This window comes from Perognathus longimembris, chromosome 6 (genome assembly GCF_023159225.1).
Source record: "Perognathus longimembris pacificus isolate PPM17 chromosome 6, ASM2315922v1, whole genome shotgun sequence".
Taxonomy (NCBI): Eukaryota; Metazoa; Chordata; class Mammalia; order Rodentia; family Heteromyidae; genus Perognathus; species Perognathus longimembris.
Window position 1 is genome coordinate 71,731,672 of NC_063166.1, and position 285,137 is coordinate 72,016,808.

General features: G+C 48.0%; 4 protein-coding genes across 6 annotated transcripts; all 4 read left to right on the plus strand.

The window, feature by feature from the left end:
* Positions 1 to 951: 951 nt before the first annotated feature.
* Positions 952 to 18,254, plus strand: Actr5 (actin related protein 5). 2 transcript variants are annotated; one of them, XR_007211338.1, is made up of 9 exons: positions 952 to 1,604; positions 2,398 to 2,627; positions 7,163 to 7,332; positions 7,853 to 8,070; positions 8,654 to 8,836; positions 10,813 to 10,929; positions 11,585 to 11,705; positions 14,189 to 14,321; positions 17,618 to 17,750. XR_007211338.1 is itself a non-coding variant. In XM_048349186.1 (9 exons), the coding sequence occupies exons 1-9, from the start codon at positions 1,236 to 1,238 to the stop codon at positions 17,873 to 17,875; spliced, it is 1,818 nt and encodes a 605-aa protein (XP_048205143.1). In that variant the 5' UTR covers positions 957 to 1,235; the 3' UTR covers positions 17,876 to 18,254. The 2 variants fall into 2 exon arrangements, 1 of the variants encoding a protein (XP_048205143.1); XM_048349186.1 differs by having other exon boundaries at positions 957 to 1,604; positions 11,566 to 11,705; positions 17,618 to 18,254.
* Positions 18,255 to 38,010: 19,756 nt separating this feature from the next.
* Positions 38,011 to 126,381, plus strand: Ppp1r16b (protein phosphatase 1 regulatory subunit 16B). Its single transcript, XM_048349187.1, has 11 exons — positions 38,011 to 38,142; positions 64,269 to 64,619; positions 106,491 to 106,561; positions 111,181 to 111,326; positions 117,609 to 117,712; positions 119,806 to 119,930; positions 120,405 to 120,530; positions 122,012 to 122,087; positions 122,733 to 122,862; positions 122,952 to 123,120; positions 125,006 to 126,381. Exons 2-11 carry the CDS (start codon positions 64,370 to 64,372, stop codon positions 125,513 to 125,515), a joined length of 1,707 nt encoding a protein of 568 aa, XP_048205144.1. The 5' UTR covers positions 38,011 to 38,142; positions 64,269 to 64,369; the 3' UTR covers positions 125,516 to 126,381.
* Positions 126,382 to 131,551: 5,170 nt separating this feature from the next.
* On the plus strand, positions 131,552 to 154,794 carry Fam83d (family with sequence similarity 83 member D). The gene is made up of 4 exons (XM_048349190.1): positions 131,552 to 132,031; positions 143,609 to 143,776; positions 149,195 to 149,319; positions 151,998 to 154,794. The coding sequence occupies exons 1-4, from the start codon at positions 131,552 to 131,554 to the stop codon at positions 152,983 to 152,985; spliced, it is 1,761 nt and encodes a 586-aa protein (XP_048205147.1). The 3' UTR covers positions 152,986 to 154,794.
* Positions 154,795 to 157,585: 2,791 nt separating this feature from the next.
* Positions 157,586 to 212,065, plus strand: Dhx35 (DEAH-box helicase 35). 2 transcript variants are annotated; one of them, XM_048349189.1, is made up of 22 exons: positions 157,586 to 157,710; positions 163,264 to 163,397; positions 167,081 to 167,173; positions 169,068 to 169,145; positions 173,665 to 173,769; positions 175,058 to 175,119; positions 175,932 to 176,001; positions 178,833 to 178,892; positions 184,448 to 184,560; positions 185,542 to 185,638; positions 186,410 to 186,568; positions 190,284 to 190,494; positions 191,357 to 191,481; positions 195,044 to 195,098; positions 197,021 to 197,116; positions 198,311 to 198,405; positions 199,976 to 200,053; positions 201,893 to 202,022; positions 203,834 to 203,915; positions 206,204 to 206,275; positions 206,942 to 207,053; positions 210,435 to 212,065. In XM_048349189.1, the coding sequence occupies exons 1-22, from the start codon at positions 157,653 to 157,655 to the stop codon at positions 210,477 to 210,479; spliced, it is 2,130 nt and encodes a 709-aa protein (XP_048205146.1). In that variant the 5' UTR covers positions 157,586 to 157,652; the 3' UTR covers positions 210,480 to 212,065. The 2 variants fall into 2 exon arrangements, with proteins under 2 accessions (XP_048205146.1, XP_048205145.1); XM_048349188.1 differs by lacking the exon at positions 210,435 to 212,065 and adding an exon at positions 207,326 to 209,374 and having other exon boundaries at positions 157,636 to 157,710; positions 206,942 to 207,107.
* Positions 212,066 to 285,137: the final 73,072 nt, after the last annotated feature.

Here is a 285,137-nt window from a genome sequence, read left to right on the forward strand (position 1 = left end):
GGTAGATTGGTAGCCCTGAGCACAAAATCTCAGGAACAGCTCCGATAGCACCCCGGCCCTGCCCTGAGTTCAAGCGCTAGTGCCCCACGGGCCCCACCCCCCTGCCAAATACTGAGTGGAGTTGAGTTCTGGTGGCTCACACCTATAATCCTATCTATGCTGTAGGCAGAGATATGAGGATTATGGTTCAAAGCCAGTCTCTTCAGACAAATCCTGAGACTCTTATCTCTAATTAACCAGCAAAAGCCAGAGCTGGAGGTAGGGTTCAAGTGCCAGAGCATCAGTTCTGGCTGAGAGTGTGAGGCCCCAAATTCAAGTTCCTCAGAAAATGAAGCCAAACCTAACGTGGGGGGTGGGGGGGGGAGGAAGTACTTTCAATTCTAAATCAAAATTATTTCCAAAGTAGAATTTAGCCAGACAATCAAGTACTGCGCTGTACAATAAAGACATTTAAACACTTAAGTTCTCAAAACTACCTCGTGTGCTGTAAGCTACTGGAGAATCCACTCAAAGAGTAAGTCAAGAGAGAGTACAGATAAGATCGGACAAATGCGGGGGAGAATCCCAAGGTGATATAGACAAGCAAGAACTCAGGATGGCAGCTGTGCTACATACAAAGCTTGAGCTTTCAGTGAGAGAACACAGGGTGTTCGGAATTAAGTGAATATATTATTTTTAAAAACTATTTTTAGAAGTACACACTGAAGGTGTACAAATACTAAGTGGACAGCTTGATGAATTTCACAGAGAATGCATCTGCATAGCGAGCGGCCGGGCCAGGGAACAGAGCTGCATTTGGGCTCAATCTTCCAGGACAGCCTCTAGGGAATGCCAAGGGGGCGGGGCGGTGAGGCTCGTCCCGGAAACGGGCGTGGCCTTCAAAGGGGAGGCGCCAGGTTGGATGCCACGGAGGGGCGTGGCCTAACGGCGCTCCGCACGGGAGGCGGGGCTTCCTGGCTAGAAATCCAATAAGGGTGAAGGAGCATGGTTAAGTCTAGTTTGTTTGGCGGGGGGGGGGGACTAGCAGTTTCCAGCTAGGACCTAAGGGGCTGAGAGGTCTCGAATGCTGATTAGGTCGCCAGGGGCGAGTGAGGTGAGGTGGGACGGTTGCCCAGGCTGGGTGCCTGCGGGAAGCCGTGCGGTACTTCAAGGCTCGAGCCGCGCGACGTTACGCCGCGGACGAGAACTCGCGGCGTCCGGGCGTACTGCGTGAGGGGCGGGGCCTGCGCGCCAAGATGGCGGCGAACGTGTTCCCGTTTCGCGATGCCCGCGCCGCGCCGGATCCCGTGCCGGAGGCCGAGCCCGTGGCGCCGGGGCCGCTGCCGCTGGTGCTGGATAACGGATCTTTCCAGGCTCGCGCCGGCTGGGCGTGCCCGGGGGGAGACCCGGGCTCGGAGCCGCGCCTGCAGTTCCGCGCGGTGTGCGCCCGCGGGCGGGGCGCGGCGCGGGGCGGGGCGGGCCCGCAGGTGGGCCACGCGCTCGGGAGCCTGGAGCCGCTGCGCTGGATGCTGCGCTCGCCCTTCGACCGCAACGTGCCCGTCAACCTGGAGCTGCAGGAGCTGCTGCTGGACTACAGCTTCCAGCACCTGGGCGTCTCCTCGCAGGTGAGGCCCGGGGGGCGGGGCTGGCGGGGCGGGGCGGGGCGGGGGAGGCGTCCGCGCTGTCATCCCGGGAGCCCGGGCGGGCACGGCCTGTGCCCGGCGCCGGACGTGCACATTCATTCATTTATTCATTCGTTCACCAAGATACGTGTCGAATCTACTACTATGTGTGGTTTCAGCCGCTCGGAATACATCTGTGAGCCTAGCAGACGACTTCCCGTGGCCGCTGCGAAGATATTCTTAGAAGGAGGAAGAGCACTGTGGTTGTGTTTTCTTTTTCCCAATGAGACGGGCACGATAGGGCCCTTGGAGAAAGTGACTGAGTGAGGGAATCATCCCTTGCAGAGTAGTTAAGTCAGAGGGAACAGACCTTGCGAAGGCACGGAATGTGATCTCATTCTCCTGGTAGGGCAGCTGGAGTGAAGGGAGTTATCTGGAAAAGCTACTGCCTGGAAGATGTTAGCGAGGTAGACCTTGCAGATTTTGGGGGACTGGTAAGAGGGTTTTGTTTTTGTTGTTGTTTTATTTGTTTTCAATAACCTACGTTCTGGAGCTATATTGAAGTTAAAGCCGCCACAATTTAGTAACTGTTTGGATGAGGCCTGCCTAAATAGCCTTAAGCCAATTCTACTTTGATATTTCCAACATGCACTCTAATACAGATGAGATGGATGTTTTATAATTGCTTCTAAACAGAATTTTTTACTTACACCCCCAAAGCATACCTGGCTCTGCAATAAGAGTTTGGGGCTCTATCTGTTGTTACTCAGAAGTTTGTCCTATTCTTCCAAAGTAGGGTTGTGTCGATCATCCCATCGTTTTGACTGAACCTGTGTGCAACCCACTATATTCACGCCAAATGATGTCGGAGCTCCTCTTCGAATGCTACAGGATTCCCAAGGTTGCCTATGGGATCGATGGCCTCTTCAGCTTCTACCACAACAGGCCAAAGAACTCAGCTTCCAGTGGGCTCATCATTTCATCTGGACACCAGTGTACTCATATTTTACCCATCTTGGAAGGAAGGTAGATATTCTTGTGCATTTGAGGGGTATTTTGAGATGCATCCAGGAAACATTTATTTGGTCCCTACTTTACGTTGGAGAGGAGAGCAGATACTAGACCGCAACTGAACTGGGCTTAGCTGTGACCCAAATCACTGTATGACTTCGAGTCAGTCTCCTCACTGGTTCTCTGGGATCTCCTGGAGGGAGTTGGAGTACATGATTTCTTGTCTAAATCCACAAGGAGATGGTTAATTCAGTGTCCGCAGATAGTAGACAATCAAAAATGTTTTGAATGAATTATTTGGATATATTTAATCTAGACCAGCTTTGCATTCTGGTGTATTTTGTTTTTTTTTTTTTTTAAATTTGTTTATACCAAGGCCTTGTGCTTAATCTACCACTTGAGCCATTCTCCCAATCTCTCTCTGTCGCTCTCGCTCTCTCGTTGGTCCTTGGGCTTGAACTCTGGGCCTGGGCACTGTTCCTGAGCTCTTCAGCTCAAAGCTAGTGCTCTACCAGTTTGAGCCACAGTGCCACTTCTGGTTTTTCTGGTGGTTAATTGGAGATAAGATTCTCATGTACTTTCTGGCCTGGGCTGGCTTTGAACCACAGTCCTCAGATTTCAGCTTTCTGAGCAGCTAGGATTATAGGCATGAGTCACCAGCGCCTGGCTTCTTTTCTTTTTTTAAAAGCTGTTTTTTAGATTGAGTCTTGAGGTAACTTTGACCTTGCTCCTGTATAGCTGGGATTACAGCTGAGTGTAATCTCACTCAGATTGAAGTCATATTTAAGAGGTTAAGAAAAAGTTATAGTTGTTTTTTTTTCCAGTTGTGTGTGGGGCTTGAACTCAAGGCCTGGGTGCTGTCCATGAGCTTTATCGCTCAAAGATAATGCTCTACTACTTTAAGCCACAGTGCCACGTATGGTTTTCTGGTAGTTAATTGAAATAAGAGTCTCACGGACTTTCCTGTTGAGCTAAGGAAAGGTTCTTTTTTTTAGGCCAGTCCTGGGGCTTGGACTTAGGGCCTGAGCACTGTCCCTGGCTTCTTTTTGCTCAAGACTAGCACTCTGCCACTTGAGCCACAGCGCCACTTCTGGCCGTTTTCTGTATATGTGGTGCTGGGGAATTGAACCCAGGGCCTCATGTATACGAGGCAAGCACTCTTGCCACTAGGCCATATCCCCAGCCCAAGGCTCTTTTTAAAAATTTTTCCACTTCCTTCCCCTTCCTCTTCCCCTTCCCCTTCCCTTCTCTCTCTTTTTTTGCTGGTCCTGGGGCTTGAATTCAGGGCCTTGACTCTGTCCCTGAGTCTCTGTGCTTAAGGCTAGTGCTCTACCATTTGAACCACAGCACCATTTCCGGTTTTTTCTGAATAGTTTATTGGAGATAAGCGTTTCATGGACTTTCCTGCCCGGGCTGGCTTTGCTTTAAACTGTGATCCTCAGGTCTCAGCCTTTTGAGTAGCTAGGATTACAGGCATGAGCCATTGGTGCTTGGATAGAAAAGTTCCTTAAGCATTATTGTTAATTACTTTTCTGTTCATTTATGGTGCCTGACACATAATAGGCACTTAGCAAAAAGTTCTGAGTTCCCTGAATACGGTGGCTCAAGCCTGTAATCATAACTCCTTGGGAGGTTAAGATTGGAGGATCATGGTTTGAAGCCAGACCAGGCACAAAAGAAGTTTGAGGCTTCATCTCAGCCAAATGACTGGGCACAATGTCACCTGCTTATTAGTTCAGCTATAGGGAAAGGACAATGGCTAGGCACAGTACTGTGCACCTGTCATACCCAGTGACACAGGAAGCATAAATAGGAGGGTTGAAGGCCAGCCTGTATGTAAAGTGAAGACTCTGCTTTGGGAATAACCAGTGTGGAAAGGGGCTGGAGGTGTGGTTCAAGTGGTTGAGTGCTTGGTTAGCAAATTAAGGCTCCAAGTTCAATCTTCAGTACTTCAAAAAAATAAAAATTCTGGGTTGAAGCTGTGATCTTAACTATTGGGAAGGCTAAGACTGGGAAGATCACCTGGTTTGAAGCCTGGGGGGAGGGAGAAATTTATAAGACACCCCTCCATCTCAACCAGTAAAAAGCTGGGTGCATTCATTTGTACCTGTCATCTCAATTATATGGGAAGCATAAATAGGTAGATAGAAGTTCACGTCAGCCAGGAGAAAAAGCAAGACCCTATTAGAAAAATAACAAAAATAAAAAGGATAAAGGATGTGACTTAACCATAGAGTGTCTGTCTAGCAAGCTCCAGGCTGTTAGTTCGAACCCCATTATGATTCCCCCCCACCCCATCAAAAAAAAATTCTGAGTTGAATGAAGGCAAGACTAGTTTGCTCTTGCATTGCAGTCTGGCTTTCTGATTAGGGGGGAAAAAAAGGTAGTTTTTAGTTGATAAAAGTCAAAGCCACTGTTTTGCCCTCCTATGGTTTCTCACCTTGCAAAAAAAGCATGTATCTCAAGATAAGAGTCTTGGACTAGTGATAGATGCCTGGATTTGCAGTCCTGCTAAGAAGGATGCGCTTAGCTTCTTAATTTCCTAATTTGTGAATCTGGGAGAAGCTAGTGTCCCAGAGTTCTCCTGAGGATGGAAAGAGGTGATGTGGTCAATGGCACTGGGCAAATTGTACAGCAGTTGGACTATTCATGGCACGTTATATGGCATTGAGTTTAGTGAGACCTATTATGGGACTTTTCCCATTAACAAACCTCCTTAAGAATGGAGTTCTAGGGCTGGAGATATGGCCTAGTGGCAAGAGTGCTTGCCTTATATACATGAGGCCCTAGGTTCAATTCCCCAGCACCACATATACAGAAAATGGCCAGAAGTGGCGCTGTGGCTCAAGTGGCAGAATGCTAGCCTTGAGCAAAAAGAAGTCAGGGACAGTGCTCAGGCCCTGAGTCCAAGCCCCAGGACTGGCCAAAAAAAAAAAGAATGGAGTTCTAGGCTGGGAATATGGCCTAGTGGTAAAGTGCTTGTCTCATATACATGAAGCCCTGGGTTCGATTCCTCAGCACCACACATATAGAAAAAGCCAGAAGTGGTGTTGTGGCTCAAGTGGCAAGAGTGCTAGCCTTGAGCAAAAAGAAGCTAGGGACAGTGCTCAGGCCCTGAGTTCAAGCCCCAGGACTGTCCAAAAAAAAAAATGCAGTTCTTTATTTCTTTTTTTGGCCAGTCCTGAGCACTGTCCCTGGCTTCTTTCTGCTCAAGGCTAGCACTCTGCCACTTGAGCCACAGTACCACTTCTGGCCGTTTTCTATATATGTGGTACTGAGGAATCGAACCCAGGGCTTCATGTGTACGAGTCAAGCACTCTTGCCACTAAGCCATATTCCCAGCCCAGCATGATTTTTTTTTTTTTTAATGCGTGTTGAAAGAAAATTTTTCCCTAAAGACCTGGGAATTAATCAGTTTGGAGAATCTCCTGCTCTATGCTGGCATCTCGTGGTGAGGTATGATATAGCATCAGCCTTTCCGTTTTCCTTTCCTTTGTCCTGTCCTGTCCTGGGTCTTGAACTCAGGACCTGGGCACTGCCCTTGAGCTTTTATGTTCTACCACTACATCAGCATTTCAGAATGCAGCACCTTCTCAGTTCTCTGCTACTCCTACTTTCTCATATTAAGAAAATAAACTTAGAAGCTGGGCATGGTGCTGTACTGTGATCCCCTTTCTTGGAAGCAAAGGCAGAATTGTGAGTTTGAGGCCAGCATGAGTTACATAGTGAGACCCTATTACAAACCAACAAACCAGCCAACCAACCAACCAACTACAAAAGAAAAGTTGACTCTGGTTTTCCACTTGGGTTCACGTGAAAGGGATCTAGCCCATAGGAAATTCCAGGAGTGTGGAGTTATTCACTCTGATGGAACTAGTAGAAGTGGAGTATAGAGAAGCCCTTCTCAGATGTGGCCTGCACCAGAATCACTTGGGAAGCTTGTTAAGCTGCAGATTCCCAGCCCCACCCTAGACCAAATGGGCTCTAGAATGGGCTCATTGGCATTTCCCCAGCTAATTCTAGGATACTTGGTCTGAAGACTCAGTTTGAGAATTGCTGATTTTGGAATTTGTGTTCTTTCTTTTTTGGTTTTGTTTGTTTGTTTGTTTTTTGCCAGTCCTGGTGCTTGAACTCAGGGCCTGAGCACTGTCCCTGGCTCCTTTTTGCTCAAGGCTAGCACTCTACCACTTGAGCCACAGTGCCACTTCTGGCTTTTTTTATATATGTGGTGCTGAGGAATCGAACGCAGGGCTTGGGCTTCATGTATCTGAGTAAACACTTTACCACTAGGCCATATTCCCAGCCTGGAATTTGTGTTCTTTCTGTTGAACCTTGTTTCTTTCTGAAACCCTGGGTAGAAGTTAGATTGCCTGTGTCTGTGTGGATGTTGGACCAAGGAAATTTTAGTGTCTGTCAGATGTAGCTCTTTATGTCCCTTCTGATAGTCTGTTTGTTTTGTCTGATTTAAACTCACCAGTTTCTCCCAACATGTTCCATAGCTTATTATGCTACCAAAATTTTCAGTGTTGTTTTCTGCTGCTTGGTTGTAGGCTAGATGCGAAGAACTGCAAACGCATCAATCTTGGAGGAAGCCAGGCAGCTGGTTACCTCCAGCGACTCCTGCAGCTGAAGTACCCTGGGCACCTGGCAGCCATCACTCTCAGCCGCATGGAGGAGATCCTGCATGAGCACAGCTATATTGCTGAGGACTACGTGGAAGGTAGAGGGGAGGACGGACGTGTGCTTGCAGCTTCTAGGTGTCCTGGGGCATTCCTTACATTGGTGCCAGTGGGGCTCTGCTTGCTCACATGTCCTCACATCTCTGCCTCTCCCTCCCCCCCTCTTTTTTTTTTTTAAGCACCTCTCTCCCCTTTGTAGTATTCACGATCTATTATTTAAGGAACTGATAGATTAAGAGGGTCTCTTCAAAAAGGTCACTGTATAACTTCTCTCCAATATAGGTCTTGGGATCGTACAACTTTCAGCTTTTTCTTGAAGTTAAACATGTTTGTTGTTTTGGTACACATCACTGTGATGGTTGAGAAGAAGGGTCTCACAAGCTGTTCTGCCTAAACTGACCTCAATCTATGATTCTCCCATTTTCAGTGCCACGAGCCACTGGCACCTGGCTCAGATGTTAAACATTTTTGAGAGAAAGTAGAACTTGCTAGATTAAAAAAGAAAGTTTGATTTTTGTTCTAACACTTTCTGTTTCCTGTTCCAAAATCATTTCTTTGAAGAATTGCAGAAGTGGCGGTGTCCTGATTATTATGAGAACAATGTCCACAAGATGCAGCTCCCATTCTCCAGCAAGCTCCTGGGCAGCACCCTGACGGCTGAGGAAAAGCAAGAGCGGCGGCAGCAGCAGCTGCGGAGGCTCCAGGAGCTCAATGCCCGACGGCGGGAGGAGAAGCTGCAGCTGGATCAGGAGCGGCTGGACCGGCTGCTCTATGTGCAGGTGATGGCATGTGCTAGAAGGTGGCACCTCTATGATTTCTTCAGTTATCTGAGTCACCTCTGGGGTGGTCAGAATCAAGGTCAGAACTACAGGGCTAGAGGTGTGGCATGTGGTAGAACTCTTGCCTAGCAAGTGTGATGGCCTGACTTCAAAACCACAGTACCACAAAAAGATAAAAGAGATGCATAGCATTGAGTCCAGTGTCAAGCAGGTGGTAAGTGTTGCATGCCAGTACAAAGTATACATCTGAATGGATTCTCACAGTAATACTCACCTGCCTGTGGTCACATCAGGGGACTTCATCATCTTTAGGCAGTAACTCTTTCCCCCCAGAAATGACAGACTTCTGACATCTGTCACCATATTAGTTATGCCTAATCCAGTGGTTCTGAAACCAGAACGTGATGTGAGCCTAAACAGCTAGAGAAGAGTGCTGGTGTACACCTTTGGGAAAAGGGTGCTGGGGAGTCCTGGGAGCCCCTCTGTCGCACTTCCTTGTTTGGCTTTTAAGCCACTTCTCTTTCTTCCTGGTTTGTGATTGTACTGTGTCTTTGAGGGAGAATTGTGACTGCTCCGGTTTCAGGAACTTCTAGAGGATGGCCAAATGGATCAGTTTCACAAAGCTCTAATGGAGCTGAACATGGACTCCCCAGAAGAATTGCAGTCCTACCTACGAAAGCTCAGCTCGGCTGTGGAGCAAGCCAAGCAGAAAATCCCTCAGGCAGAGGTCAACCTCGAGGTGGATGTGGTGGACAGCAAGCCAGAGGTGACTGCCGGCCTTGGGAGGGAGCGCCCTTTAGAGGCCACAGAGTGTGGAGAGGCAGCCGTGCAGGTGTTGGGAGCAGGTGTGAGAGGAGACAGGAGATGAGTGATGTTAGTAGGATTGCACAGGTGCAGGTGGTGATGGCTCTGAAACTGTCCCATCTAGAGATCTGGCCAGAAGACCTCACTCCTGGGAGGAAAGTGCACCCACCAGTGGGCTAGCAGGACCACTGATACCACTTGTGGTGCTGCTCGGGCCTGGCCTGCTTCTGGGCAGTTTGTCATACTCGCCCTCCCTTTTTGTACACATTATTTATTTGATGCACTGTGGCTGATCACTGGCTTCCCTCCTTCCATTGTAATGTTCCCTATGGACAGGGCTTGTGCTTCATACATGGTGTATGAATTTTTTGACAGCACTAATGGATATGCCAAGAGAGCTGGGGGTGAGGGGGGGACATTGAAAAAGCAGCCAGCAAAGAGCCAAGCCAGAAGGTTGCTGGGAGAGTTACAAAGCACGTTGGACAGCCTAGCCTAGGGATGGAAGGTGCTGTCTCAGCCTTTGAGACAGGGAAGGTTGAAGGGACAGGATAAAAACACAAGTGAGGAAGAGCGAAGAGTAAGAATTGCAAGGTGGAGCTGGGCGCTTGTGGCTTATGCCTGTAATCCTGGCTACTCAGGCTGAGATCTGAGGATCGTAGTTTGGAGCCATCCTGGGCAGAAAAAGCTGGAAGTGGTGCTGTGGCTCAGAGTGGTAGAGCACTAGCCTTGTGAGCAAACAAGCTCAGGATCAACGCCCAGGGCCTGAGTTTAAGTCCCACAGTGGACTAAACCCACAGGCCCTGAGCTGTCCTTAGTGGGTGCCAGCATGGCTAGGCTTCACCTGGGGTCACTGTCAGCAGAGCTGCTCGGTGAAGCTCCATGGATAGGAGGTGCTTGGCTGCCATGGGGCCTTACGTTTTGTAGGGGACTGGGAGTTGAGCCCACTAGTGTTGGCATACATACTGTTAGTGCAGCCTTTAGGTATCTGCTGTCAGGGACTGGAAGTTAAGCTCACTAGCATTGGCACACATACTGTTACTTAGAGATGTGCGTAGCCTTCCTGGTAATCTAGTCCTTCTGTAGGACACCCATTGGCATACCCTGTGCCCCATAATAGTGTTTGTGGGGCTGTCACTGGTCCAATCCACCTGGCTCCCCTGGGCCTGGCCTACACCTGGCATGATTGGAAGGCTTTAAAAAAGGCAGGAGTTGCCAGCTACCAGTAGCTCACGCTTATAATTCTTTTTTTTTTTTTGGCCAGTCCTGAGACTTGGACTCAGGGCTGAGCACTGTCCCTGGCTTCTTTTTGCTCAAGGCTAGCACTCTGCCACTTGAGTCACAGCACCACTTCTGGCCGTTTTCTGTTTATGTGGTGCTGGGGAATCGAACCCAGGGCCTCATGTATACGAGGCAAGCACTCTTGCCACTAGGCCATATCTCCAGCCCCATCGCTTGTAATTCTTGCTTCTCACAAGGCTGAGATCTGAGGATCGTAGTTTGAAGCCAGCCTGGGCAGAAAAGTCCATGAAACTCTTATCTCCAATAAACTACTCAGAAAATGCCGGAAGTAGTACTGTGGCTCAAGTGGTAGAGTGCTAGCCTTGAGCACAGAGAGGCTTAGGGATAGGGACCGGGCCTTGAGTTCAAGCCCCAGGACCAGGGCAGGGTGGGGGTGGGGAGATGGGGGGGATGGTAGGAGTTGGTGAGAGTTATGTAAGAAGGAAAAGTAGGCAATAAAAACAGCCCATTCTTGCCTTTTTAGTCTTTGGTTCATGCATGTTCTTTTTTTAAAAAAAAAAAAGGCTTAGGAAAATGTTCACAGTTTTTATATAGGCTTTTGGAACATTGGGCAGGATCCTAATTCATCCTGAGGACTGCGATCTAATAGAAATGGAGGGGCAAGGTGTTCTTGCTCATTCAGTCAACTTCTGTTCTTAGACCCCTGACCTGGAGCCCCTGGAGCCATCTTTGGAGGATGTGGACAGCATGAATGATTTCGAGCCCTTGTTCTCAGAGGAGGCGCCTGAAGTGGAGAAGCCTGTTGCCACTGTCCAGGTTTGGCTCATGGATGCCTTTGGAAGCTGTTGGCCTAAGTGCCTGGCCAGGCTGTTTCCTTAGGGGAGTACATTTTAACATCCTGGTTGTCTTTCCTAGAAGATGGTTACCAGTATGTCCAGTATCAGCCAGAATTTCCTGGTGCAGGGCCTGGGTGAAGTGCAGTACTGTAATCTGAGTGGCTGTTGCCCTGGCAGGAGTGTGTGGCCGAGTGACTGCCATCTTGGGCTTGCACACTGGCGTACAGTGCTTGCTTGCTTTTGTGTCGTGCCGGTGCCACTGCACTTAGACCTCATTGGCATCCACGTTTCTGTCATTAGTCCGGGCCTTCGTGGGGATGTTTTGCTGCACAATGGCCTAGGCAGCCCTAGGTGGGCGTGTCCTTCTCATGGGACCTTCTCACTGCTCTCCACGAAGCCCCTCACCACAGGGAAGGGAGACTGACACTGTGCATTGTTAAGAGCTGGGTAGCTTCAAGGTTGAACAAGGGCAGAGAACTGAATCATGAAGAGAGGCTGGACCTGCTCTCTGTCATGAGCACAGGGCAGAAGTCACCCTCAGTAGTGTAGGAAAGTGGCAAATGGGGTGATTGTCATTATGGCCTAAAAATATCTCTTAAACCTTGGGTTTTTAAAGCCCGTGTTTAACTTGGCAGCATACCATCAGCTGTTTGTTGGGACAGAAAGAATTCGAGCTCCAGAAATTATTTTCCAGCCATCTCTCATTGGAGAAGAGCAGGCGGGCATCGCGGAGACTCTTCAGTACATTCTGGACAGGTGAGATGGTGACACTCCCTGAGGTGGGGTTGAAGAGACTTGGTGAGAGCTGCCTCGCAGGTCTTGGCACTCATTCCCCTGCTGTGCTCAGGTCGTCGTCGTCCCTATCGCCAGCCTAGCATGCAGGGGCTCTGCAAATGATCTCTGTTTTTGTTTTGTTTTGCCAGTCCTGGGCCTTGGACTCAGGGCCTGAGCACTGTCCCTGGCTTCTTTTTGCTCAAGGCTAGCACTCTGCCACTTGAGCCACAGCGCCACTTCTGGCCATTTTCTGTATATGTGGTGTTGGCAAATCGAACCCAGGGCTCCATGTATATAAGGCAAGCACTCTTGCCACTAGGCCATATTCCCAGCCCATCTGCAAATGATCTCCGTGCGTGGGTGTGCCCGTTGGTCGGAGGAGCTTTAAGAACTTCTCTGAAATTGGAACAACATGGTCCCAGGGGCACTGGCTTTTTTAAAGCTTCCCACCACTAGAGGCTAGTGGTTTTATTTATTTAACAATATTTTATGTAGCTTAGTCTGGCCTCAAACTTGCAGTCCTTCTGCCTCAGCCTCCTAAAGAACTGGGATTACAGGTGTGTGCCACCACACCTGGCAAGACTAATGATTTTAAGTCACTAAGAATTTTGCAGTGCTTTTGAAAATGTTTTCTTTCTTGTGGATATATATTTCTAGAAGAGTTTACGTTTTTATAGGCACGCACCTCCTTCTCACACACACAGGCATTTCCCCTGGTGAGAGGGTTGTGATTCGTGTTGGACAAGCATAATAAGTGCTTGCTGCCTTGGGCAGAATAGGGAAAGTGCACTTAGCTAGGGAAAATGCTTTTGCATCTACTCTGGGCGGCTTTGAGTTTTGTTTTAATAGTGGGTGGGAAAAGGACTGAACAGTTAACAACAAGATGTTATTAAAGATGAAATCCAGGTATAATTGGAGCCTTCAGTCCTAGCTACTTGGCAGGTGGAGGTGGGAGAATCACCTTAGACCTGAGTGGAAGATCAGAGTAGAAGATCAGCTGAGGCCACAGAAACAAAACAGCAGCTGGACACCAGCCCACGTCTGTAATCCCAGCTCCTCAGTGGGCTGAGATCTGGAGGACCAAGGTTTGAAGGTGTCTCGAGGGCAGAAAACTCCGAGATTCCATCTCCAATCAACTTAGCAAAGTAGCTTAATTCGTAGAGGGCCATCCCTGAGCAAGCACGCCAAGTGAGAGCATGAGACCCTGAGTTCTAGCTTTCGTATCAATTAAAAAAATTAAAAACGAAACTAAATAGCAAGCACAAAAACCTCAAGACCAAAAAGGACCAAGTGGGGCTGGGACTGTGGCCTAGTTGTAGAGTGCTTGCAGGAAGCCCTGGGTTTGATTCCCAGCCCCACATAGACAGAAAAAGCTGGAAGTGGCGCTGTGGCTCAAGTGAGCAAAAAGAAGCCAGGACAGTGCTCAGGCCCTGAGTTCAAGCCCCAGGACTGGCAAAAAAAAAAAAAAAAAAAGGCCAAGTGGAAAGATGAATCCTCACCTGAGAGGATGCAAGTAAGTCTTCTGGTGGTAATGGAAGTGTTTATATTATGATTGTGATGGTTCTGATTAGAAAACCGGAAAAGTTCTAATCATATTAAGGAAATGACTAGAACATATTGGACCGTTTGGATAACTGAACATTCAAATTGAGGTTTTGAGTATATAATGAGAAACATTGGACTGGCATTCTGTAGAGACATTGATAAAAATTGAGTTTTAGCTTTATTTTGTTGGTCCTGGGGCTTGAACTCCGCCTGGGCACTGTCACTGAGTCTTTTTGCTTAAGGGTAGCATTCTACCACTTTGAGCCACAGTTCACAGGTTAACTGGAGATGAATCTCACAGACTTTCCTGCCTGGGCTGGCTTCACTTGGAACTGTGATCCTTAGATCTATCTTGGCTCCCTGAGTAGCTAGGATTATAGGTATGAGCCACCAATGCCAGGCTATTTATTTTGTCACTACCAGGGCTAGAACTTGGCCTTCCACTTGCTTGGCTTTCTTGCATATGGTTGGTACCTTGCCACTTGAATCACTCCTCCAGCTCAGCTTTTTGCTGCTTATTAGTCAGCAAAAAAAATTAAAAGCACACTGGTGTGCTGGCCGAGTGACTTGCCGTCTTGGGCTTGCACACTGGCGGGCTGGCCAAGTGACTGCTGTCTTGGGCTTGTACACTGGTGTGCAGTGCTTGCTTCTGTGTTGTGTCGGTGCCACTGCACTTACACCTCATTGGCATCCATGTTTCTGTCATTAGTCCGGGCCTTCATGGGGATGTTCTTGCTGCACAATGACCTAGGCAGTCCTAGGTGGACATGTCCTTTTCATGGGACCTTCTCGCTGCTCTCCATGAAGCCCCTCACCGCAGGAAGGGAGCCTGACACTGTGCATTGTTAAGAGCTGGGTTGCTTCATTTCTGTGTCTGCATTGTCTTTGAATATCAAGTTAGAGGGTCTTTTATCTCCTAGGTACTCCAAGGATGTTCAGGAAACACTGGCCCAGAACATTTTCCTCACTGGTGGGAATGTGATGTATCCAGGGATGAAAGCCAGGATTGAGAAGGAGCTGCTGGAGATGAGGCCCTTTCAGTCGTCTTTCCAGGTACTAGTTGTTCACTTAACTGTTGGGGAATATCAGTAATTGGTTTACTGGTTGCAAAAGTAAAAATGAAAAAGAAAAGATAATGTCAAATACACTCAGACATTTCTGTGTCTTTCTTAGTGGTCTTTGATCTGCATTTCACATTTTTTATTAGCATACATTAGTTGTATAAGGCAGTTCTCATTGTGACATTTCTACACATGTAAGCAATGTATTCTGATCAAACTCTCCTTCTTTATCAATCTCTCTGACTTCCTCCCCCTCTTAAAACAATTTCAATATTCAATCTTTTTGTTGTTGTTGTTGTTGTGGGGCTTGAATGCTGGGCCTGGGTGCTGTCCGCTGTCCCTGAGCTGTTCAGCTCAAGGCTAGCACTCTACTGCTTGAGCCACAGCGCACCTTCAGGTTTTTTTCTGTTGGTTAATTGGAGATAAGAGTCTCACAGACTCTCCTGCCCAGGCTGGCTTTGAACCTCTATCCTCCTATCTCAGCCTCCTGAGTAGCTAGGATTACAGGCGTGAGCCACTGGCGCCCCGCTCAATATTATATTTTCATACAAACTATTTCAACTATAAATATTTTCACTCACCATTTTCATTAGCCCTCTCCTCTCCTCTCCTGCTGGTGCTCACCCATTCAACACAGCTTGTTTTATTTTCCTGTCGTGTGTGTGTGTGTGTGTGTGTGTATGTATGTATTGCAGTAAGGGGCTTTACTATGGCATTTCAGATGTGCATATATTTTGTTCAGAGTAACCCAAGTGCCAGGAACAACTCACACCTGTAATCTTATTAAGGAGGCTATGAGCTGATGATTGGGGTTCCAAGCAAAGTATGGGAGACTCTTATCTCCACTTAACTCCTCCCCAAAATCCAGAAGCGGAATAGAGCTTAAGTGGTAGAACACCAGCCTTGAGCAAAAAAGCTAAAGGACAGCACCCAGGCCCTGAGTTCAGTACCACTGCAAAAAAAAAGAAAAAAAAGCCCTTTCTATTGCTTTCTCTTTCCCCACCCCTTTCATCATACACTTCACAGCTTTCATTGATATTCCTTGCCCTGTCTTTGGTTGTATGTCTAAACATTGTATAGTTGCAGTGTATTTCAAAATCAGTCACCCTCCATTTTTCTTTTTCCCTCAGCTCCCTAAATACTCTTAATTACAATCATGTTTTCTCTCTGTGTGTATGTGTGTGTGTGTGTGTGTGTGTGTGCATATAGGCTCGTAGATATTTATTATATTGTCATATCTACATAGGTGCATGCTTGTGAATAGGTATGTCCTTTTAGGTCTAATACCATTTTGTAAAAGAATGAGAGGAGTAGTCACATTGGTCCCCTCCCTGACTTTAGGGGAATGGCATCAGTTTTTCTTCATTTAGCATAGTGGCTCTAGTTTTATTATGCCTTTAAGTTTAGGAGCATTCCTTCTATTCTCAGTTTCTTCAGAGCTTTTATCATGAAAGGCTTTATCTGTGTCAGCTGAAATAGTCATGTAATTTTTGTTCTGTATGTGTGATGTTTTATATTTATTTATTTACATATGTTGAACTAACCTTGCATTCCTGGGGAAGGTAACTTCATCATGGTACCCTGATCCTTTTAATGTTTATTTGTTTTGTTTTTGTTGCCAATCCTTGGGTGTAGACTCAGGGCCTGAGCACTGTCCCTGGCTTCTTTTTGCTCAAGGCTAGCACTCTACCTCTTGAGCCACAGCGCCTCTTCTGGCTTTTTTCTATATATGTGGTGCTGAGGAATCGAACCCAGGGCTTCATGTATATGAGGCGAGCACTTTACCACTAGGCCATATTCCCAGCCCCAGATCCTTATAATGTGTTGTTGATTTTTGTTTCCAAGAATCTTTTTTTTTTTTTTTTTTTTTTGGCCAGTCCTGGGCCTTGGACTCAGGGCCTGAGCACTGTCCCTGGCTTCTTCCCGCTCAAGGCTAGCACTCTGCCACTTGAGCCACAGCGCCGCTTCTGGCCATTTTCTGTATATGTGGTGCTGGGGAATCGAACCTAGGGCCTCGTGTATCCGAGGCAGGCACTCTTGCCACTAGGCTATATCCCCAGCCCCTGTTTCCAAGAATCTTAGTTTTTCCAAATTATTGTGATACTGTTCTCTGTCAGTAAATACATTCTAAAGCATCCTTTTTTTGGTTCCTTCAGTACTAGGGATTGAACTCAGGGTCTCATACAAGTGCTCTACCATTCGAACCATTCCCAAAGTCCTATTGCTTTTCTTTTTTTTTTTGCAATAGTGTCTTATGCTACCTTTACCTGGGCTGTCCTTTAACCCACTCCTCCTATCCTTAGCCTTCCAAGTTGCTGGGATTACAGGTGTGTACCATCACACTCAGTTCCAAAATATCCTTTTCATGGTTGTATAAAATTTGATTATTAACTACAGATCTTACAATATTTTTTAAAATATAATTTTTATTATTTTTTTACTTATTTGGTACTGAGGAATCGAACCCAGGGCCTCGTGCATGCTAGGCAAATACTCTTTAACACTAAGCCACATTCCCAGCCCCACAATATTTCTTATTAGTAGTAATGGTAACTACCATTTAGTGACTGCTTTGTCAGGCAGATACCAAGCCCTGTGTGGTCATCATCTCCCCGGCATTTCCTAAGCTGGAATGGTGGGGCTGGAGATGTGGCTCAGTGACAAAGCACTTGCCTTGCATATGTGAAACCCTGGATTTCTTCTGTGGCACCACTGAGAAAGAGAGAGAGAGAGAGAGAGAGAGATCCCCCTTGTACAAATTGTTATACTCCTATGCTTATGTCTGTTCTCCCCCACTTTCTCAATCTGTTCCAGAGGTTCTGAAACCTCCATTCCCACTTGGGGTTCCTCTGGCTGTTGGAGGGACTCAGGAGGGAGGGAGCGGAGATGACGGGTGGGAGGTGAGGAGGGTCTCTGCACACAGGAGCCTGGTGGGAGCAGGATGGTTACTGTTTGGGTCAGGTCAGAGTAGTTGAGGGATCCTGCAGGTCTGCTGTCCCCCAGCCCCATGTTAGGAGCTGCCTTGCATCACCCCCAATTGACCTGTCTTTGAGAGTTGTGATTGACGGTGTCCTGGTACAGGGTGGGGCTGCTGGCCCCTGCCTTGGAGGAGCCGGTGCTCTGTGCTGTGTGCTGTGTTGCCAGATGCTGTCCTGGGGAGAGTGCGGAGACTTTCCTGCACCATCGGGGGTGGGGTGTGTGTGTGTGTGTGTGTGTTTCTGAGGGCCAAAGGGAGGGGGCTGTCACTGAGCTGCAGAACTTGTGGTGTTCACCCACTTGTTGTTTCAGGTTCAGCTTGCCGCGAACCCTGTGCTGGATGCCTGGTATGGTGCTCGGGAATGGGCCCTGGACCACCTAGAAGACAGCGGAGCCTGGGTCACCAGGAAAGAATATGAGGAAAAGGGAGGAGAATACCTCAAGGAGCACTGTGCCTCCAATATCTACGTCCCCATCCGCCTGCCCAAGCAGGCCTCCCGTGCCTCAGAAGCCCCCGTGTCCAGCAGAGGCTCTGGGGGCAGTGGGGCTGGTGGAGGCGAGCAGACCTAGCGGCGGGGCCTCTGGAGCCACAGCCTGCGTGGGCTGCCTTGGCCCTGCTGATGGCACGAGGGCCCAGGGCTGTATCTCTTGGACGTGTCCGCCTGACTCTCCCAGACACATTTGGCTGCACATTGGATTTCTCCCAGGGAGAAGAGAGCCAAGGGCCAGTGGGGATCTTAAGCGTGCCATCCGTCTGGACTGCTGCAGTGGAGATCTTTGGGTGGCCTCTGGCGTCTGGGAGCTGCGGCTGGCCTGTGCCTGTGACATCAGCCTCCCGCACTAGTCACTGAAGACAGGTGGAGGCCAGAGGCAGACAGAAGGCACAGGCATTTCACATGGCATTTGGAAGCCTTGAAAGAGAAAAAAACAAAACCCCCAAATTTATCAGTGTGGCTGTTCTGCATTTATTTATTCATTTTATCTTATGAATGCCTAGCAGGGGGCGGTCTGGCATGTATATTACAAGGTAATGTTTAGCTCAGCATAACCGTACACTTGGCAGTTGGAGGCAGGAGAACCCTGATTCCAGGATTCCACTTGGGCTTCATAGCAAGACCCTGTCTCAGAATGAAAGGTATCGTGTATGCTGTCAAAGCTGTCCTTTTTGGGGTCTTGGGAGCAAAAAAATACTTCCCTCCCTCTGTTATTTTCCCTTACAAGTGAGAGGAGAAGTTCCAAGTGCTGACAGAGGACCTGGCAGGTGAGCCTGGGCATCTCAGAGTCAAACAAGCTTGTGCGTGTGGGGTGGGGTAGGCCAAGAGGCCTTACGTGAGACATTGTGAGCCTCTGTGCCCTTCTTAGGGGATGCTGACCTTTCCCCGCACACTACCACCAGCCCTGGTTGGTTGTTTGCCCTGCAGTAGCTTATTCAGCTTGGAGTAGCCAGATCCCAAAGTAGCCCCATGACTTGTGGCCTTGAGAACTGAGGACAAACACTGTTGTAGGCTCCTGGGTTGTGATCCTTTGTTACAGCTGCCCTTGGGCCCCAGGCCCCTGGCCAGGGGGCATCAGTGAATCTACAGGAAGGTGGGAAGTAGTTAAGCCTCCAGGGAGAAAGTAACTTACCCGCAGGATGGAGGAGCCCCTGTAATGACGCGCACAGGCTAATTCAAGTCAGCGGGTGCAGGACGGAGGCGTCACCCCCAGCAGTCACCATTCTAATCTAGAAACTGCATAATAAAAGTGGATGGGTCTTGCCGGATCTGTCCTGTGACTGGTTTCACTTAGCACAGAATCCCCAAGCTCCACGTTGTCACAAATGGCATGATTGCTAACAGAAGGGCCCGCTTCATTTCCTTTATCCATTTGCTTGCTGGTGGGCTGTAGGTGGCTGTTGGGAAGTGCCGCAGGCTGTGGTGCAGAAAGTGCCTGATGACCGCATTTCATGCTTCCTGTGTGCACCCAGCATGGGAGTGCTGTGTCTCAGAGTTGGAGCCTTCATATTGTTCCAGTCACTGCACCAGAATTTTATATTCCTACCGGTATTTCTCCAGAGCTGCACTCATTCCTTACTTTCTGTGTGTGATGTATAAAGTACAAAGTATGTGTGTGTGTGCACGCATGTGTGTGCATGTGTGTGTGCATATAGTACTGCAATAAAATTAGATATGCAGACGTCTTTCTGGTAAACTGATTTGCTCTCCTTTAGATATGTGCTCCCAAATTCTGTGGCAGAGTCATAGGGTAAGTCTGGCTTTTGAGGAGTCTCCATACTGACTTCTGTAGTGGTTGTACTAGTTTACATTCCTACCAACAGTGTATAATAGTCCCTCCAATATATATATATATATATATATATATTTTTTTTTTTTTTACCAGCATTTGTTATTTTCTTTATGGCTGCCATGCTGATGGGGGTGAGATGAAATCTTAGTGTAGTTTTGATTTGTATTCTTTGTTTGGTTTTGTTTTTGTTGCCAGTCCTGGGGCTTGAACTCAGGGCCTGAGCACAGTCCCTGGCTTCTTTTTGCTCAAGGCTAGCACTCTACCACTTGAGCCACAGAGCCACTTCTGGCTTTTTCTACATATATGTGGTGCTGAGGAATCGAACCCAGGGCTTCATGTGTACGAGATGAGCACTCTACCACTAGGCCATATTCCCAGCCCCTTGATTTGTATTCTTAATGGCTTAAGAATGTTGAGCATTGCTTCCTTGTGAGAATTGTGGGGCTTGAACTTTGGCCTGGGTGCTTTCTCTGAGCTTTTCAGCTCAAGGCTAGAGCTCTACCACTTGAGCAACAGTGCTACTACCACTTTTGTGAGGGTTAATTGGAGATAAGAGTCTCACACAACTTTTCTTGCCCCAGGCCGGCTTTGAACCTTGATCCTCAGATCTCAGCCTCCTGAGTAGCCAGGATTATAGGCATGAGCCATCTGTGCCTGGCTCTTTATGCTTCTTTTAGTCATTTGTATTTATTTCTAAGAGCTGTTGGTTTTCCCACTAGTTGATTGGGTTCTTTATATATTCTGGAGGTTAGTCCTTTATCTGCTATGAAAAGCTAGTAAAGTCTCCCATTCTATGGGTTGTCTCTTGGTTTGGTAATTGCTTCTTTTGCTGGGCAGAGTCTGTTTAACTTGATGTGGTCCCATCTGTCAATTCTTGGTCTTCTAGCTTAGTAGTGACCTGGGGGACAGTTGAGGTTGATGGCACTCTCCAGCAGGGACTGACTTCTAGCCATGTTAGCATTTTATGTGGTGGTTGCTCGTGGCTTGTGCCCCTTCCTGAGTGACTTAACCCTGGGTTTCATGACAGTATGTTTAGATCATAGTGTGTTCATCTTTAGAGCTGGACCAGCAATCGGTACCCAGAGCTTGGTTGTCATTAGTAGGAAAGAACATTGCAAATGTGTGCACTGAGTCCCGTTGGTCATTATGTTGTCCGCCTTCATTACAGCATCCCTTTAGCCATTTTCAAACTAACACAGCCAATCTCCTGACTATGAATATAAAAGGGCCCTCAAGAGAAGGATGAACGGCTTGTTTGTTCTTAACGCCTTTTCCTACATTTTGGCCCTGAAAGTAGGGACAAAAACTGCCAGCTGTTAACAGCTGCTGAGACTTGGGGCAGTTATCCTAGCACCTTCCCTGTGTGCCATGTATACGTCCTCTGTCGCCACCCAGTGGCCTTTGAGGAGAGCACCACAGTGACAATGGATATGTAATCAATCCACTTGTCTGAATGTGAGGCTGATTTTGCAAAAGGGCCAAGTTTATCGGAGCTGTTAAATGCGCCCTCTGTTGGATGAGAAAGGTAAGGACAGTCGTGGGTTGACTCATGAAAATGCTTTGGTTCTTAGTGAGCTAGAGAAACAGAATCCTGAAACTTCCCCATATTCTAAGCTTGAGTTGTCGGCCTACTCCCTTTGCTTTCAGTGCTTGTCTAGAGAATACACTTGCTCGCACTGGCAGGAAAGACAGGGTCCGCACCTGCAGGGGGACTTACAGGGGGACCTGCAGGTCTTAATGCTCCCCAGAGCATCATGGGAAGAGCCTGTTGTGTTGAGGAGTTCAGCAGAGTTCACAGCACCTTTACCCTCCAGGCCCCGTGTGCATGCTTTCCTGGAAATGCGGGACTCTCATCCTGTTCTGAGCTCCATTGCAAATGTTACATAACAAAGTAGTACGTTAAGTCATCTGAGTTTCAGAGAGAACCCTGTGCTGTAAAAGAACATAGAGTCTGGCAGGTATTGGTGCCTCACACCTGTAATCAATCTCCTAGCTACTCAGGAAGCTAAGGCCTGAGGATCATGGTTCAAAACCAGGCAAGAAAGTCCATGAAACTCTTATCTCCAGGTAACCACCAGAAAACCAGAAGTAGAGTAGTGGCTCCAAGTGGTAGAGCACTGGCCTTGAGCTCAGGTACAGCGCCCAAGCCAAGTTCAATCCCCATAACTGGAACAGAAAATTCACACTGCTAGCTATGCTTGCCTCTTGCTCTGCTAATAACTTTTTTTTTTTTTGTCTGTAGTGGGGCTTGAACTCAGGACCTGAGTTCTGTCCCCGAGTCTCTTTGCACTCAAGGATAGTGTTCTACCACTTGAGACACAGTGCCACTTCCATTAATAACCTTTTAATGGGCATCTGTATTCTTGAAAATGAAGATACAGGTGATCTTTAGAATGTGAGAGTTTTTGTCTCAACTTATCAATTTATACTGGTGAGGTGTAATTGTGTTATTTATGTAATCCCGGCCTTGGGAGACTGAAGCATGAAGACATCTCAAATTCAAGACTAACCTGGGCTATATATTGAAACCTTATCTTGAAACGACCTATCTATCTATCTTGAGTGGCTGAGGGTGCATCTCGGTGGTGGAGCGCTTGCCCAGCATGTACGAAGTCCTTGCCTTATTCCCTAGTCCAGCAAAACAAACAGCCCGTGTTTTGTGTATTGGATCTGGAAATTGTGGACCTGTTATACACAAGTATAAGACAGTCCAACTGCAATCCAAATGACAACTCAGTCCTTAAGAGCAAAGTAGAAGAAGTGAATCCAGTTATATAACAAGTTGGTGGCTTTAAGTAAATGACTATTTTAAGTGGCTTTTCACAGTGGTTGACAAAAAATAGTAGCCGAGTGTACATCTTTAGTGGGATCTGTTCTAAAACGAAAGTGAAGCACAAAGAAGTCCTGCCGTTTTCAGAAATTATGTTAATAGCATTGGTACGGTTATTATGAAGATAGATATGTCTGTATATTCAGATGACTATGTTAATGTTAGGAGCTGAAAATTTCAGTATAACAAGATGCAAAATTATGCAATAGGAATGAAATTCTAGAATTCCTAAGTTCCAAATGCAAATAATGGTGTGAACACATGATACGTTTTCTCTAAAAATGTTAGTTTCTCAGCTGAAAGACTAGAATAATGGACCCTCCGCAAAGAGGAACTCCCCGCCTGCCCACATCCTTGCTCCTCAAATCCCTTTCCCACTGAGAAGAGCAAGTGCCTCTTGCAGAAACAAATGTCTGTTTCCAGTTTGAGGTAGGAAATGTGCAAGGTGGGCCTGCATGTCCTGGAACATTAGAAAGCAAGGCCTCTCCACTCTCGAAGGCTTTGGGACATTGGAAAGCAAGGAGCTTCTCCACTCTCAAAGGCTTTTGGGTGCCCAGCTCAAAGTAGAACTGGTAACCAAAAATAACCTCAGTAACAACAGAGCCAGTTGATTAGAATCAGGATCCAAACGTGGTCCACTCTTGATTGTGTTGGGCTTCCTAGAGGTGTTTTAATGGAGTATTCAGTGGGGGAGTATTTGATGGGAGAGTACTTGATGAAAGAGTATTTGATGAAGGTAGTATTTGAAGGTAGAATATTTGATGGGGAAAGTATTTGACGGGAGTATTTTATGGGGGAAATACTTGATGGGAGAAGTATTTGATGGGGAAAGTATTTGATAGGGAAGTTTTTGGTAGGAGAGAATTTGATGGGGAAGTATTTGGCAGGGAAAGTATTTGATAAGGGAAGTATTTTGTGGGGGAGCACTTTTTGGGGGAAGTATTTGGTGGGAAGTATTTGATAGAGTATTTGGCCAGGGAGTATTTCATGGTGGAGTATTCAGTGGAGGAAGTATTTGATGGAGGAGTGTTTGATGGGAGAAGTATTTAATGGAGGAAGTATTTATGGGGAAGGTATTTCATGGAGGGAGTATTTGATGGGAGGGTATTTGATGGAGAAACTTTGATGAGGGAACTATTTGATGGGGAAGTATTTGATGGTGGAGTATTGAATAGGAAAAGTATTTGATGGGAGAGTATTTGTTAGGGAAGTATTTGAGGGGAAAGTATTTAATGGAGGAAGTATTTGATGGAGGAAGTATTTGACGGGGGAAGTAGTATTTGACAGGGGAAGTATTTGGTGGGGGAAGTGTTTGATGGAGGAAGTACTTGATGGGAGAAGTATTTGTGGGAGAAGTACTTAATGGGGGTGTATCTGTTGGGGGATAGTAGTTGATGGGGAGCATCTGACAGGAGAATTTGGTGAGGGAGTATCTGATGGGAGAAGTGTTTGATGGAGGAAGTTGTTCATGGGGAAAGTATTTAACAGGAGTATTTGGTGGGGGAGAATTTGATGAGAGGAAGTCGTTGGTGAAGGAAGTGCAGGAGCATTTTCTACATTCTGGATTTGGCTGACTGCATCTCCATGGCATTATTGAACATATCTGCCCTATTTAGGCCCTCTTTCTACCCTTCTGGCGCTGGCCTTCGCCCTAAGAAGTTGACCTAACTGGTCTGTGTCAGAGGGGCCTCCAGCCTTTGTCTTCAATTGAGTTTGGACACTAGGGAACCCTGACAGGATTGGGAGGGATAGAGAAAGGTCATTATTTATTTCCCTGGCTCCATGCCACATGGCCACCTCAGTTGGCTATTCTCCTTAACCAAAGGTGTCTGTCTCTGTCCACAAATCCTCTCTCCTTCCAGACTCGGACAACCCCCGCTGCCTGCTAGAGGTTTTGCTGTCTCTCAAGATTCTGCATCGATTGATCAGTCGATTAAGTGTATGTGCACAGTTGTCCCTTACTATAATGCACTTCACTTATTGTGGCTTCACTGTATCATTTTTTAAAATATAATCTGCCAAGTAGCAATAAGTGAAGCAGGGGGCTGGGGATATGGCCTAGTGGCAAGAGTGCCTGCCTCGGATGCACGAGGCCCTAGGTTCGATTCCCCAGCACCACATATACAGAAAACGGCCAGAAGCGGCGCTGTGGCTCAAGTGGCAGAGTGCTAGCCTTGAGCGGGAAGAAGCCAGGGACAGTGCTCAGGCCCTGAGTCCAAGGCCCAGGACTGGCCAAAAAAATAAATAAATAAGTGAAGCAGGGTATAGCAAAGGATGACTGACACTGCTACTTTGAGGATTTTCACCTGTCACGGGGGTCTCTGAGACGTAACCGCACAATAGGTGAGGGATCACCGTATGCTTGGGCTTAGATTCAAGCTTGTTTCTTCGAGGATAGCACCCTATCACTGGAGCCATAGCTCCACTTCGAGCTTTTTGGTGGTTAGTTGGGACATGAAAGTCTCACAGCCTTTCCTGCCTGGACTGGCTTTGAACTGCTTTCCTCAATTCTCAGCCCTCTTAGTAGCTAGGATTATAGGTGTGAGGTACTGGCACCCAACCCATCTTGTTTTTAGGACATAGTTGGCTAACTTCTGCCTCCTAGTTATGCCTTCTTGGCAGCTGGATGTTATTTAATAAGTAAATTATCACAAGGAGTTCATCTTGGCATAGGTTTGTGATTGGACTTTAACTGACTTTCTTTGCAAATGACTAGCCAGTGGAAAGAACAGTATTTATTGAGTCATCCATCTTTCCCTACAGATTTAAATCCTACTTCTATTATTTATTAAGTGACCTTATATCTTTTGATCTGCTTCCAGACTCTCTTGTCTGCTTCGTTCATCTCTCTGTCTACATCCAAATCCATCGTGAACTGTTTATTACAGTCACTTTATAATACACTTAGTATCTGGCAGATTTGTCTCCCTAGACCTCCCCCTCCTCTCACATCTTTCTTGAATTTTTCCCTTGTGGTCTTCAGAACCAGTTTTTTAAGTCCCCAAATAATTCTGTGGTTATACTTATTTGCATCCCTTAAAATGAGTAGATTTAAGAGGCAGTTGGAATCTTCCAGTGCCCCCCCCCCAAAAAAAACACGATGTGCCTCTTAGGCTTTGCAGGGGTAGCTCGTGGTTCTGCACATGCCTTGAGAGGCAATTCGCCCATTTTAACATTTGAAAAGCATCTATTCTGTCTCATCCCATGGTTGGTTGCATCATCCCACCCTGGTCATCCCAATAAAGGCTTCCAAATTTCTTTTGCTATAAATAGGGCTGCAAAAAATACCCCTGCACACACATATATGTGGGCATACAGATGAGTTGCTACAAACGAAATGGCTAGACCAAAAGCTTAAAAAACAACAACAAAACCCAGTCAGATGTGGTGGTTCATATCTGTAATCCCAGCACTCGGGAGGCTGATGCAGAAAGACCTTGAGTTCAGAACCAGCCTGGGCCATGATAATAGAAAAGGAAAAATCAAGACGTTGAATGATACTGTGCTCTCATGAGAATACTTTAAAAAGTTATGAAGACAAGCTTACAGAACACACCAAATAAGGTTACAATGTGAAATGTCGTCACTATTCACAATAGGACCATGACTTGAAAAGAAAATGATTACTAATTCACTTATTATACTAGTTGTCTCTGCAAGATCTTTGCCTATCTGTCCAAGGCTGGATGTTGTTCTTGTGTCCCCTGAGGCCCTGCTGCAGGCTTTTCTCCAGTGGCTTGGACGCCTGGAAAGCTCCCCAACTGCACACAGCCAGGTAAGGGGGCAAAAGCCAGGCCCCTGAGAGCTTCCACTACTCAGAGTAAACCCCCGGGTGGGAGAGAGACCACATGGGGAAAGTCCCTCTGCAGAAGGAATCCCAGCAGGATCAAGCAGAACCAAGAGCTGAGTCACATCCACTGAGGTCCTGGATCCAGCCTTGCCTGAAGGTGATTGCAGGCAGGATTCGCGGAGAGCCACAAGCAAGTATGGTTGCACCAAGACCTCAGAGGACACCAGCACAAGGGAGAGGTGTTTCATATATGAACCACCTTGGCAGTGAGAGCCCTCTAGAAGCTTAAAAAAGAGCACTCCTGCAGAAAGGACTGACCACCAGGGCTCAGTCACCTATTGCCGTGGAACAAACTAGCCTGAAACCTCACAGTGGAAGCACGGAGGGCAGTGTCCGTTCATGTCTCTACAGCCCTGGGCTAGATTGACTGGGGCAATAGCCTGGCTTTGCTTAGGCCTGGGGCCTCTGCAGGGGTTCCCGGACAGGAAAAGGCAATTCCAATTTTATACACAAGGTGGCGCTGTCCCAAGACAGCCAGAGCCAGTGTGGAAGAGCCTGAGTCCCTGGGCTCCTTCCTAGGAGAGGGGTGGGGATTTGCAGAGCCCAGGACGGGGCAGAGGAGAACATTGCAGGCACAGAGACAGGCCTCAGTCCTTCTGCCTCCCGGCCTCCTTCTGGGACCTCTCTTTGTCTCAGGGAGCAAGTTTCAATGTCTGAAATCAGATGGAGAATGACCCATGGGCAACTGCAAGGCCATTAGCAAGGTCTGTGCCTGGACCAGGCCCCTGGGCACTGGACAACACCTTCAAAGGAGGTCATAGACGGAAGCGGTTAGGATGCGGGCCGGGATCCCATCTATTGGTGTCCCTGTGAGAAGAGGAGACTTGGAACACAGACAGAAGAAAGGCCACAGCTAGCAGGCAGCCATCTGCAAGCCCAGGACAGAGGCCTACAAAGAAACCAACCTGTTGCCACCTCGGACGATTCCTCCAGAACTCTGAGAGCTAAAGCGCTGTTGTTTAAGTCACCTTGCTTGTGCAAGTCATGGCAGCCTTAGCAAATATACACGATGGCCTCTCTAAGCCTCCTACCCAGAGGAGCCTGTATTCTGTCCTTGGAAGCCCAGGCCCCGCCCTACACAGGAGCCCCGCAGACTGACAGACCCGAGGGAGACTTGGGCCACCGTGCTCACTCCTTTTCAAACAGAGAATATTTTCCCCAAATCCATGAGCATAGTAAAATGATTGCTTTAGCCAGGTTTTGAGCTAGTTTATTACAGAGCAAAGGTAAGTTCCAGAAGCTTTTCTGGAGCAAATGATACCTTTAATCATTTCATACAAAAGGAGCTGGGCTGGGTGGTGAACACCCATAATCCAGCATTCAGGAGGCTGAGGTAGGAGGATCCCAAGTTTGAGGCCTACATGGGTGATGGAGCAAGACAAACAGAATGTGTCTCTGGTCCTGCCACCTGGCGGCCAATAGAAACGGTGCAAGATGTGCTGTTTCTCTTGAGAACAACTTAGACACTTTCATTCACCATCTCTGCTGGTGACGGGTCAAACCATAGCTCAAAAGGCGCATGACAGCTGGAGGTGGCACATAGTTGTAATCTCAACACTTGGGAGGTTGAGGCAGGAGGATCTCAAGTTGGGGCTACATAGCAAGACCTCGTTCTCAAATAAGCATAACATTACTGGGTTTATTTTGTATCCTTTCATATTACATCATGAATTTCCACTTAAAGATCCACAATGCCAGGCCAGGCACTGGTGGCTCACACCTGTCATCCTAGCTACTCAGCAGGCTGAGATCTGAGGATCACAGTTTGAAGCCAGCCAGATCAGGAAAGTCCCGATTGTTATCTCCAATTAACCACTCAAAAACCAGAAATGGCTCAAGCGGTAGAGTGCTAGTCTTGCGCACAAAGAGGCTCAGGAACAGTACCCCAGTCTTGAGTTCAAGCTCCCCCCCCCAAAAATCCACCATTTCTTAAATCCCCTTCCCAAATCTAGACATCAGTGAGAAATGAAGGCTTCTTTTCATCAGCTTACACTGGCTTGCTCAGCAGCTAAACCTAGCAGGAACTGATGTGTGTCTATGTCTAACCTTCATGATCCTTAATCTTCATGATCCTTAACTTCCTCGGGGACATCAGAATGTTTGCACCGGGGGCATTGCTGCAGACCTCCCTGCAAGGCTGGGGGAAGACTGGCACCTAGTGAGCAGCAGCTCTCTAAGTGTGATTTACCAGACCGGGAGCAGCCTCTGTCACCTAAGGAACTGGAGAGAAATGGACCTGCTCAGCCCTGCCCCCTGGAGCTATCCCTCCTGGTGATTCTGACTCAGCTCACCCCGTACAGAGCTCCAGCACTCCATTACACTTAGAAAAACCCTGAGATATCCCCACTCTTCCAGGGTTTCAGATAAGAGATTGCTCTCGGACCTGTACTTTGAAATGTGAAGTGATGTTAAAGCCACGAAACGTTCATGTCTCAGGTAGGCAGAGGTTCCTTGCAGGAGGAGAGAAGTAGAGCAAGTAATGACAGTAGATGCTAGTTTTACTCTCAGACACTGTGCCAAGTGCTTACACTCAGTCTACATCATGAATAGGAGATGGGCATTTTTATTAGTCCTATTTTATGGTTGGGGAAACTAAGGCAAGGGGCAAGAGCAATGACCAAAGCCCAGAGAGAGTTATCAACAGGAACCAGGGTCTTCAGGAGTGAAATACAGCCAACTTACATGGCCTTATATTGTGTGTGTGTGTGTGTGTGTGTGTGTGTGTGTGTGTGTGTGTGTATGCTGCTCCTGGGGTTTGAATTCAGGGCCCGGGTACTGTCCCTGAGCTTCTTTTGCCCAATGCTAGTGCTCTACCCCGTGAGCCCCAGATCCACTTCCAGCTTTTTTTGGTAGGTGATTGGAGGTAAGAGTCTCATGGACTTTCCTGCCCAGGCTAGCTTTGAACCATGATCCTCAGATCTCAGCCTCCTGCATAGCTAGGATTACAGGTGTGAGCCACCAGTGCCTGGCACATGGCCTCATTTCTCTGCACTCCAATCTCTTTGTGGTAGTTCCCTGAAAAGAAATCCCTGTAATTCCCTCTCCCTCCCACTGGTTTAGAATAAAGGAGAAAGAATAGATCGGTGGGGGGGGGGGCACCCATTTTAGACCTCTGCGGCACATGTATTCATCACAAACCGATGCCAGTGTGTTTCTGAAAGAACTACAGTGGAAGCTTCCATTTCAATTTGCCCTTTTCCATTTCACTTTCTGTTCTCCAGATGTAGCTATGCAATCCAGGTAGTTTTATTTCAGTTCATTTTCAGTTGTTTAGAATGCCATCTTAGAAAAGGCTCCTTGGTTGATCTGTGTGCTCCCCTAAGGGCAGATTTTTACGATGTTGCTGGTACTGCTCTTACATATGAAGACAGAATGAATAGCCTTAGCTATCACTCCCACTCTGGAAGATGGGAGAATGTTCTCTAGGCCAGTATTTCTAAATGTGGACTGCAGGGCCGCAGCCAACTTTTTTTTTTTTTTTTGTCAGTCATGAGGCTTGAACTCAGGGCCTGGGTGCTGTCCCTGAGCTCTTTTTGCTCAAAGCTAGTGCTCTTCCACTTTGAGCCATAGCTCTATATCTGGCTTTTGAGTGATTACTTGGAGATAAGAGTCTCACGTGGACTTTTCTGCCTGGGTTGGCTTTGAACTGTGATCCTTAGATCTTAGCCTCCTGAGTAGCTAGGATTATAGGTGTGAACCACCAGTACCTGGCCTTACTTTCTTATATAATGAAAAATTTCTACCCAAAATGACTTCCACCATTTACTTTCCTCTCAACCCAGGGGCTTCAGGTACCAGTCTTAGCCTGACAAGGTATTGACAAATCTTTTTCTTCCTCCTCCTTTTGTGCTGGTTCTAGGACTTGAACTCAGTGTCTTGTGCTTTTCCTTAGCTTTTTTATTCAAGGGTGGTGTTCTGTTGCTTGAGCCACAGCTCCAATTTTAGTTTTCCGCCAGTCCTGGGGCTTGAACTCAGGGCCTGGGCACTGCCCCTGAGCTAATGCTCAAGGCTACCACGTGAGCCACAACACTACTTCTAACTTTTAGCTTTTTTTGCTGCTTCACTGGATATAAGTGTTTCCTGGATTTGTCCCCTGGACTGTCCTCAGTATCTTCAGATCTCAGCCTCCTGAGAAGCTAGGGTTACGAGGCTGGAGGTGACCGAGACCGTGAACTCAGGAAGCTATTTTATTTGCATTTCCCCATCATTCAGAAGTTCGGCGTTTTCTTCCGGCCAGTCCCTTCTCTGGGGATGCATGCCTTGCCTTCCTCAGCGTAGCCTCGGTCACTTCTGAGCCCAAGGCCTTCTCTCCCCCGAGGTGAGGCTTGGGGCTCAATTTTGCCACTCAGAACAAGGGAACAGCTTTGGAGAAGGCCGAAAATGACAATGGCTGCAGGCTGGAGGGCTCTGGGTAGCCACAGTGCCACCAACAGGACAAAGATGGAAGGAAAGAAACCAGCCTCAGTGGATCATTTCTGATAGACTATTACCTGGCTGGGCTTTCGGAGCTGTGTGCCAATGAGGAATATTTTCCTCTGTTGCCGTTGTAATGGGGGGGTAGAGTTTTGTTCCTTCAGCAAACCCTCACTGGCTTTCCTGGCCCATCTTCACTGGACACTGGCATCCGAGCAGTCCCAGACCTTCCTCAGTGGTGCTGTCTGCATTAGTGGCCTAGGGCCACCACAGCAGAAGACCACGGGCCGTGAAGCTTCAACCACAGGCACTTACTTTCCCACCATCCTGGAAGCTAGAAGTCAGACATCCAAGTGTCAGCCGACTCCTTTCTTCCAAGGCCTCTTCCCTTGGTATGCGGCTGGCTGGTGGCCTTCTTCCAGGGTCTTCTCTTCCAGGGTCTTTCCCTGTCTCCTCCTCTCTCCCCAGGAAGACAAGGGTCCTGCTGGAGGAAGGCCTTCCCACAGGCGCCCTTTTCCCCTCGGCCACTTTCGCAAAACAGTCACCCTAAGAGTCACCATGTCATCACTCTCCCGAAACACTCAAGGCCATGAACTTCTAAAGCAGAAGGGGTGCCCTTGGGTCCCAGTCCTGCAGATCCTCATCTAAGGTCATGTAAGGTCATGTGTTCCCATGTTGGGCCTCCAGCAAGAGTGGCTCATGGTGGGGAAGCACTTGGGGAAGGAGGACAGCAAACAGCACAAGCCAGGAGGCAGGAAGTGGAGGCCATGACCTAAGTGCCTCCCAATATGTCCCGCCTCTTAAAGGTCCACAGCACCTCCTCATGGTTCCACACAGGGGACACTATTTTCAATTAGCACCAGAGACCCTCGTCTCCAAACATAGCCACATTCTGAGATGTCGAGTGTGAGAACTCCTGCGTGTGAATTTGGGCCCTGGGGAAGGCCAGCCATACTTAACACCGCCTAATGCAGAAGCAAAGATGGATTTAGCGGTCACTGCTGCGTGGAAAGTGGCAATTGTGGTCTCTTCTGCTTTGACCAAGTGGTTCTGGGAAGCCTTCCCTGAGAGGTGACATTTGAACTGGCATGAGAGAAGAGTGAGACCCAGCACTGGAGCGGGAACGGGATATGTGGTACGGCTGATAATACTTTGCTAGGTGTGTGAGGACCAGAAGTCGGTGACCGGCCTGGGCTGCCAGGGGGACACCAAGGGGTGACTTTGGGCATGGTGACATCCTGTGTCTGCATTGGACACAAGCAATCCCAGCACGTTTTTTTTAATGCAGATTTCTGGGCTAGGTGCAGTGGTGCACACTTGTAACCCCAGCGTTCAGAAGGCTGAAACAAGAGGAACGTGAGTTCCCAGCCAGCCTGGGGTATGGGAAGAGAGACCTTAAAAAAGCACCCCAACTCAGGCCCCAGCTCTCACCCCAGTCCAAGTGGAAGCCCTGGACTCTGCATTTCTCTCGAGTTTTTCATTTAGAAAAATAAGCCTCCAGAGGGATTAAAAGTACAAGGACCACTACATTTCTGACCTTCCCAGACCCGTGTCGAATGTACACAGAACACTGAAATTCCAAGTTGTCCGTGGTTCTCTTACAGCTATTTTTCTTCTAAGATCCAATCGAGGAGGAGCCTATACCACTTTTTTTTTTTTTTTTAATGTTCCTTTGGTCCTTTGGTCTCTTTTCATCCAAAATAAATCCCCACCTTTTTTTTTTTTTTTTTTTAATGAGACCAACTTTTAGAAAAGAGGTCCCAGGCCTGTAGAATGCTCCATATTCTAGATTTGTCTAAATTTTCCTCCTCATCAAAATCAGGTTAAGTATTTTTGGGCCAGCTATGACGTGCAAGGCAGCTGGATGGCTCTCCTTGCATCATGGCGAGGGGTGTGGGGGTGGGGTGGGCGGGAGAGCCATGCCGCCTGGGGCCCCGTGGGTAAGGAGACCACTAGCCCTCCAACCTGTGAAGCACGCGCCCCCCCTTTCTGTGGTGTGAGGTTTTGACCCGAGTGGCTATTTGGCTCCCTGGAAACGTGACTCCCTGACTTCAGCCTCTCCCGCGGCGCTCCCTTCACATCGGTGATGGCAGAATGGGAGCTGCATCTTACTGTTTTTATTTACTTACTTCCTGTAGCGGTACTGGAGGTGGAGCTCTACCCCTCGAGTCGCACCTCCAGGCCCCTTTTTGCGTCGGTCCTTTTCGGGGTGGTGTCTTGCTTTATGCCCAGGCTAGCCTCGCCTGCGATCCTCCTCCTTTCGTTTCTCCCACGTTCGTTGGGAAGCATGCCACGGCTCCCAGCCACTGTGCTTCTCCCATCGCTGGGATGACAGGCATACACTACCTCACCCAGCAACTGGTTGAGATGGAGTCTCTACAACTTTTTTTTCTTTTTAACTTAGGCTGGCACGGGACTGAGAGCTGTCTCTTAAATATTAGGGATCCTCCTAGCTGCATGTATGGGCTTGGGGCACTGAGTTCTACATGTGAAGTGGTTCCATACCTCAGAAGATTTGGGGAACCCTACTTAAGGCAAAAAAAAAGGGGTGTGGATGGTGTTGGTTAAGGCGTGCTGTTTATCAGATGTGGTCAGCATGCATGTTCCTGGGACTGTCCCACACCAAGGAATGAGGAAGGGGTACAATGGATAGGCCTAGGCAGCCACACCTCAACACTCTCCCACTTTCTCTTCCCCAGACCAGTCTGTGGCTCGCCCCAGCGTGAGAAACGGGGATTTAGGCTGAGATCTTGAATCCTGGGGCAGAGAGGCAAGTTGCATCTTCAACATACCTGTTTTGTTTTGTCCTATCTGGGGGACTGTCTGTTTGGGTTAAAGGTAAATCTTCATTGCTTCCGTTTCAAATGGTCGGGGTTAAAGCCTGGGCATACACCATTGTAAGCTGCCCCGTATGGCGGTGCACTCGGGAGGCTGGGGTGGAGGATCTGGAGCTTGAGGCCAGCCTTCGCTCCATTAGTGACTCTGAAGCAGGAAGCCTGAGAGCCACTGCACACGATTTTCCATACACTTAATGTCAAGCGAAAACCTGGGATGGGGGAAGAGCGAAAAGGGAAAAGCAGTCCACCCACTCTTATCACCCTGTCCCCTGCTTGCCCCAAATATCGGGGCTCCCTCCATACCACTTATGGGGTTCCCATTGTATGCAAACGGCTTTGGGGAGTGGATGAAAGAGGGTGAAGAAAGGTCACTTCCCTCAAAAGCAGGGGGACGTGTGGGAACACACGCACGTGCACACGCACACGCACACGTATTATACAATCGGAGTTTGGCAGAACAGGAAAAGGGCACTGCAGAAGAGGAAATGCCTGCCCTGCCAGCTCCTCCTCCCAGGGCCCAAGCCAGGACTGGCTGCCGTGTCTTCACCCTGCCTGGCTGGCTCTGGGCAGCCTCGCCTGGCCTGTGGTCACCAGCGGCATACAGACCCGAGCCTTGAGCAAGGCTTCCTGGGTGCCAGCCCGGGCCTGAGCACCTGCCGAGGACAGAATGGGTGCAGCCAGCTCCCCGCCCGCTCCAAAACACTGGCTCGAATGACTTCCATGGAGCTTAGCAGGAGCTCACTTCACAATCTCTGGAACTCACTTGATAGCATGACAACCTTATAATGCAACCAGACCTGACCTCTGTGTAATGCCTGTGTACCCAGGGGGTGGCAGGGGGCGGGGGGGGGGGTTGGCTGAGTGAAACCTGATTAGTTGACTGGAAGTTAAGGAGGTTGTTAATTCTATTTGTCTAAACAGCAATGTTTCGGATTTAACCTGCTGGAGACAATTGATTTATTTCTACACCCTCAGTTTTCACACTCCCTTGTTGTCTTTGGACTCTATGTGAAGAAGACCTTACCATAGAAGGTACCAGACCTCAAAATAGAGCCCAGGACTTCCCCCACCAGGGATGGAGAGAGACATCCCCAGAAGTGTTGCTTTCAAAGACTTGAAGACCACTTGAACTTTCCTTTTTTTGTTTGTTTGTTTTGTAAAAACTTTAGTGGAGCTGGGCACCAGTGGCTCACACCTGTAATCCTAGCTACTTGGGAGGCTGAGATCTGAGAATCACAGTTCAAAGCCAGCCCAGGCAGGAAAGTCCATGAGCCTCTTATCTCCAATTAACCATCAGAAAACAGGAAGTGGCCCTGTGGCTCAAAGTGGTAGAGTGCTAACCTTGAGCAAAAGAGCTCAGGGACAGTGCAGAGGCCTTGAGTTCAAGCCACACAACTGACAAACAAAAAATTTCAGTGAAAACTTAGCTATTCTGGAGGTTGAAAGCAGAAGGACAACAGTTCGAGGCCAGCTGTGTGGAAAAATTCATGAGACCCTATCTCAAAATTAACAAGCAAAAACCTGGCTGGAGTGTGGGCCCAAGTCGTAGAGCATCTGCCTAGCAAGTGGAAGGCCCTGAGTTCAAACCCCAGCACCACACACACTTACAAACACAACAAACATGGTAGCAAATGGTAGCAAAATGGTAGCAAAGCTGGGTGTGGTGGTTTGTTCCTGTACTTGGGAGGCTGAGGTAGGAGGACCAGACATCAGAGGCTAGCCTGGGCTACGTCATGAAACGGTCTCAAAGAAAACAACCAGCCAAACCAAAACGAGCAAATCACTTATGGAGATGTAATCTATGCGCCACACAGCCATGCAATTCAGGTTTGTTTTATCATTGCATTCCTGGTGGCACTGCCCTCGCTGGCATCAACAGAACATTCCAGCACCCCCTTCCTTCTTCAGAGGCCATCACCCCACTGGCCCCCAGGGACACCCTCCCTCCCAAGTCCTAGACAATCATGGCTGGCTTGCCGTCTTTGTGGCTTTGCCTGCTCTGAACATTTCAGACAGAATCCTGCAACACGTGATCATGAAACCTGCTACATTCATAGTTCTGCTCAGCCATTCGCGATGGTGGGTGTTAGCACTTGGGGCTTGAACTTAAGATCTTGTGGTCTTGCTTGGCTTCCTGGTTCCAGGCTGGCATTCTACCACTTAAGCCACACCTCCAGCCTGGCTTTCTGCTGGTTAATTGGAAGGATTATGAACACGAGCCACCTGTGCCTGCCTCGGCTTTTACCTTTCTTGTAAGTACACACCTACGAGCAGAAGAGGTTCGAAACAGGGCTATATGACAGAAGCCCCCTCCTCCCTAATGTGTTTAGCATGGAGTCCTGTGGTTGGGGGAAGATCTTATTTCCAAAAATGGTCACACTGTGAGGTACTGGGGAGTTAGGACAACATACAGATTTGGAGGGGACAAAGGTCAACCCATGACACACCTTTTAGATTTCTTGGTAGAATCCTTTGGAGCATTTCAGTTTATTTTGTTTTTAATCAGGGCCTCGCTCTTGAGCCCAACTCACTATCGCCCTGCTCACCTAGATTACAGGTATGAACTACCATACTGGGCTCAAAGTTTTCATTTTAATGGCATCCTGTTTATCATTTCCCCCCTTTGTTGCTTATGCATTAGGTTTCAGATCTACGAAGCCATGGTTTCATCCAAGGCCCAGCAGATTTATGCTAAAATAAACCACAGAGTCTTATAGTCTTATCCTTGACACAAGATGACTTTTGCCAATGGCTTGAGGGAGGATCCAGCTTCAGTCTTGGGCACGTGGCTCTCCAGCTGTCTGAGCACCATTTGTTGAAAACACTATTCTTTCTTCATGATGTTGCCTTGGCAACTTTCAATCAATTGGCTCCAAAGGCAAGACTTCATGTCTGCATTCACAGTGTTATTCTGTTGATCCGGACATCCACCCTGTCTTTATCACACTGTCTTGATCAGTACAGCTCCGTCGTAAGTTCGATGTTAGGAAGTGTGAGTCCTCCAGCTCATTCCGAACCCTGCGTACTTTCAGCTTGTGTTATCAAATTCCTCTTGGAAAAGGCGTGAATGAACAGGCATCTTGGGGGCTGGGGACACCCTTGCCCTTAAGGACTTCACTTCAGGAACATAGGCTCCAAGTTCTACCCCTTGGAGAGACGGATGGCCACCTTCTCAGCCCATAGCTCCCCAGTCTAAATTCAAGGGAACAGGCTGCAGGCAACAAGAGTCCCCTTGGGTTATTTTAAACATCACATTAAATCTCCTCCACCTGTTCCCTCTTTAATTGCTCCAAATGGAACAGTGTCATTCACAACTGGATTATTAATGAACTGAGAAGGAGGGGGCAAATGAAGGGTGGAACTCAGAGAACTTGGGGAGAGCTTGAGGGCCTGGAACAAGCCCCACCACCGTGATTTCTTGCTCCTCCAGGAGAAGTTATTGAGTTTCCCAGAACAATCAGGAAGTCAGGAAGTCACCAGGTGGTACTATCAGTCCCAATGGAATATTGCTTGTGAGTAAACGACCTAGAGTTTTCCAATTCAGGGTGCTGTGAACGGAATTAGCTGGGTACCTTTGCAGCTGGTTGGCTCTGGGTGGCTAGGGCTCTCATCTGGGGCCAGGCAAAGCTCAGGAAACAAAGCCCTTTGTGGAGAAGAGAACCCCATTGTTCTATGGGCAGCGGTCAGCGAATGTGGATTCCAGAGGATATTTTGGGGGATGGAGGGTTTTTTTTGCTTTCTTTGTTTTGTTTAACTTTCTCTTTCCTTCCTGGGGAGAGGGAGGAGGAGTTGCTACTCCAAGGCCACTTCAAGGTAGTTAAAAACACTGTCGTGGGAAGAAAAGTAAGCACACACGCTCCAGGCCTCCGTTCCAGACGTGGCTCGGATTAAATATGCTCTGCATTTTGCTGTTCCCCAGAAACCTCACGCCAGCAGACAGGTCCAGATCCTCGATCTAGCGGGTCTCCTCCCGGGGTGCACACACGCGCGTCAGCGGGCCACTTCCTTCCTCCTTCGCCTCACCTCCTTTCCAGAATGGGGAAATGGCGATCCGTGTCACAGGTCACCACCCCCCTGCTCACACTTGTCGTTCTCCTCCGATGGGACACCTGCCTCCCTCCCCCCCGCCCAACCTGTGCCCAGGTCAACGCCTGGTCTGGCTCCTGGACGCCTGTGGGGGGAGGGGGAGGTCCTCAGACTCGCGGAGATACCCCGCTGCTGGTCCGGTTAGCCTCGGGGGCTCCACGATGCCTATCTGTGAAATGGGAGCACGAGGAGTCCATCCCGTGCGGGAGGGAGGATCGTCTCAAGGAGAATGATGCCCAAGTTTGGCACGACACCTGAACCCCTTTCAATTTCCTGCTGCTGGAACGCGAGGCCCCAGCCCCGGAGCGCCGAGACCCTTCCCCGCCCCTCGTGTGGAGGCTGGGGCGGAGCGCGCCCACCCGGTGCCCACCTCTTCCCGCGAGCGCAGGCCCCGCCCCGGGGAGGAGCCGGGAGGCGGCGCGGAGGCTCGCGGCCGAGCAGAGCCGGCTCTGTCGCCGCACCGGCAGCCACGGCTCGGGGACCTGCAGACCGAGCAGGGGCCGGGAGCCGCCCGGGGCAGGGCTCGGGAGAGCGGGTGAGTAGCCCGGCGCCGCCGCCTCCTGCCTTGCGCGCTGCGGCCTGACCGCGCACGGGGGTGAGGATTTGGGCCGGGAAGGTGGGCTCCACCTGGGGTGACCTGGCTGGGGGAGAGGGGCGCTTGCACGACGGCGGGTGCCTTGAGATGCTGGGGTGGGGGTGGCGCTGGGAAGCGGGTGCGGCGAGCGCGGGACCGGGGAGTTGGTCTGGAGTGGGGGCGTCGTCGCGCGTCTCGCGGGGGGCTTGGGCAGGTCGATGGCTGGGGCTGTGGTGGTCGGATCTCGGGGCGGGGAAAGGGGTTCTCCATCGCTGTCTGCCAGCGGCCGGAGCCTCCGAGCACCGGACACCTCCGGCGCCCGGTCTCCCAGTCGGGATGGGGGCGCCGCCCCCTCGCGTGGCAGCGCGTGGTCCCGGCGGGCAGCCGCAGGACCGGCTCCTGCTCGGAGGGGCAGGCACCCCTGGGCGCAGATCTGCCCCTCACCCGCGGGACTGCCCTGGCTGCACCGCCTGCCCCGGGGATTCCCGGCGCGGTGGCTCCCCGATCGCGGCACCGACCGCTCCCGGGGTCCCCGCGCCTGGAGCGCTCGGGTCCGCCCGACTCCCGCGCGCTGGCTCCCGCAGGGAGGAGCGCCCCCGGGCGCCGAAGACGGGGGAAGCCGAGCCGTGCTCTCCAGGAGGTCGCCCAGAGAGGAAGGGTCTTCCCCAAGGTCACCCGGAGCGCCCAGATCGCCCCGGGTGGGGGACGCGTGGAGCGCGAGGCGCGGGCTACCCGCTTCCCGTCTCGCTGCGGCCTCCCTTCCTCCGTCTTCCCTTCGGCACCTCGGCCTCAGGCTTCTCGGGAGGCGCTGATGATGCGGCGCCCAGCCCGCGGGGCGGATAACCGAGTCGGGGCGAGCTGTGGGATCTGGCCCAGCGGGGAGCCCAGCGGGGCGCAGCCCCACGCGCCAGGCCCGGGGCCCGGGGTTCGGTGGCACCTCGGGGGCGGAAGGAGAGGAGGCGGCGGCGCGGCGCTGCTCGCAACCGAAAGCCGAGCTGCTTGCGCGCCCATGTGATTAGATCCCACATAATGGGCCCCTGTTTTCGCTGTCACAGCTCCCCGCGGCCCGGAGCGCCAGGTGCGGGCCTCTGAATCGCTCTCTGTGGAGGACCCGGGCACTGGCGGTACCAGGCGCCCTTCCTCTCGGGGCTGTCTCTGCATAGGGCCTGCGTTAGCCGCCTCTGGCCGCCGGGCTGTCCCCCGGGGTGTCCTGCCATTTCCTGCGGCTGGGGGAGCACGGGAGACGGACCCTCCCTCCGGGAAGCCGCCTTCCAGGCTGGGAGCGAAGCTTCTTCGCTCCGCCAGCGCCTCGCTTGCTGTCTGCCGTTGGGCACTGGCTGCGCTTGGCCTCCCCGGCCTCAGTTATCTCTTCTAAGTGGGGTGAACCGTCAGGCTACCGGGGTGATGCGAGGCCTCCGGGCCGAGCGCTTGTGCAGTGGAGTGCGCCGGGCGCCGGCCACCTTCGGGGCTGGTGGGAGCCGGGTGGGGCGTGTCTCTTAGGTGCAGAAGTGGCGCCCTGGTGGGTGGCTCTGCAGGGGCCGGGGGAGTTTCCAAGGCTTCCTCCCTCGGCTCTGTCACCGAAGAGCCAGCTTGCAGGAGGCGGTGGGGGCCGGTGACTCCTTCCAGCGAGCTGCCTGCCAGCCCGCCCTTCCCCCCCCCCCCCCTTCCAGATCATCCATCTCTTTCTCTCCCACCTGTCATCCAAACCCCATTTTGGCCGCCTCAGTCCCTAAGATGCTGCTGGCAAGGTGTCAACCTGATCACTCCGGACGCACAATGTTCTTACCGGTCAAATGGGGTCTACCCAACAGGGATCCTTCCCCCGGCCCCCACCCTCCTTGCTGGCTCCAGCTATTCCCAGCCTCTGGAATGTGTTCATTGAGGAAGACCACTTGATCCCCCCTCCCCCTCTTCTGCAGTGACACCTGTAAGCTCACATGCCAGGCCCAGGGCTTCTGTTCTCTGGACCTTCTCTTCCCTTGCCCTAGCAGGCCAGGCTAGTGCCTGATACCCTCAGACTTTGTTCTCTCTGCTGAGGGAGCTGGAGTGTGAGGTTAAATTCTAATCCAGCTAAGTCTTTTGGGGAAGCTGTGCTGCTGGGAGGAGAGGCTGGGGCAGGGTGGTGGTTTTTCCTAGGGCAGGACCTTTCTGCGCCATGCCTCTGGCCTCTTTGTTCATTGCAAAGCCGCACACACCTGCATTCAGGGACAGTGCTTGAACTCACCACCATCCCTCCCTGATAACGGTGTCCTCTTCTCCCAACTTAGCCAACCTTGCTCCTCCCTCCCCCACCCAGCAGGACACTTGTAGAAGAATTTGTTAGACATCTTCCCAGCCCAGACCAGGGTATAACCTTAAGACTTAGCACATCTCAGCGGAAAGCAGCCGACAGGAACAGCAAGGAAGCCACGCTGGTCTAGTTGAAATGATAGCTCTAAGCCTGCAAGCCCATTGAGGCCCTGGGTAAAAAGCTCTTACTCAGCCTTAGTTTTCTTCCCTGTGAAATGGACATCCTAGCAATGCCTCCTTTATGGTTTGTAAGGATTGTGGGATCACAGCACACAGGAAGTGCTGGAGCAGTGGAGGGAGGACCCGGAGCAGGTAGGGAGGCAGGAAGTGACTGTTCTGGCCGCTGCCCCCACTTCCTGCTTTGCATTGGTTCAGTGGCATTGGTAGCCAGTGTGCTTTGGTCTCTTGCTACAGGGCAGGGGAAACTTTATCTCCTGTCTTTCTCTGGTGAATGAGAGTCTAGCTTGAGCCTGTCCCCAGGAAGTCTGTGAGCAGCATCTTAGCCTTTTGAAACTAGCTGCCATTTCCCAGGACTCATTGATTCAGCCAGCAGATCTTTAGTCCATTCCAGACCCTGTGCTAAGCAAGGGGTTTTAAGATGTCCCAGGCAGTTCTAAGGTCTCTTTTTCGAGCTAAAGCAGCGTGGGGACAGGAAGGGATCCCTGGGGAATCAAAGCTTCCATGGGAAAAGGGATGGAGTTAGGACCAGGAGGTACAGGTGGGCTCAAGCTGCCCCAGGTGTGAACCTTCCCCTGTCACAGGGCAGTGATGGACAGGTTCCTTTCCTCTCCTGTAGACCAGTGCAGATGTGAGGGGAAGAGAGCCCCGCTCAGGGCCTTCGAGTGCTTACTCTCAGATGTTAGTTGCTTTTCCGATTGGTCTATTATTACCAATAACAGGTGGGGAAAATTGGCTGCAGGAACACATTTGAGCCCGCAGTGACAGTTTTCCAGGTGGTGGGTAACCGAGTGGGCAGGCAGCCTGTACAAGGAGAACCATGCGTGTCAGGGCACGCGGGCTGGGAAGAATTGGGTGTCTGGAACTGCAGGCGGAGCGGAGTCAGCACCCAGAGTGAAGGAGGCTGGGGTAGGAGAAAGGCTGGGGAGGGAGGCAGAGGTCACCCTGCCAGCTGAGCTGAATGGTTAAATGCTTGCTGACCCGAAGCAAAAACTTGTAGCTTGTTAGGTGGCAGCTTGATCAGGAGGGCTGGCTGATCACAGCACCTGAGAGAAAGTTCAGGCTTCCTTTTTTGTTGTGTGTGGGGGGAGGGCTGGCCTCTGGCCATCTATCAGTGCATTTCCTGTTCCTGCAGCCCACCCAGGAAGCACAGAGACCCCCTTCTTCCTGATAGGCCCCTCCAACTTCGGCTTCTGGCTTACTCTTCCTGGCATTCTGTTTCTCACCAGGAAGGCAGCACCTAGTGAAGTGTCCTTACCTAACTTGTGCTGATCATGTTTTACGGGGTGACTTTCTGGTTGCTAGTCACAGTCCATGGCCTTCTCTCGCATTGCGTGAGAGTCCTTGCACCAGTCTAGAGGAGTGGATCCACTTACCCCCATTTCACAGAGGGAAAGAAGGTGAGGCACTTTGTAAAGTACCTCCTATGTGACTCACGTCAGAGAAGTTTCCAAAGATACTATGTGCTAGCCAGGTGTGGTGAGGCACACCTGTGATTCTAGCATCCAGGAGACTGAGGCAGAAGGATGGAGAGTTGGGGCCCAGCCTGGGCTACGCAACAGCATGCTTGGGCTGTCCTGCACCGCTCTTCTTCATGTTCTTTGGGAATACCCAAAGCAGACAGCAGGATGGTCTGTTTCTCTCACTCTTCACTCTTGGGTGCGAAGCCTTGGAGATGGGTCATAGTGAAGTGTTGCTCTGGGTATCTGCTCTGATTTGTGGGAAATTCCTGAGTGGGGTGCTGATGGGGGGGGGATGTTCTTGGATATCTCAGCATGCAGAATTGCATTCCTCAGCTCACTGGTGTCCCACCAGCATGCCTTGATGTAGGCAGTCTGTAGCCTGATTGATGTGGCAGGTGGTGACCAAGCCCCCAGGTGGCTGGCCCCAGGGAGGAATGAATCTTTTGGGATGGCTGCTCTGAATATCATGTGACCACAGACCTTGCCTGTAACAAAACACATCCAAATGAAGGCTCACAGTACCCTTTGTATGGGGGCAAAGTTTAGTTCCAGGGTTCAAATCCTGACTTTGTTTTTCACTAGCTTTTGGGCCTTGGGTGATGTTATTACATCCTTGACCCTCATTTCTATATCTGGAAATACAGACCATATGGATAATCTGTCTATCTATCTATCTATCTATTGAACTATCTATCTATCATCTATTTACCTTTCTATCTTTGTCTACACATATGTGTATATATGTATATAATATATATATACTGCATATAAACACACATAGTATGTACATGACATATACAATGCAGAGCTGTAAAATGATTGGCTTCTAAATTACAGACGATAGTGACCTAATGTCCACTAAATTTTCTTACACGGTCCTTATCATAAGTATGGCTATTTGGTTCTATTCCTTAAAAATCACTTTTCTTTTGGCCTTCTGTCTCATGTGCCAGAGCCATAGTTCTCAACTGGGGACAATATACCCCACTAGGGATACTGACCAACATCCAAAGATGTCTTTGGTTGACCCAGCCCAGTTGGCAGAGGGGGAGGGGAGCTACTAATATCTTGTAGGTAGAGAGCCAAGGGAGCTGATAAATATTCTATGGTACATAGCATACCCCCTCACAACAGCAACACTTTGTATCCACCTTCCAAATGACAGTAGTGCCAAGGTTGAGAAAGACTACATTGGACGGCAGGTCCCGGAAGCTCAGTGACTGTATCTGAATCCTCAGCTCTGTGGTCCCCCGTTGCCCAGTGCTATGTTCAATACACGGGAGGAAATCAATATACATTAAAGGAATGAATGAGGACTTGGAAGGCCTCGTGTGCCCTGGGCTCCCAGGATTTGGCTCATGGAACATTTTGAATGGGCAGGAGAGATTGAGAGGAACCTGAATGATGAACAGCCTGTTGTGAATTGAGGCCAAGGACTTTGAGAGCGAGTGCTCGGATCTCCTTCCCCAGCAGGTGCGTGGGGCCTGCTTATTATCCTCATGGTTGCTGCATGGCGGCTGGGCTGCATTCTGCCCACACAGACACGGGATCCGCCTTGACCTGAAGGGGTAGGCTGGGGCATGGGACGTAGGTGCTGAGAAGAACCGCCCCTGTGGACAGGGCCCTTGGGATTTGCCAAGCTTGGGTGCAGCTGCTGTCAGCTTCCTGTTTTTTTCCCCTTTCTGGTAGAATGGAGGAAACTCACTGAATGGCTGTTTTTCCACTGACATTTACAGCAATGTGATAGGCCTTGGATTAATGAGGTCAAGCTACAGTGTGAAATCTGCCTGATAACTTGAAGCTTGGCCAACAGGAAGACATGACTTGTTTTCTTTGGGCTTGTTTGATGTTTCTGGATGGCTTTTGGGCAGGGAAGTTGGTGTGGGGGGGTGGTGGTGGAGACGGTTGAAAAGAAAGCAGTGGTTGATGCCTTGGAACGATAGGGGGTTGGTGTTGCCTCTTAACTTACTGGGAATGCTTCTTTTAATGAAGACTTGGAATTAAATAGCTCATGAAAGCAAAGGTCCACTCTGAGCCTTGGGCCACTCCTCGGCAACCTGAGCAACGGGTAGGGCCGCCACTCTTTGTGGTCTCCACGGGAATTTGAAGGTTGGCCTTGCGGGTGATCCGATGGGTAGATGTGCACATTCACGAGAGCTTATTCTCGCAGAGGCAGAGGCCCAGGTGGGTGGCTCAGGCCTATTAGAATTCCTATTAGAATGCAGAACTGGGCTCAGCAGAGCCGGACCCAGAGATTCTGAATTTCTGGTGAGCTTCCAGAGTGTCATCCCAGGGGTCTGAGAGCTGTGGTGCACAGAAGAGGTGTCTGAGTGAGAACCCTGACTCCACAGGTGAGGGTACCATGGGTGAGGGTGACCCACTCAGGCATAGAAGCCATCTGCTCTGCCTGGCTGTGGGTAGGGTTGCACGTGTTAGTTGTGCTCCTTCACGGTGTGCCCAGGCCTCGGACCAGGAGCAAAAGAGAGCTTCCAGAACTTTCCAAAACACACTGTTTGGGGGTCGTCTGTTCACTTGGGGCTTGTTAAGAGCACAGATCCCTAAGTCCTAGCCTAGTCCACATGCATCAGAACAGGCCAAGGTGGGGCCCTGGGAATTTGTATGAGTAGTGGAGGGGAGAAGGGAGGAGGACCTGGCCCCCTGTGCAGGTTCAGTGCTCAGCAGGATGGAGGTTGGGTTGCAGGGTTCTGTATGGGGTTGGGGGCGGGGGGGAGCAGTGACTGAAACTCAGGCTCCTCTTTGCTTGTGCCACTTCAAGGAAGGGGCCCCTGGTGATGACGACCCACACTTGGTATTTCACGTGAGAACTGCTCAACTCCTTTAGTCTGCCTATCCACTCTTAAGAGGTGCCGGGTAGGGGCTGGGGATATAGCCTAGTGGCAAGAGTGCCTGCCTCGGATACACGAGGCCCTAGGTTCGATTCCCCAGCACCACATATACAGAAAACGGCCAGAAGCGGCGCTGTGGCTCAAGTGGCAGAGTGCTAGCTTTGAGCGGGAAGAAGCCAGGGACAGTGCTCAGGCCCTGAGTCCAAGGCCCAGGACTGGCCAAAAAAAAAAAAAAAAAAAAAGAGGTGCCGGGTAACTACCTGACTTGATTGCTCGGGATGGTGAGGCACAGAGAGGTTCAAGGCCATCTCCAAGGTCATACAGTCAGTAAGTGGCAGTGAGGATTGGAAGCAAGTCCCTCTGGCTTTAAAGTCCTTGCACTTAATTATTACAGCTCTTTTGTGTAAATAATAAAAAAAAGTCCTCTATATGCATGGGGCTGTCCCTACTCCACAGAGATGCGTTTCCTAGCCCTTCCTTTAGGAGCAGGAGGCTAGCAGTGACCTCCTCTGGCTTGGGGGTCACTGGCTCTCTCCCTCAGCCTCTCATCCCCTTTAATTGCTGCCTCCACCTCTTCCTGCAACCTTGTGTGAGTCGCTTGGCTTCCATTGCAGAGCCTCAGTGTCCCCTGTACAGAATGCGGTAAGGAGACGCATGTGATTAAGCTTCTCGTCTTTGCCTGGCAGCAGGGATGTTGGTGCTGCATGCAACGACCGTTCTTGCATTGGTGTCTTTAAAGTCCCCCGGGAGTGGCTCTCGAGCCAGGGAGGTGAGCAGACCACTGTGCCATGGTGTTCCCGGAGCTGGACCATTTGTGTTCTTCACGAGGTGACCCATGGCCTTTCTTTACCCAGGCATCCTGAGTCTTTGCTTCTTGGTACTTGGTAAGGCCTCAGTGTCCATGCCAGCCCTGTGAGTTCTCAGAATGTCTTGATCCAGTGTCTCAGTCCCAACCTGGCTTTGACTTCTTGTCACCCAGTCATAAGTACAAGAGGTGCATTCTGAATCCTGCTTTCTCTAGGACTTTTAGTCCTCCTTGGGGACTGCCTGCATCTCATGGTTCCTTTTAGAACCATTGCCACTCTCCACCTCCTGGGGGCTGCACAGAGAGGAAGTAATATCCCTTTGTAAACATGGCTGCTTTCCTTACTTACAAGGACACAGGGAAGATTTAAGCTATCATTTATCTTTTCCTTTGCTGTATAACATCAAGCTTTTGTTTCTCTATTGCTATGTTTTATGCTTTTTAATTATGAAAAGAAGACAAATGCATCATAAAAATCCTAACTGTACAGCAATGTGGAAAATGGAACAGTAAATTCTCCTAACTCTTTCCTCTAGCTTTTCAACTCTGTTTGCCCAGAACTTCCTGGTTTTTCATGTGTCTTTCCAGAAATTTCAAATTTGTGGCATATACAGATTGCTCATACAAGCTTGCTTCCATTTATTTATCTTTTTTTTTTTTTTTTTTTGGCCAGTCCTGGGCCTTGGACTCCGGGCCTGAGCACTGTCCCTGGCTTCCTTTTGCTCAAGGCGCTAGCCACTCTACCACTTGAGCCACAGCGCCACTTCTGGCCGTTTTCTGTATATGTGGTGCTGGAGAATCGAACCCAGGGCCTCATGTATACGAGGCAAGCTCTTTTGCCACTAGGCCATATCCCCAGCCCCCCCTTTTTTTTTTTACTTTTAAACATAGCTGTACTACACTCTTTGGAGATTTCCTTTTTCAACTAGTGTATCCGAGCATATGTCAACACATATACCTTTAAGTAGGTCTTTAAAGCTACGTGGTATTCGAGTGAGAAAAATTCATGATAAAATTCATTTTGTTGTCTCTTGCCACGAAAATTCATTCTGTTGTCTCTTGCCACGGCTAAAATGGTGTTTCCAATTCTTTCCTACAGCAAATGTTCAATGCAACATCTTTGTATAATGTATATCTTTGTACTCTGGTATGATTCTAGCCATAAGGAAAATTCCTTGCAATTTGAATTGGGTTAGATACTGCCAAATTGTCCTCCCAGGAGGCCAAACCAATTTCTATTTGTTCAGGTGTGAATGGCTGTTTGCCAGCCTTCTTCAACACTGACTGTGGAATAAGTTTAATTTTTGCCAGGCTGATAGGAACAGGTTGAGCATCCTCATCTGACATGTACAGGATCAGAAACTCTTCAGAATTTGGAATTCTTGCAGACAGACTCACAAGGAGCTATCATGGGGAATGAGACCCATGTCCAAACATAAAATCCACGTTATGCTTCACAAATACCTACTCTGAAAGCCACACTGTAAAGGTTTTCAGTATGCCTGGGTTTTGACTGTGCTCTCTCACATGAGGTCTGGGATAGAAATTCCCACTTAGGGTTTTATGTCAATGCTCACAAAGTTTCGTATCATTTAGGCTGGGTACTGGTGGCCCATGTCTATAACCTTAGCTCCTTGGGACGCTGAGGTCTGAGAGGATCACAGTTCAAAGCCAGCTCAGGCAGGAAAGTCAGTGAGACGCTTATCTCCAACTAACCATGAAAAATCCAGACCAGAAGCATGGCTCAGGTGGTAGAGCACCAGCTATGAGCAAGAATGCTGAGCAAGAGTGCGAGACCCTCGGGTTCAAATCTTGGCTCTGTAGTGGGGAGAGCAGAAAAGGGAAAAAATAAGGGAGGGCTGAGTGGGTCTTTCTAGTTTTCCTGTGGTGCTGAAAATCAAGGCTTTGTGCATGTTAAGCAGGCATGCCACCATTGAGTGACACCTTCCTTCTCAGCCTGAGGAATGTTGAATGCGTGTCTCTGGTGGCTTGCATGTTTACGAGTGGAGTTAGGAAGAGCCTATACAGAAACAGAGCCCAAGTTTGAAGGCAGCTCTGGTGTAGGAGCAGAAGGCTGGCTTTAGAAACTCCACTCACATCTTGGGCCTCATAGGGCTTGGGTGTGGGTGGCAGAAAACATCTGTTTACCCCAGAGTTCACAAAGGGGGGCTGCATTTGTAGAGGGGATACACAGATGAGGGGGTTCAGTGGCCAGTGACAATTGAAGGTCAGCCTGTATGTTGTAAAGGTGTCTCTAAAAGACATTTAGAATGAGATCTGTCTCAACATCCCAGGTTCCCACTTAGGGGAAACCAAGCCTTAGGCTGGACCGACCTGTCCCAGACATCTCTTCATTCACTTGGGATATCTTAAGGGCAACACACAGCATGGAGCCATGGAGAATATCGTCTGAATCAGGGCTGTGGAATGAACCCAGACATTATTTGATAGCCAGTCCCCTGAGCAGGGCTCACAGAGCCAGCTGCTGAGCAGGCAGAGGGGAAGTCTGGACGAGGCTGGCACTTCTTCCGGAGGCAAGGAGGGGCCTGGCTCTGCTCCCTGGAGCTTTCCTCAGCAGGTCTCTGCCTTGTCTGCATTGATGCTGTAGCTCTTGCTCCAAGCCACAGGACCTTTCCTTCCTCCCTTCCTCCCCCTCCACCTCTTCTCCTTCTCATAGATTAAATTGTCATATATTTAATCATACACTGTAAAGGGTTTCATCTTGGCATTTTCATACATGCATAGAATATACTTGATCATATTCACCCCTATTTCTTTTTTTATTATTAATTTCTCCTCCTCCTCCTTTGTATTTGGAGGTACTAGACTTTCTTATCCACCCTTCCCTTTAATTTCTTTCCTTTTTAATTTATTTTTATTATTACAAAGGTGATGTACAGAGGGGTGACAGTTACATAAGTCAGGTAATGACTACATTTCTTTTTGGACAATGTCACCCCTTCCCTTGCTCTCTCCCAGTCTTACCATCATTGTGAGTACCTCTGCTGCATTTGTTTACCCTTGTCCCTCAACCCCCAAGTTTCTTCACAGCCCCCCCACACTTAAAAAATTATTTTTGAGATAGGATCTCCCTATGTGGCCCAAGCCGGTCTGCACTCCTGACCCTTCTGCCACAGCCTCCGGAGTGCTGGGATTACAGGCTGGTACCATCACAGCCGGCAAAGGACCACTTCCCCTGCTGTGGTCTGACAGATCTGAGGGAATGATCTCAGTGAATTTGGTTTCTTGGCTCCCATTTATGAATACCTACTGTGTGCTAGAGGGAGAAGGCTCCGTGGCACTCGTCTTCTAAGTGAATCCAGTCAGATGGAGGAGGCCTGTCCAACAATTCTTCCATACAGTGTTGAATGTCACGTCAGAGACTTGGTGAAAGAACTAGAGATGGGAAAGAAATATGCTTGGCCCCGGGCGGAGGAAGAGCAGTGAGGCCATGCTGTGTAGGAGGCGCAAGGCTGGCCCGGCATGCCGCCTGGTCAGCACTCAGGGCAACATTATCGGTATAACCCTTGGGGTGGCTGCCAGGAACGGGGGAGAGAAAACCTGCAGGTGGGGGTGAATCCGTGCGTGCGCATTGTGTGGACTTTGTAGCAAGTGGGTGTGGGTTCAAATCCTACACTTGCCTGCCAATCTCTTGTTAAGATGAGGCTCCCTGCTGAGTTGAGTGCTCACAAGGGGCTCCTACTTGTAATCATCGCCACTTGCTACTCAGGCGGCTGAGACCTGAGGATCAAGGTCTGAAGCCTGCTCAGGCAGGTTAACCCAGGAGAGTCTGATCTCCAAATTAGCCAACAAAAAGGCCAGGAATGGGGCTGGGAAGATGGCCTAGTGGTAGAGTGCTTGCTTTGCATACGTGATGCCTTGGGTTCGATTCCTAGCACCATACATATGTATATATCCAGAAGTGGAGCTGTGGCTCAAGATGTAGAGTGCTAGCCTTGAGCAAAAAGAAGCCAGGGGAAATGCTGAGTTCAAGCCCCAGGACTGGCAAAAAAAAAAAAGCCAGAAATGGAGATGTAACTCAAGTCAAGTGGTAGAGCAGTAGCCTGCAGTGAAAATGTGAGCCGAGTTCAAGCTCCAATAAACACACACATGCACACACACATGCACACACACACACACACACACACACACACACTGATATTGTTTTTCAGACCCATTGTGGAGACTACGGTCAACTTCTGATAGTATTTGGCACACACACAGTCTCGGCAAATAGTGACTGCTGCTGCCCAGGTGAGAATCTGTCAGGCCAGCTCCATGTGGTGGAAACCCCGCTTTTTATGGCTTGCAGGTGGGAGGAAGGTGAGGAGGGTGAGAGGGAAAATGAAAATGTCAGGGCCACAGACACAGTACCAGCTGACAGGTGCTTGTGACTCTACTCAGTATGATGGAGCCATTGCACAAGTCCCCTTAAGAGATGCAGCTGCAGACTTGATGCAGGGAGTGGAAACGGGAAGCAGTGGCTCCTCTGGTCTACTCAAAGGCCCTGCTAAGTCCTGCAGTCCAGTAGACCGGCCAGGCTACTAGGCACCCAGGTTGAGAACCAGGGCTTCACAACCTGATCCCTGGTTCCACTGCTCCCTGTCTGAGCAGCTGGGTGCTGTTCCTGAACCCCACAAAGCTCCAGGCCAATCCTCTGTGGAGAGGGAGTTAATAGTACCTTGCTCAGAGGCGGGCGTGAGGACTGCAAAAGCACTTAGCTCAGCTCTGAGGAATACAGTCAGTGTCCGACAAAAGTTGATAATTATAATGGGGGAAATACATCATTTCACGGTGGACGTGTTAACATCCTGGGGCGCCACAGGAAAGACTTGGCTTTAGACTTTCTGGGGAAGGAGTGGCCCCCTTGGCTCTAAGACAGAGTAAGGAGGTCCTGGGCTAAGTTCTGACACAGCGCTTCTCCGGGGCATGTTACACCCACTGGGGCAGCCTTTAAAAATGTCAGTTCCTGGCTGCCCCCCAGACTAGTGAACCGAGTCTGTTGACCAGTGACCCTCAAACATCAGCATGGCCTTTTTTTTTTTTTTTTAGCATGACATGATTTATGATGGAAACACCAAGTACAGAAAAGGCTATAAATCCTAAATGAATAATTTTTTTAAACATACTACATGTACCCATAAAACCCACTTCCTGTTCATGACAAAGAATGTTGCCAGTGCCTCAAGCACCGCCCCCCAGTCTCTTCCCAGTGATACCCCCACTTTGAAACTACCCTCCTGATTGGTGATAGCACGGGTGAGTCTTGTCTGCTGTTGAATTTTACCCAAATGGAATCATTGACTGGATATTTTTGTGCTTGAAAACTTCCAGCTAGCATGGTAAGAATTGTCCATTGTTGAGGGGGATTGTACATTGTTCATTCTGGTTGCTGTACAGTGTTCCATTGTTGGGCTGAAGCATTCCTCCCCCCCCTCCACCCCAAGCTGTTGTTGATGGGCGTTTTGGATTGTTGATACTTTGGATCTATTACAAATCGTGCTGTTAATGCCTTTCAGGAGATGCGTGTAAAGATTTCTGCTAGGTGTATTATTCTCGGGAGGAAATTGCTGGGTTATAGGTTCTGTCCAGGCTCAGGTTTACAAGAGATTGCCGAGCAATTTTTTTTTAAGTGGTTGTAGCAATTTATATTCCCACGCAGTGTATGTTCTTGCCCAACAATGAGTATTTTCTGTCTTGGCCCATTCTGGTAGCTAAGTAGTGGTCTTGCTCTGTGGTCTGTCGTGTTCAGGAAAGCCTAATGCAGAGCTGAGATTGAGAACATTTTTCCTAATATCTTTTGAAAGTATTTGTTGCCAGAACTTTTTGTGGTCTTACTCTGGCTGATCAGCCAAAGGAGTCTGTTTTACCGTGGAAGGAGAAAGTTCAGGAGAATGAAACTTGCCAGCTGGGCCCTCGATCCTGTGTTTGTTGGGTAGGGCCATAGCTCATCAGGAGTGATCTGGAATGTAATTTTAGATATAGTACCCTGAAGCTCTGGAAAGAGGCCATGGAAGACTTCAGTCTCTTTCTAACTTAAGACCTGAAAGCAAGGAAGTAGAACTGTGGCTCAAGTGATCAGGTGCCAGCCTTGAGTAGAAAAAGCTAAGGGGACAATGCCCAGGCCCTGAGTTCAAGTCATAGTACTGGGGGGGAAAAAGAAAAGAAAAGGAGAAGGCAAGATCTGAAAGCAATGGGAAAATACAAGAAATAACTAATGGAGAGAGAGAGAGAGAGTGTGTTTTGTTACTGGGGTTTGAATGCAGAGCCTGAGTACTGTCCTTACCTTTTTTATTCAAGGCCAATGCTCTGTCACTTGAGCCACAGCTCCACTTCCAGTGTTTTGGTGGTTAATTGGAGGTAAGAGTGTTACAAACTTTCCTGCCTAGACATCTCAGATCTGAGGCTGCTGGGTAGCTGAGATTATAACAAGAAGTGAACCTGGGCAGGATTTTAACACAGAGAACTGAACTCCGCTGTCACAGTAACACTGCTTTCATGCTTTTGCCTTATGGAGACTTTGTATGGTCAAAGGAAACAAAGCTAGTCAGAAGGAAGTTTGCTTGGAGTTCTGGCCACCCAAGGAGAGAATGAAAAGGAAGGAACTTGGGCTAGAGATCAAAGGGAAGGGACAGAGGGACCATCACACAGTCCCGCAGTCAGCTTCCCCGCAGGGCAACCTGGAAGGTCACATGCAATTCGGAGAGACTTCAAAACCTGTGAGCTGGATGAAAACGCCATTTTACCAAACCACCCAGCATCTTGAAACTTCCTGATCTTTTTTTCTTTGTCTCTACTAACAGTGTCAGAGAAGGGGAAAAGTGAGGACAGGTGCTGTTATGAATCTGGTTTAAGAACTGTTGGGTGAAGAGGATCTGAAAAAGCGCTCACTGAAAAGGGAACATTGGTCACAGTCCGTAGGGGTTTGGAAAGCACATTTTGACGAGATTCTCAGAGTGAGATACGTTTATTTCCTGCTCAAGATCCAGAAGCAATGACAGTCCCTACAGTACAGGAGTTATGAGTTTAATCAGCCTCTTGCCCCCCTCCCCCCTCTTTTGTTTTCATGGTACTGGCCTTTGAATGTCTGAGAGTTGCTAGGCAGATGCTCTACCTCCTTTTTTTTTTTTTTTTTTGCATTGGATATTTTGAGATAGGGTCTTTATTTTTTGCCTGAGGTCTGATAAGGCTTCTTGCCTCTGCTGAGATGATAAGCTTGTGCTACCACTAGAGTCTTCAAGTTTTTTTTTGTTTTTTATCCAGACTGGCCTAGAATCATAATCCTCCTAATTGTAGCCTCCTGAAGGGTTAGGTTTATAGGCTGAGCAACCATGCCTGGCAGTCTGAGATGTTTCTGATTTTCTTTTTCTCTTGCTCTCTTGTTTTATTTATTTATTTATTGCAAGCGCTAGAGACTGAACTCAGGACTTTTTGCATATTAGACAAGTAATGTCCTGCTGAACTTTATCATCAATTCTATGTAACAATGTACAATTTCTATGTAATCCAGGCTGCCCTCAAATTGATGCCTCCAAAAGAGCTGGGATTATAGGCATATGGACCAATATTCACCTCTGTTCTTGACTCTTGCCTACTATGGGGGCAGTGGTGATTCTGGCATGATATCCTGGAATCTGAGAGGCCCTTCCATAGTGTTGGATAGAATTGTAGACCTTAATGCTTTAAGCCTATAGGATTTTAGTCGATGGGCTAATGATAAGTATTAGAATCCAAGTTGAGGCAAGCATGATCTACACCACAGTTGCACACTTGATATGCATGCTACTTCTGTAGCCAGGGCAGACATTACTAATCAACCACAGCACACACTTTCTCCTGCTATCCCATGCTATCTCCTGCTTTCCCATGGCTCCTTAATGGTTCCTCACCTCACAGTGCTCCATATGACCACTACTAGCCTGAGAGTTGGTACGAGAAAAAAAAAGCTTGGTGAAAGACATGCTAAGGAGCAGAGGAGATCTAGGCCAGGCGGACCTAGTTAACATAAATGGCCATCCTCTGTTTAATGACTGACTGTGCAGCCGAGGAAGGAGAGTGTTCCACCCTCACAGGTAGCCTCCTTTGGGAAATGATCCCCGCCACTAAGCAGCGAGTTTTATCTGCCTGCAAGGGGAGGACAGGACCACGCCCCCAGCCCTGGAGGAGCTGCATTTGTAAGGTGACTCTCATTTCCCCCTAGCGATTACATAAGCTTCCTCCTCAGGCTGGCTGTTTGGTGTAGCTGGGTGACTGTGAAGGACTGGGTCACACGGGCTGCTTGTAGTCATTGTGTTAGTTCTGTACGTGCCCCTGGCCTTAGCATCTTTGTTCCTGTCCCCTGCAGCCTTCCCCCATATGGATACTCTTCTGTTTATCTTGGAAGCGCTAAGGGGATTAAACTTAGGGCCTACAAGCTTGCCAGGCAGGTGCTTTATCACTTGAGCCATACCTCCAGGAATGTAAGGATCTCACTTTATACCTGGGCCATCTTGGGCTGTGGTATTTCTACTTGTGTCTCTCCAAGTTACTGGGATGACAGGTGTGTGCCACGGTACCTTGCCATTCCTTTGTAGTTTGGATAACAGGTGTGTACCATCATGCCCAGCTAGCACTTGAGATGGAGTTTTATCCTTTGGCTGACCTGGAACTGCGATTCCCTACCTCTGCCTCTCAAGTAGCCAGGATTACAGGCTGGAGCCACCACACCTGACTCTCATACTGTGCTTCTTACCCACAAGGGTGCTAGGTTCATGGAGAGAAGGTCAGCATGCAAGACTGGTGTGTTCATGGACTCCCGGCACCTCTTTGGGCTGTGACCTCCTTCCAAGTGTTCTTGGAGTGCAACCAGAGAAAGCTGTCTCACCTTCACAGGCTGAATCAACATCTGCTTGCCATGGTCCTTACAGGGGGTGGATTGACCAAATGTCAGGCGCAGACTCACAGGGTGGAGTGCTTACTCCTAACAGGACGAGGTCTTTACTGGGCCAGGATCGGCATAGAGTTCCTGGTGGTGAGGACCCTAGCTTCTTCACACTATGGCCTGGGCTTTGTTGCACTGTCCACGTTGGATGGTTTCTCTTTCATTCTGTCTGTGAGTGATCCGAACTCTGCCCCCTAGAGGCTTGGAGTGAAGCTGATCCTTTTCCCTCCTGGCTTTTGTGAAGGCCTAGTCCTCTGCTCCCAGTATTCCCACCCAGTTCAAACAGTGCATTATTATCCCAGTGTGGGACTTCTTCTGAAACAGCTCAAGAACAGTTGCTTCATCATTCCTTCTTCCTGTCAAACTGTGTTTTCATTTTTCTTCTTAGTCGGTTGTGGGGGTTGAACTCGGGACCTGGGTGCTGTCCCTGAGCTCTTCTGTGCAAGTCTAGCCGCCTACCACTTTGAGCCACAGTGTCACGTCTGGTTTTTTGGTGGTTAATTGGAAATGTGCATCTCATGGACTTTTCTTCCCCGGGCTGGTTTTGAACCACGATCCTTAGATCTCAGCCTTCTGAGTAGCTAGGAGTACAGGCATGAGCCATCAGTGCCCAGCAAACTTGTAGTTTTTGAATCCCTCATCCTTTTTTCCTCTCGAACATCACAAAGTCCTTCATATGGGCTTCAGGGCAGGGACAGTAAGTGACACGTTCAGGGCCACCATCCAGGGATCTGAATGAAGGATTAACAGAATTGAGAGCAAGCCCACGGCCAGTTCAGAACAAGGAGGCCTGTCTAGGATGACGGTGCCCGGCATCTAAAAGGTTTGTCCCAGCAGGAATAGGATAACTGTCCATTTGTAAAAGCCCCTAAGAATGGCATTGGGGCGAGAAGGCAAGGGTTATTTCTAATTCAGATATTTGGAGCACTGAGGGCCCCAGAAATTTCTTTGCTCATGAGTAAAACATCTTCATGCTGGGGGAAAAAGAAGATGCTATTATTCAGAGATGTGTGTTGTGGGAGGTGGGGGTGTATGGCCTTTAGGAGAGAAAGTAGGTCTCAAGCAAGAACCTGGGAGGAGGAGGAGGAGATTGGAGGATGTTTGTTTTGTTTTCTTTTTTCTCTCGCGCTCGATGGTGCAGGAAACACAAGGAGAAAGGCACTTGTGGCCTTCCCCCAGACGCCTGCCAAAACTGTGGAGAGAGAATGGCTGGAGAACCCGGGGGGGGGGGGAGGGAACCCTCAAAACTTCACATTTTTTCTTACCATTGTGAACTTTGAAATGCTTCCTGACTCATATTTTAACATCTCTGCAATTTGAATTCACCTTCCTTGTGTTGTTTTTTTCCAAAGCAGTAGGCTCAGGTCTAAAGATGTGTCAATCAGCCACTCCCCTGGAATTAAGGAGGCACAGGGCCCGGGTCCCCTTCTCCCTTCTCCATGGGCAGAGCTGCTATGGGAACCTGGTCTTGGCTTCTCACCCTTCCTCAGAGTGTGCCTTTCTCTTGGGCTTCAAGGTCCAGAAACAGCCATTGTAAGTAAAGTAGGGCTATCTGGCAATGTGCCTCAGCAAGAGGCCACTACAGAACACAGGCCCACCTGGGGCCATCTTAGTATCCCTCTTATAAAGCATCATGATCATCATTTCTTGGCTTAGACCTGAAGCCCTGAGACTCTTTAGTTTCTCTCCTGAGAATCCCAAGTACTACCTTTATCCACAGACTGGCTTGCAGCAGCAACGTCAACATACAGTTTTGGAAAGTGAGCTTCTGATCCAGTCAACTCAGGATATGTGCATACCCCTGAACCAATCATAGTGGCTGGTTCACATGAACAAGAAAAGAGAGCTTTTGATTGGACCAATTCAGGACATGTGCCTACCCTTGAACCAAGTGATGGCTGGTTCACAAACACTGGGAAAAGAGAGCTACTGATTGGAGTGACTCAGAACATATGCCTACCCCTCAACCATTCATATGGTTGGGTTGAGACCATGGATAACAAGCCAATCACAGCCTAGCAGGGAATGATAATGGCTGAGCCGCACAACCAACACCCAACCAGTGCTACATTTGTTTTCCCAGACATCCTCACTCCTCAAGCAATGCCTGTAATAGGGAGGAGGGGCTGTAGCACATTCTGTCTATCCATGGTTCCACCTCCTACCTAGGCCTTGGCTTCTGAAGCTGTGCCTCTTCACCATCAGACGCTTGCTGACTGGGACAGCAAGTGTTAATGGGTGAGGGGTCAAGTTCAGGGGTCAAATTCAGGGGTCAAGTTTGTCAGAGAGCAGGCTGGATGCAGCAGGAAGGTCCAAGGGAGGAGGTGAGGACACCTTAACAGCTTGTTCCTGCCTCTCCCAAGGGTCAAGTGCCTTGGCCTCAAACTTCCTGTTCGCCACAGTCAAACTATTTTGGTTCATGGCCCAGATGTTGGAAAAATTAAATACCCCACCCTATTTCCTCTGGCCTTGGATCCCTTCTCTCGTGTCACACACACGTTTCCTGAATGATGATCTCACCCACCTGGCCTCCCTGAATCCTGTCTGCCCCCTCCTGACCAGCCTGGCCATTCTGTTGACTTGTGGCCCCACGTGGGTCCAGGCTCTGCAGGATGGTCTGTCTGGATATTTCTCCCAGCACACCGGGCTCGAGATGCCTCCATTCAGCCTGTTTTTCTCCAGATGTGGCCTTCCTTGGGGAGCCCGCTACGTGATCACCCCATTGTTCTTCCAGGGCCTGGCTGTGTGTGCTCTTGTTCTTGTCTAGGATTTTCTCTGGAAGGCTGATCAGGGGTGTCCAGCATGAAGAAGCTGGCTTCCCAGCCCATGGGAAGTGTGGATTCCTGGGCAGCCCAGGCACCTAGGCCAATGCCCTGTCTCAGGGGCCACCCAGCTGCTGCTAGCAGCACCAGGCAGTTCTTTAATTAGACCAAGCAGGGTTTTCTCAGACAGGGGCGGAGGAGGTGTGTGGGTCTATTGGGGGAAACTAGGTCACCTGAAACCCAGCAGCCAACAGGGAGCTGTCCTGACGCCCTGGCTCCAGGGAACCCAGGGGCCAAGGTGGGAGAACAGAGGCAGAGAAAATGTGCTCTGGCCCCTTTTTGTGGCTCTTGGGAGACTGCGTCCTCACCTTTCTCCAGGGGGCTGGGCGACTGCCCTTAATTCCTTTGCCTGAGGTGGGGGACAGCACAGTGAGTGCCTCTGCTGATGAGTATTTGTCAGATGAAATAATTCATGAGTGTATTGGACTGAGGATGTAACTCAATGATAAGAGCACTTGCCTAGCATGTGCACAGTCTTTGGGGTTCCATTCCTAATGCATAGGCATGCGCGTACACACACACACACACACACACACACACACACACACTCTCTCTCTCTCTCTCTCTCTCTCCCAGCCTCCAAAATGTTACGAATGTTCCTTTTATCAGCCTATTTATTATGAGAATCAGTGACGAGATAAGGTACCCAAACGCCAGTCACTTACAGTTCTTTTCTTTTTCCTTTTTTTTGGTGATTGTGAGGTACCTGGGCGCCCTCCCTGAGCTCTTTTGCTCAAGGTTAGTCCTCGACAACTTTGAGCCACAGCACCACTTCCAGTTTTCTGGTGGTTAATTGGAGGTAAAAGCCTCATAGACTCTCCTCCCTGGGCTGACATTGAACCGTGATTCTTAAATCTCAGCCTCCGGAGTAGCTAGGATAACAGGCGTGAGCCCCCCCCCAGCACCCGGCACTTGTATTTCTTTAATTAATTTCTTTTCTTTTCTTTTGTTTTTTTGAAGCATTGTCTTGCTATGTAACTCCAGCTGGCCTCAGACTTGAGATCCTTTTGCCTCCGTCTGCCCTATTCTGGGATTATAGACATATGCCATCATGCTCAGTTTTTTGGTTTCTTGGTGTGAGATAGCATCTCACTATGTAACTTAGGCCGGTTTGGACATGGCAATGTCCAGCTCAGGCTGGCCTAGAACTTGTGTTGTGTTCCTCTGAAGCGCTGGGATTACACGCATGCATCTCTTTGCCTGGAAGCTACGTACATTTCTTGCCATCATTTACTTTTTCCGTTACTACTGACTTGCTAGTTTTAGACTGAAATAGGTTTTTTAAAAAATGCAATTTCATATCACTACCATAAATAAGCAGTAACTGTGAAAACAAATCCACAGAAAACAAAACAATATTATTCCATTTTCTCCTAGGATACTGTTGCCGGCCAGGAGGCTAGAAGCCCAAGGCAGTCTGTCTTTGTTTACAAGGGAGATTGGCATGGTTATCAAGATGCTAAGGGTTTGTTATTGCCAGACTGACACTTGTCTTCTGCAGAAAAATCTTGAAAGATTAAAAAGAAGTAGAGATCCAAGCAAGGTTACACATGCCTGAAATCTTAGCACTCTGGAGGTTTAGGCATGCTTAGGGAAGCTCTTGGCCACGCTGATGGTAGGAAGGTCTTTTAAAGGGAGATGCTACATTTTTTTTTTTCCTGGTCCTGGGGCTTGAACTCTGGGCCTGAGCTTTGTTTTGCTCAAGGTGAGCACTCTCTATCACTTGAGCCATAGTTTCACTTTTTGCTTTTTTGAGTAGTTATTGGAGATAAGAATCTCATGGAGTTTCCTGCCCAGGCTGGCTTTGAACCACCATCTTTGGATTTCAGCCTCTTGAGTAGCTAGGATTACAGCCACTGATGCTCAGCTGGGAGATACTGCTTTTAGCCATGTAACTGTCATGATTTCCATCCTCATCCCACATCCTCTGACCTGCCAAGGTAGTCAGCCAGAATACTGAAGAAATGAGCATGCACAGAATATCAGGGCTGCAAGAACCCTTACACAGTGGTTGGGTCAGTCTGACACCAGTGGGAGCTGTCCTCCAGCGAGGGTGAGGGAGGACTTCCTACCTCCCCACACAGTCAGGCCCAGGAGCATCTTTGTGGAACTGCCTGTTGGAAGGTTCTAGAGGCAAAGTGTCTATGCCTGGGGGGAGAGGGGGGTGTCATACAGTTGCTTCCCTGAGCCTCCATCCTGCTTTGTGTTAGCGAGTCTCACAGAGTCTTCCTTTCCTGTGCAGATTGGAGCTCTGGATATTTGGGAGGCTGCTGCTCTGTCATTCTGCCTGAAACAGGGATTCAAACCCAAGTGACTTCAGGAGCTAGCAAGCGATGACAAGCAGGAAGCCAGGTGGGCGTATTGGGGGTGAGTGGGGGGAGTGTGATCAATTAAGAGGTTATGTGCCTGTATCTCAAGGGAACAGCCCTTCTGCGTGCGAGGCACTGAGTTCAAGCCCCAGTACCAGCGCGCGCACGTACACACACACACACATACACACATACACACATGAAAGGAAGAAGGAAAGAAAAAAGAAGAAAGGGAAAAAAGAAAGGAAGAATAAAGGAAGGAAAGATAAAAGAAAGGAGGAAGACTACCCAATGTTGAATAGAAAAATTTCCAAGTATTACAGCTAGACATGGTAGGGACTCAAACCAGACTAACCAATGGGGGGATGCAGGTTGCAAAGGGTTTTGATTAAGTCTGGCACAGCCCCTGGTGCTCAGTGCTAGGACTTCCTGATCACTTTGGTTTAGGCGGTGCTATATCCCTAGAAGGTTATGTTTGTATGTGTTGGTTTCTAGAACTTTCTCCATGGACATCAGCCTCACTGCATGCCTTTGAACAGGACCCCTCTTAGCTCTTTTTTTCTTGCACCCGGCGAACTCCTCGATCTTTCAAGGTTCAGATTGTCTCCTATACTGGAAACCCTTTTCCTAGCAGGGCCCCCCTAAACCTAGCAGGGCCTACTCTTCCATTTCCCAGCTGTGTGATGTTGGAGGATGAGAGATAACAGATGATAATGTAAGCTTCATTGGATTGCTGGGCACATTGCTTTCTCGGCTGACAGACAGACAGGGGCTTTCGAGAAGGCAGAGCTGGTCTCTGAATCAGGGTGTATTTCAGGGCAAGCATTCATGAAGTTTCTGCTCCCTTGAGAAGGTAAGACAGGGTAAGCATACACTTCTCCAATCTTGGGGCTCTGACCATCACCATGACACTGCAAGGGTGAACATCCAACTCTTTACAACTTGTTACTTCTAGAAAAGCAGTCAGAAACACAAAGCCAGGACAAGAGGAAATGTTGGCAGCAAAACTGGATGACTCACTCCTTGTTGGAGGGGATGGAAACAGGTTCTGTCCCTATGGAGGACAGGTTGGCACTTTTTTTTTTTTTGCAGTCCTGGGATTTGAACTCAAGGCACTGCATTGGCTTAACAGGTACTCTACCACTTGAGCCCTGCTCATACTTGCCATACTTTATGCTGGTTCATTAGAGATGGAATCTAGCAAACTTTTCTGCTCAAGGCTGGCCTCCAATTTCAGCCCTCCAGATCTCAGCCTCCTGGGTAGATAGAATTACAGGAGTGAGTCACCCAGTGCCTGGCTTGGTAGTCTCTTTTTAAAATGAAGCAAGTAATTATAAGATGATGCCATGGTTGATCACATAGATACGTGTCCGTGAATGCCGTACTCCCAAATTGGAAAGCACCCCCATGCTGTTCAGTGGACAAATGGTTGAAACACACGGGCTGCACAGTGGCACACTGTTTGGCCATGAAGGCCTAAACTGAGGATCCCCAGGACAGAGGAGAGAGGAATCCGAAAGGAATGTCAGGGGGGTGGGGTGGGGAGCCAATCCTCAGGTTACCTGCTGGCCAATTCTGTTTACCTAAAGGTTTTTGTTTTTGTTTTGAGATGGCAGAAAGCTAACAATGGGGGACAGATTAGTGATCACTGAGGGCAAGGGGCAAGAGCAGATGGGAGTGTTTCGTGATGAGGATTGTTAAGGTGGCTCTGGTGGCCATGAACTGTGGTGGTGATAGAAGGATAGAGCCCAGTAAATATGCAAGTAAGAACCTGCGGGGGGGGGGGGGGGGGGAAGAGGGAATGGGAATGAGCTTGGTGGATGGTGAAAGCAGTTGCACTCCAGCCTGCCCTGCTACACAGTAACTTCTGTGATGGCTCCATGTCATCGGGGTTCACCAAAGAAACTGTACTGGAATGTCTGTGTTACATGTGAGCAACAAGGTGTGACTCTATAGTAATCGCAGGAAGTTAATTAGAAAGGATTGAAAACAAAAATCACAATGAAACCAAACAAAAGGCCAGAGAAAGCTGGTGAGCCCCTCTCCCTAGGAGCTTGTGGCTGGCTTATTTATGACTTCAGGTAGACCCACCCAGACCTCTGGACCTTTGAACTCTGGGATATGGTCAAGCCAACTTAGCTCCTATCTTCTGTTTCATCCTCCAGTCTCAGGACCAGTAGATCCTAAGAGTTCAGACTGAAGCTGAACCCTGCTCTTTAGCCCACTGGGGAAGGGCGATCCAGACAGAAGGTCAGAGGAAACAGAGGACACAGATTTAACGATTGCTTCCTGAAATTTGGGGTGATGCCAATTCTCTTTGAGAAGCCCCACCTTTCCCTAGGCGGGTCAACCCACAGCCAGCCTGGCCTGCTGGGTCACAGATGTGTTGTGTTCCTCCCTCTCTGACCTTCTTCTCTCCACCTCCCTTTCTTGTTGCTCTCAGGAGCCTGACTTTTTTGGCCCGCTCTTGTTAGTCCCGTAAGTCTTGTAAATCCTGTGAGGTGACAGAGCATTATGCAGGTGGGAAACTGACTTAAGAGAAGCTCAAGTGACTGTCCCAAGACCCTCTTACTCTCCTCTACCCCCAGCTCTGCATCTGAGAGCCCATCTAGCCTGTGCCCATGTGAGAAACAGCTGGCTTCAGATTCTGGAATTTTCCTGACCTCAAGTTAGAGATGGATGTGAGACATGTGCTTCTTTTCCTTTTAGGGGGGTTTTCCCAAGGAATGAGTAAGATCTCAACTAAGGTTTTTCTAAGCCCCAGAAGTTTAGCAGTTACTTTTTGGTCTAGGGACTGTTTTATCCCTTTAACATGAGGATCCAAAAGAAGTTGTGCTTTTGGGGGATTTTTATCTATCAGTATTTGTCATAAGTGAATCCTGGAAATTTTAAAAATTGTACTAATTCCTTTAAATTGTTGCCTGTTATAACAAAATGAAACATTTTGCTGGAAAACAGTGTTTTTATAAAATAAAATATGCATTGTCTACACATTTTGCAAGTTTCTTCTCTGTGCGCGCTTGTATATTTGTGTACATATATATATATTTGCATGTATGTGTGCATGCCAGTACTAGAACTTGGACATAGGAGCTCATGTTCTTGCATGGATTTTCTGCTCAAGGCTGTTTTTAAAAATAATTTTATTTATTTATTGCCAGTCTCGGGGCTTGGACTTAGGGCCTGAGCACTGTCCCTGGCTTCTCTTTGCTCAAGGCTAGCACTCTGCCACTTGAGCCATAGCGCCAACTTCTGGCCATTTTATATATATGTGGGGCTGGGGAATCAAACCCAGGGCTTCACGTATGGGAAGCAAGCACTGTTGCCACTAGGCCATATTCCCAGCCTGTCAAGGCTGGTTTTCTACCACTTGAACCATATCTTCACTTCTGGTTTTCTGGTGGTCAATTGGAGATAAGAGTTTCATGGACTTTCTTACCTGGTCTGGCTTCAAACCACAATCTGAAATCTCAGCCTTCTGAGTAGCTAGGATTATAGGCGTGAGCCAACAAGCAACAACCAGTTCAGCTTTTTGGTGGTTCATGGGCGATAAGATTCTTGAGGATTTTTCTGCCCAGCTTGGCTTTGAACCAAGAGCCTTACATCTCAGCCTCCTGAGTAGTTAAGATTAAAGGTTTGAGCCAGCTGCACCCAGCACAGGTTTCCTTTTGTTAGGCCTCTTAGCCTCATTATCTTAACCATTTCTACATTTAATCTGTTGGCAATGTCACCTATCATTAGCTTTGGACCCACTGTGTCCCTCTAGGATAATCAGAGTAGCATGATCATAGCATCTTAGTCTATTTCTGCAAATAGTTTTAACCTTGAGGCTCTCGAAAAGTCTCAAGGATTCCCCAGAGGGCTCCCAGGCCATTCTTTGAGCTCCACCACAGTAGGCAGTAGTAGTGTGTTATATCATCTGCTTCCCTTCTGTCCTGGCTATCCCAGCCCATAACAACTTACATCCCATAATGAGCAGAACAAAGAGCTTCTGCAGAACTGCCAGAGATTTCCCATTTCTGAAGACTTGGCTTCTATTTGGATGCCACCCAGAATATCTGGGTTTGGGCTTGGGCAGCCCGTCTTGCTCTGAGCTCCCACGCACCCCTCTGATCCCACTGCCCACCTACCAAAGCTGGTAAAGGAGGCCTTTAAAGGTTGCTGGAAAGGCATGGTTCCTGATAGGTGTTTGTGGATGGAGAGGTGGACATCCTCCACTATCCCTCAGAACTTTCTGGAATGATGTTCTCTAGCTTTGCTATCCAATAGGGTGGTTACTAGAGGCGTGAGGTTATGGTGTCTTTGCAGTATGGCCCAGGGCAGCCAGAGCTCACCGATTCCTGTAGGCCCCTGCAAACATTTGCAACCAGAGGGTTTCAAACCCCAGGCAGCAGAGTGACATCATCAGGAGTGTTCTGAGCCTGACCAGTGTCTCCACCTCTCTCCCCCGCCACAGGCACCAGCATGAGGCCCCAGCCCCTCGGCGGCAGCCCTCATGCTCGCCTGGCCCCGGGCGCACCGTGCTAGCCCCAGCCAGGGCGAGGGGAGGCTGCGGCCATGGCCAGCCACGTGGACCTGCTGACCGAGCTGCAGCTGCTGGAGAAGGTGCCCACGCTGGAGCGCCTGCGCGCTGCGCAGAAGCGCCGGGCACAGCAGCTGAAGAAGTGGGCGCAGTACGAGCAGGACCTGCAGCACCGCAAGCGCAAGCATGAGAGGAAGCGCAGTGCAGGTGGCCGCCGCAAGAAGGTGTCCTTCGAGGCCGGGGTGGCGCTGCTGGAGGCCTCGCTGAGGAACGACGCCGAGGAAGGTAGGGCTTGCTGCGCGCGCCCGCGCCCGCCGATGCCAGGGAGGTCCCTCTATGCACATGCGCACCGGAGCTTGCGTTCCAGGCAGGTCCCATTGTGCGCGCATGCGCTTCAGCATCAGGGAGTCGTGCTTGCACACTAGTGCCAGGGAGCCCTCCCTCCAGGCGCATGTGCCCTGGTGCCAAGGCGGTCCCTTTATGCACTTGCATTCCAGGTAGGCCGTCTTGCGCATGCGCGCCAGCTCCAGGGAGGCGTGTGCCTGCCCACAGATCCCAGGGAGTTTCTCCACGCGCATGCGCGCACTGGTGCAGGGGCGTTCCTGCGCACCTGTGCTAGGATTCCAGGTAGGGGCCAGGCAGGTAGCTTGTAGCTCCCCTCTCCAGTTCTAGTGTGAGTTGATGCCCCAGCCGCCTCACTCATCTCAGGAGGAGGACGTTCCCTTAGGAAAAGCTTTGGCTTTATCTTAGACTTTGTTGTTGTTGGAAACAAGGAATTCAGCCTTTGGCTAATGAATATCATAATAATTTGCCTTCCCGCCCACCAATATTTACGACAACCTACTTCCTGCATAGTGCTGCTCTAAACCAGAGTAATGAACAATTGGATCAGATTTCCTTCCTCTGAATGCTGAGGGCTCCTGGGATCTTGCATATCTGGTTGTTTTGTTTTTGCTGGTCCTGGGGCTTGAACTCAGGGCCTGGTCGCTGTCCCTGAGCTCCTTTTGCTCAAGGCTAGCACTCTACCACTAGAGCCACAGCTCCACTTATGGCTTTTTTTTTTCTTTTTGTAATTTATTACAGATAAGAGTCTCATGGACTTTTCTTGCCCAGACTGGTTTCCAACTATGATCCTCAGATCTCAGTTCCTAACTACATAGTTAGGATTACAGGCATAAGCCACCGGCATTGGGTACATTTTTTGTGGAACCAAACTTGGGTATGTCCCTAGCCCTTTCTTTGCTTTAGTTACTTTCCTATAGTATGTGACTTTTTCTATAAGGCCTCCTTTGAAGCTAAGATTGCAGGTGTGTACCACCATGCCCAGCCCTAGGATCTTACATTTCATAAGCCCTTCCTCTGTGCAAACCTTTCTCCTTTAGTGATGAGGAATGGACATAGGGCCTTACATATGCTAGGTATTAAACAACACCCCCCAACACTGACTGTTTTTGCTAACCTTCGCTGTAACATTCATGGTATTGGGTGTGGTTAAGATCATACCTGTGAAAATTTTCTTAGACATAGTCCTTTGTGATACTAAGTAATTATTGTGTTTTGTCCTATTATTAGTATTTTTATTTCATTAGATTCCTAATGGATATTATCCTATGATGTCCATAAAGTTTGGAAACTAACAAATACATGTTGCCTAGGACATTTTTACTCTATAACAAGAGTGAATAATTGTCCATATGGTCAGTTTTCAGACTATACGGCCACTCTATTCTTGTTAATTTTTTATTTCATTACATTATCTTATGTGTCTTGTAATTTGAATGTCATGATACTCAAGAGCCATGCCTACTGACGGACATCCATTTGTTACTGAGACTTGGAGAAGTTTAGAACCTGGCCTGAGTTGGAAGAGCAGGATCTGAGCTTCCAGCATCCAAGCTTGAGTCTCGAACATCCTGGCTCTGCACGTTTGATTCTCGTTTAATGATGAAAGGAGGATTATTTAACTGAAGCCCTTCTTTGTGGGCATATACTGAGGTTTGTGTGCATTCCCTTGGCCCATCCCCGAATGCTAGGCTTTCTGTTGTCCCTGGAATGGCCTAGTTGTTTCCTGAACTCCTGTGTACATTCTGCTAGCACTTGGTGCTAACACAGCCCCTGGAAGGACAGACTGGGAGGTGGTGGCACCTGTAGCTTAACAGCCCACTGGGTTTTACAGGCTGGAATTTTCATGTGTTTCAAAATTTGAAATGGGTTGGGAGCCTGTGTGATGACATAAATAGAAAAATCCATACTTTTTGTGTGATAGATTGTAGGCAAGGCTGAGGTGTACTTAAAATACGACAGAAAATGACCTTTGGTGGGACCTAAGGGTACCCGCCTGTAATCCTAGGATATGGGAGGTTGAAGGAGGAGGATGGTGATTTTGAGGCCAGCTTGGGCTACTTAGTGAGAAGATCTTATACCAAGGCTGTGTGTGTGTGTGTGTGTGTGTGTGTGTGTGTGTGTGTGTGTGTATGTGACAAGTATATATGAGACTTGAACCTCTTGATGAAACTTTTTTTTTTCCAAGCTGGTATTGGGGCTTGAACTCAGGGCCTTGCACTCTTGCTTGGCTTTTACCACTCAAGGCTGGCTCTCTACCACTCGAACCATGCTTGGAATTCCAGCTTTTGGCTGGTTCATTGCAGATACGAATCTTGTGGCTTTTTTCTGCCCAGGTTGGCTTTGAACCATGATCGTCAGCTCTCCACCTTCTAAGTAACTAGGATTACACGTGTGAGCTACTGGTACCCAGCTAAGACCTCCCCTCTGGTGCATGTGTATTTATTTCCAACTCTGAAAGAAATCCCAGACCCAAAACTCTCTGGCCCCATGCCTTTCCAATTAGGAACACCTAATCCGGCTTGGCCTTGCCCTTCAGCTTTCTAGAACCCTCTGAATGCCCATTCCTTTTCATGCTGGAACCTCAGGGCTCTAGGAAATGAGCAATCTCAGCTCACAGATCCACTAGCTGCAAAACAGCTCAGCCCAGAGGTGTGACGTCCTGGGATGGCTCATTCCCACGTGTGGCTTGCTGAGAGAGACACGAGTGATGTGGCAGTCCCATGTCATTTAGGGGGTGGCTCATGATGAGGTGTAATTTTGAACGGGGGCGGGGATGGGGGGTTTATCATCTCCTCTCTCCACTCTTCGCGCCTGGTTTACTTGCTTCTTTCCTTACAAAGTCCCCTCCCCCTTCCCCAGGGCCTCCTCAGAGGCGCTGCAAACTGGCTGCCCCTGCCAGGCCCTACCCTTCCTGGACTGTTGTGTGGCCACAAAGCTCTGGGCTTGGAGTTAAAGGACCAGTGTCCTTTGGGGTGGAAGTCCTACTTTGGACCCTGATGGTTCCCTGGGTCTAGTTTTTCAGTTGGGTGAAATAGAGCCCTGGCTGCTTGCAAGAGGGTGTGGCGAGAATTTGAGCAGATCTTGCACGTGACAACTCTGAAAATCGACCCTGAGTCTTGTGGCAGAGCAGTGGTATGTTTCACACTTTTTCTTCCCTTAACATGGTTTTTGAAAACAGTCTTTAATGTTTTTAAAAACTCAAATATATACAAATGCATTATTACAAAAATCAACAAAGGTCCTTTTCTTCCTTCCTCCCTCCTTCCCTCTGAGTCTCCCTCCTTCCCTCCCTTTTTTCCTCCCTTCCTTCCTCCCTGCTGCCTCCTTCTCTTCCTCTCTGCCTCCCTCCTTGCCTTACTTCTTCCCTCTTCTCTTACTCCTCCTTCACTCTTTCCCTTCCTCTCTCTTCTCTTTCTCTCTTCTTTCTTTCTATGGTCACACTTGCTGGTTTGATGTTTTTACCATTCAAGCATTCTCTCATTTACTTTTATGTTTGTGAATTTGGAGAAATATAGAGCTATTTTTTTCTTCTTTGAGATTTTTATCTAAATGACAACATACTGGAAGCCTAGACATGTTAGTCTAGTTTTCTTTCTTTTCACACAACAGAATGTCTTCAAAATATTTTCTTGTCAGTACACATACAATGCAATGTATCTGCATTGTTTTTTATTTTGGTGCTGGTCCTGGGGCTTGAACTCAGGGCCTGAGTGCTGTCCCTGAGCTTTTTTCACTCAAGGCTAGTGCTCTACTACCAGAGCCACTGCTCTACTTCTGGCATTTTTGTTGGTTTCACAAACTTTCTTGCTCAGGGCTGGCTTTGAACTGTGATCCTCAGATCTCAGCTTCCTGAGTAGCTGGGATTACAGGTGTGAGCCACCAGCGCCCAGCTTTTAGTAGTTCTTTATTGATTTCTGTGCAGTAGGTTTTACTACCCATGAATGTTTTGTGCACCCGTGCAAATATTTGTGGGAAAATGGAGCTGCAGGAGTGAAGTGCTAGACTCACAGGCTGGCTCTGTTAGCTGTGGGGACAGTGACAGGAGGCTGGAGGACAGAACACAGCATTCTGCAGCATGCTGTGGAGATGGGATGCAATGTGCCCTTGGGGTCCCATGTGTGGATTGGGGGTGGGTACTGCAACCGTCTTCCTGACAGCCCCTCAGAACCCACTGCTCTTAGCTGGCTGAGACCTGCTTTCTGCTTGATGGTGAAGCTGGTGTTGGGGTGGCTGCTAAGGTGTTAGCTCACAGTGGAGTGGGAGCCGGGGGCGGCTGCTCCCCCGTTCCCCTGAGCTCATAGCATCCTCTGAGTCAACCTTCCCCACCTGCCTGGGGAGTGTGAGCTGTTTCCCAGAGAAAGGCAGCAGCGCTGGGGAACTCACCCAGCTTCCTTCTCTGGGCCTGAATTGCCTTTAGACTCATGGGCTTGACCTCAGACCTACCCAAACCCCATCTGCACAGCATGGACTGTCCATTCTCCAGGCAGCTCTAGCTAGCCCCTGCCGGCTCGGTCTCCTTTCCTACCCCCTCACCCATGCTTATGCAGTTCCTTCCAGAACACGCCCCCAACTGCCACCTCTAGCTCTTCAGGGCTGGGTGTGGCATGGTGAGCCACCAATGAGATGCTCTGGGAAAAACTCAGTGCATAGCTGATGTTCATTGGGAGATAGGATAGTGTCCACGTCAGGAGTCGGACTGTAGCTAGTCCAGTCTCCAAGATCCGACCCTAGTGCCAGTGTTTGCTAGCTGTGCATTCCCAGGGAAGTTACTTGACTTCTCAGGACCTCTGTTTCCCTACTTGTGAATGAGTGTGACTATAGTACCCCTGCCCCATCAGGTGGCCAAGGGGTTCAGTGGAGTTGGTCACTATTCAGATGTCGTGATAAGAAGACCAGTGAGAGCAACAGCTATTTCTGTATTATCTGCATTCACATTATCTCTTGTTGGTATATGGTAATAAGATTATATAATAATGCAGTCTTCATGATTCTTTATCAGGTGCTTGCTTTGTGCCAGGGTGCCTGCTCTTGTGTATGTAATTTTCCTTAATCCCCACAGACATTCCTTGAAGTTAGATGGAGGATTTTATCCTATTTCTGAAAAAATGAGAACTTAGTGTTTAATTTATATAATAAAATTTGCACCTTTTAAGTGTATAGTTCAGTGGTTTTTCAGGGTATTTACAGAGTTATATATCTTTTACCACACTCTAGTTTGTTTTTCTTTGTCAGTTGTGGGCTTGAACTCGGGGCCTGGGCGCTGCCCCACAAAAAGAGCTCATTTTTGTTCAAGGCTAGTGTTCTACCACTTTGAGCCACAGTGCCACTTCTGGATTTCTGGTGGTTAATTGGAAATAGGAATCTCATGGACTTTCCTGTCCATTCTGTCTTTGAATTGTGATTCTCAGATCACAGCCTCCTGAGTAGGATTACAGGCTTGCGCCACCAGCGCCTTGCTTACATTCCACTTTTAAAACTTGTTCATTACCCCCAAAGAAGCACCTTGTGTGTGTGTACTGATTCTCAAATCTTACCCTTGTCCTTGGGCAACCCCTAATCTACCTTCTGTCTCTGTAGTTACCTTTTATGGATTTCCCATTCTCAGATAATTGTGGTGCCCTGTTACTGGCCTTTTTCATTTAGAGTATCATTTTTGAGGCTCATCCAGGCTGTGTTGTGAGTGCTTGCTTCCTTTTCATTGTCATATAGTGCTCCACTGAACAGACATACCGCACTCATTTTATCTGTTCATCAGATGGTGAGCAGTTAGACTGTTGCCAAGAGGAACTCTGCTAAGAGCTCGTAGGTGTGGGTCTTTACATAGACCTCTGCGCTTATCTTGTCCTGGAAATGGAGTCGCTGGTTGTATGGTGCATTTGTTTATTTGTTTTGTTCTTTGTTGCCAGTCCTGGGCCTTGGACTCAGGGCCTGAGCACTGTCCCTGGCTTCTTTTTGCTCAAGGCTAGCACTCTACCTCTTGAGCCACAGCGCCACTTCTGTCCATTTTCTATATACGTGGTGCTGAGGAATGGAACCCAAGGCTTCATGTATACGAGGCAAACACTTTACCACTAGGCCATATTCCCAGCCCCGTATGGTGCATTTGTATTTAATCCTTTAAGAAACAGCTGATGCTTGCTTCTAAATTGAGGACAACATGTTATGGGATTGGACCCCATATTATACAGACGAGAAATTGGAAGCTCAGAGAGTATAAACGACTTGCCAAGGCACATGTCTGTCACAATTTAAGTAATAGACCTGGGGCTCAAGTCCCTATGGCAGTCCTGTTTTGGGGTGTCTCAGAAAGCTGTGTAGACCCTGGTGTTTCTGCTGGCCTTGGGCCCTCATTTGGGGGTCTCGCAGATGGCCCCAGCAACTGCTTCTTCTCATGGCCCACCAATGAATGTTAATAGTTTCTTTATGGAAACTTCAGTCACTAAAAAGGGTGAGGGAATCTTGGGTACTAAAGTTAGCTCTTACATCTTATTCTTCTTGTAAAGATTTTCACACTCTCTTTTCTAAAGCTGTGGAAACGTTTCATTCCCTGAAATGAAACCTACTATGTAAAACAGGGGGTAGGGGGATTTTGGCTGAGGTTGGCTGAAGTTCTGGGACCCCGTCCATGCTGGTTCAGGCCCCGCCACAGGCACCTGCAGGGCACTGCTCAGACTGCAGCCTTGTCTAGCTTTGATTTCCAGTGATTCTTGAAAAGAGAAGTTGCTTTTCTTCATGTTATAAAGATAGTTCATTCTTGCCAGGTGCCAGTGGCTCATGCCTATTATCCTAGCGACTCTCAGGAGGCTGAGGATCCCGGTTCAAAGCCAGCCTAGATCGAAAGGTCCATGAGATTCTTACCTCCAATTAACCACCACAAAGCTAGAAGTGGACCTGTGACACAAGTGACAGAGACCCAGCTGTGGGCAAAATAATCTCAGGGACCAGTACCCAGTCCCTGAGTTCAAGCCCCAGGACTGACACACCTACCCACAAAAATTCATCCTTGTAGAAAGATTTTTTAAAGTACAGAAGAAATAAAAGGAGAAATGTTGAGAAGGTAAAATCTAAACTGGCCATGATGATGCTTGCCTGTAATCTCAGCACTCAGGAGGCTGAGGCAAGAGGATCATGTACGGGCTTGGGGCCAGCCTGGGCTACTTTGTGAGTTGGAGGCCAGGCTGAGCTACATGGGAAACCTGTCTTCAGAACACTGAGAGAGCCAGGTGCCGGTGGCTCATGCCTGTAATCCTAGCTACTCAGGAAGGTGAGATCTGACGACTAAGGTTCGAAGCCAGCCCAGGCAGGAAAGTCCATGAGACTCTTCATCTCCAATTAACTTCCAGAAAACCAAATGTGGAGCTGTGGCTCAAGTGGTAGAGTGCTAGCCTTGAGCAAAAAGACCCCAGGGACAGTGCCAGGGTCTGAGTTCAAGACCCAGTATTGATACTCAAAAAGAAAAAACTCAAAAAGTGAAAAAAAAAAAGGAAGAACAAACATGGAGAGAGAGAGAGAGAAAGAAAGAGAAAATTAAAAATGAGGAATTAAGACTAACATTCGGTAAATTATCTGTTACACTAAAAGTACTGGTCCATTCCTGCATAGCGGCGGCTTAGCTGGGTGGTTCTGGCTCAGGCTCTCCGATGCTGAGCTTACCTCCAGGCTCAGCGGCGTTGACCTGGCTCTTGGCAGGAGGCCTCACTGTGGCCCACTTGAGCCTCTCTACAGGGCTGCTTGAGTGTTCTCTCAGCGTGGCGGGGCAGGTGCCGGTACAGAGAGAGATGGAAGGGGTACAGGAAGCCAGGATGACCTTGTGACCTTGAAAATCGTACTGCGTTCTGCTCGGTAGCCGTGACTCACTTGGTGCAGCCCACACTCGAGGGGAGGGAGGACGCCCCATCTTCTGAAGGAGGAACTTGTGGACATGTTTCAAAGATACCACATGCTCGCAGAAGTATTTTTATAAAAAGTCATGATTTTTTTTCAAGACAAAAAGTGGTGAATTGTCTTCTTTTATACTTTTTAAGGTGTGTATATGTTACTTAAGGCGTGAACTTGGCCTGGCACTCTTACTTGGCATTTTCCCCCTTGATCAAGATTGGTGCCCTGACACTTGAGCTGTACCTCTACTTCTGGCTGTCTGGTGTTAATTAGAGATTAGAGTCCCACAGTCTTTTCTGCCTGGGCTGGCTTCTAACTTTGATCCTCAGATCTCAGCCTCCTGAGTAGCTAGGATTACAGGATTACAGGTGTGAGCCAGCGTTGTGGCATGTCTGTTTTTTCTGCTAGTGTATTTCTTTTTCTTATTGACTTGAATAGTTGTGTGTTGATGTGTTTGAGAGAAGAGAATGAGTGGCAAGATAGGGAGAGAGGTTAATCCTTTGTTGTTGGTTTGGGCTCATGTATTTTCTGCCATATATAGTCATGTGTGTGCATTAACTTTTTGTTTGTAGTGTGATGTTTGGTTTGTTTTTTTCCATAGGGGGGCAGCACTGGGGATTTCATAGTGTCTTCCATATGCTAGGCAAGCATTCAACCACAGAGCATGTTTCTTATAGAGGTTTTGTGCTTCAGGGTTTCAAATCTATCTGTACTAGTTTCCCCCCTTCCCCCCTGTGATTTTTGTTCTATGCTTTTATCCCTTAAAGCAAGGGTCAGAAAGCTGTGACCCAAAGGCCAGATCTTCTGACTGGGTCTGAGCACTGTCCCTGGCTTCTTTGTGCTCAAGGCTAGCACTCTGCCACTTGAGCCACAGCGCCGCTTCTGGCCGTTTTCTGTATATGTGGTGCTGGGGAATCGAACCTAGGGCCTCGTGTATCCGAGGCAGGAACTCTTGCCACTAGGCTATATCCCCAGCCCCTGACTGTGTGTTTTTATAAATAAAGTTTTATTGGAACCCAACCCCATCCACTCATTGACATATCACCGATGGCTGCTTTTGCACCACAGTGACACAGATGAGTTTTTGTAACAGAAACCATGTAGCCTGCAACAATGACAGCACTTACTATCTTGCCCTTCCTAGAAAAAAAACAAACCTTACTGCAATGTTTCCCCATCTAACAATGTCTATTAACCTATATTTTTCTTCTGAGTACTTGGGGCCTCATTTAAAGAAGTAAATGTGTAACCCCTCTGAAATACATTTCGGTTTAACGTGGTGAACGACGAACTGTCTTTGTTTTGTTTCCAGAGCTGGCTTTCCCATACGTTTGTGTTGCCACCCTCATCCCAACGTGCCCAGCTGTCTGTTACACTCTTTAATCCTGCAGCTTTCTGTTGTGTCTTGATATATAGTACAACGAGACCTTGCTCAAGGTCTTCTCTTTTTCTTTTGCTACCTCTATCAGGGCTTGAACACAGGGCCTCACGCTCTCCCTCGGCTTTTTCTCTCCTGGCTAGCACTCTACCACTTGAGCCATACCTCCAGTGTAGCCTTCTTGCTGGTTCATTGAAGATAAGAATCTTGCATACTTTTCTTTCTGGGCTGGCTTTGAACGCTGGTCCTCACATCTCAGTCTCCTGAGTAGGTAGGATTATGGCTTTGAGCCATCAGCACTTGACAAATTTTTCTTTAAAAAAAAACAAACCAACAAACCAACATGTGATCTGGCTTAACCTAGAGTGAGTACAATTGTCACTTTTCTCATTGTGGTTCAAGTTGTCTATCTATAACGATCATTGATTTGTACTGAACTTGTAAGAAAATAAACTCCCCCGATTGGTTTCTTAATAACGAAGCATCTTTCCCATCTGATTTTCTAGGAAATTGTTCAAAGGGGAGCTAGCTGCACTTCCATCTGCTACACGCACACACACGGAAGCAGACTTACTCCGAGGGAGAAACAGAGCCTTGCCAGGCCCCAGAGCTCTTCTGGACACACACTTGACTTTTGACCCTTGAAGTCAAGTGTCTGAATTTATCTTGCTCAGTTACCAGCTCATTATCCACCTGCTCAGATAATTTTGGATTTTTTTTATTAAAATTTTTTTTATTGTAAAGGCAATGTACAGAGGGTTACAGTTACATAGATAAGGTCATGGGTAATTTCTTTTTGAACAGTGTTACATCCCCTCCCTTGTTTTCACCTGGTTCCCCCTCCCCCTCCTCCCAAATTGTAAAGTTAATTTCCAACATAGTATCTGGTGTGAATTTTTGATTCTTGAATGATGAATTAGGACTTTCTTTTTTTTTAATGTCACCAGTGATGGAAACTCAAGCTAACTGACGCAGGGTTTTGTGTATCGGAAAAGTTCAAGGAGCTCATAGCTTCAGGAACATGTGGAAACAGCAGGTTACCCCCCTCCCCCCAAAATGTCTTAAGTTAGAGGACCATCAGCAATCTACCCTAACGTTAACCGTTTTCCTTCCCAGCATTGTCCCAGGTTCGGCAGTGCCCAGAATTGAATTTCTACCACTTGACTCTGGTTCTACCACTCTGGTTCTTTTTGCTTTAAGTTAGTTTTGTATATCTCCTGTCTGTTCTCCCCTCCCCCCATGGCTGTCCGGGACTGTGACCCTCCTATCCTCACTTCCCATTAGCTGGGATGAGAGGGCCGGTAGTCTGTCCTCAAGCCAGGCCCTCAGTTTCACTAGTGAGGTGAGCCAGGCCACATGGGAGCAGGGTCTAGCAGAGCCACTTTGCTCAGGGCATAGCAGTCACCGACTGTGTCATAGAGAAAGGGGTCGTAAAGATGGCCTTGCCAAGAACAGATCCCAGAGAAAGGAGGCGAGGAGACCGTTTATGAGCATCGCTATTTAGTCCTTTCCAGAGGAGAGGACACGGTGACCAATCACTTTGAATGTTCGCATCCTGTTGCTAAGCATAGCCTAATTATGGAGAAAGGAGAGTTGGACCATCTTGGCATAAATCCCTCAGACACGATGACAATGCACCTCCTCGCAACCTGATTGCAGTTGCCACCCCCAGCCAGGTCTGCTGCCTAGAGGCATGGAATGAGTTAACCCTGCTGAAGTGAATCTCCTGCCATGGAAGGCGACTCTCATTTCCTGTCATCCCGGGGCTGTGGTTTTGTGTGGTAGCCTCATGATATTAGATAGTGTGGAACTCCTCTTGGGAGCAGAAACTACTTTGTGGAGCTTGGTCATCCATGAAGCGAATGCTGACCTGGAGGTCTTGCGGGGGAAAATCAGCTAATTGAAACTTCCTTGGCGCTGGCCCCAGATTCCAACTTGCATGCCACTCACCCAGCATAAGGACACATAGGAGAGAGCTTTGCCAAAGGCTCTTTGGAGTTAAAGAGCCCTGTTAGGCAGCATGCTGCTACTGTGACTAAATACCAGCGACAATGAACTTAAAAGGAGGTAGGGTTGATTTGGGCTCCTGACCTTGGAGGTTTCAGTCTGTGGTGACTCGGCCTGGGGGCCTACTGGTGGCACCGTAGCACATCATGGAGAAGAGGCCTGCCCACCTCATATCATCAAGCTGGGAAATAAGGTGGGGCTGAGAGTGATGTCCCTGGACTGTGACTTTCCTATGCTCCAGTGTCCCCTTTAAAGTCACACCGCCCCTCCCTCCAATGACCTGATTTCCTCCCATTAGATCCTCCCATCTCCCCAAAACACCACGGGCTGATGACTAAACCTTCAACACATGGGCCTTTGAGAGCATTCCGGATCCAAACCACAGTAGCTCCACTCTCTGAGATTTCCTGGCCTACAGAAGTCACTGGGAGCGATTAAAAAAACGTTTCTGACACACTTATTCCCGCTGGTTGTTTAAGGACCCCTGTTTCCTCCTGATAAGAGTGGGAAGAGGGGCTGGGGATATAGCCTAGTGGCAAGAGTGCCTGCCTCGGATACACGAGGCCCTAGGTTCGATTCCCCAGCACCACATATACAGAAAACGGCCAGAAGCGGCGCTGTGGCTCAAGTGGCAGAGTGCTAGCCTTGAGCGGGAAGAAGCCAGGGACAGTGCTCAGGCCCTGAGTCCAAGGCCCAGGACTGGCCAAAAAAAAAAAAAAAAAAAAAAGAGTGGGAAGAATGGCCTGTATGTCTGTCAAAGAAACTCAGGGGCTCCTGAAGCCCATGAACTCTCCAACTCTTCTCTCCACAATCACCATCACCAAATCACCCACCAACCACGTGGAGGAAAGTTAGGGTTTGAGAAGCTGAAGAATATTCTAGAATTTTTCTCACCTATGCTGTGTTTGGGCCCACAACAGAGCTAGTACCACTGCTCCCCTCCCTTTTACCTCTGCATCCAGAGCAGAGCTGAGGAGTGCGGGCAGAGGTGAAGAGTGCAAGCAGACATGTATGAAAGCTGCCCAGTAGGAGGGCAAGGACACTTGTCATTAACAAAAGAAAAGCTAAGCTACGCTCCAATCTGAGGGAGGCAAGGCTTTCAGTCCTCCCAGAGAAACACTCGCTCGCACTCGCTCACCAGTCTTTGTGTGTAGGGCCTCTGAATTCCCTGGATACCACAAAGGCAGGAATGGCAAATCTCAGTGTGAGTCACCAGGAAGCGCTGCACTTCTTCATCTGTCAGCTCTCGTTGCATAACGACTCCCCTGACACAGTGCTCAGAACAACCTACTATTTCCCAATTCTTCTTTGGCTGGACCAGGCAGTTCTTCTGCAGGTCTTGTGTTATGGAGCAGCTTGAGTGTTGAAGGCTTAGTTGCCCCAGTGGGGCAGCATTCAGTAGCTGAGCTCTTGGGAAATGATTGTATCCTCAGGGCTCAGCCTAACCAATAGGTTCATCTACAGATGAATTTATAATGCAGTGGGTCATTGCAAGGGGTCAGAAATTGTAAGAGATGGGGCCAGGTTGGAAGAAGTTCAATCACTCTGGGTAAGCCCTTCGAGGTGTTCCTTGCCCTCGCTCCTTCCTTACCTTCCTCTTTCTCGGCTTCCTGGCCACTGTGAAGTGAGCAGCTTTGCTCTACTCTGCCCTTTTGCGGTTATGCAGCTGACGATGGATGAAAACCTTTAAAACTGTGAAGCAAAATAGATCTTTCCAGGTTGAGTGCTGGTGGCTCACACCTGTCACCTGAGCTACTCAGGAGGCTGAGATCTGAGGATCAAAGTTCAAAACCAGTCAGGCAGGAAAGGGTGTGAAATGCTTTATCTCCAGTTAACCAGCAAAAGCCAGAAGTGGAGATGTGGCTCAAGTGGTAGAGTGCTAGTCCTGAGCAAAAAAGCTAAGGGACAATACCCAGGCCTTTCCTTTTTCTTTTCCTTTTCCCTTCCCTTCCCTTCCTTTGGCTCTTTTCCTTAGGTACTTCAGGTACTTTTTTTCATAGTTTCTGACTAACAAGCTGACTAATACTTCTTTTTTTTTTTGGCCAGTCCTGGGCCTTGAACTCAGGTCCTGAGCACTGTCCCTGGCTTCCTTTTGCTCAAGGCTAGCACTCTGCCACTTGAGCCACAGCACCACTTCTGGCCGTTTTCTGTATATGTGGTGCTGGGGAATTGAACCCAGGGCCTCATGTATACGAGGCAAGCTCTCTTGCCACTAGGCCATATCCCCAGCCCTGACTAATACTTCTTGCCTGAGTTCACTCCTTTTTTTTTTTTTTTTTGGTCATAGGGCTTGAACTCAGGGCTTGGGCACTATCCCTGAGCTCTTTTGCTCAAGGTTAGTGCTCTACCACTTTGAGCCACAGCGCCACTTCCGGTTTTCTGGTGGTTATTTGGAGATAAGAGTCTCACGGACTTGCCTGCCCAGGCTGGATTTGAACCGTGATCCTCAGATATCAGCCTCCTGAGTAGCTAGGATTACAGGCGTGAGTCACCAGCACCCGGCCTCAGTTCACTTCTGAGGCCATAGTTACTACAGGGTCAGCCAGTGTTTGGGCTCCATGAGTCTGCCTTGGTCTCTTTTCTCCATGTGGTCTTTCATCCCGGATGGTGGTCTCAGGTACACAAGAAGTTATCAAGGTTTTGACTGTATCAAGTTTGCTGATGTCTCTTTGGGCAAAGTGAGTCACATGGCCAAGTTTAGAGCCAATGTGGGAGGAGTCTGTGCAGGAGCATGCTTACTGAAAAGGGTCATCTTTGTTATAATCTACCATGCATTTTAGACTTTGCTTTTCTGTAGGCTGGAATTCTAGCAAAACAGTGTAATAACCCTGAGCATGTCATGCTTCTCAGACACATGAACTGCTCTTGATGTACCTTAAATGTCTGAGAGCTATTGGGTGGGGGTAAACTCCCTCTGGGCCCTGGTACCCCTGGGTTGAGGATGCACATGTATGGCTGACAGTCAAGACTTTGGTGCAGGAGAATGGTTCTTTTGCTTATTTAATTTTATTGCTTATTAGCTGTATAGCCACAACACTGGTTTGTGTCATTTCATAAGATCATGTTGAACTCTCTCAATAATTGGGGTTAAAGCCTGGATCAATGTTGAAACAGAAACACGAATAGAAAAATAATCATCAGCTAGATGGAATGAATTATTAATTCACAAATGCAGCACGCTCAGTCATAAAGCCTTTGCGAGTGCGAGTGGGGTGTGGGCAATTGAAAGACCTTAGAGGCAAGGTGGGAGTTTCTGGGTGTGTGGTAGACTCTGAAGGTTAAGAACTTGCAGTCAGACAAAGTGGGCAAATTACCTAACCTCTTTAAATTGCCAATTCCTCATCTGTACAATGGGATGAATGATGTAGGGGAGGGCTAGGGGCTAGAAATATTCACAAATGGGCAGTAAGCACCGTCAAAATAGATGTTGACTATTACCTACTGTTAGCTTTGGTTGCAGTAGGCTAGAAGCAAGGTTAATACCTCTTCCTTTGTCGATCACCCTCATTGTCAAGTGTACATTTTTTTTCTGTTTACTCAAGACTAGCTTCCTATCAGTCATTCCGATGGATCTTTCCTTTTTTTGTTGTTATAGTCATGTGCACTTTAGTACAAAAGATTTCTTTCCCTCCTCCCTCCCAGCAGTGTTCATTGTAAACCAGAGGGAAAAAGCAAGGGTTGTCTGTCCCACATAATACATCACTTAAAATCTTCTTGCATTAGGGAGCTCTTTCAGAGTCTTTCCCCCACCCCATCCCCTCTATTTTTATTTTTATTTTTGGCCATTCCTGGGCCTTGGACTCAGGGCCTGAGCACCTTCCCTGGCTTCTTCCTGCTCAAGGCTAGCACTCTGCCACCTGAGCCACAGCGCCCCTTCTGGCCATTTTCCATATATGTGGTGCTGGGGAATCGAACCGAGAGCTTCATGTGTAGGAGGCAAGCACTCTTGCCACTAGGCCATATTCCCAGCCCACCCCATCCCCTCTTGACTGTACTGGGATTTGAACTCAGAGCCTTGGGCTTCTTAAATAGATACTCTGACCACTGAGTCACACCTCCAACCCTGATTTTTTTTTGCCAGTCCTGGGGTTTGAACTCAGGGCCTGAGCACTGTCCCTGGCTTCTTTTTGCTCAAGGCTAGCACTCTACCACATGAGCCACAGCCCCACTTCCGGCTTTTTCTATTTATGTGGTGCTGAGGAATGGAAGTCAGGCTTCATGCAAGGCGAGCAAGCACTCTACCGGTAAGCCACATTCCCAGCCCCAACCCTGATTTTTAATGTTTTGTTTTGTTTTGTTTTGTTTCAGATAGGGTTTTGTGGGTGAGTCTGGGTATGATGCATCTACATTAGGTTACAAGTGCCTGCCACTATGTCCATATCTTTGTTGACGATGGGTCTCAAGAACTTTTTCCTGCCCAGGCTGGCCTTCAGTGGCAACAGTTTCAGCCCCTCAAGTGGCTGTGGTTCAATGCATTAGCTGTGGGATGCCTGCTTCCCATCACCTCATTAAGCTAGGCTTGAATATATTTGTTTGGGTTGGCTTGGACCGTTGGATGTTTGAGACCCATCTTAATCACAGAAGCTCTCTAAAGGGACCCTAATTAACTTCTTTAAATTGCTTTCTCCCACCTTTCAGACTAAATACAATCTCCCATTGTTAATGAAAGCACCCACAAAACCCCAGAATATCTTATGACAACTTCTCCCAACTTCCTTGGCACCCAACATTGTGCCAAGGAGACATAGGGCCAGCCTTGCTCTGAATGGGCTCATTTCTGCAGTCATTCCTTCCGGCTCATGACTTTCTTCTCCTTTTGCTGCCCACGGATGCTGAAAATAACTTGTTTTCTGGCAAGCCTGAAATGAGATTCCTTATGATTTAATCAGATCCATAATGAAGCTCTTCCCAGCTTTCAGGAGAAAACATCTAGCCCTGCAGGGCCGGTTTGGGGCAGGCTACAGGGCAGGTCACAGGGAGGAGGAGGAGTTTGAGCACAGCATTCGGAACACTGCAACAGCCCACCACTACTCCCCACCACTAGCCAGAACTTATGGCTCTGCCTGGCAAGTTTTGTGGCATATGTCATGTAGGCTCTGTAGTCCCTTTCCCTTAGTCCAGACCCAAGGCTCAGAGATAGTGGGTGTGATATTGATTGCTCTATACTGGAGCCAGAAAGAAGCAGTGTCCTCCAGATACAGAGACCGGGACGGGTTCCTCTTGGCTATAAGCCAGGTTGCCCTTGGTGTTCATTGAGAGGATAACAGCGTCAGGTGAGAGAAGAAGCTGAGAGTGGCAGAGTAGGTGATGCCTGATTATCTGAGTGGGTGACAGGGAATTGGAAGAGGTACCAGCCAGTCCATCACCACCACCAGCATTCCCTCTACCAGCATCTATTGGATTCTCCAGCTCTAGACATTATGTGCACCTACCTATGCACTCAACAACTCTGAACCGAAGCCAGGTGCCGGTGGCTCACACCTATAAATCCTAGCTACTCAGGAAGCTGTGATCTGAGGATTGAGGTTCAAAGTCAGCCCAGGCAGGAAAGTCTGTGAGACTCTTATCTCCAGTTAATCCCCCTGGAAGCCAGAAGTTGGAGGTGTGGCTCCCATAGTAGGGTGCCAGATGGATAAACGGAGGCATACCACAGTCTAGAAATGAGTACATGCAAGAGACAAGCGCCAGGACTATTGGCCTGCAGGGTCTGAGTTTACAACCCAGTGCTGTAGCACAGTCTTGTACCTGGAGCATTTATCCCTCTTCACCAGCCTGGTGGTCCCCCCATCACCAGTTAGCAGCACCTGGCAAGGTGGGAGTGTGGGTAGAGCATCCTGCTTGAGCAAGGAACCTGAAGAATATGCTGAATGACCATGGCACCCATGCTAGTAGATCTACTAGCCTCCTGGTTGCCCTTACTCAAGGTCTTTCCCCAGGAGATCTGTTAGGTAAAGTGATTATTTAGAGCCAGGCTTCCCCAGACATCATTGGTATTGAGACATGTATAGTCCTGGGTAACTTCCCATCATCTCTATAGGAGAAGACAGAGAGGGCATCTTCTCCCTCTGTGTGAAGACAAGTGCCATGTCAAAGATCATACCTACCCTCTTCTTCCTTTTCCCTTCTCTTCTTCCTCCTCTTTCACCTTCTCCCTCCTCCTTCTTCCTGTACTAGTGTTCCTGCTCAGGGCCTTGCATTTGCTAAGCAGGTACTCTACCACCACTTCATTGATGCCTCCTAGCCCTCAGCTGACATTTTTTCAAAATCATCTGCTGGTATTAGGTGCTCGGGAAACCTTGTAATAATGCTGGGCCTCGGGGGGGGGGGGCGGGGACAAACAAACAACAACTTAGTTTTTAAGGGACAAAAAGGTTCCCATTTGGGTTCCAAAGAGCCCAGGTTCTTTTTATTTCAAGATAGTAATGTCACCAGACGTTGGTGGCTCATGCCTGCAATCCTAGCTACTCAGGAGGCTGAGATCTGAGGATTGTGATTGGAAGCCAGCATAGGCAGGAAAGTCCATGAGGCCCTTATAGCCAATTAACTACTCAGAAAAAGCAAGAAGTGGTGCTGTGGCTCAAGTGATAGAGTGCAACCCCTAAGCAACATGAGCTCAGGAACAGCGCCTAGGCCCTGAATTTGAAAAAGTAATCTCACTGAGTACTGGTGGCTCATGCCTGTAATCCTACCTACTCCGGAGGCTGAATCTCAGGACTGAAATTCAAAGCCAGCTGGGGGAAGAAGTCCGTGAGACTCTTAGCACCAATTAACCATCAGAAAACTGGAAGTGGCACTGTGGCTTAAGAGGTAGAGTGCTAGCCTTGAACAAAATGAGCTCGGGGGCAGCACCCAGGCCCTGAGTTTAAGGCCTGTGCCCAACAAAATAAAGAAAGAGAGAAATTTCATCTTGGTATCTTTGGTGATGAGGTGCCATGTTCAATAAATTGCTGGCTTCCAGCTATACCACCCCCTCCAGGAGATTCTTGGTTGGTAAAACTGTTTTTCACTAAAAGAAGCTTCAGGTTCGGCACTAATTAGTGGAAGGGGGTTGGATTTTATGTAGATGGATATGGTAGGTAGGTCTGGGGACATGTCAGAGGCACCATCTTTGTCTCAGCTGCTGAAAATACCTTCTTAAAAAGCCCACACAAGTCTGTAGATTTCTTAAAGTTCCATTTTTGGCAAGTATATTCTGGTCCTGGTGTGCTCTGGCTAATAAACAGCTTCTGACTCACGGCACTGGGTGGCTGATCCTCTCCATGACCCGGTGTGTCCTCAGGGCACAGCTGGTGGGGCGGGGGGGGGGGGGGCGGCCTGACATCCCCAAGTGGTCTGAGCTCCTCCGTCTTTCCTGGAGAACATAACTTGAGGGCCTCAGCGGGCCCCTCGGGCGCTGTCATGGTCAGCTTGGGCTGCGTAGCAGAATCCCACAGACGGGGCGGTTTAAACAATAGCGATTGCCTGCTTACAGTTCTGGAGGCTGGAAGTTCAAGTTCAAAGTTCTAGTATGGTTGGTTTCTGGGGAGGATTCTCCCTAATGGGTGAAGAGATAGGGGAGGAGGAGAGAAAAGAGGAGAGGAGAGAGAGCTTTTTGGTATCATAAGGGCACTAACGCCATCCTGGGGTCCTGAGCTCATAAGCTCATCTACACCTAACTAGCTCCCAAAGGCTTCACTAGCTCTCCAAATACCACTGCAGTAGAGGTTACGACTTTAATGCAGAAACTGACAGGGATCCTGGGAGGCTCCAGCTGGCTACCTTGTAGGCAAGACCACTGTAGGCTGGAGGAGCTGGGGGTACCAGGGGATCCCCAAGTCTTGGCAGAACTTAGGACATATCATTTTGTCGGGGAAGGACCTTGTTTCTCTGGGGGGTGGTGGGGGTGGTGGTGATGGGCACAAGTTAGATGGTGCAGAGGGAATTTCATTTCTATGTGGTTCTGTCTGCTGCCGCAGGCAGCGAGGGTGACTTCAGGAAAAGATACCAGGCCGCCAGCTGGGTCTCCACTCTTCCTCATGTGGCTCTAGGACCTTTCCCTTTCCCGTCTCTGGTCAGGTTGCTCAGGGCTTCAAGAGCAAGTGTGTAAGGATGTAGGAAGCTGCTAGTCGCTTGGAACCCAGAATGACCACAGTCCACCCAGATTCCAGGGGAAGCGGGTGATGGTAGGCGTTTGATGGTCAGAGCTAGGCGGCAGACATTTTGGTACTGGCTTCTCCATCATGTTGTAGTCCACTTTGGTACTCTTGAGCTTCCCCAGGCTGGAGGTGGGGGGTAGGGAACAGGTAGTGACTTCTACTGGATAGGAGGGTGCTTTTGGGGGGAAGGGAGTGATGCAATGTTCTGAAGTTGGTTGTGGTAATGGCTATAGTGGCTCTCCTCCAACCAGTGACCCCAGACCCAGGCCCTTTCTCTCTATTACAACTACCAGCTAGAAGTTGAAGGCAAGCCATGCTCGGGACGTTTACATGCACATGCAGCTGTATTACAAAGGGAAATAGGAAGGTGAACTTCATTTTAGTATACGGAACGTTTATATGCACAGGCAGCTGTATTACTAAGGGAAATAGGAACAGGTGAAGTTCATTTTAGTATTACATTTTCTTCAACCAAATGGATGCAAGATCAGCAGGAAACTTTGGCTAGAAATTTTTTCACTTTGTTTTTGTTGTTGTTGGTGGTGGTGTATGGGTTAGTTGGTTGGTTGGTTGTGGGGCTTGAAATCAGGGCGTGTGCTCTGTCCTTGAACTTTTCTGCTCAAGGCTAGTGCTTTACCACTTGGAGCCACAGCTTACTTCCCGTTCCTTTGGTGATTAATTGGAAATAAGAATCTCATGGACTTGGATATGGCCTAGTGGCAAGAGGGCTTGCCTCCTACACATGAAGCTCTCGGTTCGAGTCCCCAGCACCACATATATGGAAAACGGCCAGAAGGGGCGCTGTGGCTCAGGTGGCAGAGTGCTAGCCTTGAGCAGGAAGAAGCCAGGGAAGGTGCTCAGGCCCTGAGTCCAAGGCCCAGGACTGGCAGAAAGAAAAAAAAAAAAGAATCTCATGGACTTTCCTGCCTGGACTGGCAACCCTTAGATCTCAGCCTCCTGAGTAGCTAGGATTACAGGTGTGAGCCACAAGTGCCCAGCTCATTTTTTTTTTCATATGCCTTGGAAGGATTCCCATGTGGCTCATGATCACTACTGGGGTCTGGATTCAGAATCCCTGCACTGCTGGGTAAGGGTCTTGGGCCACACCTGCAGGTGGCTTCAATCTCTTCTGCTCACTTTCTGCCCACCAGGACCCAGACTGTGGTCAGACCCTTGCGAGGGAGCTGGGGTCACACCGTCTATAGATGTGCCTGGAAGGAGAGAGAGAGAGAGACAGGGTTTGGTAGCCACATACCAGGCTGAGCCCAGCTCCCAAGATTCTGGGCAGCTGCTGGGACACTGGGCAGCCAGCCTGGCTGGGGGCGTTGTCTCAGTTCTGAGTAAGGGAAGGAGTTTTGTTTGCTCTTTCTACTCATATCCCTCGGCTCTTGGTCCATAATCCCAAAGTGACATCCAGGGTTTTCCATGACGGCTTCATCCCACCAGAGGACCCCGTCTAGGCGTTCTCAGTGATGTCCTTCCTCTCACTGGGAGTACTCACATACTTTTGGGGGTTGCATCTGTCTTCCCTGATTCTCCATCCTTCTCTCAGTCCCTTCTCTCCCCTGGCTGCCCCTCACTCTGTACAGGCATGTAGACAGGCAATTCAGAAGCAGTCAGGCCTGGATACAATTCTGTCCCTCACCTGTGGTGTGACTTTGGGCAAATCACTCAATCACTCTGAGTCCCAGCCTCCCCCTCTGTCCTCCTACCTCACGACGTTGGCCTCTGCTTGGCTCAGTTCTGTCAAAGCCCAGATGTTATTTGAGCCAGCCCTGCCCGAAGCAAATCCTAGATGACCCCAGCCCATTGAGGATGTGGACGCCATCCCGCAGCCCCATGGCTTCATCTGTGGCCTGGCTGGCAGTCCCAGACACTGGTGACGCTCCAGTGTGTGCTGGGTTGGCCTGGAGGGCCAGGCTTTGCCTTGGGTTCCGGCTGCTCCAGCCTGGTCCTGGTAGGGATGTGAGCATCTGTAGGTCTTTCCTTGGGGGTGAGGTCCCCTACTCTCCGACTGACCCCCAGCTGGCCTGCATCCACCCCTCCCCCTACAGTCCCCTAGAGAACTAGGGGCAGCTCCTGGCTTCCTCTGGTACCTCCTTGGCTTCAGCTCTCTTTCTAGCACCTGAGGGGAGCCCAGCCTCTTGGGGTTCTGAGTCCAGCCCATGGCTGTTGGGGGATGCAGCTTTGCTGCCTGCCACTCTGGCTTCCTGCCCTCTCCCTAGGGGTGACCTGTGCCTAGGCTGACAACCTGCACCCCCTACGAAGCATTGTGAGGTATGGGAAAGGAAAGTCAGGTGACCAGTGACCCTGAGCCAGACCCCCCCCCCCCCATCTCTCTGCTCAGTGAGGACAGAATAGCATTTTGCCTGTGGAGAGTGGTGCTGAGCCAGCTGCACAGGAAATTATGTAAGACAGAAGCGGTAAACCCGTAATGCGACAGCCTCTTTATGAGCAAGCAGACGGAGGCACAGAGCGGTGAAGAGACCTGTCCAGGTCTCCCAGCTTCTAAGTGATCAAGTTGGGTTTTGGCACCATCTGATGAATGCTAAGTCTGTGGTCCTGGCTGCAGCCACTGTATCTGGGAGCAGGAAGCCCTGACAGGAAGTCCTCAGCCCCAGATCTGCTGCCTGGGGCATGGTGAGAGCCCCTGTGACTTCAGGCAGCCCAGTCACCACTGACCCTTTGTCCCAAAGCCTCCCCACAGAACAGACGGGAGCTGGTTGCCTCCTCCCCTCTCTGGGAGGTCTGGAGGGGGCCTCAGGCTTTCTCCCGGGTGGAGACAGTCTCAGGGAATGAGCAGTCAGAGGAAGAAGGGGGCTAGCAACGTGTGAGTGGCTGGGGTGGCTTTGACCTGCCTTCAGCTTGGGGAACACGAAGGCAGAATCTTGGGGTGCTGTGGGTATCCTTTCCAGCTCACCTTCTCCACCCCCGCCCTTCCCCAGTGCCAGTCAAATTCATCCTTTGGAATTCCAGTCTCTGGACTGAGTCCTGGCTCCCCCAGCCCCTGGCTGTCGCCAGTGCAGCCTCCAGGGGACTCTGATATTCAAAAGGACCGAGCTTTGGGGTTAACACAAAGGTCTCATGCACCCCACCCCCACCCTAGGGCTGAAGCAAGAGGGCTTCGCTGGACAATCTCAGCCAAGCACAGAGACCTCCTGAGCATCCTAACCCTGGGAGACACCCCACTCAGGGTCAGCCTGCTGTCTGGACCCTAGCTCTGCTCCTGTGCTTGCAACTACAGGCAAACATTGTGTAAACAAAGTCCCCCAAAGCAGCTTCAGGGGGAGAAGATAACCCTGACCTGACCACAGACACCCGGGTAGGCTACCTCCTTCCCTTCCCCTCTGCACAGCATGAACTTGAAGCGCCTTGAACTAGAAGGCTGTCCCTCTTCTCCTCAGCTCAGACGTGCCTGCTAGCAGGTGTAACTCTGTGTGATGTGAGAGATCCAGGACCCCTCTGCTTGGCTTGGGGCTGCGGGAAGGCTTTCCAAGTGTCCCTTTCTGTCACCAGAGCCCTGGCCATGCCTCGAGCCTTTCTGACTCCATGCTGATCGAGGGAACTAGGCCCTTCCCAGGGTCCCATCCTGGTTCCTGTGCCTGTCCGCTGTGTGTCTCTGGGTCTGTTGCTCTGCCTCTCTATGCCACCGCTTTCTCCCGTGGACAGTGATGGTACCCGTCACAGCCACGCCCCCCCCCCCCCATGGAACGCTAAGACGATGTGTGAGCCCACGTGGGACACAGCTGGCCAATGGCAAGTGCCCAGTAGAGTTCCTGTCCATCATCACCGCTGGGGAACCCGGATAAGATGAGAAGCTTCTGTTTAACAAATAATTGCACTCCTAGGTGTGTCCCTGAGAAAAACAAAAACTTATTTCCATGCAGAACTTTTTAACCAAGCTTTCTTTAAAAAAAAAAAAAGCCTCTAAGTGGAAACGACCCAAATGTCTATTTATCTTGATAAACACGGGTCAATAGGATGTGGTATAGCCATTCCGTGGAACTTTATTCTGTCAGGTAAAGGAGAGAAACGCGGACGTGTGCCACAATTTGGATGAGTCTGGCTAAGTGACAGAAGCCAGATGCAAAAGCCACGTGTTGTATGGTTCTTTTTATAGGCTGACTTAAGAGCAGGCAACTTTATAGAGGCAGAAAGTGAGTGACTGTGAATGGGCGTATAATATTTGTTTAAAGTTGAGTGTGGTATGGTTGTATACCTCTGTGTCTGCCGTTGAATTGTAAGTGTAAATGGGTGAATTCTATGGCATGTGAATTGTATCTAAATAATGCTATTAAAACGCAATGTTAGAGAAGAGAAAAAGAAAGTTACTAGACATCACTTGCCAGTGGCCCTGACTTGAATTTCTTCATAAATATCCACCTGCTTCATACTCATGACAACCTCGTAAGAGGGGCTGCTTTCCCCTGTATTTGCCCCTGTGGAGACAGAAGCACAGAGAGATCAAGCAACCAGCCCAAAGTCACCCAGCAGTTAGGAGCAGACCTGGAATCTGAAAGCAGGCACTCAAGACCCCATGGGTCACCCCCAATGTCAGGAGCCAGAGCTCACCATGTGTGTGTTTCCTACGTTGGGGGGGGGGACGGGCACGTGGCCTTCTTGGCCCAGAGAGACTGCCAGGACCCCTGCCCTCCCTCCTAGGCTCCTCAGAGCCTGGGTTGGGGAGGAAGTGGGGCTCGGAGGAAGCAGCAGAGAATCCTGTTCTGAGATGCAGACGGCTGCGTGCTTCTGAGTGACTCTGAAGGACCGGGTCTCTGACCCAGTTTGAGGGCTCGGCGCCCTTCCAGAGCTAGGGCTGCGGAAACTGACTTGCAGAAGAGCAGTGAGCACTTAATTAGCGTGGCCTCCTTCTGGCTGGGAAGATACCAGCACAGGGGCAGGCGGGGTTGGCCTGAAATCCTGCCGGTGGCCTCGGCCCCAGGCCCTGGGGCTCTCTGTCTCTTGGGCTCTGTCCCCTTAGCCCAGCTGTGATGCAGAATGGCCTGTGCTTTCAATTCCCCGCCAACCCCCCCCCCCCCCCCCCGCAGCACTGCAGCACACCGTGCCCCAGCAGGGCCTGGTGCACATCCGCCCTGGGGGCCTGTCACTGCCAGGGGCATTTTATACCCAGCACCGTGGGCTCTGCCTCACACGGGAAAGCACAGAGAGGTTGTTACTCCACGGTGCCCCAAAGCAGAGGGGGCAGGGCAAGATTCTGACCCGTGGGTCCCCTGGCTTCTATCACAGCCTGGGGTGGGGTGGGGTGGGTGGGATTGCTTTTGTTTTTGGAAGGAGGGTGATCATTCAGGCCACGTGACCCCAGAGAACCCCAGAATTGTGCCGTGCTGTGCCGTCTTGGCTAAGTGTGGGCAGTAAGGGGAGAGGGACTCATGGGCTAGCCTGCTCACCGGCTGTGTGACCTTTGGCAGTTGACTCGATCTCTCTGCCTCTTTGTAGCCTTGGCGATATTCTGGCAAGGGCTCTCGGGAGGCACACCGCAGGGATGGAGAGCTGCCCGGTGCCTCTGTGTGTGTCTGGCCTCTCCCTGGATAGAACACGGTGGGTACAGAGGCAGCACACATTCCAGTTCAGTAGCAACAGGAGCAGCGGGGGGCTTTTGGGTGCCTTTCTGCCCCTGATCTCCTGTCTGTACCCACATATTAAACTTCGGCTTTCTCTTACTCTCCTGCCTCAGTTATATTGTTTCATCAACCCATGATTAGAAAAAAAAAAAAAATCCAGCCAGGCACTGGTGGCTCACACCTGAAATCCTAGCTTACTTAGGAGGCTGACAGAGATCTGAAGGTCGCCATTTGAAGCCGGCCTGTGCAGGAAAGTCCGTGAAACCTTTATCTTCAATTAACCACCAGAAAACTGGAGGCCGAGCTATGGCTCAAAGTGGTAGAGTGCTCGCCTTGAGCAAAAAAAAAATATCGGGGACAGTGCCCAGGCCCTGAGTTTAAGCCCTGGGACTGACAAAAAAAAAATCCACGAGAAATATGAACTTTTGTGCGTGGCTTCTTTCACTTAGTATAGTGTCTTCAAGGTTCACTCATGGTGTAGCATGAGTTAGGACCATATACATTCCTTTTCGTGGCCAAATAATATTCCATTGCATAGACACACACACACACGCATGCACGCACGTGCTACAAGATCAAAGCAATGACTCCAAAATACATGGGGCTCTTGGCTCCTTTGGCTTCACCAGCTATTAATGCTCAGTTATTAGGTTGAAGAGGGTGTGGACAGTTATGGTTAAAGATCCACTAGTTAGAGATGATCAGCATCCTGCATGGTCCAGCCAGGAAGCACAAAGGTACACGGATCAGGCGTGGGGCTCTGGGGAGAGACCACATGGGCTCCGATCTCAGCACCTAGGTATGGCTTTGGAAAGACCTCTCACTCCCTGTGTGCCTCAGTTCCTCCTTGGGTTAACTGGAATCCTGATACCTACACAGAAGGATCAACAGGTCTGAAGGAAGCCCTCCTCCAACCCAGTTCCCAGCCCAGAGGCAGGTCCCCAAATATGGTGGCTCTGAGAGATCTTCAGTCTTTGATGTAGTCTTTAGGAGCAATGCTGGGACTGGACTGGGCGTGGGACAACCTGCGGAATGTGCTCAAGGGGAAGATGAGATTCTTTAAGGCACAGGTGAAAATTCTCACCTGCATACTCTCTCCCATCGATCCTGGGCCTGTCTGCCTCCCTTCACAGAGCAAAGCTTTTCTTGAGCACCTACTATGTGCTAGGCTTTGTGTCCGATGGGCTGCAGGCGCTGTGCTTCTGGATCTGTGAGCAGGAACCCGGATGTGAGGGCTCTGGACCACCTTTCCTCCTGCCTTAGTTTCAAGGAGCAGCTTAACCCGGGGTACAAGGGCTCATCACAGGCAACGTCTCAGACTTGAGGACCAGGGTGGCGTGGGGTACTGGTTAGGGATAGTTGTGTCAGAGCCCAGGTTCCCGCTCCCCGCATCTGCCTTGTGAAGCAGGAGTTGATGGCCCATTCCCTGCCTGTGTGTATTCTTCCTCCCAGCTCTGCCTGGCACCCTGCCCGAAGCCCAGGTCCACACCCTGGCTGCCCTCCTGGCACTTGGAAAACAAAGTATCCTGTACCCAGAGTTCTGGCCTTGGGAATGGAGCAGACCAGGCCCAGGATGCAAGAAGAAAGCTGAGCTCGGCCCCCAGTTATGTAAGGGTATCTTTGGAATCTGGCTCCTTTAGAATTGTGGTAGGAAAACTCCACCCAGACAAGCGGGAGTGAGGGACTGAACAGGAGGGTGACACACTCTACTCACCCCTAGGTCAGTCTGTATTTGGGGGGGGGGGGTGTTAGTTTATTTCTTCTATACTGTGGGTATCCGTCAATGTCTATGGGACAAAGGAGAGGAGGAGGGGGAAAACAGGAGTGAGGAAGAAGGGGAGAGAAGGAGGGAAAGGGAAGGGGAAACAGGACAGGAAACAGGGAAAGAAAGAAAAAATAATGACAAGATAAATGGGCAGAAATGCCTGGCAGAGCTCACCACGGGGCCTCAAGTCACGTGACTAAATATTTACCACGTCGTTCAGCCCCCAGCTATGGGAAAACAAATCAGCCACCTCTGGAACTTACCGTTTTTCTCCTGGTTGCGTGGTAGTAGAAAGGAAGCAGGTGGAATTGATGGAAGAAATTCAACTGGAAACATTTCAACATGTCCTTGGTGTAAAAATTAGGTATGACAGATTTGACATTTCTTTGTGGGTTTTTTTTTTCCCCAGCCACACTTTCCAAGTCCACTGTGATTTACAACCTGAGCACACGTTTACATGCATCACTTGTATTTCAAGTGCTCCATGGCCCCCTGCAGAGCCTTTGGGGGACTTTGTGTGTGTGTGTGTGTGTGTGTGTGTGTGTGTGTGTGTGTGTGTGTGTATGTGTGTGTGATAAAGGTGACAGGCAGCCACCTGCTGAGGGCACTAGCTGAGAGTCCGGACGACTGATGGCTGGGATGGACAAAAGGGGGTCAGGCAACCGTCAGCTCACTTAATGTTCAATGCTTCCTAAATGCCTGCTAAGCTCAGTGTGGGGATAGGCAGGGGTTTTTACAGGATGGGGGACAATTTTAGATCTCAGGAGCCTAGGCTTTGATTTGGGGGAGGGGCTTGTCTAACTATAGACGTCAGACCTATGCCTAGTGTTCCTGTGCAATGCTTGGGTGTAGGGTCACAGGGTTTGAACATCTCAGGGAAATCCCAGGCACTGTTGCTACTGCCCAGGTCAGTATCAAGGCTATGGAAGCCCAGGGGAGGTCTTTGAGCAGGAGAGACCCACGCTGGGGTTTGTGCTGTAGAATTCTATAGGTGGGCAGAATGTAGTCTCCTTTCCAGCGCTCTCCTGCCAGGCTAGGGGTCCCCCAAGCTCTGGGCTGTACCTCTATATCAGAAAGGTAATCAGGTGCCCAGTGATGTAGGCAGATGGTTCTCAGCACTGCAGCGGAAATAGAAACCCTGAGTCAGTGGTGGGGTTCAGAGAAGAATTTCCATGGTTCGGGGAAATTTGGCTGACTGTGGGTGAGCGGAGGCTCAGGCGCTGGGGGGGTGTCTGTGGCCCCCAGCGCAGTGTAACTTGTCCAGGCTTGAACCTTCCTCTCTGGTTGAACACCTCTGACAGATTACTAACAACCTTTTGCGTAAGAAATTTTCCCTACATGTTGCTTAATATCTCAGTTTTGGGGTGTCAGGAACTGGGGGATAACTGGGTGGTTTGGGCTCTGGTTACAGTCTTAGCCAGTATCAGCTAATGTCATCTGCTAGATCAGCTTCTAAGATGGCTGCCTCTGGCAGGACGCCTCAGTCTCTCACTCTGGGTCTCCCCATGGAACATTGTGAAGTTTTCCCACAATGGCAGCAGGCCTTGCCCAAGGAGTGACCAAAGATGGAAGTCAGAAATGTCTCTTTCGATTTAGTCTTGGAAGTCACCTTGCATCTCATTAGTGACACCCATGAGCACCTCTCCGTGGAGGAAGGCACTGCCCAGGGGGTGGGTCCTGGGAGGTTGGCAGGACTTGGGCTGGATCCCCAGAGATGCTTGCTGCCCAGATCTTATTGTCTTGGATCAACCCCAAGACTGGGCCCCACCTTCCTGAGGGAAGCCTGGGGGTTGCAAGGGGAGGCAGGTGAGAGCCGGCAAGCTGGACAATACCTTTCAACCAGGCACTGTGGCCAGCCATCCCTTCACTGTGGTGTTCTCAGAGAGTCCCATTTAACGGATGGGGGAAAAACGGAGACTCTCCCATCTGATCCCAGAAGAGGTACGGATTCCTCGCCCCTAGGCTTGTGTTTTCATGCTTGGCCATATACTTTGGTGATCTCTTTGTAAGGTAGAAGTTCATATGACAAAACTTAGACCAGTCCCTTGTCCCTGGGGCTCAGAGGCTGGTGTTGATGTTGGACTCTGAGTCCCCCCTACCCCAACATTTCATATCTCTGACACTCAAAACCATGAGGTCAGCCTTTGGCTGTAGGATGCCAGTGCAGAATTCTCATGGCAGAGCAAGTTCAAGTGTGGCGGTGGCTGGGGCCTACCAGTGGAGTGGATGGGGACAGTATCCCCATATGTAAATAGCCCGTTCCAGAGCCTGCCTCCTTTCTGCCTGGGGCAAGGATGAAGTTGGGTTGTTCACTGGGCTGGTCTGTATGAACCCAGCCGACATGAGTGTGTGTCATCACCAGCTCTGGCTGCTGAAACCTCTCTGCTCTCTGCCCCACACCTGGCCGAGCTGCAAGGACACAGAGCTTGAGGATGCTGGCATCCACAAGTGACCCCACCCCCACCCCCACCCCATGCTCAGGGCATGATCAGCCAGTGACTTTTTCAAGCACCACACTGAACTCTCTCCCCTCTGCCCTTTCCTGGGTGTCTCTGAGCCATGTAAGTTCCAGAAACCCTGGGACCTGCAAAATTCTGCCCCCAGGCTCTGCCTGCTCCTCTCTGATAAGAGAGTGGATTTTTCCACTTCCTGCAGCAGCGGTGCTCCCATTTCCCCTCTGCCCACCAGCCGCCCTGGTTTCTGCTCCTGCGCAGGCGGAAGGAAGCTGGGCGTCTTGGAGGAGTCACAGGCGGCTGTATGGCACCAGGGGAGGTGGTCTGTGGGGGGTGGGGGGGGACAGCAGACCTTCTTAGGAGGCAGACTCTCTGTCTGTGGTTTGACCAGGGAACTGAGTCTGTATCAGATGCAACAAAAGCAAACACCAGCCAGCAAACAGGAAGCAGGGACCGGATACAAACACCAACGTGTCTGCAGCTGCAGCCTCTGGCATTTGGTTACAGGAGGTCTTTCTGCTCTGGGCAGGAAGAGGGGAGAGGCCCCTGAGTTGTGGTAGGAGAGGTAGAGACTTGGGGTGACTCCATGAGTCTGTGTACCTTTCACTCCGTGACAGGTGAAGAGATCAGCTCCATGCTGACTGTGTCCCACCTCCGACAAGCATTGGATTCTTGTCCTGTTTTGCCTAGAATCATGAGATCTTCTCGTGCTTGTGAATGGAGTCTGCGGTTTTAAAATTGTTCCGTTAGCTGAAAACCACCAAGTTTTTCTGTTAAAGGAGCAGTTTGGTTGCTGGATGCTGGTGGCTCCCACCTGTAATCCCAGCTACTCAGGAGGCTGAGGTCTGAGCATCATGGTTTGGAGCCAACCCGGGCAGACAAAACTAAGGGGACTCTTATCTAAAATTTACCAGCAGAATATCAGAAGGAGAGAATGTGGCTCAAGTGGTGCAACACCAATCTTTAGTGAAAAAGCTGAGAGAATGAGAGGCCCTGAGTTCAAGCCCAGTACCAGCACACAAAAATAAAAAGCAAGCAGATAGACAGACAGATATTTTAGGCTGTGTGGTCCATGCAGTCTGTTTCGGGATCAGGCCCTGCAATTGGAGCCGCCCTGGTAATGCACCATCTGACTTCCATGGAAGTCTCCTCTGCTGGTTTTCAGCACTTAAAGTAGGGATTATTCTTTTTGTTTCTGATACGTGGGATTGAGCCCAGGGCTTTGCTCAAAGGTAAGTGCTCTATTACTTGAGCCATACAGCCAGCCTTTTTTTTTTTTTCCCATTTGTTTCTTGGAGACAGGTTCTTCTTGCTCAGTAGTCCAGGCTGGCCTTGTACTCAAGGTCCTCCTAACCCAGCCTCCCAAGTGCTGATATTACAGCTGTGTGCCACCACAGCTGGCTTAAACTTACTCTCTTCTCCTCTGCTCTCCACTCCTCTTCCCCTCTCCTTTCCTTTCCCTTCCCCTATCCCTCCCTTCCTTTCCCTCCCTCTTCTCTCCATATCTCCCCTCTCCCTCCCTTCCCATCTCTTTTCTTTCTTCCCATTCTTCCCCTTTTCTCCTCTCCTCCCTTTCATTCCCTGCCTCTCCCCTCCCCCCTCCTCTCCACCATCCCTTCCCTTCCCTTTTTTCCTCCCCTCCCTTCTCCTCCCCTCTTCGCCCCTCCCTTCCTCTCTTCTCTCCTCTCCTCCCTTCCTCCATTCTCTCCTCTCCATTCCTTTTGCTAATGTTTTCAGTTCTGGGATCGAACTCATGACCTCAGTACCCCACACCCCCACACAACTGCTCTGTCACTGAGTTAAACCCCCAGTCCTCATCCAAGCCTTGCAAAAATAAGTGCCAGGCCATATATTGGCCTGTGGACTGCTGTTTACAAATGCCTGCACTATGTGCACGTATTAGCTCTCGTTATCTCTGTTTAACTTCCTTCCCCACACAGGAAGCTCAGCTTCATGACACAGCCTGTAGAGGCTGTCATCCTGGGAAAGGTTTGCCGTCTACTGAAACTGAAAAATTCGCCTTGTAAAGGTAGTGCACACATATTTTTAAATGCTTATAAAATATCGGCAACCATAAAATAAAAGTGACAGATAATCACAGTTAATTCCTTCCTTCCTTCCTTCCTTCCTTCCTTCCTTCCTTCCTTCCTTCCTTCCTTCCTTCCTTCCTTCCTTCCTTCCTTCCTTCCTTCCTTCCTTCCTTCCTTCCTCCTCCTCCTCCTCCTCCTCCTCTCCTCCTCCTCCTCCTCCTCCTCCTCCTCCTCCTCCTCCTCCTCCTCCTCCTCCTCCTCCTCCTCCTCTTCCTCCTCCTCCTCCTCCTTTTCTTTCTTCTTTTTTTTGCCAGTCCTGGGGCTTGCTCAAGGCTAGCACTCTACCACTTGAGCCACAGTGCTACTTTCAGCTTTTTCTGTTTATGTGGCATTGAGGAATAGAACCCAGGGCTTCATGCATGCCAGGCAAGCACTGGACAACTAAGCCACATTCCCAGGTTCTTCATTTTTTTCCCAATAAAGAATATGTTGAATTAAAAAGTATGTGGAATGTGTTTTTCTTTTCCAGTTGAGATTCCATTAAACATTCGTGTGAGTGTGTGTGTGTGTGTGTGTGTCTGTCTGTCTGTCTGTGTCTGTGTGTGTGTGTCTGTCTGTCTGTCTGTGTCTGTGTTTGTCAGTCTTGAGGCTTGAACTTAAGGACTTCATGCTCTTGCTTGGCTTTTCTTCTGCCCAAGACTGGTGATCTATCACATGAGCCAGAGTTTTACTGCTTGATTTTTTTCTGGTTAATTGAAGATAAGATCTCATGGACTTTCCTGCATGAGGCTGACTTTGAACCCTGATTCAAAGATCTCAGCCTCCTGAATTAGTGCCCACCTTGAACCTCTAGTTTTGATGCCTTCATTTTCTCATATATATGTATATATGCATATACATATATAAGCATATACATATATGTATATATGTACGTATGTATATATATGTATGTATATATGTATATATTTCCTTAGGCCACTAAAAACTCATCAGACACTCGCTTCAGAATATCCTGTTACTCTGATGTTCCAAAATTTATTGAACAAATGTGCAATTATTTAGATATTTGAGCTGAGTCCAAGATTGCTTGGTTAAATGGTATGTATAAACAATATTGTTCTGAACATCCTTGTCTGTAAATCTCTGCCCTCTGATCTTTTCTTTAGGGCAAGTGTGCTGAAGATTTGTCAAATTGTTGTGCATCTGACTTATATCCTAATTGTTTTTTCATTCCTTGATTTTTTTCTCTCCTGTATGCAATGTGCAAGGTTTCCTATGTGATACCATCTTTCCTCACACTGCCATTGGATCCAGGCAATCGCTGATCTACTTCCTGCTTATTATTACATCTAGAAGGTTCTTTTTCTGACCAACTTAAGGCAGACTGCCTCCTCCTTTCCCCAGAATTCCTTGGGGGCATGATAGTAATGTTGCCACCCCCATGTTCTTTGTGTTTGCATCTGCCTGTCTTATATTTGAACATTCCTCTATTTTTAGTCCTCTGTTATTTTGTTTGGGGTATATCTCTTGCAAGATTTTCTTTTTCTGCAACCTAGTCTCTACTGCTTCACGGGGTATGGAGTATTGCATTTATGCTGATGGCATGTGTGAGATTTGAGACCATCTTGGTTCATGCTTGGTGGCCTTTAGTTTTCTTTGTTATTTATGTTTATATTACTTATATATTAAGTATTGTATATTTATATTGTATATTCACATTTATATTAGTTACTTTTCTTTATTAGTACCCTCGCTTTGTGGCGCCAATGAAGAGTGTGCTAATTTGTATTTGTCTTTTCCATCAATGACAAGGAAGGTACAAATCCCGATTTCTATTTCTCAGGTGGCTGGTAACCAGTTCATTTTTCTCAAATGTGATCATTTCCCCAGCCAGGCAGGTGAAAGCTCAGGGGAGAACTGGCTGTAGCCAGTGTAACGCAGAGCTGAGACAGAGATGCGAGACACTGCATCCTTGGGGGAGACCAAAACCGAGAGCCAGGAGAACAGGCAGAGAGGGGGCTCAGGGAATGGGGGACAGTGGTCAGGTGGAGAGGGGTCCATGGGGCAAGGAAGCCAGAGGTAAGATTCAAAATGGACAGGTGGGTGCTGGAAGAACTGCTCTTTTCCTAGACAATGGGAATGCAAATCTAGCTACGCAGGAGGCTGAAAGCTGGGGAGTGTGGTTCAAAGCCAGCCTAGGCAGGAAAGTCAGACTCTTATCTCCCATTAGCCACCAAAAAGCCAGAAACAGAGGTGTAGCTCAAGTGATAGAGTGCCAACCTTGAATGAAAAAGCCAAGGGAGAGCCTAAGACTTTGAGTTCAAGCCCCAGTATTAGATTGCACACACACACACACACACACACACACACACACACACACACGACATCTGCTATTTTAGCACAGACACTTCACAATTGAAAAGTCAACAACAAACCCTTAGATATTATGACAACTGTGAAGCCATTCCAATGTTGATGTGTCTGCATCTCCTACCTGGATGGCTGAGGATATTTTTAATCTATAATTTGCCTGGAGACATGAAATAATTGAGCTCCTTAAAAAAAAAAAAAGATCTAGGAGAGCTAGGTGGACAGAGAGGTAGGTTGGGAGAGCAAGAGGAAGTCAGAAGGGAAGCCAGGGTATGGGAGGAAAGAATTGGAATGAGAGCAGGTACCTTGGAGAGCTCCCTTGATGAAGTGGCCTGGCTCCAAGGGGCAGAAGGGAGCTCAGGCCCCAGAGCCTGCAGTGTTGTTGCCAGGCAGGCGCTGGTGCTAGATAGAGAGTGCTGAAGACAGTCAGCTCACACATATACCTCTCCTCCCTTTCTCTTTCCTCCTTTTCTTTCCACTCTTTCCTTTCCCCTCTCCTCCCCTTTCTCCCTTCACTTCTCTTTCCTTCTCTTCCTCTCCTCTCCCCTTTTTTCTTTCTTATCCATTTTTTCCCCCTTTGGTGGCAGTACTGAAAAATTGAACTTGGGTCTCCAAGTGTTCTACCACTTGGGCTCCCAGCCCCCCGCCCAAGCCCCTATCTTTTCTGTGAATGAAGTGCAGCTTCCCCCACCCCCGACTCAACACCTAGAGTAGCAGATGCTCTGTCCCACTTCTGAGGTGAGGGTAGAGGCCCTGGCAGGCCTCATACGGTCCTGCAGGCACTGGATACTAACGAAGGGCCTGGACTATGTCATAGTAGCTCAAAGGTCCCCTCTGGCTTCCCCACAGCCACCTTAAGCATTTAGACTAGGAGAGACACAGGCAGATCTGTTTATAGCTGCACCCTGTCTGGTGCGCTCAGGCCAGTGCCAGCCTTGGGTTTCTGAGGAGGCTTCCTCAAGGCAGTGGCATGTAAACCAGGGCCTGGAGAGCCTGAGGAAGGGAAGTTGGGGAAGACAGACAGATGAAACAGCTCTTGAGCAGGCCTAGAGGTGCATGACAAGAGTGAGGCCTGGGAGGCCGTGAGAAGAGGACACAGTGGTCAGGAGAGGTGGCAGATGGCAGATCCTATAGCCCAAGAGAGGCCTGATGGGCCAGTAGCTTTCCCCTTACTCTTCCTTCCTGTAAGAAACACCTGTTGTGTACTGGGCGCCATCTTGGCACTGTGAACACTGTCATGGGGGGTGGGGGATGACACTGTGCTGACCTGCACAGAACTCGCAAGCTGGTGGAGAAAGGATCTTCCAGCAGAATGCTTGAGGACCCACTGGGAGACCCAAGCTATCCTTCATCTACCATGACATTCATTCCTTTTAAGCGGGCTCAGTGTAAGCCCTTGCCCGGTCTGTACGGCCATCACCACTATCTTAATTCCAGCCACACTCCTCATCTCTAAAGGAAACTCAGGATTCTCTCACAGTCTCTTTGTTCTGCCTGTCTCAACCCCCAGTTGCTAGTGGCTGCCACTCAGGTCTCTGTCTGTATGGATTTGCCTATTCTGGGAATTTAATGTAAATGAGGTCATATATCGCATGACCTTTCTGGTCTGATTTCCTTTGCATCATTCACGAGTGTTCAAGCATGGGTCAGTAATTCATCTCTTTTTCTTAGGGCAGTTGTATGGAATTTTGTTGGGACATTCATTAGTTGTTGGACACTTGGGGTTATTATAAATTGTTGGGGTGTGGACATGCATATTCATTCCTCTTACATGTATGTGCCTAGGAGTGGAATTGCTGGGTCACATGATAACTTGATATTTGACCTTTGAACTTCCAGACTATTTTCCAAAGCAGCAGCACCACTTCATATTGGTACCAGCACTTTCCTCACATCCTCATCAGTGCACACAATCTTCTGACTCTTCCTCCTCCTCCTCCTCTTCTTCTTTTTTTTTTTTTAAATTTGTGCTGGTATTGGGGCTTAAACTCAGAATCTTGCACTCTTAGTTGGCCTTTTTGCTAGAGGTTGGCTACCCCTTGAGCTACAGCTCCATGTCTAGCTTTAGGTTGATTAGAGATACGAGTCTCACAGACTTTCTTGCCCAGGCTGGCTTTGAACTATGATCCCTAGATCTCAGCCTCCTGAGTAGCTAGGATGACAAGTGTAAGTCACCGGCACTGGCTGACCCCTCCTCTTATGAATGGATGCTGGAGCACTGCTATCTGCAGGAGGAAAGAGAGGGGCTGGGCCTGAGCTATGACTCTGAGAGGAGGCCATGTCTTCCTGGGCCTTCCTCCGCCCTGGCTGAGTCATTGCCCGGAACCCCAGTGAACTCCCTGGCAGAGGTGCAGGCCACGCCAGTCACTGGAGACAACCCCGAGAGGCTTGACTGCACCTCTTTCCCCAGCCCTGGGCCGCCTGGCTTCTTTGGAAGCCTCTATTTCTGGCTCTTTTCCACTCCAGGGAGGAGCAGTGGGGGGTGGAAAGGTTGAAATTTCTCAGTGGGGTGGTTTTGGGAGCACTGTGCAGTGAGAACCCAGGACCACTGTGACTTGGGGGCCAGGGAGGGGGATCCGGGCTGCTTTCTGTGAGTGTGGGGCCAAGGGCTGGGCCCCCTGCACCCCTTATGGCACCTCAAGGAGGGAAGAGAGGGCCAGTGTGGGTGGGATTTTTCATGGGCAGATGGGTGCTTGGGATCAGGCTGCGGTAGGCCTGCACAGAAGGAGACGCAATAGTAGGACACGCAGCGCTGGTGATGGAGCTGGGCTCAGAGCAGCCATGCATTTAGTATAGGACCCCAGGCCACAGGACCTCAAGCCATGTGGCCTCCAGGTCACGTGACCTCAGCCTCTGCACACCGTCTGCAAACTGTAATCGCAAGGTTGCCATGATCCCTGTTAGGATTCTTGCTTTTGAGGTCATGGGATGTTCTGGATCACCTAACTCGGTTGCAACCTTTCCATTCATTTTTTTTTTCTTTTGGGCCATCTTCCTGCAGCTTCTGTTTGGCACCAGGTCAGCAGAGTGATCAAGTGTACAGTCTGTGGAGGTGGCTGTGCCCCAGGCCTCCCATTCCCATTTCCTGTGCACACCCCGAGCCCCTGTTTCCCCATCTGTAAATTGTGCGGTAATCACAGGTAGCTCGAGAAGAGCAAGGGGGTCTCTCACCTTCCTAACTGGTTCCAGAGGACGAGCTGGTGTGGTGACATCAAGCATAGTGATTTCATTGCCCCTATGCTCAATGCACCAGCCATGCTGGGTCCTAGAGCGGACAGCCCAGGGCACTGGGCAGAAAGAGTGAGGAGCCAGGACAGGAGGGAAACCATGTCAGCCCCGGGAGAGGACCCTGGAGTGGCCTTAAGACTCCCATGGTCGGGCTGCATGGAGGAGGGAGGCTGAGGGAGGGCCTTTGCTAGCTGTGTCACATGGAAAATGGTCCCATAGTCTCTAGGGCAAGTAGCTCTGTGGGTAGTGAAGCAGATGCTCATACAATGCACCAGCTGGCTATGGTGGCCCACACCTTTCAATCCAGGGAAGATCGTGAGTTCGAGACCAGCCTCTGCACTATATAATGAGACTCTGCTTCAACAAAACCAGTAGTAGTAGTAAATAATAATTAATAATAACAGTAAAGAAAAAAACGATGAAACAAATGCACAAGTACTGTGGGGAGAATGGCTTAGGAGGCGCAGTTGAGATTGACATGATCGAGAAAGGCCTCCCAGAGTTGGTGATATTCTGTCTGGGATCTGAGGAGGAAAAGGAGTTTGCTGGAAGAAAGAATGTTCCAGGTGCAGAAAATAGCGTGTAAAAGCCTGGGAGGCTGGGAGCTCAGGTTTTGCTTTGTTTTTGTTTAGGAAGTCAAAGAAGCCAGTGTGGCTGGAGCAGCTAGCCACCCTGGCCCTGAGCAGGACCGGAAGGGAGACCCGGCAGGAGGAGGCCATGCTCAGGGAACATGGCCCTCGAGTCACATGGCCCCGTCTCAACCTCAGGCCTCTGTAGTGGCACACACACCCCTGTGTCACTGGTTCCCTGTTCCATTCTGCAGGGCAGGAGGCAGGATCCACGCCTGTGGTCACCTGGCCCTCACTTGCTGAAGGGCAGGGGGTTTGCTCTGTGGGACGGGGTGGGTCAAATGCAAACCCAAGCTTGTCAGCAGTGAATCTCCCGCCTCCTGCCCTGGGAGGCCGCTGCAGCCTCAGCCTCTCTCTGGCTCGCTGCAGCTGGAGATGGAGGGAGCAGATGGCCTGCTGGCCCACGTTCCAGCCAGATTGCCAGGGAGGTGTGGGCAGAGCGCCGGGCGGGTGCCAGGAGCAGGGTGCTCCAGGGTGGGGGGAGCGGGAGCCACCTCTTTGCCCTCCTGGGAGGGGGGTAGCTCAGGCGCCCATCTACAGCCTCACAGTGGTCCATCAGCATTGCTGTAGAGACGCTCTTCTGCCTGTTGTGGCCGGAGCTCTGGAAAGATGCCAGGGCTTCGTGGTTGTGGTGCCAGCATCCAGCCCCTCAGGGCGGGACCCAGGTGGAGCTCAGTGACTGTTTTTTATGTGCATGTTCCTAGTAAGTGGTACTAGCTTTTAGACGTGATTCTTGCTGGTGGGATCCTCATTGTCTGGGTGAGGACTTGTGGCACAGACTTGAGAGATAGCTTGTGTAAAGCTACAGTGAAACAAACTGCAGGAAACCCACGGGTCATTCTGACAAGCTGATTAGCCAAGCCTGGGAGCTGGGAGAAGAGCCAAGTATGGGTGGCCAGGAGAAGTGGGGGCCACTCTGGCTGGGTAGAAGCAGGGGCATACCCCTTTTGTCTGGGTGCTCCCCAAGTCTAGGCAACCCTTAGACCTCACTCCAGCTTCCTCCATTGTCTAAGGTGCCCAGAGAGAGTAAGGTAAGAGACAGGAAGACAGGACCTTGGGATAGCTGAGCGGGGCTGCACATTGCGCAATTTGAGAGCACTTCGTTGACATTGACTAGGATGAAAATAATCCCTCCCCGGGAATTTGTGCAAGGTGGTCATCTTTTAGATAAGACCACATTGTAAAGTACTTTGAGTATCAAGGGTCTGAAAACTGAGTAAATATGTCTGGTTGGGGGGGGGTATGGCCCACCGTTTCTGTAATGACTACACAGCTCTGCCATGGTAGGGTAAAAACAGTCAATGGAGATAAGTAAGTGGATGAGTACGGATGCAGTCCAATAAAATTTTATTTACAGTAATAGGCTGCCTGACAGATTTGGTCCATGGGTCAGTTTACCAATCCCAGTGAAGACTATAGGAGTTTGGAGAGAGTTTTAAACCAAGGTAAAGAGAGGCTAATTTACATTTGACATGGCCCTGACAGATCTGACTGTGCCCCCCAACCCCTGAGCTGGACAGCCTGTTGCTTCAGTCTTGTTGGTGAGTACCAGAAACTCTTTGGGTGAGAAGAAGCAGCGTGGCCCGGCTCTTGTGCACCTCTGATGCTTACCTGGTCTGAAAAGCAGGGACCACTAGTGTGCACGCTTCTTCCCCTCCTCCCTGGCTAGCTCTCAGCTCCTGATAGCTGAGTTCTTTGTCTTGCCGAGCCCAGACCTAGGGCAGCATGGCCACACACTGGGGAGTGGGACTTGGCTCCAGTGAGCCGGGCCCAAGGCCAGCCCCAGCCTCCCCGCTAGAGCTGGGAAAGCGAGCTGCTGAGGCAGCCTTGGCTCCCGAATATTAAGGGTTTCTTCGAGATGGAGATGACTTGTCCCACTTATTGGGCTGAAAATAACTGCCCGACATCAGGGTAATTACATGGCTTGGGCTCCCACGCAGCACAGAGAGCACCCCAATAATTACTATGCACCAAGGCTGCTTTTGGCAGCTGATATCTATTTATATTTGCTTCATGGAGAGTCTCCTGGACAGGAAGCCTGGCCTATCGGCCATCCCAGGCAACTTGAGTTTGCCTCATGGGAGCAGAACCTTCTAGAAACCCTTTTCAGATAGAGCCATAAAGTCCATTTCTTCTTTCCCTGAAGCCATCTGTCAGGGTCAGGAGCACCCCCTTCCCACCCCCCCCCCCAACACACACACATTGACCTTTGGGCAGAATGTGCCTGGGTTGGCTGAGGCTTTGCTGCAATCCCTTAGCATAGCCCAAGGCTAAGACCAGCTGCCGGGTAGCCCACAGGCCACTCGGAGGTACCTGTAGGCAGAGATGTCTGTTACCGGTAGGAGTCTCCAGGCTCAGCCCTGGCTAATAAGCTTCGCTGATCAGAGATGGAGAAACTACAAGCTTGCACTGAATCGGGGGGGGGGGGTGTTCATTGGGCCAAAGCCTTGGAAGAGACCTTGAAGATGAACTCTGTGTCATGCCGTAGGGATAGAGCCATAAACACTACACTGTGGTCCCCCCTGCTTAGGGCTCAGTGTCAGACCCAAGGTCTCAATGGTCATTGTGATAAGCCTGTGAAATGACATGATAGGAGCCATAGGGGTGTGTGATGGGGAGAGACTGGGGACCCTGAGCTGAGACCTAAGCAATGAGGAGTGAGGTGTGTGTGTGTGTGTGTGTGTGTGTGTGTGTGTGTGTGTGCACATGCATGTGTTCGCGCACGCTTGCACGTGATGGTGGGTGGGTGGACTGGTGGATGAATGGGTGACTGAATCTTCTAGGCAGTGGGATCAGGCTTATATAACAGTTCAGAGGTTAGAGGAAGTATGTAGGTAGCAAACAAAAAATGGTTGCAAGAAGCATTTGAAGTTTAAGAAATGAAATTAAAGCTGGTCACCAGTGGTTCACACCTATAATCCTAATTATTCAGGAACCTGAGTGAGATCTGAGGATTGTGGTTCAAAGCCAGCCCAGGTAGAAAATTCCGTGAGACTCTTCATCTCCAATATAACCACCAGAAAACTGGACGTGACGTTATGGCTCAAAGTGGTATAGCACTTGCCTTGAGCAAAAAGAGCTCATGAACAGTGCTCAGGCCCCAAGTTCAAGCCCACAACCCACCAAATAAATAACGAAATAAATGAAAAGGGAGAAGAAATGAAACCAGAGAGGTGGGCAGATGGGATTAGTGTGTATATATTTCAGCATATTGTGCACTGCACAGCTCCAGAGGGTGCAAGTCTCCCAAATCACCATGTGAACAGTGCCCCCTCCCCGAATTGGGCAGGATGGTGGTCCACAGATCATTAGCGCAGGGACCGGCCATACAAGTCCTTGAATGTCATACATAGGAAGCCTTGTGGCCATGGTTTCTAGGGGGCTGGGGAGTCAGGGATAGCTTTTACCATTTGTGCTTGGGTTTGTTTCCATTTATGACACTTGAAAGGAGCACTGATCAATAGAACTCTGTGTGTGCACGTGCATGGCGTGCAAGTCCTGGGATGTGAGCTCTGAGCTTGGGCATTTCCCTGAGCTTTTTTGCTCAAAGCTAGTGCTATACTACTTGAGCCACAGCTCCACTTCTGCCCTTTTTTTTTGGTGGTTAATTGGAGATAAGAGTCTCACGGACCTTCTTGCCCTGGACCTTCCTGCCCTGGCTGACAGAACCATGATCCTCAGATCTCAGCCTTCTGAATGGCTTGGATTAAAGGTGTGAGCCACCAGTGCCTGGCTTCCACGAGAACTTTTTGAGGAAGTTGGAAATGTCTCAATATGGTCGTTGCCTGTGGTGTTACGCCTAGAGTGACCGAAACACTTGCACCTTTGTGAATTAAATTTTAAGTCATCTCAATAGCGAGATGCAGCTCGCAGTTCTGTGTGAGCTTGCAGGAGAGGCTCTCTCGTGGGACAGAGTTCAGCCACCTCATTCTCAGCAGTCTGCTGGAGACATCACATCTTGTGACGTGAAGGCCTCAACTCCTCCATCATGTGGGGCCTCAGTGTGCTGGGGCCAGGTGCAGCTGGCCCCTGGGATGGTGGGATTTGGGCTTCAGGTAACCACTCTGGCCAAGTTGGGGGCATGGGGAGGAGGAAGGGAACAGGTCAACTGCTGAGATCAGTGCCTGACACGCAGGAAGGCTGGGAACCCACCATGTTGTGTTAGTCTGGCTCAGGATAAGACAAGCCAAAGGCCTTCTGTGCCTCAGTTTCCTCATCTGTACAATGGGGAGGGTGTTCATACCTCAGCGTCCTATTGTCAGGAGTAAGCCCCACCATTGGTGTCAGGGCCTGGCCCCCCCGTGTGTACCTTCCCGGCATGTGAAGGGAGCCTCACTCTGTTCCCTCCTGTTACAGTCCGCTACTTCCTGAAGAATAAGGTCAGCCCTGATTTGTGCAATGAGGATGGACTCACAGCCCTGCACCAGGTAAGCCATGCTTGCTGGGGTCCCCCTGTTCCCTGCTTGGATGGGGAGCCCCCCACTCTCCCTGTACTGTCCTGCCCAGATCCTCAGGGAAGAGGGAGGAGCAGAGAATGGCTCTTGTGTGCCATTGGGACGTGTGTGTGTGTGTGTGTGTGTGTGTGTGTGTGTGTGTGACAAACATGTCAACAGGGCCCTCAGGTGTGCACAAGCCCACACATGTGCAGGACAGGCCCAGAGGACAGGAGGCCTTCATTCCTGTCATCCTCGTTGCCCAGTTGACGAAGACCCTTCCCACTCACCAGGGGTGATGTCAGTTAAGGTCAGGGGGCCAAGTGCTTTGACCATGACCTGTGCGCCAGGATGACACCCACACGTCCCCAGTGAGCATTGCGGTAGCCCTCCCTGCCCGGGGACAGGCTGCGTGGGATTGTCACCTCTCTTACAGGTGCTTGTCCATCCTCTGAAGCCTCCTAACCCACCCCCAGGACATAGCCTTTCTCCGGGGTTACTCATGCTCTCTTGTCCTAAGCTATGGGTAAGAATCAAGTCTGTGCTACCACTACAGGCCTGGTCTCTGCCTAGAGCTCTGCTTCCCCAGCCCCCAGACTCCAGCCACTGGCTTTTCAAGACCTGGTACTCTGGGGCTTCTTTGGGAGGGGGGTTGGACAGGACCCAGCCTATTATCCAATCCTGGCCCGGAGGAGGTGTTTAACATGTACGTGATAAGGTCCCACAGCCAGGGGTGTGGTGATTCAAGCGAGGCCTGGAGCTGCTAGTCCCTGGTATGTGAGCTTGGACAAGTGTCTTTGGCTCTCTGGGTGTCTGTTTCCTCCTCTGAGACAAGCACCCTTGTTGCTGGGTTGTCCTGAGGGTTGTAAGGATACACAGCTGCCCCCTGCCAAGCCCCAGTGTATCTTGGATTCATGAGTTGTCCTGGAATTTGCCACTGACTGTTCCTCTGTGGAGCCTTGCAGCAACCCTCTGAAACCTTATTACTGCCATTTTATGACTCAGGAATCTGAGGCCCAGAGACAGAACTTTCTACCACCATGGGAGTGTTCTAGATCTGCACTGCCCCGAAGGAGCCCTCAGCCATGCGTGGCCTCAGAGCTTGTGGAGTGTGGCTGAGGTGATGGAAGCTGACTTCAGAATTAATTGCAGTGGATTTAGATAACGACGGGGTGAACCCTTGCAGAGCAGGGGGGAGGGGGGCTTGCCTGTGCACAGCACCTGCAGAGTCCGAGGTCTGCCCTCGGGTTGCTGTCTGGGCCTTGGTGAAAAATCTTGGGACTCCCTCCCTTTGGTTTGGAATTCCTGTTACCCCCACATCCTGCTTCTACCCCTCGCTTACAGGTCACATGATTTCACCAGGAACCCGTTGTTCTTCTAGTGGGTTCCATGGTACCTGCTCATAGTCAGGGAGGTGAGAACTGGTTTGGTCCTGAATTTAGTTATCTTTAGTCCCACCTCCACCACCATCTATTCACCCTGGGCCCCATTTTGCCAGCGCACTCATTCCACTGGCCTGCATTCACTCATTCATTCATTCATTCATTCCACCAATTTTTATTGTGTGTCTGCTTTGTGCCAGGCACTCTTGCTAGGACAAGATCCCAGGGGTGAATTAGGCAGCTTCTCTGCTCTCAGAGTTTGTGGTGTGATGGGACCCCAGGCTCAGAAATAACTTAAGTAATATAGTGCAGAAGAAACATGAGGAGAGGAGAGGTGAGGAGAGGAGCCCAAGCTGGGGCCAGATAACCTGTCTCAAAGGAAAACTGAGAGCTAGGCCCTGATGGCTCATGCCTATCATCCTAGCTACTCAGGAGGCTGAGATCTGAGGATCATGGTTCGGAGTCAGCCAGGGCAGAAAAGTCTGAAAGACTCTCATCTCCAGTAAACAACACAGAAAAGGCCAGAAGTGGCGCTCTGGCTCAAGTGGTAGAGCGCTAGCCTTGAGCACAAAGAGGCTCAGTGACAGCACCCAGCCTCAGAGTTCAAGCCCTAGGACCAGCAAAAAAAAATGGGGGGGGGGGCGTGGACTGAGAAAGGTTTCCAAGAAGAAAGACCTCAGAGCTGAAGGATGAGGGATGAGTAGCAGCTAGCCAGTCAGGAAAGGAAGAGAATGTGAAACCTGGGGAGCAGTGAACAGGAACTTGGCTTTTCACATCTGGAGTCTGAGGGGTTGATTCTGACATCACTGGAGTTCAAGAAGCCCTAGGGAGAAGACAGGAGACAATTGGGAAAATTGACAGTAGGGCCTTTGGATTTGAATGCAACTCTGTAGGTGGATTTGTTTATTTATATATTTTTATTTATTTATTTTTGCCAGTCCTGGGACTTGAACTCAAGGCCCAAGCACTGTCCCTGGCTTCTTTTTGTTCAAGGCTAGCACTCTGCCAACTTGAGCTACAGCGCCAGTTCTGGCCTTTTTTATATATGTGGTGCTGAGGAATCGAACCCAGGGCCTCATGTATAGGAGGCAAGCATTCTTGCCACTAGGCCATATTCCCAGCCCCTGTAGGTGGATTTGTTTGTTGGTTTTTGTACCCTTGTTTTTTCTTTGAGACAGGACTTCACTATGTAGTCCCTATCTGGCCTCAAACTCTGAGAGCTGGGAATACAGGCATGCACTTTCCAGCCCAACTGTCAATAGGCCTACTTAAATCTTTGATCTGTTTCTCATGGTGTGTGACCTTGTGCTTCTGGCTTTTCTGAGCCAGTGGGATTGAGAGGACCCTCAGGGGCTTGCTTTGAGCATTAAATGTGGCAACGAAGGGCTGGAGCCTAGCCAGGCACCTGGCTGTAGTAAGTCCTCACAGAGCATAGGCTATTGTTGTTGTTGATGTAGCCACCATTGTTGTCAGAACTGTGACGGTTGTTTTGAGTGCCACTGCTATTCCTGTACAGAGGAGACCAGGAGCTGGTGGAGCTCCCCAGGCCTGGCAGAGAAGTGTGGGTTTGCTTTTCTTGGCAGTGGGGAGTCTTCCAAGGTTTGCAAACTGTCAGCGACTTGGTGAGATGAACAAGAAGCTCCCACTGGTTGAGGGGCGTGGGAGGGAGGCAGGGAGGCAGGGAGGCCCGACGAAGCTCAACCAGGGTAGTGGGAAGGCAACAGCAACTGAGGAGACAAAGGGAGGGCCATTTCCAACAGTGATGAAGGCAACACCCCCACCCCCACCCCCACCCCGTACAACGCACCACAAACCTCTCCTTTATGTGCACCCATGCATTCCACCCGCAGAGCCCCGGGATAGGAGACATTCAGTCCCTGTGATGGGGTCCACAAGAGTCCCCTGACCCCAGTTGGAGCCCAGAGACCGTCCACTGCTGCCTCACTCGGGTGTCTCTGGCACCCCCTACTGGCTGTGGCAGGACACTGCATGGGTCTCCTGCCCACCTTGAGACCCTGTTCAGAGATAAGCCTGAGATCCAGGCTGCTCGAAAGGAACCTGGGTCTCCAGCACCATCTGTGCCCACAGCTGTTCCTTTCAAATGTGTCCTTCTGGCACTGAGTCCAGGCTCCCTGGGGCTGGTGTGGGGGTTGTGCTGTGGGTTGCTTCCTACCTCACCCCCTTGGGGCCACAGGTTCCCATGGGTGTCTCTGCTCCTGTTTCTGGCCTCCGGTCTTGTCTCCCCGTCCCTACTGTCACTTCTGTAAGCCATGCCACCAGCATCTCTTAACCGGGTGTTTTCAACACAGCGACTCACTGTCTCCTCCCAAGTGTGGGTGTACACACACACACACACACACACACACACACACACACACACACTCTGCTGTCCACATGGAACCAGAGCGATTTCTTAAAAAACAATTCTGACTGCGCAACTTTTCCCCTGCCCTCTGCTGTCCCCCTGCTGACTTCTCCGGTGGGCACCAGGGGGGAGGACCCTCCATTCTGCATCTGCAGAGTGCTCCCTGGCCCTGACAGCCCTGGCTGAGCCTCCTCTGTCCCCTTCGGAGACGTTTCGCTGTCCAAGGCATTTGGGGGCTCCCAGAGGGAGCCTGTGTTTTCTTTGGGGAGCTGAGGCCCCCTGACACCTACACCCTAGCACAAACAGGTGGTCTCCCTGCAGAGACTGTGTCGGGGGTGGGGTGGGCTCTCCACACCTCATCCCCGAATCTGCCCATGGGGCTGGGTTCTTGGGGGTGGGAGGAACCTTGGTTGTTTTGGGGTTCTCAAGATCTGAAGCTCCTCAGAGGTTTCGTACCGTGATCCAGGGGCAAATTTGGGGGAGGGCACGGCACCACGTGAGAGGGTGAGAGGGGCTGCCTGAACATATGGATATCTAAGTCAGAGTCTGCTGTCTGCAGACCCAGCCTTCTGGGATGCTGAAGCCATGTGCAAATGGCGTGCTGTTCTGGTAACACTCACTGAACATTTATAGTTGGCAGTCTCCATTTTAAACCTTTATTTAAAAAAACACACACACCTTATACATTATTAACTTCATTCTTACTCCCAAGGAAACCAGGACACTAAGAGTCAGGTCCCCGAGATGTGAACTCGGGTCATCTGATTCTGTAGTCTTTCTTGTGGCCTCTTTTGGGGAGCATGGTGTGATCCACCAAGGTCCTGGGCTCGGCTAAGGGCTCACTCTGCCCCTCTGTCCCTTCCTAGTGCTGCATCGACAACTTTGAGGAAATCGTCAAGCTCCTCCTTTCCCATGGTGCCAATGTGAATGCGCGGGACAACGAGCTGTGGACGCCGCTGCACGCTGCGGCCACCTGTGGCCACGTCAACCTGGTGAAGACCCTCGTCCAGTAGTACGTGCCTGCCCCCACCCGGGACCACCGGCCCCATGCCACGCTTCCTTCCAAGTCCTCCCTCCCTCCCTCCCTCCCTCCCTCCCTCCCTCCCTCCCTCCCTCCCTCCCTCCCTCCCTCCCTTTCTCCCTCCCCATCTTCCTTTTCTCTCCCTCCCTCCCCATCTTCCTTTTCTCTCCCTCCTCTCTCTCACCCTCTCCTTCCTTCCCTTCCATCTCTTTCTGTCCCCTCCTCTTTCTTCTCTCTCTGCTCCTTTCCTCATCTCTGTTTCTCCTCACTCTTCTTTTTTCCTGCAAATTCCTATTCCTTCCTCTTGCTCTCTTCATATGTCTTCTTCATTTTTGTTTATTTGTGTGTTTTTTCCTGGGCTTGAACTCAAGGCCTGGATATTATTGTCCCTGAGCTCTTTCGTTCAAGGTTAGTACTCTCATGCTTGAGCCACAGCTCCATGTCTGGCTTTTTGGTGGTTGGTTGGAGATGAAATCTTAGGGACTTTCCTGTCCAGGCTGGCTTTGAACTGTGATCCTCAGATCTCAGTCTCCTGAGTAGTTAGGGTGAGAGGCATGAGCCACTCCTGGCACCCAGCCCTGCATGTCTTTTTTTTTTGGCCAGTCCTGAGGCTTGGACTCAGGGCCTGAGCACTGTTCGTAGCTTCTTTTTGCTCAAGGCTAGCACTCTGCCACTTGAGCCACAGCACCACTTCTGGCCATTTTCCACATATGTGGTGCTGGGGAATTGAACCCAGGGTTCATGTATATGAGGCAAGCACTCTTGCCACTAGGACATATTCCCAGCCCCCTGCATGTCTTTACCTTTTTCTCTTCATCTCTGCCCTTCCTGCACTCTAGTCTTTTTTCCCTGTGTCTCGATTTAGTCTAGCTTCCTTTCTTCAAAGATTTTTGCTATGGGAAAATACAAATAATTGATCCCCAGCCATTTTTATGTATATTCAGTTGTTCATGTTGGGCTACCGAAGTGGACTTACTTCATTTATCTCAATTCAGAGCCGAAGCTTTGTACCCACTGGACAATGACCCCTCCTATTCCTTGTTCCCCTCAACCCCTGGCAAGCAATGCTTGACTTCTTGCCTTTTATTTTTTTTTGTTTTAATGAACTAACTACTTCAAGTACGTTATTTAAGTGGAGTCATACAATATTTGTCTTTTTGTGGCTGGCTTATTTCACTTAGCATAATGTCATCTTGTGTTAGAATTTTCTTCATTTTTAAGAGTGAGCAATGTTCCTGTGTTTTCTGTACGAATGTATGTGTGTATGTTTGTGAGTGTGTATGCTTATCCAATTGTCTATGGAAGGACATTTGGATTGCTTTCATGTTTTAGTTATTGTGATTATGCTATTATGAATATGCACATCCAATTATTTTGTGTAAATACCTGGAGGGGAATTGCTGGGTCACATTATAATTCTGCCTTTAGTATTTTGAGGAACGTCTGTATTGTTTACCACAAGGTCCATTTTACATTCTTACCAACTGTGCACAGGGGTTCTAATTTCTTCATATCCTCACCAACACCTCTTATTTTTATTTTTGTTTGCTTACAGTTATCCTAATGGCTATGACATGGAATGTCCTTGTAGCTTTGATATATTTTTCCCTAATGATTAATAATTGGAGTCTCCTTTCACATGTTTAGTGTCTTTTTGTATAACTTCTTTGAAGAAATATCTGCTTGAATCCTTTCCTTTTTTTTTTTTTGTCAGTTGTGGGGCTTGAATTGGGGCCTGGGTGCTACCCCTGAACGCTTCGACTCAAGGCTAGTGCCCTATCACTTTGAGCCACAGCACAACTTCTGGTTTTCTGGTGGTTAATTGGAGATAAGAGTCTCATGGACTTTCCTAACTGGGCTGGCTTTGAACTGCAATCCACTGATCTCAGCCTCCTGAATAGTGAGGATTACAGGTGTGGGCCACCAGTGCCTGGCCCTTTGCTTATTTTTGATGTTGCTGTGTAGCCCCTGGCCTCAGAGTTGGAATCCTGCTGGGATTATTGACATGTATCACCCCCACCTGACTCTCTGCTTTTTTGTTTGTTTGTTTTTGGTATACCAGCATAAGGAGCTTGAACTCAAACTCTCACACTTTTATTGGCTTTTTCACTCATAGTTGGTACTTTACTATTTGAACCACACCTCCAGTTTGACATTTTGCTATTTAATTAGTCTCTTGGACTTTTCTGCCCTAGCTGAAACCTCATTCCTCAGATCTTAGCCTTCTGAGTAGCCAGAATTAATAGGTAAGAGCTCCCAGCCCCCAATTCCTCCTAGCTCAAAGTTGGTTTTCTGTCATATAGAAAAAAAAATTGAAGGGCTGGAAGAGTGGTTCAAGTGGTAGACTACCTTCCTAGCAAGCATGAGGCCCTGAGTTCAAAACCTAGTGTCTATCCTCCCCTCAAAAGAAAAGAAAGGAAAAAGGAAAATAAGGAACTTTTGATAGCTTTTGATAGGATTGTATGTAGATTTCTTTGTGTAGCATGGCATCTTAGCAATATTAAGTCTTCCAATTCATGAACATGGGCTGTCTTTCCATTTATTATTGTGTAAGTTCTTTCAGAAATGTTTTCTGATGTCTATTGGGAAGTTTTTCAACTTCTTCATTAAGTGACTTCCTAAGTATTTTAGTCCTTTTGATGCTATTGTAAATTGGTTTTCTTAATTTCCTCTTTGGATATTTCATTGTTAAAGCACAGAAAAATCTGCTGGTGTGTGTGTGTGTGTGTGTGTGTGTGTGTGTGTGTGTGTGTGTGGTATTGACCTTGATCTTGCTTCTCTGCTGAATTTAATGATTTGTTGTAACAGTTCTTGTGGAATCTTTAGGATGTTCTACATATAATATTAGATCGTTATCTAATTATATTATTATCTCTGTGAACAGAGATAATTTTGTATCTTCCTTTCCAATTTAATTGACTTTTTACTTTAAAAAGATCTTTTCTTTTGTTTTTGCTTAGTGGCTTTGGCTCAAGCCTCTAGCACTATGCTGAACAGAAACAGCAGCATCGAGCCTCTTTGCCTCGTTCTGGATCTGAGGAAAGCTTTCACTGTGGAGTTGTGACTGACATTTGCTGTGGGTTTTCTGTATATGGTTTTGTTATTTTACAGTTTCTTTCTATTTCTAGTTCGTTGGATGTTTTTTTTAAATCACAGAAGACTATTGAATTTTGCCGAATCGGTTTTCTGCCTTAATGGAAATGATTGTGTGTGGGTTTCCCCACCCTTCATTCATCCAATCTTTGTCTGCCAAACCATTCTTGCTTCCCCAGATTAAACCCCAGAGTTCATGGTGGTCCTTTATAATATGCCCCATGTGGGGTCTTTTAAATACATTGTGAATTTAGTTGGCTAGGAGTTTACATCCTTTTCTTATGCTGTTTTCCTATCAGGATATCATTCTATTGTTGTTGTTATTATTATTATTATCATCATCTCTTTTTCTGTTTTTTTTTTCCATGAGTCTATGTTGAGGAAGAGTTTAGTAAAGGAGTTTATTGCTTTTATTTTCTTTATGTATGTGTGTGTGTGTGTGTGTGTGTGTGTGTGTGTGTGTGTGTACACATCCTGAGGCTTGAACTCAGGGCCTGGGCATTATCCCTCAGCTTCTTTTGCTCAAGGCTAGTGCTCTACCACTTGAGCCACAGCTCCACTTCTGGCTCTTATGGTAGTTTATTGGAAATAAGAGTCTCACAGACTTTCCTGCCTAGGCTGGCTTTGTACCATGATCTTTGGATCTCAGCCTCTTAAGTAGTTAGGATTACAGGTATGAGCCACTGTTGCTCAGCTGATTTTTTTTAAAATTGAGTATACTTCCTTGGTTTTGCCCCCAAATCCAATGTACATATTTTTCCTTAAAAGCAGAACCGTGTGTGTGTGCGTGTGTGTGTGCGCGCGCGCGCGTGTAGGGGGATCACATAGTGTCTTTCCTTTTGAGCCCTTTCCGTCTATATTCATGCAAGGTCTTTTTCTACCCTGAAGTTCTTGGATCTTTAAACACAACTTTCAGTGTCAACTATATTTGATAATAATGATTGGGCACATGGAGCTGCTCCGGGTCTTATTTTTACACTGGGCGCATAGAAATGCAAGAGATCTATGAAGTTAGGCAGGAAATGTAAAGCTTCGATAGAACCAGACCGATTGGCGGGGTTCTGTGCAGATCCAAGAAGCACGTGTGAGTCCAGAAGGTCAGGGGGCATGACCAGGAACAGGTAGGAACAGATAGAGTCTACTGTACAGGTGTTGGCAAAACAGTGGGAACCCATCTGATGGCGACGAGGGTGGAATAGAGATAGCATTACTGATTCCCCAGCGCAGAGCAGGCAGATTGATTTACTCAAGGACATACACCCAGAGAGCTCAGAGAAGTCACAGTGGAGCGCTCTTAGTCAGAAGACAGCAGTTGCCCACGCTACTCCTCCAACGAGAGCTAAGTCTGCCAGGAATAAGAGGTAGCTACAGCCCAAGCCATGGTACCCAGAGGCCTAGAGGGAGAGGCGCAGGCCTGGCACAGTGGTGCCCCCTTGTGGAGCCGAAGAAGAATCACACAACACATGGGTTTCATAACCACATCCCCAAGCTCACTCCCAGGGACTGCCCAAAGAACTTGCATTGTATGTCGTTGGTCCCCCAGACATTCCTGTTATAGGCACTCAACGGTGTTTGGGTGCTACTGGCTCAACGGGGGAGCTCTGCTTGGAGCCCCAATGTTCTGATCTAGTCCTGTTCTGGCCAGTCTTTTACGTATTTAAAAAATATACGTTTTTATTGTTATTATTAAGGTGTTGGACAGAGAGGTTACCAGTTCATAAATCCGGTCATAGTTACATTTATTTTTTTGGGGGGGGGCACAATGTCACCCTTTGCTTCACTTTCTCCCAGTTTCCTGCTCCCATCCCTGCCCATAAGTTATATAGTTCATTTTCCATATAGTGTCTACTAGTACCATGATTACATTTGTTCAACCCTTCCAATCTCCCTTTCTGTGCCCCTCCCCCCAGACAAAAAACCCAGAGCAAAAATAAATAACACCAGCAGCAGCCACAAACAACAAAACCTGTTTCTATTTCTTGGAATTAGTTTTGATAAATAGTATTTTAAATGTTCAGAGGAGTTAGACCTCTGAGTTCCTCTCCTAAGCATATCCTCCTTTAGTCTGACTGCTTGGGTGTGAATCTGTCCAGAAACAGGAGTAGAGACTTGGAAAGATGGGCTTGTTGGCAAAGATGGGTAGAGCACAGGAATTGAAAAGAGCTGACACTTAAAGAGGTCTGGGTTCGAGTCTTGACCCTGCCACATGCAAGCTGTGTGTACATATGAGTGTGCCTTTGTTTCCTCTTGTGTGAGAGGAGACTCACAATGCCCTCCACCCCCACCCTGGGTCTGTGGTGAAGATTAAATAATGCGGTGGGTGTCAAAGATTTAGAGCAGACTTAACCCCAAGCAGGTGAGTACTGCAGCTGCTTCTGGTAGTACCTTTTCTTTTGAATTATGTTTTTAGGGATTGGGAGTGTGGCTTAGCAGTAGAGTGCTTGCCTAGCATCCATGAAACCATGGGTTTGATTCCCAAGCACCACATACACAGAAAAAGCCAGAAATGAATGTGGCTCAAGAAGTAGAGTGCTAGCCTGGAGCAAAAAGAAGCCAAGGACAGTGCTCAAGCCCTGAGTCCCAAGCCTCAGGACTGGCAAATAAATAAATAAGTAAAATAAAATTGCATTTTTATTGTCTTTAAGTAGTTATGCAAAGGAGTTTACCATTCAACAAGTCAGGTTATGAATACAATGCCTCGTGATGGACGTCACTCCTTTCATCCTTTCCCTCTCCTCCCCCCCTCCGCTCCCTCGATTTTCTTAATTTCATAGGCTTGTCATTTCATTGATTATCATGATTGCTTTCTCCTCATCCCTTTCTCTCTTCATGTGTCTGCCCCTCTCCTCGGAATTATTATTTTTATTGCCACTGGGGGTGGGGTGGGGGAACTCTGACCTCTTTCCCTAAGTGCCTGCCTGCTGCCAGAGCAGGAAGTGGGAGGGGTCTTCTGAGATGGTCCCCTCTTCAGTATCTTGGGATACCGAAGCCACTGTGCTCATGGACTGCGCGGTGGGTCCATGAGGGAGGGCATAGCCTCAGTGGTGTGTCCCACAGAGGGTGGCCAGGGCTGCTGGGGGTGTGCAGGGGGTTGTGGGTGAGAGAGGTCAGAGGGTAGAGTCAGTCAGACCCACTGGAGCAACTGCTTCCTGGGCCTTCATCCTGACCCTTTCTCTGCAGTGGGGCCGACTTGTTGGCTGTCAATTCCGATGGGAATATGCCCTATGACCTCTGCGAGGATGAGACCACCCTGGATGTCATTGAGACCTGCATGGCCTACCAAGGTAAGGAGGGCAGCGAGCTCTACTGTGGCCACCCGGCCATGTCCCATGGAGCGTCACGTCAGTGCTGGTGACCGAACCCCTTCTCTAGCCACGTGCCCGGCTCCCTCACGCCCAGTCCTCGGTCAGTGGAACAGATCCTCACCATTTGTGCCATGTATGCGATTAACGAGATAAGATCCATGACAGGACTCTGGAAAATGTGCCGTGCAAAAAGGAGCTATTGTTCAACCCCCACCCCTACCCCACCCACACATGCGGGGGAACACGCAGGAGGCCTCAGCTGGCCTTGTCTCCTCGTCATCAGCTGTGACAACCCAGTGTAATAAACATGCACCATCAAACCCTGTCCCCATTTGCGGGGCGGGGGGGTGGGGGGGAACAGGAACATTTGTGAGGCTGATTTGTACCAGGCATCAAGCTGGCTGTCAGGCGCCCAGATAAACAAGGTGTGGACTGTTCTGGGCTCACAGTGATTCTCAGAAACACAAGGAGCAATGGGAGATGGGGGTACCGCCTGTCCCGGCACACAGCATGCCTGGGAGGGGGGAGCTCCCCTGGATTAAAGGGGTCTCCTATCCAGACTTGCAGCTGCAGCTCCAAGCCCTGCCCCAGTCTTGCCTTGAGCCCCTCCCCAGTTGTCTGAAGTCCCCACCCATTCGACCCCCTATACTTCCTGGGCAACTAAGGCTTTTCTTTTTTTCTTCTTCTTCTTCTTCTTATTTTTTTCTTATTTATTGTCAAAGTGATGTACAGAGAGGTTACAGTTTCATACGTTAGGCATTGGATACATTTCTTGTACTGTTTGTTACCTCCTCCCTCATTCCTAAGGCTTTTCTTATCCATCTCCTGCGGTGAGTCTTAACAATTTCCATGCCAGCCTTCTGAATCTACGAACTTTCGATCCTGTTCTCCAACATAATTATAAACTTACAGGAGTGGAAAGGAAGGCAAAGTACAGCCCAACATAGCTAGCAAAGTATTTTTTAACATGTATCAGATGGAAACATGATTAACTCGTTGAACAATTAGGTGACTGAAAGAGGAAATGCCTGGAGTTTCTTCTGTTGGTGATAAACTTACAGGCACCAGTAGTACTGGGAATTTTATTTAAATTCGATTGATAGGAAACACTGAGTTTCATTTAAGGGTTTGTCAAAATGTATCGTTTTCTTTTTTTTTTCCTTTAAAATTTACACACTTCCCCTGAATTCTCTCCAAGGGCGCTTGCGCTAATGGATCCTTTCACAGAATGTTACTCTCCTCTTAAATACCATGAATAGCTAGGCGTTGGTGGTGCCTGCTTGTAGCCTTAATTACTCAGGAGGCAGATATCTGAGGATTGTAGTTCAAAGACAGTATGGGCAGACTCTATCGCCAAGAGACTCGTGTCTACAATGAACAAGTAAAAAAGTTGGACTGGATGCATGGCACAAGTGGCACATGAGCCAGCCATGAGCCTAAAAGCCGAGCAAGAGTGTAAGGCCTCGAGTTCAAGTCCTGGTACTGGGGTGGGGGGGGGGTGGGGGGAGCATTACACACACAATTCCATTAATAGTTGCCCAAACCAGTTACACTTTTCAGTCGGGAATTCAAGCTATGAAATATCTCTGGGCCCCTTTCCTTCCAGCTACTTAGCTCTCCACTTGAAAGGAATAGCACCATGAATCCAGTCATTTCTACAACAGAAATGTGATGCCTATTGTGTTGTGTTGCTGTGATCACAAGCAAGGATAAGACAAAGGAGAGTGAGGGAGACCCTGGTCAGATAGAGTAGCCAGCAAAGCCTGCAGGTGGGGACCTGCATGAGCAGAATGGTACTGGGGCAGCTGGAGGCAGGTTGGCAGATGGCCAGAGGTGTTCCAGGTAGGAGAATGATAAGTGACTGATGCCACCACATCGCGTGTTGGATGACCCTTGCTCTATGGGTCACCATATCGTGCTTGCGTTCAGTGGAGAAGTGGGAATGTCTGTGTGCCCCTTGGGTGGCAGACTCTGGGGGAGCAGGAACAGTGTGGTTGTCCCGCCATTATACCTCTTCTTCCTTGAGACTCTGCCTCGAGGATGCTGAGCGGTGCCTCTCTTCTTTCCTGCAGGCATCACCCAAGATAAAATCAACGAGATGCGCGCAGCACCCGAACAGCAGATGATTTCAGACATCCACTGTATGATCGCGGCGGGACAGGATCTTGACTGGATAGATGCCCAGGGTGCCACTTTGGTGAGCAGACGGGACAAGTGCCAGGGCTAAGACTACCGAGGGCCAACTTGGACCAGCTCCTACGAGGGACTAACACTTTCTATTTGGGCTTGTTTATGACGTTGGGCCTCCTTCAGATCCTTGGGCCCTCTCCAGGGTTGTCCTTGGATTATGGAATGAATCAGATCCCCTAGATAGGAGACTCCACCTGTCTCAGTCTCTTAAGTGCTGGGATTACAGGTGCGGACCACCATGCCCAGCAAGGAAGGCATGTCAGAGAATTTGTATAGACATATTTTTTAAACCGCCCTAGTGGAACTTCTGGGACAATAGGAGACAAGAATCCATCTCTACCTTCCCTTTTAGGTCTACATTTCATGCCCTCTGTAGCATGGCTGATGTCTCCATGTCACTCCATTCCATTCTCCTGGTCCCAAGCACAGTCTGTGGGAGCCAGCCCCCCTAGGGATGGTTCACTTTTTCCCTCTCTTCCAGCTGCACATAGCGGGAGCAAATGGATACCTGCGGGCGGCTGAGCTCCTCCTGGACCACGGCGTGCGTGTGGATGTGAAGGACTGGGATGGATGGGAGCCCTTGCATGCAGCAGCCTTCTGGGGACAGGTATGTCCCACCCACAGGGTCTTACAGGGTCCTCCTGCTGTCACACAGTCTCATTTGGACTGGTGTTTAGCTCAAAAGAACACAAGGCCCATTCAGGGCATTGACTCCGGCAAGTGTATGGGGATATGAAAAGGCCCAAAGGAGTCTGTTTGCCAAACAGTTGTGTCCTAATAGGATGATTATTACAGTTTCCAAATTATAGCCGGGTGCTGGTGGCTCACGCCTGTAATCCTAGCTACTCAGGAGGGGCTGAGATCTGAGGATTGTGGTTTGAAACCAGCCTGAGTAGGAAAGTCTGTGAGACTCTTATCTCCAATAAACCACCAGAAAACTGGAAGTGGAGCTGTGGTAGAGTTCAAGCCTTAAGCAAAAAAAAGCTCAGGGACAGCACCCAGGGCCATGACTGACAAAAAAACAAATTTGCCAAATTAGGAAATCTTCCAGCATTTCTGCATTTCTTCATTGGTTATAGCTTATATTGTCGGGATCTGAACGATCCCTTTCTCCCCAATCTGCCGGGGAGAATGCTTGAACCCTAAAATCTATGAAAGAGCACTCGGCCTTGCCTTCCACTGGCAGAAGGACAAGGCGTACTCTCATGGACTTAAGCTAAGTTGAGGAAAGGTTGCTGAAGCCTCCCTTCCCCCCAGTCCCCTCACATGTTACCAGGAGCGGGGGGCGGAAAGAAGGCATCAGGGACAAGCTGCGATGGTGGGATGCATCTCAGCCCCCAGAGGGCGGGACAGAGAAATTTATTACGATGATAAAGGCGGAAGGGGAAGGACTTGGGGTGACTGACCGATTGGCTGACTGTGCTGTCACTCAAGTGATCCTGGAACCTCCTTTCTGGGCCGGGCAACGATCATGGTGGCACGCACGCGCTCGCCTCCCAAGGGGCGGGGGGGGGGGGGGGCGGGCTTTTCCGGTTGAGGCTGGAAGGTGGGAGGGGCTCTCTCCCATTGTCCCAGGGCAGGGGGAAGGGCAGCATCTCGCTCTTGGTGCCCTTCTTCCACCAAGACCAAAACGGTCCCCAACATCTCCCCTTCTTTGTTTTTTCAATGAGCAGGGGATGCTGTAAATACATGGCATGTGTGGGCATAGGGCAAATGCTGACATAAGATCTGTGGGGCCCCTTCCACAAAAAGGGGTGAGGGGTAGGTAAGGGTCCATCCGTCTGGCTTTGTCCAGAAGTCGGGATCCTCAGCTGGTTTCTGCCAAGTGCAGGAAGCCCTCCTTAAGACCCCTGCAGCAGTTAGGGTTTCCAGCTGACCTCTCCTCCTCCTCCTTGGAGTAAAACCTAGCCATACTGGGGCCAGCCAAGCCCATGTGTTTGCCCACAACTCCAGGGTGCAGCACTTACCCTGAGAATTGGCTGCTCTCCATATTCTGAGTTACATCTCAATCGTTCTTGGGCTCTGTCTTCACTTCCTTGGCTCTCTGAGCCTTGGGCAGGAGAATATGGGCTTCTTCTCATGTTTCAGATGCAGATGGCAGAGCTGTTGGTATCCCATGGAGCTAGTCTCAGTGCCAGGACCTCCATGGATGAGATGCCAATTGGTAAGCCCCAAACTATACTTGGTACACACACAGGCAACTCATCAATATTTTGATGAGTGGATGGATATGTGGATAAATGTAGGGTTGGTGGATAGGTAAATTAGAAGAATGAGTTAATTAATGGGTGATAGATTACTGGATTGGTGGGAGGGTGGGATTGATGGGGAGATGTGGTGATGGATGGATGAGTAGTTGGTTAGGCAGAGAATGAATCTATGGATAGAATGACCAAATCAACAAACAGGGGGAGAGGTATATGTAAAGGGATTAGATAGATCAGTGGAGGGTTTTCTCAACGTCTTCACACTTCTTGTTGAGCTACCTGTATGTTTCCCTCAGTGCTTCTCATGCCAGTGGTGACTTGATGACTCTCCTTTGATACTAGTTGGGAACCTCAGGAATTGAACCTGTTCCTAGGGGTGCCGGCATTTCCCATTCTCACATTCCTCTAAGGATGGGGTTACAGCCTAGGAAATATAGCTAGTCTTGTTTGCTGCCCTGCCTGTGTATCGCCAAAGCTTTTAGTGGGGGTAAAGTGGAGTCATGGCTCCTCTGCTCTGGAGCATCATTGTGTATCTCAGGTCCAGCCCTGTCGCCTCCCTTCCCCTTTCCCCCTTCCCCCAACTGACCCTTCTGCCCTTCTAGACCTGTGTGAAGAGGAGGAGTTCAAGGTCCTGCTGCTAGAGCTCAAGCACAAGCACGATGTGATCATGAAGTCCCAGCTGAGGCACAAGTCCTCTCTGAGCCGGAGGACATCCAGCACAGGCAGCCGGGGGTGAGTCCTGAGGGCAGCCAGGGCCCCCCGGCATGAGCCTGCCTGGGACACCTGGGCACAGCCTCCCAGCATCCCCTCTGTCTCCTCAGGAAGGTAGTGCGTCGAGCCAGCCTGTCCGACAGGACCAACCTGTACAGGAAGGAGTATGAGGGAGAGGCCATCTTGTGGCAGCAGCGGAGTGCCACCGAGGATCAGCGCACAGCCACCTACAATGGCGACATCAGGGAGACCAGGACAGACCAAGAGAATAAGGACCCGGTGAGTGACTCGTGTGCTGCCCCAGTCTCGGCCTCTGTTGTAGAGCAAGTCTGGGCAGAACCAACCCCTGCCTCACCACTTTACCCAAGACCCTTCGGAGGGAAGTACCTAGCTGAACAGTGTCTCTAAACACCTGGATCCTATTTGATGGTGTTGGCTGGTGTGGTTAATGAGAGGAACCCTGGGTCTCGTTACAGTCAGAGCAGCTGTGGCGGGGGTCATCATTTCTCCAGCAGATCCTGGCCCTACACTTCCCCCAAAGAGAGTCTCAACTGGACAGTCACCCCAGAAGCTAAGGACCCTAAAACTTAAAAAAATTTTTTTTGAGATATACAACAGGATGTTGAGAAAGGTGTTTGTCAAAAGCAAATCTGATTGGATGAAATTTTCTTGAGAACCTGGGTAGGAAGTTTGTAGCAGCCTGCCTGGCAGTAGCTGGTGGTCCTGGGATTGGAAGGGCTTTTCTAATTAAGCATGCATGTTCTTTCCCTGTGGCTTCAAACAGCAGATGTGTGTGTGTGTGTGTGTGTGTGTGTGTGTGTGTGTGTGTGTGTGTGTGTGTGTGTGTGTGTATTTCTCTCTCATTGTTATTGAGGCCAGAAGTCTAAATAATGAAGATGTCAACAGGATTGGTTCCTTCTGAGGGTCCCAAAGGAAATCTGTTCAAGCCTCCCTCCCTGTTTCTGGTGGTTCAGGTTTCACTCATGCTAGCAAGCACTGTCATTTGAGCTTTGAGCCATGCTCCTAATCCTTTTGTTTGTATTCGACTTTTGAGATAGGGTCCCACTGATTTTGCTAGAACTAGCCTCAAACTAGTGATCTCCCTGCTTCTATCTCCTAAGTAGCTATCCCTTGACTTTTAGTGTAGGACCACTTTAGTCTCTGCCTTCAAATTCACAGGTACCTCCCTTGTGAGCATCTGTAACTCTGTCCCTGTGTGTGTGTGTGTGTGTCTCTCTCTCTTTCTTGCTCTGTATTCTTTGCAGTACTGAGGATTGAATTCAGGGCCTTGCATGTGCTGGCCAAGCACTTTGCCACCTGAGCCACACCCTCCGTCTTATTAATGTTAGGGTTTTTTTTGGCCAGTCCTAGGCCGTGAACTCAGGGCACTGTCCCTGGCTTCCTTTTGCTCAAGGCTAGCACTCTGCCACTTGAGCCACAGCACCACTTCTGGCCGTTTTCTGTATATGTGGTGCTGGGGAATCGAACCCAGGGCTTCATGTATAGGAGGCAAGCTCTCTTGCCACTAGGCCATATCCCCAGCCCCGATGTTAGTTTGTTTTTCAGATAGGGTCTCTCACTTTGTCTGGGCTGACCTCTAAACAAGATTTACCTTTGCCTTCTTGTAGTATGTGCTACCACACCCAGCTTTTTTTCTCTCTCTTTTATTCTCTCCCTTCCTTCCTTCCTTCCTTCCTTCCTTCCTTCCTTCCTTCCTTCCTTCCTTCCTTCCTTCCTTTCTTCCTTCCTTCCTCCTTCCCTCTCTCCCTCTTTCCCTCTTTCCCTCCCTCCCTCCCTCCCTCCCTCCCTCCCTCCCTCCCTCCCTCCCTCCTGATTCTGGGACTTGAATTCAGGGCCTGCTGAGTTTGCATCTTCTAACCACCTGCAGTTCCTATGGCAGCTTCTCTTCCAGGGTTGTGCTGGTAAAAGTCCTGGAGTTCAGTTTCACTGGTTGCATGACAGCTCGTCTGTGGACTGATCCATGTTACGAGATATTAGCTAGGCCTGGGGGTTGTGGTCCAGACCTGGAGCAGGGATGGGGAGAGTGGTCCCATCTGCCAGAACACACAGACTGGAGATTCCCTAGGTAGGGCCAAACACTGTAGCGGCTCAGACGGATGGTACCGATCCAGTCATCAGGTGGTGTTGTCCTTCTCCCCCTCAGAACCCCAGGCTGGAGAAGCCCGTGCTACTCTCAGAATTTTCTACTAAGATCTCGCGAGGTGAACTGGATGGGCCTGTTGAAAATGGCCTCCGGGCTCCAGTGAGCGCCTACCAGTACGCACTGTCCAACGGGGATGTCTGGAAGATGCATGAGGTTCCTGATTACAGCATGGCCTACAGCAACCCGGGGGTGGCTGATGCTACACCTCCCTGGAGTGGCTACAAGGAGCAGAGCCCCCAGACGCTTCTGGAGCTGAAACGGCAGCGGGCTGCAGCCAAGCTTCTCAGCCACCCCTTCCTGAGCACCCACCTGGGCAGCAGCATGGGCAGAGCAGGGGAGAGCAGCAAGGAAGGCAAGGCTCCCTTGATCGGAGGCAGAACTTCACCCTACAGCAGCAATGGGACCTCGGTGTATTACACAGTCACCAGTGGAGATCCCCCACTCTTGAAGTTCAAGGCCCCCATGGAAGAGATGGAGGAGAAAGTCCATGGCTGCTGCCGCATCTCCTAGTCTCCCTATGCAGGAGGAGAGAGAGATGCTCCAGGGAGGGGTCCCTGGAGCGCAGGCCTGCCCAACAGCCCGGGCTGGGGAGGCATCAGGAGGCAGCCCGGGAGAGGTGGGCTCAATCGCTGAACCCCACCCCTCACCCAGCTTCCTGCAGCACCCCCATTCCCCGCCTTTCTGCTTCCCGCTGCATTGTCTGCCATCTGAAACATAGCAGCTTGAGTCATTCTGCTGTCCAGTCTGGGGAGGGTGGGCTTGGGCTCCAGTTCTGTTCTTGGTTAAAGGCTTTCTGGGACCAGGACTCCCACGTGTCATACACACACACACACACACACACACACATACACACACACACACACACAGAGTCTTCATGTGCAAGAACAACAAACCTGAACTCTTGGGAAACGGGGGGCTGAGACTTGGTGGTCATTTCCCAGAAAGACCCAAGCAAGACTCAGGCTCAATACTTCTGCCGATGTGGGGAGGACCTGCTGTGCTGAGTCCCACAGTCCCGCTCTGAGGCATGCTAGGGGCCAGCTAGGCTACTAGCCACACCTGGCAGGGACAGGACGTTCTCTCTGTGTTTGAGACAGCCAGGAATCCACAGGGATTAGATATGATGGGCACAGGCCAGGTCCCCTAGCCTCACTGAAAGCTGCTTTCCTGCTCCAAATGGCAAGAGCTATGTCACCACCCAGGGGCTAGGGTGGGAAACCAGGCCATTCCACTCTTGAGGAAACAGAATGGGAGAATCAAGGGCACATTCAATATAAGCTATTTGTGTGTGTGTGTGTGTGTGTGTGTGTGTGTGTGTGTGTGTGTGTGTGTATGTGTGTGTGTGTATGTTGGTACTGGGGCTTGAAACAGGACTTGAACACTGTCCCTGAGCTTTTCCACTCAAGACTAGTGCTCTTCCACTTGAGCCACACCTCCGTTTTCAGCTTTATGGTGGCTAATTGGAGGTAAAAGTCTCATTCATAGACTTACCTGCTTAGGCCGGAGATGAACCAGGATCCTCAGACCTCAGCCTCCTGAATAGCTAGGAAGACAGATGTGAGCCACCAGCACCTAGAAAGCATTGTTTAAGGCTGTAAGGCTCCAAATAATGCATTCTTCTCCCAATAGGCTATCACTAGGTTTTACTAGCTGGTGTTGGAAAGCAGAAAATCACTTCCAGGGAAACATTCCCCCTAGTCCCCCAGGGAGAAAAGGAAGTCATTTCTTGAAAGCCTCTGGTCAGCAGTGACAATACCCAGAAGCACCTAGGCCATCTTTGAATATTCAGGGTGTTTGAACCCAATCTGTCTCAGCCAGCCCTGCTCAAACTGAGCCTTCATCATGGGGGTGGGGGGTGGCTGCCGCAGCCCTACCCTGACAACCTTAGACATCAGTTATGTATGCAGAGTGACTGTTCAGGACCTTGGGCCCAATTCTGCCCTTTCTGGATGCTTGTATACCAGTAGGTCCCTGCAGTTCCTGCAGGCCTGGGGCTCCCAGCCTGCTTCTGCTGGACTGGTATTGCAGAAGGCTGCAGGTCCTACGTGCTCGGGGCCAGCATCTTGCACCTGCAGTTAGTAGAATGGGGGGAGGCTGGAGATGGCTCTCACCCGTCTGTTTCCGGGCCCCAGTCTTCCAGAGGCGGGAGAAACAGAAATTCTCACCTTTGCATTTTCTCATGACTCCTTTGAAGTTGTTGTCTATGCCTTGTGCATGGACCAGAGGCTTGGCCAAGTGGCGTGATTAACAAGGCACAGGTTTGTTCTCTGCTCCACGTGTCTTTTCTTCATCCTAAAACTACCTCCTTAGAGCTCTGAAGGGCCTCTCACCCCAAGTCCAGATGATGACGTGAGGGAACAGATAGGGGTGCCCTTTGACTGCTTCTGTCTGAGCCTGTGAAAAATTCTTCCTGAAGGGCACCTGGCTGGGGCTGGAGGAATAACTCTGGGCCACAGCCCTAGTGATAGGGTCTGCCATTTGTCAGTCTCTGTTTCCTACTGTGATCCCCATGGCCCCTGGTACCTGGAGAGGAGGCAGGCTCTCCCAGAGCCTGGCCTGATGTTTTACTAGGAGCAGGGCCGTGAGCCAGGGAGTGCCCTGGGGGGCCATCTCTACCCCTATTCCAGGCTGGTCTTAGTGTAGGGTGGACAGGCACCTGTGGAGACTGAAGACAGGTGTAAATGACTCCCCCTGCACCCGCAGGCCTTGAGGTGGGCTCTTGTCATTTCAGCCTGTGGTTGAAGCAGAAGATGCCCCAGTGCACATAGCGCTTTGGTTCCCACAGACGCTGAAATCCTTCCGCAGCCAACTTAAGCACCAAGGTAGAGAGTGCTGAGGGCAGCCACCTACTCTTTCAGAGACAGCTAACATGGGGTTTCTGATCTGTTTGCTCTGGGGCCAGAGAGGGAAGGCATTTATTGCCCTCTTCGAGCCATCTGGGACCTTCCCTCTCTCCCCTTCTTCCTGCCTTGTGGGCCATTCCTCTCCAACCTGAGGGCTGGGAATCTCAGCCATAGGGGGCCTCTGCCTTAGACTGGGAACTGCTGGGCTTTTTAGCTCCTTGTGTTCTCTGTTAGGCCTTCAAGTCTCCGCCTAGGGAGCTTTCCCTACAAGTCTTCATCAAGGCACTCCCTCTCACAAACAGGCAAGGCTCCCTGCTTTGTTCACTCATGAGACTTACTGAGTTGCCGCCACAGGCCGGGCACTCTATTAGGCTCCGTGGGTAAAGGAGAAGCCAGACAGAGTGAGGACTGTGCCTGATGGTTTGCATCCCTCGAGGGCCACCGGCATCCTGCTGCAGCCCCAGCCTGTTCCTCTGAGTGACTTCTGCATTCTGGTCTAGTCAGTGTCCCTGAGCCTTTCAGCTCCTGGAATCCTAGAGTGTGAATCTCTAGCTGTGATATAGCTTCACAGCCCATCCCTGGTAATATTTGCTACCAAGTATAGATGTTGGGTCTTGGGTCCTAGACAGATATAACCCCAGAACCTTCAGGGATAGCTGCCTCTGGACTAGCATCCCTAGGAGACAGTGTAAGGGCAGGCTGAGGTCAGTGTCTAGAAGAATAAGTCTGCAGTCTGCTGCCAAACGCTTCTCTGATCCTCAGAGTCATTGGCTCGTGCTCTTTTTGTTGTCACGTAGTCCTCCCATCCTTCCCATGGATACTGGTGGGGAGAGAATGGGGCGTGTAGCTGTTCTCATTTAACATGGAAGTCTTTCCCTGAGAATCAGCCTCCCTCCCTGGCAGGTGTGGATCAAAGGGCTGGTGAGGTCAGCCAGATGTCCAACTCCTGCAGAGACCCAGGTGCGGTGGCCATTCCTGGCAGTGCCCAAAGCAGATACCCTGTGGCTCATCATGAGCTCACTTCCCTTGTGCCCACAAGCAACTAGAAATGGGTGGCTGTCACCAGATTGTGTTTCTGGCTAGTAGCTCAGGGAATCAGAATAAGCCCTAAGCTCAGGTCTGTTGAAGACATCAGGATACAATTCTCCATCAAATAAGCAACATTAATCAAACTGCTCTGCACATTCGATCAATTTCAGGAGGCTTGGAGAAGCTGACAAGGGTGTGGCTTGTATCTTGGCTCACCAGGTTGCTGGTTTTATAATAACACGAGGTTCTTGGTTCTTACTGTCAGACACTGTTTAATCCTGATCTCTCTCCAACTTGCTCTCCTAGAGCAGGGCACTAGGGAAATCTCCAGAAGGGCGCTCCTTACCATGTGCTCAGAAGGACCCTATATAACTCTTGCTATTTGTAGCCAGGGGATAGCCTCTCCTCCCCCAGGGTACAGAAAAGCAAAAGGTCATGTGGTCAGTGGACAACCCCACAGGGGTGACCCTTTTGGCCAGAAGCCCCAGCCCTCTCCTCCACGGGAGACACGTGTTGGCCGGAGGGCCTGCTTCCCGTGGACACTGCAGGTGCCACCATGCGGGGCCTGGCTCTGCACACCCAGGAAAAGTCTGCAGACCCCCAGCCCTCCGCAATAATTCACCAGACCAGGAGCCACTGATGTACAGAGAACATTTAAGAAAAATGTATTTTATGTGAGAAACAAAAAGGTTAAAACTCTGTATACTGTATCAGCAGCTTTGTGTAAAAAAATGGCAATCCAGAGAGTCTAATATATTTAAAACTTTTTTAAAAAAATAAATCCTCACGGATCTTTGATATTGTATTGAAGTAACTTCTAGGAGTTCCTTGCCATGTGGTCGTTCGTGTCCCAGACTGGGTTTGATCACATCCCCAAAGGACACTACCCCTTGGAGTTGCTTCCAGTTGCCAAGGCCTGTGATGGAATTGCTGTTAAGAATTTTTAATTAAGGTTATTAAATTCCTTTTAATAACATCCACTAGTCTGATTGTGATTATTGCTGTGAGTTCATGCGACCTAAGCAGACTGGAATTGGGGGGCTGGGGAGGCGAAGTGCTGGTGCTGGAGAATGGGTGATGCCTCATACACACACACACACACACACACACACACACACACACACACACACACACAGTCTCAGAGTGCTCTCTCAAGAGGCTCCAGAGGTGGACAGGGAGCTGGGGGCTCCTAGATAATGCTGGTGTGATTTTAGATTGGGCGATAGTGAGAGGTGATGAATTCAAGAAGAGAGGCAGTTGGGGATTTACATCCTAGCAAATATTCCTTTTGAAATGACATGAATCCTGTGATAGATTCGATCCCAAGATTTTCAGAGTTTTGCTTGGTAATATATGTGTACATATTCATACACACACACACACACACACACACACACACACACACACACACACACAGAGAAGGTTGTCTAGAAGCTAGTGGCCAGGCAGAAAAGTTGCTGTTGAACAGGGTGATGGACACATCACCCATACAAACAGAAGGTCTGTTTTCAGGTATGGCTGTCAGGGCGGGAGTGGGAAATAGAGTTAAAATAGAATTAGAATTTTGCTAAGTAAAAACCATAGCAGTGAGAGAGGAGAAATAGAAGGGTGTACTCAGTATATATGTGAACATAGCTATATATAGTTATATACAAACACTATATAAATAACACTGTTATATACACATGGGCATGCGTATGTGTGTCTATGTAGCCCAGATTTACCATCTTCCTACTCAGTCTCTCTCTCTCTGTCTCTGTCTCTGTCTCTCTCTCTTTACCAGTCCTGGGGCTTGTACTCAGGGCCTGAGCACTGTCCCTGGCTTCTTTTTGCTCAAGGCTAGCACTCTGCCACTTGAGCCACAGCACCACTTCCAGCTTTTTCTGTTTATGTGGTGCTGAGGAATGGAACCCAGGGCTTCATGCATGCTAGGCAAGCACTCTACCGCTGAGCCACATTCCCAGACTAGACTAAACTTTTTTTCTTCTGGTATTGGGATTTGAACTCATGGCCTGGGTGCTGTCCCTTAGCTTTTTTGCTCAAGGCTGGTGCTTTATCACTTGGGCCATGGCTCTCCCTCTCCTACTCAGTCTCTCCAGTGCTGGGATTACAGGTGTGCTCCACCTTGCCCGATTTCGGCCTGCTATTTTTTTGAATGAATGATGAGGTGCAAGGGATAATGACAATACGGCTTGCTTCGTTCAAATTGAGAGCCCAGGTGTGCTCAGTGTGCCCAGGAATAAGCCATCAGCCTTTCCTCCCTCCCTGATGGGCCTGACAGTCCCGGGCCCAGTATGGCCGCACCAGGGAGCTGCCGGCAGGGGGCGCGCTAGGAAAGGCCGGGATCGGCTCCAGGACCTCAACGGGGAGCTCGGTGGCCGGCTGCACCTCCAAGGGTTGCACCGCCCCTCAGGCCTGGTTGCTCCTCCGGATGGGTGGAACCATAGATGTCACTGCACCCGAGCGAAACCGCGGGGTGCGAAGCCGCCAATAGCAACCAGGGGGTGGGGACTCGGCGGCGTAGCCCCGCCCCTCCGCCCTGAGGCAAACAGCCAATAGGAGAGCCGGGGCGGGGCGGCGAGCCAATGGCGCGGGCCGGTTTGATTCAAAGGCGCTTATAAGCCGGTCCGCGACGTCGTCCGGGCAGCAAGTGTGGTCGCGGACTGCCATCGCCATGGCTTTTCGGCTGGAGGTCCCGGACGAGCTGCCCGCCGCCTGCCTCTCCCCGTGCGGGCCGCCCAACCCCGCCGAGCTGTTCAGCGAGGCTCGGCGCCTGGCGCTGGAGGAGCTGGTGGCGGGCGGCCCCGAGGCCTTCGCGGCGTTCCTGCGGCGCGAGCGCCTGGGCCGCTTCCTGAACCCCGACGAGGTGCAGGACGTGCTGCGCGCGGCCGTGCGGCCGGGCGGGGAGAGCGCGGCGGCGGCGGCTGCCGAGGACTCGTTCGGCTCGTCGCAAGACTGCTCCTCGGGCACCTACTTTCCCGAGCAGTCGGACCTGGAGCCGCCGCTGCTGGAGCTCGGCTGGCCCGCCTTCTACCGGGGCGCGTACCGGGGCGCCACGCGCGTCGAGGCGCACTTCCAGCCCCGCGGCGCGGGCGCCGGCGGCCCCTACGGCTGCAAAGATGCGCTGCGCCAGCAGCTGCGCTCCGCGCGAGAGGTGAGCGCCCCCTCCCCCCGGGGCGTCCACTGCCGGCCTGGGAAGCCGTGGGCCGCCGAGCCCACACCCGGGCCCGACCTCCCGGGGCCCTCGGGTAGCTCCACTCCCCCCCCCCCCCCCCAGTCAGACCCTGGATCACCAGGCCGCTTTTTGCGGCAGGTGTGTGAGTGTCAGACCTTGGATCACCAGGACACTCTTTGTGGCAGGTGTGTGTGTGTGTGAGACCCTGGATCACCAGGACACTCTTTGTGGCAGGTGTGTGTGTGTGTGTCAGACTCTGGATCACCAGGCCGCTCTTTGTGGCAGGTGTGTGTGTGTGTGTGAGAGAGAGAGAGACCCTGGATCACCAGGCCGCTCTTTGTGGCAGGTGTGTGTGTGTGTGTGTGTGTGTGTGTGTGTATGAGAGAGACCCTGGATCACCAGGCCGCTCTTTGTGGCAGGTGTGTGTGTGTGTGTGTGTGTGTGTGTGTGAGAGAGAGAGAGAGAGAGACCCTGGATCACCTGGCCGCTCTTTGTGGCAGGTGAGTATGTGTGATGGGTGGAGCTTCAGTCCCTCAGTCCCCAAGGATGTGAATTGTGCAACCGTGTCAACTTCTGGAGAAGGAACCCGAATTGCTTACAGTCCCAAGTCTATCAGTTGGAGCCAGATTTTCCTGATCCCACTTTTAGGAGCGGCTTAGGACATGCATTACTCAACAACAAAAATCCTTAAAGATAACTCTTCCCCCGCCCCCCCCCAACACACACACACACACACACACACACACACACACACACAAAAACTTATGGGGCATTGGGGATCAATTGCTGCTAATTAGTTTCACAGTCTTTTTTTTTTTTTTTTCTGGTCCTGGGGCTTGAACTCAGAGCCTGGGTTGCTGTCCTTGAGCCTCTGGGATCAAGGCTCCCCTCCACCAGTTGAGCCACAGCACTACTTCCAGCTTTTTTCTGAGTAATGTATTGGAGATAGAGTCTCACAGACTTTTCTGACCCCGCTGGCTTTGAACCTTGATCTTGAGCTCAGCCTCCTGAGTAGCTAGGCTTACAGGCATGAGCTACCAGCACTCAGCTTAATTCCACACATCTTATTTTGTCGTTAACTGGAGTGTTAGGGAGAGTCTATCCCTTTGCCTCTGGCCAGAGACTGAAGAAAAAGTTACCTCTTGTTGAATGAGGACTCAGATTTGCTTTCCTGTGAATAGGTTGTTCCAAATAGTGTTTGTCTAAAATGCAGTTACCTCTGTATCACATCAGCCTTTATCCACAGTAGGCTATGGTCTTAGTGTCTGACTCAGTGTGTGTTAGTGGGGGAGGGGAGAATGGTGGGGGAGGAAGGTAATGTGAAAGTGTGGGGGGTGGGAGGGCATGGCAGTAGACATTGTAGTCCATACCCAAAACCAGCATGATTGCTGGCAGGCACATGCTAGTAGGCTGTGCCCCAGTTTCTTGGTCTGAGTATGCCAGGGAAGTGGCAGGCAAAGTCCCAGGCATGGGACTTGGTAGGCCCGGTGTCATGCTGTGTCCCGAAGGAGATATCTGCATGAAGTTGGGCTGAAACAACCAGGTCCAGAGGAAAGATCCTGTGTTTTTGATGTTGGCTCTAGACCTGACTGGCCGGGCTGCAGACTCTGACCTGGTGCCTTGCCTTTGGAGGAGTGGGAGTGTTATCCCTTAGTGCTTTGGGTGGGTTGAGGTTCTTTTAATGATGCAAACGTGTGTGTATTCCTTCAGTTAGAAAAGTTGGTTACAGAGATGAAGAGGCAGAGGGGCTGGGAATATGGCCTAGTGGCAAGAGTACTGGCCTCCTATGCATGAAGCCCTGGTTTCGATTCCTCAGCACCGCATATATAGAAAACAGCCGGAAGTGGCACTGTGGCTCAAGTGGCAGAGTGCTAGCCTTGAGCAAAAAGAAGCCAGGGACAGTGCTCAGGCCCTGAGTTCAAGGCTCAGGACTGGCAAAAAAAAAAAAAAAAAAAAGATAAAGAGGCAGAACTGTGGGGTAAGTGTGCATTCTCAAAGCTCACCTCAAGGAGGGGAACTTGAGTACTTGGAAAAAAGGTAAGTTTCCATGACAGAGATAGGGACGGGTCCATCCTTCCACCCAACCCTAAATTACAGTGGTAGTGGAGTGCACCAGAGATAGATCCAGAAGGAAAACTATAGTCAGGAGCTGGCTTAGAAGGATGGAGGCTGGAGTATAGACTTCCCTCCTCCCAGGGTGATCTGTCATACATTCCTGGAAAGAGCTCCCCACCTTGTTCTTTGCCGTACTCCTGTGATAGGCTCTTTTCTCCCAGATTTTGTATTGGAACTTGCACATTTTAGCCTGAGAAAGGCGACACCTTTACATCCAACCAGTATTTTTAATGCATCTACCATATTGCCAAGTTGCTGCCGTATTCAGTGCCTACTGAGGATCACACAGCCATGTGAAGAGGAAGCAGTTGGATGCAATGGAAAAGAGGGGTCCTGAGAGGAAGGTGCGGGGAGAGTGACTGGGGATTGAGGGCTGAGGTGTGGCTTGTTTTCGTGCTCCGGCAGGCCCTGTGGTAGCTAGGGCAGGTGGTGATGCTACTGAACTGGAGGAAGATGTGGGTATGAGTTGGATTTGATTTGAAACATAATTCAAAGATCCAGAGATCATCTCTTTTGTTGAAAAAGAAGTACAAAAATGAAAATTGCTTTCTTTTTGTTAAACAGCATTCTAAACAAACTCAGAACAGGCACAGTTATCATGTCCATTTTACAGATAACAGAACTGAGGTGTAGAGGAGCTGCTTGCCAGAAGATTATGTACCCAGAGAGTGATGGAGCCACGCCAGGTGCTGGTAGCTCACACCTGTAATCTTAGTTACTCAGGAGGCTGAGATCTGAGGATCGTGGTTCAAAGCCTGCCTGGGCAGGAAGGTCCCTGAGACTCTTCAATTAACCATCAGAAAACCCAGAAGTGGCACTGTAGCTCAGGTGGTAGAGTGCTAGCCTTGAGCTAAAGAGCTCAGGAACAGTGCCCAGGTCCAGAGTTCAAGCCCCATGACAGACCAAAAAAAAAAAAAGAGTGCTGGAGCCAGATCTCAGCCTGAGGCATACTTTGGACCCATGCTCACCTTGTGTCCTGTGTGGAGAGAAGGAGCTGACCTTGTCCTCCTGAGACATCCTCAGATGGGTGGAGAGAGGGACTGGAGTGCTAATCTGGTGGCTGTTAGGTGCTACAACCTGTCCAGCTGTGCATTGTGTTCTGAGGAGTAGTTGTGTCACTCTGGCTACATCCTTTGAAGTCATGGCCTGTGACAGCAAGAACCGTGAAGGTGCACGTCTCAGATGCTGTATTCTGGTGGTAAACATGATGATGACATGCATAAGAGCACTGGGAATGAGCCCTTTTCCTGGATTATCTCACTTAACCCTCCCAGTGCTGGGAGGAGGCCACAATGAAGAAAAACCAGGCACCCAGAGGTTAAGTAACTTGCCCAAGATCCAACCACCTCATCTGCTGTTGAGCTCAAACTTGGATTGGTGGATTGGAAGTTTTCAACAGACTGAGGGGTTTGTTTTTCTTAAAGGTTGCTTAAAGATTTGGACTTTTCATCTCCACGATATGAATCTGTAAACAGGACAGTAATGATGACAGAAGATTAGTGGTCAGTTTTAAAAGGAAGAGGCATTAAATAAGCAGAGACCTCAACCCATAAATAGAGAAGGTGGTTCATGACCACAGGACAGTTTGCCCCCCACCCTTGAGGAAGGTAAAGTAACTTGAAGCAGATCATCTAGTGGATGAATAAAGAACTTTGAATTCCACATGGTAGGTCCTACTTAATGATCATCTGTCACACAGAGTAAGGTGCCCACTTTATGTGGAACATGGGTTCAAGTTGACCACATACCTGGCATTCTGTTGCGCTTCACTAGAGCTAAGGAAATACTGTTCTGATGTCCCAAAGAGTTTTTATTTATTTATTTTTTTGTTTTTGTTTGTTTTTTGCCAGTCCTGGGGCTTGGACTCAGGGCCTGAGCACTGTCCCTGGCTTCTTTTTGTTCAAGGCTAGCACTTTACCACTTGAGCCACAGCACCACTTCTGGATTTTTTGTATATATGTGATGCTGAGGACTCAAACCCCGGGCTTCATGTATACGAGGCAAGCACTCTTACCACTAGGCCATATTCCCAGCACTTATTTATTTTTAAATTTGTTTTATTTTTCATTTTTGTGTTGGTATTGGGTCTTGAACTCAGGGAATTGTGCTTGGGCTTTTTTGATCAAGGTTAGCATTCTCCCACTTGAACCACAGCTTCACTTTTGGCTGTTTTGGTGGTTAGAGATAAGAATCTTAGAGACTTCTGTCTGGGCTGCCTTTGAATTGAGATCCTCAGGTCTCAGCCTCCCAAGTAGCCACAGCTAAAGGTGTGGAGCCCTGGCATCAATGTTTTTTTTTTTTTCTTTTTCTTAAAGGGGATTTTGAATTATGCAGGATCTCTTTCCTTACACACTTGATCTAGAATCTACCCTTTCTGGCTGTAACTTGTGAGGTGTCACTCAGTTCTTTGTGTCTGTCACTGTGCCAATTAGTGCTTGGCCTCCTATGTGGAAGTTCAGGCTGGCCTTATTTATTGATATGATTGATTCTGGTGTGTTTTTCTTAACTTTTTTTTGTTTTCTTTTGGGGCATCATCTTGCTCTGGTGCCCAGACTGGCCTTGAACTTGCAGTCTTCCTGTGTCAGGTTCCCAAGTTCTGGGGTTACAATTATGTACCACTGGCACTTAGCTATTCCTCGCTTCTGAATGGGACTTCGCACACCAAGTTCATCCTGTCAGGAGATTCCCAACTTAGCATAGCTGTCATTCTTAACAGCTGCCATTCCCTGTGTGCCTTGGTTCCAAAGGGTCCGCTTTTGTGGTGACCTCACCCTTGGTGGCCATCCTTTTGATGACCTGAGAGTTAGTGGTGGCGATCTTTGCATAGCCAGAGAACCCTGCCTGGAGGACTAGCAGCTGAGGAATCTGACGAAGGCCCCTGTGAGTATGAGGACGTCCTGATGCTGGCTCTGCTGATCTTGCTCAACCTTGTGTTGTGATAGCACCTGCGCTGTATCAGTTCCTGTCCCAGATCATCCCAAAGCTTTCTCAACTTTGCTGCTGTTGGCATTTGAGGCTGCATGATTCCTTGTTCTGGGTGGGGGTGAGGGGTGGGGTGGAGGGGCTGTCTTGTGTGTTGCAGGTTGTTGAACTGTATCCGCAGCCCCCACTCACAAGATACCAGTAGCAACCCTCCCCTCCAAGTAGTCCTGTAGGTCAGACCTGTCACAGCAGGAGGCAGCCTGACACTCAGTTTCTATTCAGGATGATGATTTGGAAATGGTGACAAGGGTTGTACTTGTCAGTGGCCTGAGTGTGCACAACTGTAGATTTAAGATGGAAGGCTTAGATTATGCATTTTGTCACAGATTAAATTTTTTTAAAAAGTTGCTGGTGTTCTACCATTTGAGCCCTACCTCTACTTTCAATTTGGTGCTGTTTATTGAAGATAACCAGCAAATTAGACTCTCACGGACTCTTAAATGGTAAAGCACCTTCCTTGAGTGGAAAACTTTGCCCAGACCCTGATTTCAAGCCCTCTAGTACCAGCAACCGTACACACACAAAAACATGAGAAACAGAACAAAACGAAAACCAGGTAACACACAGAGTGAAAAGGTTTCTGCAGCAGGAGGCTGTCCAGGTGAGTCATGGTGAGAGATGGATGATGACATGCGGTCAGTGTGCGGAATCTAGTGGCCAGGCTGACAGATCCTGAATGCATAAAAGGCTTTGGCCGAATTCCAGGCAGGTTGCACATCTGGGTGGGAAGGGAGGGAAACAGATGCCCAGGGAAGGGGTGATGGATGTGTGCTTCCGGCTTCACACAGAAGAGCCGGAATGAGGATTGGGATGACCGGCCCCAAGTGGCCCCTTGAAGCTGTGCACATTGCCGGGTCATATCCCTGACCAGCCCCTGTGGAGGGCGCATGAATCACAGACTGGCTAGAGCAGGACTTGTTTCAAGGACACTGAGGCCCAAATTGATGACTAGGTAGGGATGGTGCCAGAATTTCAACGAAGAATGCAACTTTGTGCTGCCGAGGATTTGCTATGTGCTAGAAACTGCCACTGGGTTCTCTCATTTACTCAGTCACGCACAGGATAGTGAGCTTTTTTTTTTTTTTCACTCAAGGCTGGCATTCTACCACTTTGAGCCACAGCACCACTTCTGGTTTTCTGGTGGTTAATAGAGTCTCAGACTTTCCTTCTCTGGCTGGTTCTAAGATCTTAACCCCCTGTAGCTAGGAATACAGGTGTGAACTTTATTTTTATCTTTGAGCCTTATCACTGAGCCTTTTTGTTGTTGTGGTGGTGGTGGTTCAAGGCTACCACTTGAGCCACAACTCTACTTTCAGTTTTTCAGTAGTTAATTGGAGGTGAGAGTCTTATGGGTTTTCTTGCTCTCAGCCTCCTGAGAAGCTAGGATTACAGGTGTGAGCCACCAGCACCCAGCTTACTTTTTGCTAAGATAAATGGTCCTTCGTGGTACTTTACGGCAGGGTACTTTATCGATCCTCTCAGTATTCATTCATAGCACAAAGTTATCCTAAGACTGGATGATGGATTTTTAGTCCAGCACTTTTTTTTTTTCTTTTTGCTGGTCTTGTGGCTTGAACTCAGGGCCTAGGTGCTGCTGCACCTGGCTTTTTGGCACTTTTTTTTTTTTTGATAGGTGTATTTGGATTCATACATTCTAGTTCTGCACATGGCCGAGAATGTCCTTTGAACATGCTTCCTAGCCTCTCCAAGACTTTCTTAGCTAATGGGGTTTTAAAATCTCTAGGTATCTCTCCTTTGAGCTTTTGTGCAAAAAGGCAAGTGGCAAGATCCCTGTTGTGTGTGAGGAGTAATGGAAGTGGCGCTGTAGTCTTTGCAGAGATGGAGGGGTGGGGTACCTGTGATCTGTCTTCCGACATGAGGCCCTCTGAGCACCATGGGGCAAGTCAGTCAGTGTGAACAGCCGGAGGGACTGAGCGTGAGGCTTGCAGTTCGTCACCAAGATGAGGATGTGGGGCTTGACACGGGTGTGACCACTGCAGATGCAGAAGCCCTGGACAGTTGTAGGGTCTATATACCCCAGTTTCTGAGCGGTTGGATATTTCTGCTGTAGATCATCGTGCTGGGACTGATTGGCAGGTGGGCCCAACCGTGGAATAGGCTGAGAAGTCACCCCATGTGCTACCTTCTGGCCCCAAGGGGGCAGGCTGAGCAGCACGGGCTGGGAGAGGCAGTGTCCAGGGTGGCTGTAGCCCCACTGCGTGAAGGCTGGCCAGCCCCTTTAGGGAATAGGTTCAGTGGCCAGGACTTGGCTAGTGAGGAGGAGGCAGGATCGGTTGCCTGGGGCTAGTTTAGCTGTGCAGGGTGGAGGTGGAGAGATGGGAGCATGGGTATGGGGATTTCTTGTTGAATGTTGCCACAAAGAAGACTGGGCCTTGTGGTAAGATAGGTCTTCTGAGAGTTCTGCTTTAGCTGAGAATTCTGTTTTAGTTATGAAAGGAGGGTTCCATAGATTAAAGAGAAGGAAACCCTCCACCCCTCCATGGCCCTGAGATGTCCTGCAGGGATTAGGGACCAGCCTCCAACCAGCCTGTGGGAAAGATTGAGACTTTAGACCCAAAACTACTAACCAAATAGCAAACGAGACACTCATCAGACAGCAACGGTGTTGACTATACAATTATTCAGTTAATTGGTGAGTCCAAGTTCATTTTGGCTGGCACCTCGTGCTCTGGGCTCTGTTCCCAGTCAGCCTCCAGCAGCCCTGTCCAACACTGCCCGAGGCTCTGCCAGGCTTGTGGCTGCACAGAAGATCTTCACATTTCCCTCATTGGCACCCTGCTGTGAGTGCCATTGTTGGTCCTCACATCTGTGTGTGTAAGACCCCTTTGCTTTGCTTTGCTCCCTGGCCTGTGCCCAGTGCTTGTGTCTCCTCCATCCCTTTCCCTCTCCTACAACCCTCATTGCTTCTTACCTGGTTACTGTCAGAAGCTTGATCACTGCTTTTTTTTTTTTTCCCTTTGGGGTCTCTAATGGGAACATTTACTGAAGTCTGTTAGCCTAACAGTTGTCTATGCACCTGCTGTGTTGCAGGCACTTACTTAATGTGTGACCCTGTGTCAGAGCCTCAGTTTCTTCTGTCCTGTTGGATTCTCTACTTTGCACTCATTATTCACAGTCGGTGTTGGAGGAGGACTAGCATTGGTCCCTGGTTGGCATTCAGGGACCTCTACCATTCACCCTCTCCCAGTCATGTCATCCCCCTTTCATGCATACTGTATGTTTCAGCCACCATAGTACAAACCCTGTCCCCAACCTCTCCCTTCGTCGTCAGTTGGTTCTACCAGAGGCCTTTCAGCGATTCTGAGGCCTCATGTCCAAATCTTCTTCTGTGTGACTAAGTCAGATGCCACCTCCCTCAGGAAGCCCTCCACCTCTTACTTGGTCAATATCTGCATGCACAAGGGCAGCCTTCAAGGAGGATGCTTGCCAGCTCCCTGAGTCATTCTCATTGACTTCCCTCTTGTGGGGTGCTTTCCTGCATCTTGTGTCTTGCAGTCAGTCAGCTCTGCCTGGTGCAAGGTCAGGGTCAGCACACAATAGACGTTGAGGTACTGGCCGCCTACTTGAGAATATGTTTCATGCTTGCCCTGAGCTAAGCCCTGAGGATTAAGCTTTGTCCAGTCCTCACAACAGTCCTTTAACATAGCTGCTGCTGTTATCCCTATGTTCCAGAGTGAGAGAGGTTAAGCAACTTACCCATGGTCATACAGCTAGTAAGGGGCAGAACTGAGTTGTGTGTTCTGGCTTTTCTACCTTTTTTTTTTTTTTTTCCAGTCCTGGGCCTTGGACTCAGGGCCTAAGCACTGTCCCTGGCTTCTTTTTGCTCAAGGCTAGCATTCTACCACTTGAGCCACAGCGCCACTTCTGTCTGTTTTCTATATATGTGGTGCTGGGGAATCGAACGAGGCAAGCACTCTTGCCACTAGGCCATATTCCCAGTCCTTGGCTTTTCTACCTTTTAATGGTTATGTGATCTAAATGAATGGGATGGACACAGCTCTCAAAAAAAACACGATGCGTGGAAGCCATTGGAGGATCTGAACTTCTGAAAACGCCACCTGTTAAGAACATTTATTGCTTTTTATTTTATTTATTTCATGGTATTGAGGACTGAACCTAGGCCCAGTCAACTTTCCTACTACTTCAGCCATACTCCCCATCCCACCCCTCACTTCTTAGTTTTTAAATCTGTGTGTGTGTGTGTGTGTGTGTGTGTGTGTGTGTGTGTGTGTGTGTGTGTGTAGTGGGTTTTGGCTGTGCCCTTTGTCAAGAATAGCTCATGGCTGGAGCATCTTCGAGATCGGATGGGGAAAGGAAGGGAGAGGGGGGAGCCAGACATCCTGGTCTTCCCAGGCTCCCACAAGGCACTGGCTTCCCAGGACCATGGCATTTCAAAGTCCCTCATCCGAGTAGATGAGACCCTAGAGTTTTAGGGAGAGGCAGAAAAAGGGCCTCTTTGTCTTGGCATTGCTTCTTCAACCCTGAAAAGGTGAAAGGACTGTCCAGAGTCCTCTGGGACCACAGAGGTGAATTGATCACAGTTAAAGGCCACCGTGGCAGAAGAGGGAGAGAGAATTAGAAATCTCGATGTTCAGAAATAGGGTTCACAAGATTCCAAGAGACCTGGCAGTCTACTGTGGAAAAACTGAGAGGCAGGAGGATCCCTGACATCTGATGGCAGAGCAGCTCCCAAAACTTTCAGTTTATACCTCCAGCTCTTGGCTTGGCTTGTAGGAGCTTGTCTGTAAGCTATACTTTGTCCACACCCCTTCTACCCTGCCAGAAGCCGAGGGCCATGGTTTCAAGCCTTTGTAGGGGGTGATTAGAAGCCCTAGGGCTGCAGCAGTGCTTTAAAGGAGCGAGGGAGGGTAGAGCCTGGTGATGTCTCCCTGTAAGCAGCTGCAGCTCTGGACCAGGAAAGTGAATGCCTGAGCGGGCACCATGGGGTCTTCTGGACCTCTGTGTATAGTCATTTATTTTTTGTGGTAGACCTGATCTGCAGCTAAGAAAACTGACATTCAGAACAGCTGTAATTTTCCCAAGGATGCGTGGCTAAGAGGCAGTTCTAACTGGTCTCATGCTAGATGTAGAAAAGTAATTAGTAGGCACAAATGAAGTGACATTGCTGGGGGCAGGGGAGGTATGGGGAGAGAAAGCACTGATTGGAGCGTAAAGGCAGAACTTTTTTTTTTTTTTTTTTGGTGTTGGTCCAGGGGCTGGGGCTTTTACTCAGGACCTGGGCACTGTGCTTGAGCTTTTGTGCTCAAGGTTAGTGCTCTGCTACTCTGAGCCACAGTTCCCCTCATGACTTTGCTGTTCCAGCTGGCTTTGAACTACAGTCCTCAGATCTCAACCCTCTGAGTAGCTAGGATTATGAGTTTGAGCCCCCAGTGCCCAGCTAAGGGCAGAACTTTTAGGAAGTATTCCTGTGTTGTTGTGGACTAGTGCTGGAAAAATGAGCTCCACAGGAGCCATCTTTCATGGAGGAGGGAGAATTTGCTTAGGGAAGGCCTGGCCGGTGGGAAAGAGCAGAGTGCTAGGGAGATGTGGTGTTGGGAATGCAGGAGATGGCAAAAGCTGTGTGCCTTATCTGGTTGGTTCAAGCCGTAACTTGGTGATGGATGGGATGGGTCTGTATAAGTCATATTAAAAATCAGAGCTCATGGTCCAAAGTTAGTATTCAAAACCATAGACATTTGTGTGTGTGTGTGTGTGTGTGTGTGTGTGTGTGTGTGTGTGTGTGTATGCTGGGTACTAAGGGCCTCAAGTTGGGCCCTCGGAGATGTCCCTTAGGCTTTTTTTTTTTTTTCCCTCAAAGGGATCTACCATTTGAATCACAACTCTACCCTGGCTTTTTGCTAGTTAATTGGACATAAGAATCTTAGGGACTTTTCTGCCTGGGTTGGCTTTGAATCATGGTTCTCAGATCTCAGCCTGCTGAGTAGCTAGGATTTACAGGGGTGAGCCATCAGCATCCAGCTATTTACTTACTTTGTGGACCAAAAAACAGTGAGAAACACAGCATGCCCTAGATAACAGAGTTGGCCCAGAGCCTAGACAGCTTGCTCATCTGAGTCGGGCCTGGAGGACGGGGGGTATATAGTAAAGGAGCGAAGTTGAGTGGAACATGTTCACAGGCCAGGGCACTGACCTACTCTATATTTCTGAGAAAGTGGCCAGTGTGGAGGAAAGTAGGGGAAGACAGTGGGAATGTGAGCTGGGCCAAGTCAAGACTTCTAGGACAGGTGTCAGGAGTCTTCAGAGATGGAAAGTAGTGTCTAGTGCAAGGAAACCCACACTACGGGTAAAGGAATGGGGAGGACAGTTGGAGGATAGAATCCTTTCCTGCCTCAGAGATGGGGTCCAGAGTTCAGTCAGTATGCTGTAAGGTGTGCCTAGGAACTGACAGCTTGCTCTTCCTCCTGCTTCCTCCTGTAGGTGATTGCCGTGGTGATGGATGTGTTTACAGACATTGACATCTTCAGAGACCTGCAGGAAATATGCAGGAAACAGAGAGTGGCTGTGTACATCCTTCTGGACCAGGCTCAGCTGCCCCACTTTCTGGATATGTGCATGGATCTGAAAGTACATCCTGAGCAGGAAAAGGTTAGTGGTAGACTCCATTTTTGCCATAGTCGGCAAATACCACAGAGCACCCCAGCTTCCAGGCGGGTGGCGGTAGCATCTTTCCTAACAAGTGAGAGACCTGAGGCTGAGGCAAAGTCATTTGCCCAGGATTTCACAGGAAATACAATACTTTTGACCTTGATAGTCACAGGTGTTGATACCTGTGATACTTTAAAAATATCTGGGGATTCCAAACACAAGTCCACATGAAGACTGTGTCTGGATGTTTATGGAAGTATTATTTATTTATTTATTTATTTATTTATTTGCCAGTCCTGGGGCTTGGACTCAGGGCCTGAGCACTGTCCCTGGCTTCTTTTTTTTTTTTTTGCCAGTCCTGGGCCTTGGACTCAGGGCCTGAGCACTGTCCCTGGCTTCTTCCCGCTCAAGGCTAGCACTCCGCCACTTGAGCCACAGCGCCGCTTCTGGCCGTTTTCTGTATATGTGGTGCTGGGGTATCGAACCTAGGGCCTCGTGTATCCGAGGCAGGCACTCTTGCCACTAGGCCATGTCCCCAGCCCTATGGAAGTATTATTTACAATAGGCAAAGAATGGAAACAATCCAATATTCCTCAGCTGATAAATGAGAAAACAATATGTTGTCCATTCAGCCATCAAAAAGGAATGAAGTCCTGACCCATGCTATGACATGAATGAATCTGAGCATATGCGAAATGAAGGAGCTTGTCACAGAAGACCACATACTGTATGACCCCTTTATATGAAAGACCAGAATAGAGACAGAAGGTAGATTGGCATCAGTGTTGTTGGGAGGGGAGATGGAGGGATCGGTGGGATGGTAGCTAAGGGTGGCCACCATGTGTGGAGCTCCCACTCTGCCCTGTGTGGTGCTCTGACAGGTGTGATATAACTAGTCCTCAAAGTGGCCCCAGCAGGGAAGTGAATTGTCCTGACGTTTTAGACCAGGCTGTGATGACAGAGCCCAGGTATCCCCCACTACAAGGCTATGGGCCTGGCATTCACCTCCTGTGCACATAATCACTGCTGTGCGCTGCTGCTCCTTCTACATCATTACAAAATTAAAACGTCTGTCCTTTTCTCTGGTAATGAAAGTAAGTATTTAAATATAAGGGACACAATCTATTTAGTTGTTTGTTCTCCATCGTAGAGCAAGGCCAGAGTAGTAGTCTTTTATTTTGGAATCCATTATAATTTTTTAAAATTGTTATTATAAAGGTGATGTACAGAGGGGTTATAGTTACTTTAGTCAGGTAAAGAGCACATTTTTGAACCGTGTTACTTATTCCCTAGCTCTCTCACCATTTTTCCCTCCTGTCTCCACCCACAAGTTGTATAGTTCATTTTCAACATGGTATCTACTGAGTACCATTGCCGCACAGAATCTATTTTTTTTAGAAATGCAGCAGTGACACCTATGACTTTCAGGACTTAATATAGGCATCATCTATTTGGCAGGTACTGTCCTAGGTAGTATGAATAAAACATTCAGAAATGCAAAGAATTTGGGCTTTGGTACTGTGGGTTTTTGCATGGGGCATTATGTTACCACCTTACTGTTGCCTAACAGTTTGGTCTAGAAAATCCCCACCATTGAATTTCTCCCAGAAGTAAGGCTCTGTCTCTAATGAGAAAGCAGAGGGTTAGGTTTACTTAGGTAGTTACTTGTCACTTGTGCCACATTGTAAATTCATGGTGGAGGTAGGATTGAGACTTAGAGATGGAATGAAGTGAGATAGTCACGAGACCCAGCAATCAGTTTGAAAATGAGGTCAGGTAGACCCAGGGATCATGCAAGTCAGGAATGGAAAAATAGAGCACTGTCCTCTAACCAGGTATTAGGAGAAGAGATGGAAGGAAGGTGTCAGCGTGTAAGTCCAAGGTGCTTTCTATAATTAAGGCTGTGTTTTAACACTGCTGGCTGTTGTCTTCATGGTGGTCCAGCTCCTCTGTAGGAAGACTTGAAGGAAGTCCATTACTCTGGCTGCCTCAACTTTTGTAGTGGGAGATGGGCACCCATCTCCAACCCCCGTGACCCCTTTGCTGGGGAGTCTGTGCTCTCTCTGGGTACCCTCTGCTATGGGCTCTGATGGTTCAGAACACTGGCTTATCCTGTCTGTAGGAACTTGACCATGTAGTCATGGGCAAGTGTTCAGAAGTACTTTGGCCTGCATAACATTGCAATGTGTGTCAAAAGGAAAGATACACAGAACCACCCCTGAATCTGCCTGTAGTGGTATTTTTATGCTTATTATTCGGCTCAGGAGTCATTTCCTCCAGTGAAACCATCCTCCTGCCAATTCCATGTGAGTATCTATGAAATGTTCTATATTTTAGTCTTTTCTTTTTTTGTTGTGGTAGTGAGGATTGAACTCAGGGCTGCTTTGTACTTGGTAGGAAAGGGCTACATTCATGGCCCTTTTGTTTATATTGGAGATAGGATTTTAGTACCTTGGCTTTGACTGTTCTTGAACTCACGATCCTTCTGCTTCTACCACACCCAGCTCCTAGGTTTTTTTTTTTTTTTTAATTTTCATTTACCTTAAAATAGTTACAGAAGTAATATTAGGAATACCTCAGTTCTCTTATCTAGAGTCTCCATATGTTGGCATCTCTTGAGCCTTAGTACTATAATAATGTCTAATTTTCAGACCTTAAATCTCACTAGTTCTTCCACTAATGCCGCTTTTCTGGTCCTGGGTCCGATCCATGACTACACCTTGCATTTCCTTGTCAGGTGTCCTTAGCTCCTTTACTCTGGAGCAGTTCCTCCTTTGTCTTCCATGGTGTGATGCTGTTTAAGAATACTAAGCAGTTGGGGCTGGGGATATGGCCTAGTGGCTAGAGTGCCTGCCTCGTATTCATGAGGCCCTGGGTTCAATTCCCCAGCACCACATATACAGAAAATGGCCAGAAGTGGCGCTGTGGCTCAAGTGGCAGAGTGCTAGCCTTGAGCAAAAAGAAGCCAGGGACAGTGCTCAGGCCCTGAGTCCAAGCCCCAAGACTGGCCAAAAAAAAAAAAAGAATACTAAGCAGTGTTGTGTAGAATTTAAACTTGTCTGATATTTCCTCCTGGTTCAGTTCATATGCATTTTAATTAGAACACCTCAGAAGTGACAGTATGTTTAGCCCTAGCATTTCATTTTTATTTTGAAATAATGTTAGGTTCACACAGTTGCACAAGTAGTACAGAGAAGTTCCATGAGCCGTTCATCTGCTCCTAATCCCCAGTGTGTCTATCTTATATAATTGATAGTCCAATAATGACGGATGACATTGCTGTTTGTGTGTGTGTGTGTGCGTGTGTGTGTGTGTTGTGCCTTTTTATCCCCTGTGTGCATACATCAAGACAGAACTATTCTGTCACACAAAGGTCTCTCTCCTGGTGTACTTTGTGTCATATTACTTCCTTCTCCTTGCCCAACATCACTGTATGCCTCTGGTAGCCACTAATTTGGTCTTTTCTATCATTTTCTCCTCTAAAATCTGTTATATGATTGGAATCATGCACTAGGTATGATACATTCAAGATCCATCTCAGTTGCTTGTACAATAGTTTGTTCTTTTCTGTGCTTAGTAGTAGCAGATGATGTGGTTGTCCGGTAGTTTAACCATCACCTATAGAAGGACACTTGGTTTCTAGGTTTCCACTCCTGTGACAAAAGTGACTATGAATATTCATGTAAAGGTTTGGGGGTAGACAGGAGTTTCCTTTTCTTTTGTTTGTATGTGCGCGCGCGCGTGCGCGCGTGTGTGTGTGTGTGTGTGTGTGTGTGCATGCCAGTACTGGCTTGAATTCAGGACCTTGCACTCCTGCTGTTTTTTTTTGTTTTTTTCTCAAAGCTGTCACTCTACCACTTAAGCCATACTTCCAGTGTTTTTGCTGGTTAACTAGAGGCAAGAGTCTTTCTGACTCTCATATATCAGACTCCAGAGTAGCTAGAATTATAAGCATGAACCATCAGCGTTGAGTTCATTCTTTTCTTAAATTATATCTTGTCATATATATATATATATATATATATATATATATATATATATATATAGTGCTGGTATTTGGGCTTGAACTTGGGGCCTAGGGCCCTGTCTCTTAGCTTCTTTTCCTCAATTCTAGCACTCTACCACTTGAGCCACAGCTCCACTTCCAGCTTTTTGCTGATTAATTGGAAATAGGAATCTCACAGACTTTCCTGCTTAGGTTAGCTTCTAGTCATGATCCTCAGACCTCAGTTTCCAGAGTAGCTCAGATTACAGGTGTGAGCCACTGGTGCCTGGTTCTTGCCATGAGTTTTCAGTCATTCAGTTCCTTTCCTCTTTGTTCTAATCCTGAGGGCAAGAAGCATGCCTTTGGTCTCTGTTGTTTCAGGGCTAGGCACATAGTAGGGCTCTCCATGTTGTATAGGGCTCGCCATGTGGTATGAGTATGTCAAACAATCTTAAACATTTTGAGTGTGTAAGACTTCTAATGATATAGAAATAGCTCCTGGCCTTCTCTTAAAGAATTCAGGTTTTCTTTGTATTTTGTATACCATTTTTTGGTATGTGCATTTATGTGTGTCACTTTATAGGAATAATTTTTCATATATGTATGTTGTACTGCTGGTGTAGTATTTGTGTAAGTGTGTGTATGGAGTAGGTGTGATTTTGCTTAGGTTATGTGTTTCTGCCCACACAGCCCTGAGTTAGAGAAACGTGTCCTCTGTCTCTTTCTTTGGACCCCTGAGGGGTGGGGTGAAGTGAGCTTTTATTCCTAAGTGATGCCATTAGGCACATGAACAGAAGTACTGACTCAACTTCTTCTAGCCTTTCTCAAAATGTCATTCTTGGGGCTGGGAATATGGTCTAGTGGTAAAGTGCTTGTCTCATATACATGAAGCCCTGGGTTTGAATCCCCAGTACCACATATATAGAAAAAGCCATAAGTGGTGCTGTGGCTCAAGTGGTAGAGTGCTAGCCTTGAGCAAAAAGAAGCCAGGGACAGTGCTCAGGCCCTGAGTTTAAGCCCCAGGACTGGAAAAAAACAAAACCAAAACAAAACGTCATTCTTCACTACCATGTTTTCTTTGATTATTCCATCCCTCACTATTTTATTTCAGAATTTTTCTTGGAGTCTGTTAGTCTCCCCTAAAAGGTGAATCTTCTCCTAGTATACATACATACACAAACTAATTAATAGGCTCAACAATAAACATAAGGACAGAGGAGAAGATGGACTATAGGTAGGGTGACAGCACTTGGGGAACATTAGGCAAGTCTGCTGAGTGTGTTGCTCGTAGATGGTGACTGTAAGCGTCAGAGCACCATCAAGTTTGTTTGGGAATTGTAAGCTAAGTAAGCCCTTTGGTCTCATTCATTTGTTCACTGAACAAAGTCATTGACTTCATTGATTTTTTTTTTTTTCCATCTTCTGGCCAATAGCTGATGACAGTGCGGACTATTACAGGAAACATCTACTATGCAAGGTCAGGAACCAAAATTTTTGGGAAGGTTCATGAAAAGTTCACGCTGATTGATGGCATTCGAGTGGCCACAGGCTCTTACAGGTATGTTTCTAACAAGTGTATGAAGTGTATTATTAACCTGAACTCTTGAGAAGAAGCATGTCATCCCAAGGTAAACACATCTTGCTCCTCTCAGTGACAGCCTTTGTGACTCAGCATTCCCAGGTGCTCACACCTGTGTGTGAGTTGGCTCATCCCAACCCATTCTATTGGAGGTGATTGGTGTGAGAGTCACTTCCCCTGCCCTGTATCCACAAGTCTAACTTGCAGAAGTTAGATGAGCCTTAAGAACATACATCTAGTCAGCCTTAGAGTCAAGCCTTGGGCCAGGCCTGACTGCCACACCCAGCCTCAAAGCCTGGTTTCTTGGGGATTTGGATCCCATTTGTCCTGATCTCTGAAGACAAAGGGAATTGCAGGCATTAACATCAGTATGGAAGGCAGACCTGAAGCTGTACCTTTATACTTAACCTCTTCACCTTGCTTCCAGCCTTGTCATATAGTGTGTTAGTAGAGAAAATCCTGGCTATGTTTCAGACCACATGGGGTTCTCATTTGGCTGTGGTGTCTTCAGGTAGAGAGTAGGAGACTGAATGGTAGAGAGAGATCATAATGTTCACACTCATCCTGGAAGTTGTGTGTTTTGCCAGTTGCTCTGGCATTGTCCTATTGTAGCTGTGAGGGTGTCTGCAGAGAGAAGAGAAAAATCCCCTTTTTGAAGAACCATGTGGTCTGAAGTGATAATTACGTGCTGGCCTTAGGTTTTTGGCAGATGAGGCAGTAAGATCAAGAAGCTCTTGGTACCTTTCTTCCCAAACAGAGGTGGACCTCTTCCTTGAGATGTCCTTTTATAAGACATTTATAAATATCAGAAGAAAATAAGGTCCTCCAAAGTCGGATTTATCCACACTAACGAAACTTACTTCCAAATGGCTTTTGGCTGTTCTAAAACCTAACAATGCAAAACTACCCCCCACAAATGAACTACCCCACATGGGTGGTTTTAACTTCCATGTTACAGTCCTAATGCTGGTTGACTATTTTGTTTATATTACCTCGCTGAGGGTTTTCTAAAGAATCTCTTTGTTGGGTGCTGTTAGTTCATGCCTGTTAGCTCATGACACCCCAGGAAGAAAAGTCCCCATGAGACTTTTATCTCCAACTAGTCACTCAAAAACGGGAAGTAGAGCAGTGGCTCAAAGTGGTGGAGCACTCGCCTTGAGCAAAAGAACTCAGGGACAGTGCTTAGGCCCTGAGTTTAAGCCCCACAACTGGGGGAAAAAAATCCTTTTCAAACTTCGAAGGCAGTTCATAGGTAGCTTCTGCATTAGTCAGGGTTCCTGGTTGTAAGACTCTGAGTTGAAGCTGTGTTTTAGAATCTCTCCTTAAAGCATGTTCCTTATGATGCAAATCTCTTATCACTGTAGTGACTGCAGGTGGCAGAACTCTAACTCACACCTTGCATACTGATACTTTTTTCTTTGAAGTTTTATTTATTTATTTATGAATAAGTATGAGAGAGAATGTAATAAAAACCTATATTCTTACTGGCTAAAAATGTGAACTTTTCAATATTGTCATACTTTTTTTCAAATGTTGTCATTTACTTTTGATGCAGACTGATTCTGACAAACAGAATGCAGAAGTATGGGACAGTACATTTGGTTGTCAGCCTCTCTTGACCAAGGGCTGGACTCTGTCTTGATTCTGCTTTTCTCTGGCTGAACTTTATTCTTAGGTTGGTTCTTTCCCTTTGATGGCTAAGACCCTGACTTACATAATACAGCCTGTAGTTGTTGTCTCCCAAAGTGAGGCCCTCTTCAAAACAGTAATGGTATGAATTTCTGGGAATTCACCAGGCCACAGTGGGTTCTCATGCCCACCCAGGAATGATCCCTGAATCTAAGGAGATGAATGCATTGTGCAGCCTGGACTGTGTGTCCACTCCTGTTGAGCTTAGACAGGGCACATAAAGCTTCCTCTTTTTACCAGAGGAAGAGTTGGTGGACTGGCAGGGGCACAGGGACAGTGATCAGCTCTTAAGTGTGTTCAGTGTTAGGGTAACAAATCATCCCCCTCTGTGAAAATGGAAACCATAGAGATGAACATGGTATCAGCAGTTTGTAAGGTATGGGGCCTAATCTAGGACCCATCACTAGCTCCCTTTTGAGGTATAGCTAGTGGGTTCATCTCTAAAAGGAGAACATAGCACTGCCTAAATACTTTAGGTTTCTCTTCTCATTTTTAAAACTCTGAGACTGAGGATCATGTGTGGTTTTACCTGTTGGTTAAATAGTTGCTAACCTTTTTTTTTTTTTTTGCCAGTCCTGGGCCTTGGACTCAGGGCCTGAGCACTGTCCCTGGCTTCTTTTTGCTCAAGGCTAGCACTCTGCCACTGAGCCACAGCGCCCCTTCTGGCCGTTTTCTATATATGTGGTGCTGGGGAATTGAACCCAGGGCTTCATGTATACAAGGCAAGCACTCTTGCCACTAGGTCATATATATCCCCAGCCCCGGCCTAACCGTTTCATTGATACATATATAGGATAGGTTCTATACTTCTGTTAGGTGAGTTGATGTTGCACTGAATTGGTCTGTATGTTACCACCAACGTTGTGAATATTAAATAGCAGAATGGCTGAGCTTTATTATTAAGACTGCCAGTAAACTGAGATTCCATATCCTTAACCAGCTTCTGTTGTCTGTTTTCAATTCTTCAGTTTTACATGGACGGATGGCAAATTAAATAGCAGTAACTTGGTAATTCTGTCCGGCCAAGTGGTTGAACACTTTGATCTGGAATTCCGGATCCTATACGCCCAATCAAAGCCCATCAGCTCCAAACTGCTATCCAACTTCCGGTTCCACGGCCGGTTTGACCAACTGGCAGACCGGAAGCCGTTATCCAAGGAGCTCACGCTGGGCAACCTGCTGCGCATGCGCCTGGACAAACTCTCCAGCACGCCTAAGAAGACACCCCTGGGCCCCGGGACGCCTGCGTGTGCAGGGGAGGATGCTCGGCGCCAGGACTCGGAGGCTTCCACCATCAGCGAGGATGACTACCTGCACAGCCGCCAGGACGAGCTGGAAGGCAGCCAGGGGGTCCATGTCTCCACCCAAACCGAGCCAGGAGAGGAGCTGGCCGCGGTGAGCGTGAGCGAGGCGGGGACGCAGACCAGCTCCAGCACTGCCTGTGTGGGGACCCAGACCACGGTGGCCACCAGGGCCGTGAGCGCCCAGACTGTGCTGTGGTCCAGGGAAGCCACCACGCAGACGGACACTGAGGATAGCTGCCTCCCTTCCCACGGATCCCAGTCCAAAGAGGGGTCACCAGTGTCAAAGATGTCTGTGTCCAGGTCATCCAGTTTGAAGTCATCCTCCTCGCTGTCTTCCCAAGGCTCTGTGGCCAGCTCCATTGGCTCCCACACTTCCCTGAGAACCACCGACCTCCACAATCCGGGGTACCCCAATTACCTGGGCACCCCACACCTGGATCTGTGCCTGAGGGACTCGCTGAGAAACTTGAATCAAGAGCGACAGCATCACCTGACCGGCATCAGGTCTCGGCTCAACCACATGCTGACCATGCTCTCCAGGAGAACGATCTTTACTGAAAACTACCTTAGCTTTAGCCCCGGAAGTTATACCCGAGCCACTGTGAATTTGGTTGCCATTAGAGATGTCCCTCTCTTTCCTGCCCAGCAATGAGTGACTCTGGGTCCCAGTACCTGCGGTAGGCAGCACTTTACTTTCCTGCTTGGCAAACCACAGCAGGGTTCCAACTGCCTCCTCTTGACTGTTAGTCACTACAACTGACTTTGAATTCTATTCTGCACATCACATGCTTTTCTTTTTGTACTGTAGAAACCAAAGATTGGTTTTATGGCTTAAATACTAAGGGTACTATAATTTTTTTGCACATTTTAAACTGTTGATATTACTTAAAAAGATATGTAGGTGTTCTGGGGTTAAATCAGTAGAGAGGAAATGTTCCATGCTTTTCTTAAGGTGTTTGCTCTTGCCTTAGAGGACTGTTTTCAGGATCAAAATCCTGTTTAGAAAAGTTTTGCTGTGGTTTTTCTCTTAAAAGTATGTATGTTCCCAGCATTAAGTGTTGACTGCTTGAGCACTTTTTTCCTTTTTGTTTCCTGACATTTTTGTCTTTAGGAGTATGTAAAACAAATAGACAAACAGCACTCTTAGGTATCTGTGGAGTATCTTAGGTATAGGTGGGGAAGAACTTATTGATCTAGATTGTAAAAGGGAAAAGTTACTCAATGGACTAGAGATGTGACTCAAGCGGTAGAGCGCTTGGCTTGCAAGCCTGAGGTCCTGAGTTCAAATGCCACAACAACAAAATTGGGGTTCTGCCATCCATAGCATGGTGAAAACTGATGTCACTCTGTTTGAATGAGGAACTTCGCCACAGTCGTGGGCTTCTAATGTGCTCCTGCTTTTGTGTCTTCAAAGAAAAAGCCTGAGCTATTTCAGGGAGGACATGGGTTTTCTGCCTCTGCCAAAGGAGCCCTGGATGCCTGCCCAACATAAAGTCTAGTGGCCCCATGGACTTCATTTCATCAGATGGGTGTACTGACTGTGGTTTAGCAATCTCCTATCCCAGAGCAGGGGCAAGAGAGGACACTGACAATTATCCCAGATTCCTAGTCCAATGGCAGGCAGTGTAATTGGTTTCTGCATCCTGCTAATCAGGATCAGTATAGTTGTGGAATCTCGTTCTTGTCTTATTCACGTGGACAGACAAAAGGAAGAGAGTTAACCTGTGGCTTCCTCTTTGAGGCTGGCTAGAGCAGTAGAGCTCTATAATAGGGCAGCTATTGCCTGCTGTGTAGAATGCTGCTGCACTGGGACCTGGAGTACTCCTGCAGGTTTTTATGTGTGCTGCAGGACTCTGGGCCCTGGCCAGGTTATGTGCAGGGTTAGTGAAGCAGATATGTGGAAACTGGTCTGTATTTGCCTGAAAGCGACTCTTACTTGCCCACAAATGGGACTTGAAACAATTTTAGGAAGAAGATGATATGAGTATGTATTGAATTCTTTTAAGATAAAGTGTAAGGTCTACTCCTGGGAGGGCTCCAGGCAGATGCTCTTGCCTGTTTAAGTCTGCACCTGCTCCTGGCACAGCACCGACAGCCACAGGCCGCTTGACTCCTCCATGTGCGCCACGTTGTCCTCGATCTCCATGGATAGCGCAATGTCTGTGTCTCATCATGTCCAGTGTCTCCTGAAGATCTGGGCTCTTTCTCTGTGGGGTGCCAGGGGCAGCTGACCTGGCTTTCTTGGACATGGAATCTTGTCCAGTGGTAGAGTCTTTCTCAGCATGCTTGAGTTGTGGATGGCAGACAGATCCAGGTTGAGGTCTCAGTGAAGCAAGGCCCAGCTGTGGCCTTCCAGCACAGAGAACTGCATGCAGTTTGCACAGGATCCTGCTGACCTGCTATCGGCTCTGCCCTTGTGGAGCAAGGGGGCCTTCCTCCCACCTTCAGGCAGCCAAAGTCGTTTCTGTATCAGGACTCAATTGCTTTTCCTCCCTGTGCTCTTTTCCCCTTCAACCTGGCAGAGGTTGAAAGCCCCAGAAAGCTACCCAGGGCTGAGTCCTGAGGAGTCTGCCATTGAATTCTTTTAACATAAAGCTTATTAAAATTGGTATGTAATTAAGTTAGTGATTTAAAGACTGATGTAAAACCAGCATGTCATTCTTTATGTCCACCCAGTTATAAACTAAATCTGTGCTAAAAATCATCACATCTACTGAGTTTTGTCATTGCAGAATTCTGGCAAATATTCATTGGTCAGTTCTTGACAAAGGTGCAAGAAAGCTCCAGTCCTCTTGGTCTCCTGTTGCTTTTTGTGGCAAGGACTCCTTTGCAGTTGAAAGCCACCCTGGGCGGAAAAATCTCTCTAAAACTATACTTCCCAACGAACCAGCAAAGAGCCAGGCTGGAAGCGTGGCTCAAGAGACTCATCTCTAATTAACCAGCCAAATGCTGGAAGTGGAATTGTGACTCAAAGTGGTAGAGCTCTAACCTTGAGCAGAAGTGCTCAGGGACAATGCTCAGGCCTTGAGTTCCAACCCCTGTGAATGCCAACTGGGGTGAGCTATCCCAGCAACAAGCACCTAGACCCCTGGGACTCAGCCAGCTCTGGGAACAAGGGACCATGGAGAGTAGGAGGAGAATGATATCACATCCTACCAGCTCTGGGAACAAGGGACCATGGAGAGTAGGAGGAGAATGATATCACATCCTAAATGGAGTCACTTTACACTCTCCATTTCAAAATTAATCAGAGCTGGGGATCAAGAGATAGTAGCCTGTCCATCTAATGTCCATACCTAACTTCTAACTGGAGAGGAACTTACATTCTCCAATCCAGCCTTAGCCCAGCATACTCTCCCTACCTAGTTGCCAGATGTCAGAAGTAGCTAAGGACATTTTCCACCAACTCTAGGACAGCCTGGAATGTAAGAGGTAAATATACGAACTAGCCAAACTACCCAAGTCATACAGTTTTAAAATTTCTGCCCTTAACCCTTCCTTTTGCTGTTTGTATGCTCAATATATTTAAAAAAAAATTGTCCAGCCCATGCCTCATGAGACTTCTTCCAGGCTTCATCCAAAGACTGTGTCTACCACCAAGGGATAGCTGCTGCTGGCCTTCTCCCTGAGGGGCCACATTTCTGCCTTTTACTCCTTATGTCCACACCCATTGCCATCAGGAAGTAGCCAGAGAGTCTACCCTTTTTCATAATTATTAAAAGACCGAATGTAAGGTCTACCCCCAGGAGGGCTCCATGCAGATACCCCCTTACCTGTTTAAGTCTGTGCCCAGTACCTGTGTTACCTAGGTAAATGGTACACTTGGGAGGCAGTTACCTCCTCCTTCTCTGTGATTACATCCAATCCACCTGGCCATATCTCCTGCCCCTGCCTTGGTCGTTTAGTCCTTCTTTCTGGCCATGCATCATTTTGGCCACAGGGGAGCAGTTTGGGAATAAACTTTTCTCTCCTGCCTGAATACCTCATGGTGTTCTCCTTTTTATCAGCTACCTACTTTTAATAAACCTTACATTTGTCTTCAATGTCTTTACTTGGGCATGATGTAATATTCTTTTCAACGCATCATTTTCTTCAGTAAAAGTGCATAGAGGGGCTAGAAATATGGCCTAGTGATAGTGCTTGCCTAGCATGCATGAAGCCCTGGGTTAGATTCCCCAGCACCACATACATAGAAAAAGCCAGAAGTGGTGCTGTGGCTCAAGTGGTAGAGTGCTAGCTTTGAGCAAAAAGAAGCCAGGAACAGTGCTCAGGCCCTGAGTTCCAGCCCCAGGACTGGCAAAAACAAAACAACCCTGTCCCCCCACCCTCCCATTCTGGAACTTCACAGTTCTTTACAATTAGTGGTCCATCTCTAACGTGTTTCACTTGGAACTCCTTGGCCTACATTAGCTCTCCTATTCGGTGGAATTTCCCCCATGATTCTGGATTGAGGAAGTCAGGAAGCAGTCTTAGAGCACTCATTTCTACATCACATTCCTGGGACTGGAGGACCAGCATTTCACTTGGAGGAAACATGGGCTGCGGCTCTGGCCCAAGTTCTAGCCTCTTTCGGCCCCTCCTCCCCTTTGTTTTCCCGTTAAGTTCTTGTACTATTTCATACGACTTACTGCTTAATAATGAACACTAGTCTCAAGGGTTTATTGAGAATCCACCTCACCCCTGAAAGGATATGTCCCGGCCATCCCAGAGGACCATGCAGAGATAATCACAGACAGGAGAAGAAGGTTCATACGGAGGTTTATTACTGGGGCCCTAATTCCCACCGGAGAGGGAGCTACATGGCGTCTGCCCCTTATCCAGGTGGCAGCTCCTCTCTCTGGGGGTAAAGGGGAAGTAGGTAGGTAGTGAGTAGGAGTGGCTCATTAGGTATGGGATCTGGGGGCTAGTGGGAGGAGCTGAGGACCTGAGGTTAGGGAAATGCTAACAACCCCTACCTTGGGTGGAAAAAACTTGCAGTACCCGGGCACAAAGTAGGCGCCTCAAGTTTGAGGAGCTCTGGAACTCAGGAAGTAGTTGTATTACTACCTTCCAGGTTGATAATAATGAGATTTAAAGGAGAATCAGCACATCAGAGCGAGCAGGTTAATAAGCGAGCAAGCGCTCCAATATGGCGGCCCGGTCACGTGAGCCGTGGGGGGCGGGATAGGAGCCCGTAGATCACGTGGCTTGGAGGGGCGTGGTCTCCACGGCTTTCGGTTCGCCCGGCCCCTCCCCCCCGCCCCCCGCTCCTCGCGTGCCACGCCCCCTGTCCTCTGCGGGAGTGGCGTGCGGCGGCGGCGGCGGGGTGGGGCCTTCCCGATGACCTTTCACCCCAGCATGGCTGCGCCCTTGGGACCCGTGAAGTTCTGGCGACCGGGTAAGGCTCGCGGCGGAACGCTGCGCTGCTGCGGGTGCTGGTGCGGCGGCCGTGTGCCGGGGCCTGCGGACGCGCTCGCTGACGTGACCTCGGCGGGCCGGGAGCCGCCACCTTCGCGCGCGGGTGGGCCCTGCGGGACCCCCGCAGGCTCCGGGGTTTGGCGTGCGCCCCCGGCCTGGGCGGAAACTGTGACCTTGTGGGGGGCCTAGCCGCCCGGGGCGTCGTTTTCGCGATTCGGGTCCGGGTCCTCCCTACCCCGCGAGGTGACGAGTCCTGCGGCGCCCACGCGTGCCCGGTGCCCGCCCGGGGCTGCGTGTGGCCTGACCGGCTTTGGAGCCACGTTGCTCCGGCTCAGAGCTTGGGTTCTGCCTTCCAGGAGCGTGTCCCGCACCCCCAGCCGTGGACTCCCCCCCCCCCCCCGCCCCCGGTGTGAAATGGGCAGAATGCGGAGCGCGGACTCACTTAAAGTGCTCCTCCGAAGGGGGACGCGTGTTCCCTGACGGCGGTTCTTGCCCGTCCCGAACGCCTGCCCGAAAGTCAACCGTGTCGGTTGTACCTTCTTCCTTTCGCAGACTCACAGCGGTCACCCTTACAGAGTGCTTTCTTCTGGCACTTCTGAATCAGCTTTTAAGGAGCACATGTGTGCACCCCTACCACCAGACCATACCAGATGCATTACCCTTCCTCTCTGTCCATCAATTTCTTGCCAAAAGAAAAGAAAAACCCACACGTTTCTCAAGAGTTAAGAGTATCAGCCCCTCCCCCCTTTTAAATCACTTGCTCCTCTGTAGATCTGGATGTGCAAAAGACATTGCAGCAAAAAGTGAAATGAGGCCGGAAAGGTACAATTATAAGAAACGTTTTTCATATTTAAGATGTTTCTCGAAGTTCTGACAACATAAGCCATGGGGGAGACAAACCCAGGCAAGGAATATGTTTAATTCTTATTTACTTGATGGTACTGAGTTTTAACTCCGGGTCTGTGCTTGCTAGGCAGGCACTTTTCCACTGGAGCCACACACACAGATCTTTTAGTTATTTTTCAGGTAGAGTCTTGCATTTGTGGCCTCCTTTGAAGCCGGGATTGCCGGTTTGTACCGACCTACTCAGCTTGTTTGTTGAGATGGGGATCTCAGTAACTTTTTGCCTGGTCTGGCCTTGAATCTCAGTCCTCCCCATCTGTGTAGTACCTGAGATTACTGGTATTTGCCATGTGTTTGGGTGCTTTTTTTTTTTCTTAAGTCTATAGTTTCTCTCTTTTTGGTAGTTTTATGATGAAGCACTTTCAGACACCAGCCAGTTTTCTGAGTTTTCTTTGCAATAAAAACTAAGACCACCTTAGGTAGTTACCTTTTATTTAGTCAAGCATTTCATAACAGGTCAAAATTGTTAAGTACAGTAAAGGTCTGAATGACTTGTTGAAAATAGACCAAGGAGCTACCCTGGAATTACTGTAAGAGTTTTGTTGTTTAGTTCATTGAGAGTATACATACTGAACCTCTAACCCTGTGGTTAGGAGACAAATGAAGGTGGCCAGGCCTCTGCTCTAAAGGTGCTCTCTTTGTGAATTGAATGTAACATTAGCTATCCATTAGGACAGATTTTACATGAGGCAGAATAAGATGGTGGTCAAGAATATGTGTTTAGAGGGCTGGGGATATAGCCTAGTGGCAAGAGTGCCTGCCTCGGATACATGAGGCCCTAGGTTCGATTCCCCAGCACCACATATACAGAAAACGGCCAGAAGCTGTGCTGTGGCTCAAGTGGCAGAGTGCTAGCCTTGAGCGGGAAGAAGCCAGGGACAGTGCTCAGGCCCTGAGTCCAAGGCCCAGGACTGGCCAAAAAAAAAAAAAAAAAAAAAATATGTGTTTAGGAGTTAGGCCTGTAGTGCCCACCTTGGTACATTACCACTTATTAGCTCGGTGACTAGACAGAGGTCACTTAGGTGCTCAGGTCTTGCTTACTCCATTGAAACTCAGCCTAACAGGATTGTTGTGAGGATTAAGTGAGAATAATACTTGAAAGGCTCCTGGCACAAGACACATAGCTATTATAATTACATGGAAGTATAGAAGAGGGAGGGAAAGATGGAATGTGTAGACAAGAAATACTTCATAAAGATGGTACTGTTTTTTCGGAGTGAACATTTTATTTCATGGCAAAGGGTGCAGTATGACAAAGGCAGAATAGGATTTGTGCTTGAAGAGTGTCCAAAAAGCCAAAATAATTGAGTAGTGCAATGGTGTTATGTGATGTGGTAAGATGTATTTTGGGGTGTGGCAGGTAATGAAGCTAAAAAATACGTAGAGACTCACTGAAAGGGCTCAGTGGAAAGTAAAGGGTTTTGATCTTCACTGTTGTTAAGGAATAAGATTATATGGCCAGCTTTGTTTCAGGAAGATGACCCTGGCAGTGGCATAGTGAAGAGCATCTCAGGGTACTAGACCCAGGAGGATGCTGAGAGGAGGACCCAACAATTATTATTTTAAGAGGCAGCTATGGGAGCAGGTGAAGTGAGTAGTGTAATGTACTAATGTTGGATGCCTTGCCCGAGACAGGCAGATAGATTTACTTATTTGTCATTTATTTGTACTGGAGATTAGATTTCGGGACATCAGTGCCTGAGATTTTTCTAGAAAAAGCTTTCACTTGGGGCTGGGAATATGGCCTAGCGATAGAGTGCTTGTCTCGTATGCATGAAGCCCTGGGTTCGATTCCTCAGCTCCACATAAGCAGGAAAAAGCCAGAAGTGGTGCTGTTGCTTAAGAGGTAGAGTGCTAGCCTTGAGCAAAAAGAAGCTGGGGACAGTGCTCAGGCCCTGAGTTCAAGCCCCAGGACTGGCAAAAAAAAAAAAAAAAGAAAAAGAAAAAGAAAAAGCTTTCACTTAATTTGGTAGCACTGATAGATCAGAAGGGACTGTCCCTTTTTGTTTGCTCACACCATTGTTTAATGGTTGCTAACTGTGCCTTGCAAAATAGTTTTGAGTTGACCCATAGTAAGAACTGTATTGTGATGTAGCCACATATATGTAACAGTAATAGTACTGCTTTCTGGAACATACTCTGCTCTGTCTCTCTCTCTCTCTCTCTCTGTGTGTGTGTGTGTGTGTGTGTGTTGCTGTGGATTGAATCCTGGGTCTCAGTGCACATGTACTCTACTAAGCTCCACCATTTGATGTTTTTATTATTTAAAAAGTCCAGGATGGCCCACAACCCCAAGTTTCCTTACTTCTGAAATATGGAAAAGATGTACTGTTACCAGCCCCATTTTACTTTGGAGATATGAAGGTGCTCTTTACTCCCTTTAGCGTAGAGCGTATTGCTAATGGAAAACCACCGTAAACAAAATGGACTATGGGTGGTAAACAGAAGGAAAGCAGCGCTGATGTTCTGGTTTGGTTGAAAGAAGTCTTGTAAGGAGGAGATGAACTTCATGTTGGTTGACAGCAGCTGTGCTTGTACTAGAGGACATAACAGAGTAAGCTGTCCTCTGCGCTATAGGGGAGACAAGGGAGGGACAGGGTAGTGAAGGCAAGCCTCAGGTGCTGTAAACGCTGGGATGGAAGGAAATAAAAGAACTTGCAGGAGTGGTGTTACAATACTCCAGGCACCAGGGGATAGTCTCAGATGTTTTTAGAAGGAAGGGATTCTGGTCAGAAACAGAGCAAAAGAGGATAACATGTTCTTGTTACCCTCTTATCAGCTCACAAGCTGATAAGGGGAGAAAGGGAAGGAAATCCTCCCTGATCCCAGGCTTGTTCTAGGTCTTCTATTTTTTATCTTGTTTTAAGTATTGTGCCAGAACTCAATCTTGAGATACCGAAAAGCCACATTTTGAGAGATTCAATCAGGAGGTTTTATTAGAAACTTGCAGCCTGCAGTGCACTATAATACTGTCAGGAAACTGAACTATGAGGTAATAAAGAAAAAGCAGAAAACAATTCAGCAAACCAGATCAAACTCTAATGGAGAGTTGAAGAGGGACACCATGGTGACCTGAGGAGAGTCAGGAGATACGAGGTATGGTGCAATTGTGGCAGGGGTGGAGGAGCCTAAATCGGGTCATGGTTAGAAGGCAGAGTCACAGGGAGCTTGAGAGTTCAGAGTCTCCTGAGTTCATGGTACAGGTCTGGCAGGTCTGGGAACCTGATGTCCAAAACCCCACCTCATCTGCTTCAAGGAGTCCAGGGTCTATCACCTGGGGGTAGGGAAGTGGGATCTCACCTCTTTAAGAGTTTTCGGAAAGTCCCCATCATCAAGATTCCAGGATGGCACCAGTTAGGCCCAGTAGCAACACAGCAGTGCCCACTTACCTGGGGCTTTTTTGTGTGGCAGTTTTGGACCTCTGGTTCACCACTGTGTTCTTGGCAGTACCTGGAAAAGCAGTGATACTGAGTTTCATTGTGGTTCCTCACTGTTTTCCTATAAATTCCGGTGTATTTCTCAGGAGAGGGGGTTTGTAGCCATTCTCAGATTATTAAAGAGATCAGGGAATGTACGATTGAGCTGGGTGTGCTAGTATGTGCTTATAATCCTGCATCTTTTCATGCTGATCCTCAAGTTTGAACCCATGTTTCTCTCGAGGATTTTTTTTTCTTGGCAGGTTAAAAAAGACTGGTATCTTCAACAGGCTTTGCTACCACATCAGAGTTTGAACTTGGGGCCTGTGCTTACATGGCTGCCGCTCTGCCACTTGAACCATGCCTTATACAAAGGCATATCAATTTGGCATGTCAGTTTGTGGGTATAGTGAATCTTGATCAGTGTTCCCCTGCCCTCTGTTCCAATCTTAGTACCTTTTACAGGGTCTGCTTGTTTCCATGGCATTTATTCATGTACCGAATATCATCTAGTCAGAAGCAAGTAAGCACCAGGCTTGGTGGTACAGCACTGCTCTTAAAGAGACTGGGACGGAGAATCAAGAGTTTGAGGCCAGCCTTGATTATTACAAATGAGGCTCTTCCTTAAGGGGATAAAAAAGTCAGTAAGCATGAGGCAGAGTGGTAGAGCCTGTGCCTGGAGCATTAGTGTGCCCAGCATACTGCAGGTGTTCAGTCCCTCCCCTCCCCCCGTAATGGGGGTTTCCTGTAATGCTTGGCAGAGGAACGGTGGGCCTGAGCTCTGTGCTGCCAGCAGCCTTGCTTCCCACTCTCAAGGAAACCATTCCAGGGGCTTAAAGAGCCTGTGTACAGGTGCAGGAATGGGAGGAGAAAGCCTTTGTGTCCCGGGTTCTGGTTTCTTTTTCACCTGGCTGCCATTCTGTAGTAGCTAGGATTTGCCTGCTTGGTTTCTTTGACTTTTGTTCGAGATTTGACAATGCTCAGTTCTGGGGACCAGTCGGAGCCCACAGCCCGACTGTCTTTGTTGACAGCCAGGAGGCTTTCAGGAAAGGCTTTCCACAGGTATTTTCTTAACTTTTTTTTTTTTTGCAGGGTGGGGGGGGGAGCTTTCTGAAACTTGTTTCTTTCTCCTAGTTTTGTCTTTGAAAATTTATGACCTTTGCATGTTTCCCTGCTTATAGCTTCTGAGTCTGAAAAATCCATTTCTCCTGCAGGTACAGAGGGCCCAGGAGTCAGCATCTCCGAAGAGAGACAAAGTGTTGCCGAAAACTCCTCAACAACCGTTGTTTACAACCCTTATGCTGCTCTTTCCATAGAGCAGCAGAGGCAGAAGCTGCCTGTGTTCAAGGTAGGTGCAGCCGTCTGCTCGGCCCTGGAGTGTATTTTTCCCATTAGATCCTGTATATTAGAAAACAGGAAGAATGGAAATGGCATTGCTTTCCCCCATTTGCTTCTTTCCATTGTGGACAATTCACATATACAGAAGGTAGACAGTAGCACAGTAAACTTCATATCCAGCTTCATTTTATCACCAGCTTGTGGGAAATTTTGACTTTCTTTGTAAAGACGTATTTCTTTAACCAAGAGAAACTGGGAATTGAAGTTGCTTTCTGCTGAGACAGAGATGTGATTTTTTTTTAATATGGGTTCTAGATGCTCTGCAAATCTTGACACTTGACTTGTGTGAAATGATCTGAGTGTCTGTTCAGCTCATGAGAGACCAAGGGATAGGTGTGTTCTCTGAGCACATTCAGAATATGTGTGTTCATGGCGAACTCTGGTCCTTTAGTACCGATGGCCACCGTTGGTTTACAGGATTTTTATCCATTGGTAAGTCCTCATGGAAAGCCCCATGTAGTCAGGAAGCAGGCTCTCAGCCGAAGGTGGGCACATGCTTGGAGCCAGTTACCCTCATGGCTACCTTGGAATGGCCCAGGTGGGTACGGTCAGCAGCACTGCTTCTTCCCTTCTGGAGAGACCTGGGGAAGTTGCCATGTTCTGAGTCCTTTTGTCTAATTGTGCTGGTAATTCCTCATCAGTTTTAATGTGTCCTTTCTCCAAATATGAACCAGTAGTCAACTGAGAGGAGTCTTTGAGCAAAAAAGATAAAAGACAGTGCCTAGGCCCTGAGTTCAAGCCCAGTACTAGCAAAAAAACCCAAAAACAATAAAACCAAAACCAAACTGGGTACCAGTGGCTCATGCCTGTAATCCTAGCTACTCAGGAAGCTGAGCTCTGAGGATCACAGTTTGAAGCCACATCCTGTTCCATTCAAACTAAAATCAACCGTACAAACAGAAGTTGGTAGCAGAGTATGTCCTAGCCTGTTTGAGGCCCTGGGTTTGGTCCCCAGCATTGCACGAGTAACAAAACAGAAGTCTCAACTTTAGCTAATCTAAACTCTCTTTTTCCTGCCTCAGCCTCTTGATTGCTGGTATTATAGGTATGGGCCAACACACCCAGCCTAAAGATTAGCCTTTTTTTTTTTTTTTTGTCAGTGGTGGGGCTTGAACTGGACCTGGATATTATGTTGTCCCTGAGCTGCTTTTGCTCAAGTCTAGTGCTCTACCACTTGAGCCACTGGCCTTTTCTGAGTAGTTTTATTGGAGATAAGAGTCTTATGCCTTTCTTGCCGGGCTGGCTTTAAACCATGATCCTCAGATCTCAGCCTCCTGGGTAGCTAGTGTGCCAGTACTGGGTCTTGAACTCAGGGCCTGGGCACTGTCCCTTATCTTTTCTGCTCAAAGTTGATGCTCTATCAACTGAGCCACATTTTCACTTCTGGCTTTGATGGTTAACTGGAGATGAGACTCAGAAAGTCTCAGACTTTCCTGACTGAGCTGGCTTTGAACTGTGATCCTCAGATCTCAGCTTCCTAAGTAGCTAGGATAATACGTATGAGCCTCCAAGCACCCCACTAAGTCCAGACTCTTTAGCTCTTAATTCAAGCCCTAACTGTTCCTCTCCTAACTCATTTGCAATCCAAACCTAAGTTTTTCATAGTCCTTCTAATAGAGTTTGCATAGTTTGCTTATTTCCATCTTTGCTTTGCTTTTCTTATTTATGTGTCCTAGGATATTTTGGTTGTTCTAAATTTATCTATGTTTAAGTTGTCTCTCAAATTTTCCTTGATCATCTAGCCATCTAGCCATTTCTGTCTGTTCATCTGATAAATTTGCCATTTACAAAATAAATGCAAAGAACTTCAACTTTTATTATCTTCCATGCAAAATAAAGAAACACAGGAGTCCCAGTAGCAAGAGGAGAGCACTTAGACAACAGTTATTCCTGTACCTGCAGTAAGCTCTCCTTTGAATGAATGTGGAAATACAGATTCCTGGGCTCCTTCTGGCCCATTGGGCAGAAACCCCAATAGTAGGAATGTTCAGTATTGACAAATATCCTTTCACATTTAAAACTGCATATGTAGACCCCAGATAATGCCAAATTCAAAACCCCAAATAGCCAGTCACTTGTTCGGCCTCATCCCAGCCTTCTCAACCTCACCACCCTGTTGGTCTGGCACCAGGTGAGCTGAGCGGTAACCAGACAGGGAGTTTGTCTTCAGCCCCCGCCAGGTGGTTATGGAATACCTTCATTACCTTCCGGACCACCAGGCATGACTGTAATCAGCGATGGTACAGACAACACCTGATGCTAAGTAGATAGGGCGTTGTTGAGCTTACCCTGGGCTTTTTAGTAGCTGCAGCAATGTTTTAGCTCCACTGCATGGGGAAACGAGCTGCAGCTGGAATGCATATGGAATCCATGAGTGCTTTATTGTGAGCTTGGATTGAGAGGTACAAATGAAAGTGTATGCTTTTGTTTCTTTTCCTGGGATTTTTTTAAAACAGGATAATCAATGAAAAGCCTTCAAGTTAGGTCATATATTCATGTTGCTGAAAGTTCAAAGTTCTTCTTTGTGTCCATGTTCTCCAGCCTGCCTGCTTCCCTGGAGGCTGCACGGCTAGCACTTTGCTGTCTTGCTTTCCCCTCCCCCCTCCAAGATGATTCACATATAAGCAAGTATAGGGGTATTTATCCTTTCTTTGAAACGATAAATACTGTGCATCATTCACACATTCTGCAACTTGCTTTCTTTCCTTCTATGTTAGTATAAAGAGATCTTTTTTCTTTTTGTGTTCATAGTGAGGCTTGGATTCAAGGCCTAGGTGATATCCCTTTACTCAAGGCTGGTATTCACTTTAGCCACAGCTCCACTTTTGGCTTTTGAGTGGTTAATTAGAGATAAGAGTCTCATAGACATTCCTGCCTGGGCTGGCTTTGAACCAAGATCCTCAGATCTCAGCCTCCTGAATAGCTAGAATTACAGGTATGAGGGACATTTGATCCTTTAATAACCATGACTTATTCCATTGGAGTGCCTTGTGATTGATTTGACCAAATACCTCTTCGGAGTGCCTTGTAATTGATTTGACCAAATACCTCTTGATGAAGATTTAGGTTGTTTGAAGTTTTTTTTTTTTTTTTTTTTTTTTTTGGTCAGTCCTGGGGCTTGGACTCAGGGCCTGAGCACTGTCCCTGGCTTCTTTTTGCTCAAGGCTAGCACTCTGCCACTTGAGCCACAGCGCCACTTCTGGCCGTTTTCTGTATATGTGGTGCTGGGGAATCGAACCCAGGGTCTCATGTATATGAGGCAGGCACTCTTGCCACTAGGCCATATCCCCAGCCCCTGTTTGAAGTTTTGGCTGTCATAAATAATGTAATATTTACACACACACATACTCATACACACATCTTTGTATATACTTTGTATTAGTATGTCTGTAGTGTAATTGCTTATAAGTAAAAATCTTGAATCAAAGACTTGGCTTATTTTGCTGCTTGTAGGTATATAGCATATACCAACAACTAGAAGTACCTGAGAGTTGGAAGTACAGTTTGATGGTTCTTTTGAAAATTTACTTTTCTTTGGAAACAACTCATTTTGCATTGTGGAAAGAGTATTTTTGTTTAAGCCTTCTGAGGCAAAATATGGCTAATGTATAATGTATAGTCATTCTTTTCCAGCTTAGGAATCATATCTTGTACTTGATAGAAAATTATCAGACGGTGGTGATTGTTGGAGAAACAGGATGCGGGAAGAGCACACAGATTCCTCAGGTGAGTGCTCACTGAACAGGGCTGACACTTAGCTGAAGCTGGAAGAAATGGCCTTACTACATTTGTGTTTAAGGTTTCCTCAGTAAATATTTACCTCGGATCTTTACAATGGCACTTTTAGGTCTTATGATTTCCTTGCTTAGTACAAATGTTGACAGTTGTCTGTATTATAATTCTAAAATTGTAATGAATAGCCATTATCTGAAAGGAATAATGGCATTCATCAAAGAGGTGTAATATATAGCTTTTGTTCTCAAGTAATTACAGTTGAAGACGGCTGGGGGTACAGTAAACTACTGTAGCTCCAATAAATATACGCTGTTAGAGCATTATGCATTGCTGTGGAAGAGACTTTTTACTAGAGACCTGGTGTAGGTACGAGTGGACGAAAGGGTCAGGAAAGGCATTGTAGGAGAAACGACATTTGAAATAGAGTTTGGATAACTGGTGAGAGCTCAGTGGGAAGAGAGTCCATTCCAGTGAATACTGTGGTTAGGGTGGAGAAGGGTGGGGTGACGGCAGAGCATGCCTTGAGGCCTTGGCTTGACTGGGGAAGGATGACAGTTAAGGACAAGAATTAAAGGTTTTTCTTCCTCTTTAAAAATTAATTTGTATTCAGTATAAAGTACATGTAGGGTGGGGCCTATGTGGTAACTATACAGCTTGATTTGTTTTCACAAGGAAACACACCTGAGTACCAGCATCCAGATCAAGACAAGAGCATGTTTACCACATAATGTCATGATAGGTGCAGGAGGTAGGGACCGAGATGGTTAAGAAAAACTACTGGCAGACTTTTAAGGAGTCAGGAGCAGGAAGAAGACAGAATATTTTCAGAGTATATTTTTCCAAATATCCGCTAGCCTCCCATGGAGGGCTCTTCCTTTTTCTCCCAGAAACTCAGTTCTCTTTCTTGGAGAGTCACTGCACTAAGCTGGTTGGGAAGCTAAGTTTGATTTATGATGAGGGAAAAATTGGAAAGGCTGAGGCACTAAACATAAATGGAGCAGCTTTTTCTGAATAAACTTTTGCCAGAGTTATATATCTTTTCTTAGAAAATACAACTGATGGAGGCACCAAATACTGTTTTGAAATTTCACAAATTGTATTTGGAAACTAGATGATATTTTTTGCTGGTTCTGTCAAGACAGTAGGCTGTGAAAACAAGCTCTTAGACCAGTTTGTAGTAGTACTGTTGGAAGGCCAAACTTGGGACTACTTAAGCAGCTTGGAGCACTGAAATGGGATTTGCCTCTGACTGTGGTCTCAGATGCCCCACAACACCTACTACCTCTGTCCGCACTGGATCCGATGCATCATTCCGCACTGCATCTGATGCATCATTCAGTTTCTTCCTTGCAGAAATCGTAAGCATGCAACAGAAGACTGAATCACACATTGTGTTGATGTGATTAGCTTCATGGACAGGTTGTTCTATTTATATAGAAATTATGTTTCTTTCACTTAATACTCCACCCAGGAGATTAACTGCATGGGTAAGAGTTTGTTTTTGAGCGATAGGGTTGTATTCTGGTTCGGTGTCAGGGCTTTGGTTTGCTGAGCTTGAATTCCAATTATTAGATGTTTATCAGCTTCCTTGGACAGGCTGTGCGATCTCTCTGGTCCCTCATCTGTTAAGTGGCTGATGCTGCTATATTTTCCTTATAGGATTACTCATGGGGATAACCTGCAAGTCACTCGGCACAGTTCTCATCATTTAGGAAGGTGCCCACTGAACCTTTGTTTAGTGAGACCCCATCTGAGCAAATAAGCCACATGTGGTACCAACCATCATTCCAGCTACACTGGAAGCATAGGCAGCAAGATAAAAAACAAGCATAGTATAACAACAGAAACAAAAAAAATGTATACTCAGTTGTGATTTTGCTTGTAGTATCTGGCAGAAGCTGGCTGGACGGCGGAAGGAAGAGTGGTTGGAGTAACGCAGCCTCGGAGGGTAGCTGCCGTGACAGTAAGTTTTTGCTGAGATTCTGCCTGCGTTTTGTTTTTCCCCAACTTGTTTTCTTATTTCCTAAAAACTGCAAATGAGTAGTAGAAGTTGTTCCTTAAGAATTTTAGTTTAAAAGAACAGTGAATTGAATGTTTGTAAATTAATACCTCTACATTATAAACATTTAAAGACAGTCCTAAGGAAGTAAAAGGAAAACAAATAATTTTTAAAACCTCCCAGATCTTCTAGCACAAGCATTGTACACATTTTGTGAACATCATTTCAAGGTTCTTTTCAACTAAAGATGAGTATCTGGCTGGTTGGACAAAATAATTGTACAGAATGATTATATGTTTACTTGTGTTGAACCTAACAAGAGGAAACAATGAAAATATGTGTAGCTACTGAAGTTTGGATAAATATCTTTAGAGAATTTATTAAAGCTGAGAAGTGAAAAACTCATAAAAATATTACTTAATAACCAAACTATGTTACAGTTCCCTGTTAAAGAAGAGGAAATTTCACATGTTCCGTGTATACCTTCCTTCCTCATTAGTTATAGAAACATTGACACTATTATTTCAAGATTTATAATATGTACTTTTTATATTTAATGTTTTGTATTTTGTTATTATACCCCCGTTTTTGTGGATTTTAGAAACCACACAGAGCCTTTATTGAGGTTTCTTACATTGTTCTTAGAGTTGCAATGTATTCCAGAATTATTTACCCTCTTTATATTCTTGGTCACAATTTCCATAGATGTTTAACCTTAATTCTTGTTTAAATGGATTGAATGCTCAACAATAATTACTTCACATGATTTTGCCTACCCTGAATCTCATTTGAGCATTTTTTTCCTTGATTAAAGTTTTGTGATTCTCATATGGAAGATCTTTGTAGAGAAGTGTGAGGTTCAGTATGGGCTACTTCTTCCTTCCTGTCTTACTTTTTCTGCTTGAATATTCCTTAAGACTTTTTTTGATTGTTGTTGGTTGTGGGGCTTGAACTTAGGGCCTACACACTGTCCCTGAGCTTTTTTGCTCAAGGTTAGCACTTTACACTTTGAGCCATAGCTCCACTTTTGGTTTTCTGGTAATTGGAGATAGAGTCTCATGGACTTTCCTGCCCGGGTTGGCTTTGAACTGCAATGCTCAGGTTTCAGCCGCCTGAATAGCTGGGTTTCCAGGTGTGAGCCACTAGCATCTGGCAAGACTATTTTTTTTTTTTCATTAAGAATCTTGACATATCTTGATGTTGATTGTGCTGTTTCATTTTTCCTAAATATGGAAAAACTTCAATATTGAGGTTCAAATCTTTCTTTATGTCAGGTGAATTTTTTTCTGTCATATCTTGGTATAGTTTTCTGTTATAATTATTTTATTCTCTTAAGAAGAGCACTGCTTAAATACATGGTATACCTCCTTTGTCTATTTGTATTACTGATCACTGCTTTTAGAATCTGCTCCTCTGTAAGGTTTTGTGGAATTTGTCTATCCACAGTGTTCTTGTGTTCTTTTTTTTTTTTTTTTTATGGTCCTGGCCATCAAACCCAGGATCTTACTCTGTCAAGCATTGCTTACACTTCAGCACTGTTCATGTGTTTTTAGTTCAATGAATCCTATTTGGTTTCTTTTGAGTCTCACAATTACTTCCTTGTCTTAAAGAGAATTGCACATTTAGAATGGAAGGAGGTAGTGTAATATATTACGAAACTGTGCCATAAGCAAAAACATCCAGAAGACAGCATGGTAGTGTGTGTGTGTGTGTATATGTACACACCCTGTTTCCTTTATATTAATTATACGAAGTAAGGGGTTTCATCATGACATTTCCATGTATGCATATAATGTACTCTGATCATAATCGCATTCTCCCTTTGTTTACCCTTCACCTTCACATTCCAGTAGTCCCACATGAACTGTTTTTTTATTAGCACACAGTAACTATACAAGGTTGGAAGGTCATTGTGACATTTTCTTGAGTGTAAACAGTTTATTCCAGTAAATTCTCATTCCCTCTGAAAACAATCTCAGAGGCCAGAAGTAGATGCATAAGTGGTGCTTGATCTTTGTGAGAGGTTGTCCGTGAAGAGCGCTCTAACTAGCTTCACCAGCTCCAAGTTTGACTTCCAGACCAGGCCCTCCTCCATGAGAGATTGAGAGCAAGCTGAGCATCTATCTGCCCCTAGCTCCACACTCAAGGATGCTAGTGTATCTTGTCCACCAGTGTATGTTGACCAGGTAAGGAAAGCTCAGGACCTAGCACTTCTGTGTAGTGCTCAGTGATTGGTTTTTCTTTATCTACTAGGTGGTCTTGAGCTTGCTAGAAAAGCTTTCTACTGCTTGAGCCCCATCTTAGTTTACTTTTTTCAGATAGAGCCTAATGGTTTTATCTAGGCTGGCCTTAGACTGTGATCCCCCTGCCTTCACCTTCTGAATAGCTAAGATTACTGATATACACTAACATCCCTGGCTTGTTTTTTTTTTTTTTTTTTTGGGCCAGTCCTGGGGCTTGGACTCTGGGCCTGAGCACTGTCCCTGGCTTCTTTTTGCTCAAGGCTAGCACTCTGCCACTTGAGCCACAGCGCCACTTCTGGCCGTTTTCTGTATACGTGGTGCTGGGGAATCGAACCTAGGGCTTCATGTATGGGAGGCAAGCACTCTTGCCACTAGGCCATATCCCCAGCCCCTCTGGCCGTTTTCTGTATATGTGGTGCTGGGGAATCGAACCCAGGGCCTCATGTATACGAGGCAAGCACTCTTGCCACTAGGCCATCTCCCCAGCTCCCCTGGCTTGTTTTTGAGATAGGATCTCAAGTTAACTTTGCCTGGGCTGGCTTTGACTATGATTTTCCTCCCAAGTAGCTAGGATTACAATTGTGGGTCCAGCCCTGGATTTTTTGTTTTTGTTTTTGTTTTCTTTAGTTTCTCTCTCTCTGTATATATTAGGAATGTCAGAAAGTAATATTTGTCTAGCCATTTGATGAGGTTATTAGGAACAAAATGTAAATGATAGAATTAAAAGTCTATGAAAAAACAGAATATAACCCTATGTGATTATAAATGATGGAGTTTAAAAAATTTTGAAAATAAAACTTTACTACTTATTTACTGATTAGCTAAGATGTAGGGTCTTGTTTATATTCCAGTCTGGGCTTGAACTTGGGGAAGTCTTTCTGCCTTAGCCTTCTAAATGCTGGGATTATAGACATGCCCAGCTGAAAACAGTTTTTAATGCAAATTTATATAGTGCAAATAGAGAAATCACAAGAATTAAGAAACATGGCCTTTTCTCTATAGATCCCCTGAGACTTTATTTATTTTCTTGATGGGTCATGGGGCTGGGCCTGGGCACTGTCCCTGAGCTCTTCAGCTCAAGTTTAGCACTCTACCACTTGAGCCATAGAGCCACATCCGGTTTTCTGGTGGTTAACTGGAGATAATAAGAGTCATCATGGACTTTCCTGCCCAGGCTAGCTGGCTTTGAACTGCGATCCTCAGCTCTCAGCCTCCTGACTAGCTAGGATTACAGGCGTGAGCCGCCAGTGCCCGGTGAATCACATGGTTTTATGAAGAGTATTGACCAACTTAGTCTCATTCCTATAAACCTAATGTCTCAATAGGCTCCTACAGACAATATACATTGTCTGTACCATTTCCTGGGATTTGTAGTATAGTGGTATTTAGGGTTAACTCAGAACAATAACAACAGCAAAACTGCCTGACGAAATGCTGGTTATGGAGAAATACAACCTCTAGAGGTCGAGCTGTGTAGGATGAATTTCTGGTTTCATATGATGTTTTGAAAGACTATGTGGTGGTGTAGATTTGGCCTGCCAGAGCTGTAATTTCAAGTCACTAGACAAAGCTTCTTCTGATCTTCATGTGCTCTTCAATTTCTTAAACAGTGATGGGCAGATAACACAAAGCGAGCTTGGCTGAGAGGACTGAGTGCAGGGAGTCTCACAGAGCCAGAATGGCTGTGTCAGGAAGCTCTGCCTCAGAACACCTCCTGTGGCAGCCGTGCTCCAAACTAGGGCTCAGGAACTCCAGACGAGGGGTAGGGTAGGGGTGAGGGGTGTGCGTGCATGTGATGGAAGGCCAGTGGAGGCCTGCCTCACCTGGCTTGATGTGCTGGCTCCCTCGAAGCCTCTAGTCTTACCTCTTTCTTTTAATTCTGCAGTTATGTAGTTAGGTAGTGAATGTGAACATTTTTATTGTCTTTTAAATTAAAATCAATGATAAACATTGTTTTTTAAGATTTTCCCCAATATCATGATAGCCAGATATATGCATATATCTATATCTATATCTATATCTATATCTATATCTATATGTATATCTGACTGACCTGGAAGCAGGATATATATGTTAGTACTTGACATAGTTTTTACACTGTTCTCTCACAATCTGCCTTTTGTCTCTTCCTTTGCCATTGTGCTCATATACTAGTTAGTGCTGACCTTTAGGCTCTGTAATACGTACTCTGTGCAGTAATTTCTATGTCTCTATTTTCAGCATGATCTTTCTTCCCAAAGGTTGCAGGGAGAGTAGCCGAGGAAAGGGGTGCAGTGTTGGGCCACGAGGTGGGCTACTGCATCCGCTTTGATGACTGCAGCAACCCGCTGGCGACAAGGATTAAGGTGAGGTGCTCCAGCCGCTTTTCATGTTGCCCTCGCTGGTGAATAGGACAGAAAAAAGGACATCAACCTGGTCCTTGTGGACATTAGTCTACTAGGAAATACAGAGCTCATTGAAAGAGTTCATTTGAATAGTAGTCCAGAAAGAAACTCTGAAGTTGAGCCCTTAGCCTACAGAGGAGAAGGTTGAGGGCCTGGGAGGGTGAATGACTGACCTCTTATGATAAGCTTCTCAGTCATAGTGCCATCACTCCAAGTTGCCATTTCTTATACATGTTGCTCTTTCCCAGTGACTCACATACATATCTAAGTATTGAAATAATCTTACCAGTTTAAAAGCCGAATGGAATAATAGAAATTGATACAGCATAGAACTTATAAATGATGTTTTCACTAGTCAGTTGGCCTAGTTTTACATGATAATGTAATTTATCTGTGTCTTAGTTGACCTAGTTGCTAATATTAAAATAATTATTACCAATAACATTCAGTGTATGATCAACCCAGCAGGGTGTCTGTTTAGCACTATGCTAGAGTCAGTTGTACTCTGATGGTGCAGTAAAACAATGAACATATGCTCTGATGAAATGAAGATTGGTCGTTAGATTATCAGTTCTCACTCCTGCAACAGAGGAAAGTTGAAAATAATCAGAGGAGTGATTTGTAAACATGGAGCCTGTTCCAAGCTTGTGTAATTTCTTCCCTTTGACATGCATTTTTCCAGGCGAAGGCAGTGTTCATCTATGCCATCAAATAGATGGAAACTAGCTTGTTTTCCATGGGTTAGACAAGCACATGCTTCTTAGGCCTTCACAAGAAGTTTTTGAGTTCAATCTGGCAGTAACTTCCAGATGCTTGGTTCCTAGTGGTTTTTCACTTTCCCTCCCATGTGTGCATGTAGCTGTTGTGTGCCAGGGTCAAGCAAAGTATGGTGGAAAAATGTCCTGCTCTTAAAATTTGGCACAGGAGAGGGCTGGGAATATGGCCTAGTGGTAAGAGTGTTTGCCTCATATACATGAAGTCCTATGTTCGATTCCCCAGCACCACATATACAGAAAACAACCAGAAGTGGTGCTGTGGCTCAAGTGGCAGAGTGCTAGCCTTGAGCAAAAAGAAGCCAGTGACAGTGCTCAGGCCCTGAATCCAAGGCCCAGGACTGGCAAAAAAAAAAAAAAAAAAAAAAAAATCGGCACAGGATTGTACTTCAACTTAACAAAATTGCCCTTGAACTTGAAGTCATTCACTTATGTTTCAATACGTTTTTTTAAAAACTTGTGTCTTTACTTTTTAGTTTCTTACTGATGGGATGCTGGTGAGGGAAATGATGGTTGATCCGTTGCTAACAAAATACAGGTAAGCATGACTTCCCTTTCTCTAATGTTTCCAAGTGTACAAGTAAATTGAGAAACATTTGTGTTTGTAGCTGAGATTCATGTATGTTTAGCTGTCCAAAGCTTTTTTCTTGACCATGGCTGTTCTGACCCTTGGCGATGTTCTCAGAATTTAGGTAGCTTTTTTTTTTTTTTTTTTTAACAGACAACCAAAAATCCAGCACAGGGAAATCCCTGTTACTGTTTAGAAACTTGTTTACTTGCCCTTTTTGTTTAAGTGTTGCCACTCTGCCACTGTAGAACGGTGGTGACTTACAGTCACCAGCATGGTTGAGAACTCCCTCCCTGCTTAGGGTTTTGAATGTAACAGAGACCAATTTATTTCTTTCTCATCAATCACTCTCTCCCTTCTTCTGTGTCATCCATTATGGTATGTAGCTTTGAGATTGTCTCCTAGGCTCTGTATTCTGGGAGAGAATGTCCCGTTTGCCTAGTTAATGTGTGTGATAGCTCTGGTCACCTCCCTCTTGGGCTGCTTATTAAGCTTAACAGTCTTAAGATGGTTGATCCTTATTCTGATTTTTATGTGTTCTGTAGCATTATAGATTTTATGTGCCATTGAAAGTCCAGTATTAAATCCTATTGAAATTTAGTCTGGGTGGTAGAGTTCTTTAAAGATAGCAGGTAGTCACTTTCTCCACCAAGATATGTTGAGGTCGCCCTGCTTATTGGTAGGAAGTGATTACAGGAGGGCTGAGTACCCCTTTGTTGGACTGGATGAGGTTGTAGAGGTGTCTGTTTTGATGATCACTGCAAGCAATCTCTGGTTCCTAGTGTCATCATGCTGGATGAAGCCCATGAGAGGACTCTGTACACGGACATTGCCATTGGCTTGCTAAAGAAGGTACGGCTCCTCCCCTAACCTTGGCTTTTTGTACATGGACATTGCCATTGGCTTGCTAAAGAAGGTATGGCTCCTCCTCTAGCCTTGGCTTTTTGTACATGGACATTGCCATTGGCTTGCTAAAGAAGGTACGGCTCCTCCCCTTGCCTTTGCTTTCTGTATTTTTGTTGTGTTACCAACTTGGGAAAATAACTGCAGTAAGTTTGAAAATTCAACAAAGCATAAGGAAAAAAAAAACCCCATCCATTATCCCACCTATTTAGAGAATATATCCCTGATAACCTGCTGTTAGTATGTTTCTTCTTTTTTTCTGAGTGTGATTTTGTGTTTTTGTGCTAATTTATATATTGCAATTTCTCTTACTATCTGGATCATTTCTGCACCATTAAATATTCTTTGAAGAATGGCTACATATCACCTATCTCTGCCATAAAATGTGCAACTCTTTCCATACTGTTAGGCATTTTATGTGGCTTTCAGGTTTTATGTATTGCAAGTATGGTTGTAGTAAATGCCTTTTAATTAGATATGTTGCATTTTTGTTCTTTTTTTTTTTGGCCAGTCCTGGGCCTTGAACTCAGGAACTGAGCACTGTCCCTGGGTTCTTTTTGCTCAAGGCTAGCACTCTGCCACTTGAGCCACAGTGCCACTTCTGGCTGTTTTCTATATATGTGGTGCTGGGGAATGGAACACAGGGCTTCATGTATACAAGGCAAACACTCTTGCCACTAGACCATATTCCCAGGCCCCTTTTCTTTTTTAAAGCTATTTATTGTAAAGTTTTCAAGCCTACTCCAGAGGAGATGGAAGGTTGTAATGGCCTCTGGGTGCCCGCTATCTGGCCCCAAGGATCACAATAAATGGGCAAGCTTGCCTTGCCTCCACTTTCTATTGTCTGATAGGTTTTTTTCTGGACAAATTCTCAGTGACAGGAGTTCAGAAAACAATAGTAGATCAGAGTGATTTAGAGCTTGGGCCCTGGACAGAGCTGCTGGGTTCAGATTCTGACTACCATATGTACCTATCTCTATAATAGGGATATTAAAGTTTGTATCTGTGCTGCTATACTTCCTGTATGGCAGCCTTTAGCCACTGTGGCTATCTAGATTTAAATTAAGATGGAATAAAATAAGTCAGCTTGCTTGCCACACTGGCCTTGTTTATTCCATGGCCTTTATATAGCCTCCTATGGCCAGTGGCTGCTTCATTAGGGGGTGCAGACTGAAGAGCAATCTGCTGGTCAGAGTTGTTCTGCATCATTTGTTATTAGGCTCAAATGTGGAAACATGAAATGCTCAGAATAGACAGCATCACTACTTGACCACGTAGGACCTTTGTAGATGTAAGAAAAAGGTGCCTTCTCAGGGAGTATATCAGAGCTAGGTGAGGGGAAGGTGGATTTGATTTTAGATTCTCCTAACCTGTTTAGCTAGGTATCTCTGTTGTGCTTATGCATGGCTGTATGCAAGTTCTGTAGTATAGCGTGTAACTTAGAATATGTGAGCTGCTTTTGCTAATGTTATTCTCTGTATTTTTTTCCTTGGCCAAAATGAGACGTTTGATATGAGGAATTTTCTTATCAGGTTATTACGTTTTCAGGAATAATAAGACCAAGAGGGTCCATTTTCTCTGCATCTTTGCACAATACTTGAGTATTAGCCATAAAAAAAAAATCCTTGTGGTGTGGTAGGTGAAAAATAAATCAATCTTCATTGTTGCTAGGTATTTTGTTCAGGTTTATTTGATTATTTTCCTCTACCTGTTAACCATTGGCTTTTTGAATAACTATAATTCTATTTTGATGCTATCATTTGTTATGTCTTTGCTTTTTTTTTTTAGTGCCAGTCCAGGGGCTTGAACTCTAGGTCTGGGCACTGTCCCTGAGCTTCTTTTGCTCAAGGCTCGTGCTCTACCACTTGAGCCATAGCTCTATTCCTGGTTTTTATTTTTTAAAAATTATTCTTATAAAGGTGATATCCAGAGGAGTTACAGTTACGTAAGTCAGGCAAAGAGAACATTTATTTCTGGAAAATGTCACCGTTTGCCTGGCTCTCTCCACATCTGGCTTTTTTGGTAGTTTATTGTAGATATAAGAGTCTCATGGAGCTGGACTCTGGTGGCTCACACCTGTAATCCTAGCTACTCAGGAGGCTGAGATCTGAGGGTTGAGGTTCAAAGCCAGTCCCGGCAGGAAAGTCCTCATGAGACTCTTATCACCAATTAACCACTTAAAAATCGGAAGTGGTGCTGTGGCTCAGAGTGGTAGACTGCTAGTATTGAGCAAAAGAGCTCAGGGATAGTGCTCAAGCCCTGAGTTCAAGGCCTTTGACTGCCCCCCACATACCCACACACACCCCAAAAAAAGAGTATCTTGGACTTTCCTGGCTGGGCTGGCCTTGAACTGTGATCCTTACATCTCAGACTCCCGTGACTAGGACTATAGACATGAACCACCAGTGCCCAGCTTATGTCTTTCCTCTTTGACTGTTATACATAGATTCAGGCTGTCTCGGGAGCCACGTGTCAGGAAAAAATGGTTCTATTTTCAGTAATCTCACATTGAGGGCTTAAAAGCTCCTTTATATATTTTGTATAAAACTTTTCTTAGCCTGGTATTTCAGAAAAATCCTACATTTGCAAAACTAGAAAGAATAGTACGATGGCCCCATTTTCATATGACTTTACTAGTTTGTGGTGGTTTTGTTGATAAGCTCCCTTTCCTCCGAAAACTTTTTTCCCATGCTGTTATTTTGAAGTAACTTTTAGTATCAGATTATTCCCCCTATACATATTACACTGTTACCCTGGCTTTCTAATATCTTATTTTTTAGATTCAGAAAAAGCGAGGGGACCTTCGGTTGATTGTGGCTTCAGCTACTCTGGATGCAGAGGTGAGAGAGCCTTTCCCTCCTTACCCTCCCCCATAAACACTGGGATTTTTGGACACGGCCTTGGGAAGGCTCCTCCAGCAATCACTCATCTTTGGCAGAGTGGCCTTCCTTCTGGGGCCATCTGTTGTCCTAGATTCCACCAAATCATAGGATGTTCCTTTTTAACTGTGGGTGGAAATTAGCCTGTAATTAGCTAAGAGAATTTATGATTACCTACTTGTCTTGTTTCTCTACATGCTGTCTTTCTACATGGCCGCGTTTACTTATTTATTTTTTACTTCTTTCAGTGTGAAGCTGCATTTCTTAATTTATGACCATAGCATATATGTTTAGACTTGTGCAATTGGAGCTTACTCTGTACACATATCCATATATAAATATAATGTATATGAGAGAGAGTGTGTAATGGGGCCTGAATTTAGGGCCTTGTGTTCTTGCTTGGCCTTTTTGCTTAAGGACTGCCATTCTACCACCCCGATTCTTTATGTTGATTTTTTTTTGTGTGTGTGTGTGTGCCAATCTTGGGGCTTAAACTTGGGGCCTGGGCACTGTCCTTAGCTTTTTTGCTCAAGGCTAGTACTCTGTCACTTGAACCAGAGCTCTACTTCTGGCTTTTTTTTTTTTTTTTTTGGCGGGGTGGGGGTGGTGATGGTGAGGGATGGGGGTCGGTGTTAATTGGAGATAAGAGTCTCATGGACTTTTTCTGCCTGGGGGCTTTAAACAGTGATCCTCATATCTCAGCCTCCTGAGTAGCTGGCATTATAGATATGAGCCACTGGCTCCTGTCTGTTAAAGTTTTTTGTGGCTAGATTTGCATTGTTTCCCTCCCTTGATGACTAGCATTTTAGTTCAAACAGCTGTTCGACTTTACACAGATTTTTGGCTGCTTACTATTAATATATGCTAAGCACCAAGCTAGCTACAAGTGATCCATACACACTCTCTCACTCCTTGGGGAAGGCAGAAACAAAATTAGATGTTTACTGTTCCATGTTAAAGGTGCCAAGGCAGCCAGTGAAGAAGCAGTTAACTTCAGCTAGCTTGGGGGTGTCCAGAAACTCACCCAGGAGATTTCAGTGAGGTTTGAACGATGCACAGTAGTTTTGTCTTTTGGTATTACTGAGATTTAAAAACTCACTTATTTTCATTTCTGCCTGTAGTGGTTGTTATGGGTGACTGCCTGGACTTACCTTTTTGTTTAAAGTGGGAAGGCAGCGTACATTCCTCAGCCCTTCCTGTGTGGGGCCTACAAAGCTCAGCTGGCCTATGGTTTCTTCATTCTTTCCTTGCTGGCATATCCAGTGCCTCCCTTGTGGAGGGAAGTGTGAGGTCTGTGTGGGGGTGATCTGTGGGCTGGATAGGGTGGGTCTGTGTAGGTGTGGCAGGAGTTCTTATGTGAGAGTAAGAGAACAAAGAAGAGGATATGAGTGGGCTGAGGAGTGCAAGAGTGAGGAGCAGCATAAGGGAGGGAGATGAAGAGGGTGTGGCTTCAGTAGCATTTTAGAAATGGTTACTATAAAGGTGATATACATAGGGTTTACCATTGCCTAAGTCAGCTAATGAGTACATTTCTTTATGGACAATGTCATCCTTTCCCTCCTGTGCCCACCCACAAGTTGTACAGTTCATTTTCAACATAGTAGGTAGTGAGAACAACTGTTCCCTTGTTCACCTCTTGTCCTTCTGTTTCTGTGCCTCCCCTTACATCCCCTTTCCCAAAGAATAGATAAATGAACAAGCCAAAATGACAAATTCTTGTTTCCATTTCCTGGAATTCATTTTGGTAAGTATTATTTTATATGTTCAGAGGCACAGGGGCTTTCTGTTTTTGAGCTCTTCCCCTAAGAGCATCCTCCTTTGCTCTCACTATGTGTGAATATCTAGAGTCTTGTATAATTATCATGTCCTGGTATATTTTAGATCTAGCTTCCACATATGAGAGAAAATATGCACCGTTTGACTCTGAGCTTTGCTTACCTCATTTAACAGGGTTTGTTCTGGGTCCATCTTTAGGTAGCATTTTGATCCGGAGGCCCAGAAGTACCCAAACCCCATCCCTGCTCCCCAGCTGTTGCATCTGTGGGTGATGGACTAATTTCAAATGGCTGTAGGATAGGAATAGGGCTGCTGATTGGCCATCTGTTCTGGTTTTACTTGGGGACTTGGGTGGCCTAGCATGAAGATGAAGATACCTGTGATCGGTGGGTGCTGAGACTAGTGGAAAATGATAGGGGTTTTGATTGCTTCAGTTGCCTTGCTGATTTGAGCTCAATTGAGCAATTAATACATGACCAGCTGTAATTACCAAGTATTTTTTGACCCTTGTGTAATAAGGTATTGTGTTTTCTTTTAATTGCATCCATCCACATGACAGAAAATATGGAACTTGCTGCAGTTGTTTTTTTTTTTTTTTGTCACAAGTCCACAAGTCCAATTACTTTGGGAAAGACTAATTTTCCTCTTTCTAGTTTCTTGGAGAAGGAACCTGAGGGCATCTGGGGCTGGATTCCCATCGTGTCCCAATCTGTATCTTGTAGGCATGTGGGGGGAGTGGGGGGAAGCATGGCTACAGGGAGCCATTTGTGTAGAGTCAGGTAAGGGTTGCTACCAGCAAAGTAACCCTTGGAGAGCCAGAAGACAGCCCAATGCAGAAGTGAAGTATATTATTTTCATTTTGGTTTCACAGACTGCTTCCCCTAAATTTTACTACATTTCTTACCATGTGCCCATTGGGAACCTACCTCCTAGACCCTGGCAGACCCTGGCTTAGACTCTTCTTTTTTGGGGGCAGGGGGGAGTTCCTTTCTTTCTTTCTTTTTTTTTGATGGTAAAAGGATGGATTTATTGGAGAAGTAAAAAGCAAACTGACTGGCCGGGGTCACAGCCCAGACTTGGGAGCTGAAACTGTGACCCCGAGCTGCCTTCCAGGCCGGATTATAAAGGCAAACGTCACATAATCGAACCTGCCACACGCAGGTGGCCAATGAGGTTACAACACTTACAGAGCATGCCAGGTCACAAGCAGGTGGCCAATGGAGTTACAGTCTGTCTCATAGTAACTGTTTGAACCAAACTGTCTCATAGTAACTGTTTGAACCAACCTATTATTTTAGTTAGAATTGGCGCATGGGGGGAGCTCCTTTCATTGTTCCTCTTTCTTGATTCTACTTTAGGATTCATATGCTGTTCGTACTATATTTATTTGCTTGGATATATTTCTAAATGATGTAAGGGATAAGGATCTTAAGGACCAGGATCTTATAAGATCTTATGCCTTGGGCTGGGAATATGGCCTAGTGGCAAGCGCGCTTGCCTCCTACACATGAAGCTCTCGGTTCGATTCCCCAGCACCACATATATGGAAAACGGCCAGAAGGGGCGCTGTGGCTCAGGTGGCAGAGTGCTAGCCTTGAGCGGGAAGAAGCCAGGGATGGTGCTCAGGCCCTGAGTCCAAGGCCCAGGACTGGCCAAAAAAAAAAAAAAAAAAAAATTGTAACAACAGCAGGAAGATCTTATGCCTTCTCAGTACATGCTGAGTTTTTTCTTGCAGAAGTAGTGCCTGTCTTATTCATCGGTGCCACATTTTCCTTAGCAGCTAAAGTTTAGTCATCTGCTTCCACCAAGTTGTCAAGGCATGATCTTCCTCCTTGTTCTACATGCCTCGTTCTAACTTTCATCACGGTCCACCAATCCCTTCTTCAAACCTTCCTGCTCCTCCTGTAGCTTCTGACTCTGTCCTGTTGTCTCTGCTCTTTTTTTTTTTTTTTTTTTTTTTTTTTTTTTTGCCTCTGTTGTAACTTCTTCCCAGGTAACTTTGGCTTTTTTTTCAAGGCTGCCACTCTGGGTCTCTGGATTCATTCACCTGACACTTGGTACTAGATGTGGTTTTGGCCTTCCTTCTGTGAGCCAGCCTTAGCTGTCCAGCAGCTGATTGGCCAGGGACCACTGAAACTTTGAAGCCTGATCTCTTGGATTTTGTCTTAGCTTCTTTCTCATTATTATAGTCTTTTAGGTCCAAAACTAGTTGCTTTAGGAAGTGTGAATCTCTGCTTATATAAGAATCAGTTTCATCTTCCTTTTCCTCATCATGATTGTGAGTATGAATACTCACTGATTGTCAGCTGCTGTCCTGGCAGTCATTCCCTGGAATGATTTGTCCGAGTTCATACTTTAATTCTCTCTCCCTTGAACTATTTTAATAATTCCCTTAGTAGTCTACTTGCCACCAATCTCTTCTCTACTTTGTCTTCAAACTGTCACAGAAGTCAGGGATGCAAAACACAGGTCTGATGATACCAAGCCCATCTTCACTGCCCTGGTCTTACTGAATAAGGTCACAGGCAGTCACGTACGCTGTTCAAACCTTGCAGCAACCTGGCCAGTAGCTAGAAGTCTGTCCATCTTGTAGATGAGAGAGTTAACTCAGTTAAGGTAGACAGGCCTACCTTAAATGATGATCTTTTTCCTGTAATGGATGCTTCTTTACATCTTTGTATACTTGGTATCATACAGAAGGGCTGCCTCTTTCTCTTGAGCATCTTCATCCTTTGTGGCTCAGCCAAGGGGCTGTGCTGTATCCAGAAAGACTGAAAAGCCCGTTGTTACTAATCTTTTGTTCACTCAGACTGTGATTGTTTGCAGCTCTTTTCTGGTCACGTAGGCATTCTTCCCCTCTTATTTTATGCAATCATAAAATGGTTCTTGGCACAACATCTGTCTTCCCTGGACTGTTGGTACTTCCGGAGAGTGCATGTGGGTCTGTTCTCACTTGCCTGTACCTTAGTTCCAGTGTGCCCATGCTTCCTGCTTGGATGCAGGAAGGCTGATGTGATTTGGATCAGCTAACCCAGAAGGATTGTGAGGAGGTGTACATGGAGAGTTCTTTGTAGCACAGAGTCTTCTTGTTGGCACGAAGTACTTTTATGTCTATGCTTCCTTTTGTGAAACACGGGGCTGAAGTTCATGTATCTGATAGTCAAGTGCTATGGGACAGAATGTACATCCACGGGGCCCTGCAGGAGTGTGGGAATGTATGATTGATAACCTGCCCATCCAGATATTGTGTGAATTCCTGTAGGACAAGTAGAGATGGAGATAAGTTATATGGAGATAGGATATACACTGCCATCAGTGTGTATCAGCATCATAGGTACAGTTCAAAGGAGTAGTCATATCCTTTACAGCAGTGTACTTTTCAGATGGTTAGAGCTGTATGTTAGCCTATTTTAACATGCCCTGAACTTGAGACACACTATGACCTAACCTTCAGTTAAATAAAACATAGAAAGATGGGAATAAAATTAGTACCATAACTACATGTCAAACTTAGATGCATCACTGAATGCAGTTTCGGAATCTAATCTTCATTTATATTTCAGTCATTGAAATGTAATTTCCCACAGTTTCAGGATGTTCATGGAAAAATTATTTTGTACTGTCTAATCGTTAAACATACTGGATATTTACTGCCCAATTCTCCTCTGCCAGTTTTACATTAATTTTTCTTTCCAAGAAATGCTTTTGAGAGAGAGAAAATGGCTTTTTTTTTCTTACAGAAATTTCGAGATTTCTTTAATCAAAATGAAACCAATGACTCAACCAGGGATACGTGTGTGATCCTTACAGTGGAAGGGCGAACGTTTCCGGTGGATATCTTTTATCTGCAAAGGTTTGATAAAGCTTGACTTTCCGTGCTAGTGGCTGAACAGGGCTTGCAGTGTGGGATGACGGGAAACTACAACTTCTTGTAGCACTGAGGGTGGTGCAGAGGAGCACATGTGTCTCCTGTCCCTGACAACACTATGTTCTAAGCCTTGCTCAGCCACCTGCACAGCCTGCTGGACTGTGTCAAATCTTGACACTGGTGTGCAATTCTGCTCAGCCTGTGGCTCAGTCTGAGAGCAAAGTTGTAGAAGGCTAAGGGAAAGCGGCAAACTGGGGTTTGCAAAGATGCCCAAGCAAGGACGTACTGGTGCTCAGCCAGGCTGGCATTTTTGGAAGAGCCAAGTAAGTCCCTTTGACAGGAAGGGACACCCTAATGCCTGTACCTAGTCAGGGTGAGCTAAGACTAGGACCTGGTCCAGTGGCTGATAAATCCAGGAGGTGGTGAGCTTCACTTCTGAGTTGTTTTAGCTGGAAAGATGCCCACCAGCTCCATCTACTCAATCCAGGGGTGTTGACCATAGCCAGGAGGAAACGTGAACTGGGAGGAGGGTGTGCCTCAGTATTCACTGTGGTCATTGTTTTTTCCTGGCTAAGCACCTGTAGGCATGGGTTGTTTTAATTTCTTTGCAAATACAGCGGAATGAAGTTTCCTTTTATTTTGAATGCTGCTTTTAATAACTATACATATCTAGAGTATATGTATGTATTTATTTCATATCTCTTTCTTGCAGTAGTGGGGATCAAACTGAGGGCCTTCTGCAGCCTCACTAAGTGTTTTACCACTAAGTTACATGCTTTAGCCCCTGGATACTGTATTTTATAAAAAGAAAAAAAAAGACTTCATAATTACTTTATTATGTACTAGTTACCTAGGAGGCAGGTCCAAACTAACTTTCATGAAGTTTTGCTGCCAGATGATTATGGTAATTGTTCTATAATTAATGAGCACATTTCAATGATGAACTTATCTAATACGTCTCTTCAGTCCTGTTCCAGATTATATCAAATCAACTGTGGAAACTGTGGTGAAAATTCACCAGACAGAGGGAGATGGAGACATACTAGCCTTTCTTACTGGTCAGGTAATTCCTCCGTTGGGCCTCTCTGATGAGCAAATTTGTTAAGGCCTGGCTAGCCATTTAGTTCGTGATTGGTTGTAATTTGTAGTTGCTAGATTGCATAGATCAAGGAACCATTAGTTCCTTCTTCCTGTTCTGCCTACAGACGGTTAACTGTATTTCATGTGTATTAGCTAATTCCAAGAAAAAATAGTTGAGTCAGTGGGCTGTTTGGTGTACCACTTCTGAATGTGGCACATTTTATTGCCTGCACATTGTGACCACATGCTTCTATGCTAGTGCTGCTTTCCCAGTTCATCCTGGAGGTGGGAAATGGCCACATTACTGGAAAAAACAACTGAGCAGGCCTGGTGTTCTCTCTGGATTGCAGCACTCTTCAGAACTCCCCTCTAGCTGTAATGTTTTCCACTGCCAGACATTTTCCACAGTTAGTAATCTTTTCTGGGGAAATAGTATAATGATTTAATAGGCCACAACTTGTTCCTGTTCTTGAATTGCTTTGTTTGCCCACACACATAAAAGCTGAGTAAAATTGCCATTGTTTTTATTTATGGGGAACGCTTCACTTAACTGAAGACTGTTTGGTTACAGTTATAGATTTTCACCCTTTTGGCACCATACTTAGTACTATTTGCTTAACAATACATCAAGAGGGATGGGTGACAGCAGAGAATTTCCTGAATTGACCAGAACTAAAATTGTGATTTCCCATTGTGTTTTCTTGGGATAACATGATCGGTCTCCACTTCCTTTGGTTCTTTATTCAATGTTCAGGAGGAAGTAGAAACTGTTGTGTCTATGCTGATTGAGCAGGCCCGAGCACTGGCTCGCACTGGGATGAAGAAACACCTCCGGGTTCTCCCCATGTACGCAGGGCTGCCTTCCTTTGAACAAATGAAAGTGTTTGAAAGAGTGTCACGAAGTGTCAGAAAGGTGAGACTCCCCTGGTGACCAATGGTGTTTGTAGCCACCTCTAATCATATTGTTAGGTTTTCACCATCTATACTACAAAGGCTTTTATTAATTTTTAAAAATTGAAGTGACGCTTGCTAAACAAGAATGTATCTTTCAGGGCTGGGAATGTGGCTTAGAGGTAGAGTGCTTGCCTAGCATGCATGAAGGCCTTGGGTTCAATTCCTCAGTACCACATAAACAGAAAAAGCTGGAAGTGGCACTATGGCTCAAGTGGTAGAGTGCTAGCCTCGAGCAAAAAGAAGTTCAGGGACAGTGCCCAGGCCCTGAGTTCGAGCCGTAAGACTGGCAAAAAAGAAAAGAATGTATCTTTCAGGTTTTAGGCCCATGTTTCTAGACCTGTTAGATCTAAAAGCACATAGACCACAGAAGGGTCACTCTGACAGTGATAGTCAGAGGAGATGACTTTTCTTCTGCCAAATTTTTCTCATGACCCAAGAGACTGTCATGGTGGATTGTGATCAGTAAGGAATACTAGATAAAAGTTATTACCAATGTTTCTATATAGAGTACCATTTTGCCTATAGAGCCAGGTTTAAATCAATTAATTCAAGGTGTGCCTACAAAATATTTAGCCTTGAAATTGGGCAGGGAAAGGTGTGATGGGAAAAGGCATCAGGTAATAGGAGCCAGCTGTGGGAAAAAGTATCAATTGATTAAAAGGAACCAGCTGGTTTGCCTCCTGTTCCTCATCTTTCATTCTTTCCCTTTCAGTAGATGAGTGTAAAGCAGGTGGCAGAGAATGAAGTAGATGAAGATGGGCTGAGGGTCCACTCTCAAGTTTGGTCCCCTGGCCAGTGGGCTGTACCAACCCGAATCTGCCCAGTCAGACATGAACTGCAGCAAACCAGCCAGGAGGCATCGATGCCATCCTGGAGTTGCTGTGTGCCCCCAAATAAGTTCTTAACCTCAAGTCTCAGTTATCATGGTTATAAAAAATAAATGACACGTTTAGATAGATGATTCTATCGTATAAAATCGTAACTATTACATAAAATGTTAGAAGATTTTTATAAAATGAATTTATAAGAAGTGTCTGAAAAAAGTCCAGGCTGGGAATGTGGCTTAGTGGTAGAGTGCTTGCTTAGCATCCATGAAGCCCTGTGTTCAATTCCTCAGTACTACATAAACAGAAAAGGCCAGAAGTGGTGCTGTGGCTCAGGTGGTAGGTAGAGTGCTAGCCTTGAGCAAAAGAAGCTCAGGGACAGCACCCAGGCCCAGAGTTTAAGCCCCAGGACTGGCAAAAAAGAAAAAAAGGAAAAAAAAAAGAAAGATTCTGAGAGATCTGTATACATGCCCCTACTACTTCAAGTCCTCCAGGGCAGCTCCCAGTACCTCCAGGTAGCCTAGAGACTGCACTGCCGGCCCTGCTTCTATCTCCAAGCTCCCTTTGTATTAATAACTGCTACTGTTGTTTCTCATTCCTTTGAAATATAGCTTCAACTTGGATCTCTGGAGGGTTGCAGTCTGTAAATCAGGCCTCAGCCTCAGCTTTCAGAGAGGTTCCTTGGCCATCCAATCTAGAGGAGCACATCCCACTGTTATAATGTAGAACGTATTATATGCCGCATCATAGTAGATTGCCAGATTGTATTTGTATTCCTTCTCTTCCTTTCTAATGCCCTTCCATTTGGTGAAGAAAAGCACTCAGCTTTCTGAAGGTTTTTGTGTTGACTGCTTTTTTTTTGGCCAGTCCTGGGCCTTAGACTCAGGGCCTGAGCACTGTCCCTGGCTTCTTCCCGCTCAAGGCTAGCACTCTGCCACCTGAGCCACAGCGCCCCTTCTGGCCATTTTCCATATGTGGTGCTGGGGAATTGAACCGAGAGCTTCATGTGTAGGAGGCAAGCACTCTTGCCACTAAGCCATATTCCCAGCCCCTCTGAAGATTTTTGTTTGGTTTTGTTTTTGCTGATCCTGGGCTTGAACTCAGGGATTGGGCATTGTCCTTGAGCCTCTTTGTGCTGAGGATTAATGCTTTACCACTTGAGCCACAGTGCCACTTCCAGCTTAGTCTGAGTGGTTTATTGGAGATAAGAGTCTCACAGACTTTTCTGCTTGGATCCTCAGATCGCAGCCTCTTGAGTAGCTAGGACTACAGGCATGAGCCACTGGTGCCCAGCTTATAATTTTTTTTTTTATTCTAAGTAAAATAAGAACTTTTTTAAAAGGAGGAGGACTGTGAGACATTTACTGTAAATAGAAGCGATCTGCAGATATAGAAATTTGTAGAAGTTTGCAAATATTGGGAGGAAGATGAAGACTTTCCATGAACCAGAAAAGATTGAGGAACTCCATTAGGATGTTATGTGGCATATTTAAAAGGGAGTATGCTGTGTCTCCAGCCTCAGAGCAGGAGGGCACGGGACCAATCAGTGACTGAGCCATTCTCATCACTCCTAGAACTGACAGCAATTATCTTACTCCCATTGTCCCATTGACCTTTCTCCTGAACCACAGCAGGAGTTGGGGAGGAATCTGAGGAAGCACTACACACATTGATATCTTTAAATATTTATCTTTTGGAAATGACATGATGTGGTTAGGTAATACTGTGTGTTGTGAGTGGGAGAGGCAGACGGCTGGCTTGGGGAGACATTTGCTAGCTTGTTATTCTGAGACACTACTGGCCTGGCTTGAGAAATTTAGATCCTTCAGTGCAAGCTTCAGCATTTTCCTTTGATGGAGAAAACAAAACGGAAAGATTCCTCCCAATCCAGATGCCTTATGCCAGTTTTCAAGGACTGCCATGTAAAAGGGTCATAGCTTAAGTGGCCAGAGGTGAGGGAAGTTAAACCTGTCATACCTTGGGCTTCAGATACAGGTTGTATTTTTTTTTCTTAGCATCTGTTACGTTCACTGTGTCGGAGTGGCAGGGGTTTTGTCTGTCTTGCCCAGCTTGTATCTCCAGCACCTTGCAGAGTGCCTGGTCAAGTACAGATACTGAGAAATAGTTACAATGTGAACGGAAAATGAATATGCCTGTACAAAATAGTGATGTGCTGTACAACAACTACCATTGTTGAATTTACCATTAGGTTCTGTTCACTTCATGTGTGTTTTTAATCCTCCAGCAATTTGGGGTATAATGTAGATGAGGAAGCTGATGGCCAGAAGGTGAAGGAGGGTGGGCTGGGTCACCGGGCTGGTGGTGCTTGGTCGGCTCATAGGGCTGGGGAACTTCTAGCCCAGGACTCCAAAAATCCCTCTCCCCACCCCCTCAGTTTTGGGGTTTTGCACTTGGCCTCATACTGTTTAGGCAGGCAGGCACTCTGCCACTTGTCATATCCCCAACCCTTTTTGTTTTTAGTTATTTTCCCATAAGGTCTTGCATTTTTCCTGGGCTAGTCCAAACTGATATTCCTGTTCCTGTTCCTCACATGACTAGAGGTGACGGCATATGCATGCTGCCAACTCCAGCTGTTGGTTGAAATGAGAGTCTCATTAACTCTGCCATGGTTGGCTTTGAATTGTGACTCCGATTTGCTTCCGGAGTAGCCAGTATACTCATGAACCACCACCACATGAAACCTTGTTTATCTGCCTGTCAGATCGTCTGACAGATCTATAATGTTTGAAACACAGTTGCATCTTTAGGACCTTTAACAACAGTTTATTTATATGAAGTGAAAAGAACCCAGTGACTTTTCTTCTGCTCTTCTTTTTATGGTGTGTGTAGGTGATTGTGGCTACCAATGTGGCAGAGACCTCCATTACTATCAGTGGCATTGTGTATGTGATTGACTGCGGCTTTGTGAAGCTCAGGGCCTACAACCCCAGGACAGCCATCGAGTGCTTGGTGGTGGTGCCTGTGTCCCAGGCATCAGCTAACCAGCGGGCAGGACGTGGCGGACGCAGCCGCTCTGGAAAGTGTTACCGCCTTTATACAGGTCAGTTCAGCATTCCTTAAGTGGGCTTGTAACTTTCTTGTAGTTAGCCTGAGCATTGGCATTGGGTAATATTGAAAATATCCATCCCTAATGGCAAAAGTTAACATAAAATCCAGGTCTTGCTCCCAGAGTCCTGTGCCTTTGGGCTCTCACCTTCTTCCTCACTCTATAAACAGCCTTCTTGGCAAGTGGTGTGTTCCACCGAGTTGTCAGCTGTCTGACAGCTCTGGTCTGGCCTCGTGTCTGGGCCTAGGCCCTTCTGTGGCCTTATAACTCCAAGCCATTATTAATTCCCTTTTCTGTCTCTATCCAGTGTCCATTTGCTTTGGTGCCAGTATTGGGGTTTGGGTACTATCCCTTAGCTTTTTCATTCAAGGCTTTTTCACTTGAACCACAGCTCCACTTCTGGCTTTTTGCTGGTTAATTGGAGATAAGAGTCTCTCAGACTTTCCTTCCTAGGCTAGCTTTAAACCTTGATCCTTAGCATCCTTAGATCTCAGCCTTTTGAGTAGCTAGGATTAGAGGAGTGAGCCTTTGGCCTCTGGCTGCCCCCTACTCCTTTTGTTTCACAGAGGTGTTACAGTGACATACATCAAGTAAAGAGTACATTTCATTTTTGAACAATGTCACCCCTTGCTCTCTCCCAGACATTTTAAAAGGCATTTTGTTTAAATGTATTTATCAAAATATTTAAAAAATAATGGTCTTTCCTAAATAGAAAAAGAACTTTGCATTATAATGCTCTATGTAGCTAGACCAGAATCCTGTAGCCTCTTGTTGAAGGCAGAGAAGGACTGTTCTCTGGTTGTGGTTGCATTTGCGTACCACTTTGATTTCAAACAGTCATGCTCTCTATTCCCAGAGGAAGCCTTTGACAAGTTGCCTCAGTCTACTGTGCCTGAGATGCAGCGCAGCAACTTGGCTCCCGTCATCCTTCAGCTGAAAGCACTGGGGATCGACAATGTCCTCAGGTTCCACTTCATGTCGGTGAGTCCCGCCTTTGGTTTGGAGACATTGCAGGGGGATGTCAAAACGCTGTGGGCAGGCACACCAGCTTTCTTTTCCCTCTGCTTAGCTTGGCTATTGTTTTCCTAATGGACAAGACAGTTACAGTTCCTGTTCTTAGGTAGTTCCTGTGCTGTCCTGTTCTGTCAGGAGCCAGAGACAAGTGAGTGGGTGATTACAGAGCAGAGCGCTCTGTATTCTGAGAGACAAAGGAGGGGACCCCAGCCCTACTAGTCAAATCTGAGGCAAAACCTGAAATTTAAGTACGATTTCACTAGCTTGGGAGTATAATTTGTTATGACCAGTTGTATTTTTGTTGGTTTCCTAAGGCAGGTTGGGCCTAAAGACCAGAGTCTTTTTGTAGGCTCTTGATGCATGGTCAGATCATTGTCCTAGCATTTCCATCCTGCTGCCTATTATCTTTTAGACTTTTGCTGTGTGTCTGCTAGGGAACAGAGATGGAGGATGTTATCTTTGCCTACTTTTTGTTTGTTTCTCATAAGGTAGGTTAAGAAAAAGGTTATTGGCCACTTGTTATTTCATTTGAAGTTTTGAGCTATTTACCTGTTAGAATTTGGGTTTATTAGTGATTTATAATGAGTCCTTAAATATTAAATACAGTAACTTGGTCATATTTCTTATAAATGTTTTTCCTGTTATTTGTATTTTACTGCTTTTTTGAGGTACAGATGTCCCAAACATAGCCACAGTAAAACCTTTCTGCTTTTGTCTTTATATGATTTTTATAGTTTACTTGTACACATAAAACACTAGTTTGGTTACCACATTTTCACTTATACTTTCTAGAGTATAAGTGTGCTTGCTGTCTGTTTTTGCTTGGCTGTATCAGTATGTGATATGATGAGTTTGGGATTTGGGGTAAGAAAGTCCCTGCTGTTTACTAAGTTAATAATGGTTGACTAAGTTATTAATAGAATGCACAAATGCCAGTCCCTCAAAGAAAATAATTGTGTGCCTGCTGTAAGCAAGCAAGATTATTGCTCTGTAACAGTTGATACTAGAAAAAAGAAAAAAACCCTCAAACAGTGTAGGTAAATTTATAAGCTAATGGAAAGTCTCAAATCTAAGATGAAAGGAAAACATGGCAGAAATGACCTGTCAATATCTTAAAGAATTTAAAGAGCTTTCACCGTGTTTCATCTAGAGTAGTCCAGAAGGGCTGTAGGGGGAGAAGCAGCATAAGCTATAGACTGGCATTAGGGTATATTCCTTCTCCAGGTTACAAAGAGGAGCAAACTAGCCTAGCCATAAGGTCTGACTTCACACTAACTCAATGATCCAACACTAAGAAGTGGACTGGAATGTGGCTGGGTGGTAGAGCACTGCCCTGGGTTTCATTCCCAGCACTGCAGGAAAACAAAGCTTGGGGAAGAGTAGCGGAACCTGAAGCAGGTGCCGTGGGACGTTCTTACCTCCTGCCTCCATGCCCGGGTGCTGGGGCCATCCTCCTGAACGGTGTCCTCAGGATGGTTTGGCCGTGGAACTTTCTCCTGAAGAAACAATTCAAAAGAAGAAAAATTTTACATAGATGATAATGTTTATAGCACTGTTTTATATTATGTTAAAATACAAAAAATAATGAAAATCCTAACAAAACTTTTGGACAATTAAGAAATGAAAAGTGTGTATGTGTGTGTATATACATACACAACACACAAATACAAATGTATCCTTATATATTTATGTCTGGTTATTTCTTCCTGAATTTGTAAAGGCACATGTAATTTTGTATATTTAAGACTGCTACTTATAGTAATGAGAACCTAGAGGCAGCTCACTTGCCCCATAGTAAGGAAATTGACTTCTTTGTGGAGGAGGAGGGTGAAGGAGCATTGTGTAGCTCTCCCAAGTACTTGTTTTGGAGTTTCTTTGGGTGTAAGCAACAGGGAAAACAGGCAAACATACAGGGAGAAAAACAAAGTACACACACACTGTATTCCAAATGTGTGAATGCTTGCTTGTGATCCTCAGTAAGGTTTGGTCTTAGAGAAGTACTTCATGGTAAATGTCTATGTAAATGAATCCTCCACAAGGATTTTGTGGAGGTTGGAGGGAGTAAAGTTTTTTTTAATATAGTTTGTTTCTATGTGCTTCTTTATTGGCTATTTTGATTTAAAGTACTTGTACAAAAGAGTTGCCATTTCAGCAGAGCAGTTTGGAAATAAGGTCAGGATGGCAAGAAATCAGAGGACCTTGTTAACTTTGTTCTCATACTGTTAACGTGGAATTGGAGCTTTGTTTCCTGTTGTGTCCTGTGACCCCAGTGTAGCAGAATCCAGTGAGGTTTTGAACACCTACATTGTGTGTTGGGGCTTCTACCACTGTGAAGGAGAGGCCAGTGGGCCAATGGTAGGGTTGCTCAGCAGTGATGTGTTCAGCATTTGTGGGCAGTGAGAGCCGTTCAGGTTTGTTTCCTCCTCCCAAGTGTGCAGTGCACCTGTGTTGGCAGTCATTACAACTCTGGAAAGTTTGGCTTTGTTCTTGGGCAAACAAAGTGGGTTTGGTAGAGTGGAAATAGTGAGGCCTGAGCTTAGCTTTGGACTGTGCCACTGACTGTTCAAATGTCTTTGAGTGATGGCACTTTCTTCTCTATAAAGTTGAGCTAAAATATATTTATCACACGAATGCATTTTGAAGAAAAGCTAAGCAGATCAAGAGTACTATTGTTACCTGACTTATTAGAAATCAAGTAATTTAAGAGAATGGTATTTGCCGTTGCCATTACTCAGTGCCTAGTAAAGATTTGTAGAGGGAGAGCCACAATATCAGCTTTGCATAACTGGGGAGTATATAGCATCCTCTATTACTTTCAGAAATTAAAAAAAAAATACTGTTTTGTGTGTGTGTGGCGGTGGCGGTGGCGGGGGTGGGGGGGTTGGACCTGGGGCTGAGTTCAGGGCCTGGGTTGAGCTGAAAAAAAAAAACCTAAGCTTTTTTGCTCTACCACTTGAGCCACAGCTTCACTTCCAGCTTTTTTGGTAGCTAATTGGATTATAAGAGTCTCACAGGCTTTACTACCTGACCTGGCTTTGAACCTTGATCCTCAAGATATCATCCTCCTAAGTAGCCAGGATTACAGGCAAGGCCAGCACCCAGGTCAAATAAATAGGCTAATCCACCATAGGCAAGGCTTAGAGCTGGGTTTTGGGTGGTACAGAGGTCATAAATGACTGCTGTAGTGTCGGGGGCCTCCAGGGTTAAGACTATACAGTCAAGGTAGACATGTCTAAGGAGAGCTTAGGAAATGAAGAGGGAGAGGAGGCAGGAGCATCCTCTTGATGAGTGGAGGATGAGGGAGGGCTGCATGGGGAGTAGCTAATCTAGGTGGGTGTTTGAAGCTAAACAGTACCAAGGGTGCTGAGATGGCAGGAAGCATGTGTTAAAGGCCTCTGCAGCAGTAACAGCACCGGGGTTGGGAACATGGTGCATGCAAAAGGGAGAGGGAATTTGAGCCAGAAGTGGTCAGTTTTTTTGTTCCTTGCACAGAGAAATTAATTTAGGACGACTTTCGTGTGTTTTACAGCCCCCTCCAGCACAGTCGATGGTCCAAGCTTTGGAGTTACTCTATGCATTGGGAGGTAGGCCTGCTTCCCTTATTATATGTTCTCCTGTGTGATAAGGGCTAGGTAGATTCACAGTAGGGCTCTTAGTGACTTTGGGAATGGGGGTTGTTTCTTCTCATAGGTCTATAATTTTCTCTATTGAAATAGAATTGGGGACCATAATTAGAGTAAAAGCTGCTTAGAACAGTTTATAAAGCATACCATTTCATGAGTACTTGGGTGGTATTCTTTGAAGAATGTAAGTTGCAAGTTTTTACGTATCTTTAGTGCTTTATGTTACTTGTGCCTTCAGTGTCACATCTAAGAAAACATTACCTTAGATAGAGCCTAAGTAGCTCAGTGGTAAACAGAGTGCTTAGTTCCTGGGTTCACACCTACTACCAAAAAACACCAACCAGCCAAACCCCCAAACAACATTGTAAGAACTAAGGTGTAGCTCAAGTAGTAGAGTACTTGCCTAGCAAGTATGAACTGTGGGTTCAATCCCTAGTTCACAAACACCAACACATGCGCGCGCACACACACACAGATACACACAAAACCTCAACCCCATTCAATTTTACTCCTAGGTTTTCTTCAAAGAATTTTACAGTTTTCCTTAATATTTGGGTCTGTGATCCATTTTAGGTAATTTTTTTGCTTGTGGAACTATTCCTTCATTATATTTATGATGTTTCTCTGGTATATATGGTCAGTTATAGGTTTAAAAGTTTTCCACTGATTCATAAGGTCTTCAGTTTGGTCTGCATATGACCATCCCAAAGGAAATGTGTTGGAGTAAGTTTTTGTCTTGTCTTTGGCATGTATCAAGAACTTGAGACCAGGATTACTTGTACTGAGATGTGAGAAATGTTGAGTGTGCAAGATTATTCACTTGATTGCTTTTCCTCCAGTCAAATGGAGCAAAAGTTAAAATAGTCTGGTGTGGTGGTACATACCTATAATCCTAATTTCAGGCCAGCCTGAGACCCTGTCTTATCTCCACTACCTCCCTTCTCCGAAGTTACACTATTCTAAGCTGTCTAAATGAGCTGGAAAGTGTGGAGAATGTGGAGGGAAATCCCTACCGTAATGTAGCTTCATCTTTGAAGACGTGATCGTATAGGAGCAGAAAAGCAGCCTTTTTTGTTTTATTCTGAGCTCTTACAGTTTTTTTTTTTTTTAATCAGTAAAGCAATTGTCTACATCCTGGGAGTTTTGGGAATGTAATACCTGGGTATTGGAAATGCTGGAGGTCAATCAGGAAGGAAGTTGGGGCATTGGAGGAGTTGCCCAATTCAGTAAACTGTGTAGGAGCCAATTGGATAAACAGATCTACTGTTGGCACCAGGACTGGGCCAGGGCTCAGATTCAGAGCTGTCTGAGCTACAGGCCATGTGATGGCACATGTACTATGTGAAGAATGTGGTCCATGTTGCCGTCCTTCCAGATCTAACCTGTTGGGTCTTGGGAGTGGGAGAAGATGTGGAAGGTGACTTAGCGGGAGCAATAGAGAGGTGGTGGAGAACCAGGAGAGCTGTGGTCTCAGGAGCTGGTGGAGAGTAACTGCCAGAAGAGGAGTGAGCTGCTGAGACAGTGGGGAGATGGTGGTGGTTTCTCCAGCCTGTTGGGCCCAGAACAGTGTTTGTGAAACTCATGGGGGAGGGACAGCTGTGGACCAGGGAGGGAGTGGGGGCAGAAGTTACAGGGCCATTGTCTTATAATAACGTCCTTGAGGAGAAGTCACTAGACACAGCAGGGCTTTTTTTGTTTGTTTGTTTGAGCTGGGCTTTGGGAGCTCATTGTCTGTTACTATGAGGGCACTCTGGGGTCAGATCCAGTTTGGTGACACATCAATCATCTTTTGGACACTTTTTTTTGTTTTTACATTCATCTTGTATCTCAACATCCGTACCACAACTGGTACACACCTTCTGATTTCTTCTGTTCTTTGGCAGGTCTGGACAAAGACTGTCGCCTAACTGAACCACTTGGCATGAGAATAGCAGAGTTTCCTTTGAATCCCATGTTTGCCAAAATGCTGCTTGAATCAGGTGGGTAGGGCCTGGCAGCTCATGTTGATTTTATTTTGGCATCAGATGAGTTGTTTTCTTGAATTCTGTGAACCCTGGGAGAAGAGGGCCTAATCATGGTTCAACAACAAGTGATTTATTTTTGACAAGTAGAAGTTGTATATGTTTATGGTGTACAATGTACAACATGTACAGTGTAGAATGGTTCAGTTAGCACATCTGTTACCTGATCAACTTATTTTCTGTGGAGACAATGTTAAAAATCTATTGTTTTAATATTATTATTAACTATGGTTAGTGTACAGTGCAGTTGATCACTGAAATTTACTCCTAATCTGAAACTTGGTATCCTTAGAGCAGCTTTGCACCTGTTCCCATCTCTCCTCCTTTTCCACCTTCTTCCCTTGTAGTCTGGGGAAATTGTCTTTCTAGTCTGTTTCTGTGAGACACACTCTGTAGATTGCACACGTAGTTGTACCAGCTTGGTGAAAGTTAGCTGTAGTGTTATGGAACAACCAGATGGGCTTAGCCTTCCCCAAGAAAGAGATCCTGAGCGTGTGGCTGGGAGAATCCACGCACAAGCAGGAAACTGGGAAGGCAGTGTGCTCTGTCCAGTTCCCTGTAGGGTTGGTCGCTGCTGACTCTTTCCTAGGACTCAGCAGTAGCCACACAGTACCATCCTGCCTTTGCCGTGCTTTGGGCTTCCCAGACAAGATTTGCCCTTGTGAGAGGCAGGACACTTGCGGCACCTAGCAGAAGGGCCAAGAACAGAGAAACAGGAGGAGGCACCCCCACACTGCCCGTTCCCAGGCTTGTGCCAAGATTCCAGATGTCCACATGGCAGAGTAGGAAGCAGGTGTGCAGCTGGCCAGCCCTTGGTGATGGAGCCCTCAGTATGAGTGCTGAAATGCAGAAGAGCAGCTTCTTTTCCCAGAGTTCTCCATGTGCCATGCATATAGGATATTCCTGTAGACTGAATGAAGCACTTATCAAAGAATCTGTGGAAGCACCATCTTTACATTTACATTGCAGTACAAAGAAAATATTAGAAAATGTCCTTCATTTCTTGTTGCTACATGGCTGACTTTTTTAAATTTTTTTTAAGCTGTGCTGGAATGGAATCTCCAGCCTTGTACATGAACGGAATCTCAGAGCTACACTCAGCCCAGCCTGTTGATAACTTGGGTATTTGTAAACATCTTTTTTTTTTTCTAGGAAATTTTGGCTGTTCTCAGGAAATTCTAAGCATTGCGGCCATGATGCAGATCCAGAATATCTTTGTGATCCCTTCAAACCAGAAATCTCAGGCAGTAAGTCCAGTTTCAATCCCATGCTACTCACCTATTCTTCTTTTTTGAGTGCCTCTTGTTAAAACTTACCAGAATCTACTGAAGACAGAGCTGGGCAAGTGTTGTTGGCTTACATTTTAAGTGTTTCTTGTGTGCCTGACATTGTGCCAAGTGTTTTACCTGCATGTTTCCATTTTATCTTCATAAACCTTGGATGTTGATGCTGTTACAGTATTTTAGAGATGGGCACGGAACAGTTAAGTAACTCCTTCATGGTTGTACAACTGGAATTGGAGGAGCTGGCTTTCCTAATCCAGCCCTTAACCCTTGCACTGCTGGCTTCCAGGTGCCCTTTTGGAGAATTGCCTTCATCTGCTCTACAGAAATGTTGGTGGGCATGTTAGTTGCCTAGAGAGCCTGGGTGACAGGACAGAGCAGGCAGAGTCTTGCCACAGGGGTGTTTCAGATGAAGCATTCCGAGCTAGAACTGAGATGGCCAGACTGCCTAAGACATAGACTGCCTAAGACAACCAGGTCAGGTTGGAGAAAGAGTTTGAATATTGCTGAGCATCAAGGGGGAGGAGATGGAAGGATGGAGTTGGGCCTGGGGAGTGGGTTGTGCAGAGGAAGGAGCCCTTTCTCAAGGGTGGTCATCTCCTAGAGAGTCCTGTCTACAGATTACAGGTTTTTGTGCCTCCACAGCCCTCTAGTTACATCTATTTTCTCAGGATTCTTGTTTGACTCTTTATTGGCCTTCTTAAAAGCCCTACCTCAGGGCAGGTAAACTCAGTTTAAAAGGTGAAAAATGGAAGTTCTTAATCTCTTTGTCTAAAATTACAGTAAATCCCCTCTCCCCTCCATTCCCTGATTTGTTTTTGTCCTCTTGTCACTTCTTAGAGTTTATTTTCTTCTTGTCGTTCTTCCACTAACTTTCTTATCCACTGTTGTAACCCAAATGCTCACAATAGTGCTTGTTCTATGGTTGGTGCTTGGTAAAATCTGCTGATAGAGGAGGAGAAAAGTAGGAAGGGTATGTGACACTTGGTTCAGGAATAGAGTTCTGGAGTTAAAAACATTTGCCTTTTTTGTGTATCTGTTCCTCAACCCAATGGGAACAAATGGTTTCATTCAAGATCTTACAGAAAGAATTCAGTCTGAAAGGACTACAGCTAGCTCATGGTAGCCTGGTGATGTGGCAAGTCTGACTTGCACAGTCACCCCCACCCTGAGAGCTGGGGATGGTAGAGGGTGCTTCTGAGAGAAAGAATTCCTACTGGGCTGGGGAGGACAGAGACAGGGACACAGGCACCCAATTCCCGTGCCTGGGACTTTTATAGTTAATTATTTTCATCCATAGCCATCCTGACAGGGAAGTTTAATTTGTAGACTTTACAAATAAGGACATTGAGGCCAAGCAAGGTTAAGTAGCCAAGCCAAGGGCTTTTAGGAATATGGCAGGGCTAGGGGCAGTGTGAGCCAGGCTCCCTTCTGAATCTGCAGTCATATGCTGTTGGTCTTGCAATGCCTCTCCCAGTCCCAGTTCGAGGGGTTTATGGAGATCAGCTTGTAAATGAAGCTTCATTTGTTCTAGATTCGTGTGCACAGGAAATTTGCTGTGGAGGAAGGAGACCACCTCACCATGCTCAACGTTTATGAAGCATTTATCAAAGTAAGCACAGCTGTGGTTCAGAGCAACCCCTCCCACACTACACACCCAAAACCCAGCTGAGGATAGTGTAGGAATTCACAAAGAACTGGCCCAGAGACCCTTTATTTCATATGGAGATCATTGCCATGTAGTGTTCCTGGAAAGAATACAGGAATCATTGTTCATTGTTTTTCCTTGCCTGGAGACATGGCACCCTAGAGATGTGCTGACTGCTCAGTGCCTACATCCAACGTCTTCCCAGTCTGCACATCCACTGTGCGGTGGACAAAAAGGCAACATTTGAAAGGAAGTTCTGCCACATGGACTGAGCCTTCAAAGATGTTTGGGCAAGGGTCTATCCCCTACACACCTGGACTGTGTTTGCTACAGTCCATGTTAACTTTCATCCTTTGTGTTCAGTAAGCCAAGAGCAAGTAAGAGAGCCTAAAGGTCTCACCAAATATTTTCAGAAGACTAAAGCTGATGAAAACGGTGAAAACAGAAATGTCTGATATAAAGAAAAGGGAATGATAGTTTATATTTTCAATATTCTGGGGCTTGAACTTAGGGCCTGGGCACTGTCCTTGAGCTCATTTGCTCAAGGTTAGCTTTCTACCACTTTGTGCCACAGCTCTACTTCCAGTTTTCTGGTGGTTAATTAGAGAGAAGAGTGTCATGGACTTTCCTGCCTGGGCTGGCTTTGAATCACAGTACCCAGATCTCAGCTTCCTGAGTAGCTAGGGTTACAGACATGAGCTACCAGCACCCAGCTTCTTTTCCCTTTTGTATATGAAGACAGGATTTATTCTGTAGCCAGGTTAGTTTCAAACTCATGATCCTCTTGCTTTAGCCTCTTCAGTGCAATATACCTTCTGTATTTATCTACCACACCCCCTTTTTTTTATGCAGTGCTGGGGAAGGAATTAGGCCTCATGCTTGCTGGACAGGTTATCTATTACTTGGGTCGTGCCTTCGACATTTTTTTTTGGTCATGGTTATTTTCAAAGTAGGGTCTTGTTTTATGACAAGCCCAGTCTAGGCTTGGAACCCCTACCTGTGCCTCCCACGTTGCTGGGTGTGATAGACATGTGCCACTATTTTGTGTCTGGTTTCTCCTTGAACTGTGATCCTCCAATCTCTGCCTCCAAGAAGTTTGGATCACAGACTTGAGCTATTATGTTTGTATTCATTTCTTAAATGCTTCTTTTACCAGAGATATGAGGAAGAGAATTGAGCTAATGAATGGCTTTTGGAATAATAAACCCCTATCTCTGTATCCATAAGAATTATGGATACAGTTAAAATTTGTTGAAGTTCAACATGTTTTCTTTAGCAGTAGATTGCATTATTGTATAACTGCTTTCTTGGAGAATCCTGTATGAATTACATTTTCTTATTTTTTTAAAGAAAAACTTTCCTGCCTGCCTTGTAAATTTAGAGCAGTAATATAATCCAAAACATAGTCATACTTCAGAATGCAGAAGAAAATTAAGGTTTGTTGGCAGAAAACCCATACTTAGGAGACAAGTAAGAAACATTTGCAGATAGTTCCAGCATGTGACAAGAGTCATGAAGCAACAGATTGAAGCCCACCAAATAAGAGAGATTGGTTGAGAAAGAACCGCTGTCAAGTGGCTCTTTCTCATTAGGCTTAGATTGACAACAGCTGTCTGTGTTCTGCTCTCATTCACTGTTCAGTGCAGAGAGGAAGTGTGATTGTTAATGTGGAGAGATGGGAGAAAAACCAAAAACAAAGAACAAGGTATGACTTGAAGTTGTCTCCAGATGATAGTGTCTTCCCACGTTGGGGCTGGACTTTCCTAATGCTCCCTCTGTCTGTCCTGCCCCATTGTTCTGCAGCACAATAAGAACTCCCAGTGGTGCCAGGAACATTTCCTGAATTACAAGGGGCTTGTCAGAGCTGCAACTGTGCGAGAACAGTTGAAAAAGCTGCTTGTGAAGTTTCAGGTGCCCAAGAAGTCCAGCGAAGGTGAGTGGGTGTGAAGTGGCCCAGCAGTAACTTCCTTTTCTTTGCTTAGCTGTGTTCTCAAAGTTCTCATGCTGGGTTGATGGGTGGTGGCATGGCGGGCTATCCCTACCCCAGGCTTTGCAGTTTAAACTGCTTAATCAATGAAAACCTGAAGGTAAAGTTCACATTTTTCCCAAGGAGGTCCATTTTATTTCTGAGACTGTTCTTACCAAAAGATTTTAAAGCTGTGATGACATATAAACATCTTAACATTGACAGTGATGTATCTAGGGGTATGGATTCATTTTCTCCACGCATTAAAGAGTTAAGAGTCAGGAAAGTGTTTAAAGCAGACAGAGCAAGTTTATTTGAAAGTGAACAGAAAGTCCTGAAAGTAGGGAGACTCTCCTGAGAAGAGCCCCAAAGAAGAGGAGTCTTCTTTGAAGGTGGTTATTTTAGTACCAGGTTCCTTCCATATCTCCTTCTCTGGGCTTTGCACTGATATCTCAGTGGCTTGTACATGTGCTGTCCTGGCTCTTTTCATTGGTTGAGTGGGCACCCAGGGCTTTATGGGAAGAAGTATTTGAATGGGACCCAAGGTATCATGGGACTAAGAAGCATCATGACTGGCCAAATGTTATGTCCGCCACATGTTATGTCTGCCATGTTTTCTCTCTACCTAACAGTTTTCTTTTCTTTCCTTCAACATCATTATACATCATACAATTAATATAATGATGTTCACTATAAGAAAATTATTTTAAGTAGACAAAGTTCATGGCTATTATGTAAACATTGTATTTTCTTTTCAGATGCAAGTATTACTAAAGCGAAAACCATGTGTTCATAGTGTAGGTGGTCGCTTAGGGTGAGGCAGGTAGGGCTGTGTCATGTGGTCTCTGGCCTGTGGCAGTGGTCACAGGGGCCATGGTGGACACAGTAGGCTGCACTATGGTGGGATCTCTCTGTGAGGCATGGGGGATGGTGTCCTGAGTGTGCAGAGTTATGGGAAAGGCATAATTCAGGAAAATACAGCTGATAATCAGCAGAGCTCAGTCGCTGCAGCTCGTAAACCTGCACGTTGAAGGTAACTCATCTGTGCATCTATTTAGCAGCATTCCCTGTATGTGTGTGTGGGGGGGTGGGTGTGAGCACACATGCACGCCAGTACTGGGGGCTTAAACTCATGCATGCATGCTCTCATTCAGCTTTTTTATTGGTGGCTGGTGTACTACCACTTGAGCCACACCTCCAGTTCCAAGTCCTCTTGATAGTCTTAATTGTGTGCCAGGTGCTCAACCACATTCTCAACCCTACAAGTATCTGCCATCATTTTTTTGAGTGCTTCTGACAGGCCAGGTAGTGTTCTGTGTTGATTGTGTTTTTATTTGTTTGGTGCTGGGGCTTGAACTCAAGGCCTTGTGCTTGCTAGACAGGTGCTATTCTACGTGAGCCATATTCTTCCAGTCCCTAATGTTCACAGAAACTCTGAAATGTGTTGGTCTTGCTGCATTTTATAGATGAGAATTGTGAGGCTCACTTGCTGAAGTACACACACAGTGAGCATACTGTGGAGGTAGTTTTATTTTAGGGCCTTCTTTTGCCCAAGAGTAAGAACCAGGTCTCTTGTCATTTCTCAAATCACCTGCTCTTAGTATAAAGGCAAAATAAGGTGGTGCTGGCAGGCATTTATTTGGCAGTGAGAGGCACAGGGCTGAGCTGGTTCCAGTAGTGAGCAGCCTGGGGGCTTGAGGGAGGGCAGTTAGGCCTGGATCCTGTGCATTCCAGCACAGGCCTGAGCCTGTCGCCATCACTGTTGCTGCCCTGGGCAGGTGATCCAGATCCCGTCCTGAGATGCATCGTCGCGGGATTCTTTGCCAACGCAGCGAGGTTTCATTCTACTGGAGCTTATAGGTAACGTGATACTCCCTGACATCATTTGTAAAGGTGAATCTTTAAAGTGATACAAATCCCACAGAAAGTGATGTGCAAACAGGGAAGCGATCAACTTAGTTATTATTTATTTATTTATTTATTTTTGCCAGTCCTGGGCCTTGAACTCAGGGCCTGAGTACTGTCCCTGACTTCCTTATTGCTCAAGGCTAGCACTCTACCAGTGGAGCCACAGTGCCACTTCTGGCCATTATATATATATATATATATATATATATATATATATATATATATATATATATATGTGGTGCTGGGGAATCGAACCCAGGGTTTCATGTGTATGAGGCAAGCTCTCTTGCCACTAGGCGATATTCCCATCCCCAAATTAGTTATTTTTAAATTATATATCATGTCTCCTTCCAGAACTGATGAGAAGTTAGCTGTATAGTGTTAGGCAGATTATTTTAACTCTGCAAGTAGCTCTAAATACTCAGTATGTCCACATGCTGCATAAGGTGTCAGTTATAATCACAGAACCATAGGGCTGCAGGAAGCCATTAATCTGTTTTTCCAGGGAAGTTATTATACCATTGAACAGTTCATTATGTCTTTATGGCCCTTTAGGCCCTAGATACTGATACATCGCGTCCAGGATGTTTCAGAGCTGGGCAAGTGTCTCTTCCTGCAGCCTTTTTTCTTCTAGTCCTATTTTTCAAGTACAGGAAACTGCCCATCACGAATGCTTGTGATAACCTTTACCATATTCAAACACAATGAAAGCCAAAGTGTAGTTAGCCTGCCTTCCTCCAAGCTAAATCTTCCGAGTTTGTTGGAATTGCTACTTTAAGTCTGCCCCTTCTGACTATTGGCTCAATGTGATCTCATAACTTCACTGTAATCTGTGGCTTAGCTGTCGTTTTATCATTGAAATTTTTTTTTTCTCTTTCTTTGCTGTTGTGGATAGAACTCATAGCCTAGCACATGTTAAGCAAATGTTCTACCACTGAGTCACATAAAGGTCGACAGACAGGCCTGTTGACCAGGTCATGAACTGAGGTTAGACAAGTATTCCCTTTTCCAGGACTCTTAAGTGTCTGTTAAAGGGTCCAGAATTTAGTGAGCATTTTTAATTTTGGCAGCCAGATCTTCTCTATCCAGTATGCTGGAAGCTGTGTGAATTTTTAGACAAAGCACTTACCTTGTCTTTAGTGTGCTCTCGTTGTTCCAGGCCTCTCCTCTGTGTGGAGACACCCCTTCTTTTAGGGAGGGGAGACCCCTTCTGGGGATGCCTGAGTTCCCTCAGTCAGTGTCCTCCTTGGGCATTTTGATTGCCTTTCTCGCTTTACGAGTGTCACTTAGTCATGGCTATGGGCTTTTTACAAATTTCATCTGAGATCTCAATAGAAATAGGGGTTACATGAAAGACTCTGGCCTGTCATTTCTTGGGGATGAAGTATAAGGTGGTCAGCTCACCACCATTTAGTGGACCAGCTGGGGTTCCAGGCTACTGGCTTTGTGATGGTGCCATCAAGAAGCCTGGCAAACAGACCCCAGTGCCCACAGAAACACACGTGACTATTCATGTCTTGTGATCTGCCCTTGCTGGTAGTTTATGTGCTCAGTGAATAGTTTTTTGAATTAAATAGAATCAAACTGAGACAGAATTGGAAATAATAATTAATTTCAGAGAATCTAATAGTCCCACACTGAGCTCACTTTTTCCATTATTCCAACCTCCTCTGTGGTCTTTAACCTGAGTATTTAACTGGCTGTACTAGGAAAGCTTATAGAAGAACTCACATTGTTCTTTCTGACTGGAAGGGAATTATTGGGAAGGGGAACCTGCCGACGATAAACATGTACCCAGGCAGATCATTGTACTCTGTGTATTTTTTTTTCCTGTGCATCTACATGTTGTTCTTCTCTTTTTTGCATGATTTATTCTTGATTTTCAGGTTGGGGGTGGCAGCAGATGGCATTTGCTCTTGGTTTATATTTTGGTAATGTTAAAAACTGTGGGAAAGCTGCGTACCAGTGGCTCATACCTGTAATCATAGCTACTCAGAAGGCTGAGATCTGAGGATTGTGGTTTGAGCCAGCCTGGGCAGCAAAGTCTGTGAGACTCTTATCTTCCATTAATCACCAGAAAACTGGAAGTGGAGCTGTGGCTCAAAGTGGTAGAGTGCTAACCTTGAGTGAAAAAGCTCAGGGACCGCACCCAGGCCCTGAGTTCAAGCCTCATGACTGACAAAAAACAAAACTGTGGGAAAGTCTTAGGAAGTGCCTTAGACAAACTTGTGTCCCCCAAGGACAATCCGTGATGATCATGAGCTACACATCCACCCGGCATCTGTCCTCTACGCAGAGAAGCCGCCACGCTGGTAAGTCACCCTGCTCCTGGGCTGAGGCCAGCCAGCCTGCCTGCCTGCCTGCCTGCTTGCCTTGAAGCATTGTTCACAGGGTCCCCAGAGCAGGGTACAGGCCTGGAGTACAGGTGCTCCGCGCGGCTGGTTGACTCGCAGGACCTCTGATCTCACAAAGCTCCTTTAAGCAAACAGCAGTGCCATGAGCTCTGCACCCAGCACAGTGGGCACAGGTGATGTTGAGGAGACCCAGTGTGGTCCATTAAATCTGAAGAAGGATTTGCTAGAGCAGTGTTGGAAGTGCTGTGGATGGGGCTGGCTCCATAGAGGAGCCAACCAGAAGAGGGAACGCAGAAATGGGGCAGAGGCTTGTCTGATTATGAAAGGGACTTGGAAATGGCTATAAAGAGACACAAAGGAACTCTGCAAAGTGATGAAAATACTTTGTATCTTAAGTTCTCTTCAGAGCTCTGTAAGTGCAGACTAGGGGTTCTTTGTGGGTGATTGTGGTGCCTTAGACATCCCATGGCGTGTAGAGCTCACTTGTAAAGTGTGCTGTGACCCCCTTTTCTCCTCCCACTCTGGCCATGAGGCTCAGCAAGCAGCCTGAACGCCCGCTCTTGCTGTAGGGCCTGCGTGGAGCATACACCGTCCTATTATGTTTGTGCTTCTTGCTTGTTTCAGGGTTATCTACAATGAAGTCGTGCAGACCTCCAAGTATTACATGAGAGACGTGACGGCCATAGAATCTGCCTGGCTGCTGGAGCTGGCTCCACACTTCTACCAACAAGGAACGGTAAGGCGAGCTGTCTGTCCCCCGCTGCCCCAGCCACCACCTCCTGTCGAGAAGTATGCGCTTCTCCCAGTTTAGTGCCTAGAGTGGCAGGGGACGACCAGATCCCCAAACATTACTCCTGGAAGCACGCACGCATGCGCTTCACGAGGATGACAGTGAACAACTTCCTAAGGGAAAAATAGCTCCAGTTCTTCCTTCTCCCTTCACTCCTCAAAAACTCTCCTAAAGAAAGCCTCTCACACTTGTTTCTCAAACTAATTTTTATTCGCATCTATTAATTGTACAGAGAGGTTTTGTTGTGGCATTTCCATATGTGCCCGTGTGCAGCTTAGCATTCAGCCAGACTTCAGTCCGGACCCCGGGGCTCCCTTACGCTGCTCTGCGAGGTCCCTGTTCTCAGCAGCTCTGCACTCACCCCTTTTTGCTCTTACTTTTCTTTGTTTAGAATGTGTTGTCCTGTGCCAAGGTTTGGAGACCCAGCTCCCTTGTGTTTGTGTTTTGAAGATTCATAGCCTCTGCGAGGTATTGTTCCGGGGCACCATGAAGCCCTAGGCTCCGTCTCCAACACTAGAGAAAGAGAAAGAAGAAAGATCCTGGTGCTGTTTGTTTTCCGGTGCCGAAATAAGAGTTGTTTTGACTATTTTGTCCTGATTCACTGCTGTGTGTAACCTGAGGGAAGGTCTGAACTCTCTTACTCCATCAGGGCTATGATGGATCGTCCACTGTTTTCTAACCCGAATCCAAACCGAATCAAACCAAAATCTGAGTTCTGCGTTTTAAAAGTGTAAGATGTAAGCCAGTCCTGGTGGTGTCTTCTATAGTCTCAGCTGCTGGGAGGTAGAGGCAGGAGGATCGCTTGAGCTCAGGAGTACAAGGGCAGCCTGGCAAACATGGCGAGACACTGCTTTTTAAAGAGATTTCATGTTGAATGTGAATTTCTGGTTTCTCTAGAAAAACATGTCTTGTTGAAAAATCTGCCCTGCAATTCAGGAGACAGAGGCAGGAGGACTAGGTTTTGAGGCTGGCCTGGACAACCCTGTCTCAAAAAGAAAAGTCTAGTACCACTGGCCTGAATTCCCAGTCTGGTGGCAGTCAGCCACGCTGAGGTGGCTGGTGGCACTTGCCAGGTGCCAGAGGCCTGCTTTACGTGTTTATTCACCTGCTCAAGTCTTGGAGACATTTGAGTTCGTGGCCCCATGAAGGACGGGTCTTCTCACTCCTTCTCTGTGGTCATGGCAAGGGATATTGCCCTTTTCAAGCCACTTACCTTGTCTAACTCACAGCCAACCAGACAAACAGCAGGGGAGCCCTGTGCAGTTCTCCACACATCTTAGTGTAGAAGTCTCAGCTGGAAAGCAGATCCCCCGCAGGGGTTGAGGAGAACAGAGTGCTGTTTCTGCTCTGTGGGGCTCATCAGAATTAACCTGTGTGGCAGGAAACCTTTTCCTCCAAAACCTCAGCAAGTGGAAAAAGCAGACTTCACGAGTCGCAGAGAAATGATGAGAACTACAAACAGAGTGGACTGCAGATGGCAGTGGACAGAGGCGCCTGTTAGAGTCATGGAATTCAAGGAGTTAGAGGAGGCTAGGCTGGGCTCCACTTGCATTCGTGTAGCCTCTGGAGAACAGAATTAGCCTAGAAGCTGACTCATGCTCCCTTCACAGCTCAGAGTGACAGGTTCTTTAGGTCTAACCTGCAAAGCTAAAGGGCAAGTGGCTTCTGAAGTTCTGAGAAAATGAGCCCCCGTTTTCGCACTTTTCTTTTCTCTTCAAATTCCTGGCACTTAGCTGTCTCATCTTACCAGGTAAGAACATTTTCAGGGAAGCCGAGACCTGAGGACACACCTAGTGTGACGGACTCATTGTGCAGGTGGCCCGCCCAACCCTGCTGTTGGAAGAGTTGGCCCTTTCTTAACTAAGTAGTTCAAAGACACTTCTGTTCACATGTCCCAAGATGGATTTTCCTGGGCACGAGCCCCGGTCCCCTGGGCTGCCATGTATGGTGTCTACTCTTGGTGGAACACAGTATAGCTCGCCCCACACCCAGCCTGCAGCTCATCCGCACGGTCCCTGGCACCGCATGTGACTTTCCATCGCTGTGTTCAGTGTTGCTCTCACCCTGTAAAGAGGCCTGAAATGGTTCAGAGTCTGCTTTGTTTATATTCAACATTCCTTCCAGAAAAGAGCACCAAAAAAGGCCGCACAGGCACACTGGCGTCATCTCCATCCGCAGGCCTGTGCAGCGTGGTGGGGGTCACATGAGGTGAAGGGCAGAGCAGAGAGTGCTGGGAGCTTCAGTAAGACGCAGCACGACGGGAAGAACGGGCTGCCCATCCAGAGGCCTGCCTTCCCACTCTTCAATTGCTTTTCCTGATTCACCAAGATACCTTTGTTATCTAGGGAGAAACTGGGTGGGAAATCTGAATTCTGTTGCTCCCTCCAACCTGGGTCCTGCCACTCAGTCTCCTGGGTCTTGCTGGTGTGGCCTCGGGTGTGCTGAGACATGAAGGACAGGAGCCTCTGGGTGTCAGGCGGCCCTCCAGGCATCTCTGCATCGTCTGTGTGTGATTAGTTATGGCTTGTCAGGTGTTCCTTAGTTGGTGAGTGGAGGTCCCCATTAAAAGCATAAGCCCACACACTCCAGCGCAAATGCAAATGTAAGAGTTTCTAGCACTTTGGGTTTCACCTTAGAATGTTCCCTGGTGCTCATGATTGTGCTGTAGTAAGCTTTGTACTTCTTATGCTGTTAGAGGACCTCTGAAGTATCTGTGCCACAGTCTTACAGTCTGTGTAGCATGTCGCCCCATATGGGCAGAGCCCCTGGCTTTCACTCTGTTCTTGAGCACCATCCTGGGGCTTGAGTTCAGGGCCTGGGCACTGTCCCTGAGCTTCTTTTGCTCAAGGCTAGCACTCTACCACTTGAGTCACAGCACCACTTCTGGCTTTTTCTGTTGATGTGGTGCTGAGAAATCGAACCCAAGGCTTCATGCATGCTAGGCAGGCACTCTACTCCTAAGTCCCATTCCCAGCCCCTGGCCTGACATATTAAGAGGCATGGTAAATTGACTTATTTCCTTATTCCCAAGGCATGGGTTCTTCTCAGTGGTTGGGAAGGTGAGGTCATGCCCCACCCGCGCCCAGTCCCCGAGCCCAGGCTTTTGGCTGCAGCCTTAGTCTCCTAAGAAAACCTTTCTCTGGCCCTATGGTACCACCTCAGGTCACTGTGGCCTCCTAGGGCTGCTTTCCTGGCCGGCACTAGGCTTTTCTCCACACTGTTCGCTGAGGGACACAGTGTTTCTGGAGACACGGGAAGATTCTTCTGGTGGAGTCTGGTTTCTTTGTCTTGGCATTCTCAATGGTGGTGTTTTCTCTTCTCTTGCAGCACCTGTCCCTGAAGGCCAAAAGAGCCAAGGTCCAGGACCAGTGAGCTGAGCTCGGCCATGGCTGCAGGGACCGGCGGGCAGCAGCTCAGGGGGAACCTTGCGGCTGCCTTGAAGTGGGTTGCAGCCCGCCCCGTAGCCCCTTTGCCCGTCCCCCTCAGTATTTGCAGGAGTCTGCATGGGCAGGGGTCCTGCACGCCGCACCCTGGCAGGGGAAGGGTACCGGCCTCTACGGTCGGCCTCACTCCTGCTCACTTGCTGCTCACTCAGTCAGCACGCCACTCTAGCAGGGTGTGCTTCCTTCCCGCTGGCTGGACTCTGACTGGAAGAGGAGGAGTCAGCCTGAGGCTGGAACCTGTGTGGGGCCCATGGGGTTGGCAGGCCTCCTTTGCTTTCCCGGCTGTGGACCCGACTGTGTCGACCAATGACGCCCACCGTGGGCATGCACAAGGAAGAGACTGTGCGAGTGCTGAGGATTTCTACCAAGGCGGCCAAGAATCGGGTCTGTCGGGCACAGGGGTTCACTCACCAAGCAGCTTCTGCCTGCCTTTCCTCAGCCCCTGTGCTTCTGTGAGGCCGGGAGACTCACAAGGGACTGGCGATCGGCAGGAAGACTCAGGTGCACTGTTAGTCCAGGCTTTTCTTCCTTCACAAGTGGGCTTAGCTTCCCTCAGTACAGTCCCGCGTCCTGGTGCCACCAGCTGAGCACCCAGGCGTTCTCCGCTCCGACCCCACAGGAGCTCGTCCTTAGCAGGAATTCACTATGGTTTAGGCACTCTAAACTTCTGTAGCTCAGGAACATAACTCTTGTATGTTGATCTTAGTCTGCTCACGTTCTTGCAAGAACGTGGGGTGGCTCTCCCAGCAGGCACTGGGACATGGCCGCCCCCGGGGCTGCTTCACTGTGACAATGACGACTGCATCGCACCACACGACGCCACAGGTGTTTCCCCTTAGCGTTTCAGTGACATTTACTTTAAAACACGTGGCTTGAAGATTTATTTTTGTACTGGTTTTAGTTTGGATCCGCCACTTTTGGCACCAAATCTGTATGTCATTTTTATTTCCATTTTGTCATTTTTATAAACATGTAAATAGTAATGAGAACTTGTTAATAATAGTAAACCTTTATACCTGAAGTAAACATGTTCCCTTCCATTCATCAGCCTTGTGGTCTGTATTTGAAGATGGTCTTATTAATTGTTCCAGGTGAGGGCCTACCATTAGCTAAGAAGCGTGAGGCAGACCTTGGTTTTGGGGGGAGGGGTGTCACAGGAACGCAGGAGGCCCCACAAAGTACGATTTGTGCCTGAATGCTTACAATCAAGACCTTATTAGAACAAGCCATGGATGCTATTTGAAGAAAGCCCCAGAGGTATGAATTGTCACCAGTGTTCAGTTGAGATCTTCCCAGAGTTCTGAAACATTTTATTTATGTTGGCATGGAAGGGAGAAAAGTTAAAGCATCCACAGTGTCAGATTTGAGACCACAGATCCAAAACCGGAGGCCAGACTCACAAGGGAAGCAACCAGAAGCAAGTATTCCTTTTATCTGCCACCTCTGTCCAAGCGCTGGTTCTGAGTCCGTGCCATCCCCCTCTTCTCCCTGCTCCTCTATCTTGTTACAGCCTTGGTGGGAGGACACAGATCCTCACGGTTGTGAGGCCTTGCTGAGCCCTTAGGTATTCCTGTGGGGGGGGCCCTCGCAGGCCTGCAGGGGGTTGGGTGTTGCCTGCACAAGGGCTCCCTGCTTCCATCTGCTCCTGTGAGTTGCTAGCTGATCTGCAAATGTTGACTGAGCCCTTGGCAGGATGGAGATAGGATGGTGGTGACACCAGATGGTAGTCCTCTTCATTAGATGTCTTCCTCAGAAACAAAGCGATAACCATCCTACATCAGCCACCCAATTAAAAGCCAATTAAGAATAAAAACGTGGCAGGTGAAATCCTTGGCTCCAGGGTTGCTGGGCTGTGCACATCATTACATGGTAGCACATCCTAGGAACAAATGTGAGGCTGGAAGTCAGGAGTGGTGTCTTCAGAGAACTTTAGGAGCGCACGTGCGCATGTGTGTCTTCCCTGCCTTCATATCTCATGGTTATCCCATGTCATACTTCCTTACCTCCAGCTCTAAGCAGATTTCTCCTTCTAGTGACTCACCTAGATTCTTCCACAGCCTCCAACTTGTGATAGACCAGGGCATTGGAACTCTGGACTTGTCCATTACATTTTTATTCCCTTAAGAGTTGTTGAGCAGGAACTAGCCAGCCAAATCACAGCTTGTGTGTCTCACAGGTGGCCTGGGTTGGGCTTGCGGTCCCTGGATCTTCCATTATTGCTCCCTCTTTTGAACAAGGCCAAGATGCTGGCGTCTGGGGTGGATCACAGAGATGTTACTTTGCTCCCTTGGGTGGTATTGAGCTTGTTCAGGCCTGCTTAAGTGAGAATTAAACGAGAAGAGATTGTAAGTGCAGTGTCTCCCCCTGCATACTCGGCCTCCCCTCCCATGTGTGGGTATGTACTGAATATCGCAACATGCCCGGCGGCTGGCTGGCAAGCAGATTCATCCGGGAGGGAGGGAGAAGGGAAGCTAGGGCGTGCCAGCCTTACCCACTGACCAGAGCCTGACCAGTGGCTCCTAATACAGTGCTCATCTCCTGGACATACGTATCTGTGATTCCCCAAGAGGTCATGGGATTGGCTTCCAAGGGCCTGCTGCTGGTGTCCAGATCGAATGACCTGGCAAGCACACCACATCTCAATGTGTCCACCACAGCATGCCCTTCTGGCATGTTGACCTAGTGATGCCCTCGTAACTGTTCCACACTCACCCGGCAGTGTTTTCAGTGGCTGTCAAAGCCACCCGTAGCAGGGCTGATTCCACCCCTGGAGAGACATAGGCCTGTGGTCTGCCTTCAGGAGAGGTGAGTGAACTCACTGGAATAGCAGCTAAGGGAGGGGAGGGTGCTTCCGGGTGCTCCATATTCCCACACTAACTGGGAGGACAGATTGTACCTCTGGGTCGTACCCAGCAGCATGGTCAGGTGGGATGTGATGCTGTGCTCCTGCAGCGTGACGTCACCTGTGGCTTCCTCTCAGCTTGGGGCACAGAGCCTCCCAAGCCCTTAGAGCTGGCCAGTATCGTCAGCAAACACCAAGGCTTGAAAACCTCCAGGAACTCTCAGTGTCAAAAGTGGGCTAATGTTGGCTGTTTCATGGCCCCCAGATGTGCCTTCCTCTCTCCTCGCTGTCTCATCTGTCTCTGATAGCCAGCCAAATTGGCACAAAGGTCTTTTTTTTTTTTTTTTTTTTTTTTTTTAAGAAAAATTGGCTTTATAGGGGGCCACGCCGTGGGCCAGGTAGAGGAGCTAACGCCTGGAAACTTAGTAATTCTGTCTTCATCTGAACTGAGCATTGCTTGGAGAAGAGTATGACAGACAATAATGCCTATTCCAGACGAAGAGGCCAGGTGCCGGGACAGCTGCCTTTCCTGGTGGGCGTAGGGGCTATGTAGTGTCCCTGCTGCACCCCAGCCTAGCACCTAGTATGCAAAGCACATGAGATACAATTTATTGGTGTGTTGGGGTGAGTGCAGTGTGTGTGTGTGTGTGTGTGTGTGTGTGTGTGTGTGTGTGTGTGGTTTGTGTGACTACTCCCCCCAAGCTCACACTGCTAGACCAGGGTGGGGGGTGGGGTGGGGAAGGAGGGAGGGCAAGTCCTGAGTCCCACTCTGTTCCAGCCAGTCAGCTCAGCTGCTGATGCTGCAAAGTGGTACGGTGCTGCCCTCTGCTGGCCAGGGGAGGCAGCCACAGACCGCGGCTCCTGCCTTGGCAGTGGGCCCAGGGGACGTGACCCATGTAGCCATGCTTTTGGTCTCTTGTTTCTGGCCTCCCTGTGGCAAGATGGGGAGAGCAGAGTGATGTGCAGCGCTCTTCCCCAGTGCTCTCGGGTGTATGCTCGTCCATGGGCGGCCCCACCTGAGGTTGGCTGGGTTTGTGTGAATTCACTAATTTTGTCTTTCTCTAAGTATCACTGCTTGGAGAAGGGTGTGCCAGGCCATCCTGCATGATGCATTGCTCTCCCTTTCTGCAGTCTACAGCCCCTCCCTCCGTGGTGGCAGCTGGTCCAGCGACTTGCTTCCCAGCCTTCTTTCTCCCACAGAGAGGGAGGGACCGATCCTGACATTGAGGAGGGAGCATTCAACATCACAGGTGGAACCCAGAAATGCCTTTTTTGTGGGTTCCCTCACTCGGGCCACAAAATCAGAATCAGCCGCAGAGCCCCTGACACCTCCCATGCAGAGGTTCAGTCTGTTCCCTCCCCTGGCTGGCTAGAGTGATGGCTGGCCACACAAGGCCACCTAGCTTCTGTCCTGCTTGCTGAGACACCGTAAGCAAACCTGTGACTGAGACCAGAATGCCAGAGAGGCCTCTAGAGGCGTGGGCGGCTCTCCTAAAGCGTTCCAGGGAGTAGGGGGACAGAATGTCACTGTGGAAGTGGGCCCTCCGTTGGGACCTCACCAGGTCCTGCCTTTTGGCTCTCCCTCTGCTGAGACCCTCACCTCCAGGATGGAGACAATGCCCCCCCTCCACTATACCTTGTCCAAATCCCTGGCCATGTGTGAACAAGACAAAGTGGCAGTCACGTGTGCTACCAAGTTTTGAGGTGGGTTTCTAGGTGACATAGTCCCCAGAGCATGCAGCCAGGGCAGGGCTTTCAGACCCAGGCCTCTTCAGCCTGGTCTGGAACCTGAGACTGCAAGAATGCAGGTTCCCAGTGAATGTCCCCCTCCTGGCTAGCAGCAGGGCCTCTGACCTGGCCTTTAATGTGGAAGCCAGATATCGACAACCATGGCCCCTGAAAAGGGGTAGAGTGACACAGGGTGTTCAGGGTGGCAGGAAGTGTTTATACCTGTGGCTAGGGGCTCTTGAAGGTAGAACTGGACCAGACCAAAAAAAGGCTGGGACATCAGGGAGGATAAGGACCCAGGGACATTGCAAGTGGGTGGGCTGGCTCCTTTGCAAATGGACCAGGATGGAGGCAGCTGGTATCTGGTCCACTTCCTGGGGTTGCTGGTGCCCCCCCCCCACCCCCAGGGCTAGGGTGTTGGAGGCCTGCACAGTCAGACAGAGCCACCTCTTCTACCATTTGGGGTCCCGGGATGCTCTGGGCAGATGCTTCACGTGTCTGCCAGCAGGGGGCGCTGGTGTCCCACGTTTGTGTGCTTAGATCACACTGCCTTGCTCCTGGCGCTGTGGGTCTGTGCTGGTCCCTGCTTGGTGCAAGCGCGCCATCCACCCAGCCACGCACGCTCCCAGGTGGTCCAGCCCAAACCTCAGAGCTTAAGGAACAGCTCCCTCCTCTCTTCTGCCCATTCTGCCCATAGCAGGTGTCACCACCAGGTCCTTTCATCTCCACCACCCCTGAGAAGAATACATGAATCTCTCCACTTGGAAGGTGCAAAAAAATTAAAAAAAAAATCATAGACTACCCACAAACCCTTTTGGAGTTCTGCAGACTTGAGGACTTGCAAAGAGGGACGAATGGTGCAGACCCGCTCAGGCCACCCCCTAACCTGTGTGTCTGTCCAGTGGGGCTTCCTCTCCTGCAGCCTCCAGCCTGGCACCTACCAAGAAGCACGCCCAAGGGCACGGTGCGCAGTGACAGCCTGATCTCCCAGCCGCACTCATCGGAGCCTAGGCCTCAAGGCCCAAGTTACAGCCATGAGCACTCAAGGCCTGAGCCCGCCCCAGGCTAGGCTCCGGTCTGTTGGAAGCCAGCCAGCGAGTAAGTTGCCTCAGCTTCAGATACAGGCCTGACAGGAGGCAGTGGAGGTACTGAAGGGCCTGTCTCTATGAGTCACGGGGTCCCTGCTTCATCTTGTTGTGTGAATACAGGCGGGACCCTTCACCATGGCCTCAGTTTCCTCATCGGTGAGAATGATATCAGTTGATACCTGGGCATTAATCAGGCTGCTTTTTATGTCTTAGGATGGATGCTTTGAGATGCTGGGCACTTTGTTCCAGGGAGGGACCGCCCCACCCCGGGCCAGTTGATCTTAGAGATGAGAACCATTTGTATGCATGCGGGCACTTTGGATGCAAAGTCTCCAGTTCAAAGCCCCCACCCTAACTTGCTCTTTGGAACACCAGCCGGAGTTCTCTTCTTTAGGGCTACTTATCAGACGAGGCCCAAGCCGTCTAACCTGGAGGGCTCAAGCCAAATCTGGCCAGGCCTAAGTGGCTTTCCTTGTCTCACAGCTCCTTCCTGTGGCAAACATCAGAAGGCCTTCGATTCCCCGGGTTCCTTCTGCCCCCGGGAGCCACCCCGGCTTCCTCCTAGGGCCTGCCTGCCTGCTGTTGGGAAACTGTTAGCAGTTAGCTCCTTAGCCAGTAGTCTCCGTGGCTGTCATTTCACTTGTGACAACACATAGCCGTGAGGGTTTTATAGAACAATCTCATAAGACAGCGGCAGGGGGCAGGTGGCTGAACTTTCCCGGAGTACTCACAATCTAGCCGGACACAGCTAAACAAGCTCTCTCTGTGGTCCTGTCTCCCCACTCGGTCTCCCCTTCTCTACGCTGGCTGCCTTCTGGGGCAGCTCTGAGCTGGAGGGTTCCAGGTGCAGCTGGTGCACGCCCTTGGCCATGGAGCCGAGCCCCAGGCTGACACTGATGGTCAGGTGAGGAGCAGAGCAGGGGTCCCAGCCGAGGGGACCCCACCTTTGTGCCATTTCGGCTGCAGTGACTAGATTTCTAATTAGGGACAACCTCCTCAAACCTGCCTTCGGTAACATACCCAGCACAACCGGGGTGATGGCTCAGACTCCCAGCCAAAAGAATGATAGTCCTTCCTCTTCTTCCTCCTCCTTTTTTCCTTCTTTCCCTTCCCTGTTGGGCAGTTTATATTAGCAGTTTCTGGTCTATAGTCACATTTTTTTGGGGTTGATCATGGGGTTTAAACTCAGCGGCTGGGTGCTGCCCCTGAGCTTTTTCACTCAAGGTTAGAGCTCTACCACTTTGAGCCACAGCTCCACTTCTGGTTTTCCGGTGGTTAATTGGAGATAAGAGTGTCATGGACTTTCCGGCCAGGGCTGGCTTTGAACTGTGATCCTCAGAGCTCAGCCTCTTAAGTATCGAGGATTACAAGGTTTGAGGCACCACTTTGAAACTGCTGTCCTATTTACAGGATGCTAGATTCTTCCACTGGCCCCCTTTTACATCTGAGAAGACTGCAGTACAAAGGGAGGCAGCGCCTTGTGCTTCAAAGCAAGGCGTCTGGTATGTGGGAAGCCACTGAGGAAAGGACCTTGATTTTGGTGTAATGGTCTCACCACAAGGCCCTGAGAAAGAGCCAGAAGGGCAGGACTGGATGCTATGGCAGGGGGGGGGGGGGGAGGGCCTGCCGGGAGGGAGGGAGGATGAGTTAGTCACCAAGTGGTTGGGTGACAGGGCTGGAGATGGCGGCGACTTCAGCGGCGGGCGGAAAATCAATAGGTGATCAGCGGTCGGGGGCAGCTGTTCATCAGGTGCGGCAGCAGCGAGGCAGGGCAGGGCGAGGGGGGGGGACCCCCCCTCCGTAGGATTGATCAAACAGCCAGACACCCAAGGCCAAACTCACTAATAAAGTGAGACATTCAGCTCAGCCCTCAGCCGCGAGGCTGGCTGAAGGTCTTAAAAAAACCGCTTAGCTGGGGACTTCTTGCTAAACTGTCTTTGTTTCTCCAGGCTCGCGGGAGGGGAGGGAGGACAGCTTGCTCGGGCCACTGTGAGTCCTGGCTCACTCTACGTGACACCAGCCTGGAACAGGAGCCGCAGAGCCCGCAGGGCAAGGGTAACCCCACTACAGCACACACCATTTCACGGCTTTGCATTCTCATGCACACGGTAGTCACGTATGTGTGTGAGTAGTGGCAGGAGACGTGTGTGTGTCCCTGTCTGCACACAGGTGCCTGCACGTACCCGCAGGTGATCGCATTTGCCTGCGCGTGTGTGCATCCATGCACAAGCGCCTCAGCAATGCAAAAAAGAGGAAGTCTAACTGGGAAAGGAAGGAGGAGGGGGTCAGAGGTCAGTGTTTGGCAGCGGTCGAGAGGCAGGAAGGCAGCAGGAGGAGGGGCAGAGGGGCCTGGGTATCTGTGAGTGAGGGAACGGAGAGCAAGAAGAGGGCAGCTGGGTGGTGAATGCGAATGCTGACACTCTCGGAGGGATCCAGGCCGAGGCTGGGCATGTGGGGGACATGGAACTTATTTGGATTCAACACTGAGAGTTAAACTTCATGGAATCCCCTTGCAGGTGAAAGGTTGCACGAGGAATTTCCCACGGGTCATCTTCTAACCCTAGAGGAGGCCTGGCCTTTATTTCCATTGTGTGGGTGACTCACTGGAGCCCAGAGGTTGACCTGTTCATGGAAGTCCTCTGGCTAAGGAGTGGTAGAGGCAAGATACATGGCCAGCCTTGTGGGCTCCAGTGTGTGGCTGCCAAGGGCCCCCCTCCCCCCGCCCCCTTGACCAGGGGGGGCCCTTTGGGAAGCCGTTCCCATCACTGCACTTGTGCAGGTGTGAGGCCCACACCAGCAGTGACCACCTGCCTGGCCCCGCCCCGCCCCGCCCCGCCTCCCAGAGCTCCTGGCTGGGCTGGGCAGCTGCTCTACCTACTGAGAGAGCCACGTGGGTGCCCAGGACATGAGGGACAGGGAAGGGGCTGGGAGGAGCTCCCAAGCTCTGGTAGCTGACTGTACCATACGCATATTTTAGTCTCTCACAGCTTTTAGAGCTTTATAAAAACATGGATCCCATTCATTGAGACTGCTTGGAGATACTAAGCATTCTTCTAGAATGTGTTAGATGTTCAAAATACAGGATTTCACTATGACATTTGTATAAGTTATATATAATATATAATAGTAAATATATTATATTCAATGTATTTATATCTTATATAAATACACACACAATATATAAATATATAAGATATTTATATACCTAATAGATTATATAATGTGTATATAATATATATTATGTATTATATAATGTGCATAAAATATACTATAATTATATTATATAATATATATTATTATACAATGTATAATTATATACATTGTATTATACTATGTATAATAATATATATTATATAATTGTCAAATATGTCATGTTAATATATATATAAATATTATAGAAAAATATATAATGAACTTGGATTATATTCACCTCCCATTATCCTCGTTGGCCCACTCACCCTCTTCCTAAGTCATTTCCCTTCTACTCTCGTGTGTGTGCGTGTGTGTGTGTGCGTATGCTGACACTAGGGCTTGAACGCAGGGCTTTCTGGTCTTGCTTAGCCTTTTTGCTCAAGGCTGGCACTCTACCACTTGAGCCAGTCTCCACTTCCAGCTTTTTGCTAGTTACTTGGAGATCAGAGTCTCAGGAATTGGTGTGCCTGAGTTAAGCCTGGATCGTCATATCTCAGCCTCCTAAACAGGTAGGATTACAGAGAGACGATGACAGTGAGATTGCCCAGTGGACAGGCAGACAGGCCCCTCTTTGGGCTCTGGGAATGCCAGCATCAGAGGGTCCTTTCTGACCCTCTAAGACCACCCACAGCACCCTCTCCCTGCCTCTCTCGAATGAAGTCATTTCCACGATGTTGGCTGGCACATGCTGTTCATGACCCTACAAGGAACAACATCCTTCAATAAGCCACAGGATTTTCCCAGCCAAGAACTTGCTGTTCCAAGTTCATTAAACTTGGTTGATATTCACTCTCCATGTTGGTGCCAAGAGCTGGTGTGGGCAGAACTTGTAACGTCATGGGGTGGTGAATGTAACGGGTTGTTCAGTTGGAAGGAAGTGAACGTGATTTTTTTTTTTTTAACAGTGCACATTTTGGATTGGCAATGAATCTTGGCATGGATGTAGGGAAAATGGCCCACTTATGTGTTTATTAAGGGAGCACAAATTGGTATAGCTCTTGTGGAGAGCAATTTGGAAATGATATGAGATACACAGTGTGTGGAGGTAGTTTGGGGTTTCTTGGAATTCAAAATTACAAGGCATGTAAGCCTTTGTTTATCCATAAGTGAGTTTAATTTCTATCTCAATGTCTTCTCCTCCCTTCAAAATACTCATAAATCTTCCACTGGAAAGCAGAAAAAAATATAATTCTAGTTAATTCGAGAGTGTGCAACAACAAGGAAGTGGGTATTCTTCAGTCAATTACAACTCATTCTTTTGCTTATTTTCTTTTTGCAGAGGGGGAACTTGGGGGTGGTTAGTGTTTATGTATTAAGTCCTTGTTGGGTTTTAACCTAGCAAAGGGGCCTGTGGAGCAGCACTGAGTTCCCTGGTGTATTTGAGTCCCTTCCCTCCCTTCCCCTCCCTTTCTTTCTTCCTCTTCATCTCTCTTCCTCTTTCGCAGCTGTGGCTTTCTATGTTAAATGTCTGCTGTACCTCATCATCTTTTTTTGGGGGGGGGTTTCCATATTTAAAAAGTTTCAGGAGCTGAGTGTAGTGGCTCCTACTCGTAATCTCCGTGTACTCAGGAGGACGAGGTAGAATTACATGTGTGAGGCTAGCCTGGGTAAGATGGCGAGACCCTGTCTTGAAAAACCAACCCCCCACCCCTGCCACCGAACAATGATAAAGCTACTATACAAAAATCAAGTGCAGAAAACATAAGTGTTCCAAGCAAATCTGTGCTTACCACCCTGGTTAGGACATCAAACCAGGTGCATCTCCCCATTAACTCTGTCAACAGGCATCCATTATAATTTCAGGGTAATGCCATTTTAAACCATCACTTCATATTGAAATGATTTTAGGTGACCAAAGCTGCCAAAAAAAAAAAAAAAAGAATACAGGAGATTCCTCTGTGCCCTCTATCCCCACCCCCACCCCATTCAGCTTCTCTAATGAAGCATCTCTCTTATTTTTTTTTTGGTGGTACGGGGCCACTGGGCTAGCTCCATTTTGCATTGGTTGGTTTTGCAATAGGAGCTCACTTTCTTATACCTGATCTGACCTTTTCCTGCCTAGACTGGACCATGATCTTCCTATTTGTGCTTGCCCGTGTCACTAGGATGACAGGTGCTTGCCATTCACATTCAGCCAACTGGTTGACATGGAGTCTCGTGAACTTCTTTTGCTCGGGCCGATCTCCTTCTCCCAAGTAGCTGGGATTAGAGGCTTGAGCCACTGATCTCGGAGAGAATTTCATGTTATAACTACTGTGTGTTCGTCCAAAGTAAATTCACACTGGTGCCAGGCCATTCACCGAAGTATAGACGTTATTTGGATTTCATTGGCTTCCCCCCCCCCCCCGCCACTACTGCCCTGTTTCTTCTCTTCTCTTTGTTTAAGGTGGTAGAAAAGCTTATTAGAGAAGGAATATGGCAGAAAAAGAAAGCACATGGCATAGATGAGGCACAGGAAGTCTCAGCCCTCTTACGCCAGCTTCATCCTCGGGTTGAGTGGTGGAAATTGGAGTCTTTGGGGATGGCTTTCTGATTGGTGGATCTCCTTTCTCTCCCCTTAAGGTCGCAATGCCAAAAATGGGGTGTTCAGGGCTCTCTGCACTGCTCTAAGGGGAGAGAACAGCACCCACAAGGCTCTGTGTAAAGGTAAGGAAGGTTATTTTGCCATGCAGAGGGCCTGAACTGCCCGGTGCATCTGGAGGTGGACACATTTCTGCTTGGTGCCAAGCCAGGGCCTGGGGCTCTACTTGGCAACTTAACTTTTGCATTTTTGAAAAGTTTATAAACAAGCACTTGCGACAGTAGTTAGAAGTAACGTATTTGTCTTAGAAACTTCAGCTCTTTTGATAAGCTTTGGGGGGAAAATGGTAAGCTCTGCACCATTTAAGGTAGAATACAGCACATGACAGCCACGCGTCAAGCTCTCATCAATCTCCCGTTCACACCGTGCATGTGCCTGGGATTGGCTGGCACTTGCCAGGTCTCCCCAGATCTAAGGGGCCTCCGAGTCCAGTGGCTGGGCACCAGGAAGGGGTGAGCCCTTGGCTGCAGGTCTCCGTACCTACCCAAGGGAGCCTCCCCAGGGTCCTGTCCCCCCCCCCCCCAGCATCTGCCCTGGTTGCCAGGGAAACCGCCCTTTATTGAGTGGAAGGCATCCCCAACCCAGCCCAGTGATTTGTCCTTGTCTAATTATTATGACTCTTTGCATGTCGCCTTTTGGATGAGTAATGGGGGAGGGTCGAGGGTGGGAGCAGGAAGGTGCTGAGGGGCAGTGATTTGTGGGCTTGGCAGCTCATCTTTGAGAGGACCACCTTTATCTTTGTGGAGCAGCAAACAGCCCAATGGAGGAACGAATCCAACCATTCCCGGGTGGCTGTGTGGCTCTGTGACTGTGTGTCTGTGTGTGTCTGTGTGTGCAGATGCTGGTATGGAGTGCACTGACTGGGCACGCGTGTGCACGTGGACTTGAGGTGTAGGAATGTAGGCAGACTTCTCAGTCTGAGTCCATAGCCATGATCCCAGAGTATGCGTGACTCTCACGGCTCACCATGCCACAGGTCCGTGTGTCTCAGTGTCTGCGCCTCATTTGAGTGAGCTTCCTGACCCCGGTGTGATGTGCTGCTGGTGGGCCCAGCATGATGACGGTGTGTGTGGATGAGGACATTAAAGCACAGAAACCCTGGGTGTGTACAGGCCGGAGACACAGCTATGGCATGTGTGTGCGTGTGTGTGCTTCTTCCTGAATCTCTGTGTGGCCATGGATTACATTCTACTTTCCAATACTGAGCTCGTGTTCATGGGACTGAGCGCCCGTGCGGCAGTGCAGCCCACCTCTGAGAGATCCTAAAGTCAGTGCCCGAAATCAGAGACACCTGAGCTGGAGACATCACAGTGGGTGAAATATCACTGCTTGCATGGTGCCTGTTTGGGGTAGCTGGGGTGGATTGCAATACAGCCTTTTGCTGTGGTCCTGCCTCAGTCCGGGCCCTGTGAATGTGGCCTTGCAGCCCATGCTAACAGAGGGAAGGTCTGCTTGCTCACACCTGTGCTGGGCTAGAGGAGCATCCACTTTCCTCATCCATCACAGGTTGTTGGCAGGTGTTGTCAACATCTGACTAGATGTTGGGGTGTACTTGTCTCCCTCGGTTTCTTGTTGGATGGACAGCTTACCGCATCATACAGTTACACCCTCTCCTCTCCTCTCCTCTCCTCTCCTCTCCTCTCCTCTCCTCTCCTCTCTTCTCCTCACCTCTCCTCTCCTCTCGTCTCTTCTCTCCTCCCCTCCCTTCTCCTCTCCTCCTCTCTCTTCCCCCTCCCTCTTCCTTTTTCGTTCCTTTCCTTTCTTCATTTCCCCTTCTCCTCCTTCCTTATTCCTCCTCCTCCCCACCCCCTTGTGGCCCACTGAACAAGACTGGCTTTTTTTCCCCTTCTTTACATGGCTTTTGCTCAAGTATACAGGGTGTCAGAGAAAGTTCTGTGGCCTCTGAAAACTTGAGAGTTCTGTTCTCTGGGTCCCAGCAAGGGAGCTGGAGCTAATTTCCCAGAAAGAAAATCCTGTGCAATTCACCCTAGTGCCCCCCCCCCGCCCCCTAACTAAGGTTCTCACCACACCGGCAGCAGCTCGAGGACGTCTAGACAGGGACCTTGGGGTTCCCAAGAGGAAGAGGAAGGGGAAGCCTCTCTCTACCAAGCCTGTAGATGGGTGTCCCTGGAGGGCGTGGCCTCCGTGGAGGGGTGTGGCTGAGTCTCCTCTCCTGTATGGGGCCTTCTCTCATGTGGTCAGGGCTGCGCCTGGGTGGGGGTGGGGGAACAGGGTCAACCCTCAGCTAACCTGCATATTTAAGTTCTTGTGTCCCTTCTCCATGCCCGGAGAGCCATGAGTCAGAGTGACCTGAGCCCCTGCATACTGCAGAGGCAGGGAGCAACACACAGAAGTGTGTGTGTGTGTGTGTGTGTGTGTGTGTGTGTGTGTGCAATTAGCATAGAGGGGGGATTGGAGGTGTGGCTCAGGTGGTAAAGTACCAGCCAGTGAACAAAAGCATTAGATATCCAGTTCCAGTCTAGATCTTGAGTAACAAAATTAGCCAAGAAGAGTGGCGTGGGCAGGTAGCACCGTGGAGGCGGGGCACGGTGGCGTGGCAGCCCATCCCTTGTGGGCGTCCTTTGCGTGGGCGCTCACCTAGTGGCAGGTCTGGCCCTGGGCCCTTGCTTTGGTTGTTGGATGTAGAATCTTCTCCTTAGCCCATCCGGTTTCTGTCTCCTCCTGCTCACCCAGGAAGCGGCTCTGCTTCCATCAGGGATGTGGAGGGAAATAGGAGCGCCAGGAGGCGGAGACACTCTGGAGCAGATTTGTTTTAATTGATTCTAAGGCACAGAGGTCATGGTGGCTGGCGTCTACAGGTCTGTGTTGAGGTCATTGGGTGCGGAGCCCATGGTGGGTTGAGGTCTCCAGGTCTAGGAGGAGCCGGTGTCCCGGCGTGAAAGCAGTCAAATGGAGGAGAAGTTTTCTCACTGCTCTCCTCAGGTTTTCCACTGGTTGGGTGAGAGCCACCCACACCAGGAGCTGAACACTATTTACTTTAACCCAGGCCACCCATTTGAATGTTAGTCCCATCCAGAAACACCCTCCCAGGCAAGCCCCAAATCATGCTGGGCCAAATATCTGGGTCCCTCATGGCCCAGTCAAGTGGCTATGCATGTGACCCCTCTAAGGCTGGAGCAGAGGGATGGGCTGAAGTGAAACCCTGACAGTATAGCCTTCTGTACCCTGAATTACCTTTGTGTCCTATCAGGCGCTTCACATGATTCATCCTCCTGCACCTCACCCCAAAATATCATCTTCTTTGCTTTTTCCAAGTGGACCCAGGGAAGGTTTGTGTCCCAGTTCCTACCTAGGCCCCAACTCCCTCACGGCTCCAGTCTTTTCCCACCTCGCTTCAAGCCCTACATGCTGACGCTGTGTCTTCTGAGCAGCCTGGGCCCCTGCTTCCAGGTGGGCGATCACTGAAGCCCTGTAGGTTTGAGGGAGGCCATTTACCAGCTCTCTCCTAGCTCCAGCCCTGGCTCCGATGGCATGCCCCTCCTCGCCTGGTCCCTCAAGTGTGGGGACAGATGACTATATCCCCAGTCCGGCCTCTTCCTCGGTCTCTTAGAATTGAGAGCAGCTTATGAAGGAGCAGGTCAGCGGGCCAGGGGCACCAGGCCTGGGCATCTTCATTGGATGATGAATTTGGTGTTAGCTGAGCCAGTCCTGTGACCGAGGCAAGTCAGGCCAGGGGTGGGGGGTGGGGGGCGCCTTCCTAAGCCGCCTTCATCTTCTTGGTGAGGTGGGTTTAATGACCCCTTCCCAGAGGCTGCGCTGTGGAGTTTGTGTCATCGGTGTAGTGGGCTTTGTTGCTAAGGAGAAATAAGTCTGTCTTCTCACCCACCCACCTGCCTACCCACTCATTCATTCATTCATTCATTCACTTGTTTATTCAGTAAGTACCCTTCTGCTCTCACAGTGTGCAGATTCTGTGTCTGACTATTAACCACTAGGTCAGAAGTAACTTTCTACCCTTTCTTCCTTGCCTCCAGCCTGAGGAATGTTTTAAAGGTCATTGGGGGTATAATTTATGTAATCAAATTCTTCCATTTTATGATTTTATAGTGCAATGACTTGGGGCCAATGCACATACCCAGGCCATCCCACCCCATCAAAACATAGAATGGGCCCACAACCCCTGGAAATTTCCCTGAGACTTAGTGATGCCATCTCTCACCCATCCTTCGCGAGCAAGCAACCAGTTTCTCAAGGGAACATTCATTTACTTTTATCTTGCCTGGTGTGTCTTTTTTCCCTCCCTCTTTTAACCATCTACCTTCTTCCACCATTGCTGATGATGACTAGATTACACACACACACACACACACACACACACACACACACACTTTCTGTCTCTCTCTCACACACACATACACCCTCTTGTATACATCCAGATATGCATATGTGCAATCTATACACTTACATACACAAATATTAAAGGTTGAGCCAACTTTTTCAAAGCTCAAAAAGATATAGGCCTATGAGGGACGAGGTAACAAACAGTACAAGGAATGTATCCAATGCCTAACGTATGAAACTGTAACCTCTCTGTACATCAGTTTGATAATAAAAATTTGAAAAAAAAAAGATATAGGCCAACATAAGACAAAACAGTCTTGTCTTAAAACTCTTCATATGAGTGTATGCACACGCGTGCACACACACACACACACTTACAGAGTCCCCTGGGCTGAGGCCCACTTGCCCCCACCTTCTGTTCTCCTGTCAGAGTCCGAGGGAGAAGAGAAAAATCGGAATTCTTGCCCTGTCTCAAAAGTAAAAGGGACAAATTAGTTTCTTGTCAGTGCACTGCAATAAATACATTGTCATTTTTATCCCCCAGTGAATCATGGTCTCCATTTCTCCCGTAACTATTATACAGTCTGCTGGCATTATATCATTTTTTGGTAATTTTATTTTCACCAATTGTTTTATGAAATTTTTGAGTTTTATGGACACTAAAACAAATCTAGCCTGCGAGTGTTATAGCCCTTTAAATCACCAGCAGGAAAGCTCAAGGTTCTCCCAGACTCTGGTGGAAGGGAGCTTTAGGGAAGAAAGATTACCCGGAGCTTATAAACTGAGCAAAAACCCAGAGATAAGTTTGTAAAAGGGACATAGATCATGGTGGGTGAAGACTGGGGTGTAAAACATCGCTCTGCTCAGCTCCTATAAGAATAAAAATCTAGCAGAAACACTAAAGTGCTGGGGCGGGGTGTTGGGGGGAGGAACACCACCATGGTCTCATCCCTCCCCCCACAATCGTCTCCATGGGAGGTGGGCACCCACGGCTCCACAGCCAGAAAGACCCCCAGGTACCCAGAAGTTGAAGTTACATCTCTGTGATCACAAGTGAAAAAAAAAAAAAAAAGGATAAAACTGGGGAGGGGAAAAAAAAAAACCAACCACAAGATGAGAATAGCTAAATTGATTTGGAAAATGGCCTTTCTTACTAGGTATTAAAATGTGAGATAAAGCTACAATAATAAAACCAGTATGTTATGGGCACAAGTGAAGGTGGGCAAATCAATAGGCTGAAATAGACCTGCCTGGGTGAAGACTTGGTCCAAGGAGACGGTGCCTTGCGTCTCCTCAAGAGAGGCATGGGTTAGTCGGTAATTGCTACCTGTAAATCTGGTTATTTGGGGGAACAGTTTTGATCTTTATTCTAGGCCCCCCCCAAAAAAAACACCCCACCACCAACCCTGCATGAGTAAAACAGTAAGAAATAAACCAATAAAAGACTGCAAGAGAGCATAAAAAGAGAAGCATTTAATTTCAGGATGCGATAGAACTGCCAAGAGAAAAGACAGACAGATTTAGCTTTCAAAAACAACAACAAAACTTCTATATAGCAAGACACTTCCCTAACCAAACCCAGAAGTCCAGTGGACAAATCGTTTCTGACACACAATTATGCAGCAAAAGGTCAATGTCTACACATTAATGAAGTGTTTGGTCCTTAGATGAAGGATAACATCTTACTGAAGAACAGATGTGTGGATCTCCTAAGCATAGGATAGCACTTCCCATCATGCATTTCAAGGGTCATGTGACTGGGACTTAGGAAAGGAACCCAGTCAGGCAAGGATTGGTAATAGCAGGGGCTTTATGGGAAATGGAAGATTTGCAGTGACTTATTTTTAATTGTGAAGTGATGCTTTTTGAACCAATGTGTGCTAGAATCACCTGGCGATTCTGGGTGCGGCCTGAGATGATAAATTTTATTTTCTCTTTTGAAGGTACTGGGATTTGAACTCGGGCCTCTTTTGAGCCTGTTGTGGTGGTGCACATCCGTCATCCCAGCTGTGTGTGAGAGGATTGCACCTTCAGGCCAGCAGGCAGAAAAGTTGGGTAAGAGGCTGAGTGTTGTCCCAGCCATCACGAGAAGCCTAAAATAGGTGGACTGCAGTCCAGGTTCATGCCTAGGCAGGAAGCGGGACCCTATAACATCAACATTTCCAGATAGAAAGACATCTAGAGGTATGATTCCATGATGGAGCACTTGCCTATGAGCCTCTGAGTTCAAACCCCAGGTAACACCAAAGGACAAGAGTACTCTAAGTATGGTTTGACATTTTATAGGGCATGAATTTTGGTAGAAAAGCATGGAGAGTCATTTGTTAATCTATAATCTATGCTCTGAAGTTTCCAGCACTATGAGAGATAGGCATTGTCTCTAGCGCCACCTTATGGTGGAAGCTTGAGTTACAGGACCGTATCAGCTTCAGCCATTTTCCAACCTCTGAACTGTACTGTTGACATTTTGGACAGAACATTTTTTTTGGGGGGGTAGAATTGGGGTTTGACCTCAGGGCCTTGGACTTGCTAGGCAGGTATTCTACCACTGAAGCCATGCCTCTAGCCATTTAGAATTTTTTTGAAGACATAGTCTTGTATTTTTGCCCAGGCTTGACTTGAACCATGATTCTTTCTATCCCCGTCTCCCCAAGTAGCTGGCATTACAGGTATGCACTTCCATGCTTGGCCTGTCAAGCCAAACAGTGCATTGCTGGGGATTGTTTTGTGCATGGTGGAAGATGGAGTGGCATCTGGCTTCTACCCATCAGTGGTGATTCCACCCACAGAGTCACAACCAAAAGTGTCTCCAGACGTGGCTAGAGTTGAAGAATGTAGTTGCCACTGATTGAAGACCACTGAGCTACAGCAAAGCCATGGCCAACAATAGTAGCTGTGGAGGAGTGTTGAGGGCGTTGTGTGGTTAGCACTGAGCCTGAACACATAGCCACATGACTGCTGTTGACATGTTTGATCCTTGCAACATTTCCATGAGGGAAACCCTAGGAAAGCTAAGGAGCTTTCTTTCTTTCTTTCTTTCTTTCTTTCTTTCTTTCTTTCTTTCTTTCTTTCTTTTTTTTTTTTTTTTTGTCTGTCATGGGGCTTGAACTCAGGGCCTGGACACTGTCCCTGAGCTTTTTTGTTGAAGGCTAGAGCTCTGCCACTTTGAGCCACTTCCAGTTTTCTGGTGAAACTCTTAATGTTTTATTTATTTTTATTGTTATTGTAAATGTGGTGTACAGAGGGGTTATGATGTCAGATAAAAACGTACATTCCTTTTTGGACAATGTCATTCCTTCCCTCATTCTTTCCCAGTTTTCTCCTCCAGGCTCCACACACAAGTTGTGTAGTTCATTTTCAGCATAGTGTCTAGGGAGTACCATTGCTACCTTTTGTCCCTCCATTTTTGTGACCTCCATTACCCTCTCAAAGACATTTAAAAGAACCAACAAGACAAAAAGAAAAGAAAGCAAAAACAGAAACAAAGAAAAAAAATTGTTACTTTATGTCAGTAGTAGGGCTTGAACTCAGGGCCTGAGCACTGTCCCTGAGCTGTTTTGCTCAAGGCTAGTGCTCTGCCACATTGAGCCACTTCTGGTTTTCTGGTGGGTAATTGGAGATTAGAGTGTCATGGCCTTTCCTGCTGGCTTTGAACCGCCATCCACAGATTTCAAACTCCAGAGTAGATAGGATAACATGTGTGAGTCACTGTTGCCCAGCTTGTTACTTGATTTTTTGTGTCAGTCCTGGGGCTTGAACTCAGGACCTGGGTGCTGTCCCTTAGTCCTTTTTTGTTTAAGGCTAGCACTCTACCACTTGAGCCACGGCTCCACTTCCTGCTTTTTGGTGGTGAAGTAGAGTTGAGCATCGTATGGCTTTTCCTGTTCCCGTTGGCTTTTGAACCTCAGTATTCAGATCTCAGCCTTCTGGGTAGCTAGGATGACGGGCGTGAGTCATTGGCACCTGGTCTACTTTGATGTTTGAATTTGTGTTAAATCTGAAGGGACGTGGGGGACATGCTCGGAGCCCCATGCATACCACTTCTGCTGTGGACTCATTTCCCAGGACAGGGCCTTGGGCCCCTGCTCCCCTGACCCTGGGCCCCTGCTCACAGCCAATGGGATAATAAAGAGTTTAGGAAAAGGACCTTGGCTGTGTGGAGGCAGGGCCAGGGGGTCCAGGAGGGTTTGTGGCTGGACTTAGCAACCGTCAGGAGGCCTCACCACCTCCCGGCAAACGGGGAAAGGCTGACTCTCCTGGACAGGCTGCCTGGGGCGGGGGAGGGGGGTTCAAGGCCACTCCAGCTCTCCTCCCTCCTGTTCTCCTGCCTGCCTCCCTGGCTACATGCAGGCCAGTGGGCCCACGGTCCTGCCCTGCTCCCCAGGTCTCTGCAGCCTGGCTGGGGCTTACCTTGACCGCACAGCCCTTCCCTCCTCACATCCCCTCCTCAGCTTCAGCCTGGGGGGTGGGAGGGTGGAGGAGTGGGGTGGGGGGGGGGTTGGAACAGCATCCTCCTGCCTTTGGCTCCAGGCTGGCCTGGCCAGCAACAGCTATGTCTCCCGCTGTCAGGGCCTCCAGGATGTGACAAGCGACAGATGGGCCTCTGATCAATGGACCCTGTCCCCAAGCAAGGACGTGGGGTTGGGGGGTGGGCAGGATGGGGGAACAGCAGTATTAATGGATGGGCCCGAGAGCACTGATGGATGAGCAGGAAGAAACTGCTATTTGTCTTGGGAAGTGAGTGGCTTGGGGGGGGGGCGGTGGAGGGGAAGAAGGGAGGGTGCCTGTGGGCTGGGAGGATGGAGAGGGAGTAGCAGAGCTCAGCAGGGCAGAGGTGTGGGGTGAGGGTGTCCTGCTGGGGTGGGGGTGAGAGGAAGTCCTCCCACCTTAAAGGAGAGCCCCCCCCCGGGGGTGGGGCCCTGGATGAGAGGGATCCCCTGCTCGAGCCTCTCTGGCCACCTCACTCGCTGGTTCTTCCTCTCGGCCTCCAGACGTACGGGCCTCTCTTCCTGAGGCCTCTGCACCGCACACTCTCCGCCTCACGGCGGCCCTTGCTGGGTGACTCTACACAGCAGCAATGGCTGCCTCGTTTCCCTCCTCCACCCAGTACCCTTGCCAGCATGTGGCGCGTCCTTCATTTTTTTGGTTACTTGCTAAGCAGGACTGCCGACTCTGGGGACGGCCAGCCTCTGCCATGGGCTGCGGGGTTCTCAACGGTGGACGCAATGAGGGTGTGTTCCATGAAGGGCCGGCGAGGTTCAGGCTCCGGCTGGACACTTCCTGAGGGTGGACCATGCCTGAGACCCCAACCTGGAGGCTCTGCCAGGATTCTTTAAGGCAGTCCCTCTGGGCACAGGGCCTGGTGACAGCAAGCACCCAGGTTTTGGGGGGGCAGAGGAGGTCGGGCACTTGTATGTGGGAAATGAATGTTTCTTACTTCAGTCACCCAGCCATTAAGAAAGTCTCAAAGTGAGTATAAAGGTCAGATCAAAGGGCTAATCCTTTCCTTCCTTCCTTCCTTCCTTCCTTCCTTCCTTCCTTCCTTCCTTCCTTCCTTCCTTTTTTCCCTTCCTCCCTTCCTTCTCTCCCTCCCTCCCTCCCTCCCTCCCTCCCTCCTTCCTTCCATCCTTCCCTGTCCCCCCTGTCTCCCCTCCCCCCTCTCTTTGTCTTTGTCTCAGTGGGGGTTTGAACTCAGGGACTTGCACTGTATTTGGTAGACTGGAACTGTGTTGCTGAGCCGTGCTTCTCTTGCGCACTGTTATTTTGAGATACCGTTTCACCATTTTGCCTGTCTCTGGACCACTGTCCTCCTACCTGACACTTCCCATTGTAGCTGGGATGACAGGTGTGTACCACCACTCCCTGAAAAGATACCTTGTGGGCCTGTGCCCTCTCCCCTCTCCCCGCTCCCCACCGCTGCTGGGTGGCCTAAAACTGTGAGTTCAGACTAGACTCACTGCCACAATTTCAGGCCAGCCCCACTCCCCCCCCCCCATTTCTCATGGGTAGAAAGCAGGTTGAGAAAACAATTCAGCGGTGAATATCAGCTTACAGGCAAAAGAAGACTGAGACTGGAGAATCAAGGGTCCATATCACTAAGTTACGAGCTATGAAGACCACTAGGCAGGGATATCAGTAGACCTGCACTGTAATCAGGGGCTGTTTTTTTCCCCCAGGAGTGCAGGAACTGGCTGTAGGTGCTGGAATTTATTTCAGGACTGGTGAGATCCAGGGATGGCCCGGGCACTGTTCCTCCCCTTGTCTCTTGTCCTTTTAGAGCTGTACCCTGTGCCCTTATCTGTGTCTAGCCTAGTGTTGGAAGTGCTAGGACCTACCTGGGTTCCCCCAAATTCATAGGCTGAAGCCCTAGCCCCCAATGCCACTAATAAGAGATGGAGCTTTGAGAAGGTAATTAGTAATTAAGATTAAATAAGGTCATATTGGGGGTGCCCTAAGCCAACAGTAGTGATAGTCTTATAAGTAGAGAAATGTCTTCACCCTCCTCCTCCTCGTCCTTCTCCTCTTCTTCCTCCTCCCCCCACCCCTGCCTGGAGTAGCTGGGGTTATAGATGTGCGTGTACCACCATGTCTGCCTGGTCTTTGGTGTCATATCTCTTGGGCCTGTTTGGAACAGTAGAGTTGAGGTGAAGGCAAGGGGCAGAACCCAGGAGCTGGACAGAGAGGATAGGAGAGAATTGGGAGGTGAGACACCCCCAGAATCTCTGTTCTCAGCCCCTATGAAAAGGTTCTCCTATGCGCAGGGGGAGACAGGACAGGAAGATGTAGGGGAACTACCTTTAGTATTTCCGTCTCAAGATAGTATCTGATCAATGGCTGGGAACAATTGCCCAGGCTGTGGTCTGAACAACGCTAGGCGGCACCATTTGCACGGAGTCCAGCAGAATGTTGCCCCATGAGATTCTTCTGCTCTTCCCGTCCTGTGAGATGTGAGGACAGGCACAAAGAAGCCCTAGCGACCATGTCAGCAGAACAGGGCGGGCCTTTCTCCCCTTCGTAACAGAAAGCCACACAGCTCAACCTTGATTCTTTTATGTCTATGAGAGAAGAATTCAAGCAAGATGTGAACAATGGTAGATAAAGGCTATTTAGAGTGAGAGTGGGATGCAGGGCAAGGCCCTGGAGCACCGATGCGTCCGTCCGTTCGTCTGGAATTTTATTCACTCCAGAGGTTAGGTGTGGACAGGTTGATTGACAGGTCAACCTCATCTTTGTCCCTCCACGTGTGTCCTGGTTATGAGGACTCGGCCTGGTTATCCAGTTCCTCGGGCCCCAGGAATTTGATCAGCATCTCTGTTGCCTTTCCCTTTGGGTGGGGCTGAGCCGGTGAGCCATTGGTCAACCTCAGACCTTTCCTTGAAGATCAGGGATGCCGATCTCACAGGTGGATTCGATGTCCTCAGGGACCCTCGTAACCACACCTGTGGGTCTGTTAGTGTGGGACCTTAGTATGCCCGCTGCCTGGCTCGGCTGAGCCCCCAGAGAGGAGAAAGTTGGAGAGCTTGCATTAGGCCCTGGCTGAGGAAGGTTAAGGTGGAGGTGTGAGCCTTGATGGCCCCCAGCAAGTTCTCTGTTCCTTCCCCATGGTGCCTGCTCAGTGTCAGGTGCTCTCCCTTTCATGCCCTGTGCATGTGGCTGGTCTCCATCAGGGTGCTGACCTCTGGAGGGAGGCTGGCTGCTGGTATGCTGGCTTTCAGACCGAGTCGCTAACCCGGTGTGTGGGAGCTCCCACCTCCTGCCTGTGTGTGTGTGTGTGTGTGTGTGTGTGTGTGTGTGTGTGCGTGTGCGTGTGCGCGTGCACTGGCATTGGGGCTTGAACTCAGGGATCTGTGTTCTTGTTTGGCTCTTTTGCTCAAGGCTGGTGCTCTATTACTTGAGCCGCACCTCCACTTCCAGCTCTTAGTCGGTTAACTGGAGAGAAGAGTCTCTTGGATTTGTGTGCCAGTACGCTGGCTTTGAACTGTGATCCTCCAGATCTCAGCCTCCTGAGTAGCCCGGGTTATAGACATGAGCCACAGGTGCCTGCCCTGGCTGTCTTTTAAGCCTCCCTTTTCAGCTTCTGGGGACATCCTAGGTAATGAATCTGTTTCTTTCCTCCTTTCCACCTTCAATTTGGGACTCAGTGAGGCACAGTATGGGGTGAGGGAGATGGGACTATCTCAGCCCAACCATTTATCTGCTTTGTTATTAATTGAGCTCAAAGAGACAAGCTCTTTAAAATACAGGATGGTCTTCAGACACTGGGTGGGCAGAGACTCAGTGCCCTCCCAGGCCCGTCTCCCACCCCTTTAAACCTGCAGTCTCTCTCCCAACCCTGGTCCTGGACAGCCCACAATGGCAATGGTTTATTACAGCTCACTTCCTGCTGTGAGTAAATAAGTTTGTCTCCTTTAAATTCCCCGGGCAATTAGGAGAGTGAAAGACTGAGCTTTGGATTAGCATTTATTTCCTCCAAACGTTTATATGAGGCCATTTTCCCACTGACAAATCGTGGGGCAAATGGTTCTCCCAGAAAGTCTGTCTGCAGCAAAGGTGCCGTGATTAAGTGGCCCGTGTAAATTTGGAGCCATAAATTCTTTCACGGGGTTAACAGGATTTATTTGAAACAACTGCCATTATGGGCTCAAAGAAACAATAATAAACGGGGTTGCTTTTGCACCTGTTTCAGGGTAATTAATATGCACACTAAGGAGGAAAGGAGTTGTTTCTACAAACTGCTTGGGTTGTGGTTCAAAATTCAGAGTCACCCTGAGCCCACAGGGTCAGCTACCAGCCTAGCTGCTAGGAAGGGGTCTGAGGTAGGGATAGGGGGCTGCCTGGGATCCAATCTGAGGGTGTGTGTGTGTGTGTGTGTGTGTGTGTGTGTGTCCGTTTCCACATCATCCTGGAAGGACCTGATCTTTCCAGAGCCCTGTCTGGGTAGAGGGGGGGTCTTCGCACATTCACAAAAGTAGCTCAGCACTCACCATCTCTTCCTGACACCTGTTTTGCCCTATGGCATCAATGGTTCCTCTTCTGCTCATCTGTTCAGTTCCCCAGACCTGGGCAGACATCTCTCCCTGGGGACCTCCCTCCATGTCTCTAGCCTGCATTCTTCTTTGTTGTTGGTGGTGGTTGTGGGGCTTGAACTCAGGGCCTGGGTGTGATTCCTGGGCTTTTTTGCTCAAGGCTAGTGCTCTATCACTTTGAACCATGGCCCCACTTCTGTTTTTTAGGTGGTTAATTGGAGATAAGAGTCTCATGGCCTTTTCTGCCTAGGCTGACTTTGAATGGCAATCCTCAGATCTCAGCCTCCTGACTAAATTACAGGTGTGAGCCACCAGTGTTCAGTTTGGCCTGCATTCTTTTTTTTTTTTTTTTTTTTTTGCCAGTCTTAGGGCCTGAGCACAGTCCCTGGCTTCCTTTTGCTCTACCACTTGAGCCACAGCGCCACTTTGGCCTTTTCTGTTTATGTGGTGCTGAGGAATCGAACCCAGGGCTTCATGCATGCTAGGCAAGCACTCTGCCACTAAGCCACATTCCCAGCCCCTTGGCCTGCATTCTTGTTCCCAATGAATGCACCCCAAAGCCTGGGATCTGAGCACACCCAGGTGGGGAACTCATCAGAGGGGTTTTGATGCTCCATTTCTAGTTGGGAGTGATATCTGTTCAGGTCCCTAGCTCTTATCTACTCTTTAGCCCAGCCTCCGGGGCCAGGAAGGCTGAGGTCCCCTGAGCAAAGCAAAGGGACCCACAAGAATCCCAGCACAAATCCCTCACCACAGGCTCCTGAAAGGTGGTGGAGGCACAGAGGGCACTGGGAGCCTGGAGCCTTGGCTGCAATGGCCGGGTCGCAATCCCTGACGATCACTTCCTAGAGGTGTGGCCCTGGCCCAGTCCTTCTACCTCCTGAAGCTTGGGCTTCCTGCTGTGAAATGAAGTCAGTCGGTGTCCTGGTGAGAACTTGACTCAAGGAAGGGAACAATTGGGTCAGATTTGAGGAAGGACCAGAGGGATGCTTTAGTGACCAAGGGCTTCTTCAGTCCCTGAACACTCTGATCCCAGGGGGAGAAGGCAATGCGGGCTTCAATTAAACCCTGTGGACCTAATCGTTGAACCATGTGGGATCGTCTGGGGCCAGTGCTGAGGTTGTGGCAGATGCCACTCGGCTCGCACGCCTGTGACAAGGTTGTCAGGGTCTTGAGTCCTGTGTGCTTGTTTTCCAGAGACTAAGTGGCCTCAGAAGCAGAAACCCATCATCGTTTAGTATCTGGGTTGCTTCTGTCTGAGGGCCAGAAGAAAGGGTCTGTTTCAGCCTCTCTCCTTGTCTCCGGGCTGGCCGTCCTCTCCCTGTGACTTTGTGTGGTCACACCTGTGTGTGTGTCTGTGTCTATGCTTGTAAAGATTCCTTCACATGCTGAGCTCCTGAGGGTTAGGACTTGAGTGTATTCATTTGGGGAGATCCAATACAACCTTAAAACACCAACGAGCCCACAAAAGGCAGGAGTGATGGCTATCTTGTAGATGAGAGGTCAAGGGTGAGAGGTCAAGGGCAAGAGGTCAAGCTCAGGTTGCAGAGCAGGAACGAAAGGGAGGTAGTTCAACTCTGGTCTGTGGAGCTATGCTCCAATCACGTTCAGGGGACTGGGAAATATGAAGGTAGGAGCTGGACCCCTGCATGGATGAACCCCCGACATAGCAGCCCCCCTGTGTTTATTTAGGGTCAGGCTGTCTAGGGGTCTAGAAGGAGGGCATGATGGGAGAGAAGAGATCTCAGTGTGGACGTCTTTCCCCAGGCCTTTGTCTCTATGCATCTTATTACTCCGGCTAGGTAGATTTTTGCTTGGCTGAGCTGAGATCAAAAAGTAATTTTTCTTTTTGCAACAGCCAATTAGAAATTCATTTATTTTCACATTATGGACATTTGGCAAAAATTTCCTTGGCAATTTAGCTCCATTTATATAGTCTGCATAAAGGGAGACAGTGAAGCTGGGGGGGGGGGTGAGAAAGAAAAAGGCAAGGCCCCAGGCAAAAATTAAATGCAGAATCATGTATTAGAAATGAGATGTATTTACTATTGTTTTTGAAAATTAATGGTGCATTTTTAGCTTTTATAATGTAATTTAATGATGCAATTCATCTAATAATAAAAAAAAACACCAGAGCCCATTTTAACTCAGTCACAGAGGCCTTCTGGGGGTACAGCATGGAACACCTTTTCCACAGAAAGAGGTTGCAATGGAATGCTTGGGGCCTTTCCCTTGCTCTGTTAGGAAAAATAAAAATAACTCTGTGTGTGTGTCCAATCAGGCATATCAGTAGGAATCTAATAAAAAAAAAGAGCATTTTCTTTTTTCCATGTTTGAGTTTGGGCTGTGATGGTAGTGTGGGAACAGCTGTTGATTCTGGAATGTTTGAGGATGTCTGCCACCCCAGCCTGCTGAACCCAGATGCTAAGAGAAGGGGAGGGGAGGAAGGAGAAATGGATTTGGGGACTCCTGGACTCTGGGGAGTTTGGGCTTCTCTCTAGATAAGGTGGCCTCACTGGGACCCGAGGTCCTTGGGGTGCAAGGAGCTGAGAGTCATACCCTTTACGTCAGTCATTTGCTCCAGTTCAGTAGGACAGTCCCTTCCTCTCTCTGGGTTGGGTCCATAAGGTTCATAAATGCAGATACCCACCAGATTCTCTCGAGTTGGGGCTTTGCTTGATTCAGTACCAGAGCTTTCTCACCACGTGGCATTCCTGCCTCTCCTGGACACCGGCCACAGAGAGGATGGGGACTTTGAGACATGAAGCCACGTAGTCCCACCTGTGCCTGTAAAAACCTAAGAGACATAGATGAGAGGAGACACTCAGACATGCCACACTACACAGCTGGTGTACAAGTCCACACACATACACACACACACACACCACACATTCCCCAGACACATACCTCCAACCACACACACACACACAGTTGCTAGAATACATGTAGCCACGTAGGCCGGAAGGTATCTGTAAGCTGGGTACCAGTGGCTCACGCCTGTCATGCTAGCTACTCCGGAGGCTGAGATCTGAGAATCATGGTCTGAAGCCAGCTGGGGTAGGAAAGTTTGTGAGACTTTATAAAAATTGGTTATAAAGTATAATTTATTATTAAAGAGACAAAACCATACAGTCTTCTCTCAGGATCTGAGTGGGATTGGTTCCAGAATATCTTAACAATACCCTCAAACAGTGGATGTTCAAGTACTTTATATAACATAGCACATTCGCATATAATCTTATGCATCCTTCTATATATTTCAAATAATCTCTAGATTACTTATACTCTTCTAATGCAAACAGTGATACTCTTATCTCTGATTAACCAACAAAAAGCTGGACATGGAGCTGTGGCTCAAGTGGTAGAGCATCAGCCATAAGCAAGAAAAGCTAAGGGACAGTACCCTAGCACTGAGTTCAAGCCCCAGTACCAGCACATGCACACAAAAAGATACGCCTATATATACATACCCACATCATTGGGCATGAATGCACACATACACACATACACACACATAGTGCACACACATCAGCACTACTACCCACAACACAGCTATTCAGACAAAAACTTTCTGTGGATGCGCACATTGCACACGGATATGTTTTCCCAACCCCAGGATGCAATGCTTCCTCACAATGGCACACAACTAGGTGCAGAGATGCTTGCACACTCAGACACACCCTCATGGAAACACACACACACACACAGACACACAAACACATCTTGACATACTTCTAAAGCACCCACTCCAGGTACAGAGAACAGTCCCTCCCCACGTCTGCCCACCCAGACCCTCACTCAAAGCACCGTGATCCAATTTACACTGAAAAGGGAAATCCAAGTTGGAAATTAGAGGGGAGGGGAAGAAAAAAAGTCCTTCAGAAAGTATAAAGCTAATAAGCTGGAAGTAGCGCTCCGGCTGCCTTCACAATATCAATAACTCAGTATTGGGTTTCCAAAAAGACATCACATAATTTTTCAATGAGAAATCCACGAGCCCGGAGATGCTGTTATGGTGTGAATTACAATGCGCACGGCTTGTCAGCCGTCCCTGTCAGCACTTTCTCGGCCGCCTTCACAGGCGGGAAGTGCTGTGGCTGCAGCCAGGCTGGTGGCTGTTACTATTTCTTCCTTTTGGAGTCTCAAATTAAGAATGTGGGGCTGGGAGGGTGGGGTGGGGGTGGGGAATCATCCTCTGCCTTCCCTTCCCTCACACGTACCCAGATCAAGAACTTCCGTGGTGTTTTTATTCCTGACAGTGAGAGTGGCTTCTCAGCTCTTAAGCTCCCTGTCCCCCCCACCCCCATCCTTAGGCCCTCATTCTGAGAACTGCTGGCTTTCCCTGGGGCTTGATAACCAGGGAGGTGGGGGGGGGAGGGGCATGAGAGGGGCCTCTTGTTGAGCATATTCAGAAGAGCTTGGTGGCCGGGAGGAGGGAAGAAAGTGGACCACCTAGGAGGAGTGTGTGTTTGGGGGTGGGGGTGGGGCTTGGACACTAGATAGGCAGCTGGGAGGAATTGTGATCATATATTATTCTGTTCAACTCTCTTGTGCTTCTTCGATTTGCCTTGGGAAGACAGTCTGCCAGGTCGTCATTGGTCCCAGAAGTCAGTCAGAGCAGAACTCAAGTGTGGCTTTGTTCAAGAAGCAAAGCTGACTTTGCTGACCGCAGACCTAGGAATACTGTTGTGTATTGCTGAGTTATTGGGGATGTTTGTTATACAGCTTGCACTGCAGAAAATGGACCAACACAGGATTCTTTCTTTTTTTTTGTAGTTCAGCAACACCCTGGGTTCAACTTGTTCTAGCACTTATTGTAAAGGTGGCTCAGGGTCTGGAACTGCCTTGGCTGACTAGCCTGTGTGAGCACTGGGGGTTAAGAGTGAGGCTCCTCAGTGTCTAGCTTCAAATCTTAGCCTTTCTGCTTCCTAACTGTAGTTTGGGTAAGTCATTTCACGTTTCCTTTTCCTCAGTATTCATACCTTGGGATTAGATGGTGACTGAAGGCCCTTGGCCTGGGAAATCAGAATCTCTCCGGCACCAGCTCCGCATGCATGCTGGGACTTCTGGCCAGCACGCCCACTGTCTCCTTCCTGGAGCTCTCTTCTCACCTTGTCATGCTTCTAAGGTCCCTTGAGGCCAACATTTAAATGTCAGTTCTTTCCACTGAGTGTCCCCAAACAGGTATGGCCTCTTGGCCACTCCTGTATGGTGCTGTGGTGGTTATTCTTTCACTAGCCTGGGATGTATCTGGGCATGATACGTCCCTTCGTGATACATCGCTTCACTCTTCCAACTTCTTGGAGTTTTTCCGCAGGAGACACAGAATCCCGTAGACCCCCTCTCTTCCTCCCATACGGAGATGTAACATACTGCTCACCAAGGGAAGATGAACGAATCAATTCTGCTTGCAAAGCTGCTCGGTATGTAATTGCTTACCTGTCATGGTGTGGGGGTAATCATCCCAGCCCTGATTTCCAGCTGTGTGTGCCAGACAAAGCCCGGGGATGTGCTGAGTCCTTGCTCTCTGGGAGAGAAGAGGAGTGGAGAGAGAGGTCAGGAGGGTGAAGGTAATGAGACATTTCCGGGGTGAGAAATTCCCAGGGTAACAAATGGCCAGCAGGCTCTTAGGAGCCCTCCTGTCCAGCATCAAATTAGAAATTGGTCTTTGCTTTTTCATTGTTCTTACCTATACACCTTTAATAAGATTCTTAACTACAACAGCCTTGTATTAATGATATCTTGAAGTCAGGAAGGAAAGAAAAAGTGTGCCAGGTACAGTTCTTATTTAGCTTCAGGCAGGGGAAAAAATGGATTCTGACTAATTGAAGGAGCAACAAATTTACTAAGGGAATATTGGATAAGCCAGTGACACGATTGCACATAGATTCAGGGTAGTCACCCTTTCCCCTCTGACCGGCATGGCCGGCCTTTAAATAACCTCAAGCTCTGCTTTTCCACAGTATCCCTTCCCTTTGGTTCTTTGGATGAGGCAATGGACAAGAGCAGATGATACAAATGTGAAAAGTTCCCAACTTCATTCTTGGCAGGCATCACTAATGGATCATATGTGGAGTCCAGCTGGGCTCCTGTTCCAAGCAGGCATTACCAATAGATCACAGATGACACGTAACATTAATTTCTGTTCCACAGTCAACAGGACATTCCTTTCTAAGGCAAATTAAATGATATCACCATTGCCTTAGCTCCAAGCAGCTGCAGATTTCATGCCCTATGTGGTGAAGGACCAATTGCCTTTTTTTTGGGGGGGGGGGGCTGCTGCTGCTCCAGCTGAGGTCAGAGGCCGTTATTTACTCCATTATTTACGAGGTACTGCCATCTTCAGAAGCATGGCCCCCTTAAAGAAATGTGGAAAGAGAGTGTCACATCTTGTGTCTGGATCCGTTTTCCTTTTGGGAAGAAGGCCCAAGCTTTCCATCCAGAGCCCTGCTCTGTTCTGTGCCATGATGTGTTGGTTCCAAAGGGTTTGTTAGCTTCTCACTGACCACCTAGTTTTCAATCAGACCAGAGAGTGGAGACAAGTGACCACCTGGCTCCTCCGGGTTGGAAGGGAAGAGATTACATATCTCCAATTAAAGCTGGTTGCAGCCGGAGGCTACATCCTGGGTCACCTTTGCTCTTGATGTGACCTAGGGCAAGCTCCTCACCTCTGTCAAGTGTCCCCTGCACAGTGAGGGTGGCACTTCCTGTGAGGGTCTTGGGAGGACTGAGGAATTTGAGCATGACCGTTTGTGGGGGCGAACCCACAACCTTGTACAGCTCTACCATTTGAGTCACTCCCCCAGCCACTTTTGTGTCGTTCTCCAGATAGTGCCTTGTGTTTCTGTCTTGGCCAGCCTAGACTGTGAACCTCCTAGCTCTGTACCCCGGTCGCTGGGGTGACAGAGGTGCCCAGTATGTACCCAGACATGACTTCTCCTATCACTGGGAGGATGTGTGTGTGTGTGTGTGTGTGTGTGTGTGTGTGTGTGTGTGTGTGTGCTTTTGTGCTCAGACCTTGGTCAAGATGGAGTCTTGCCATGTGTCTATTTGCCTGAGCTAGCCTCAAACAATGATCACAAGTAGCTAGGATTACAGACTTGAGCCACTGCACTGGGCCCCAGAAACAAAACCCATCTAAATGATCCGCGAAGGGCCCGCAGGCATAAGAGTCGGTCAGCTTGCTCTGTGCTGGGAACTTGGCTTGCTGTTTCTGGGCCGTGTTTGGGAGGGTTGGTGTGCAGGTGACGAGAGACAGCACTGCCCTGACCGTCTGGCTGAGCAGCCCTCTACTGCTCAGGCCAGCTCCCATGCCTGCAAGAGGAAGCATTGGGCCTTATTCAGTGCTTGGGAGGAGCAGGGGGAGGGGGGAGAAAAATCTCCCCCATCTCCGGACATCCCCATTTGAGCATCCCCAGAAATTCTTCTGGGCTGAGGGAGCTGGCAGGGACCCCATACCCACAGCACCCCTCTCTTGTCTTCTCTAAAGCGATGTGTCAGTAGGAGAGTGGCAGGTGTGTCAACTGCGCCAGGCCCCAGTGTGGGGAGGGCGGAAAGCGGAGAGGAGCCTGAGTCAGATCCCATCACCCATCCAAGAACTGGTGGGGAGGCAGTGCTGGGGGGGGGGCAGGTGGCAGGCGCCTGGGGCTGCGTTGCCAGCCGCAGCCAGGAGAGTCTCTCCACTTGCTAGGGAGAAAGGCTCTTAAGTACTACAGTCACTGTGAGAACTGAGGCTGCTTCTGCCTCCCTCCCTCCCTCCCTTTTTCTTCCCCTCCCCCCTTAGTTTTCTTACTAGTAACAGCTCAGGCCCCCCTGGGATGTCTTGGGAAGAGAAGTCACCAAGTGTGAAAGTATCTAGTTCTGCATACACTATGTCATTTTACCAGCATGGGGAGGATGGACTTAGTCTAACAGATAAGGACACAAGGTGTAGAGTCATTAAGAGCCTGTCCATGCTCAGACAGGCGTAGACCGGTGCATGTTGTGATTCCCAAGCCCAAGTGCCCAGTGATGGCCTTCCAGGCAAGCCTGACCTTGGAATAAAATCCAGTGCCTTTTCTATAACACGGTTGCCACACCTGGCCAAATCGTGGACTTCAGTGAAAGTTGTGAGGTTAATGAAGGAGACTCTTCATCATCACGATCATCACGATAATCTTCTTCTTCTCCTTCTTCTTGTCCTTCTCCTTGTCCCTCTCCCTCTCCCTCTCCCTCCTCCTCCTCCTCCCCCATCTCCTCCTCCTCCTCCCCCTCTCTTCCTCCTCCTCCTCCTCCCCCCCCCCTCCTCCTCCTCCTCCTCCTCCTCCTCCTCCTTCTCCTCCCCCTCTTCTCTTTTTGGAGGTACTGGAATTTGAACTCCAGGGCTTGCCTTTGCTAGGTGGATGCTGTATCACTTGAGCCAGTCCCCCCAGCCCTTTATACTTAGTGATGTTTTGAATGGGCTCTTGTGCTTTTGCCGAGGCTGGCCTGGCCTGTGATCCTCCTGTTTATGCTTCCCACAGGTGCATGCCTCTTTGCCCAGGTACATTTTCTTTCAAGATTTCTCATTAGTATACTTGTTGTATAAGTGGGTTTCATTGTGATATTCCCACACATAGACACAGTATATTCTGATTAAACTCAGTGCCTCCATCACTCTTTCCCTTTTAAAATAATTCCAACAGGTTTCACTGTTCTATTTTCATATAGGCACGTGAAGTAATTTGGCCATATGAACTCTCATTTATTCGTCAACAGGAAGTCTTGTGAACTTTTTGACAGGGCCAGCCTTGAACCATGGTCCTCCCATTTTCTGCCCCACAAGGAGCTAGTATTTCAGGCATGAATTGAGAACTGTCCTTGCTTGTGTTTAGCTGGGGGCAAGTGTAGGAGGGGTGGGTGGGAGGGGAAGGAGGAGGAGCTCTGTCTTCTACTCTCCTCAGTTTGACTCCTCCTCTCTCTAGGTCCCCAGCACCTGTAGTGGGACTCCAGCCCCCTGAGGATGGCCATCTGCATTTCTACCATGTAGCTCTGCCTTTCCTTCTCACATAGGATTTTCTTTCTCTGACATCCTTTCTTTCAGGAGCTATTGGTCTTTTCAGATCAATATTGGTCTACAAGCCATCCCAGCCTCCTTCCTTTTTCTCTGGCCTCTGCCTCCTTTCTGTCTTCCCTGCTCCCCTTCGGTTCCCCTCCCTCTAAGAGGGTGATTTGTGGGGCCTTTGCAGTCTGAGGAAGGGTGTGGGCCTCATGAGGGCCTTAGGAGCGGAGGCCCCTTCGGTCATCTCACAGCCTAGCCACACGATGGCGCCCTGGGTCCATCAAGCGCAGATCCAGCTCATTCACTAGGCCTTAGTCACCCGGAGACAATCCTCTCATTTAAAAGTTCTGCTGGCACCAAAGGGTCTCTGATGTTGTCACTGCGATCACTCCCACTGCCATCCACAAGCACACGCATGTCACCAGAGGTGACACGGAGAAGAACGACCCGGATTCAGGGAAGGAACGAGGGTTCAGATCTTCAGCTGGACACAGCCCGGGTCCTCCACGCACCAGCTGATGCTCATTGTTTTGGAAGTTGCTGGTGTGGGTCGGCTCAGGCCTGGACAAGGGATGCTTTCCACGAATGCTCGGGGAGGTGGGGGGCAGGGCATGTTAGGATGATAAACCAGGTGACATGGCAGATGGCAGCCATGAGGATGACTGACTGGCTGAGGACTCAGTTGGTGCCGGGCACTGCTTTAGCACTGAGCCTGGGGTAGCTTGGTAAAGTGGGTTTCCCTCAGGGTGGGTCGTGGAGAAAGAGTTCTAATGAGAACCAGGCTAGGTGAGCAGATGGGCCCGTGTTAGGATAACACCCCTCCAGGGTGCGGGCAAGCTGAGTACCCTTGATGGCAGGGGTGGAAGGATGCCTCCTCTCTTCATTTTCAGGGTCCTGCAGGGCCTGCCATTTCAGCAGCCTCCATTCCTAGTTCTCCCCTATGAGAAGGAATATTCACCGACTGAAGTTGGAACCTGATTCTGGAAAGTCATCACCAGAGCAATGCATTTCAATCGACTATTAAGCATGTGTTTATTAGGGCTCAGTATCTCTGACCCAGATCACTGCATAAGTAGTTATTAAACATCCTAGATGTGTCTGTTTATATATTTTGTTTACTTACCCTCATGGGAGACATTATTGCATCGAATTAAAAGTCGATTAAGGGTTGATGATTTGAATTAAATTATGTACATACTGTCAAATCATTTGCGTGTTTTGGAGATATAATGGACTTCTGTTTTAATGTTCAGAGGGGTTAAGTGTTAAGGGCAAGGAGGGCTTGGGGGATGGGGCGGGGGCGGGGCTCTCTGCTTTGACCTCAAGTGACCTCAGACATCCCAGGAGGTGATGGCATTGGTTCATCATCCATCATTCCATTGTGGATTTTGGCTTTGCTGTAGTTGTTGTTGCTAATTTCTGTAAAACAAAAATAACCAAAAACCTTAATGGCCATCACAAAGCCCTTAGATATTTTGTCCCAGGGTTGCAAACACACTTGAAGAAAGGAAACTGAGCTCTCCAAAATCAGCAGCCTTGGGGGCAGGAATAACTGCTGGAAGGAGCCCAGAATTATTCAAGTCAATGTCCAGAAGCATGGAGACAACGAATTTCAATCTCTCTCTCTCTCTCTCTCTCTCTGGGATAATTAAAAAGAAAAGTTGGAGACTATCTCAATGTCATAAGAGAAACAAATGTTTATGAAATGGTGTATAGATATTTTTGGCTTTTAAAATTATTTTTTTAAAAATAAACCGATAACCACAAAGTGTATGTATTTATCACACACAACATGATGTTTAAAAACCTGAATTTGGACAGGGTGCAATGCCTTAGGCCTGTAATTCCAGCTACTCAGAAAGCAGTGATTGAGAAGACCATGGTTCAAGGCCAGCCAAGACAAAAATGTTATTGAGATCCCATCTCAACAAAAATCTAAGTGGCTGGGCACAGATGGCTCACGCCTGTCATCCCAGCTACTCAGGAGGCTGAGATCTAAGGATCGCGGTTCAAAGCCAGTTCCAGCAGGAAAGTCCATGAGACCCTCATCTCTGATGAACCACCAGAAAACTGGAAAAGGTGCTGTGGCTCAAAGTGGTAGAGCACTAGCCTTGAGCGAAAAAGCTCAGGGGGCAGTGCCCAGGCCCTGAGTTCAAGTCCTAAGGCCCCTCTCCCCCCAAATAAAGAGACTAGAGCAGAAAGGGATGGGGTGTGGCTCAAGAGGGAAAACACCCGTATAACAAGCAAGTGCAAGGTCCTGAGTTCAAAGAGAGACAAGGAAAACCCATACATGGAACCAGGTGTGGCGGCTCCGGTGTATAATCCAGTACTTGCCCTGGGAAATGAAGCAGGAAGAGTGCAAGGGGTTGCAAATGCAAGGCCAGTCTAGGCTAGGCGGTGGCAACTCCTCCCTCCAGACTGTCATTGCTGGGGCCACAGCCCGCTCCCGGAGGCCAGGGCTTCTTCAGGGATGATGGAAAGAAAAAGTGAGAGTGGAGGAGAGAGGGATCAGTTTGGTGAGATTAGTCATTGCAGTGTGTTTTTTCACCCCGTTTTTTTTTTTGGGGGGGGGCGGGGGAGGGCTGGTACCAGTACTTCAACTTAAGGCTTTCTACTCTCACTCAGCTTTCTTGCTCATGGCTGGCACTCTACCACTTGAGCCACACCTCCAGTCTAGATTTTTGCGAGTTAATTGGAGGTGAGGTCTTGAAGACTGTTCTGTTCAGGCTGGGTTTGAACCAAGGTCCTCCTGGTCTCAGCCTCCATGAGCCACTGGTGCCTGACAGTCATTGGACTATTGAAGTGCTTCTCAGCCTTAACCTCTTCACTTAACAAAATGTTTTCCTCTCCTTCCTTCTCCTCCTCCCTCCCCTTTTGCCCCTCCCTTTCCTATCTTCCCTCTCCCCTCTCCCTTTTCCTCTTCCCTCCTTTCACCCTCCTCTCCCCCTCCTTCCTCCCTCTTCCTCTTCCTCCTCCTCCTCCTCCCTTCTCCTTCCTCTCTTATCAAATAATATCTTTTTTATTTTCTTTTTGTGCCCGTCCTAGGGCTTGAACTCAGTCTGAACGCTGTCCCTGATCTTTTTCATTCAAGGCTAGTGCTCTACCACTTCAGCCACAGCTCTGCTTCTGGCTTTTTGGTGGTTAATTGGAGATAAAGAGTCTTATGTCATGGACTTTCCTGCCATCTGGCTTCTAACAGTGAGCCTTAGATCACAGCCACCTGAGTTGTTAGGCTCCAAGGTGTGAGCCACTGGTGCCCAGCTTCAAGTGATATCTTAAGTCAATGTATGCTTCTTAGTTTAATATATACACATTTTAAACAAAAGCGGGATGTTTGGAGGCAAAGGCACAGTGTGGCTCATGCGGGCTCTCTTTCCTCTCTGCAGCTCCAGTGCTCTGGGCAGCTCCATCTTCAGAAGCTAGTCCCCAGCTGGAACAGACCCCGCCGTCTCAAAGCCTCAGGGCCGGCTGTCCACCTGTCTAGAGACTCTGCAGTTCATCCACTTCAGTGAGGATCCCTGGGATGATTCTAAGGCATCAGGCAGGCTGAGAGCTGGTAGAGGGAGGCATATGACATTTAAGGAGGCACTGGGTCTCAGTGCTGGCCCTATACTTGCTGGATGCTGAGAGTAATTGCTTCCTTAAGGTCAACCTCTTCCTAGCCTGGCCCAGTCCTGCCCCTGCTAGTGAGTGGGGCACAATTCCACACAGAGGCATTACCAATCCACTTCCTTACAAAGATATGCCCCCAGGTGTCTAAGAGGGCAGACAGCAAGGGAACCAGCTGGAAGGTAGGGATTTTTATTACTCCCATTAGTTTATGGTTATTTTTTGATGCTTGTGACAAGACACAATTGAAAAAAACCACCCCAATTTCTTCTATTCTGAACCCTGACCACTTACCACCCCCAATTTTGCCCAGAATTTCTTAACAGAGTTGTGTCTCCCTCTTCTCTTTCCCTTTCAAAGTTGCCAAGGATTCTCAGAACACCAGTTATTTCTAGAGAATTCTTCATATGACCAGAATGCATTTATCTTTTGAAATTTTTGCAAAATATACACATCATAAAAACTCAGCATCGTAACACCATTTAAGTGATTCATACTGTTGGGTAACCATCGGGCCATCCATCTCCAGGATGTTTAATCTTGTGAAATTGAGACTCTACTCACTAAGCAATAATTCTCCATTCCCTCTCCACCCTAGTCACCGGCCCCTGGGCAAACCACATTCGGTTCTCTGTCTCTATGGCTATTCTAAGCATTGAGTGGAAGTGAAACCATACAGTATTTGTCCTTTAGTAACTAGTGGATTTCACTTAGCATAATGTCCTCAAGGATTATGCACGCTGTAGCATGTGTCAGAATTTCCTTCCTTCTTTCAAGGCCGACGGACGTTTCAGTGAATATGTTGCACATTTAGGTGACTCCTGTGTGTTGGCTATTGTAAATGAATGCTGCTCTGAACATGGTTTAGACATATCTCATTCAGACCTCGTATTCCATTCTTTCAGGCATATTCCACCCTTCCATCGGAAGAGATGGATCGTGTGCTGATTTCACCTTGTAGTTTTTGAGGGCCTGGCGTTCTGGTTCTCACAGCAGTGATGCCCTTTTGTATTTCTTCTAATAGTGCACAGGGTTCCAGTTTCTCTGCATCCTCATCAACACTTGTTCTTGTTTGTTTTTATAAATAATTATTTTAAATATTATAGTAGCCGTGTATGTGAATAATCTGAATGTATTGTGTGTGTGTATGTATGCGCACCTATGCACCTGTCCTGAGGCTTGAACTGAGGGCCTGGGAGCTGGGCTTTGTCATTTGTGCTCAACTCTAGTGTTTCTACCTCTTGAGCTACAATTCCACTTCTAGGTTTTTGGTAGTTAATTGGAGATAAGAGTCTCATGGGCTTTCCTGCCTGGGCTAGCTTTGAACTGTGACCCTTAGGTCTCAGCTTCCTGAGTCACTAGTATGACAGGTTTGACCTACTAGTGTTTGGCTCTGGATGCATTTTTAGTAAGGATAATCATCATCTTTGAAGCATAAAAGCCACTCCATAGGCAACAACTTACAAACACTTCCATTTATTTCATGCACAAGTCCCTCAGTTGGCAGTACGGGCTGAGCTCAGCTGGGTGGCTTTTCTGGTCTTGGCTAAACTTACTCATGCCTAGGGCTGGCCACAGGTTGGCTTGTCTAGGATCCCTCTAGCTGCGATGACTCTATGGTGCTTCTTGCCATCTCTCATCTAGCAGGTTATTCCAGATTGCCCCCCCCCCCCAAAAAAAAAGGCTGGCAGGGAATCCAGAGAAGAAACTGAAGCCTGCCATAGTAGAAGTAACACATTACTTCCTCTCAATTCCATCAGTCAATGCAAACTACCAGCTCAGCCCAGATTTAAAGGATGGGAAAGCTCCATCTCTTCAGGGGCAGATCTGTATGGTAAAATTCAAAGGGGAATGGGTATGGGGCAGTGAATAGATATCACCTAGGTTTAAAAAAAACATAACATAACGTAACAACATTTGAGCAACTTTTCATGGAAGACAGCAAAATTTACCTTTGAGATTCACTGTGTGGGACGCACCCAATTCACGAGTTTCAAAGGCTCTGGTTCACCTTTGCAAATCCAGACTGTTCTGGGTACCAGGGAATCAGGTCCATTAGCCCAATGATCTCTAATAAGAATCACTCCCCTCCCAGACCATGGAAACCAAGACAGCCTCCTCACTCATCTGCCATGAGGAGTTGACTAAAAGTTCACTTGGTCCATATAGTCCTGTATAGGTCTTGAGAGCCATTATGCAACTGATGGCTCCATCACCTTCAGACCATGCCTACTCAGACCCTCCTTCACAAATAGTGACCAGCGAGCCTCCACAAAGCTCTTCCATCTGCTTCCATGTTCAGAAAGTCAAACCCAAGTGAGAACTAAAGGTTCTTACAGTTCAGAGTTTTGTCTCTGACTCCACAAATACAAGACACTGCTAGATCCAAATGTGGAGAGCTGTTGCCAGGAATGCATGTACCCCAAGCATTCTACCAAGCTGGTATCGCAGCCTCTGTAGATGAAGCTGAAAGACTTGTAGGACAGATATTTCCTACTGTGTGATTGCAGTTGCTCTTGCAATAATGCTATATAACAAATTATCCCAGGCACACTGGGCAACAACAGAGCATTGTTCTTTCTTCCTCATGGGTCTGAGGCTTGCCTGGGGTTCAACTTCTCCTGGCCAAATCAAGCTAGACTCCAACAAATGTTTTGGTTCTGGGTGTGCTCCACAAAGCTTGTGGTGCCTAAATTATTGGCTACAGGGTCTTTGCTGACTATGTTTGACTATCTATTGTCTGATGAAAAAGAGAAATGGATAAATAGGCAGTGACAATACAGTATTGCAATGGAGTGACAAAAGTAAGTGCATGGTTTGTGGTAGGGTGGGATAAAGAAAGGCTTCTTGGAGAAAGCAATGTCTTACCTGAGCTTTAAGGAGTAAGCTTAATAATTTAGGCAGAGGTGTGGGGAGAATTAACAGAAAAGCATGAACAGAAGCTAGAAGTAAGAGACTATATGCATGGCGTGGGCTTGGTATGGTGGGAACCAAGGGTGAGGTGTGGAAGTAAGGGAGGTTGTTAGGACAAGGCTGGCCCCAGGCAGGAGTCTCCTCACTATCTGCAAATTGGCACTTGTCAGAAGTGGCGTGTCCTCTGTATTATGCTACACATACATTTTGTTGTTTCTTCCTTTTCAGTGGGGATTTTATTGCTTCCCCTTTAGAGACAGGAACATGGGTGTGGTATTATAAGTGTGGAAACTTTCCAGAAAGAGGATTCAAGGGTGTCTGCCACATCCTGCAAGCATTAGGAGTAGGTTCTGTTACAACGTTGAGGTGTGTCAGGCTGGGTCTCATGAGCTTGTGGTTCCTTGGATAGGGGTCCTATGCTTGCTGCATCTTCCAAGTGTCCTGAGCTCATGCTCACACCCAGTCCTCCTCCTGGGGCTGCCCTCTGTGCCAGGGCTTCTTGAGCTGTAGATTCAGCATCCAGTTGCCTCTTCTGCCTTTTCTGGTTCATCCAACTGCCCTTTCTCTGCTAAGGGTAGCGTGATATCATCAGAGCACAGAAGGATCCAAATGGACAGAGCCATTGCTCTCACATCCTTTGGAAAAACATCTCTGTGACTTGAGGCAGCTACTTTCCAATGATTCCTTACTTAGGCATGACCATCCCCCATGGAGGAGGGGCCCCACCCCTCTAGCATCCAGGGCAGACTTGCTAAGGGACCACAGATTTTCCTACTGAGTCCAGACACAGCGTCAGAATCCTGTTCAATGCAGGCTTAGTCAACAGACTCATCCTTTCTTTCACCGGGAGGAGGGGTGCGGGGGAGGAGTTTTAGTCATGCAACACTTCCTGTGCAAACCTAACCCCTGCCCCCAAGCAGCTAGCCTTTTCTTAGCTCTGCTCTTGACCCAGGTTTCAACAGAATTCAACAAATGTTCATGGAGAATTCATTAAGTGTCAAGGAGCAGAGATGAATAAACATGATCTCTATGGCCCCAGGAAGCCACTTTCTGATGGCAGAGGTTACAGACTCCCACCTCCTCTGAAGTGGCAACTCTCCTCTGCTGCTCATCAGGGTTGTGTGGGACCTAACTGTGCATGCCTGACTGGTCTTCCTCACCTGAGATGAGGCCATGCCTGGGTGTGGTCACGTGACCAAGACCTCAGTATCCTGAGCCAGTAGAAGAAAAGATACAGATTCCCCATAGGAAAGGCAGCCACTCAAGGAGAGATGAAAAGTTGGGGTTGTACCAGGCTGAATTCATTTAGTCTGGCCTGAGCAATGGCTGCAATATGAAGTCTCTGGAGTTAATCAAGTAGAGTACTGTAGGACTCTGGCTACCCACTTAGCCCAGGTAGAGTTGGGGAAAGAGATGCCCAGCGAAGATAAGTTTCAGGACCCTAGCCCTCAAAGCAAGAACAGAACAAGAAGGAAATGGAGCCAGGCACTGGTGGCTCATGCCTGTAGTCCTACCTACTCAGGAGGCTGAGATCTGAAGATCACAGTTTGAAACCAGCAGGACAGTCCGTAAGACTCTTAGTCACAGAAAAATCCTGACGTGATACTGTGGTTCAAGTGCTAGCCTTGAGCAAAAGGAGCTCAAGGACAATGCTCAGGCTCAGAGTTCAAGCCTCAGGACTAGCAAAAAAAGAAAAACAAAAAAAGGAAAGAAAAGAAAATGGAGGCAGGGGAGTATCCAGCACACCTCTGTGGCAGAGTAGACAGGCATATATATGTCAGGGGATCCAAGAGGCTTTTGAAAAATACTGGCTCGTGGGCTAACTTTTCTGATGTAGCCCACAGTGGAGCAGTACTAGTTCGAGGACAGGGACAGCGGTGTCCCCTGTGTTAGAGAGGCACCAAAGTCGCTTGTAAGATTGTCAGCTTTGTTTAGCAAAAATGTAATGATTACAGTCCAGCCCCAGAGCTGTCTCTCCAGCCCAAGAACTGGCAGATACAGTGTGACTCCCCCAGAGGGACACTTCATGGCTGGAATTACTGCCCTCTCCAAGGAGATTTCTAGAATCTACTAAGTAGATGCCATAAATAGTCAGAGAAGGGTGTGTGCTGGTGTCTTAGTCACTCTATAAACAAGGAGCACACACAAGGAGTCACATTGCTTCATCAGGATCAGTTTGCAAACTTCATTTCTTGAGGATGAAGAGAAAAGAAAGAGATGATTATCATATCAATGCCTTCTCCATACTGGGAGCAAGATTGCCCTCCCACCCAGACCACAGGCACCCAGCCAGGCACAGACACTGGATTTTAAATATGCTGCCTCTTCCCCGCCCCTCCTCCACTGCCTTGCATTCTTATTTATTTATTTGTGATTTCTCTAAGCTTGTTTCTCTTGAAATTTCCACCTTGTGCCTGTGTACTGCTGACTTCACATTTGCTGTAGTGTGAACTCCACATCTGTGAATGGATGACAGGAAAGATTAATAGCCCTGCTCCCTTCTCCTTGACTGTGGGCCTAGCTAATGAATAAATAAATAAATAAATAAACACAGCTCCAATCCCCTAAATAGAGACCCAGAGCCGGAGAGAAAACAGCGTTTTGCTGAATCCATTCTTTAAGGAAAAAAAAAAAAAAACACCCAACCTCTAATGATCTCTGATTTACATAGTCGGCAGTTTTTCGCTAAACATTTTACAGAGACACAAAAGTTTGGGGTGGAAAGATTACCCCTATACTCTTGCCAGACGGAGGCAAGGGGCCAAGAAGCCCACTTGGGCTGGGCCGAGCTTAGCTGGGCTGGCACAGAGTGTGGGCTGGCATGAGAATGAGCCCCTTTCCCATGTAGGGGAGTAGGGGACCCCTTGAGCTAAATAGTGGTGGAATAGTGGTGGTAGGCCAGGGACCCCTTGAGCCAAATAGTGGTGGAATGGACCCCTCAGGGGTCCATCAGTGGTCTCCATGCTATGGAAGGGTGTAGGTTCACCTGCCTGCTCTGCTCTATGAGTATTAACAGAGAAGGCAATTCCTTCCCTCCTGTTCTCTTCTTGATTGAGAAAGGAGAAGCTCAAACTTGAACCTGTGGACCAATGGCCTGGGATTCTTTCTAGAATACAGATCCTCATTCAATAGGTCTAGGAGGGGGCTGAAGTTCATAGGTCCCAACAAGCTACCAGGGGAAGTTGTTCCTGCTGGTCCAGAAACTGAGCTTATAGCCACAGCAGCAGGATGGGAGGTAGCAGGAACTCAGGCTTTGTCTCCACTTCCGTGGCCCCTTGTTGAGAGCTTTATGACAAAGGCATTTCTTTTCTTATCAGCCCTGGGCTCGGCTGTTACCAGGTTCTTCAAATTCAGCTAACAAGGTGGGTCTCATTATTCCCAGGCAACCCAGCAAAACCTAGTAAGAACACCCTTTGTGGATCAAGCTTGGTTAATTCTTGCCTTTACTGGCCATGTTTTTAAAGCCTGGTTAACCTTCTGCCTGGCCATGCATCTTTAGCTATATCCATTGTTGGAGAGGTTGGCAAGGGATGGGGTGACCTGGTTTAGGGCAGCCAGTCCAGAGAAAGCAAAGGTGTCTATGGGACCTAGGTGGGCTGAATGGAGGCTGGGGTTAAGGACAGTGGCTGCTAGAGTGGCAGTGAGATGGGTTTTTCAGCACAGTGGGGGAGTTTGGAGGGCTAGAAAGCAAGTAACCAACTCCCTGGATCTGTACCTGCCCCCTTTTGGCACCCAGAGGTCCATTTGACTCTTGTTGGTGCTCAACCAAAGGTGAGACCAGCCCTCCAGACCCCAGAGCAGGAAGCCTCCCAATGCTAGACATCCTCTTGCAGTCATAGAATTTCTAGGTCAAGTAAGCTGGGTTCAAGGAAGCCAGGCAATGATTATTTGGGCACATACAGATCTGACCCTATGGTGATGAAGGGAACAGATGAGGCAGGGGTTAGGTGGACATATACCCTGATTTTCTGCAGTTTTTCATCACTCAGCCAGATTGTCAGACTCATCCTTGTCTTTCAGTCTGCTATGGAAGCCACAGGGCCACACTGGGATTCATTGAGTGTGGACTATCTTATTTTTCCCTTGATCCTTTTTGGACAACTTCTACTTGTCCCACTTCCTAGAGACCCCTTCAGGATAACCACTCCTTTGTCAGGTTTTCTATTTGCTCACCTGTGAAATGGGGGCCACAATACTGCCTTCATGGAGTGGGAGGGAGAAGAGGAGTCAACAGTGCCCAGGTATCGTCTCAGCCATTGTAATTCACCCTGCCAAGGCAGTGAGCACGTCGCTGCCCTTGCTATAGCCTCTCCTCTCTGGAGCCCTCCCATGTCCCATCTAATCCACTCCTGGGCATCCTATATCCCTTAGGAAACACATTCCATGAGATGATCTGTCAACATAAAAAAGCCCCCCCCCAAATTAAAGAGTTGAGAAAGTTGCATAGCATTCCTCGTTTGAAAAGTAAATCAATGTAATCAATGTAAATTAGCTTGTTTCTGCTTTTCCTACTTTTATTTGATCATGGGAATTTTTTTTTAAGTCACACTTATTAACAAGTAGGAGATCAGGAGATGGGAGTAGCTGACAGGCCCCTCCTCCAAAGCTTGAATGCAGGGGAATGTCTGGGTGACAAATCAGAAGGAGGCCTGACAAACTGGGGGACCTGGATTTGTGGGTGCAGGCATCTCCCTCCTAGGCTGCCTCCTGAGTACCCACCATCACAGCAGAGGCTAAATGTTATCCCTCTGTGTGCCTGGATGCCTTGGATGGGATTTTTCTGCTGCTATTTCCAGGGATGGATGTAAGTGTAGGCAATTAATGCACTGGCAGGAGTCCTCAGCCAGTACCTGATGGAGCGTATTCATCTCCCCTAGCTGCTGTAACAAAGCGCTGCAAACGAATGTCTTAAAGCAACGAATTCCCCGCCCCCCTCATTGTTCTGGGGGACAGAAATCCAGCATTGATATCACTGGGGAGAAATTAAGGGCTGCCCATCATGCGGAGACTCTAGGGGGCAACCCTGTTCCTCTCTTCTTCTATATTCTCACAGTTGCCCATGTTGCTTAGGTTTGGGCCACATCACTCCGATCCCTGCTTCTGTCCTAGGAAGAGACTGGTGGGTGTGTTTTAGGGATCGTTGGGATGTGCCAGGAGGATCATGGCATCTCATGATCCTCAGTTATGTCTGTAAAAATGCTGTTCTGCCATAGGAGGTCTCACTCACAAGTTCCAAGGGTGGTGGGGGTGAGGATCATACAGTCAAATAATACCCCAGTTTACTTGCCTCTTGGCTAAGTGAATGTCCAGTACTGTTGTATGGATTCCCCTAATGTTCTCCAGAGAGATGGGATGTCCCTTGTCTATAGCAAACTCCACAGTCCACTCCATCTTGTGTCTACAGCCCATTCCATCTTGGCTTCCTTCCTTCTTTGTCTTACCTTTCCACTCCTCTAACTACTGATTCTTGGGACTTTCCCCCCTCCCCCCATCCTAAATAAACTACTTGGTCTTGAATCTCCTTCTCAGGGCTTGTTTCTGGGGAACCCAATCTAAGAAAGTCATCTAACACCAACCATCCACAGTAAAGGCAATCAATGGCCTTAAAATTCCTCAACTCTAGATGGGTGCTTCCCCCCCCCCCACCCACACAGGCAAAGTGTGCAGAGCTGTGGATGTCAAAGGCAGGGTCAGCATCAGTCCTTGGGGACACTGACTCACCAACTACTGTCTTCCTCTCACTTCCTCTCACTGTTGATTGGATCTGCAACCTCCCCTGCCCTGCCCATGGGCTATTTTTGAGGAGGATCTTGCTTCCTGCTGGGTTGGTTCATGCTGGGTTCCGCTCTACCTTCTTATTTTAGTTTTTTTTAGGCTTCTCCTCTTAGTTGGGATGACAGGCATGCAAACCATGCCAAGCATCTTTCTGTTGAGCTGCGATCTTATGAACTTTTCTGCCTTGGCTTGCCTGGAACCATGAAACTCTTGAATATAGCTTCCAAAGTAGATAGGATAACAGGTGGGAGCCACAGGTGTCTGGTTAACCTGTATCCATTGTCACATTTCCCAGCAAGGCAGAGATCGTGGTGGAACATGAAGAACAGCAAATACATTCCACCATGGCCGGCCATTGTCTTCTTGATTCAGAGACGTGACCTTCTGCAGGCATTAGGGAAATAGAGGTCATGGCTAAGCTGAGCAGCATGCACGTGATGTTAAAGGTGGAAAAAAAAAAAGAAAGAACACAGGGTGGAAGGACATAGAACTAAATGAGGCGAGAGTAGCCCTGTCTCCACTGGCTGCAGTAGAGACTGACCCCATCCAGTCATGCTCCAACCCCCAGCGTGCTGGTATTTGGAAAGGGAGCTTTTGGAGGTAGAGGGGCCTTCATGATGGTACTAAGGGCCGGCTGGGGGAGGTTATGGGAAGGAGGCAGTCATCTGCAAGTCGCAAAGACCCTGCAGCAACTGCTGTGTTGACCTCTGACTTTTGCCTCCAGAAATGTGAGAGAAGAATTTCTGCTGTTTGAGTCACTCAGTCTGTGGTGTTTTGGTTTGGCAGCTTGAGTGGGCTAATGCAGAGACAGAGGTAGTTTGGGATTTTTGATGAAGAAGAATGTCATTTTATGGCAAAGAAACATATGAGGAAATGTTCAACATCCCTGGTAGTAAAGGAAATGCAAATAAAAACAACCCTGAGATACCACCTCACCCCAGTTAGAATGGCCTATACTCTGAACTCAGGCAACAACAAATGCTGGAGGGGGTGTGGGGAAAGAGGAACCCTTCTCCATTGTTGGTGGGAGTGCAAATTAGTACAACCACTTTGGAGAACAATATGGAGGTTTCTCAAAAAGCTCAATATAGACCTACCCTATGACCCAGCCGTAGGCATGCCTAGGCATCTATCCTAAACAGCAAACCCCAAAATATCAAAAAGACATTTGTACTTCCATGTTTATCACGGCACAATTCACAATAGCCAAAATATGGAAACAACCCAGATGCCCCTCCACAGACGAATGGATCCAAAAAATATGGTACCTATACACAATGGAATACTACATAGTGATTAGGAATGGTGAAATATTGTTATTCGCAAGGAAATGGTCAGAACTCGAACAAATAATGTTGAGTGAGACAAGCCTAGAACACAGAAAACAAAGGGGCATGATCTCCCTGATATATGATTGTTAAGAAAGGGAGACGGAGAGACAGTAGAGACCAAGTCTGTGAAACAAAAAACTGCTTGTCAAATAGTATTTCCCACAGGATTGGGGCAGCGACCCAACAGTATGTAACTAAAACCAAACAATTACTCAACACATAAAGGTCAAAAATTGACCTCTCAGTGGAATACAATAGCTCAAAAGCTATGTATGTACATTCATATAAGACTACTGTCGACATATTGTCTAATATCGACATTGCATTTAAAGCCCTAGGCGAATTTTCTTGGGCACGGCCACGTGGCTACTGTATATGTTCTTGATACATTGTATATTGTATATATGTCTACCTGACCTAGAGAAGGGAAAGAAAAACAGGGCGTAAGATATCACAAGAAATGTACACACTCCCCTACTATGTAACTGTACCCTTTTTGCACAACACCCTGTCCAAAAAATTTGTGTTCAATTAATAAATAAATTAAATAAAAAAAGAATGTCATTTTACCTATACAGTTATTCCTTCTTTAAATTATGTAAGGCACATGTAGGGAAAATAATAAGGTAGAAGTCATAAAAATGAGCACCACTTGTTTGTAGTCTAATCTGAAAGGGCCACTCTGGACATTTCAACACAAACACACACACATACACACACACACACACACACACATGCAAAGTGATATGCTGAACCTTTTGGTGTGTGTGTGTGTGTGTGTGTGTGTGTGTTGGTACTGGGGCTTGAACTCCAGGTTTAATGTTCTTACTCAGCTTACTTGCTCAAGGCTGGTGTTCTACTACTTGAGTCACACCTCCAGCACCTCCAGTCCAACATTTTGCTGGTCAACTGGAGATGGAATCTGGTGACTTTTCTGCCCAGAATGGTTATGAATTGAGATCCTCTGGATTTCAGTTTCCTGAGTATCTAGGATTATAGGCACGAGCATCTGACACTTGGCTAAGCTTTGCTTTTATGAATTAACATTTAATTCACATCTCTCCATATTATTTAGTATCTTTTTACAAATACAAGTAAATAAATAAATGTATATTTGTATTTGATATAAACTGTTATCACAGAATGATCATTCTTGTAAATCACACTAACACCGAGGAAGTTATTTTTTTTATGGAAAAGATTTCTGCACAATAATTCTGAATGAAAGAAATTCTTGTTCTGAGGTGCATCCATGATTACTTCCATAAGGAAAATTTCCAGTTGTATAATTAATACATCAGGGTTTACTAGACCACTCAACAATTTATTTTATTTTATATTTTGTCGATTGTGAGGCTTGAACTCTGGGCCTGGGTGCTGTCCCTGAGCTCTTCAGCTCAAGGCTAGTGCTCAACCACTTTGAGCCACAGCACCACTTCCAGTTTTCCGGTGGTTAATTGGAGATGAATCTCACGGACTTCCCTGCCTGGGCTGGCTTTGAACCATGATTCTCAGATCTCAGCTTGCAGAGTAGCTAGGATTACAGGCATGTGTCACCAACGCCCAGCTCAACAATTATTTATGAATTAAAACATTATTTACTGAAACTAATTTCTCTTCAAAAATATTTATTTATTTTTGTTATCCTTAAGTAGTTGTACAAAGGGATTTCACTTCAACATGCCAATCTGTAACTGCTCAAAATTTTTATAGGTTCCATTGTGAACACACTTAAAGCCCTAAAGAGGGTTCCCTTGTGTACTTCTCTGGGTAATTACTAAGGTGAAGTTGGCACTTGTCACTTTATGGTGGTTTTTATCCAATCACACAATATGACTATGCTTTCTTGTGGTCAGTTTTGTGATGATCAATGATGCTGATTAGGTTTTCAGTCACTTATGCTGATGAAGTTTTCAGTCACTTAGTGTCTAGTTGTATGCTCTGTTTTGTGCATTGGCTGTTCAGATCCATTCCAGTTGTTGGTGGCATTTGTTTGTTCATTTGGCTGCTGCTGGCATAAGTCAGACCTCACTTCTCTTCCCTCTCCCTGCTGTCTTTGTGTCTCCAGTCTCTGTAAGATCCAGTTGTGGCAGGTCACGCATGGAAGTCCTTTAAGGACTGTTGACAAAGCTCTAACCCCTCAGGGAGACTTAGGCTGCTCTGCCTTGGCCTGGAACTTCTGCACTCCATGCCAAACTTTCTGCTTGTTTATACATCCTAGCCTTTCCAAGCCCTTGGTACCAGCCTCTCTTCTCAGATACAATGCCTACCTGTGGCTCTGGGGGAATATTGTCATTTCCTTTTCTTTGGAGGAACCACTTCATCCCTCTGCCACTCTCACTCTTCCCTGTTGCTTCCTTTTCTCCGGTGTATACCGTAGAACTATGCTTTGCGTGTTGTAGATTATCTGTAGATTCTGTTGTAGATTACCTGGAGGTCAGCTGGTATTTCCTGGTCCTTTGTGTTCCAGATAAGATTGCTCAGAGGTCTGATTTTATGTCTGAAGTCGATCAGAAAACCTTCTGGACTTCTCTGCCTCTTTTTTCTAGGCACCTTTGACTTGGGTGTCCTGTGTTCAGGAACTCAACCTTTAATAATAATGATTGATAATGGGTAACCCAGCCTCTTTCCTGAGGCCTTTGAGCAAGCCCACTCCTTCCATGAATTTGTGAACATGCTGAGGACAGAAGATTCACATGAGGACCTGGGTGCTGGTGGCTTACACTTGTAATCGGAGCTTTTGGGGAGACTGAGATGGGAGGCGGGAAGCGGGGGAGAAGGGAATCAAGGTTGGGGAGTGGCCTGGATAGAAAAGTTCATGAGTCCCTTTCTCACCCAATAGCTGAGTACAGTGGTGTGTTTGCCTGATTGGAATTGCTATGCCCAGATTTGGGGTCCCCAAAGACTACCAAGGAGCCGATTCCAATGCAAATGCACGAGAGTCTTTATTGCAAGCTCAAACCTGGACTCACAACCTTCACCGACACAGCGGATAAGGATTGAGAGCCCGACCCTTCAGTTAGCAGGGTTTATATAAGTAAAAACATAGCACAGATGTAGGGGCTTGATGCAGGGGGTAGAGTAAGCAACAAACAAGCAAGCATGGCACAGATGTAGGAGGTTGACACAGAGGGTGGAGCAACAACAAACAAGTTAAGCAGGCCATGTACAGAAGCAGAATTTTGGGGTCAGGTTGACCTAATAATCAAGATGGAGTCAGCTCTATTCCCCCCAACATTTCCTACCAAGTTTCCCTAATCAAGATGGAGTCAGCTCTACAACAGAATCCTGGGTATGTGAGAGGCCGAGATCTGAAGGATGGTGATTCTAGGTCAGCCTGGAGAGAAATGCCTGTGAGGCTCCATCTCAGCATTAGAAATTGGCTCCCGTGCTACAGCAGGATCCCAGCTACAGCAGGAACCCTAAAATAGGGGATTAAGGTCATGGCACATGCCTAGGCAGGGAGCAAGACCCTATCTCAAAAACTAACCTGTGAAAAATAGCATCGAGCAGGTGGTTCAGCAGGAGGGTGCCTTTCTTGAAGGCTACCAGCCTGTATGAGGCAACTCTTCTCTCCTCCATCCGACATTTCCGAGCTCCCTCCCACTGCCACATTTTCATCATGGTCTGCTCCAGCACTTCTGCCTTGGATCTGGCAACTCTCTGAGTTGAGCTGCACTTCCATTTTATCTTTAGAGTTGGAAAAGTTGAATTGAAGCCTGGTGATGTTGGGGCAGAGCTGGGACTCAACCTCAGGGAGTATAGCCCAGTGCAGGCTGCATAAGAAGTAGAGCAAGTTACAGTATAATGGACTGGCCCTTGTCCCTGAGGAGAAGGGATGAGGCTAAGAAAGACCTTCTGTAATCCTCCATGGTAGTGCTATGGTCTTTCTAATCCAGGCTGTGGGGAAGGGACAGCATTTGTCTCACCTTTGGCACTGTGGAGGACACAGATGGTAGGCATGGGGCATGAGGCTGGCTGGCTCTACTTTCTGTCTACTTGTTCTTTGCCCCATCTCAAAAAAAATATGTAATTGAGCTACACACATCAGTGACTCACGCCTATAATCCTAGCTTCACAGGAAGCTGAGATCTGAGGATCATGGTTCAAATCCAGCCCAGCCAGGAAAAATCTACATGATTCCCATCTCTGATCTAGAGGCAGGACTAGAACTTCTATCTTCTCTTGTCTTGGAGCATTTCTGACACACAGCACTTTTTATTCATCCCTACCAAGGGATGGCTAAGTGACTTTCTCTAGTCCAAAGCTAGACACAAGTTCTAGCCCTGCCTCTAGGTCACCTGTTGCAATGGTCACTTAGAATTCTTGGGCTTTTCCTCTATTCATATATACCCTTGGCTTCAGTGGTCAGCATGAAGCTAAAGGGCAGTGCCCAGGCTCTGAGTTTAAGCTCCAGGAGTGGTGCACATGCGCACGTGCACACAACACATTCATGCACATGCCTGCACACGCATGTGCGCATGCACACACACACACACAATGTTATCAAGTCATAGATCAGGCTGGTTATACTCGGTGAGACCCAGGTAATTAGTTTTTGCTTCCTTTCTGATCTTAATACATATACACACCCCCACACCCACTTCCTAGGCACCATTGGCCGGAGGCTTTGGGGATAGATCTGTGGCTCCGTTCTAGGCCTTTCCCCATAAGTGAGAGTTCCAGGGTTGGGCAATGGGGAGCCTGAGCTGTCACTTTGAATTGCAAAGTCTCTATCTATCCATAATGCATAAAGGGGCCTCTGCGAGTAGCCACAGCCTCCTGTCGTCCTGCAGCTCAGGGAAATTAGACAGCTTCAGAGTCCCTTATGAAAATGCAATGTATTACCGCTGCTTTTTGACTGGTGAATTATGCATTCGAGAGTGACAAATTCTGAGCTGCTGCCTTTATTAGGAACTCAGTGCTGGGTGGGTGGACAGTGGCGCCTGCCAAGCTTGTGACAGAATGTTTAATAACTTTTCCTGACTGTGCTTCCCGGAGGTGGTGTTTATAATATGTATCTCCCTCCTCCTCCTTTTCGTTTTTATCAAAACATTGATGTTGGAGATTATTGCTCTATTTATGCATTTGGAACCTCTTCCTGGGTCAAAGGGCAGCATCATTTGAAATGACAAAAGGCAACGACAGAGATGGGATTTGTAACCGATCTGTCTCATGTGCCTGTGACCTTGGCATTCTTGGGGTTTTTAAAGACCCATTTGTTTAGAGGAGTCAGCTCCTTCCTGCATTTCAGGACTCGAGACACAAGGCAGCACGGGCCATCTCCTGCCATTCTATTGGCAGGGAGAGACATGTCATGGTGCCCAGGAGACAAGCATCGTCTTCCCTGGGCTGGGTGGGGGTAGGGAGGCACCACTCCTGCTTAGAGATGGCCCAAGCACTCTGCTTCTGATTTAGGCAAAGAGAGCAGGCTTTGGTCCAGTTCTGGCTGTTGTGCCAAGTAGAGCTGGCACTGCCCATCTGATTGTGCTGGTCCTGCCTCAGGGTTTATCTCTAATAAGAAATCTTGGCAATCCATGTCCCCATTGGGAATTCCACATCTGAGTGTCCCCTGACAGGGCAGACTTTCCTGTCCTGCCCAAGGTATTTCTTGCCAGGACACTCAAGGAAGCAACCTTCCTTCCTTCCTTCCTTCCTTCCTTCCTTCCTTCCTTCCTTCCTTCCTTCCTTCCTTCCTTCCTTCCTTCCCTCCTTCCTCTCTCTTTCTTTCCTTCCTTCTTTCATTACTTCTCTTGCTCTCTCTCTCTTCCCTCCCTTCCCTCCTTTTCCTTCCTTCCTTTCTTCCTTCTCTTGCTTCCCCTCTCTTTCTTTCCATCTTTCCCCCTCTGTCCATCCCTTTCTTCTCTCCTTTTTCCCTCCCTCCCTCCCTCCCTCCCTCCCTCCCACCCTCCCTCCCTCCCTCCCTCTCTTTCTTGTATTGTGATTCATACTTAGGGCCTGTGCTTTCTAGGCAGGTGCTCTACCACTAGCGCCATGACCTTCTACCCTCTTTTCCCTGCATTTTTTTTTGTGTGCCAGGGCTGGCTTTGGATGATGATTCCCCTACCTATGCCTTCCTTACCTCTGGGATGGCAGATGTGTTCCATCTGATTTGTTGGTGGAGGTAGGGTCTCCCTAGCTCCTTGTACAGGCTGGCCTCCATATATGGTCCTCCCAATCTCCATCTCCTGGGTATCTTGGGTAATAGGCATGAGCTGTCACATGGAGGGGCCTTTCTAACAAGCAAATCTGACCTCCTCTTCACAATATTTCCTATCCTCATGGTTTACAGAAAAACTTGAAATTCTTGAGCCTGACCTACAAGAGGTTTGGTGGCCTTGACCTGTAGATCTTGCCAGCTTTCTTGTTGGATGCACTGTCTGTGCTCCTGCTATAGTGCAGTTAGACCGTGAAGTCACAGCTTTAACACTTTTAACTTTGTCAACCTCAGAATCTGTTGGGCTGTGGGTTGTGTGTGATTCTGGACACGTGGTTCCCTCTGCCTGGATCACCTCCTCTGTTTGCCTCTGCGGAGAATTCTTGCCCATCTTGTAAGGCTTGGTTTTGATGTCACTTGCTGAATCTGGTCCCTTATCCTGTCTGTGTGCATTAGGTAATTTCTCATCTTTGTGGAACTCTGAGAGAACCAATTTGAAAAGGGAAAAGGCTTATTTGGGCACATGGTTTCAGAAGTTGCTGTCTATGTTTTGTCTGGGTCCCATGGCTTTGGGCCTGAGTCGAGGAAGAACATCATGGCAGGGTAGGTCAGTGAAGTAAAGCTGCTCACCGGATGCTGGATGCTGGCTGGGAAGCAGAGAGTGAGACTGATAGGGTGAGAGAGCAAGGAGAAGAAGGAGGAGGAGGAGCAGGTGGGGAAGGGAAATAAGGAAGGAGAGAGAGAAAAAGAGAAAGAGAGGGAGAGGAAGAGAGAGAGTGAGAGAGAAAGAGAGAGAGAGAGAGAGAGAGGAATGGTCTGGGAATATACTGTTTAAAGGCATGATTCAGTGACCTGCTTCCTCCACCCAAGTCCCACCTCATAGTAGCTAGGACTCATCCGTGAATCAATCCATTGATAATTTGCACCCTCACGATCCAACCATCTCCCAATAGTGCTGCCAGCTGTGAAGAATTCTTCACATTCCAACCCTAGCACCATGCATCCATTGTATTTGTCTGTATCTCCATCACAGCGATAATCCCATTCCCTTCCAGTGATTGACTTGTCTTTCTCTTACCTCGTCTTTCCTCTTCCTTCTCCACTTTCTCCTCCTTCTCCATTTCCTCTTTCTCCTCTTCCTTTACCTTCCCCTTTCTCTTCTTTCTACTCCTTCTCCTCCTTTACTTCTGATTAAAATCCTGGCCACCTTCTTTCATGCATACAACAGTAATCACAGAGTACTTGTTAGAGCTTGGCAGTGCTGGAACTTGACCTGTGGATTCAACTCCTTGTTTACAGGGTCACTGGACAAATTACCTCTCTGTGCCTCAGTCTCATCATCTGCAAAGTAGGCACAATTTTTAAAGAATGTATGGCAAGCTAGTGAGACAGAAAAGAAAAAGGAAACAGGTCCAGTTTCTCTCAGGACAGAGTTGGCCTACTGGTGGCATATGACAAATGCTAGCTGCAGTCATCATCATCATCACCATTATCACCATCATCACCATCATGAGTGTCATAGCTATGTTATTACATCCTAATAGTGTATAATGTATATTTATAATAATACAAATACTTTTATGATTCCTCTCATTACTTGCTCTCCTTGAACTGCCCGGGCCTCCAACTTTCCCTGACTGCTTTGCCCTCACTTGGCAGATGGGATGTGGATCATTTTAATTAGGTTTTATTGGGCTGTTATATGGGTCATAATTGCAGCCATTATTCATTTTCATGGGGCCGCTGACACAGCCTCGATTTCGACATGATGCTCTCTTGACGAGACAAGACGCCTTATCAAAGGGATCTCCAGGTGAGAGTCTGGACCTGTGACAGCAAAAGGGCCCTTCTCAGACCTATACTCAGACTCTAGAGAGATGAATGGCTGGGTGTTCATCTGAGAACTCAGGAGCTGTTGTTCTGGGTGGGTGTGGGGACCCCACCCTGGGACTGGGGTTGCTCATCCCATTTGTCTGTGTTCTCTATGCTTATCATAGGTTTCCCTGTGCCAGGCATAGAGGAGGCACTGGAAAAATACTGGCTGAGGGATGCCACGCTTTGGTTTGCTCAGGAAGCAGGGAGGGCTGTGGGGAGCAGATAGGCCTGGCCACAGATTCCCGGGTTCAGCCAGTAGAGCTCTGAGATGCCCTATGGGGCCACGGGCAGAGGCTTTGTGAGGTGCCTGCTTCCTCTTCCTGCTTTTCTACTGTGAGTTGAGGCTGAATGAGGTCTTCCACTGTGGACCAAGCAGATGCTCATGCCTTAAAAAAGTGAACCTATTCTCTCTGTAAGTTACTCACCCTCTGGTATTCAGTCACAGGAGTCACTCTTTACCGCAAGTTCCAACTGTTTGGATCACTGTGTTCTCAGGCTTGGCACCGATGGATCGTTGCTTAGAAATTCTCCCACTGTCTTGGCTGGCAGGAGTCACATGTCTCTGCCCCATGGATTGTGGGCATGTCCCTATGACTTGTTTTGGACAAGGCAACATGAGCAGATGAGACATGAAGAAGTTGTGAACAGGCCTGTAGAGTCTGGCTGTAGCTCTCCTGCATTCACGCTGGTAACGTGCCAGCCATGACAACCATGGCAAAGCTAGCCTCAGCACGAACATGCATGCAGCAGGCCTGAACCCAGTGTGCAGCCTGAAACCACGCCCAGCCCCCTGTTCAGCTCAAAGCAGAGTCATCCCCTGGATCCAGCCCCGATGAGCAGAGCCCAGTTCAATGACAGACCGGGAGCACCAGATCAAGTGCTCCTTGTTGTTGGTGCACTTCAAGGGTCAAGGCAATTGGAGCTGACAAACACAGACGTAGCCCAAAGGCAGCTCTATCACAGGCCATACTGTGGGCTTCCTTTTAAAATTACCTTTGAAATAAGGGATTAATAATCGAGCATGAGTGGAAAACCACTAGGCCAGAGGCTCTCACCAGAGGTGATTGTATTGTTTCTGGGAAGAGGACTTCAGACAATGTTCAGACAGTTTTGATTGTCATAACTAGGGGAGAGGGGGATTAGGAGAGAGAGGGGGAGAGGTAGATAGAGATAGATAGATAGATATATATAGAGAGAGAGCATGCAAGGGTGTTACCATTACAAGGTACTGGGAAGTCCCACACATCAAAGAATTACCTGGCTCAGAATGTCAGTAGAGAAAAGGTTGAGAAGCTCTGTCTTGGATCATAAAATATTCACCATCAAATACCCATCCTCTCCCCCTCCCCTCCTTTTCTTCTTCCATCCACCTTTCTTTCCTTTCTCTTCCCTCCCTCTTCCTCCCTCTTAAACAAGATAGATAAATAGTCAGCCCCTCAGGAATTTGTATTGAGTGGGGAATCTCAGACAATATAGGTGTAAAGTGGTGAATAATGATGACAAATGCTCTGCGGGCTGCCGGAAGGGAGAAGGACAGAGAGGACCACCCTTTAGAGGCGATGGGGGAAAACTCTCGGGGACAGCTGACAATGGTAAAGGCCTGAAGGAAGGGAAAGAAAGCAGCCAACAGAAGAGCGGGGGTTCTGGCTCTAGGAAAAGTGAGTGCAAAGGCACCAGGCTGTGTTCTGGGAAGCACACTTGTCTGCTGCCTCCTCGCAGGTGAGGCCAACCCCATCTTTCTCTGGCACCAGGCTGGAGCTGGCAGAGCAAATTGCTTGAGCTCAGTCTTCATGGTGGAACTCCTGGGAACTCCCATGGAACCCTGCGTTTTGGTGGCTAAGGCAGGCCTGAACTAAAAGCCAGGAGGTCGTCTCAACACCAAGTTCAGTCTGCTTCTTAGAGGTGCAGGGTTGAGTGTGGATGAGCATTCCAAGCAGTGGATGGATTTTGGAATGTATTCATGTGATCACCCAAAGCTATGGTGGGTTCTTGTTAGGGAGCTCCACCTCACCAGGATGCATGAGGCCTGTGTAGGTGGGCTCAGCCTCTTTCGAGGTACTGAACCCTACAAAGCCACTGTGTCCTTGTAATTTCCCCCCTCCCCCCCTCCAATGCACCCTCCATGGGAAAGTCAGGCCCCAGTAGAGTGACTGCTCCCCACTCTGCTGTTAGGATAAAAGTCCAGACTCCGTATTGGGACTGGCAGGGCCTGTCCAGTTCCTGACCAGCCCTGAGATCGTACCTGTCCTACTTGTTCTGGGGACCTCAGGGATTGGCTTGTACCTTACTTGCACCAGAAGTGGGGAGGGGGCTCTTCCTGGCTTCCTAGGCTGTGCGGTCACTCAGTTAGTTACCTTTCACTCCCCAAGACACGTGTGTCAAAGTTGGTGTTCTCAGGGCTGAACTGTGATCCTCATTCCGAGTTCACTGGTATAGTCTTAACCCCCAGAACCCCCAAAGATAAATGTATTTGGAGATGAGGCTTTTGCAGAAGCAATCAAATTAAAAGGTCCTTATATGGTATCCCCAGTCCAATATGGCCAGTGTCCTTATAAAAAGGTTAAAATTGATGTTGGGGCTGTTGCTCACCCTACTTCCTCCTGGCACCTGCACGTGTGTATGTGTGTATATGTGTGTGTGTGTGTGTGTGTGTGTGTTGGGATGCAGGTGAGGCAGGGAAGGTGGAGAGCCACAGCCAAGGCATAATGAGACAGAGGAACAACAGAACCTAGGAGCTGGCAGGACCTTCCTGGAAGAGAAAGAAAATGGCAGGTTGGCTGCAGTTCTTCAGCTAAGTCCCCGTCCCTAATTACTACCCACACTAAGCTCCAGTGACACTGGCCTGGCTCATCTGTAGCTTCCAAGAGGCCCAGGATCCAAGCCAGGTGTCGGCACGCAGGTCTTTGTGGCCAGTGAGCAATGAGAGGACTTTAATTAAAGCACTAATTACTCTGGTCTACTGGAAAGTCTGCAGCTGCCCAGCTAGTGTTCAGCAGGACTCCCTCTTCATTTGGGCGTCGAGAGCATGTGGAGTATGGGTGGGTATGTATGAATGTCTAGGTGGGTGTCCATGGGTTTGCATGTATGTGTGGTATATGTATGCAGCCTTGTGTACATGCGCACAATGCATGTGCATGCATATCGAGTATTTGTGCATGTGCAGCATGTGTGAATGTATAGTGCACACACATGCACATTGTGTACATATGGCATGCATGTGTGCCTGTAGCGTACACGGCACATACACACCACACAGTGTGTACATAGGGACAGTATGTGTGTATGTGTGCAATGCATGCACATGTACTTTGTGTGCATGTGAATTTTGCATGTGGATTTATACCCTATGTATGTGTTCATGTTCACATGGTGTATACATATACAGTGCTTGTGTGCTCACGTGCAGTGTGTCAATGTGCCTACTATGTCTGTGTATTTTCATAGTCTGTGTGTGTCAGTGTGTGTCCATGAGCATTTGTACATTTGCCAAGTATATGTGTACATGTGCACGCTGTGTTGTCACACATGCAAGTGTGCATGGATCATGCAGGCATGTGCACGCGCACATTCTATGTATAGACAGTGCGTAGCATATGTACACATGCTCACATATTGTGAACATATGCATATTCATTTGTGTCTATGTGCACACAATGCATGTTCACAGTGTGTGCATGTGCCAGGGGTACATGTGCAGTGTTTGCATGCACAGTGTGTGTTGGCACTGCATCTGCACAAGCACTGTGTATATGTTCAGTGTGTGCATGTCGATGTGCATCCTGTGTGTGTCCTCATGAGCAGTGTGTGCTATGTCTAATGCATGCATGTACATGCACACAGTGTGTATATGTGTACCTTATGTGTGTATGTAATACTGTGTATGCATGCATGAACATATTCAGAGTGTCTACACATAGATTTGGTGTATGAATGCAGTTCACGTATGCATTTGCAGTGTATGTGCACAGTATTTCGATGTTCACAGTGTTGGTATGTGTAAGTGTGTATATATGTGTACGTGCACATGGTGTGCATGCATGTGCACAGAGTTTATGTGTGCATGTCACATTTTGTGCACATGTGCAATGCATGTGTGCAGATGCACCATGTGCGCTTATGTGCCATGTGCTTGCAAGTACACAGGGTATATGTATGTGCATGCACAATATATGTGTGCTTGTGTTCAGAGTGTGTGTTTGCACATTTGCACAGCATGTGCACAGTTTATGCATGTACATGGTGCTATGTGTGCACACATGCGTATATTGGATGTGAAGTGTATGCATTCATATAGTATGTGTGCATCACATTTATATGATGTGTTTAGTATGTATGCATGTATGTGCAGTGTGTTTGTGCATGCATGTGTAGAATGTATGTGTGTGCACATTTTGTATGCTTAGAAAGAGCAAAATTATCCTCATCTTGTAGGCCTTCTGAGTAACATTTACACAGAGTTTGATGTTTCCAAAAGATGTAAGAACCACTTGAGTAAAATGAACTCTAAGTATACCCCAGCTCTGTAAGGAGAGAAGCAGCTTTGCAAATTGTCCTTCTTGAGCCCTTTGAACAGCTCCTGAAAAGGCCAGCTCCTCTAGCACTTATGAAACTCTGATTATTATGATTGTACTATTAGCTAAATCATCCGTTTTGCATCTGAGAAATCGGATCACAGAGATGTGATGTATTTTGTCTTATAGATGAATCCAAATGCTTTTGTTAGCAGTAATGAAAAGCTCAAAATTGTCTTAGGGCAATTTATGCACTTGGATATCGACACATCTGGGTATTAGGAGGTTCTGGGTCTGGCTGATTCACCAGCCCAACAATGTGTCAGTAACTCAGGGCCTTTCCCTCATTCTTCATGCCCTTCCCGCACGTACATTCGAAGCTCCTTGTCTCCATATGTTGCATTTTGTGCCACGGTGCCTTCACACACCCACTTTATTGGGGAGGGGGTTGGGACCCAGGGTCTGAGCCAAGTCTCCCCAGGTTGCTTTCAGGATCTCTGTGCTCCTCTGTGTATTACTTCCACAGACATCCCCTGCCACATTTCTGAGATAGTTCCAGAACCTTCTTTCCCCAGATCTCCTTCTGTAGGGAGGAGACATGTTGGAGACCAGGGTGTGTATGTGTGTGTGTGTGTGTGTGTGTGTGTGTGATGAATAAGGGCTGACTATGAAGATATCTGAGAAGAACATCAGATATTTTTGCCTTAAAGCCCTAATGGTGACAGGAACTGTCCTGCATTAAATTCACAAGGGCTGGAAGACAGGAAGGGAAGGCAATGGTAAGGCTGCAACAGGAATGTGCATTGAAAGTCTGGTTCAAACCACAGCTCACTGAACACCTGGTGGTGTTGCTAGTCAGCCTACCAAAGAACCATTTCAACTATTCCCCTTATCCAGGCCCAGAGCATTAATTGTGTCTGTCCATCCATTTGCAAACATTTCTCCTTATGTTAATTAAGGTTTTCTAGAAGAACATCACACACACACACTTGAGCATGCACACGCATGTGTGTTAAATCTAAGAGGATTTATTGGATTGGTTTACAGAGGTTGGTAGTCCCCTCTTTGCTCTGGAAAGTCAGAGAACCCAGTAAACGGCTTAGTCCAACAAGCTGGAAGCATGAGAACAAAGAGAGACCAACACCGCAGACCTGGTCCCAGGTCGAGGGCCTGGAAGCCCCTTGAGTGACTGTGTAGTCACTGCGTGGGTCCTTGATGAAAGGCTGAAGAGGTCTGAGTCCAGTGACAGTGGCAGTGAAACCACACTCACTGGGGATGGAACTGGGGTGAGCCAATGAGCTCCCTCCTTCTGCCTTTTGGTGCTATCTGGGCTGTCGGATTGTGCTTCCCCTCATGCAGGGCATGTCTTTCTCCCAGTCCATGGATCCAGATGCCACTCACCTCAGGAAATGTGCTTATATGCATACCTGAAGAGTGCTTCACTAATTTCCTAGGTGTCTCTCAGTGTAATCAAGTTGATGGCCCAGATTAACGATCACACCTACTTCAGGTTATCCTCCCCTTCCATCAATAAGCAATGTGAACTCACTGGGAACAATACCTGCCTTACTTCCCCATATTTCCTTTCAAGAGCTGTTACCACTCAGGCGCGGTGGACAGAATCCCCAATCCTCTCCAGCCTCTCTGCCCTCCAGCATAGCCGTGGCCCAGGACCTGGTCCTTCCTGTGTCCTGCTTCTGATTTCTATAATGCATTAATAAATCTTTTTATTTCAGGGGACTCTTATCCTCAAGGGTTTTAGTTCAACAGGAGTAGATAGAACTTGGGCTTAGAACAGACAGAGCTGCAAACATGAGTTCAGGTATGAGTAACTGCTCTAACAAGTAAACATGTCATTTCGGGGATTCAGCACTATGATCTCCTTGTCCCTGACTGTCCCTCTCCCTCTCTTCCCTTCTTTTCTCTGTCTCCCTTCAATTTCCCTCCCTCCCTTCCTTTTTTTATTGACAAGGTCTTGCTATGTAGCTTAGGCTGGCCTTGAACTTGGGATCCTCCTGCTTCAGCTTCCTGAGTGCTGGGTAGCTTGATTTCTTGCTCACACAAAGTTTGCTTGCTGGGGGAGTCAGGTGAGGGCCTACTGCACAGACTCCCCACAGGAATCCAGGCTGCTGAAACCTCCGTGCCTTCAACACAGGGCCCCCAAGGTCAAGCACCCAGAGCTTGAAGGGCAGTGCACGGTTGGGGTACTGGGTGCCCCCCCCCCCCCCGAGGGAGGGGTGACATCACCTTTTTTGTTCCAGTGTTCTGGAACTTGGCTGGTATGTGTAGCCTACAGGAGAGTGGAAGCTATGTGTACAGGAACAAAAGGAAAGATTTAGCAGTTTCTGCCACACTGGGCTTTTCAATCCCAGCATCTGCCCCAGTCTACGAGACCTTAATTCCCCTCACACAGCTGAGCCTGGGTGAGAGTAGGGGTGCCACAGGGATCCGCAGTCAGTGTGGTGGGCAGGGTTTGTTGAGCCCTTTCTTCAGCATACCCTCAGAGCCCTGGTGCCATGGTCCTCTTTTGCAGAACACCCCCCCCCCCTCGCTTCCCACCATCCACTGACAGGTCGCATCCTTTGGAAATGACATCTCCCCTGGGGTGTGAACCTTGCTGGGACAGGGCCATGCCTGCTTAACCAGGGTTGCAACCCGGACAACTGGCCAGGAGCCTGGCACTTAGTAGGCATTCCATAAATATGTGTCAAAGGAGTGAATTCACGGGTGACTTGATAGGAATGCATGCTTGCTAAGATGTACTCCCTTAACAATTCTTCCTCAGTAGATTTCCCTACCTCCATGTTCCATGGTGATGTGGTGGTGATGGTAGGAGGGAGGAGGAGGGGAAGGGAGGAGGGGTACCTTCTTCCCAGTCCTCCTATAAATAGCTCCATTTGGAATCTGACTGCAGATCCCTCCAGCAAAGTCAGCATCCCCAGGACCTCTCAGCCTAGATGGGGACTGCAAGTGCTTCCTCATTAATCATGGCTCTTTAATTAACAGCTCTGAGCCGGGAACAAAAGGTGCTTACTGGGAGAACGCCAGCGGGCCCTGAACTCTGGCCGCCTGTTTTTATTTGGAGGACCCGGAGCCTTGGGGAGCAGGCCTGGCAGGGCTCAGTGCTGAGCCGGGCAGAGGATGGGGTTTGGAGGGTGAGCAGCTGGCAGGCCGGCAGCCTGTCTCCGCCTCGGACGTCACCTCGCAGCGCTGACTCGACTCCCAGCAAGTTTTTTGGCAGCTCTGTCCACCTCGGATGGAGGCTGAGTAATTGGTGTGGGATCGGGGCTGGGCAGTGGAGTTGTCAAAGTTCCCAGGTGCCCCTCAGATGTCGCACAGTTGGAGACCATGGCTCTAGGGGTGGCAGGTTTGGTGGAAGGCTCTAGGCTTGAGCAAAAGTCTGGCTGAGTGATCCAGAGACATGGATTCTGTCATGCCTCCTGAAGATGCCCAGAAGGGCTCTGGGCCACAGGAACAGGAGCTCAGGGCAGGGGCTAGGTAGGTAACCTGGAAGGTGGAGAAAACTTCCAGAATGCATTTCTGTGGGAAGTCCTTACAAAACCTGTGTGCAACCCACCATAGTCACCTGACAAGGATTTTGTTGGCAATCTGGAACTCCGTGGAAAGGATGGTAGGCTTGATTAGTGATGTCTGTCAGGGATACAGGAAAGGGAACTGATGGCACACAAGTCATGAACATTGCTATTCTAGTCTCTGTCCAGGGTGCTGACCACTCTTTCCTCCTCCCCGCCCCCCCCCCCCCGACCCCTTTCACCTCCCTTAGTTAGGCATAACTTAGAGCTGAGAGGTGAGTCTTTCCTCCAGTTTACTTGTGAGAGTGTGCACATTCCCAAGCTAGCCAAGATGGCAGGCCATGGACCAACTCAGAAAAGAGATTGGGAGGGAATATGGCCTAGTGGCAAGAGTGCTTGCCTTGTATACATGGAGCCCTGGGTTTGATTCCCCAGTACCACATATGCAGAAAATGGCCAGAAGTGGTGCTGTGGCTCAAGTGGCAGAGTGCTAGCCTTGAGCAAAAAAGAAGCCAGGGACAGTACTGAGGCCCAGAGTTTAAGGCCCAGGACTGTCCAAAAAAAAGAAATTGGGAATCTGTGGGTCTCAAGTGCTCACATGACTGTGATTCATTCAAAGTTAGTAAGTAGGAAATCAAACTCCAGATAGAATGCCATTTTAACCATTCTTTGGCGGAACTGATGTTTCTTTTTGCTGTCTTCAGCCCTTCCAGTTTGTTTTAAGCTATGGCTTTCAATCAATGGTCTACAGTTACTGTTTGGGCTGCAGGACCTTAGGACGGAGGCTTCTGTGGTCTTCAAGGTGGACTATATGAGTGGCATTGGGATCCTAGGAGTTTGAGAATCCTGAGATTCCAGGTTTCAAGCAAGGACCTGCTCCTCTTATTATTTTGAAAGCGTGAAATTCTCTTCGTTCTTCACTGTCTTGGTGACTGAGTCAGATTTTTGAAGCCTGATGGCTTCCTGTTTGCAGTGGACATTGCTAATGTGCATGCGAACTGCCTTTTACTTAGGTTCTTACTTCTTCCTCTCACCTACATGGAATTGGTGCAGAACGTGATCATTCTATGCACCTTCGTATTCTTACCCCTCAGTTTCCCCGTACTATGAAGATGTGGTTTGGTACCTAGGTTCAAGTTGGATATGAGAGGGGTGAAGGGAGCTTTCCAGAAAAAAGTTGTCTCCAAACACATTACTGGCTCCTTCTTCTCCAGAAAACTCACCCTTGCTCTGACATAGCTACCATGAGAACCCCCTCACTGCTGTTGAATATCTTAGGGGGTGTCTGTTCTTGTATCTTTGGTTAGTTCTCTGTAAATTTGGACAGTTCAGGGGGCCAAATTCATCCATAAGATAGAACTTCTTAAAAATTTTTTTTTTTTGGGCCATTCGTGGGGCTTGGACTCAAGGCCTGAACACTGTCCCTGGCTTCCTTTTGCTCAAGGCTAGCACTCTGCCACTTGAGCCACAGCGCCACTTCTGGCCATTTTTCTATATATGTGGTGCTGGGGAATTGAACCCAGGGCTTCATGTATACGAGGCAAGCACTCTTGCCACTAGGCCATATCCCCAGCCCAAGATAGAACTTCTTAATAGAACTTCTCTCAGCTAACTTTCTTTCTGCAAATCTTGGCCTTGAGTATCTGTGGGTTAAGCAGAAGAGCCCACCTGATTTCACAGGGAAGGGAAACCATATCTGTAGTGCCTGTTTTATGGAATGAAAAGAATTCCACATGAGGATTGGCCAGCATTTCACAGGATGCTGGAGCCAGAGGGAAGAGGAAACTGGGGCAGAACCCTTATCTGGGACCAGGTGTGAATTGTCCAGTCACACACTCATTGCCTAAGAATGGGCTTCCAGCTGTCTCTGAGTGTCATCTTGCCTGGTTGCCCATTGTGTCTGCACAGGTGACAGAGCTGCTTTTGCCTCAGCTGCTGTGCTTCGAGCCCAGTGTATCTGTCAGGGATCCAGATGATGGACTTTCTCATGGTTGGGCAAATTTTTATGACTGAATCATCAGTAATAGCCTGTGTTCTATCTCCTTCACTTGGCAAATTCCTATCCATTATTTAGGTTAGCATTGTGCAATAGACATGAACCTAGCCATAAATGAGGGTCATCTATGTACTTGAAAATGTTCTAGTAGTCGTGTTACAAAAAAAATAAGAAGAAACAAATTATTAGCATTTGGTACCACTCCTGGGGCTTGAACTCAGGGCCTATGTTCTGTCCTTAAATCTTTTAGCTCAAGGCTGGTGCTCTACCACTTGAACCACAGCTCCATTCCAGCTCTTTGGTGGTTCATTGGAGATAAGAGTCTCATGGACTTTCCTGCCTAGGATAGCTTTGAACCTCAGTTCTCAGATTTCAGCCTCTTGAGTAGTTCGGATTACAAGCATGGACCACCAACACCTGGCTGAGAAGCAAGTTGTTAATTTTGATGGTACATTTAGCCCAATATACTTCAAATCTTACATTTCAATATGTAACCTATATTAAAAATCTCTGAACCATCTGGATGGCTCAACACCTGAAATCCGAGCTATTCACGAGGTTGAGATTTGAGTACTATGGTTTGAAGCCAGACTGGACAGGAAAGTCTGTGAAACTCTTTATCTCCAGTTAATCAGCAAAAAGCCAGAAATGGAGCAGTGGCCCAAATGATAAGAGTACCAGCTTTGAGTGATAAGAGCTAAGGGACAGTGCCCAGGCCCTGAGTTCAAGTCCCAATATCAGCACAAAAACAATCACTTAGCTAGCCCACATTCTCTTTCATTAGTATGCTAAGGCTTTGAAACTGAGTGTGCGTTTTATACGTCTTGCTCATTTACATTTGCACCGGCTACACTTCAAGCTCTGTAGTCACACATGGCTCATGGTGACCATAAGGATGGCCCAGGAAACCCCATCCTCAGAGATGCTCTCAAATCTGGGCTAATGGGTTCCCTTGATCAAAACGCTTTATTTTATTTTGTTGTTGGGATGTTATGGTATGTGTTTATAGAGGTTCCAAAATGCACATTGAATGAAAAGTTAGCAGGGCCCCTTAGCCAGGGACATCCCGCTCTCTCTGGGTTTGTAATGTCTCTACCTATGCCCTGCCTCAGTTTCTCAAGTCTACACACTTCAAGGTCCCTCCACCCAGGCCCTTTGCCAGCCTTCTCTGGAGGCACCCTGCAGCAGGGATTATTAGTGGGTAGTCCAGATTGGGGGGGGGGCTTAATGGACTTGGGAGGGGCCCCCCGGGGGGAGCCAGCACAGCACAGGGGGCAGGCAGAGCTGCCGCGGATGAAGGACAGCCTCTCCTGCTGGCCCCAGGAGGCGCCACGCACACACTTCCCAGCGATCGGTGCCAGCAAGGATTCCAGGGACATTGCTAAATGCCGGCTGTAAATCTTGCTTAAAGGGCCATCAAGAGCAGCTTTTGGCTGTGAGCATCTTTGCCATTATTCTTTACTAGGCCCTTTTAACGTAGCTGGGAACAGGGCAATATTTTGTTCAACTGTAGCGATCTAAAAGAAGCTCAGTGGGGCTTAATGGCTGAGATGTGGGCAGCGCATTCTTCCTGGGAGGAATCCGAGGCTGGCTGTGGCCAGATCTGAGGCTGTCTGAGCCTTGCAGCTGGTGAGGATGAAGGGATGAAGGTTGGTTCTTCTTCCTCGTCGTCGTCGTCGTTGTCGTCCTCCTTCTCCTCCTCCTCCTTCTCCTCCTCCTTGGTGCTGCCTCCTTGCCCCAGAAAAGGGGCAAAGGGCTGGAGACTTCAGGGGCTTTGATGGTTGTAGAGCATCAAGAAACCAGAGGCCCAGAGCAAAAGGCTTGCAGCAAAGGCACATGAGCCAGTCATCTCTCCATCTCCAAAGCCCATGATTTGAAGCAAGGGCAGTTTATTTTTATTATTTAGTTCCATCACTCCTTATAGTCCCTGGTCCACTCCTTACAGAAACTCTCCATCCACAAATCCCCCCATCCTCAAACTCTCCAGCAATGAGAAAGCCTTGTGCTATGTTCACAGGAACAGTGGCACACAGCCCCTACCTGGGGACCTCACCCTTGTCCGTCAGACAGCTCATTTTGTGAAGGGCCCCTGTGGTCATCACCATTTAGTGCACCTCTCTCACTTGTATGAAGCTCCTTGGTGAATCTTAGGCAGGTTGTCATATTGTCCCTCCTAAGGGGGGGGGGCATCATTTACATCATGGTGTACATGAACATCATGTCCTGCATTTTTACAGTGAAAATCTTGGGCAACCCCATGAAGCAGTTTGTCCTCTGCCTCCATCATGATGTCGGTGTGAGGGCGAGGAGCCTGGATGTGTAATTCTCCAGGAGTGATGACGGCTTAGACCCCTCCCGACAGCCAGGTGCTATTGGTCCTTGGACTGAATCTGAGTCTTTCATTTCCCCTAATTCAGAATCCTTCTTTTAAAAAAATATTTACTTAAATAATTATTATAAAGGTGATGTACAGAGCAGTTACAGTTACATAAACCAGGCAATGAGAACATTTCTTTTTTGGATCATGTTATCCCCTTCCTTCATTCTCTCCCAGTTTTTACTTGGTGTTCCCACCCACAAGTAACCACTTCAGAATTCTTGGCCAAGGTTTGGCAGCTGTAGAGTCACATGGGACCACATGCTTGGGTGTCTAGTGTTGCTTGTGACTGTTCTCAAATGGCAGAGTTGAGTACAAAATTATTTACTCTCTGGCATTTTTAGAAATTTGTCCTGTCCCAGGAGAGGGCTTCTAAGTGCTCACCTATGTGACATCCACAGAGGCTGGAGTGCTCCCACACTGCTTTAACGACATGAGCTGGGCTGACACTGCCCCTGTCTTTGCTATCACTGACTTAGGTGCGTCCAGATGTCTGTCATGTACCATAGCTGGCATCTGGTCCAAGGATGTGTGTGACCCTAGCACCCATCCGGGATGTGGGAGCCATTGCAGAACTCACTCTGTAAACGTTTACTTTCCTTGATGGATACCAGTAGTCATGTGTTCTGGTTTGGGCACAGAGGAAGTAAGATCCAGACCCTCAGGTATGATCTGCAGGAGGCTGTGGATTTAGTGGGTACAACAGATGTGCACAGAGGACTACAAAACGGTAAGAAACCATATTGCGAAGATCCTAGGATGGACCTTGTCATGGAGGCTTGTTAGGAGGGAAGGGGATAAATGAACTGACACTTGAAGTATAAATACAAGGTTTTTAAGGTCAGGTGCTCCTTGAGGTATGATGGGGTTATATCCAAATAAGGCCATTGTGAATTGAAAACATTGTAGGTGGGAAATGCATTTAAGACAACCGACCTATCAAACATCATAGTCGACCCTGGCCCACCATAAAGACCCTCAGGGTACCTCAAGAAAGCACCCTACTGCCTGCATCTGTGTGTCTGGAGGAAAAGCAGAATTCAAAATCTGAATCAGTTTCTACTGAGCATCGTTTTCTTGCCTTCATGGAGTTGAAAATTCCTAAGTTGAACCAGCGCAGATACAGCCTTGTGTGACTATGTAAGACAATGAGGTTACGCGGTCTTAGTTTGGATGTCGTCTGAGTCTCAGTGGGACTGAACACGGGACTCTGAGGAAAACATTACAAAAACTTGTTGCCTTGGGCCTGATGGTCCCTGTCCATAAGGGTCTCACAGATCACCATAGGCCTCCACTCTTCTGTCCAGGCATAGGCTGCATGTAGACAGTTAATGGTCCCAGCACACAAGCTCAGCATGTCCTGGGTTACACTGAAGTGGCCCACATACCCTACATATGCCTGGCTTTGTGCACAGGGTTGAGCCCCTAGCAAAAGCATCTGCAGACACTCTGAGGCTAGAGTCCACATGCACATGTCTGCATAGACACTCACACTATCACACACTCACCTATCTTTATCCACATGGACATTGTCCTTCATCTTATTCTTCTGGGATAGGTGGACACCTGAACTTCTCCGGAGCCAGCGGTGGCAAGGCTCCAGAGCTCAGGGATGGAGAATTGTTGATGAGTGCAGGTACTGTTCTCCCACCTAGTCTTCTCCACCCTTAGGCTCTTCTTCCTCCCTTTTAATCCCCTTTTATGGTGAGGATGCATTCTCTGGGCTATATGATCCAGGGACATAGATCTGGGTGCTCCATTTGCCTGGAGCCAGATGATAAGGCCTCAGAAAATGTAAGTTTTAGAAAACTCGCTTGCGTCCAGGTGAGAAGTAAGGTCTGAGCTATGACACACCCACAACCTTCCATCTGAGCACAGTCGCTACCGGTGGCTCCACTGCCTTCTTCCTGGACCTCAGGTCAGTGGGAAACTTGGGATCTACCCAGAGGAGGAGATAAACATGAGGACAGTAGATGGTAAGTCTGTCTCACAGCTCAGGGATCTGAAGATGACTGTTGTCACCTTTGTACACAGATTCCCCTCAGTGTTCCATCTGTAATTGGATAGAGGAAGCATGGCCACAGATTCTATATCTCTTGATGGCTTTCTTATAGATTTCATTACACTAAATGCTAGAGAAAATTGAAATAATAAAGTGGCACAGTAGTCAGAATATGTGAAAGATTTATATGTAGTAAAGGACCCATATTCTAAAAGATAAAAAAAATTTTCTCTTCAGTAAGTGGAGAAAAGACAAATACTCAAATATAAAAAATATTCAAAATGAGGCTTATAAATTAAGTGTGAATGTCCTGTAAATATAGAAAATATTGAGCCTCACAATTAATGTAAGAAATGAAAATAAAAGGAAGTCATTTGTTAGAGTTAGTAGAGATTTAAAATAAAAAAAACTGATTAATTTGAGGCTGCAAGGAACAAGGCTGAATGTACCATGGACAAAGGGTCCATATAAATTTGTACAGTTTTACTGTAGACTCAATATGAGAAAGTTCACCTAAGTTTTTAAAAAAATTGTTATTGTCTTTAAGTAGTTGTACAAAGGAGGTACACTTAACAAAGCAGGTTTGAATACAATGTGTCTTGCTCAGTGTCACCCCCTTCTACATTCCCACCCCTATTTGACCTACCCCTTAACTGTTAAAACTTTGTGGTACGTATATAATGAATTCTTGACTGCTTTCTTCCCTTATTCCCCCTTTTTTTGTCTACCCACTCTTACCCTGTCCCCCTGGTTGTATGTACCCATTTCCTGGTGTTGATTTTGACCTAGTTTTTAAAAAAGATTATATACTATTTGAGCTCCCTGTAGAGTCTATTATACTTCAGTTAATTCATTTGTAACCACTTGTATAACACCCAATATATTTTCTTCTAGATTTATAGGTATGTCCTATCTACCACAAATGAGGGGAAACTGTGCAACCTTTGCTTCTCTGGGTCTGGCTCACTTTACATAATATAATTTTTCTAAGTTTTAAGCATGTACGTCTTTTAAATTGGTGCTTCTAGCCCTAATAATTTGTCCCTGGGGTAATAAAATACACAAATGCATGATGATTTTAGGTACAAAGGCTTTTCACCACAGAAAATAAGGAAGTAAATGTCTACACAAACAGGATTAACTCCAGAAATCCTGGTAAAATGAGTAAGAAAAATAAAGGAGATAAATGCTTGGAGGCACAGAGAAAGAACCTTGTATGAGAAAAAAACAACAACCAAAACCTCAAAACCCGAGTCAGATGATGTGGTATCAAAATGACTGTGAAATGCCCGGATGTTAATGGTACTGTCTCTGAGTGATGGAGTATTGAGGAGCTTTTGGTCTCTACACTTTTCTGAAGGCACAGCATTTCCTACAACAATCAGGCACTGTCTTTGACAACTCAACAATGACAGTCATATTGCCACAGCCCTATCACCCTGGGTGTTGTTGGCTTAACCAGAATAAAACTTATAATAAGGAAGTGCTCAAGTTAAATAGAACCTGTGCATTTTATTCCATCTGGCCTGGGACCTTCAGCCGAACACCAGGGCTTCTAAGTGCCAAGATATGGTAGAAGGCCATCTTCAGATCACTCTCTTCCTCATCCCTTGTCTTTGCTCGTGGTGAAGCATGTTCCATTCCTGCCTTTGCTTCTTCAACAGGCCTTCGAATCCATTGGCTCCAACCACTAATGATGGTCTTTTGGCAGGAGTTAAAGTGCTTAGAATGAGACCAAAGGGAGGCAGAATTTACCTGTGGTTCAGGGAGATTTGAGATGAGAAAGAGGCCTGGTAGCTAGAGGAGAGAACTGGAAAGCATCTATCTTGAAGAGCGGCCTGGTGGGAGAGACTTGTTAACTCCTGGAATTTTTTCCTCTACGCCAAATGCGTCAATATTGATTAGAATGAAGGTCTTTAGTGGCACTAACTACAGGTCCTTCATACTTCTATGACTGCCCTGTTTTCAAACATTCTCTTCCACCATCAGGCCCGTGTCTTGATTTTTTTTCCTCTTCTTCTTCTTTAAATATGGTTCCTGCACCTTTAAATGCATGGTCTACACCAAGTCATGGCATGGAAAGAGTAGAGGAAAGTTGATATTGAGGTGTGAGGATGAATGAGTGATTGTAGAAAGGGGTGGGTAGGTGGGGTAGATGCTGGGGGACCCCGAGATATTTTCTTTCTTCTCTGTTTTTTCCACCCTATTTCTTTTCCCTCCATGTCAACACCAAACAAGACAGGACTAAAATTAATGGGGAAAGCAGCAATTAGCAAATTAGGTTAGCGGCGTGTTGCCGAGTGGCACGGCTGCCAGGTGCGGGGTCTCTGGCAGGATATTTATTAGGGCCTGTCAGCGAAGTGACACTTTGATAAATGGAGTTGGGTAATCAGCCCCTCTCCGACAGCAAGCATTGTGAAGGCCTCAGCATGCACAACTGCGGAAGCCAACCTTTGTTGTGATTTAAAAAAAAAATTTCAACATGCATAAAAGTGACACAAGAGTCAGATCTGCTGTGCCCAGTAGCCTCAAACTTCAATCCCCACGTCCAGGGAAACCCCAGGCTCTTGCGGTTTCTCTTTAGAGACCAAAGAAAAAGTGTGATCCTAAGTAACTGATGTGGAGAAGTCTCTGGGACTTGTGGGAAATGCCCAAGTGTTGGGGTTATACGCAAAACAGGAATGAGTTTTAAAGGAAAAGTAGGAGGAACCCACGTGTGGTGGTGTCCTGAGAAGCTGGCGTGCCTTGGGCAGAGGTGGAGGTTGGGAGCCCAAGGGGGTGGGGGTATACAGTAGTGGAAAAGCCTGGTAAGCTGTGTGTCCACAAATGACCTTGTTCAGATTCCCACTGCTCAAGGATAGTGTTCTATCACTTTGAGACACAGTACAACTTCTAGTGTTCTGGTGGTTAATTCGAGATAAGAGTCTCACAGACTTTCCTGCCAGGCTGGCTTTGAACCATGATCCTCAGCTCTCAGCCTCCTGAGTAGCTAGGATGAGAGGTGTGAGCCACCAGCACCTGTCTCCGGTGACTTCTTTGGGTCAACCCTGCTGGATATTGGTCCAGGCTGAATGGACTGAATTTGCAAAATACATCTTTGGATGTTGAATACTGGGCAGCTGCCCTCCCTGCCTGGGGCAAGATTCACAATCAGGAAGCCAGCCTCAGCTTCCTCTTCTTCTCCATCTGTCGAGGGTAAGGGAGTTGCACTCCTGATCCATCCTAGGCATGGCTCTGTGGGAAGATCAGAATCTCCAATGGCCTCTAGGTGCATATTCCATGACAGCTTCAAGTTTCATCTTTCCCTCACAACATGACCCTGAGTGACAGTGGCCGTATGTGTGGTACAAGGGATGAGAGTTGGTTTATGACTGGCTGGCTTTTCCAGGTGTCAGGTACCAGAGACACCTGCTTGGCCATCTCCTTGTCTTGAGTTTCTGGACCTTCTTCTCTTTAAGACTTCCCTAGGCCTGGAGTTAGAGGCCGAGAGAGTCAACTTCCTTATCACATGTTCTAGGGTTTATCTTAGTCCCAGCTCTCCTGAAGGACACTGAGGCTTTGGTGAAGGGTGATGAATGTCTGGTCTGTGATGTCCAAGGGAGGTAGAGAAGCAAGAGGTCTCCATCCTCACCTTCAGGAAACCAGATCTGGGGTGGGAGATAGCACACACCATGTGCACCCCTGCTAGCACATTGTGAATGCTATGCTGAGCACTTCTCTTGGCCACTGGTTTGGGACAAACCATACTCTTGAAGTGCATGCCATTACAGGTGTGCTCTAAATTGCATGAAGAATGAAGAGGGGTCTCTCTCATAACCCGCATTCCCAGTGCTGTCAAGACAACCCTGTGGTTTGCAAGGGGCCGGACAGGATTCATGGATTGCTAGGTAACATATGCTGAACCTCACATGTCACAGTGGAACCACTCCAGTAGACTTTTTTTCTTTTTATTTCTTCTCAGACTTCCGGTTTCTTGAGATCAGTCTCATGGAAGTTATTTCCTAAGAGACTCTTAGGTGCATTTTGTTTCTGGCCCCCCACGACATCTGCCTGAGCAGACCCTCTTAAGAGGGTCTTAGAGCCTTCCCTCTTAAAAGAGAAGGAAATGGGATTGGAGATTTGCCCATGTCATGTTGTGAGTATGTATAGAATTGGATCTTCTTTTTTTTTCTCTTTTTGGTTGGGAATGCTATTTTATTGGTTCTATATAACTAAACAAAATTACTTTTCATTAGCAACTTTTAGTCTTTGGAACACAAATAGAAAACTTCACAATCAGGAAACAGATCTGACCTGCCCCTGAATCCATCATTTTCCTCCCAGTTGTTACTCCGCACAAAATCCCACTCTTCTGGCTTTGAATGGACTAAGTGGGTTTTGCCCACTTTTGAACTTTATATAAATGGTATTGAACAGTATAAAACTCTTGTTTCTTGTTTTTTTTTCCACCCAACTTTATATTTTTGAAGTTCATGCATATCATTGCATTGGGAGACTATAATTTATTTTCATTGCTGTATAGTATTCTGTGTTGTGAGAATATTCCAGTCTCCTCTGAACAGACATTTTGAAGATTGTGAGCAGTGCTTCTGTGAACATTCTAGAACATGTTTGTTGTTTTTTTTAATGAACTTCAGTGAGTTGGACCTATACCTAGGAGAGTGGAATTTCTGTGTCATAGTTGCATATTAGACTCAGGTCTTTGATTTTACAAGCTGTCTTTTACTCCA

Coding starts and splice junctions, on each gene's coding strand:
- Dhx35 (XM_048349188.1), top strand. CDS start 157,653: ATGACCTTTCACCCCAGCATGGCTGCGCCCTTGGGACCCGTGAAGTTC. Junction 175,120..175,931: donor CCGTTGCTAACAAAATACAG/GTAAGCATGACT, acceptor TCTGGTTCCTAG/TGTCATCATGCTGGATGAAG. Junction 190,495..191,356: donor GTGTTACCGCCTTTATACAG/GTCAGTTCAGCA, acceptor CTCTATTCCCAG/AGGAAGCCTTTGACAAGTTG.
- Fam83d (XM_048349190.1), top strand. CDS start 131,552: ATGGCTTTTCGGCTGGAGGTCCCGGACGAGCTGCCCGCCGCCTGCCTC. Junction 132,032..143,608: donor AGCTGCGCTCCGCGCGAGAG/GTGAGCGCCCCC, acceptor TTCCTCCTGTAG/GTGATTGCCGTGGTGATGGA. Junction 143,777..149,194: donor TACATCCTGAGCAGGAAAAG/GTTAGTGGTAGA, acceptor TCTGGCCAATAG/CTGATGACAGTGCGGACTAT.
- Actr5 (XM_048349186.1), top strand. CDS start 1,236: ATGGCGGCGAACGTGTTCCCGTTTCGCGATGCCCGCGCCGCGCCGGAT. Junction 8,071..8,653: donor ACCGGCTGCTCTATGTGCAG/GTGATGGCATGT, acceptor CTCCGGTTTCAG/GAACTTCTAGAGGATGGCCA. Junction 11,706..14,188: donor CTTCAGTACATTCTGGACAG/GTGAGATGGTGA, acceptor TTTATCTCCTAG/GTACTCCAAGGATGTTCAGG.
- Ppp1r16b (XM_048349187.1), top strand. CDS start 64,370: ATGGCCAGCCACGTGGACCTGCTGACCGAGCTGCAGCTGCTGGAGAAG. Junction 111,327..117,608: donor GTGAAGACCCTCGTCCAGTA/GTACGTGCCTGC, acceptor CTTTCTCTGCAG/TGGGGCCGACTTGTTGGCTG. Junction 123,121..125,005: donor ACCAAGAGAATAAGGACCCG/GTGAGTGACTCG, acceptor TCTCCCCCTCAG/AACCCCAGGCTGGAGAAGCC.